The sequence below is a fragment of the Scyliorhinus canicula genome, chromosome 13, assembly GCF_902713615.1.
Source record: "Scyliorhinus canicula chromosome 13, sScyCan1.1, whole genome shotgun sequence".
Taxonomy (NCBI): Eukaryota; Metazoa; Chordata; class Chondrichthyes; order Carcharhiniformes; family Scyliorhinidae; genus Scyliorhinus; species Scyliorhinus canicula.
In genome coordinates, this window is record NC_052158.1 from 82139108 (window position 1) to 82388633 (window position 249526).

The 249526-nt window shown below is 47.8% G+C and overlaps 2 protein-coding genes and 4 non-coding genes across 20 annotated transcripts; all 6 read right to left on the reverse strand.

The window, feature by feature from the left end:
• Positions 1-6067: 6067 nt before the first annotated feature.
• On the reverse strand, positions 6068-128150 carry ngef (neuronal guanine nucleotide exchange factor). 8 transcript variants are annotated; one of them, XM_038816469.1, is made up of 16 exons: positions 128010-128150; positions 115997-116279; positions 79699-79852; positions 73668-74015; positions 71297-71391; positions 62560-62840; positions 38783-38943; positions 37745-37897; positions 33405-33534; positions 32425-32499; positions 27819-27908; positions 27245-27408; positions 25226-25384; positions 21232-21311; positions 12764-12868; positions 6068-8283 (listed from the first exon to the last, which is right to left on the reverse strand). In XM_038816469.1, exons 2-16 carry the CDS (start codon positions 116220-116222, stop codon positions 8084-8086), a joined length of 2421 nt encoding a protein of 806 aa, XP_038672397.1. In that variant the 5' UTR covers positions 116223-116279; positions 128010-128150; the 3' UTR covers positions 6068-8083. The 8 variants fall into 8 exon arrangements, with proteins under 8 accessions (XP_038672397.1, XP_038672398.1, XP_038672396.1 ...); XM_038816470.1 differs by having other exon boundaries at positions 71363-71391; positions 79699-79855; XM_038816468.1 differs by having other exon boundaries at positions 79699-79855.
• A 26997-nt stretch (positions 128151-155147) lies between these two features.
• On the reverse strand, positions 155148-165910 carry LOC119975505. 8 transcript variants are annotated; one of them, XM_038815265.1, is made up of 12 exons: positions 165758-165910; positions 164551-164610; positions 163968-163992; positions 162649-162710; positions 162336-162427; positions 161858-161913; positions 161573-161605; positions 161111-161237; positions 157726-157862; positions 157008-157264; positions 156590-156749; positions 155148-156504 (listed from the first exon to the last, which is right to left on the reverse strand). In XM_038815265.1, exons 10-12 carry the CDS (start codon positions 157254-157256, stop codon positions 155456-155458), a joined length of 1458 nt encoding a protein of 485 aa, XP_038671193.1. In that variant the 5' UTR covers positions 157257-157264; positions 157726-157862; positions 161111-161237; positions 161573-161605; positions 161858-161913; positions 162336-162427; positions 162649-162710; positions 163968-163992; positions 164551-164610; positions 165758-165910; the 3' UTR covers positions 155148-155455. The 8 variants fall into 8 exon arrangements, with proteins under 8 accessions (XP_038671193.1, XP_038671197.1, XP_038671196.1 ...); XM_038815269.1 differs by having other exon boundaries at positions 157008-157862; positions 164555-164610; XM_038815268.1 differs by having other exon boundaries at positions 157008-157862; positions 162336-162430; positions 164555-164610.
• On the reverse strand, positions 161679-161752 carry LOC119976897. The gene has a single exon (XR_005463055.1). It is a non-coding gene; the product is annotated as a small nucleolar RNA SNORD49 (small nucleolar RNA).
• LOC119976904 lies at positions 161992-162064 on the reverse strand. Its single transcript, XR_005463061.1, has one exon. It is a non-coding gene; the product is annotated as a small nucleolar RNA SNORD65 (small nucleolar RNA).
• On the reverse strand, positions 162506-162579 carry LOC119976903. Its single transcript, XR_005463060.1, has one exon. It is a non-coding gene; the product is annotated as a small nucleolar RNA SNORD65 (small nucleolar RNA).
• On the reverse strand, positions 164067-164135 carry LOC119976898. Its single transcript, XR_005463056.1, has one exon. It is a non-coding gene; the product is annotated as a small nucleolar RNA SNORD49 (small nucleolar RNA).
• Positions 165911-249526: the final 83616 nt, after the last annotated feature.

The following is a 249526-nucleotide window of genomic DNA, read 5'->3' on the forward strand; positions in this document are numbered from 1 at the left end:
GTGAATTGAACATTCTGTATTCTCCCTCCGTGTACATGAACAGGCGCCGGAGTGTGGCGATTGGGGATTTTCACAGTAACTTCATTGCAGTGTTAATGTAAGCCTACTTGTGACAATAAGATTATAAAAAGACCAGACTCTGCTGAAATCAGCACAGCTTTTTCAATTGCTAAGCAAGTAATTATTGAACTTCCCAAAATAGACAATGCTCTTAATAGGTTAAAGTGGCATGTTTGTTATGACAAATGGTCAGCAGCATTTGGCTTCCCGTGAGATGCACAGACTGTGTAAATGGTGGGGACGGTATTGTCTTTACCTGATGTCTACATGGGCGGAGAGGATCCAGTTGTCGAGAGAGCGAACTCGCGCTGCGTTTTCTATTCCCTGTCCCAGGGGTCCTGGGACCAACTGTAATTCTTCTTCCACCCAGTTGAACTCGCCCAACCCAGCACAGAATGAGAACTGGGTCAGCAACAACCTGCACTTATATAGCCTCTTTGACCGAGTAAAATGTCCCAAATCCATTCACAAGAGCAAAACCGGACAAAATTTGGGTCACTGTTTAAAAATAAGGGGTAACCCATTTTAAACAGAGATGATGAGAATTTCTTTTTCTCTCTGAGGATTGCAAGTCTTTGGAACTTTTCTTCAAAAGATGGTGGAAGGAAAGTCTTTGAAAATTGTTAAGGCAGAGCTAGTTAGATTCTTGATAAGAAAGGGGTGAAAGGCTATCAGGGGAGTTGGGAATGTGGAGCTGAGGTTACAGTCAGCTCTCAGATCTTATTGAATGGCAGAGGGAGCTCAAAGAGGCAAAGTAGCCTACTCCAGCTCCTAATACATATGTTTGTAAGTTTGCACATATTTGACAGTAAGCCACATAAAGAATATTAGGGCAGGTGACCAAAAGTTTGGACAAGGAGATAGAATTTCAGGAATGTCTCACGGGAGCAGAGGGGGTGGAGAAACAGCGATGCTTTAGGGAGGGAATTCCAGGGGCAGCATATTAAGGTCCCCTGCCAATGGGTTTGCAGGAGGGAGGCCCATAATATTCCCCAGGTGGTGTCAGGAAGGGGTAATGTTCCTCAGTGCTTAAGTTAGAATTGGAGCTTTAATTTTAATCAACCACACTTATTGTTTAATAGACTACACATCTCATCTGTCTGCAATTTTAAGTAGGACCCTAAGTGAGGCCTACAGGTAGCTCCCCTTACCCCAATTGAGGTCCTTAAGCAGCCAATTATTAGCCACTTGTGGGTTACTTCCAACCCAATCTCAATTTTGAGGTTGGCAAGAGGAGTTCAGGATCAGAGGGGGAAACATGGCAGGTTACCCTGCTCGTTCGGTGAGGGCCTCCTCAAGGTCCCTCTTTTGGGTGCAAGGACTTTCCTCATGGGTACTCCCTCCCATCTGGCCTCCCCAGCTAGGACCTCACCCTCTCTCCCAGCCCCCAGGCCTTGCCTTCCCTACCAGCCATGTAACCCGTCACACTTACCTGACTCTGGAAACCAGAAGCTGAAATCTGAGGATTGTTGTCCCAGATCTGGCCACTTCTGGTGCTGATAGGACTACAAAGCTGCTGACCAATCGGATTGTCAGGTTCTTGAGACAGGAGTTCCATCCTACTGAGGGGCCAAAGTATCATTTCTAGCCAATTAATACTCCGAGAATTGTTCAATGACTGCAAGGCTGCTGAATGGCCGGGAGCTAGAGGGGAAGGGAAGAAAACCTACCACCTGAAGAAAAGGGCTTTGGGTCTCGGCACAATCACCAATGATGGAGTGATGGATAATAGGGCTGCACAAGTGGCCAGAATTACAGGAGCATAATGATCCTGGAGGATTGAAAGGCTGCAGGAGGTTACAGAGATTGCAAGGGTGAGACATGAAGCGAATTGAACACAAGACTAAGAAATCTATATTCAAGGCATTAATGAAGTGGGAGCTGATCTAGATCAGTGACCACAGGGCGATGGGTGAATATTGAAGATACAGGGAGTTGAATATTGGATGAGCTGGAATTTATGAAGTGTGGAAGTGGGAGGCCTGTCAGGAGAACATTTGTATAGTCAAATTTGGATGTAACAAAAGTGAGGACGAAGGTTCCAGTATCACATGGGTTGAGGGGGAGATGGGTGATAAGGAGGTGGCCTTTCTCATGGAGAGCATATGTGCTGGAAGCTCAGCTCAGAGTTAAATAGGATAGTACGGCTGTGAACAGTCTGCTTCAGCCTCAGCCTATGGTCAGGAAGGGGATGAAGCCAATGGCTGGGGAGGAAGCAAATGGCTTTGATCTAATATTAATTGGTGGAAATTTATCCTCGTCCACTGGATGTAAGGTTGCCTGCCTTAAAATAAAGGCAATGGAGAGGTCAAGGGTTGTGGTGTTGAGATTGAGCTGGATTTGATTGTGAGAATTTCGGAACTTTGTGTTCTGTATATACCAATTCATTACTAAGGGGGTCTTCAACTCTGCTATCAAGCTGTACAGTTTCTGTAATACATTGCGTTGATTCATTAACATGGCATATCACCACACATCTCATATCTTTGCTTTGTCACATGGCTACACCATAAATCTTAAATCAAAGAGTAAATACATAAAATTTAGGGGGGGGGGGAAAAAAATCACTCCCCTATTATTAAAAGCTCACCTATTCAATTAAACAATGATTCAGATACCTTTCCTCCACACAGCTGTTTGATTTTCTCAGGGCTCTCAGTCTTACTTTACACAACGTTCCAATGCCTTGTATCATTCAGCTGGACCTTGGCTCCCAATACCTGTTAGTCCTTGGTAAATGGTTGACCTCAATGCCCGTAGTCCAAGTACTCCTGCAGAGTTTAGGCTTCTGCAAATACACTCTACTTGCATCTATGTAGGCTTTTCCTCCTCCCGGGATGGTCACAGCCACCGCCTGCTTCCAGCAGTTCAATTCTGTTTTGCTCCTACCCCTAGAGAGCTAGAAATTCCCATTTCTTCCTAAGCGTTTCCAAATCCCATGTTTACCTCAAGCTGAAATACTTAAATCCCTCCTCAGTCCTCTCCAGTATTCTCAGAATTCCTGATTGCTCCCAGAACCCACCTCTCCAAAGGTGACAGATCACAGAGCTTTTGTTAGCCGGATAACTGAGCACTACTGAGAACTCCCAAGTGTCAGCCACCTAAAGGTCTCCCAGATCGTGCAAATGCTCCAAAACCCCAGTTCTATCACTGCCCCAAGCCCTTTAGATTCCTTGAGTGTTTCCCAATGGCAGACTCACTGGAGTACTTCAAGTTCTGGGCTCCCCAAAGCTCTGAGAGCCCAGACCCATAATCACGAATGCATCACAACCTCCAAACAAGTGGTCACAAATCCCAGTGCTGACCCCCTTCCTCAATATTTCCACACCTCACCCCCTGCATATTCACAGATCCTGAAATCCGCCTCACGCCTTCCTGCAGTGTTCCAAAACCCCAGGTCCATTTCAGGTGTTCAGAGTTACCCCTTCCAGTATGTGGCTCCAAGGCCTGTATTTTTCAGAAGGCATGGTCTTGCTACTGACCTTCCAAAAGAATTGGGGAGAACACAACACCGCCGTTTTCAAGTGCCCCATAACCACTTTCTGTTTAAATAAGCTTTAAGCGGCTGTGAGTGGGACTGCCACCCCTCACTCCGGAGGATGTCCTGCCTTAGAGCTGCTGGCCAAACTGATTGGCCGGCAGCTCTTCGGCCCCTGCGCCTACAGCGCTGCAGTGGACTGAATCATAGAATCCCTACAGTGGAGAAGGAGGCCATTCGGCCCATCGAGCCTACATCAACCTCTGAAAGAGCACCCCATCTAGGTTCACTTGCCCACTCTATCCACGCAACCCCACCTAACCTTTGGGCACTAAGGGGCTAATCTACCTAAACTGCACATGTTTGGACTGCGGGAGGAAACCAAAGCACCCAGAGGAAGCCCACACAGACACTGAAAGAATGTGCAGACTCCACACAGTCACCCAAGGTCGAAATTGAACCCGGGTCCTTGGCGTTGTGAGGCAGTTGTGCTAACCACTGAGCCACCATGCTGAACAGGAAGCTCGATGGAGAGGTCGGGGTTTGGAGAGATGTCCAGATGCCACCAGACCTTTGGGAGGTGCCCGGCCCCCTTCTGTTGATTGTCTGGCGTCCGACTTCCCGTACGTAAGGTCGATTTCCCCCCCCCCGCCTGAAAATTGAGGCTGGTGGGAAACGACCCTTCCGTGGTCAATAATTGGCCATTTATGGGCCTCAATTGGACCAAGGACGGGCTTCTCGCCCAAGGCTGTGCCTGTCCCAGTGTAAAATCACCGTGAGGCTGGGAACCCAAAAGGAATCCTCCTGTTCTTCAATTTCACGCTGCTTTCCGCCCTTCCATAAAAAACGCCACCGGTGGGCACAGGTTTCCCAATAATTTTAAGCAATTTATTTAACTTTATATTGGTGGGTTGTGCTTATACTATACGATGAGACTATAATGGCATTGTTCCAGATTCAAAATTAGAAGTGTACATTTTTACATAAAACTAGCACCAATCTGCGACAACCGTCGGTTTGCCCCTGGGAGTATGGATGGGGGGTTTCGAGCATGGCGGGGGTGGGGAGGGTGGGCAATATGTTCCTGGAAGGGATCTTTGAGAGTTTGAGGAGCTTGGAGGAGAAATTTGGTCTGGTGAGGGGAAATGACTTCAGGTACCTACAGTTGCGGGACTTTGTCCGTAGACAGGTCCCATCCTTCCCACGCCTCCCGCCAATGGGGATCCAAGACAGAATAGTCTCTAGGGGGGAAGGAGGGGAGGGTAGAGTCTCTGATATTTATAAGGTGCTCATGAAGGGGGAAGGGTCCCAGACGGAGGAACTGAAACTCAAGTGGGAGGAGGAGCTAGGCGGGGAAATGGAGGACGGGCTGTGGGCAGAGGCCCTGAGTAGGGTAAATTCGACCGCAACATGTGCCAGGCTCAGCCTGATTAAATTTAAGGTCGTTCACCGGGCCCACATGACGGTGGCTCGGATGAGCAAATTCTTTGGGGTAGAGGACAAATGCACTAGGTGCGCAGGAGGACCAGCGAACCACGTACACATGTTTTGAGCATGCCCGAGGCTTAGGGGGTACTGGGAGGGATTCGCGGGGATCTTGTCCAGGGTGCTAAAAACAAGGGTGGCGATGGGTCCAGGGGTAGCAAGTTTTGGGGTTTTGGGAGTCCAGGGTGAGAAAGAGGCCGATGTTTTGGCCTTTGCTTCCCTGATAGCCCGGTGATGAATATTATTGGCATGGAGGGACTCAAAGCCCCCGATGACTGAGTTGTGGCTTTCGGACATGTCGAGCTTTCTGGGTATGGAAAAGATTAAGTTCGTCTTGAGAGGTTCGCCCGAAGGTGGCAACCATTCATTGACTTCTTTGCGGGAGAGTGAGCGTCAGCAGGGAGGGGGGGGGGGGGGGAAGGTTAGAGTAGGAGGGATAAATTGGCGGGTAGTGCCGATGGGAGAGGAGCGGGCTTGTCCAGTATGTTACGATTGAAATATTGAATGTACGTGGATGTTTGCACATTTTTGCCTTTTTTGCTTTCTTTCTGTTGATGTCTGTAACTGTTTACAATGCCGAAAAACTACCTCAATAAAATTGTTCGTTTAAAAAAAAGCTAAATTTGGGAAGCATATTCACTTTAGGCTGATGGAACGTCTCTCAGCCACTGAAGATGCTGAGATCCCGACAGCTTTCCAAATCTGTTTTAATTACCTCAAGCTATGATCGAAACAATACTTCTTAAATGAACCTCTCAGACAGGGGTGGCCTCTCTATAAATATTCACACCCTCAAAATTCTCACACCCCATCCTAGCTTTTGAAAATTAATGAGTTGTAGTAGAATGTGTTCTGGCCCAACTGTACCGTAAAGATCCTGCCGACTGGCGGTGTGACTTCATTCAAATTAAGCTCATGATGCTGCACATCAGCGGCAGGTTACTGGTGAAGCATAATAAGGTCCCGTAGGAACCGTAGATCAAATAAACATCACATAATTGCTTATCTGATAGACATAAAACCACAAAAAAAAACTACGCTGGATTCAATTATAATGTGATTTTAATTGTTCTCTTTATAAGATTACAGAAATTCCCCGTTGTGTAATATGAAGGAACACATGGTGGATGACACTCTTCACAAATTGCTGCAATTGTTTTACAATGCAAAACATTAACTTCTGTTCTTTTATTCAACAGTCTTTGATATGCTACATGAATATTTAATAGCTGCTTGATGACTAACTCATAATCACAATATTTATATATGTAAATGTTTCTTAACTCAGAACCTCCCGGTCAGCTGCACATTTATACTCTCTCAAAGCTCAGCCAGCGATGGCACCACAAATAAAGTCCACATTTGTAAGACATTTGAGCGTTGATGGGTGGATAATCCTGTATGTGCCAGGCCATTATTAAAGCCCAGCGGAAAATCTGCCCTAAATATTTATAACACTACCATGCAGCTGATAACTTTGACACAATTAAGAGCTAAAGTACATCTCCAACCTAAGTTACTGTGAGTAAAATCCAGATGACACAGTTAATGCTGTGAAGATATCAAAACCTGAATAAACCTTCAACTTACTGACACATTTTTTGAACCATTCCATTTCTTGATAGACTGTTCCACACTACCGTAGGTTAAATAAAACCAATGTTTGTCCTGCCAACCAGCTGGCACGAAGAGGAAAAGCAGACCACTGTCACCAAATTTGAGGACCAAATTCAGGAGTTGGAATTTCTCTACATTTGAGGTAATGGGCAAGTGGGATTTGAAATGGGTTAAGAAAAAGCAACAGAATTTGGATGCAGATTGAAATTTCTCAAGATTTTTTGATTGGAATAGTTGTTTGGAGATAAAAGCATGGATGAGGGTTTCAACAACTGAAGGGTTGAGGCTGACTGAAGGCAAGATATGTTTTGGAGATGGAATTAGGCAGTCTTTGTGACAGAGCTTCCGTTTGGAAGGTTGTAAACAATCTGATTTAGGCTGCCACAGTTTTCAGGGAGGGGGAATGGAATCGATGGTAGTCGGTGGGCGAAAGATAATGCTTTTCCTCTTCCTCGAAGTGGAAACTCCATTGTGACCCATATAATAGTTTGATAGAAAAATCCCGAAGCTCATCAACTGAGATAGGTCATTACTTCAAATTACAGGTTAATAAAGTAGATCGTTAATATCAGTTTCCACCTTCGTTCATCTTGAAAAGCCTATTATCAAAAGTTTCTTATTAACTAGATTTATTCTGAATCCAAATGAATAATCTTCATTATCTCCCGCTGACCGTCCTATATTTATTTTAGATATTTTCTCAGATTTCATTCTTTGCAGCAATTGGTGTCTTTTCTGTTTTCTTGCAACCAAGAAATGGTACATTGGGCTCAGCAGAAAGTTTTTAGGAGGTAACATGCCAAATAATAATCCTTGGTTTTAAAAGATTAGGAATTAAACTGCTAGATCTTGATTTTTTTTTCATAAATTCCCTCGGGACCCAGTTACATGAGGCTGGCTTGTACAAGAAACCTGCAACACTGTTGCAGAAGACGCTCTGCATTTTCACGGGTAATCTACATCATTTATACCGAGACTTACAGCATTTAGCTCCAATATAAGAGTGTAATTCTTCAGGGATTCTTCAAGGCAGTGATTCTATTTGTATCTTTTTAAGTTTTACAATTCATCCTCTGAACACTTTCCATTAAACATTAACCATGTGCAGCAGGATTTATACTGAATGAAGTATACCTTTCATGTCCATAGCTGCCAATATATTTCAGCTGGAATTAACTTTTGTTTAGTTAAAAAAAATGTTTGAATAATCTCCCTGCAATGTATTCAGAGACTGCATTCTGTTGATGGAAAACATTCACTTCAATCATGCTGTTACCTTACAGATGAAACAACTTTTTAAAAAACGTAGCGTTCTGTGAATTAAATAAAAACTTGACAATCCCCAGTTTCCTGGTGAAATTTCACTGTTCACAATGCCATGCAGAAAGATGAGAGTTTCGCAATCTATCAAAAGTATAAGCAGGACCAAATAATAAGATTCTATCACCGCTGATGGATCACATTTCTGTTGGTAAATTTTCTTCCTTCCTTGTTCTTACTTCCATGGCACTCCTCTGCCTTATAGATCCGGTAACATTCTCTTCTGTTCTGAGCTCGCGTTTGTGGATTTTTGATTTCTTCAACAATTAGGCAGGAAAACCAACCTTTCTCTCCATCGTGCAAACGGTCTCCCAATATCCAGCCTGAAAGACAAACATCAAGTCACGCTCACTTATTAAACCCTGCTCACCCAACTTATCAACTCCTAATATGTGACACACTTTTCAAAAAACATTTTTGATTATTTTTTTAAAAAAAAGATATTGCTTTAATTTTACAAACATTTTGAAGTAAGCGACAGTATGATCTTTTTCACCTCTGGTATCTGTTGTCACCATCAATAACTTAAGAGTCCATTTAAAACACTAGCAGATTAAAAACTAATCTCTTTATGTTGCACCATATTTGACTAAAATTTAGCCTGCTCTAAATATAAAACAGAAGTTATCTGTTATTAAGATAGTGGAGCAAGGAATCTCAGACAAATGCATTTATATACAGGCATCCAACATCATGTGAATCATTGATGTATTATTCAGTCCCTCTAGTGTCCCGGTTGTTAATGGTTTATTAATTGAGGTTAATTATAATACAGGAAAATATTTCAAATGTGAAAGATTTTGGGCATAACATATTGTGATATAAAAACGATTTCAACTTGGATTAGCACAGGGAAGATTTCCAATCCCCTCCATACTGATTGCACCATATCAACTGATCACCCTCTCCTGGGGAAACGCACTTTTTTCCTAACCCAAATCCCTTGTTCATATAGGCATTCTTCTTCTTCCCCTTCCTCAGTTTCACTTGAAATTTATCTGTCTTTCCAAACAAATTCAACACTACACCCATTGCATCCCACATTTCAAACCAGCACCCTTTCTTCCCTCACTTCAAACAACAACTCCTCTTCCCACACTACCAGTTTTAACTGATATTCATTGCCCCAAATTCATAGTGGTAGCCTTCCCCAACCTTCCCTCCACTGCCACCCCTACCACCCCACCCCAAACCAGTTCACACCAGTCCTTTCCTTTGCGCTGTACCATACTCTCTGTCCTCCATCACAAAATGTCACAGCCGACATTATTGATCTTCTCCCCAAAGCCCTAACTTACCTATAAGGGAATCCTCAGACCCACCCCCGCACTCCTCCTGAACCCATGCAAGGCACCCCTGGCCTGATCCCCATCAAGGGAAAAATGCCAGCGTGGCTGGCATCCAGATGGTACTGCTAGGATGCCATGCTGGCCATGCAAGGGTGCCAGGCTGGCAGTGCCATGGTGACATCCTGCCCAGGGGGCAAGCACATGGGGGCCTCCAATTCCCTTGGAGACCCCAACGAGTCCCATTCCATCTGGTCCCCATTTTTGGAGACCAGCACTGAACACTCGCCTGAGGTCTCCAAGGCGAAGGGTTAGATCCCAATGCCTTGGTTGGATCATGGGAGTGCACATTGGAGTGAGACTCGCTGTCTCGCTCTAATATGCAGATTTGCCAAAAGTGATCTGCCAACAATTGTCGCAAGGTGAGCGAGTAGATCCCGGAAGAGCATCTACTGGCCATGTCGCATTTCCTTAGGGCATAATACGGCTGGTAGATCACACCCATTACTGCTATCCTGCTGATTTATTATAATGGAAAGAGACACATTCATGTGTGAGGATAATGCACATGGAAATGGTGTTTTACCAAGGGGCAGTGACAGTTGTGTTATATGCTGCAAGAGCACCTACGGACAATCCCCAGTGTAAACAGAATATAATAATAATCTTTATTGTCACAAATAGGCTTACATTAACACTGCAATGAAGTTACCGTGAAAAGCCCCTCGTCGCCACATTCCGGCGCCTGTTCGGGTACACAGAAGGAGAATTCTGAATGTCTAAATTACCTAACAGCACATCTTTCGGGATTTGTGGGAGTAAACCGGAGCACCCGGAGGAAACCTACACAGACATGGGGAAAATATGCAGACTCCACACAGAGTACTGTGTGTTAATATGAAAATATGTGTAACCCTACCTGATCTCTTTGCACACCCTTCCCTAAACCACCTGCTTCCAGGTTGCCACAGGTAAGGTCAATAATCTTGCCCAATCTGCAGTACCAGGAACTTAACAAATTGTGAAGCCTTCACAAAGGCTTCCACTTGATTGTGGCTAGTCTGTGACCATTTACACAGGGCTGTGCCAATTTTTCTGGCTGCAATCATAGTGCAATTATTTGAAGATAATCCACGATTTACCTATTGTCTGAGTGGGATCTTGGTTGCTTGACCAGTAAGACTCACTTCAGTCCTCAATTATGACAAGTGGACAGCAGTCTGACAGCAACCAAGCCAGGCAAGGCAGCAGGAGTCGATGGGATTTATCCCAGAATTCCTGAAGAACATCAGATCACAGAGAAGGAAGAGACTAGCTAAGCTAACATTCAAAGCAAGTGCATTATTCCAACCACCTGGTGCTGATCCAAGGTAGTGCCCATTGCCAAAAAGAAAATCCACTCAGCAATCCCTGCAGCTACCATCCGATAATCTTCTCTCATTATCTAAAGTCCTGGAACGCATCTTGCTGAATGGACAGGTCACATATTGAGGCCAGTGTCCAGAAAGCTCTGAAGACAGGAATTCACTCATTCTGCTCTACCCAACAGAAATGTATGATTGCTCCATTTGGCTCAGGAGCTGCTACACAAAATATTGATATCCAGCTCCAGGAAGCCAGAAGAGGTATTTTTGGAATGTTGAGGCCATCACATCTCCAGTAGCATTCTGTGCTAGAACATATTGAATGTCCTGATGTCCACAGGAAAGCCTCAAAGAACACCACCGACTGGCAGTTAATGAAGCACTTCCATTAACACAGAACCTCAAAAGACCCAACAAACTGGTCTGAAGTCATGTAGTCTCTACTGGAACATACTCCACATCCTACAAACTGACAATGGCCCCACCTCTCAAAGACGCACCTCCTGGTTGGCTGCAAACATCGGCAACCATAAATTGACCCGAGTAGTGAAGTCCCAGGGTTCACCCTCCCAAGGAAAATCATGGACAATGATCAATCACTTGAGGATGGCCCAGGGAAGATATGGCCACACATGGAATGTGAGGAACAGCTCAAATTGTGACTGTTATCCTGAAATTCTGCCCTGGTAAATCCATTCCTGGTAGCAACACAACCATTCAGACTGTACTGCATCAGCTGAAGCCGCAAAATGGATTCTTAACCTGAACATCAAACAATAACTGCTTCTGCTGATTAACAAAAAATGACTTCAACATTTGGGATTTCCTACATTAGAGGCCAATGAACATGTTTTACATTGTAGTCTGTACAAAAATGCTGTGCAATATTGAAGGAACATAGATCAACTGTGAAAGTGGGCTCTCCGAGTCCACTGTGGAAGACATATGGAAGATAAATGCTACTGATATAGAATATAGAACAGTACAGCACAGAACAGGCCCTTCGGCCCTCGATGTTGTGCCGAGCAATGATCACCCTACTCAAGTCAACGTATCCACCCTATACCAGTAACCCAACAGCACCCCCCCCCCATTAACCTTATTTTTTAGGACACTAAGGGCAATTTAGCATAGCCAATCCACCTAACCCGCACATCTTTGGACTGTGGGAGGAAACCGGAGCACCCGGAGGAAACCCACGCACACACGGGGAGGACGTGCAGACTCCGCACAGATAGTGACCCAGCCGGGAATCGAACCTGGGACCCTGGAGCTGTGAAGCATTTATGCTAACCACCATGCTACCGCGATGACCCACAATTGCCAGCCCGCACCATTTGACAGGAATTTGTCAAGTAATAACATCTCAGGCCTTCTTTATCTTCACCATTCCCTCAACAAAGTATCCTCATTCACTGATTTACTACTCCCTGACTGTCAAAAAGGAACACTTTTCCTTTGCCACTGTTTCAATGTGCAATACCATTCATTATAAGAATATTCTCTGAGTACAATGCAAATTTTGTGCCACCAAATGTTCTTTCCTGTCATGCAATCTGTGTGTTTTGTTGCTATTTGGCATCATATTTCTCTCAGCATCCAATTAATGTGCGCTACTACCTAATTTAATGCATCTTCATTGTGCTCCCCAGTGACCTGCAGTATTAAAACAAAGAGAACCTTTCACTACAGGAGCTGGAGTAAAACCAGCAATGTTGGTGAGATAGATAGATACATAGAACATAGAACAGTACAGCACAGAACAGCCCCTTCGGCCCTCGATGTTGTGCCGAACAATGATCACCCTACTTAAACCCATGTAACCCGTATACCCATAACCCAACAATCCCCCCATTAACCTTACACTACGGGCAATTTAGCATGGCCAATCCACCTAACCCGCACATCTTTGGACTGTGGGAGGAAACCGGAGCACCCGGAGGAAACCCACGCACACACGGGGAGGACGTGCAGACTCCACACAGACAGTGACCCAGCCAGGAATCGAACCTGGGACCCTGGAGCTGTGAAGCATTGATGCTAACCACCATGCTACCGTGAGGCCCCGATGTTGGTGCAGTACAAATTCAAGATGGTTACTTATTTAAATTATACATTTGCAACTGTACTTTGCAATAGAAAATGACATTTACCATCTATTGTCCATTCCACAACATTGAGGATGTCAGCTGCTTCCAAAGAGAGTTCATCAGGTTCCTGTGCAGTGTACCTCTGGACACACTGTACTTGGGGACAATCTAGTGGAGACCACAGAACATTAGTGAGATTGTAAGAAACAAAATGACAATTTTGCCAAAATGACAAATGACAATACCTTGATTATCTACAACTGGACATATAGGGAGCGATTTTTGAGCTTGTACTTTCCGCCCGCAGGATCGGCAGCACAATTCTCGCTGGAGACATCACAGAGAATCCATAGACCATTACGATAGAATAACCGGCGCTGCACCTGGACCGATTTCTGCTACCGTTGAGGGGCTAGCACCAGTGCCGTGTGGAACTCACTCTAATCCACTGAAAAATGGTGTGGGATTCGCCGGGTCCGTGATCTAAACTCGGGAGGATCACAAGCTGCAGCCACACATCCACATTACAATCCCCACACACACACACACACACATCCCAGCCAAAAAGATGGCACTGGTTGTGCTGGAGCATGCACAACTGGTTGTGCTGGAGCATGGAGACAGCTGATGGGTCATCTGGGATCAGTGGGCTGTTAGTTCAAAGTGGGCTGTTAGCGGGGTGTGCAGCTGCATGGCTGCGTTACCGGCTGCAGTAATGGTGTTCTGTGCCGTCCATCCCAACTTCAAAGCCCACCTCCTGGCCAAGCCCCGCTTCTCCCCACAGCCCTGGCAGAAGCCCCCCGGCCAGCGGCACAACTGTCAGCACACGGTGGCCATGTTGGACACTTTCCGTAGCCCTTCTCTCTCTCAGCAGCCGCCATGCCGGTTTCACGATTTTAAAAAGCACAAGTGAACCATGCCGCCGGCAACTTGCCCCATCGGAGGTGGAGAAACACGGAGGCCCTGGAGAATACTGGGTTGGGCATGCTAATGATAGACAAACGGTGCCTACTGTGCTTGCGGAGTAAAACGCATTCACGCCGTTTTCGAGGTGTTGAAGAATCGTGATTTGATGTCAAATCGGCACCTGCCACGATTTTGTCATCGCAACCGATTCACCGCCAAATTGCCTTCACCGTTTCAGCGTCGGCCAACAGAGAATCCCGCCCCACGTTTCCTGATTTTTCCATGCCACGGCAGCGACATCACGTTGCCAGCGTTACCTCATTTTAATAGATTTAAATTAATTGTAATATTGTTAGCAGGCACCCTGCCACATGATCTTATCTCACTAAATATTCATACCTTGGTGACATGGCATCACATCTGTGAGGTTCACAATAGGTTTAGCCAGACGAGAAGCAGTCCACGGGATCCCTCCGGGGGCGCAGGGGTAAGTATAGCCTCCTGAGAGGGGGTGGGAGGGAGTGGGGAGGGGGAGAGGGAGGGAGAAGGTTATACCCGGATCTGGCAGTGCTGACCTGTGCCAGGGGGCAGTTCCAAGGGCAAACCCGAGTGGGAGCCCTATCGGGGGTACGTTAATCTGTGGTGTGTAAATTGGGGGTGGGGCTGGGGGGAGGGGAGACAGTGCAGACACTGAGGGTGGAGGAGGACCAGCTGTACTTCTGTGGTGTTTGTGGATGGAATGCCGGTAAGGATTGTTGGGATGGGGGTTTGAATGCCGGCGAGGATTGTTGGGGGGGGGGGTGCGGCTCCATGATGAGGTCTGGAGGCTATTAGGCTGCAGTGATTGTCATGATATGAAAACATGCAGCTAATGAACACATAGAATAGGACACGACCAATGAGCAGTCAGGACACTCGGGGGTGGTATCTAACCATAAAAGGGATGAGGCACTCACACCCCGCCTCTTTCCACAGACCAACATCTGCAGAGTGAGACAGGGTGTAACCTCAGCATCACACCCCAGCACGTGGCTTAGAGCACGGCTGGTTCAGTTAGACTGAGTTACTACATTTAGATTAGCAGAGAGTCGAACTCATTGAGAACTGTGCTAATAGTTCAATAAAACACATTGAACTCACTTCAAAGTCTGGAACATCTTTTACTCAAAGCTGCATCAAGTGGCAGCTTCTGTTATTCCAAATGACATAACACAGCAGGGATGATTGGGGCACCTTTAAAAGATGGCGGCCCGATCTCTGTGGAGCCTGTTGCTGGCTCCATGAGTCTCCGCCCTGCCAGAGTGACAACGTAAACCGGACTCATCCATTTTTTTCTCTCTATGAGGCTCAATATTTGGAGATAAAACTGGTCTGTGCAGTCTGTGCCTGGTTTCAGTCTGAGTCTGACATTTTGCCAAATTGTGATAACATTCCATCTATCGCCTTTGAACAATTAAGGTTCCTCAGAAACCTCTCTTTACTCCATTACAATATATTTGGCTGCAAAATCTGACTCCATTGTAACAGATTTTTCATTGCTGTGGGTTTTGCCTCTAAAATGGCACCTGTGGCATTTGCTCATCTTTGATGCTAGTTGCGGCAGATGTTGTTTGGGTGATGGCATTACCCAAGCAGGGTAAGCAGATTGGCAGTCACTGCGTTATGCTGATTTGATGCCAATACTGTCATTTTAGAAATCATTGCTTTAACTAAGGCTGTTTTCTTAAACATGCACAGCTGAATACACACGTACAACAGCATAGAGAAAACCCCAACAGCACAATTTCAAGAGATCATCAATACTTTCGCGTTAGTTGCTGACTGAAATTCCCATGGCTCTTGCTACAATTTTAGAAGTGTTTAATATTTCCAGAGTTGTTTAAAGCTGCTATAAAGTCTGAAGGTGGTGGTGGTGCTGATGCTTTCAGCAGACATTGTCCTGACTGCAAGGAATCTGCACAACACTTACTCCCAACTTTGGGGCCAAGGGCTGCATGGTACATTTGGTCAAACTATTGGAAGAGGGAGAAGGACTCTTAGGAGACTTTCCACCTAGTATGTTATCAAAGCAATGCCCCTAACTGAACCTGACTGAGGAACAGTGGGCTAGATTCTCCGTTTCAGCGGCTAAGTGTCGGAGCATGTGTGGCCTTTTAAGACCAAAAAAATCGGCGTGAAACCCTCATCGATTCTGGGACCAATGAGGGGCTAGCACCAGCGTTGGGTGAAACCACTGCCTCCCGCGCTGAAAACAGCTGGGTCCCGGGCCGTGCATACGGATGGCTGATGACCTGCAGTGGTTGCGGCGTACAACATGGCGGCGGCCATGCGCGGACCCAACCCGCCATTCCCGACCCCACAGCCCACCCACCAGCCACCCCACCAGTTCCCCCAGCCCTCGCAGAAGACCCCCCCGGTCGAGTGCGGCGGTGCTGGACACAGTCTGCAGCTGCCACACCAGCTTCCCGCACGGCTGAGATCACAGTCCTGCGCCGTCGGGAACTGGCCCATCGGAGGTGGAGCATCGCGGATGGGCCAGCCGGTGACGCACCAATGCCGTTGGAACAGCACGTGGTGTGCGGCGCAATGACGCCATTTCCGAGGGGGTGGAGCATGGCTGACAGGCGTCAGACCGGCTCCGATTTCGCCGTCGGGCAATGGCGAATCCCGCCCAGTGTTTCTGATCCTTACGCTTCACTAAAGTTTCTCACTGAAATCTTGCTACAACTGCAGTCTCAGAACAGAGAAAACACAGTATTGCCAGTGACGGTGAAGGTGACTAAGACCTTGAATGTTTACGCATGGGCTCCTTCCAGGCTAGAAAAGGTGATATTTGTGACAGCTCACAATTCACCATCCAATGTTCCACAACCTGGCCATCATCAGGGCACAGCTGTGAGTAGGACAAAGAAGAGGAAGAAGGGGAGGCAACTAGCAAGCCAGTTTTCAGACAGGTTGACCATTATCAACTCATCAGAGTGTTATTTCAGTAACTGCAACCTCAGCCCCCCATTCGCCAGGTCCTCTATCTTAGCTTCCCTCTATCGTGACCACCACAATGTTGTCTTGGCCGCAGCGGCAAGAAAAAAGCTACCATCAAACCACATTCCAAGCCAAATTTATAAATGTCAAGGAATCGCCCTTGCGTATTCCCTCAGGTCCCGTCTTCCTTGTGTCTTTGTCAGTCCTAGTGCTCCAATGTCGTTCTGTCTCACTGACTGCAGCATGCCTGATGGAATGATTTTCAGAGGTTGAGGCTGCAGATGGTCATTCAGGATAATTCCAAGCAGCCCTGGGCCTTGAAGGCCCACTTTCAGGCTGTATGACCTTGGCATGGGCGGCAGCAGTCTGGGCTGGCAGACAGACACAGGAAGGGCACTGCCATAGTGTCAGTGTGAGAAGATGAATGGTGTGATCTTGGAAGAGGGCAGCTAGTTTTGGTCCTCAGCATTACTGTCGCTCTCCTGGGACAGCACCTCAGCAATCCTAAAAGTAAGTGGAGTTTTCTGCTCCCTCCGCGCCGTGTTTTGTCGTGGCCGAGGCGGCCTTCCATTGAACTGTGGTGGGATCACCCAGTCCTGCCATTGTCAACGGAGTTTCCCGTTGTTCACATCCTCCACCGTCGGGAAGTCCGTGACGGGGGTCGCTGTCATTAGGACCAGAAGATCCTGCTGGCAGGAACTCCTGTAAATCCCCACCCAATGTGTTGGAGGGTGAATTGCTGGGCTGCTGCAAAATCCTGGAAGTCCTTTTGAAAACTGACACCTATAGCTATGCTGGCAGCAGTCTGAGCCTGCAAGGCAACAAGCTCATCTGGTATGACTTCTGTTTGAGCTTCCATTACAGAAGCCAAACAATGGTAACATCTACTCATGCTGCAATGGAACTTGCGGCATTAGGCTTACATCCTGAATAGCTTGCAAGTGCTCGCATGTGCCACTTCCATGCTGCGAAGGATGAGCTTCAAACTCTGCAGAAAGCCTATGCCATGTTTGTGTTGGATTTTCCCTTGCTCCTCATTTCCATGTACAAACCCATCAGTCTTCTTCTGTGGGGTTTCCCATTGGAGTCCTTATCTGAAGCCTCTGCAACAGAACTCTTAGTCAACTTCTTCTGATGATGTGCTGTTAACTGCCCTACCATTGCCTCCTACCCTGACTACACTCCGCCTATACCCAGTGTCTCACCATGTGCATGTCCCATTCTAAACTACCCTCGACGATAGGCACAGTGTCAGTATGTGAGATGGTAGTGAATGAGACTGCATCTCTTCTTCAGTGCGTGCATAGGGAGCGTCCACCAGAATAAATGGGAATATATTACGAGGGGTAGATGAAGTGGGCGATCTTGGTGTACAAGTACACAGGTCCCTAAAGGCAGCAGTTGAAGTAAACGAGGTTGGTAAGAAAACATATGGAATGCTCTCCTTCATTGGCAATGGTATAGAATATAAAAGAAAGGATAGGATACAATATTGGAATTGTATAAAACACAAGCATTGTGAGCAATTCTGGTCACCACATTACAGGAAGGATGTAATTGCTCTGGCGAGTGCAGAGGAAGATAACAAGAATGTTGCCAGGGGTAGAAAAGTGCAGCTACGAGGAGATATTGGATAGGTTGGGATTATGTTCCTTGGAACAAAGAAGGCTGAGGGGTAACTTAATTGAGGTGTACAAAATTATGAGGGGAAGTGATAGAGTGGACAGGATAAAATTGTTTCCCTTGGTGGAGAATTCTAGAACCAGGGGACATAGATTCAAGATAAGTGGCAGAAGGTGTAGAGGGGACATGATGAAGAACTTTTTTATGCAGAGGGTAGTGGGAGTCTGGAATTCGCTGCCCGAGTTGGTGATGAAGGCAGAAACCCTAAATTATTTTTTTAAATACCTGGATCTGCACCTTAAGTGCTGTAAACTACAGGGCAATGGAGCGGGTGCAAGAAGGTGGGACTAGAAAGGGCACCTGGGTGTCCTCGGGCTGGCATGGACCAAAAGGGCTGAATGGCATTCTCTGTGCTGTAAACTTTTTATGGTTTCTAATTAAGAGAGTAGGCAGATTGTCAGTCTGTGTGGAGGCAGATTTGCCAGCACTGTCATTACTTTCTTCATGCTCTTACACCTCTTTCTCTCCCACCATTACTTAACCAGACTGCATTTCTGGGTTTCTGAAAGGAGAAAGGCACAAAAGTGGTGAGGGGAGGAGGGGTGTAGGGGAATAAGAGGTGCATGTTTATAACATCTGCAGCTTGTAAATCGGAAGAGATTAATGGATTAGGGGAATGTGGAATGCGAAGAGGAGGATTAGCTATAAGGATATTATCACCTTTAATGGTTTCAGACCCACTGCTGGTCAAAGCCTCAGTAATGCCCATCCCAGCAATGGCTGGCAGCATCTCCTCCACGTGGATAAGGACATGGACATGTGTCACCTTGTCCTGCAGGGAGAGGGAAGTGAGTCAGCGAGTGTTTGAATGATGTGACTGTCATGTATGCAAGCTGTGAGATGCTAAGTGTGATGCTTGCAGCAGTGCTATGTGTGTGAGGGTGAACTGAAGCTCTGAATATAAATTATGAGTCATGATTGATAAAAGATTGTTGATCAGTGAGTGATGGGATACGGTCCAGTATGTGGGGGCAGTGTGTTTGTGGGATACTGCATTTTAAGATGCGTTCACTGACCCTACTCATGTGAGGTAATTTAAATTATTGTGGCACTGAACAATTCATTGGGGCTAGACCTTTGGAACTGATCACCACTGCCTTCGTATAGTTTGTCTGCAGATCTACTGTGGATACATTGCATCTCACCCACTCTCCCTCTCTTGCACGAGGCCTTCATTGCCTTTTAAAAAACCCTGGAACCTGCTTGTTGTTTTCCAGAACAAACACACTTTCACAATGAAACCCAGCACCTGCTCCAGCCAGAATGCACCTTTGTTTTAAGAGGTACGGGCAGAGTTTAAATAATAAGGGCTAAGTTAAATTTTTCTGGCCTCCCATGATTTTGCTCCCCCAATCAGACTTCCAGCCTCTCAAAGCATGCTGAATGCTGGCAGCATGCTACAACAACTTTTTATTTCCAATGAAAGGGGCAATTTAGCATGGCCAAACCACCTACCCTGCACATCTTTGGGTTGTGGGGGTGAGACCCATGCAGACATGGGGAGAATGTGCAAACCTCACACGGACAGCGACCCGGGGGCGGGATTGAACCAGGTGTGATGATATGATCTGCATACTCGTCTGCCATTGGGCCAGAACGTCGGCTTACCATTGGCCCTGGTCGGTCATGTGCCTCTCGACCGATTGGCCGAGAGGCTGAGTTAACCACGCCTCTATCAACGAGGTATAAATGCTCAGAAGCCTGACGATCGTCCCTTTCCACTGTAGACGATCGCCAGGCTGTGTTCTAGTTAATTAAAGCCTGACATTGGTAAATCACTCGCCTCGCGTGCAATCGATGGTGCATCAATTTAATTAACTACAACTTTGAAGATGGAGTTCCGCATCAAGCCCGAATGCCTCCGCATCAGCCCGCAAACTCCGAACTCTACAGAACTTTTCAAACTCTGGCTGACTTGCCTCGAAGGGTTCCTGGCATCTACAACCACCCCCCCCACCGGGGCACAGAAGCTGCACGTCCTCCACTCCAGCGTGGGTATTGCCGCTTACTCAATAATCGAAGACGAAACAGATTATGATGACGCTATACGGAAGCTAAAAGGACAATTCCTCAAACCGATCAACAGGGTATTCGCTCGACATCTGCTGGCCACCAGAAAGCAGGTCCCCGGTGAGTCTCTAGACCAATACGCCCGGGCCCTCTGTGCCCTGGGGAGAGGTTGCGCCTGTGAAGCGGTGTCCTCTACAGAGCACATGGAGCTACTCGTCAGAGACGCTTACGTGGCTGGGGTGCTGTCTCCTGTGATCCGCCAGCGGATGCTGGAAAGAGATGAACTCATTTTAACGGAGACACTGACTCTCTCCGCCTCCCTGGAGGTCGCAGATCTAAGCGCTCGCACCTATGACCCTGGCCAGGCCGCCTCCTGGCACGCTTCCCACCAGCTACCCACCGCTCCCAGCCTCCCTCAGGCTTGTGCCGCGGGGCGCCCCGATAAATCCGCGGGGCCCCGCTGCTACTTTTGCGGGTACGCTAAGCACCCTCGATGCTGTGAGGCAGCAGTGTACCACCATCTGCTACAATAATTTAAATAAATCAACTACACGCAATGGAAGCAATGGGTGTAGCTGAATCATAGCACTGAAATTCCTACATCCATTTTCAGTGGTACCTAATTTCAGGCAAGGGGTGCAGTGGAAAATTAAACATTTACACTGAACAATAGTGATTAATCTAACAGTCACTTCTTTGACTTTTGTGCTTATGCATGAATGGAAATGAGCAGTTTCCATTTTGAGCACCCAGCTCTGTGTCGGATATAGTACAATTCCGGTGCAGGGTAAAGCTCCCTCTAATTTTGGTTGGTCACAGATGGATCTCAGACACAGGCTGTCACTCTTTGCCTGCTCATCGAAGGTTAGCATAAGCAATGAGAGGAAACAAAAACACATCTGATCAAGCACAGTATCTGAGGTTGGTTAAATGACAACATGCAGCCTTACCCCAATGCAGTGAGCTGGGGGAAACATACTTTGTTCTTCGGTTTGGAGCAAGTGCGTGGACCCAGCGTTTCTTATCACTCCTGCAAAGTAGATTTGAGGACTATTAGAATCAGTAAAATAAATCGCAAGGAAAACAGGAAGACTACAGAGGAGATTCCAGAGGGAATATAAGCTGCTGTACTTAACTCTATATCTCAGAACTGCAGGAACACTTTATACTTTTATCCACAAAATCTCTTCAGCAATGGACTGAGAATCATTCTTTGCTTGGTCAATTACATTTCCAAGAGATATTCTGTGTATCAACATCATTTTATTATAAAGTGGCACTTGATAACATTTCAGCCGATAACCAAATTGGCAGATAGAAGGCATAACGACCCTGTGAATTTTATTCTTTGAACCAAATGTCTGCCATTTCATAGAATCCCTAAAGTGCAGAAGGAGGCCATTCAGCCCATTGAGTCTGCAGCGACCCCGTGAAAGAGCACCCTACCTAGGTCCAATCCCACACCCTATCCCCGTAACTAAGGAGCAATTTAGAATGGCCAATCCACCTAACCTCCGCATTGTTGAACTTTGGGAGGGAACTGGAGCACCGGAGGAAACCCATACAGACACAGGGAGATCTGACAAACTCCACATGAGGTTGGATCTGAAGCCGGGTCCCTGGTGCTGTGAGGTAGCAGTGCTAAACACGGTGCCACCGTACCGCCCCTATTTCTAATAAATGTTGGGAAAATGTGAAGAAGAAGTAATACTGTTCCCTCATAGTCATTTTCATTTGTTTCTTGGTAAATTGTAGTCAAGGTAATTTGAGCATTAGGAACAAAGACGTTGGACGCGATCCATTGGCCAAGCTGCACACAAAAAGCAGCACGTCGTGCGCAACGTGGCCGGTAAATGATGGGAGAGCCCGCTCCTGGGATCCATCCGGCTCGCCGTACCTCATGAGATCTTTCGCGATCTCGCGAGACGTTGCGATGTGAGCCCCGCCCATAGTGGCCGGAATCACTTTTTGTCTCACTCTAATACGCAGTTCGCTAAGGTGACCAAGGCATTGGGTCTCCCAGGGGATCGGAGGCCGCTAGGTGCATGCCCTCTGGGCGGGGTGGGACCCTGGCACTGCTGATACCACCTGGAGGCTAACCTGGCACTGCCAAGATGTCCAGGTGGCAGGGGCACTGCCAGGCTGGCAGTGCGAAGCTGACATTCTTTTGTGCGCCAGTGATCGGGCCCGGGGTGCCCTGTGCACGTGAGGTGGGGTGCGGAGAGGGGGGGGGGAGGGGGGGTGGGGGGGGGGGGGGGGGGAACTCCCTTATAGGTGAGTTGGGGCTTTGGGGGGGGGGGGGGGGGATTTGGGGTCGGGAAAAGGCATCCCAAGCCCTTCACTGAGGTGTTTCGGCAAACGGGGCTCCGCAGCACAGGAAATGGGACTAAATGCGGCCTCGGCTCTGCATTCTCCCTGAGGCCCCATATGTAACCGGAGTTGTGTTAAATGTGAGCACCAGGAAACATGCAGCTAAACGCACTTGCTATTGGACATAGTTCCCATTTGGTTCGAACCCACCCGTTAGCTGTGATAGGAGAATCATTATTGATGCAACATAACTAAAATGATGATTATTTTTTTAAGATAATTGGCTGCAATTCCAAATAATATGGTCTTTAACTTAACTACAGACAGCAGGGGCGAAATTCTCCGACCCCCAGCAGGGTCGGAGAATCGCCTGGGGGCGCCTAAAATCCCGTCCCCGCCATGGCAGAGATTCTCCGCCACCCGGGAAGTGGCGGGGGCAGGAATCTCGCCACTCCGATCGGAGAGGCCCCTGCGGCGATTCTCCGGCCCGGATGGGCCGAAGCCCCGCCGCTGGGAGGCCTCTCCTGCCGCCGAGGTTTAAACCACCTCTGGAATGGCGGGCTCAGCGGCGCGAGTAGGCCCCCGGGGTCCTGGGGAGGGCGGGGGGCGATCGAACCCCGGGGGGTGCCCCCACGGTGGCCTGGCCCGCGATCGGGGGGCCCCCCCTCAGACTCCGGGCCAGTGCCCTGGCTGCACTAGTTTCTTCCGCGTCCGCCACGGCCTCCGCCATGGCGGAAGCGGAAGAGAACTCCACATCACGCATGCGCCGGCAGTGACATCAGCGGCCAGCTGCCACTGACATCACTGCCGGCGCATGCGCGGACCGGCGAAAGCCTTTCGGCCAGCCCCGGTGCCGGGGGCGCCGGTTTTTTGCGCCGGTCTCCTGGTGGCAACCGCTCCGGCGCGGGGCTGGCCCCCAAAGGTGGGGAGAATTCCCCACCTTTGGGGAGGCCCGACCCCTGAGTGGTTGGCGCCACTCCCCTACTCCGGGACCCTCCGTCACGCCGGGTAGGTGAGAATGCCGCCCCAGTTCATTTAACTGTTATAGTTACAGGAGACACACTGGGCGCGATTCTCCGCTCCCCACGTGGCGTGGGAGATTCGGGGGAGGCCCCCCCGACAACATCCACGCCCCCCTTGCGCCCCCCGCGATTCTCCACCCCTGCTCGGCAGAATAGGTGCTCGCCGTTTTTCATGGCGACCGGCGATTCTCCTACCCGGATGGGCCGAGCGGCCTGCAGTTCGCGGCTGTTTCACGACGGCGGCAAACACACCTGGTCGCTGCCGTCGTGAAACGGGAGTGAGAAGCCCGTTTGGGGCTTGTAGGTGGCCTAGAAAGAGCACCACGACTGTGCTCGGGAGAGGACAGGCCCGCGATCGGTGCCCACCGATTGTCGGGCCGGCATCCAAATTGGACGCACTATTTCCCCTCCGCCGCCCCGCAAGATCAAGCCGCCACGTCTTGCGGGGTGGCTGAGGGGAAAGACGGCCACCGCGCATACGCGGGTTTGTGCCGTCAGCGTCATGATGTCAGCCGCGCATGCGCGGGTTGGAACAGGCCAACCTGCGCATGCACGGTTGACATTATTAGGCGCGCCGGCCACGTCATTCTCGGCGCGACGCCCCCGTGGCCGAGATTTACGGAGCGCCGCTCCTAGCCCCGCCGGGAGGGGAGAATAGGGAGCGAGGAGCGGCCTCCGAGTCCGTCGTAAAACTCGGCCAAGTTCACGACGGCCCTCCCGATTTTTCCCGGGAGCGGAGAATTCCGCCCATACTTTCTCCATACACATACAGGAGACACATACTTTCTCCATCCACAGTCACTAGTAACACAGACTTAAAAAATATTGGGTGAACTGTGGTACATTCATTATTGCACTGCTCAACATGGTAAGACTTTGATTCTGACAGCAGAATCAGTGTTGGGTCCACTGGGATTTCAAATCAAACAGATTTGAGACGGATTTTAACAGCAAAAGCTTTTAAAGATCTTCCATCTTGTGTATTATTAGAATATCATTTGCATAACCTTCTACTGAATAACTGTCGTCTGATTTATTTTTGCCATGATTCCTTTCCAGATTAAGTGAGATGCAAGCCAGCCCTGCTGTTCTCAAAGATATTTATCACATTCACAAATAAGTAACTCAGGAGGAAAAATTATATGAAGAGATTAATTTTGCCAGATGGATGTCACATCCCACAGGCAGAAGTGCTAAAGAATCACAGCTGCACATTCTGATATGGTGAAGCGATGAGCAACCTTGAGGTAGCATGATCCACAGCCCAGCAACGTTAATACACAGCTTTATAGGCCCAATTAGTTGTTCGATATTTAGAGTACCTCATAGCAGAGATTTAAAAAAAGAAAAATTATATATGCTAGCAACTTGAAATATGATGAAGAATGTTGGAAATACAAAAGGAGATTCTTTGTCAGGACAGCTTTGACTAAAGTCCCTGTCAAAAATATTAGCTTACCTATTCTCTCTGGTTCTCTGGTGGTGGGGTTGGTGTTGGATGGAACTAACTTTCTGCCCATGTTATTCGGGAAGATTGGAAGGATTCCCTGGAAATTTGGCAACCTTGATGTACATTTCCAGCAAATGTAATCTTTTATTTCTTGCTACTTACAATGACTTTGCTTTCAGCATATATTGGACCTCTCGGTCATTGTTGTTCTCCAAGAGTCGCAGCATGAATATATTTGCAAGTGCCTGTCCCTGGTCCTCTAGCTCTTGGACCCGAAGGAGGCCTCGAAGTGCGTAGTCAAACACTTCATATCTGTCACCGCTAGAAGGAAAAAAACATCACACTTAAGATCCAGATTCTATCTTTGAAATTAGCCAACAAAAAAAACCTTGGACGCAATTTAACAGAAAACTTTCTATGTGTCATTTTGGGCATGATTCGCAATGTGTTTCCCAACGGCCACATTAGCGAGCACATGGCCCATAATTAATGGCACTTAGTGCCGAAAATGAGCCCCCACGAGCTTCTCGCCATTATTGGCTGTCTAGCCATCTGATTCGCCAGACCTCTGCCTCAGAGGCTTGCTACTAACAAGGGGGAAGATGCTTTTAAACGCTCCCTCACCACTTACTCCAACCACCATATAAGCATGGCAGCATGCAAACCTGCTCCTTGCTTTGGGGATGTCATCCTGGACAGATTTCTCAATGCTGTGGATGTGAGACGGGACATCAGAGATCTGAATCCTCACCCCTATGAGGAACGGGTCCTGGAGATTGTGGGGTTGACTGAGGAGGGAGCAGTCACTGACAGTGAGGTTGGCCTGCACTGCGGATCCACTGCCCCTTCATCCAGATGACCTGTTCTCAAGTGAATTGTTCATGTCAGACAAAATGATCCTTACCTCTCACTAGTCGCATGTCCATTGTCTCGCAGGAGCTCCATCTGATGGGGCCAGGACATCCAGAGTCATCCCCAATCCTCCCACCTAAGGGACCACCTGGGAGGAGAGCTCTGAGGAGACCACCATCAAGGTGCCACAGCAATACCCCCATCTTCCAACAGTGGTGAGACACACAGATTATTGGTGGACAGGCTTCTGGGGTACAATCTGGTGAGCACTACACTTGCTAATGCACATCAGGTGGAGGCAACAACATCCAAGAGAGTCAGCAGTCAGAGGTCTGCTGGATTCCAGGACTCTGCTGAGTCCCAGTCAGGTGCCGAGCCTTTGAACAATGTTATCTCAGAGCTGATGCATAAGCTTGGTCATGGCCAATAGATTCAGGAGGGATGTCCAAGACATTCCAACGAATGGAAAGCCGATTGGATGAGTCCCAAAGGTTTAGGCCGCAGGAGATGATGCCGACAATGCGTGGCAGGAGATGATGCCAACAACACTGCTAGGGTGGTAACCGCAGTAGAAAGCCTGCAACACAAGGTCAGCGTCGTTAGTGGTGGTGTCCAAGGCATGGCTCAGTCTGTGACACCCATGGCTAAGGGCCTCAACATCATGTCCCAGTTGCAGGTGGGCATTGCCAGAGCACTGCGGAGCATGGCATTATCATTTAGGAGCCTCACTGAGGGTATCAAGGGCAGCGGGCAGAACAGAGTGGCACAGCGATGCCTGTGTCACTAAACAACACCCGTGTGATTTCTCTCTGGGGAGTTGGATAGTTCCCAGGAGGCCGTTTCATTCGACTTCAATCTTGCGAATGAGTTGAAAATTCATGCAAATTGGGGTTAATGATATGCCCGCCATATTTGGATGAGATCCGGAACTCGCCATCGGGAGCGCGCCGGTAAGATGGCAAACTGATTCGCGCCTGGCATGATTCTCAATTTTCACCTTTCCCTCTATTTAACCAACACATGCAGATCCGTGCTGGGCACAAGGCAGTGGTTAAATTACACCCCTTGTAAACAAACCATTGTATACTCACACACATACTTTTGTGGCAATACCTTTCCAATACCCCTTCCATCAGAAACTAGAAATTCTTGATAATGCAGCAGCCAGAAAACCAGATTTCAAAATTGACACAGTTTGGACAAAAGCTTCATTTCTTCAAGAAATAAACCTCATAGAGCAGATATAAGCCACATGACATAAAATCACCCAATATTGAATTTAATTTTCTCCACATTACCAATAGCTTTGATATTTTTGCAATGACTCACTAGGAATGTTTCTTGGTTATTAGGAAAAGATCATTGAACAGAATCAGGTAGACTGGCTTGAACAGTTTCTTCTTCCGAAAGGTTCGTGTTGCTTTCTGTCCTGACATTTGTTCCAGTTCACCTTCTTTCAGCAGCCACCGAGACTGGGAGATAATTGGCACAGCCTGGGAAGAATACAGACATTGGTTAGATGTAATTTAATAATTTAGATGTAGAATAATAAAATAAAGATCGTCTATTCATCCCTCTATGGTTACTGGTCAAAATGCTTAATGATATTGATTAAGTGGAATCTATTGTTCCTCGTGAGCCTACGCTGTTACAATTAAGGAATTCCGTTAAAATTTTGCAGTAACATACATTTTATATTATTTTCTACAGTATAAAGAGCTCTACAGTATAAAGAGCAATTTTATCATCTGTTTTTACATATAATTCTAATTTTTAAATTTTGTTCCTCCAGTCGACACATTGCATTATGTTCTGAATTGTTCTCTCAAGGTTATGTATACTGGATCAAACATACAGAGTTATTTATTCTTATAAAGACAAGAGTCTATTTTTCTATTCATACCTTGATTTTAAACTCCAGTTTCTTCTCAAAGTTGATCAGCTGCTCAGTTCTACCCATTTTTTTCACACGTTCACTACACTCTTTGATAACCTTCAATGAGAAGAAATAAATCGATAGATTTTTGCAGTCAGTACATCTTGGCATGATTATGTTTGGAAAATACCAAGCTACTGATGTCCTGTGTCACTTAATTCTTTGTCTTTTTCTATCTCCTTGAAAGATTGGTTTAATCTGTAACCGTGTGTAAAACAATGTTTCTATAAAGCTGCTTTATAGAAGACCAATTAATATTAAATTGAGAAGTTTGAATTGACAGATACTACAACCAGAACTAGAGGTTGGCATGCTGGTATTTTAGTTTCTGCAGTTGGGATATCCCTGGAATTATGGGCGGCACGATGGTGCAGTAGTTAGCACTGCTGCCTCACAGCTCCAGGGTCCCAGGTTCAATTCCAACCTCGGGTCACTATCTCCGTGGAGTCTGCATGTTCTCCACATGTTTACGTGGGTTTCCTCCGGGTGCTCCGGTTTCTTCCCACAGTCCAAAGATGTGTGGGTTAGGTGGATTGGCCATGATAAATTGCCCTTTAGTGTCCAAAAGGTTAGGTAGGTTTACTGGGTTACGAGGATAGGGTGGAAGCTTGGGCTTAAGTAGAGCATTCTTTCCAAGGGCAGGTGCCGACCTGATGGGCCGAATAGCCTCCAACTGCACTGTAAATTCTATTCTAAGTAATTAAAATGAATCCGTGATTGCATCCTAGACTGTGGGCAAGATCTTTCAACTGTTCATGCCAGTGAGATCTTCTGGACCCGCTGATGACGGGCCCCCGCTGCGGGTTCCCAGCGTGGAGCGACTTTGATGGGAAATCCCGTTGACAGTGGCGGCACCGGAAGATCCAGCTGCCGACCAATGGTGGGCCACCTCCTGCCGCTGAGAAATGTGCCACTGAGAGGCCAGAGAATCTCGGCCTCTATGTAGATTGAAAACACATAGAACGGTTCCCATTTTAAGTGGCTTAAACTCTTGGGCTGGATTCTCCGTTTGCCGACGCCAAAATCGTGAAATGTGATTGCCGGAGAATAGCTTCCGACGCTGAAATCATGGTAGGCACCCGTCTGACCGGCACCCCCAAAATAGACTAAATGCAGCGTTCACCGTGTGGGCTGAAAATATTGTAGGCATATCGTAAGCGGGCCGACACCCGATGCTCCGGGGCCTCCGATGGGCCGATTTCCCAACAGCGTCGTTCACTTGTGGTTATAAAAAGCGTGAACCCTGGCGTCCTGGCTGCTGAGAGAGAGGAGGTAGGAAATGGAGTGGAGTGACTGCGGGCTGCTGGCCCGGACACCGGCCGTGCTGGCTGCGGCGGGGGGGGGGGGGGGGGGGGGGGGGGGGGGGGGGGGGGGACAGGCCAAGCAGCCATTGCAGCGGTCATCTTGCTGACCACCCTCCTTGGCCCATGGTCCTACACAGTGACACCAGTCGTATGGGTGCACCCACTCCCGCACCCCACCCCTTGCTACAATGCGCCCCACTGCCCCCGAACACCCCACCAACCAGCTGCCACCCACCGGGGGAACACCCAGGGCAACACTGGTAGCACGGTAGCATTGTGGATAGCACAATCGCTTCACAGCTCCAGGGTCCCAGGTTCGATTCCAGCTTGGGTCACTGTCTGTGCGGAGTCTGCACATCCTCCCCGTGTCTGCGTGGGTTTCCTCCGGGTGCTCCGGTTTCCTCCCACAGTCCAAAGATGTGCAGGTTAGGTGGATTGGCCATGATAAATTGCCCTTAGTGTCCAAAATTGCCCTTAGTGTTGGGTGGGGTTACTGGGTTATGGGGATAGGGTGGAGGTGTTGACGTTGGGTAGGGTGCTCTTTCCAGGAGCTGGTGCAGACTCGATGGGCTGAATGGCCTCCTTCTGCACTGTAAATTCTATGAAAACACTCACGTCAACACCCAGTGAGGGCCATGCCAGCCAATGGTACCCCTGGCAGCAGGGACAGGTGCCAGGGCCGGGGGCACCGAGGGTGCCGAGGTACCTGGGTTGGGGGGGGGGGGAATGTGTGGGTGGGATCTACAGTGCCAACTGGGGCCACCATGTAGCGCATGGAACCTGGATGGGCACGGAAGTATGCGCCATGCTAACATGTTGGCCTTTCATCCCCTGCAGATAATGGGATTTGGACATCAAACCGGGATACTGGCCGCCATGGTGATGGCCACAGCTCTGCAAGATGCCCTGCGGCAGCGTGAGTGGAGGCCGCTCAGAGAGGAGGCGCAGGCTGCAGCAGAGGAGTGGGCTGCAGAGGGGCAGGTAGGAGCTGCTCAGGCTGGGAGGCCGGCCGCCCAACAGACCGAGGAGGAAGAGGAGGTGCCAAGGGGGCATCGGATGAGGCCCTGCGTGTACTGCAACCGCATGTCGTTCGAGGACCTCCGGGCCAGGCATGCAGATGGAGACTGCAGATGAGCAGAGGGACTGTGAGATACATATGCCAGATGATGGCACACCTGGCACTGCGAGGATATGGCGGAGGACACTCGCTCCCAGTGATTGTCAAGGTGACGGTTGCCCTGAACATTCATACAACGGGGTCGTTCTAGTCGCCAAGTGGGGACCTGGTGCACAGATGCACACCTGCAGATAACAGGCCGCTGTACACCAACAGAAAGGGTTTCCATGCCATGAACATCCAGCAGGTCTGTGACCAACAGATGCGCATCATGCACGTCTGCACCCAATACCGGGGGAGTGTGCACAGCGCATTCATCTTGGCACACTTGGTGATCCCCAACATGTCTGTGGCTTACCACCTGGCGGGAATGGTGCCAGGGGCACCGTGCTGCCTACTCACCCTGGCCTCCCCGAGGAGGTCATGCAGTTTCTTCCTGCACTGGATGTCAGTCCAGACATATAAATTACAGACAGGTGGTAAATGGTAGAACAAAGGAATCAAATGAAAACATCTCTAAATCCTGGTGTCTTCATTTTCTGACCTTCTGCACAAATGGTACAGCTAAACATACCCTCACAGCTCCCTGTTGGAATATCTTATTAGGTGCACTTATCCCACACAATTATGGGGCTGGATTCTCCGTTTCTGAGATTAAGTGGTGATGTTGGCGTGGAAACAGTGATGTTTTACAACAGCAAAAAGGCGTAACAGCTGTACGGATTCAGCAACTCTAAGTAGGCTAGCACCATCGCCACGTGGAACACAACCGTTTCCAAGCGAAACGGCGCCGGACGATGTTGCCCGCTGCGTTGACCGCCTCTGCCACCTGCGCCCAGGCATGGCAAACGGCGGCGCCTGTTGGCCTTCCTCCCGGGCCGGGGTACAGGGTCATCCTTCTCTCCTCCACGCCGTCCAGGAGGGTGTCCAGCTCAGCATCCCTGAACCATGGAGCTGCTCTCCTAGCAGCCATCTTGTTGGCTGCGACGGTGTGTGTGTGGGGGGATGGATCGTTTAAGTGCGGCTGCGGCGTATGAGCCTCATGTGCGCCAAACACGGACCCAACGAATCTGGCGCCGTTTCGCTTGGAAACGGTTGTGTTCCACGTGGCGATGGTGCTAGCCTACTTAGAGTTGCTGAATCCGTACAGCTGTTACGCCTTTTTGCTGTCGTAAAACATCACTGTTTCCACGCCAACATCACCACTTAATCTCAGAAACGGAGAATCCAGCCCCATAATTGTGTGGGATAAGTGCACCTAATAAGATATTCCAACAGGGAGCTGTGAGGGTATGTTTAGCTGTACCATTTGTGCAGAAGGTCAGAAAATGAAGACACCAGGATTTAGAGATGTTTTCATTTGATTCCTTTGTTCTACCATTTACCACCTGTCTGTAATTTATATGTCATCCCATTGTGCACCAACACTTTACTAACCACTAAACAAGAGATTGGTATTCTGTGGTTTAGCACACTTAGTGTAGCAGCCACTAGTTGCCAGGCATTTCTGTCACCTAGACAACCACTGTACATGCTAAAATACAAATTAAAGATATTAGGAGCCTTTTAAAGGATACTAACATTTTTATCTTCCTATGTAGTCATTTCTGTTCAAAGACTGTACCTCTTTAAATTTATTGCCTAGAAAAGGTTATTTGCATGCAAGTTTGAGTGCTCCCTCCTCCTTTCCTCACAACCTTCCCCAAACGTCACCCTCCCAAGAGCTGTCAACGTCAAGTTCAAACATGGGCAGGACGTTGATCTCCTCAACTCAAATGTCATTAAAGCTGACTGTACAAAATCAGTCAGGATCAAAAAAATAATGTTCAGGATTCTAATAATGGACAGGTGGAAGCCTGATTGAAAATCTACCCATGTATATTGTCCCGATACTTTGTGATGTTTTTGTGCTGTGCATCACAATACCATATGTGCATACAGAAATCAAGAATTACAAATACTTGCATGGAAAGCATAACAAAAATGTAAAAAGCAATAACTGAGAAAGTGAAGGGTTGACTTTTTTGGAACTAAAACTCAGGAGCACCATGTACGTAGCCACCATTGGGTGTTGACACTATTCACCAAAGTGAAAGCTACCAATAGGGGGAGGAAAGGCGGCTAAATGAAAACAGGATTATTGCTGTTGTACCTTTTCCAGTTCTCTATGTGCCTTCACAGCTGTGCTTTCCCTCTTTGACTCTTCTTCTGCTGTTTTCAAGATATTCTGTAAAAACAGAATTGAATTCAGAGGCATAAGCTACTTAGCTGTAATTATTTTATGGGCAGAAATAACATCCATTTGCTTGTTTTGCATCTTTCCTGATCCTAAGCTACATCAGATATCAGCTCTCAGTGGGGAAGAAACTAAATAAAAGATCCACATATCTGAGTTTCCTTCCAGTGGAATCCATTGCCCACCCACAGGCTGGTTTAGCACAGTGGGCTAAACAGCTGGCTTATAATGCAGAACAAGGCCAGCAGCGTGGGTTTGATTCCCGTACCGGCCTCCCTGAACAGGCGCCGGAATGTGGCGACTAGGGGCTTTTCACAGTAACTTCATTGAAGCCTACTTGTGAGAATAAGCAATTATTATTATTATTATTCTACCTGCTACGAAAGGATGAGGTGATTCCACCAAGGTTTATAATCGTAAAGTGATCAGCAAGCTTGAGGATTGAATTGGGAATCAAGTTCTTGACTCATTTACGCAACAATAAAAAACACTTTTTTGTATAGTTTTAAAGCTTCCATTTTTTTGTGCACAGTGGATATTCTTTATGGAATGTGGCCTCTTGCGTGTGACCCACTCAAAAAAAAACTCTGAGCTACAAAATGTGCATATACTTGTGTACTTGAGAAAAAAGACCTAGTTAGCCAACTTCAAAATGAACATTCCACTAACTGCAGAGCAATATTTATACTTTTTTTCTTTAAAACAAGGAACTCCCTTTAACTGGCTAGTATGGAAATGTGGAGGGACTTAATCAGCCCAGCAATTTGGTAACATGTACAGTTGATGACCCACAATCGCCTTCATTGTGTAAAATAATGATCCAAATGTTAATTGGTGCTGAAATGTTTGCCTGAAAAATGTAGTCAGTCTGGTATCCATACAGTGATCTCAGGTACCTGTACCAGCAGTTTTAATCGTGTTATCCTTTGAAATGGCAGGATAAGAAATGATGGGAAGGGCAGTCCTCTACATTTGGGATCTTTTTCAAGCTCGGCCATCACATTACGGAACTGGAGGTTATGTTCCCTTTGAAGAAGAAGAAATATAGAATGAAGGCAACAATTCTTCAAAATGTTAATAAAACTCATGTTTGAAATTCTATAACATACTTTCTTATGTTATGCCTTAAAATCTCGGGATTTCAAGCAAAGGCTCTAGACCCACCCAACATCCCTGCTGTAGTGCTGAAGGCTTGTGCTCCAGAACTAACCATTCCTCTAGCCAAGATGTTCCAGTACCGATACAACACTGGTATCTAACAAAGTGAGAAATTACATGGGTATGTCCTGTCTACAAAAACCATGATAAATCCAATCTGGCCAATTATTGATCCATCAATTTATTGCCAATCATCAGCAATACAATGGAAGGTCTTATCAACTGTGCTATTCAATGACACCTAGAACATAGAACAGTACAGCACAGAACAGGCCCTTCAGCCCTCGATGTTGTGCCGAGCAATGATCACCCTACTTAAACCCACGTAACCCGTATACCCGTAACCCAACAATCCCCCCATTAACCTTACACTACGGGCAATTTAGCATGGCCAATCCACCTAACCCGCACATCTTTGGACTGTGGGAGGAAACCGGAGCACCCGGAGGAAACCCACACACACACGGGGAGGACGTGCAGACTCCACACAGACAGTGACCCAGCCAGGAATCGAACCTGGGACCCTGGAGCTGTGAAGCATTGATGCTAACCACCATGCTACCGTGAGGCCCCTGCGTGTAAAATTAAAGCCTACCCAAGACAAAGTTATAAGAATAGACAAAATGCATGCTGTGCAGGGACGACACCAAGGCCAGTACTGGCCGCACCATGCAGATATACCCACTACAGAAACAGGGACAATGCAACTAAACTGAAGCATTCTGACCAATAATGGTGGAACTGCTGGTAAATGGTCATCCATTGAAAATAGAGGTGGACACAAGAGCTGCGGTGTTCATTATCAAGGAGCAGATATATGATCACCTCCAAACTGGTATTCAATTTTTGAGCTTAGAAGGCATGTAACTAACGAGGGTGTAGCTAGTAGAATTGATGAAGCGGAACCAGTGGATGTGGTGTATTTGGACTTTCAGAAGGCTTTTGACAAAGTTCAGCATAAAAGATTAGCGTGTAAAATTAAAGCGCATGGGATTGGGGGCAGTGTATTGAGATGGATAGAAAACTGGTTGGCAGACAGGAAACAAAGAGTAGGAATTAACTGGTCTTTTTCAAATTGGCAGGCAGTGACTAGTGAGGTACCGCAGGATCGGTGCTAGGATCCCAGCTATTCACAATATATATCAATGATTTAGATGAAGGATCAAAATGTCATATCTTCAAATTTGCAGATGACACCAAGTTGGATGGGAGGGTGAACTGTGAGGAGGATGCAGAGATCCTTCAGTGTGATTTGGACAAGTTGGATGAGTGGACAAATGAATAGATGCATTATAATTTGGATAAATGCGAGGTTATCCATTTTGGTAGCAAATGTAAAAAGGCAGAATTTATCTGAATGGCCATAAATTAGGAGAGAGGAACATACAAAGTGACCTGGGTGTCCTCATATACCAGTCACTGAAGGTAAGCATGCATGTGCAGCAGGCAATAAAGGAGGAAAATGGTAAGCTGGCCTTCATCGCGAGAGGATTCGAGTTCAGGAGCAGGGATGGCTTGAGGCAATTATTCAGGTCGTTGGTGAGGCTACACTTGGAATATTGTGCACAGTTTTGGTCTCCTTAGCTGATGAAGGATGTTCTAGCTATAGAGTGCAGAGAAGATTTACCAGACTGATTCCTGTAATGGCAGGACTGACGTACGAGGAGAGATTGAATTAGTTAGGATTGTATTCGCTGGAGTTCAGAAGAATGAGGGGGGAATCACATAGAAACCTATAAAATTCTAACAGGACTGGACAGTGGACAGGGTAAATGCAGGAATGATGTTCCCGATGATGGGTATGTCCCAAACCAGGGGTCACAGTCTGAGGACACTGGGTAGACCATTTAGGACAGAGACGAGGAGAAATTTCTTCAGCCAGAGAGAGGTTGGCCTGTGGAATTCGTTACCACATGAAGTAGTTGAGTCCAAAACATTGTATGGTTCCAAGACACAGTTAGATATAGTATTTAGGGTGCAGGGTATCAAAGGTTATGGGGGAAAGCAGGATTAGGTATTGAGTGGGATGATCAGCCATGATCATAATGAATGGTGGAGCGGACCTGAAGGGCCGAATGGCCTCCTCCTGCTCCTTTTCTATGTTTCTATGAAGGCCAGGCTAGCCACCTACACTGGGGAACCATTACAAATAAAGATCACAATGATCCCAGTGACTTAGACGCAGCAATCAGCCCGACTCCCACTCATCATTGTGCGGGGCAAGGACCAAGAGAGATTGCCTCCAGCGGATCAGGCTGAACTGGTTGGAGATCTTCAGGCTGGGTGTGGGAGGACTGTATGAAATCATCAGCAAATACCCTGAAGTTTTCCAGAAAGGACTTGGGGAAAATAAGAGGGGCTGAAGCCAAGACTTATGTCGACCCTGATGCTACGCCAAAATATTTTAGAGTGAGATCGGTTCAGCCACTTAAATACTATTGTCATAATGTACATCCAGACTCAAAAGCAGATCAGACTTGGGCATTCAGTGGCCTTTCCAAAGCCTTTCCACTATCTACTAGGCACAAGTCAGGAGTTGGTTTACTCCCCAATGCCTGGATAAGTGTAGCGCCAATAACTTTCATAAAGCACAACACCACCCATGACAAAGCTGCCCACTTGATTAACACCACATTCACTACCTCAAACATTCACTCCCTTCACCAGAGGTGTACTGTAGATTCAGTGTGTACAATCTACAGGATGCACTGCAGCAACTTGCCAAGACTTCTTCGACAGCACTTCCCAAACCCAGGGCTTCTAGAAGGACATGGGCAGCTGGCGTATGGGAACACAACAGCCTGCAATTTCCCCTCCAAACCACACACCATCCTGACTTGACAATATATTGCCATTCCATCATCTGCACTGGATCAAGAACCTGACTCACCCCATCCAGAAACCATAAGGGAGTACCTTTGCCACATGGAGTGAAAGAGTTCAAAAAGGCTGCTCACAAACACTTTCTCAAGGGCAATTGAGGTTTGATGATGAATGCTGGGGTTGTCAATGACATTAACATGGGTGAATGAATAAAAAAAGATTTGAAACTTTTGATGGGTAATGTCAAAGTGCAGGTTCCAGGCAACTCTCCACCATCAACAATATTCTAAAAATGTTAAGCATTGTTCCTGACTTGTAAGATGTTCCATCATTTGCAATGGGAATGTGAAATGTCAGTTCAAACAATTCGAGAAAATAGGAAGCAAAGCACCGTGGATGTTTGAAATTTGAAATAAAAACATAAAATGCTATAAATACTCAGCAGGTCAGACTGTAAAAGAACAGAAAGGTTTGTATCCAAATAGCACTTTTCATAATCATCGGCCATCTTGTTGTGCTTCACTGTAAATTAGGTACTTTTGTTGTATAATCACTCTTGTAATGTAGGAAATACAGTTGTCAATTTGCAAATAGCAAGTTCCCACAAACAGCAATGCGACAATGACCTGACCAGCTAATTTTTGTTCTTGTGATTGAGGGATAAATATTGGCCAGGACACCAGGGATAACATCCCTGCTCTTCCTTGAAACAGTGCATTGGGATCTTCTATATCCACTTGAGAGAGCAGGTGGTGCCTCAGTTTAACATCTCATCCATAAGACAGCACCTCCAACAATCTCTCAGTACTACTGTGGAGTGTCAGCCTTGATTTTTACGATCTGGTCCTGGAGTGGGACTTGAACCCAGAACTTTGTTACTTAGAGGCAAGAGTGCTACCATCTGAGCCACAGCTGCCATTTTTATAGAAATGTAGAGTTTATCTTTCAGGTCTTATTCCCTTTCTTCAGATTCAGTTGTGATGAAGAGTCTTAAAACCTGAAATGTTAACCCCATCTTTCTCTCTCCACAGATGCTCCCTGACCTGCTGGGTGTTTAGAGTAAAACAGCTTCCTTTGAAGTCCAAATATGTCTGTTACCACAAAGCAAACACCAGCAATTTTTATGCGTAAGTGAGATACTGCATCTATATTAAGCTCAGTGGCACATTTACTCAAACACGTGCTCAACCGTGCATGCACACACTGTGACAAAGATTATTCTACCCTCCTGCTCAGAAACATCAATGAAGCATACATTGCTCGTCGATAGGCAGCCTCCTGATAGCTCTGGTTTGTAACATATGGAATGTAGACATTGAAGTGGTTGACAGTATGTTCATACACAATATCGCAGACATCTGAGATAACAATGTCTTCTTCTATTCGGTGCTCCAGGTCCCGAAAGAATCTGAAAGTAAAAGGTAATGTACTCAGTAAAGTTTGCTGACTGACAATGAAACAGTCTATCAGTTTACACTGCTAATGGTTATAAAGGGAGTGAGCTGCACCTTTGCAGGTGTGCTCGTGTTTGATATTTTAGAACAGCAGGTTGGGAAGCCTGTGAACAGATTCACATTGAACTCTTCCTAAAGTGACATCTGCTGCAAATTTGCTACTGGAAAAGCACAAATTCAAAAAAAATTGAGACACACCAGGACAATTATGGGTGGGATTTTCCAGTCCATCCCTCTGCCGTGATCTTCCGTCTCGCTTAAGGAGACCCTGCCCCCCCCCCCCCCCCCCCCCCCCCAACAGCGATGGTGTCCCTAGCGGCAGAATGGGTGAGCCACGCAAACGCTGTAGACATCGGCGGGACTTGAAGATTCCACTGGCAGCCAATGGTGAGCCGCCTTCGCTGCTTGAAAACACTCTCTTGGTTGGCCAGAAAATCCCTATCTTTGTAGATTGACACAAAGATTTGCATTGATTTCGTACCTTTCACAATCTCAGAGCATCCCAAAGTGCTCTATGGCAAAATTAAGTGTCTTTGGAGTGCATTCACTGCTGCTAATATATGCACAGCAAGATTCCACAGCAATTTGATCATCTGTTTTAGTGACGGTGGTTGATGAATTAATACTAGCCACAACAGAGAGAGCTTCCTTGATCTTCCTCAAAATAGTGTCAGGGGATAATTCTCAGGATTTCAAATGAAACAGGATCAACTGTTTAAAAAGCCAAACCAAGCACGATGAAAGTTTTCCAGAATGTGAAGTCAGTGGCACTTCCCGAAGACGTCACAATTACCTGTAGCTTGTTGTACATTTAGCAGGTTTGATGTTCTTTGGCTTACCTTTCACTGGCTGCTTTGATGTCAAGGATGTTCGAGAAAATATGATGTTTCTCAGTGGGACTGAGTGCTTCACTAAGCTGCTCAGATTTCATGAAATGGAAAATTAGGATCTCCAGACTTTTGTTGTAAGAAGCTTCAGACGTGACGAGTTCAAACATTGCCTGATGAAAAATTGTTCAGTGATAACATTCACATCTTTATATCCTTATAACATTTGGGATTAATAAATATAAATCAATTTTTAATGTTTCTTGTTCTTTCATTTTGACTCTTAGATCCTGCACACATTAATGTATTTTAAAAATAGAACAATTTTTGTCAATGGGCCGAATGACCTCCTTAGAACATAGAACAGTACAGCACAGAACAGGCCCTTCGGCCCTCGATGTTGTGCCGAGCAATGATCACCCTACTTAAACCCACGTAACCCGTAACCCAACAATCCCCCCATTAACCTTACACTACGGGAAATTTAGCATGGCCAATCCACCTAACCCGCACATCTTTGGACTGTGGGAGGAAACCGGAGCACCCGGAGGAAACCCACGCACACATGGGGAGGACGTGCAGACTCCACACAGACAGTGACCCAGCCGGGAATCGAACCTGGGACCCTGGAGCTGTGAAGCATTGATGCTAACCACCATGCTACCGTGAGGCCCCTTCTGCACTGTAAATTCTATGATACTCTATGAACAAACACTATACATCTCATATTCAATATGTGTCTCGATCCTGTAGAGTCTCAGTAGTGTAATAGATAAGGACATTCATCTTATGGAACAATTTATATAATGGATAAGATTTAGAGTACCCAATTCTTTTTTTCTAATTAATGGGCAATTTAGCATGGCTAATCCACCTAACCTGCACATCTTTTGGGTTGTGGGGGTGAGACCCACGCAGACACGGGCAGAATATGCAAGCTCCACACGGACAATGACCCGGGGCCGGAATCGAACTCGGGTCCTCGGTGGTGTGAGGCAGCAGTGCAAACTACTGCATCACCGTGCTGCCCCAGTGGAACATTATTAACAGTAAGTTTGCACAGCAGTAGTTTTCCTCTGCCTCCAGTTCACAAAGGCACTTTTTCTTCTTCCTTGCTGCTTATAACACAAAAAGAAAACTTACCCCGATCAGTGAGTGAAAGTACTCTCATCTTCTCCTAATTTGTCCGCACTGCAACTTTTAACCCCTCCCCTAATATATAATAAAAACATGGGCAGCACGGTAGCACAGTAGTTACCAATGTTGCTTTAGAGCTCCAGGGTCCCAGGTTCAATCCCCGGCTTGGGTCACTGTCTGTGCGGAGTCTGTACGTTCTCCCCGTGTCTGTGTGAGTTTCCCCCGGGTGCTCCAGTTTCCTCACACAAGTCCTGAAAAACGTGCTGTTAGGTATTTTTTCCATTCTGAATTCTCCCTCTACCCGAACAGGTGCCGGAAAGTGGCGACTCGGGGCTATTTACTGTAACTTCATTGCAGTGTTAATGTAAGCCTGCTTGTGACAGTGAAGATTATTATTATATTGCTGCTTTGTTTGGGGATTCTAATATGCTGCACTTTATGGTTGGGGATTTCCAATCTCACAATATTAACAACAAGAACTCAATCTGCTGAGGAAAAATCTTGGTTGCACTTGGTCGAGACTGGGAAGCGGAATGAGACCATTGCAACCGAGTTTATGTTGGCTTATCTGGTGACTTCCTCACAGGATGGGAATTTTAAATTCCCTCTTGAATTTAACCCATACCAACTGTGAACATTGACGACTTGCATAAAACGTGGACAGTTGACATGCATGTAACACATTTCTTACATTATTTTATGTTTCTTTGTGGTAACCATTTTCAATGATTGCCATATGTTTTCCATGATCATTTCTTTTTAACTGCATCAAAAGTATCAAATCTTCACAAATCCCTGTAAATAGACAGTGTAACAAAATCTCTATAGAACTATGCTTGCTTGGTATCTTCACACAAACCTTCACCCCTTTGGTGAACAGTGGGAAAGTGTTGGAAGGATTAGCAGGTTGATAATCTGAACTATGTCATGCACACTCCTCCCTTGTCTTAGAATGGGACTTAAATCCAGAGCTAGTTGGGAGACAGAGGTGCTACCTACTGAGTCACAAGAGCGCCACAGAATGATATTTTTTTGATTGTTCATATCTGCCAACACTATGAAGGATAATTTCCACTGGTGCCTATTTATATCAAGATTGCAAACTCCTGCATAAATAATGTGTTTGTAATTTCATTACTAACAGAAAACTGCAGAAATTTCACTCCTCTGTTAGCTGACAAACTGAAGTGAGAATGCACTATACTTAAATAAAATTTTAAATTATTTTAATAACAGTAATTATAGTTTACTTACACTTTTAAAGTAAGACCAGTGTTACATGTTAGGTAATTTGGACATTCTGAATTCTCCCTCTGTGTAGCCGAACAGGCGCCGGAGTGTGGCGACTGGGGGCTTTTCACAGTAACGTCATTGCAGTGTTAATTTAAGCCTACTTGTGACAATAAAGATTATTATTATTACAGTGGTGAATGGCTGGTGGGGTTAGGGTTTCAAAATGACTTTAATGAATAAAGACTTAAAATTCCCCACAGAAAATTCCAGGAATATATCAACATGGTACGGAGCTGAAATTGAACCAACCCCAGCCCATTTCCACTGATCCCAGACAAACTCGAAAGGATATGGAATCACATTGGATTAAAATTCACCAACTCAGGTACACCAAAAACCTAACCTTCCAGTTGTCATATTCCAATATAGTCTCTCTGATTTATGTGACTGAGAGGGAGCTTCCTGAAGCTTGGTGCTGTCATTGTCACAAAATTAAATCTTTTAAATGGCTAATTTCATTCGCTGCCGTTTGCAATTTTTTGTGAGTAAAAGTGGTCACAACTAACTGATGGAAACAGTTTGTAGACTGAGTAATGGCCATTTTGAACAATCAAAGGTTTTTGGAATGAATAGACCTTCTTGCCTTTATTCCTGCTGTTGCGTAGTCAAGATATTTCCAGTATTTCCTCACGAGCAGCCTTGCAGTGCAACAGGAGCACTTTAAAACACCAATCACATGATGGGCCATTTGCATGGGCAAATGGGCAGTGTAACATAGCAACCTACAGTGTTAACATCTTCCAATAAAACTGTATGTTATTTTGAGCCTCTGAGGCCTGCAGACTTAATTTTAAAACCACCGCATAAAAACTGGTGATGAGGTCGGCGAACAGCGTTTGTAGGCACTTTAAAAGAAAAATAATTACAATTGAAATCTGGCGACGGGGGAGCCAAACAACAGTAGCAGCCACCGGAGGAACTGAAAAATCATTGAGGAATGATTTGTTCTTTGGGGTTTTGGCCAAGGGTGGTATCATGACCAGTATAGGCTTTGTTCCTGTGCTATATTTTTCTTTGTTCTTTGAATCTGAAGCAAACAACTTTGGAAAGAAGCCCTGCCCGAAACAATCTGTAACAGCACCGGGAGCTCCGCGAGTAGCAAGTAATAATAATCTTAATTAGTGTCACAAGTAGGCTGACATTACACTGCAATGAAGTTACTGTGAAAATCTGTGAAATGAAAGTACCCTGCGACACCAAATTTAGAGCTGGGTGTGAGCTCACCCAAGGAAAGCAGGGTGAGCCCAGGTTTGTCTTTCTTTAGGAAGAAAGGAAATAAGGTGGTGTTAAAATTCATCGCACATCGTGCACACGCAAGTCCTTCCATGGTGAAAAATGGGAGGAGTTTTTGGTGCCATGGGACCATTTGATGAGAAACCAGAGCGATGGAGCTCATTTACACAGACATTTGATTATTCCGTCCAAGTGAGCAAGGTAGCAGCAGGTATAAATGTGATGAAAACCTATGACGAAATAGTAGAAATATTGCAGGGCCACTATTCACCAAAACCTTCAGTCATCGCAGGAAGATTTAGGTTTCCTAAGCACAAGAAGGTGAATCGATTGCACAGTTTTTAGCTATGCTGAAAAGGTGGCTGCGAATTCGGGGATGTGTTAAACGATACCATCAGAGATAGATCAGTCTGTGGTTTTTAAGGAGCGACGCTATTCAAAAGCAGTTGTTAACCAGATGCAACCTGACCACTGGAAGTTGCTGTATCCATGGAATTAGCAGTCAAAGAAGCTCAACAGTTGAGTTGGAGCACCAGAATTCACAAGATGTTGGCCAAAACCTGAACACAGACTCACACTTGCTATTGGTATGCAAAAACAAGGCATTCAGCAGGAGATTGTTGGTGTAAAGACAGCGGAGGCAATTCTCCCAAAGGGAGACAAATTGCCGACGCCAGAGTGAGAACCAGAGTGTTTCACTCCGATGTCAGAGGCCGCTCCTCGCCCCCTATTCTCCCACCCCCAGGAGGCTAGGAGCGGCGGCGCGTCAATTTCATGCACGGGGCCTTGCCGCCCACGTCAAAGCGACGCCGCCTGAATGACGCGGCCGGCTGTGCCTAAATGATGTCACCCGCGCATGCGCGATTGCCGTCCTCCCCGCGGGCGCCCCGCAAGAATAGAGCATTGATCTTGCGGGACGGCGGAGGGAAAAGAGTGCATCTTTTAGAGACACCGGCCCAATGATCGGTGGGCACCAGTCGCGGGCCAGACCCCTCCTGAGCATCCCCCTGGTGCTCGATCCTCCCTCCCCCCACCCCCACAGGCCCCACACGCAGTGGTCGCGAGCTGTTCACGCCGGCAGCGACCAGGTATGGTTGGCGCTGGCGTTAAACAGTCGGATTAGGCAGGCCGCTCGGCCCATTTGGGCCAGAGAATCGCCGCTCGACCGTTAGAAACGGCGAGCGGCGATTCTCCGAGCGGCCTGTCGTAAAACGCGACATGCTATTTTGGGGGGGATGGGAGAATCGCGTGCGGGTGCCAGGGTGGTGTGGCATGAATCGCCCGGCACTCCCGCGATTCTCCCACCCGGATGGGGGTCGGAGAATCGTGCCCAGCATGTGCAGAAAAGGGCCACATTGAATAAGCTTGTTGGAAAAAGAAACAAGCTTCAGGCAAAAGCTGAAAAAAGCAAAAACTGAATAAATCAAATGGCAAAGCGAATAAAGAGAAAAGTGTCCACGTTGTACAAAAAGGACGTGAGAAGAAACTCAATTAACAGTTTAATGATGAACTGTCATTAAAGGTACTGACTATTGCTGGTGAAACAAACTGTTACTGGGTCACTCCATTACTGGGCGGTCAGCCGGTGAAGTTGGAGGTGGACAACAGAGCAGCCATCTTCATTGGTACCAGAAACTGTCTATTAAGAAACGTTTCACATACTGCGCTGAAACCATCGAAGAGAGAGAGGTTTAATAACCTATACTGGAGAGGTACTTCTATTCAGGGAGCATATTGATGTAACAGTGTAATTAGATGGATAGACGGCAGATTTGTCCTTGCTAATAGTCAAAGCAAATTAACCAACATGAATGGGAAGAACATTGGCTGGAAGAGATCAGACTAAATTGGGCAGAGGTAACTCTCCTGACAGAATCCGAATCAGGTCTACCAAAATGTTTTCTTTTAAATATTTTTATTCGAGGCATTTTCAATTATATACAGGAAAGAAAAAAACAATACCAGTAAACATCCTTCACTAACCACACCCCAAACACCCAAACCGTTCTATCCCAGCCCACTCTACCCCATTTTCTAATTATAGTGACAAAAGGTACCCCCAAAATAAACTCCCCTACACCTCTCCCCCCCGCTGACGTTTTACTACTCTTTTTAAAGAAGAGGATAGACAACCTCCACCTCAAGAAAAATCCTCCATCTGCCACCACTGACAACAAACTTTGGGCTGGATTCTCTGTTTTTGGGACTATATCCCCATGCTGTCATAAAAACTGTGGCCTTTCACGAGAGAAAAACTGCCTGCGTGAAAGGGCCACATGGTCATAGCTCTGCAGGGGGCTAGCAGGGACCCGTCAGAAAGTTTGCAGCTTTTGCTGCAGATACGGGCCCCTGCACTTCCGGGTCAGATGTTGCGCATGCGTATTGTGGCGGCCTCCAGCAGCTGTGCCGTGCTCCATGGTGGACTCAGACTGTGGAGCTGGACCTTCCAAATAGTGCGCCCGATCGGCCGCCGGCCCGACCAGGACCGGCCGCCCAAAATTAGCCCGGTGCCGTATAAGGCCTCCCCTGCCCTCCGATCAGCCCGTCCCCGACTATGGCGGCCGAGGTCTGAGTCCACAGCCGCTGCCGGGAATTCGGCCCGTTGGGGGCGGAGAATGGCGGGGCGGGCCTCTAGCAATGGCCGCAGGTAGAGGATATGTGGTGCGGCGTACTTCCCGGGTATGCCACTTTTCGGGGCCAGGAGAATCGGGGGAACGGCGCCGGTCCCGATTCCATGCGCGGAATTAGATGCCCTGCCTTGTCGCTGGCCGCGATTTTGCCGTTGGGGTGCAGAGAATCCAGCCCCTTATCTTTACAGGTGCAGAAAAACTGCCAAGTCATTCACCCACACTGTTGATAAATGGGGCTCCTGTCATGTTCTGTAGACTGGCTGAAGTGATGATAAACTACAAGACATGTAGTTTATAATAATTTATCATCGAACAAACTGCATGGTAAAATAACTAAGATAAATTAACATAAATTAACTAGGATCTAACAACTAACACTAAACAACTCTTGTGGAACTACTATAAATACGTCTATCTACTAGTACGACCAACTCCCAACCCCCAGATCACATGGTGGCGTGATGGGTTTGCAATGGCACCTAGTGGTCGGAGATCGTGCATAACATTATGCACAAATTTACATTATGCACATTATAACATCCCCTTTTCTTCGTAAAAAATAAAATTATTTACAGGCATGAAGTTACTTTTTACATTTCAACATGATATGCATAAATATACATATGTGAGTCTGTACACAGTTCACTACACGTTCAGTCTTTCAGATTAATGCCATCTTCTCGTTGGTCTCCTGAGCATTGACCAGATACGTGTTCTTGTTTCTTTTTCCAAAATAACCGGTTTTCTTGCTGGTCTTTGAGTCACCAACTCCTTCAGCTTTTCGAAATGACGCTTTTTTCTTCTCTTCTTCCTCGCTTTAGTGTCATCATCCGTGAGATTGATGTACAGTCCACACTCACATCTGTCTGTGCATCCAGAGCATCATTCTTGCTACTGGTCACGGCCAAGGGATTAGCTGTTTCTGGATCCTTTGCTGGATTGAGAAGTTTTGGTTGATCCATGGTGCTTACGCTCGAACGCTGTACCGTACACCCATCAACTGGTAATGCATCTAATATTGGCATACCTTTGGACGTGTTCAAAGTTGCAGGCAAGAGTGCAACTTCAGGAATGATCTGTAAACCCTCGCATTCCAGTATCTGAGCTAGATCAATGTCCTCAACATTACGCATTTCTTCGTCACTTTGTGGTTTAGCCTCAATTGATATAACGATACATTTTGCTGGAAAACAGCACGAAGATGTATCCATCTGTTCTTCCTGCAAATGTTTTGATGGACTGGCCTCGAGTGCTTGGGAATCCATTGCAGGAACTATTCCATGGGCATAGGGTAAATCATCATACTTCTCTGGATCCAATTTCTCCAAAATGGGGATTATTTCTTCAGTTTCCAGTTGATGTTCTCTCACTTCGCTGTCTGTCTCCTCCACCAAGTGAACGGGATTCGGTCGCTCCAGCTTCCAACGGGGGGTCACATTCCCAGGCAAAGTGGTTTGATCTGCCACATTTGGAACAGATCAGTTCAAAAGCTGGACACCTTTGTGGCAAATGTTGAATGCCGCATGGCTAGCATATCATGGAGGATTGGGTTGGCCGCTCAAAATGGCCACCTTCACTGGGAGCACATTTCTTATTCAGCTGCGTCACCACACTAATGGCATCTGCCACCTCTTCTGCCTTTGCGCCAAGCTGCTTTGCAGCAAGCTCACTGGAGTGACATATTTGAACCTCAGTTTCAAGTTCCGGGTCTGTTTCCCGTAGTAGCTGCTTGCACACTTAATTATTGGAGATTCCAAAACTTGGTGGAGGAGACAGACAGCGAAGTGAGAGCACATCAACTGGAGACTGAAGAAATAATCCCCATTTTGGAGAAATTGCATCCGGAGAAGTACGATGATTCCAAAACTATCTGGTCTCGTATCATTGACGACTGTGAGTGTGCCGGAATTGCGTGACTGCGCTTTCAATCGCAAGTCAGTGAGGAAGTTATTGAATGCCTCTCCCGTGTTATGGGTGCGCAAACGGAATTGATAGCGCTCAAAGGTTTCATTTTTTTCCCCTCACTGGTAAAAGGGTAGAGGAGAGCATTGCTGATTTAATCATTTAAGTACTTCTTTGAAGCTTTTGCTGTCAGCTCGTCTTCAAATACAAACGTATTGACGATCTCAATTGCTTGGGGACCAGTTACAGTAAGCAGCAACGCAATACACCTTTCATTGGGCTGTGTTCGCAGACCAAGGGCTTCAACATACAGTTTAATCTGCTGCTTAAACATCCGCCAATTTTCGTCTACATTACCGGTAAACCGAAGCTGTTGAGGTGCCTTGATACTTTCCATTCCAGCTTTTGAAGTTTTACCGCACGTTGAGGACAAGATGCCAGTAGCTTGCAAGGTTAGTCGCAAAGATTTGTTTCCTTTCTTATCCTGCAGAGTTATCTTTCATGATTCGAATTTGTTTGTACAGAATCTTCAAGTTCTGGTTAAATCATCAAACCTGGTACCATGTCATGTTCTGTAGGCTGCTCGAAGTGAATGATAAACTACAGAACATGTAGTTTAAAATAATTTATTACAGAACAAACTACATGGTAAGATAACTAGGATGAATTAACAACAAACAACAAACACTAAACAACTTCCGGGAACTACTGCAGATATGTCCATTTCCCAGGATGACCAACTCCAAGATCACATGGTGACGTGATGGTTTTGCAATGACACCTAGTGGTCAGAGATCGTACATAACACTACATACAAACTCATCACAGCTCCGGGTCCCACCACCTTAACAGTATCCGCCTCCGGACTATCAGGGAGGCAAAGGCAACACGTCAGCCTCTCTCCCAACCTGCACTTACGTTTTTTCCAAAACTCCAATTATTGCCACCCATGGGCTCGGAGCCACCTTCTTCTCCAGAACCTTTGACATAGTTCCCACAAAGCCCTCGCAAAACCCTTCCAACTTCAGGCATGCCCAAAACATGTGGACGTGATTCACTGGTCCACTTGCGCAACGCCTGCACCTATCCTCTACTCCTGAAAAGAACCGACTCATCCTTGACACCATCATCTCCATCCTATGCACCACTATGAACTGGATGACACGCAGTGTCACACATGAGGAGGGTAAGTTTATCCTTTGCAGGGCCTCACTTCATAGACTGGCTTCTAAGGGCCCCCCCCCCCCCCCCCACCCCAGCTCCTCTTCCCATTTCTGTTTTATTTCCTCCATCAACTTTCCGTATATGCCCGGGATCCTACCCTGCTCTACCTTGTCCTCAGACAAAATCTTAGCTTGGAGCGCCAGAGATGGCAATTTCAGGAACATAGCCAACTCCTTTCTAACAAAGTGACTGACTTGCAGATACCGAAACCTGTTCCCCCTCACTAGTTGGAACTCTGCCTCTAACTCTCCCGCTCTGTAAGCCCCCCCCCCCCCCCCCCCCCACAAGTAGGTCCCTAAAGCATCCTATCCCCACATGCTCCCACGCCCTAAACATGGAATCCAAGCCTGCCGGAATAAACCTGTGGTTGCCACAAACTGGCGTCCCCAGTGACATATTTTTCACCTTAAAGTGCTGCCGGTATTGATACCATATCCTTAACGGTAATATCACTACCGGACTCGAAGAGTAACTGGCCGGCGAGAATGTAAGAGGTGCCAATAACAGTGCTCTCCACACCAACCTTTCCTCCACTGCCCTCTTCCTGACCTTCTCACTGTTCATGACCCATTAATAATTCAGCAAGCTCGGCAGCGCTAACCGCCCTCTTCCTTCTGACTCTCTCCAAAAACACCCTCCTAATCTGGGGTACCTTAACTGCCCATATAAACTCTTGACCCTACCAAAATACGATTTTGGCACAAATACTGGAAGATTCTGGAAGACAAACAGAAACTTCGGCAGCACCGTCTGGACTAGTCCAGCCAACGACAGTGGCAAAACAGCCCACCTCTTAAAATCCTCTTTCTCCCCCTCCACCAGATCCGCCAAATTTAGCTTGTGCAGCTGGGTCCAATTATGCACCACTCGTATCCTCAAGTATCGAGAACGCACCCTGACCAGCTGAAACAGCTCCAAGCCCTTCCCCTGCACCCATATGTTGACCGTATGTTGACCAGAAATACAATGTTCTTCCCCCTGTTGAGCTTCTACCCCAAAACGAGCCAAACTCCGCCAATATCCCCATGATCCCATCAAAGCTCTCCACCAGGTTTGTAATATACAACAAGAGGTTGTCAGCGTACAGGGAAACCCGATGCACCACCCCCCCCCCTCCTCCCCACCACCCCCCCCCCTCGCAATACCCTTCCAACCCCCGAGGCTCTAAGTGCCATTGCCAGAGGCTTGATCATCAAAGAAAAAAGCAACAGAGGCAGCAGCCACCCCTGCCTCGTTCCTCAGCGCAGACCAAACACCCTGAACTAACATTGTTCGTAAGAACCCTCGCCGTGGGGGCCCTGTTCGGAAACCTAAACCAATCTACGAAGCCCTACCCAAACCCAAACCACCCCAACACCTCAAACAAATACATCCACTCAACCCAGTCAAACGCTTTCACTGCATCCATAGACACTATCACCTCTGTTTCCTGGCTCGCCGGGGGCTTCATGCTCACATGCAGCAGCCTTTTAATATTCGCGACAGCTGCCGCCCTTTCACGAACCTCGATTTTTAAAAATTCATTCATGGGACGCATGTGCCGCAGGCTGTGCCAGCATTTATTGCCCATCCCTAATTGCCCCTTGAAGAGTCAACCACATTGCTCTGGATCTGGAGTCACATGTAGGCCAGACCAGGTCAGGACTACAGACTTCCTTCCTGAAAGGACATTTGTGAACTAGATGGCTTGTTACAACAATCGAAAATGGTTTCATGGCCATCATTAGACTTATAATTCCAGATATTTATTGAATTTAAATTTCACCATCTGCAGTGGTGGGATTTGAACCTGGGTCCCAGAGCATTACTCTGGGTCTCTGGTTTATTAGTCCAGTGACAATACTGCTATGCCACCATCTCCCCACCTATAATCCCCGGCACACAGTCCTCTATATGCGTTGCAGGCACCTTCGCCAATAGCTCCGAATTTAACAGCAATATCGGGTGGTACGATCCACATTCCTCTGGGTCCTTATCCTTTTTTTAAATAAGCGAAATTGAAGCCTGTGATAATGTTGGTGGAAGCTCTCTTTTACTGGCTAATTCTTTGTACATCTCTACTAATAGGGGCCCCAATTCTGTTCCAAACATTTTATAAAACTCTGCCAGGAACCTTTCCGGACCCAGGGACTTCTGAACTGCACCTCATTACTTCCCCCAGCCCGACCGGGGCACCCAACGCCTGTACCTTCCCCTCCTCGACCACCGGGAAATCCAGTCCATCCAAAAACTGTCTCATGCCTTCATCCCTCGCTGGAAGCTCCGAGCTGTACAGCCTACGGTAAAAGGCCTCAAATATCCCATTTACCTCCACGACTCAGTGACCACCCTACCCCCACAAATCTTTCATCCGACCAATCTCCCTCGCCATCACCTGCTGCTTCAACTGATGCGCTGATTCCCTGACCCGATGCAGCTCTTTCCCCGTAGACATAAGCTCAGTCTCCACCTGGGGCTTCTTCTTCTCCTTTAGCAACACCTCCTCATGGCGGCCGAGTATTTCCGATCCACGTCCCAAATGGCCTCATCTAATCTTTGCCTTTCGAGCCACTCCCCCTTCTCCCTATCCGGATCGAGGCAAATTCCCCTCTGATCACTGTCTTTAATGCTTCCAACAATGCGGAGGCAGAAACCTCGAACGTCCTATTAAGCGCCACATAGTTTTGTATAGCCACCACTATCTCTTCACAGATCCCATCAGCCAACAGCCCCATATCGAGCCTCCACTGTGGCCATTGGCAACTCCCTCTTTCCACTCACCAGCTGCGGTGCGTGGCCTAAAACCACGATCGGCGAATATTCTGTCCCAACTACCCCTGCCAGTAATGTCTTGTCCAACACAAAAGAAATCGATCCAGAAATACACCTGGTGAACATGCGAAAGAACGAGGATTCCTTTGTCCTCAGCCTCCCAAACTGCCATAAGTCCACCCCTCCCATCCACTCCATAAACCCCAGCAATTCCCTCGCCATCGCCAACACCTTCAGGGACTTTGGACACGACCGATCTACCTTTGCATCCAGAATTGTTTTGAAATCCCTCCCCCATAATGAACCAATATGTATCCAAGTCCAGGATCTTCGGCAACATCTTCTTTACAAATTCTGCATCATCCCAGTTGGGGGGGAGCATCACTAGTTCCCACTCACCATCACATACCAGCCCCCAGGATCCAGCACAATATTACCAGCCGAGAAAGCCACCCTCTTATTAACCAGCACAGCTAACTCCCCCTCGTCTTCATATCCAACCTGCCTCACCCAACCTTTCCTCAACCTCACCTGATCCACAACCTTAAAATGCATGAACACCAAGACTGCTTTCGAGCTCTTCAAGTATGGAAAGATGCGGGACCTCTTGATCGGCCCATTCGGTCCCCTAACGTTTCAAGTTCAAAGTGATCAGCCTAGTTGGAGAGCTCCAAGCGCACCCCCCCCCCCCCCCCCCCCACCGGATCAGCCGTATCCACTGTTTAATGAGCTCCTCCAGGTCCATGTCCTGCCATCCCCCAGGCCTCCTCAAGATGGCGGCTGCCATCTCCCCCTTAACTAACTACGCCACACCAACAGCTCCCACGTCAGCAGCCCATCTTCCCTCCCCCACCCTTCTCCCAATCCAAACATTCCATCATCCCAAACCCACCATCTTCCCAGCCACAAACAAAGAAAACCATTCCCACCCAAGCACCAACCCCCTCCCCCTCCTTCCAGCACTCTACTCCATCTTCACTTCCGTTAACTAGCCAACATGCTAGCATGGTGACCCCCACCCGATGCAGCAGCTTCTTCCCTCCCAAAACATTCTTCCCACCTCCTCTACCCCAACCAACCTCCATGCCCTCCCAAACGTCTTCACCCCTACCCCCTCCCCTCCACGCTGCCCACCAAAGACCACACATTTTGATATACATCTGTCGCTTTAAGAAATGGTTAGCTGCTCATGTTACTGCAATGATGTGGGTGGAGCTGAGCTCTGGTTCTGCTTTTTAGTTTCACTTTGAGAAAAAGCTTGGGTGTGTCTGGGTTTTCCAGTGAGCTGCAGCTGAGGTTAACCAAAGCGCTGTCCTGTTGATCTCTGCCATCCAAAGACTATCTCTGGATCATTTGGTGAATGCAGAATTATAAATGTTCTCAATAGTAAATGTGAACCTAATGTACTGCTGTTTAAAGGTTTGTTAAGTATTTTGGATGTTAAAAGGACAGCTTAAAGGATTACTTAGTGCTGTAGTCTTTGGGGGTTATCTTTGAATTAATGGTTGCTAAGATATTCACTGTTTGTTTTAAAAAGGTTAACTTGAGTTCATAGAATTAACATTGTTTGTTTTAAAAAATACTTTTCCATTTCTGCTGAACCATACCTGTAGATTGAGCCGTGTGCTCCCCATACCACAATCCATTAAAAGTTGTGGGTCAGGTGAGCTCCATGATACACTTTGGGGTTCTCTAAACCGTGACCCATAACACATCCAACACTGCTCCCAATGCTGGGAGGACAAAGTTACAACAATTCTGCCTTAACGCAGATGACTAACTAACCCAGTAAGTAATATGTAACAAAGCCAAACATAATAATCCAGTACCAATGGAAAAGGTTCCCCTCCCTCCCTGAACACAGCACCTCCAGTTCATTCCACAGGTGAATGTACCCAAGCTCCAATGTTCTCAAGTCCCCCAGTCCATGATGTCTTGGGAACTTACTTGCCTCCTCCGCCGTATCAAAATAGTATTCCTGCTCTTCATACGTGACCCACAAACGAGCAGGATGCAGCATCCCAAACCTCACTTTATTCCCGAATAGGGTCGCCTTGATCCTATTGAACCCGGTCCACTGCTTGGCCTGCTCCGCTCCCAAATCCTTATAGAAGCGAAGTGCATGCCTTTCCAGATACACACTCTTGTCTCCTTTGCCCAGGATAGGATTTTCTCCTTATCCAGGTAGCGATGCAGTCCCGCGGTGATCGCCTTTGGCAGCTTTCCACTTTTGGCTTCTTCCTCGGCAACTTGTAGCCAGATATTTTATGGACAGCATTCCCTCGATTCTTTTCAGGCAGTCCCACGAACCTGAGAATCTGCCTCCTCGAGTGATTCTCCAGGTCTTCCACCTTCTCCTTCATCTTCTTCTGGCCCTCCACGTTTCTGCCTCCCAACGAGGCCAAATGGTCCTCGTGGTCGCCGACCGACTCCTCCGCCTTCTAGAGTGACAATTTGTTTGCCTCCATCCTCTGCTCAACTCGCTGTTGGGCAGCTTGGATCGGCTCTGTCACCTTAGCGAAGTCCTCTGAGGCTACTTTCCTCTACTGCTGGAATTCAGCCGCCAAGAGGTCCACGAGTTGCTCCGTTGACCATTGTGTGGATAACGACATCGCAGGATTCTCCGCCATCTTTTCCTCTGTTGCCCTTTATTTGTTGCACCCCTCATTTAGTAGGGCTTAGATATTCCCTACCGAAGCAGAATCACTAGCTCTCACTGTTCCAATGTTTTCACCTGCATGACACCCCGCAAAATGGGCGTAAAGGACCAAAGAATCCAACCTTGGGCATGTACCGGAAGTCGGTCCACCCAAAATCTTGAAGAAACATGCCATTGTCTTCAACGGTGAGTTGAGAAGCACGAACGATAGCTCAATAAAACTGAAGATCAAGGAAGAAAGTCAGGCAAGATGCTGAAAGGCTAGGTCAGTGCTGTGCACAATTAGACCCAAGGTGGAGTCAGAATTAGAATGGCTGGTCAAAACTTGGTCCTTAAATCCATTAACGTGAGTGATTGGGCCACGCCGATCATACCCATGATGAAAAAAGACGGATCTGCGTGTGATTTAAAGTCGCTATAAATCCTGTACTGTGTGCAGAACATTACCATCTGCCCTTTAATGATGACTTATTTGCTGGGCTGGCTGGAGGCCAACACTTCAGTGAAATTGACCTCAGTTAAGTATATCATCTAATAAACCTGAATCCAGATTCATAACGATTTTTGACGATTGTGACACAGAAAGGGTTATTTCGATATAAAAGACTACCATTTGGCATGACTTCTGCACCAGCGAGTTATTGACCAAATTTCAAGCGGATTACATGGAGTTCAGGGTTCTTTAGATGATATCATGGTTGCTGAAAAGAATGAGGAAGAACATCTCCACAACCTAGATGCCACACTCCAGAGATTAGAAGATTATGAATTAAGGGTATGAAAAGACAAATGTGAATTTTTCCGCTCTTGAATTGAATATCTGAGACATGTCACCGACGCCAAGGGACTGCATAAGTTACCTTCGAACGTCAAAGCCATTACCAAGGCATCCATACCTCAGGATGTGAACCAACTCTGATCTTTCTTAGGTTTACTAAATTATTACAGAATGTTTGACCCTAATCTGGTTACTATTCTAAAACCCTTACTCTTTTTTAAAAAATAATTTTTATTGGAATTTTTTACAGAAAATATAAAAATATAACAACAAGTATAGTAACAAGCAGTAATATGCAACTAACAGCCCCATAACACCCACAATTCCCACCATACCGTAACATCACATGTATCACACTCCCCCACCCCCCCCCAACAAGAGAACTTAACCATAAATTAAAATTAAATAAATCAAATTTAAATAAAATAAGCAAACATAATCAACGTCTCCCCCCCCCCCCCCCCCCCCCACCCCCCCCCCCCCCCCCCACCCCCCCACCCCCCTGGGTTGCTGCTGCTACTGTCCCAGTACCCTATCGTTGAGCCAGAAAGTCGAGGAAAGGTTGCCACCGTTTAAAGAACCCTTGCACCGATCCTCTCAGGGCGAATTTAACCTTCTCAAGCTTAATGAAGCCCGCCATGTCATTGATCCAGGTCTCCACGCTTGGGGGCCTCGCGTCCTTCCACTGTAGCAAAATCCTTCGCCGGGCTACTAGGGACGCAAAGGCCAGCACACCGGCCTCTTTCGCCTCCTGCACTCCCGGCTCTACCCCAACCCCAAAGATCGCGAGTCCCCATCCTGGCTTAACCCTGGATCCCACCACCCTTGACACTGTCCTCGCCACCCCCTTCCAGAACTCCTCCAATGCCGGGCATGCCCAGAACATATGGGCATGGTTCGCTGGACTCCCCGAGCACCTGACACACCTGTCTTCACCCCCAAAGAACCTACTCATCCTCGTCCCAGTCATGTGGGCCCGGTGCAGCACCTTCAATTGGATGAGGCTAAGCCGCGCACACGAGGAGGAAGAATTAACCCTCTCCAGAGCATCAGCCCATGTCCCGTCTTCGATCTGTTCCCCCAGTTCCCCCTCCCACTTCGTTTTCAGCTCCTCTACTGACACCTCTTCCACCTCCTGCATAACCTTGTAGATATCGGATATCTTCCCCTCCCCGACCCAGACCCCTGAAAGCACCCTGTCACTCACCCCCCTCGCGGGGAGCGCAGGGAATCCCTCCACCTGCCGTCTAGCAAATGCCTTTACCTGCAGATATCTAAATATGTTTCCCGGCGGGAGCCCAAATTTCTCCTCCAACTCCCCCAGGCTCGCAAACCTTCCGTCGATAAACAGGTCCCTCAGCTGTCTAATGCCTGCTCTATACCATCCCCGAAATCCCCCATCCATGTTCCCTGGGACGAACCTGTGGTTCCCCCTTAACGGAGCCTCCATCGAGCCCCCCACTTCTCCCCTATGTCGCCTCCACTGCCCCCAAACCTTGAGGGTAGCCGCCACCACCAGACTCGTGGCATACCTCGTGGGAGGGAGCGGCCACGGCGCCGTTACCAGGGCCCCCAGGCTTGTATCCCCACAGGACACTCTCTCCATCCGTTTCCATGCTGCCCCCTCCCCCTCCATCACCCACTTACGCACCATCGACACGTTGGCCGCCCAGTAGTACCCCGAGAGGTTGGGCAACGCCAGCCCCCCCCCATCTCTACTCCGCTCCAAGAAGACCCTCTTCACCCTCGGGGTGCCATGCGCCCAAACAAATCCCATGATGCTGCTGGTCACCCTTTTAATAAAGGCCCTAGGGATAAAGATAGGCAAGCACTGGAAGAGGAACAAGAACCTCGGGAGAACTGTCATTTTGACGGATTGCACTCTGCCCGCCAGCGATAGCGGCACCATGTCCCACCTTTTAAATTCCTCCTCCATCTGTTCCACTAGTCTGGTCAAGTTAAGCTTATGAAGAGCCCCCCAACTCCTGGCCACCTGCACCCCCAAGTACCTGAAACTCTTCACTGCCCTCCTGAAGGGGAGCCTCCCAATTCCCTCCTCCTGATCTCCCGGGTGCACTACAAATACCTCGCTCTTTCCTAAGGTCAGCTTATAGCCCGAGAAGCCCCCAAATTCCGCTAACAGCTCCATCACCCCCGGCATTCCCCCCTCTGGGTCCGCCACATATAACAGCAGGTCGTCTGCATACAGCGATACCCGGTGCTCCTCCCCACCCCGCACCAGACCCCTCCACTTCCCTGACTCCCTCAACGCCATGGCCAGCGGTTCAATCGCCAGTGCAAAGAGCAGGGGGGACAGGGGACACCCCTGTCTGGTCCCACGATAAAGCCTAAAATACTCCGATCTCCTTCCATTTGTGACTACACTCGCCATCGGCGCCGCGTAAAGCAGCCTCACCCATTTGATGAATCCCTCCCCAAATCCAAACCTCTCCAGCACCTCCCACAGGTACCCCCACTCAACTCTATCAAACGCTTTCTCTGCGTCCAGCGCCACCACTATCTCCGCCTCCCCCTCCACTGCCGGCATCATGATAACATTGAGCAGTCTCCGCACATTCGTGTTGAGCTGCCGCCCCTTGACAAATCCTGTCTGATCTTCATGAATTACCTCTGGCACACAATCCTCTATCCTGGTAGCCAGGATCTTCGCCAGCAACTTAGCATCTACGTTAAGGAGCGAGATAGGCCTATATGATCCGCACTGCAAGGGGTCCTTATCCCGTTTTAGGATCAAAGAGATCAGTGCCCGCGACATCGTCGGGGGCAAAGCCCCCCCTCCCACGCCTCATTGAAAGTTCGCACCAGCAGGGGACCCACCAGGTCCGCATATTTTTTGTAACATTCTGCCGGGAACCCGTCCGGCCCCGGGGCCTTACCTGACTGCATTTGCCCGATCCCCCTGACTAGCTCCTCCAACTCTATCGGCGCCCCCAGCCCCTCTACCAGCCTCTCTTGAACCCTTGGGAAACATAGCCTGTTCATGAAGCTCTCCATCCCCTCTCTCCCCCTCGGAGGTTCCGACCGGTACAACCCCTCGTAAAAGTCCCTAAAGACCCCGTTTACTTCTGTCCCCTTCTGCACTACATTTCCACCCCCATCCTTCACTCCCCCAATTTCCCTAGCCGCATCTCGCCTACGGAGCTGATGCGCCAACATCCTGCTCGCCTTCTCTCCATACTCATATACCGCGCCCTGCGCCCTCCTCCACTGTGTCTCCGCCTTTCTGGTGGTCAACAAGTCAAAATTGGCCTGCAACCTGCGCCGTTCTCCCAGCAACCCTTCCTCCGGTGCCTCCGCATATCTCCTGTCCACCTCCAGAAGCTCTCCCACCAGTCTCTCCCTCTCCTTCCTCTCCCTCCTTTCCCTGTGGGCCCGGATGGAGATCAGCTCCCCCCGGATCACTGCTTTCAGAGCCTCCCAGACCATCCCCACCTGGACCTCCCCCGTATCATTGGTATCCAGATACCCCTCAATGCTTCTCCGAACCCTCTTACACATCTCCTCCTCCTCCAGCATCCCCACATCCAGGCGCCAGAGCGGGCGCTGGTCCCGTGCCTCCCCCATCTCCAGATCAACCCAGTGCGGGGCATGGTCCGAAATCGCTATGGCCGAATACTCGGCATCCTGCACCCTCGGGATCAATCCCCTGCTCAGGACAAAAAAGGCTATCCGGGAATAAACCCTATGGACGTGAGAGAAAAAGGAATACTCCCGCGCTCTCGGCCTCCCAAACCTCCAGGGATCCACCCCTCCCATCTGGTCCATGTATCCCCTCAGCACTTTGGCCGCCGCCGGTCTCCTACCCGTCCTTGAACTGGACCGGTCCAGTGTGGGATCCAGCACTGTGTTAAAATCTCCCCCCATGATCAGGCCCCCTGCCTCCAGGTCCGGGATGCGGCCCAACAATCGCCTCATGAAGCCAGCATTATCCCAATTCGGGGCATATACGTTCACCAGCATCACCTTCTCTCCCTGCAGCCTACCCCTCACCATGATATATCTGCCCTCCTTGTCCGACACGACCTCAGCCGCCTCAAACGCCACCCTCTTCCCCACTAGAATCGCCACCCCCCGGTTCTTCGCGTCCAATCCTGAATGATAAACCTGCCCCACCCACCCCTTCCTCAGACGGACCTGGTCCGCCACCTTCAGGTGGGTCTCCTGGAGCATAGCCACGTCCTCCTTCAACCCCCTTAGATGGGAGAACCCCGTTCAGCCCCCTCACGTTCCAGGTAATCAGCCGGATCAGAGGGCAACCCGCCCCCTCCCCCGCCGACTAGCCATAGCTTGGCAGATGTTCGCCCCAGGCCAGCGCACCCCGCTCGACCCGTTCCCCATGGCCCATCCTCTTCCCCCCCCTCCCCCCCCCCAGGCTAGGACCCCTCCTAGCCGCGACGCACCCTCCATGGTACTTCCGTGAGTCAGCTGACTTCTGCTGACCCCGGCAGCTCCCGCCAAAACCTATCCCCTCCCGGCTTGGGGTCATCCCCCTCTTGCCACACCTCCTTGGCATCGCTGCAGCGTGGGAAAAAAGACCCGTAGAGGCCCCACCCCACCGCAAGCTCCACCCCCCCTGCCCCGCAGCGCGGGAAACCAGAGGAAAGCCCACGCTTTCACACTGCCACACCCCACCCTTCTGACGCAGTTCCCCAAAATCCAGTTTCCCCTCAATCCCCAGCCCCGTACAGAAGAGAACATATAGAACACAAACCCCCAACACTCCCCACCTAACCCACAACCATGCCCAACAAACAAACCCACCCGTAACCATAGCAACCAGAAAACCAGCATACATAACACACATGTCGAAATTGAAAAAGTTGAAACAGTTGGAACAAAACAGCCACAGCGGAAACAACGCCGGCCAAAGTATGTCCCCAGGCCCTAGTTCGAGTCCAGCTTCTCCGCCTGTACAAAGGCCCACGCCTCCTCCGGGGACTCGTAGTAATGGTGCCGGTCCTTGTATGTCACCCACAGGCGCGCAGGCTGCAGCATTCCAAACCTGACCTGCTTAGCATGAAGCACTGCCTTCGTCCGGTTGAACCCGGCCCCCCGCTTAGCCACCTCCGCACTCCAGTCCTGGTAGATCCTCACTACCGAATTCTCCCATTTACTGCTCCTCTCTTTCTTGGCCCAGCGCAGCACACATTCCCGGTCACTGAATCGGTGGAACCGCACCAGCACCGCCCACGGGGGCTCACCTGCCTTGGGCCTCCTGGCCATCACTCTGTGCGCTCCCTCGAGCTCCAGGGGCAAATGGAAGGACCCCGCTCCCATCAACGAGCTCAACATCGTGGTCACATACGCCGGGAGATCCGACCCCTCCAGCTCCTCCGCCAGGCCCAGGATCCTCAGATTATTTCGCCTCGTGCGAACGTCCAGCTCCTCCAAGCGGTCCTGCCACTTTTTATGAAGTGCCTCCTTCAACTCCACTTTCCCAATGAGGACCACGGCCTCCTCCTCTCTTTCAACGGCCTGCCACTGCAACTCCCGAATAGACTCCTCCTGTGCAGCCTGGGTCCCAAGCAGCTTGGTCGTAGTTGCATTCATGGAGTCCAGCAGCTCAGCCTTCAGCTCGGCAAAACAACGTAGGAGCGAGGCCTGTTGCTCCTGCGCCCACTTCCACCAGTCCTTGGGTGTTGCGCCGGTCGCCATTTTGTTTTTCTTCCCCTGTTTTTTTTGGGGAGTTACTGCAGCCTTTTTCACCATATAGTGTGGGGCAAGTTCTTCCAGGCACCTTCCCCCACCGGGATACGTAGCAACAGCACCGTTTGGGGCCCTCAAAACGGCCCAAAAGTCCTTAAATAGCGGGAGCGCCGGCTGCCATTTTGTTTTTCTTCTCCCGTTTTTTTGGGGGCGTTACTGCAGCTTTTTTCACCATATAATGTGGGGCAAGTTCTTCCAGGCACCTTCCCCCACCAGGATGCGTAGAAACAGCGCCGTTTGGGGCCCTCAAAACGGCCCAAAAGTCCCTAAATAGCGGGAGCTGCCGAACGTGCAGCTTAGCTCCGCATAGCCGCAACCGGAAGTCCCCCTAAAACCCCTTACTCAATGTGTCAAAATAAAAAGTGCAATATGAGGGAGAATTCATGAAAGCCAAAGCGGTGCTACTCAAGTCAGATGTCCTGACAAATTATGATCCAAATTTATTCCTGCAACTGGCATGTGATGCATCACTTTCTGGGTTTGGGACAGTGGTTTCCCACATAATGCCCATAGGTGAAGAGAAGCCGATTTGAAAAGGTCCTGGATGCAAAGGCTAAGCCGAAAGCTATTCCGCGCAGATAGAGGAAGAAGCCCTGGTAATCATTTTTGGCATATATTTGCAGTAAGGAAGGAAATTCACTTTAATGATGGGCCATTGTCCTCTAACAACCGATTCTTGGACCTAATACCGAAATTCTATCAATGGCAGCGAGCAGGATGCTGAGGTGGGCATTGCTCTTATCAACACATACACGATCATGTATCGGCAGTCAATGCTTCAGAATGCTGACGAACTCCCCTGACCACCCTTACCAAATAGTTCATCTATAGTTCATTGAGCTACTTAAGTAGCTCAAGTCAGAAGTTATTTTTGATGGTCGGGGCAAGATGGCGAAATCGAGGAGAAGGCTGGATTGTGTTCACCTTGCACAAAAGTGTGGGACCTGCCGCCGCTATCTGCATTACCCCGGTGGGAATGGCCAGAAGAGGACTGGAAATTGGTACACGATGATTATGTTGGATAATTTGAAGGGCATATGTTTCTCATTTTAGACAATGCTCACTTGAAATGGCCTGATTGTGCCCTAATGAAGGCAACGTCAGTGGAGAAAACTACTGAGAGATGAAGTGAAATCTTCAGCAGATTCATCTAACCCTGAACTACTCATGTGCGATAATGGGTCACAGTTCATTTTACAAGAGTATGTACACTACTTGAGAGAATGGAATTCAACACTTTCGCTCCTGACCATTTGGCCACAATGGGCTGACAAAACCCGTTGTACAAATGATGAAAAATTTGTTGAAGGTAACTGGAGAACAAGGTTCATTGTCTAAATGCTTTAGCCAATTCCTGCTCACCTACAGGATTACTACACATTCAACAACCCAAGTTCCTTTGGTATTTCTCTACTGTAGACATCAACTATTTACGAGCATTCAATTTGCTAAAACCACCCAAAACAAAAGAAATTGTAGAGGAAATGCAGCAACTTCAGGTCATAAGGCAGGAGAACAAGGCAAAACGTCATGTTTTTTGCCATGGTCAAGAGATTCTGCCAAAGAACTATACCACAAGTGAAAAGTGGATACCTTCCACCATTTTAGTATCGACAGGACCGTATCCTACATTGTATAAACCCGAGGTGATGTAATATGGAGGAGACATGCATGTCAACCTTTGATGACAAGAATCAATCTGCCAGAGGCAGAACTGAGAGAGCCCAAATCAAACTGTGCCAAGAGGCGACTTAGACCTTCCCGAGAACCTGACACTACTCGAACCAATTGGGGAAAGTAGTTGAGAACCAGATACCGAGTCAACCTCAGAACACTATATTGACTCTGGTTAAGACGACCACGGATGACGTCCAAATCAAGCCAAAGACACCAGAGGTTGCAGCAAGCACCAAAAGGAAGATGCTCAAGGTTCACCAGCAGCACATAGAGAATGATGGCCTCCGCAGTAACTGACGTATTGACTGTTTTTAGTGATTGATTGTTAATGTTCTACTGTTAATTATGTCAGGAACCTTTGATTTAGAGGGGGAGGAAAATGTTGTGTATTCATGGTGTTTCTCATGTTCCATCACCAGCAGCTTTGCAGTGGAACAGGGGCATTTTAAGAGACCGATCACATGACATCACCAGCCATTTGCACAGGCAAACAGGCAGTGTTACATGGCTAAGATGAGCGTGAGGTTAGGTGTAATGCCTAGTTCTGGTATGTCTCTCTTGTGGGGACCATGAATTGGATTCAATTTGAATTGGTTTTTGGAGCAGGCAAGGAGCTGGATTAGAGATTTGCCCCTGACCATACTCTGAACTCTGGCTTTGTAACTCTGATAAAGGAATTTGAAAAAAATCTGTAGTATTAACATCTTCTAATAAAGCACTTCATTGGTTTGAACCTCTGAGGCAGACTTAATTTTAAAACCCACCATCTCTGCCTTACCTCCTGGAGTTTAATTTCCTTGCGACTGAGAGTGCTCAATACTGTGCTGTTTCGTACTTTCTCTGAGTTCTGCCATAATTTCATGCCCAGGTTATTTGTCCTCGGACTGAGTTTGACCGGCTGTGATATCACTTGAGCAGAGGTGTTGGAGTCACACTTTACTTCCTGAGACTTGGCTTCATTTGTGAACTCGGCCGTATTCTTTTCAGTGCAATCCTGCATCCGCCTTGTCTCAATTTCTTGAAAAGTACTCTTTTCCCGATATTCCTGGTACAGAAGTTCTGGGATAATACAAGTTAGTAGATTTCAGCTGATGAATCAGATTAGCTAAGCCATGCAAGCACGATATGTGATGTGGCCTGGGGTTCACGGCCATTTATCAGATCAAGAGAAACAGCAGGAGAATTCTGAGACCTACATTATTAGCCTGTGATTCCTTTTGCTTTATCTACTAATGATTATAATGAACATTTCAGGATGAAAAAAATCTAGCTTGCGGTATAATCAGCATCATGATCCATCGTCCATGTAAAACACATAGAAGCATTCATTAGTAGCATTCATTTTTCATACATATCTGATGGTTTTCAAAGATTGTGCATTTTCTTACAGCAAAATAATTCAACAAAGGCACAGTGAAGACTACATTGAAACATAAAAAGCTATTCAGAATGATGTAGCGGACAGAATGTGGTTTCAAGCTTCTGATCTTCATACGTTCGAGCAATTATCCGTTAACCTTTGCCTTCATAAGAATAGAATCAATGGCGAGTCAGATAGTTCCCACAGGGAAGCGAATTAAACAGTCACAGAGGTCACTTACGTGTGATTCCCACCACCCAACTTCATTGACTCATTAGCAAACACTGGGTGGGTCATCCAGTATGATACATATCGACTGGAATATTGAACAAAGGGGAAAAGAGAGGTCTAACAAGTAGCTTCCAAAACAAAAGAGCACCCAAAAATCCTCAGCCCTTCAAACAGCATTTTTCTTGGTAAATGGGATTAGATAGACGGGTTTTTGATTGACTGATTGATTGATTGATTGATTTGTTGTCACATTTACCGAAGTACAGTGAAAATTATTTTTCTGCGGCCAAGGGAATCTACACAGTACATACATAGTAGACAAAAAGAATAATCAACAGAGTACATTGACAAATGGTATATCGACAAATAGTGATTGGTTACAGTGAGGAACAAGGGCCAAACAAAGCAAAACATGAGCAAGAGCAGCATAGGGCATGGTGAATAGTGTTCTTACAGGGAACAGATCAGTCCAAGGGAGAGTCGTTGAGGAGTCCAGTAGCTGTGGGGAAAAGCTGTTCCTATGTCTGGATGTGCGGGTCGTCAGACTTCTGTATCTTCTGCCTGATGGAAGGGTCTGGAAGAGGGCAAAGCCTGGGTGGGTGTGGTCTCTGACAATGCTGTCTGCCTTCAAAGTGCTGAAGGGCCTCTTCTGCACTATTATTCGGTGATTCTGTGATAATTTGCTCTGACTCCAGTGGAAGCAATGCAAACTAGACCGTGACCAAGGTAGGTTTGGTGGTGATATTGCTACAGAGTTACCTTTGCCGTGGGAGTACAGTTAGAGTGGAACCTCTACTTGGAGAAGTGGAGGGGGTGGGGTGGGGTGAAGTGCGAGTGGTGTGGAAGATGAGACGAGGACATGGACCTCCAGGACCAGTGCATGGCTCTAGCTTGGGAAACATTGCCCTGGAGATGGGTGATTAGCTGCAGGAGAGGTAGAGGCCTGGGTCATGGACTGTGAACCCATCTAAAAGATTCAACAACTTTTAAAAACATTTTTCGAGCAGCCCCCTTAGGGACACAGTCAAAAGATTTCTGGGTGAAGGAGGTGCTACCACCCATTTCCTAACAGGGCCACCAACACCACACTGTGTGGTCCGATGGGACAAGAAGGCACCCAAGATCCTCCCCTAGTCGTGTGGGTGTCTGATATGTAAATTGTGCAACGTTTTGCTGACTCCATATATAATGTTCGGGTATGAAATGGAGATCTCCAGCAGTTACAGCACCACTGTTGGGAACAATGATCTATGGGTTTTCAGGCCTCTAGTCTCACTTTTGATCAGGCTGAAGGGGTTTCCAGCATTCTGGATTATCTCAGAGTCCCCAATAATTACATTTTAATATCCTCAACATTGGGGAGAGTTTAAAAAAAAAAAATTAAGACGTGCTCTGAAATTTCCATACATCCTTTAAAACTTTGAAGCCCAAGTGATGGCGAAGTGCAAAGAACACACACCTCATACTGGAGCACTGGCAGTGTGGATAATAACAGCAGCATTAAGTCTCTCACCTTACAAATATATTCAAATTATACTAGCAGCCAAAGTTGGTAGCCCTATAAAGCCTTGCGGTGTCATTCTAGATATGAAAGCACTAAGTTACGGAAATGATGAATAGTTTTGTGGGTGTGATTTTCAATGTCAAAGCAGTGAGATACTGAAACAGACAGAACTCCAAGAATGGAGTTCTTGAACAAACTGTGCAGCATAATAAATAGAAGTTGAAAATGTGTTAATCTGTTGGGTTGTAAAACTACAGAGGAGCATATAAATGTTTATTTCGGATCACAGGCCTGTATTTGTGCAACGATGAAGAGCCTCTCCATTGTGAAATTGGTGGAAGCGGCTAAAATGCAGAAGTCCCACCTCCAAACACAGCACCTACCATTTTGGTGGGGGCAGGAATTGTGCTGAGTAATGATTTGTGTGTGCAGGCATGAAACATTGAGGCAGCAGCCCAAACAAAATAGCAGCTGCTGCCAGGTATGTCTGATTTTTGTTAGCCATGAGTGGGAAATACAATGAGCCCGAATCTCTGGCCTTGTTGTGCTCTCGCTCAAGCATAATGAGGCCGGTGAATAGTGGGAGAGGCCATAAACGAGATCCGAGTCATGCGCCAAACAGTTTGCGATGCAACTGGCCCACTTTCATAGGCAAATCGGGATCTCGCCGTAGCATGGCGAGAAACCAATTATCACCACTTAAGTCCGATTTCTATATAACCAACGAGAGTGCATCCAACGGTCTCCTGTAATTCCCAGCAAGTGTCACATTGGCGCCGATTAGCACTCATTTGGAAAAACGGGAAACTGACGGAAGGGCTTCTGTGGGGAGCCGAAGAGTTGAGTAGCCATTTTTGCTCACTGGCAAAGAGCCCGGGGGGACTGGGCTTGCTGCCACCCCAGGGCTCGGCGGTGGGGCCGGGGGGGGGGGGGGGGGGGTGAAGCTCTGTTGGGAAACCCTCCTCAGTGGTGCGCCGCCATGGGAGCGATAGGGTGGAGGCACTGGGGGAGGCAACAGCTTGTGGCATTGTCCCTGCCTGGCTGCCCTACCCGTACCCCCCACCGACTGCTGAGGTATGTGGCTAAAGGCTATTGGTGATAGGGAATTGGTAATCATGGTTAAGTAAGCACTTCACACATGCCAAATGTATTCCCGAGGGTGGACTGGCCATGTAGCATGTGGGAGTTATTGCCTAGCATCCCAATCACACCTTGATGCCTGGATACTGTACTTGAACATCCGAACACCCAGGGAAAGGGACACAGCTCCGGGACATGTTCATGGCTGGTGGGTGGGTGAATGTCACAGAGAGGGGGGAATGCCTGTAGAGATAAGCAAAGGGTCCGGAGGTCCGTCCACATCCCGGAAGAAAGAGACAGAGGTATCATAATGATTGTGCAAAAAGGAGTTAAATGTGCTGTACAAGATCTCCCGGTGGTGCACCCCCAAACCTCCCCCACCACCAACCCACCCCCCAACCCCCTCCCCCCTCCTCCAGTATCGTCAGTGATCCTCAACGTGCCTGGCCCTCCTAGCTCTACTGCTACGTCTAGGTGTTTCTCCAGGATGCACAGCTGAGGTGGAGGCTGCCAGCTGGCGGGAGTCCTCTGGGGGCTCTGAAGCCGGAGGGCCCCATCTCACTTGTTGGCTGCACAGCCGTGCCACCCTGTCCCTTGTGCTAACCTCAAGACGCGGCCTTATCGGAGGGGTGGATCTTGGGAAGTTGGTGGCCACTATTACCACTCCATGAGATGGGTCCGGGTTGCCACTTGGCACCCTCTCCACTTGGTCAGTGCCCAGGGCACTGGGGTTCACCTTTGGATGGAGGGACAGCTGGTTTGAGCCCCGGCTGCCCCTATAACATCTGCCAGCTTTGGCAGTTCCCCATTGTCTGTACCATTGTGTCGATACTCTCGGCGATGCACCTCAGTGACTGGGACATGCTCTGCAGCATTACGGCAATGTCCACCTGCGACTAGGACAAGCTCCGCAGCACCTCGGCCATTACCATCCGACACCGGGACATAACCCGCAGAACCTCATCAAGGTCGGCCTAGCACTGGGTAACATCCCCCAGCGAGACAGTCATTCTGCCGAGACCCTCAACCTTGGCCGGCATCAACTGCGTGCCACCTTGGCCATCTTCACTCATGGTGCTGCGTTGTGCACGATACTCTCCACTGCAGTCGCCACCCTAGCAGTGTTTGCCTCGCTGCCACTCATTGCCGGTGCCATCTCCTCCGCTCATAGCCTCTGGGACTCCTCCAAGCGACTATGGATCTGCTGGAGCGACGCTGGCATCACCCTCTGAACGTCCTGGCCGTACCCTATCATCTCAATCAGCTCCAGTAACCCACTTCCGGAGGCTCAGCATCAGGCTGGGACCCAGCTGGGTCCTGGGATCCAGCAGACCTCCGACTGCTGTCACGCTTGGAGGGTTCCTGCCTCCACCTGATGTGCATCACCAGCAGTGTGGTGCTCACCATATTGTGCCCCAGAAGCCTGTCCACTAACATTTCCCACTGAGATGTGTGTATCTGTGCTGGTGGGGGATGGGTGTGACAGCTGTGACCCGGTAGCGTCCTCGGAGCTCTCTTCCGAGGTGGTCCCCTCAGAGCCAGAAGAGGGGGCCACCGGGATGGGCCAGTGCCGTCGTCTGGAGGACCTGCAGGAGAATGGACATGTGGTCAGTGGGATGGATGGGTCAGTCAGTCAGTAAGGCAGTAACAACTCATGTTTGACAGGTCTGCCGGGTGGAGCCTCACCTCTGCGGTGTCCGTCAGCCTCCACGTGGGTGATCGATCTATCCTTGGCCACCCCAGTCACCTCTAGGGCCCGCTGCTCGAAGGAGGTGAGGATTCTTATGTTTGGCACCCAACCGCCAATCTGGGCCCCGCCGATTGTGGGCGAGTTTTTCCTGCAGGGATACAGGGCATCATTAGCCACAAGCGTGGTTCACAGTGTTGGAAGGGGGATGTGAAGGTGGAGTTGGGGGAGGGTTGTTGGGGGAGGGAGAGCCGGGGGTTGCATGGTGAGTTGGGGGGAGTCGATGCTCCCTTTGGGGGGGTGGGGAGGGGTCGCGAGCTACTCACTCGTGCTGCCCGGTGTAAGTCGTTGACCTTCTTCCTGCACTGCTGGCCAGTCCTCTACTACTACTCATACTACTCAAGCTTACAGCCACCGCCACCTCATCCCATGCAGCACTGGCTGCCATATGGCTCACCCTTCGGGACCCTCGGGAGAACATTACATCCCTCCTGGCCGCCACTACATCCAGGAGCCTCCCCAGGTCAGCGTCCCGAATCTTGGGGCCAGTCATCTGGGCTCCATTGTTGCGAGCTGGCTGGGGCTGGCTGAGCAAGTGCAGTTTAAGTGCTGCTCAATCTTGTTCGCCAGGGGGCTGACGAGCGCGCTGCCGTCGAATCAACTTAATTTGCGGCGTGAAGCCCGTGAGGCCTCGTTAAGTGGATCAATTAACCATTAAACATCTTTTCGCAAAACCATTATGATGCCTCTGTCACTTCCTTCTGCAATGCAGGCTGACCACCGGACCTTTTGCCCATCTCCCCAGTGCACCCCCCCCCTCATGCTGGCCCACTCCTACGGAGGGTCCCGCACCCCCCACCGAACACTGAGGTGGCAAGCCCAGTGCCCCGGGCTCTTTGTTACTCACCTTCTTGGCTCCCCACAGAAGTCCCTTCCGCCAAGTTCACGTTTTTCAAAAGGAGTACTAATCGGCGCCAGCGTGAGTACTTACTGGGGAGGCGTAAGTACTGAATGATGGGAAGGCGTTGTATATGGGATAGCTCTTGTTAATTGTTTGGAAATTAGGCTTAACTGGTGATTATTGCTTTCCCGTCACGCTACGGCGCAATCCCAATTTCGCCCCGGGGTGCGGGCCAGTTGCATCGCAAACTGTTTGGTGCTTGGCGCGGATCTCATTTTTGGCCTCTCCCGCTATTCACAGGCCTTGTTTCACTGGAGCGAGAGCATAACGAGGCCAGAGTATCGCGCTCTATAACAGCTCGGCAGGTCGTCACTCGGGTTGTGGGGGGCGGGGGAGGGGGGGGCGGGTGCTGAGTCTGTTTTAATTTTGCTTTTCAGCTCTGCCCATGTCTGTTTTTAAGTTTCATTTTTCCAGTTCTGCTCTGGATTCTAGGAAAGGAGGTGTGTTTCTCAGGCTGACTTCTGAAAGCCTCTGTCCCAAGCACTATGTGAATAAATCTGTAAGCCACTGAGTGTTCACTTTATTAATCAGTGGCATTTGACCTATGTGTATTTTGCTTAATTGAATGCTTTGAAGTAGATGGGAAAGCAAGCTCAAAAACTTTTATTTTTTAAGATCTATTTACCTATTAATTGAAAAGCTGTTTTATTTTGAGTTAATGGTGTTAATTCTGTGTTGATAATAAAGTTTGTTTTCATAGAATTTCTACAGTGCAGAAGGCGGCCATTTGGCCCATTGACTCCACACCGACCCTCCGAAAGAGCATCCTACATAGGCCCACAATCCCTCCCTATCTCTGTCACACCGTAATCCCAACTAACCTTTTGGACACTAAGGGGCAATTTAGCATGATCAATCCACCCAACTTGAACATCTGTCTTAGGGGCCTCACGGTAGCATGGTGGTTAGCATCAATGCTTCACAGCTCCAGGGTCCCAGGTTCGATTCCCAGCTGGGTCACTGTCTGTGTGGAGTCTGCACGTCCTCCCCGTGTGTGCGTGGGTTTCCTCCGGTTTGCTCCGGTTTCCTCCCACAGTCCAAAGATGTGCGGGTTAGGTGGATTGGCCATGCTAAATTGCCCGTAGTGTAAGGTTAATGGGGGGATTGTTGGGTTACGGGTATACGGGTTACGTGGGTTTAAGTAGGGTGATCATTGCTCGGCACAACATCGAGGGCCGAAGGGCCTGTTCTGTGCTGTACTGTTCTATGTTCTATGATCTATCTTTGGACTGTGAGGGCAAACTGGAGAACCTCGGAGGTAACCCACGCAGACACGGGGAGAACGTGCAAACTTCAGACAGACAGTCGCCCAAGGTCATAATTGAACCTGGGTCCTGGCACTGTGAGGCAGCACTGTTTTAATCAAAAAGATCTCCATTTGTCAGTGCAATCACTCCAGGAAGTATCCTTTCCTTACTACAAATTGAAAAAGTGTTGGGGACTATTCTGGTTTGCTAATATAAATTGGGGTCTGATCCGGGTACTGTAACATCAGTTTCACTCATTCAAAAATGAATAACATTTTTTATGGCTTTTACAGAATAATAGCGCATAAAAAATTGAAGTTCACGTCAAGTCACTGATTTCTGTGGCGATAGCGCCTGTGAAGACTGACACAGCACAACCTGTGGCGGGGTAGGGTATCGCTGACAATAACATCCAGATTTCAGCATTTAGTTGTGCAGGAGTAGATGAGAGAGGTTGCTGTCAGTTTCACAGAGTAATGCTAGCGAATGCTGACAGTTTCGCCATGGTTACAACTGGAAATTCTGACCCACTATATTTATAAAAAAGTACCACCTCTTTTTCTTATCGAGAGTAGCACCAAACCACATGTAAATCAGATTGTGCATTCTGCACCAAAGCCACAGCGCTTAAACTGCAAGTTTAACATTTGAGATGGAAGATATAGCCTACAAGATTTGGCATTTAGATAGCATCTTCACAATCTCAGGTCATCCCAAAGTACTCAACACCCATTGAAGTATTTTTGCCATGTAGTCCCTGTTGTTGGAGATATAGATAACAATTTGTGTGCAGCAAGACCCCGTAAACAGGTATTAGGTAATGATCAGATTATCTGCTTTCTTGTGACCACATTTGATCTAGATTATAAATCTCTGGAGTAGGACTTGAAACAAATGACCTCCCAACACACAGATGAGAATGTGACCACTGAGACAAGGCTATTAAAACCTTCTCAAAGAGGTTAATGTTCTAAAACTAAAACAGGTTTTTTTTTTAAATTGCCATTGATGTTAGCATTTTTTCTGGCTTTTCATTCTGGGGTGTGTCTGGATGTATTTATGGAAATAACATGTTGTTTATGATGTTGGCCTTGATGCAGCTAGTAAACCAAATACTGTAAAAAAAGGATGAAGTGGCGTGCAAAAACAGAAATTTCTGAAGCACCTTGGATGAATAACTATGTACTAGTGTTAATTCACCTCCCACATGTTGTCAGGCTCAGTAACTCCCCCAAGCCAGCACCCACTGTTTTCGCAAACATGCACATTATAAAATCAACAGCAATGAGACAAAAAAAAAAGACAAATTGAATTTTCAGGTTCATCATAACTTTGAACCTCTTAATTTTAGAGAGGGTACTAATGACAAAATTCTCGCTTTAAATCATAATAGAAGCACAATAGTTTGAAATATTCAAAGACATTGATCATTCACGGTATAGTACCTATATTTTCAATGAAATGCCACACATTCTTAAATCTGGTTATGGAAGCATTTGCTGGAGAATTACCATTTTGCTGTGAGCTTGCGAGAAGAAATCTAAAATGGTACAAAAAGAGATGATCAATGAGTTACATAGGATAGTTTTCATTGGAATAGTAATACATTTATGAAGTCTTTCACTTCCCTACATTGAACAAATATTATTTACCCTCCAACAGCTTGTATGTATAGATTTCTATTGTATAGTTTTCTATTCCCCCCCCCCCCCCCCCCCCCCCCCTCTAGCGCTTGGTGTCCTTCATTCTCTTCCACTTACTTTGTGACCCCAAATACCATCCTCATGCTTTTTATCAAAAGATTCCTTAATTATGCATTTACCTCCCCCAACTGGTTGATGGCCACACAGGCAAGAAGGAAACACCATGCCCAGGGATGAATTTGATCTGTGTGGCATTTCTCATTGGTTTTGAGCATGTACATGAACAAAATGAATTTGGACCTGCATATGTGTGTATAATTTACTCTTATCCACCTGATATTTTCTATATATCTGGAGTTTGCATGTATAGCTTGGATCAATTGTTTCCTGTTAGCAACCTAGTGAGTATTGTAGCATTGGAACAGAAATGAAATGTCCAAGATACAGACTCATGTTAAGAGTGAATTTTACTAATTGACCCAGAATTTGCAGTAGCAGGGCCTCCAGTAGCGTCTGCCATTAGTTAGACAAGCCCCCTGCGGCCTTCAGCTCAAATATGTTTTGCCCACCCCGTTGCTAAAAGTGTGAGCTGATGGCACAACGAGGGACTCCGGGAAGTCATCTAAGACTCGGGTGAGCAGGGTGAGCAACTGCTGAATCTCTCTGTAAGCAATCAGATTGAAGATTATAAAATTAACAGCATATGGAGAGAGAAGGAAGTATAAATTGGAGCAGGTGAATTCAACATCAAACCAGAAAGATAAATCAAGAGGCGGAAATAAAACACCTGAACAAACAAGACTCAATGCCAGATAGGCTGTAATTAACAATTACCATGCTGTTAAAGAGATATTTATCTGTGCAGTGAAAGTACTTATATTTTTGTAGCAAGTTTAGTTTGTATCAGACCACACAGGAAATAGGAGGAGTAGACCATATGCTCCATCAAGCCTTCCCCATGATTCAGTATGATTATGACTGATTTTGGGCTTTAACTCTACTATTTCTTAGATACCGCAATACATGCATGACAGTAGTGAGGTAGAAAAATGCGATTCTTATAAAGCAAATAGCTGAGCCATGCAAAATGTGTGCATTAACATTGGATATTCACAGTTATGCATATCTGCTCCTTGCCTGAATTTGCTGTACCATTTGCTCTGAAATAATGGCCAGGTCATTCACCTCACCATTGTTTAAACAACAGATTCTGGCCCATTAAATTGAGAAATGACAGTTCTGGTAAATTAAACACTTTTTATATAATACAACATGAAGCTTCCTTTAAATCAGATTCTGTCTGGGCAAATCGCAAATGAAACCCCTCCCCTCAATCTTCCTTTCGAAATCCTTTAACCTCGATTGTGTAAGGGAACCTCTAGAGAACCAACGTGCATTTTTCATTTCCTAAATCAACTCATCTTGCATTCTATCTTGGTGAGATTTCCAACTTGATATTATTATTTTATTGAATTTATCCCATGTTATGTTACAACCTCTACTTACATGGGAATTGTATGGGGACCATTTGTACCTGTTTCACTTATGTGTGTCATCAGACAGAAAAGGGTGATCTCTAATTTGGCACTAGCAGCAAAGAGTGGGGTTCTCTGGGTTCTGGCCAGGACATTCCGAGCCTGCCATCCTTGTTTTCTATCCATTACAATTATTGAATTCTTGACCGGCACTTCCTCCCAGTGCCAATGCTCGACAGGTGTGCCCAACCAGGGAATCCACCTGTAGCTTTAAAGTCAACTCTCAGCTCGCAGAGATAAAAGTATAACGTTCCAGCGCATCGTTTCATCTATTTCTATTTAAAACTTCACAAGTTAAATGTGACCAGATGGAAATTTTAATTCTGCATCTCAATGTGGAATTTCTGTTGACCTTACCAGTCACCCTTATAGCTTTTTCCAAGTGAGATTGCTATTTTCAAGTCATAATGGTTGGAATGGGAAAGCTTTCAGGATTATTTACTCTTTTATGCAAGGTTTTCACATTCAATAGAAATTGAGTCGAGCCTGCCTCTATAAATTTCACGGGACTCATAAAGCGCACTGTGTTTAACTGGATTTGAATCCAGCTCCTGACAATATTTTGTTATGCTAGTCTCATTCTGGTGTAAACTTCCAAAACATTGCAATATTTACTTGGTTTCTCAGATATATCTTACCTGTTTGAGCTGTCCTTCTCGGGAGCATTCATTAATGAAATTAGCTTCAATCCTGTGTTTTCAAGGGGCGGAGCTTCTTCTCTGAGAGTACAGGATCCAAAGTCATTGGCTAGAATCTCTGTACCAGTGATGTTACCCTGAGTTGGAATGGAACAGGTCGAATTCTTCAGAAGATTTTCAGATTTTGATGCCGATGGACAACTTGGGTTGTCATAAGGCCTTTGTGTGTGATTTTCCTTTTGCACCTCATGCAGTTCCAAAACGGGCAAAGACCCATGGTAACTGGGCAACATTGTCGCATCAATAGCACTCCAGTGATTAGGTCCAAGGTTCTTTGGTACTGATGACCTGGGTCAAAAAGTGCAGTGTTCTTTACAGCCATCAACATTCAAAACATAATGGCACTTCTTTTTGCAATAATGAAATATCTAAAATACAGAGCTACAAGTATGCCAAAAATAATTGGTCTGTATTCAACTTTAAAACAAAGCCAAGAGGGGATCATTTGACCATCTCTGGAGTGCTTGCCGGTATAACCATCAACAGGCAGCTGAATATGTCTCACCCAATTCAGGTTATTGCCAAAAATAGCATGTCACTAGCCTAAATCGCATGATTTGATAGAGCTTTTATTCTTCCACGATATGAAGATGAGAACATAGCTCATGTATCAGTTGAATGAACAAATTGCAGATTCTGTTCAATACCTGCACAATGCAGTATCATCAGATATAATAGACTGATTTTAATGCCTGTCACCTTAATGCCTGTCACCCAATGAGAATAGTCCATTGAGGAAATAAAATCAGGCTGAGCCACAACCACATAGCCCCCATCCAACAATATCTTCAGCTGCGTTCTCTGCTGCAGGTAGTGGAGTTCCCAATGTGGCGGAGAATCCAGCATTGGCCAAAAGTTCCGATGCTCTGGTTCCCCACTGGTAAAGGCATCAAGGTTTCCACCCTGCACCAGTGGGATGAAGCAAATGGGTCAAATTGACCCATTGGCATCCCATTAATGGGCTGGGCACCGGATTCTCTAAGCCAGGGTGAATCTCCAGTCCTCTAGGCTGGACTCACGTGGGTGAGAATTGGTGCAGGTTTTTCCCAGCGTTGCCCTGGCATGGTGGACCTCGCAATGGACCAAGGGGCTAACTCTTTTAGGGAGATGCCCCAAAGTCGATTGGAGGGCTACCCTCCCCCCACAATACAAATCTTGCCCACCCGTCCCACCAACCACCACACTGGCTCCCCCATTAGAGAGACCCCCATTACAGAACCCCCCACCATTATATAGACCCCCACCAGAAACCCCTATTACAGAAACTGCCACACAAACTCCCCCTTACTGTGACCCCCTCCACGAACTCCCACATTACAGAGACGCCACCACAAATCCTCATTACAGAAACCACCACTAGAATCCCCCCATTACATAGACCCCTGCCTGGAAGCCCACCATTACAGAAACCTCTACCTGGAAGCTCCCCCATTACAGGAACCCCAGCCTGGAAGCCCTCCATTACAGGGACATTGTCTGGAAGTTAGAGAAAAGTCCAGACTGAGACAGTGAAAAATATCACTGCTTTTAATACTCACCTGTGAAATACACATCTCGCTCAGGCAGAGAATGCAGAACCTATAAATTCCTAGAAAGGGAAAACCATATCAGCTGGCTTTAAACCTCTTCAGATCTTTGATCTGAGGGTAGCACGGTGGCACAGTGGGTTAGCCCTGCTGCCTCACGGCGCCGAGATCCCAGGTTCGATCCCGGCTCTGGGTCACTGTCCGTGTGGAGTTTGCACATTCTCCCGTGTGGGTTTCGGCCCCACAACCCAAAAGATGTGCAGGTTAGGTGGAATGGCCACGCTAAATTGCCCCTTAATTGGAAAAAATAAATTGGATACTCTAAATTTATGTAAAAAGAAAGATCTTTGATCTGCAAAGCTTTTATTCACATTAATGTGAAATTGATTTTACTAGGCTGTGATTGACAACTTACAAACACCCAACTATCGGGATTGTTTAATCGAATTTCCCTTCACGCTTGAGTAGATTTCAAGTAGCCTGCTGTGAAACTTTCCACATTGTTTATAAACATCGAGCGCGTGATTCAACTAATTGGGAACAATGTCTCACAGCACTGAGAAACACATGTCTATATAACGTGACTCTTGTTGTAAAAGGAATCTCAAAGGGGAATGCGTGGCTAAAGCCGCACAGAGCCCAGTTTTGAACACTGAGAATGGGACAGCATAGTGGTGCAATGGTTAGCACTGCTGTCTCACAGCGCCGAGGACCCAGGTTTGATCCCGGCCCCGGTCACTGTCCGTGTGGCGTTTGCACATTCTCCCCATGTCTCCCTGGGTCTCAACTCCACAACCCAAGATGTGCAGGGCAGATGGATTGTCCACACTAAATTGCCCCTTAATCACCCATGTAGGGCACCCCCGGCTCCATCGCGCAGGCACAAAAACTGCCATCCTTGCATCTTGGCAGGGCCCACCTGTCACCCTGGCAGTGCCCATGCCACCTGGCAGTGCCAAGTTAGCACCTTGGCAGTGCCAAGCTAGCACCCAGGTGGCACTGTGAGGGTGCCAGGCTGGCATGCCTAGGTGCCAGGCTGGAACTGACAGGGTGCCCAAGTGACACCAACAGCACCAGGGCACCACTCTGCCTAAAGGGAATGCAGCTGGGGGCCTCAGATACCCTGGGAGACCCCCACTAGTGCCGTTCCATCTGGCCATTCCCAGACAATCAGGGACCCCTGAGTGCATGGGATCTGAGCAAGGTGGTACGCTGGCACCACCGATACCACCTGGGCATCCTAGCACTACCAGCCTGACAGTGCCACATGCCACTGTTAGGGTGCCCGGATGACACTACCAGGCTGGCGGGGCACTACCATGGTGCCAGGCTGGCGATGCCCAGTGGTATTTTGCCCATGTCAGGGATCAGGTCCAGGGGTGCCCTGCCCTTATGAGGTTGGGCGCAGGGGCCTCCATGACTCCCATATAGACAAGTTGGGGCATTGACAGATCCAGAACCTTCAATTCCAACCTTGGATGACTGTGTCACGTTTACACTTTCTCCCAGTGTCTGCGTGGGATTCCTCTGGTGTTCGGGTTTCCTCCCGCAGTCCAAAGATGTGCAGGTTAGATGGATTAGCCATGCAAAATAGTCTCTCAGTGTCTAATGGTTATGGAGTTACAGGGATGAGGAGGCGGGGGAGTGGCCTGGCTAGGGTTGTTTTTCAGAGGGTCAATATAGCCTCAATGGGCTGAATGGCCTCCTTCTGCACTGTAGGGATTCTGTAATAGTCATTATGGATGTCAAAAGGGCAAGCCTTGCTTGAAGAAACTTATCAGAGGTAAAAGAGACAGTGGCTAAAATGTAATGGAGTAGATGTGATTTATCAGGATTTCCAAAAGGCATTTGATAAAGTGTTATTTAATAGACCAACAAATAAGGTCAGAGCATTTGGAGTTGGGTACAAGCAGTACAGTGGACAGATAGCTGGGCTGCAAGACAGAAAGCAGAGTGTAGGAGGCTACAACTCAGTGTGGCAAAAGATGGGAAGTGTACCCAAAGATGATTGGTACCAGGACCACTGTTGTTCCTGATATACATTAATGATGCAGACTTTGGGATAAAAAAACACAATATCTAAATTTACAGATAGCACCAAATAGGGTGACAGTCAATATTGAGGACCATAAGACCATAAGACCATAAAGGATTACAAGAAGAGATTAATAAACTTGCAGAATGGATATATAATTGACAAATGAATTTCAACAGAGCCAAGTGTGAAATTATACATTTTAGCAAGAAAAATAAAGCGGTCACTCTATAATTGGAATGATCTAAATAGAGTAGAGGAGGAAAGGGATATATAAAAGTATAAACACACAAATCCCTAAAAGTAGTAACAAAGTTTAAGAACTCATTAAATAAAGCAAACCGATAACGGTGGTTCATTTCACCATGGGGTAGGATTGATGAGTATAGAGGTTATACTAAACTTGAATTGAACTTTGGTTAGGCTACACTTGGGAGTACTGTGTTAAATTCTGGGGACCACATTATAAAAAGAATATCGAGGCACTACAGAGGACGCAAGTAAAGTTTAATGCAGCAATGCCAAAACTGTGAGCCTATCGCTATCAGAATAGGAAGAACAGGCTGGATCTCTTTTCTTGAAAAGAGAAGGCTGAGGGGTGATATGACAGAGGTCTTTAAATTTGTGGAAAGATTTTATAAAGTAGACAGAGAGAATGTTTCGACTTCTGTGGAAGAGTAAAATTAAAGGGCGTCAAGAAAGATCACCAAGAAATCAAATAATTAATTCAGAAGTAACTTTTTTACCAAGAGAGTGGTCAAATATGAAACTCATCACCACAGAGAGTAGTTAAGACTTGTACTGATGCACTTAAGAGGAATATAGACAAGCATGAAGAAGATAAGAACATAAGAACTGGGAGCAGGAGTAGGCCATCTGGCCCTTAGAACCGGCTTCACCATTCAATGAGATCATGGCTGATCTTTTGTGGACTCAGCTCCACTTTTCCATCCGCAAACCATAACCTTTTATTCCTTTATTCTTCAAAAAAAATTCTTTGTCTTGAAAACATTTAATGAAGGAACCTCAGCCGCTTCACTGGCAGGGAATTCCATAGATTCACAACCCTTTGGGTGAAGAAGTTCCTCCTAAACTTAGTCCTAAATCTACTTCCCCTTATTTTGCGGCTATGCCCCCTAGTTCTGCTTTCACCCTCCAGTGGAAACAACCTGCCCACATCTATCCTATCTATTCCCTTCATAAGTTTATATGTTTCTATAAGATCCCCCCCGCATTCTTCTAAATTCCAACAAGTACAGTCCCAACTCCAAATCATCTATGTAAATTGTAAACAATTGTGGGCCCAACATTGATCCCTGAGGGACACCATTAGCTACTGATTGCAAATCAGAGAAACACCCATTAATCCCTACTTTTTGCTTTCTATTAATTAACCAATCCTCTATCCATGCCACTACTTTATCCTTAATGCCATGCATCTTTAACTTATGCAGCAACCTTTTGTGTGGCACCTTGTCAAAAGATGCCACACAAAGAGAGGAAATAGCAGGCTGATACCATTGGGTGGGAAGACTGAGTGAGGAATAAACATCAACAAGGACCATTTGCAAGGAATGGCCTATTTCTGAGCTGTGTGTTCTATGCAATTCCACGTAAAATTAATTTGGGCAGTGCAAGTCCAAATTCTAATGGATGTGGGCCTGTGGTATTAAATCTGGCCCAAATTTGTTGCTAACTGTCAGTCTTACGCAAAGAGTCACAGAATATTAGAAATGGAAAATTAATACTGTCCCACTAGTCCATTAGAGTGTGTTCCACTTGAACTGCACCTAACCTGGCATTGCTTAATGCTTTCGCTGGCACCCAAACCAGGCCAAGTAGCATTCAGCTTAGTGAACACAAAACTTGTTATTATTCCTCAATTCTACTAGTTAGACTCATCTGTGCTTCTTGCATCCATCCACCCCTCACAGGCAATACCCATCTCATGATTATGTGACCAGATCTCACAATAATTGGCCCAATATAATGTCAGCATGCACATTGATTCAGACACTGGTGATGTTATCACATGTTTCCTGAAGTTCCTGCAATTTCTCCTGTAAAACCTTTGAGATCAGTTTAACACCACCTTCGGTTCCCTGCCAATGGTCTTCATATATTTCACACTTGCCAACTAGCCAAATGCTGCTTCTGGCCAGATTTGGTGGGAAGCTGACCAGAGGGGTGTGAATGAGGTCCTTATTTTATACTGCCACGGTGAGGTCAGTTTGCTGCTGCCTGCCTGAAACCCAACTTGTGTTAAAAACAAGACCCTTATGTTGTAGAGGCTTTTGGAAAAGCAGAATCGTTTGCAACATTTTGATGAACCAAGTCAAAAGTACAGCACAAATTGCCTGCACTTACACCAAGCACAATTCTAACGAAGGCGGTTTATTCATGTTCTTACCTCAGGTTGTTGCTGAATAGTGGAGATCTCTGCATGTACTGTGGGTTGATAGTGGGAATTCTCCAGCTAGGTAACGAATTGGAAGCACGAGGAGCGCGTCCTAGATCATTTGTTCGTCCCTGGAGGCCATCACTTTTCATACTCTTGTTGCCAACTTCTCAAAATAAACATTTAAAAAGTTCAATATAGATAATTTTGTGCTCACCTCTAACATTACAGATATTAAATGTATAACTAATTTTCTATAATGTTATTAATACAGTTTAAATCAGGACTCCCACATGAGGGGCTTATATACTTCCTTATGTGACAAAACAAACTTTGAGTGAAAAGTTTTTTTAAAAAAATGGGTTCAAAGAACAAAGAACAATACAGCACCGGAACAAGCCCTTCGGCCCTCCAAGGGTCATTTGGACAATTTAAAAAACTTGGTAATGCATTTACATTTGAGATCCACCAAAACATGGATATTTAAAAAAAATTAAGATTTTGATAAATTATGTGGCAATTTATCGCCATACTTGGTGTCGGGACAAGGCCATTGAATCTTGCGAGAGGCAACTCATGAGATTTGTGACGCTCAATCTCCCCCATACTCCCCAAACCCCCCATTTGCCACCCCATCGTACTCCCCATTGCCCCCCCATACGCCCCATACGGTCCATCACTGCCCCCCCCCCCACAACTGATGAATGATGCGTGTGGCTCTGTGCCCCCGCAGGAGACATTGGTCCATAACAGATGGGAGAGGGCCCAGCCGGGTGGTGGGGTGCAGGACATCAGAGCCCTCACCCACTACGAGGAATGGGCCCTGGAGGTGGTGGGGGGTATTTGAGGACAGATCGGCCACCGATGTAGAGGTTGTCATATGGTACAGAGGTGAGATTCCACCGGCCCCTCCCAGATGACCTATCATATGTGAGTAATTAATGCCATACAGAATGATGCATCCCTCCCACTGACCACATTCCATTATTCCAAAGGATCTCCATCAACAGTGCTGGCCCACCTGAGGTGCCCCTCCCCCGGCCTCATGTGAGAACACCTCAGAGGGGAACTCCAAGAAGACCACCGTATTCGAGGCACAGCTGTCATCCACCTGCACAGTGACACACACCTCGGTGGGCAACGGTAGTGGACAAGCCTCTGGGGCACAGTTGCCGATGTATATCAGGTGGAGGCAGGAACACCCAGTCGAGACAGCAGTTTGAGGTCCCAGGATCCAGCTGGGTCCCAGTCAGATGCTGAGCCTCTGGGCCAGGTTTACCTGGAGCTGATACAGATGCTGGGGTGAGGCCGTGATATTCAGAGGGGGATGTCAGCAACACTCCAGCAGGTCCATAGTCGATTGGAGGAGTCCCAGAGGCTATGGGCACAGGATATAGTGCCGACACTACGTGGCACCGAAGTCAACACTGCAAGAGTGGTGACCACAGTGGAGAGTCTGGTGCACAACATTAGCAGCATTAGTGGAGATGTCCAAGTCATGGCTCAGTCAGTGACGACCATGACTGAGTGTCTTGACAGCTAGTTGGCTCGCTGTCTCAGTCCCAGCTGGACCTTGATGAGGTGCTGTGGAGCATGTCTCACATAGCACGGTAGCACAATGGTTAGCACAGTTGCTTCACAGCTCCAGGGTCCCAAGTTCGATTCCCGGATTGGGTCACTGTCTGTGTGGAGTCTGCACGTTCTTCCCGTATGTGCGTGGGTTTCCTCCCATAGTCCAAAGATGTGCAGGTTAGGTGGATTGGCCATGATAAATTGCCCTTAGTTTCCAAAAAGGTTAGGTGGGGTTACGGGGATAGGGTGGAGGCTTGGCTTATGTAGGGTGCTCTTTTCAAGGGCTGGTACAGACTCGAAAGACCAAATGGCCTCCTTCTGCAGTGTAAATTCTATTCTATTCTATGTCCCAGTCTCAGATGGGCATTGCCAAGGCCCTCCAGTGCATACCCCGGTCGCTGGGGAGCTATCCCAGTCAGAGGTGGGCATTGCCGGGGTGCTCTAACAGCATGTCCCAGTCACTGAGGAGCATCGCGATGGTATCAACACCATGGTGCAGACATTGGGGAGCGCCAGGTCTGACAAAGCCACATGACGGAGGGCCAACCGGGTCTCGGTCCAGCTGTCGCTCTGGCCGAGGTGACCCCCAGGGGCCTAAGGGCACTGACCAGAAGGAAGGGACACTGGATGACAACTCTATGGTGTGGCATCGGCGGCCAGCAGCACACCCCAGACCCACATCCCTGGGTCTTGGATTCAACACCCAGAACATGGTGGCATGGGGGGCATGTGTGGCTGGCAAGTGGGCCGGAGCCCTCCAGCCCTAGGGTCTCCAGAGGACACCCGCCAAGGGGATGCACTAGGCAGCAGGCTGCGTCCGCCTCTGATGTGCATCCTGGAACACACCTAGCCGCAGCAATAGAGCACGGAAGGGTAACCAGGTAGAGGGAAGGAGGGTGTGGGGTGGGTGTGGGTAGGGGGTAAGGGTGGGAGGGTACGATGGGGGAGATGGTGTGAAGGGAGGTGGTTGGGAGGGATGGGGAAATGGAGAGGCACCATCAGGGGCTAGGAGCAGTTGGGGATAATATGTGCAGCATTAGAAAATGTTGCACTTGAGAAATATGACGCCTCTGGCACTTTCCTTCGCAATGTGGGCTAAGCACCAATCTCCAGAAGGCTGTGGAGGCCAAATCACTGAATGTCTTTAAGACAGAGATAGATAGGTTCTTGATTAATAAGGGGATAGGGGTTATGGGGAGAAGGCAGGAGAATGGGGATGAGAATATATCAGCCTTGATTGAATGGCGGAGCAGACTCAATGGGCCGTGTGGCCTAATTCTGCTCCTATGTCTTATGGTTTCATGGATCTCACCCAAAAAGCTGTCAGGAAACACTCCAACAACCGCACCCAAAATGACATTTAGAAACGGTTTGTTTGAATCGCACCTATTGAGGTAGTTTAAAATGTAGCATTTTTTTAAAAACATTTTTACAATAGTTTTAAACAATTTTTAAATACATACAATAATACAGAAAAACAACTGAACAGTAAGAACCCCCCCACCCCCCACTTCCCTTTACAACAATATAACCGCACCACAAAACCCTCCCCCACCCCCCTATTCACCCTCCCCCCAACAATAGCTAACAACGACCAACTCTTTAAAGGACATTATAAACTGCTGTCATCTACAGTAAAACCTTCCACCAACTCTCTCACGGTGAACTTGATCTTCACAAAGTCAAAAACCCCAAGTCACCCTGACAAGCCAAGGCGCTTGATGGTGCAGTCGACCTCCAGCCCAAGAGGATCTGCCTCCTTGCCACAAGCGATGTAAAGACCATGACCTCTGCCATCACTCCCGTCTGGAACTCTGGCACATCCGATACCCCAAAAATCGCCACCAGGGGGCATGGCTCCAACGCAATGCTCAAGATTGCTCTAGTATCAAAAAAGGACCTGCAGAAGCCCACCAGCTTTGAACACGACTAGAACATGTGTACGTGGTACGCCAGCCCCCTTGAACACATATCATGTCTATCATCTACCCCATCGAAAACCGACTCATTCTAGACTTCATGAGGTGTGCTCGAAACACTACTTTCAGCTGAATAAAACTCAGCCTCGTTTGTACATTCTCCCCATGTCTGCTTGGGTTTCACCCCCACAACCCAAAGATGTTCAAGCTAGGTGGATTGGTCACACAAAATTGTCCCTTAATTGGAAAAAAGAGAATTGAGTGCTCTCAATTTATATTAAAGAAATGAAACTGAGCCTCGCAAAGGATGTGGTCGTATTCAGCCTCCTCAGTGCCTCACTCCAAATCTCCTCCTCAAGATGTGTCCTAGCTCCTCTGTCCAATTTGCCTTCACACCCTCAACCGAGCACATCTGCTCCCCCACTATGTGCTGGTATATGCCCGATGCACTGGCCTCCTCAACCCTGAATAGGATACATTTCGCTCGGTAGAAGGATGTTTCACCAGGAATGCTGCAAATTACCTTTTGACCCATCCAAGCACCTGGAGGTACCTGAACCCATCAACATCTATAAGCCCATATTTCTCCTTCAGTTCCCCCAGGCTAGCGAACCAACCCTCTCAAAATAAATCTCCCACCCTCTTCAATCCCATTTCCTTCTACTCCCTAAATTTCACATCTGACCTAGCAGGCTCGAATAACTGGTTTGCACAGACGGAAGCTAGCCTGGAGACAACCTTCAAATTGAAATGTTAACGTAGCTACTGCCACCGGATTAGACAAATGTTTATTCAACACCACTGGCAGCGGAGCTGTTACCAACCTCCCCAGGCTTGCCCCCTTCACAGACTCTGCTTCCACCCTGACCCACTGATCCTCACCACTCTAGCTTGATGCGGAGAGGGCATTTGACCGGGAAGAGTGGGGCTGTCTGTTCGCGAGGCTAGAGATATTTGGGTTTGGACCGTAGCGTGGTTGCGGGTTGTGGCCCCATTTGCCAGTGTTTGCACTAACAAAGTTACCTCAGCATCGGCTGCCCAACAGTAATATTGAACATTTGGCAAGGCCAAGCCCCTTGATTGTCTCTCCCTTTGGAACACCATCCTCCTGATCCTCGGCTCTTTCCTGCTCAAATAAACCCAGTCACAAACCGGCCAATCGCCCTGAAAAATGCCATGGACAGGATCACAGGGGGGGGGCACTGAAATAAAAATAAAAAGCTTGGCAAGACATTCATCTTAACCAATTGCACTCAGCCATCCAGGGATAGTGGGAGACTATCCCATCTTTGCAGGTCGGTCTTAACCTTCCCAACCAGATTTGTGCAGTTCAACCTCTGGAGTTCCCCCCAGTACCTTGATATCTGGACCCCCAAATACCGAAAATGGATTCCTGCTAGCCGGAACGGCACCCCACCAAGGTGGCAACCCCGGTGCCCCAACCATTAGTATTTACCTTATAGCAGAAAAGGCCCCAAAACACTGCAAGATCCCCATAATGTTTCCCATTTATGCCTCCATATCTCTAACGTATAATAGCAAATCATCGGCATTCAGCGAGACCCTCCTCTAACTATTCCTTCCCAAGTTTTCAAAGTCCTCACCACCATGACAAGTTGCACTATTGCTAATGTAAACAACAAAGGGGACATTGGGCATCACTGCCTAGTACCTCTGGATACATGAAAGGACTCAGAGGTCACTTTGTTAGTGCAAACACTGGCAAATGGGGCCACAACCTGCAACCACGCTACAAAGCCGGTCGGTGCAACATCGAGGGCCGAAGGGCCTGTACTGCGCTGTATCGTTCTATGTTCTAAAGCCCAGTCCAAACCCAAATATCTCTAGTCTCGTGAACAGATAGCCCCACTCGACCCGGTTAAATGCCTTCTCCACATCAAGCAAAGTTATGATCTCTGGAACCCAACCCTCTCACGAGGTGAGCACCACGTTCACCAGCCGCCTTACGTTTGCCATCAACCAATCCCGTTTTGTCTTTCCTCATCGCCTCCGGGAGACAAGGCTCCAGTCTTAATGCCAACACCTTAGCTAGAATCTTCGCAGTCACATTTAACAGGATTGGACAATCTGCGAGGTCTTTGTCCTTCGCACCTCTCTCCAAGGAGTCCCTGAACATTCCCAATAATAAAGGGGTCAACTGGTTTACAAATTTTTTATAAATTTAAATCATGAACCCATCGGGCCCCATGCCTTCACTAGCGCTTCCTTGGTCTCTTCCAGCTCCAACAGAGCTTCTAGTTCCTCCCGTAACTCCTCCCCACCTTGGGAAACTCCAATTCCCCAGGAACTCCACCATATCCCTCTCATCCCGAGGCAGTTTGGACCTGTATAGCATTTTGTAGAAGGCCCAAGAGAGCTCATTTACCTTCTCCTGAGCCAAGATCTGCCCCCCCCCCCCCCCCCGTCACATGCCCTAATCTGGACAAACTCCCATTATATCTTGAAATATATAATTTCCCCCCAAATTCCTACCTTCAGCACCTCCCATAGTATCAAGGATGAGACCCCACTATCATTTTTCATAATATAATCCTGAGATCCTTGTACAGAACTCCAGGTCTGCCAACAGACCTACATCTAACCACCACCCCTTCTGATGCCCCCATCCTGTCTCCAGCTCCAGGTACAACCAATGTGGGACACGGTCAGACGTGACCGCCGCTGAGTACTCTGACTTCTTCACATCTGCCAACTGCGCCTGGCTCATGACAAACTAATCAACCCTGGAAAACACATTATGTCCTGAGGAAAAGAACAAAAACTCTAGTGGGATTCTCCGTTCCGGAGATTAAGGGCGCGATTCTCCGCAAATGCAGCGAGTCGTAAAGGCTGCCGTGAAACTGGGCGTGTTTCACGGCAGCCTCCGCTCCCCCTCCCGGGACCCGATTCTCCCCCCCGGGCAAGGCTAGCAGCGGGGCCCCGTGAAGCACGGCATCACGGCCTTAGTGACCGTCGCTAAATCTGCACGCCAAGCGTCACGACGGCTGACGCGCACAATGACGTCAGCCGCGCATGCACGGGTTGGACGGCTCCAACCCGGGCATGCGCGGATGACGTCATCATGCAGACGCATCAAACCCACGCATGCGCGGGCCGTCATGCCCCTCAGCCGCCCCGCGGACCGACCCGTCATGGGCAGCAGAGAATCGCGCCATAAGTGTTGACGCCGGGGCAGGATTTGTGGAGTTCCACGACAGCAAAGCTGGCACCACACCTGGACCGTTTCAGTGACTGTTGAGGGGCTAGCACAGACGCCATGTGGAACACAATCGATTCCAATGAGAAAAGGTCCCGGATTCACCGGATCCGCGATTGACACTCAGGAAGCTGACAAGCTACAGTCACATACACACATACTGCACTCCCCACACATACCATCCCAGCCAACAAGATAGAAGCGAGAACCGCGGCACCCTGTTTCACAAACGCCGAGCTGGAGACCCTCCTGGATGTGGTGGAGGAGAGGCCGGCCACCCTGTTCCCATTTGAACCAGCCTGCAGTGCCATAAAAAACCTGCACAACCTCCTCAGGGCGGCCAGAGTGAGTAGGCAACACTGAGCTCCGAGCATTAACCACGTCCCACACATCCGTAACCCTCTCCCCCCCCCCCCCCCCCTCCCCTGGAGGGCATTCGATCCCCAACCTGCACCACATGCCGGCACCCATACCAGCCGCCATGGCTGGGTGTCCTGGCCATTGAGGCCACCAGCTACCTACCCCCTGGGCTGCATGCATCAGACTGTCTAACACTGTCCCCTCAGGGGAAGGCTGTTCATAACCGCCAGGAACAGGAGAAAACTGGAGTGGGACCGCCGGATGTTGCCTCACACCATGGCAGAGCAGCGGACTCTGGATGTGGTCGGCGGCCCTAAAGAAAGAGAGGTCACTGGGTGGAGATCGGCCGTGGGCGAGGAAGTGAGATCCCGCTGAGTTGCAGTTCCCCATGCCATGTGTGTCAACCCCTCCCCAACCAACACCACCTCCCCACACCACCCTCATCCTCACCCCCACCTCACCCCCTCACCACGCTCACTCCCAGCCTCACCCTCATCCTCACCCCCACCCTCACCTCCACTACCCCACTCCCCCCGGCCCGCGGTCTAATCATGCGTCTTGTCTTGTGTCTTGCATGACCTGCTGGTGATGGGGCGAGCCCATCTGGTATCCCCTGGCACCAGCCAGTGCCTCATCCATAGCCCCCCGTATGCCAAGCAGCGATGAGGAGAGCAGCACGGAAGGCAGTCCTGGACAAGAGGCCCAAGACACACCGGAGCTTGAGTCCAGAGATGACACTGATTTCCTCTCACAGCTATTTCCAACATCCTCCACCATCCCAGAGACACTCAGCTTAGTTCGGCACTTTAGTGAAGAGGCTCCTGAAACGCTCCTGCACACCACACAGCTGATCCGGTACATCAGGTTGAGGTACAAAAAACAAAGAACACAGAACAATACAGCACAGGAACAGGCCCTTCGGCCCTCCAAGCCTCTTCCAACCATGGTACCTGCCTAAACTAAAACCGTCTGCACTTATGGAGTCCGTATCCTTCCATTCCCACCTTATTCAGATATTTGTCGAGATGTCTCTTAAATGTCGCTATCGTACCTGCTCCCACCACCCCCCCAGGCAGGGCGTTCCATATATTTACCACCCTCTGTGTAAAATATTTGCCTGGCACATCTGTTCTAAACTTTTCCCCATGATCTTTAAACCTATGTCCCCGCGTACTTGACTCGCCTACCCTAGGAAAGAGCATCAGTCCATGCCATTCCTAATGTTGTAGACAGGGTAGGAACACCCGAGGGGGGGACGGTCGGAGGACGGGCCGACCCCTGGAACTAGCTGCTGTCCAGACGGATTTCGGGCTTCTGGAATGGACAGTCCCATTGATTGTGGAGATGCAGTCACAGAGCCAGGGACTATATGAGGGGTTGTCGGCGAGCATCCAGTACCTGCCGGTGCAGTTAGAGGAGTACAACTGCCTGCAGGAGCAGGAGATGGTGCCGACCATGCGTGCCACCCAGGCCAAAATCACATAGATGGCATCTGCAGTGGAGGCATTGGCGGCGAGCTTTGCGGCTAGGATCAGCATGTCTAAGGCCTGGGGCATTCTGTGCAGGTGCTGGCTGAGGCCCAGGACAGGGTTACTGCCTCTCAGGCAGTCATGTGTCAGAGCCACCTAGAAATTGCAGCGGTGCATCTGTGCATGGCCCAGTCACAGCAGGCCATGGCTGAGAGCATCGGTGGCATTGCCCCTGCTCTGGCTGGCGTGGTGCAGCCACAGTGTGAGGTGGCACGGTCCCTGAGGAAGATGGCTCAGTCATTGGCTGATGTGACACAGACCCAGAAGGTGTTGGCACAGTTAATGGGTGATGTGGCGCAGTTCGAGGCGGAGATGTCCACTCCCTGTGCTCCATGGCTGTGGGCATGCAGAGCTTAGTTGAGACCAGAGCGGGCCTCCAGGACTGGCAGCGCCAGGTGGCGGAGGAGTCTCAGGGGTAGCTCCGCTTGCACCCACGTCCCACGTAGTATCCCGGGAGCCATCGGGCACTGTGAGGCAGGAGAAGGAGGTGATGGGGCCTGTGCCGGTGACTCCTACAGGGGAGGTGCCAAAACACAGCAGCACCTTGGACTCCTCCCTCATGTTCCTGGCGCACTTTGTGGGTTGCGGGGAACATTGTGGATGGGCATCAGAGCACATCGCAGAGCAGTTGTTATCATCCTCCATCCCATGGACCAGACCCGGTGCTACTGCCAACCCAGCACCCTGTAATGTGGCAGGTACATTGGGGGTCGATGAGTTGTCCGTGCCCCTAGCCAGTTTTCACCCCCCCCCCCCCCCCCCCCCCCCCCCCCCCCCACCCCTTCCCCCTCCCAGTCAATGAACCTGGAGGCGATCAGAGTACCCCGTGCACGTTGGCCCTGGCACACATGTCATGCGGCCTCCCATGCTTGCCCATCCTCCCCGACCCCCACATCCTCCTCGTTGGACGAGGACTGGTGTTTATCCTCCCCCTCCAGTACTTCGCCCCTCTGCTGCGCGATGTTGTGGAGGATGCAGGAGGCCTCCACGATGCTTGTGACTCTCTCAGTGTCATATTGGAGCCCCTCCCCCCAGAGCAGTCCAGGTCCCTGAACCATATCTTCAGGAGGCCGAAGCAACGCTCAATCACACTCCTGGTCGCTGTATGGGCACCAGTCTGTGGCCTGCAAATAGGCATCACCAGTCACGACTGCAGTGGATAACCCCTGTCGCCCGGGAGCCAATCCCCCAGCTGAGGGGGTGGTGTCTCAAACATGTCAGGAATCGTCGAGTGTGCCAGGATGAAGGCTTCGTGCACACTGTCCGGGGATCGGGCGCGGACTTGCATGATGCGCATCTGATGGTCACATATCTGCTGTATGTTCATCGAGTGGTTTCTGTAGAGCGACCTGTCATCTGCAGGTGCTCGTAGGGGGATATGCAACTCATCAATCAGCCCTAGACCAGGGGCATCCCGTCGATGGTGGCGAACACCGCTGCCCGGGCTTCCTGGTGGGCTCAGTCCACATTGAAATGAATATATTGTGGCAACTGGGCATATAAGGCTTCTGTGACGGCCTTGTGCACTGAGCTCTGTGAGACACTGCATCGTATAGTGACATGAACCAGTACTAACTTCAGACACTATCCACTTTATATAAAGATCTGTACCAGTTATAACCTTAGACATTGTACGTTATATAAAGACTTTTTTTTACCAGTGCTAACATCAGGCACTGTACACAATATAAATACATGTACCAGTACTGACATCAGACACTGCACATAATAGAAAGATATTTATCAGTGCTAACCTCAGACATTGTATACTTTATAAATACCTGCACCAGTGCTAATGTCAGACATTGTACACTATACAAAGACATGCTAACGTCAGATTCTATACACTATATAAATACATGTGCCAGTGCTAACCTCAGACACTGTACTCTATATAAATACAATTTCCAGTGCTAATGTCAGGCTCTGTACACTATATAAATACATGTACCAGTGCTGACGCAGACACTGAACATTATATAAAGACAATTACCAGTGCTAACCTCATAGTACATTACATAAAAACATGCATGCATCAGTGCTAACTTCAAACACTGCATTATATAAATAATCCTGTAATATATTATCAAGCGCATTCATCTGATAATAATGCAGGAATTCTTAAATTATTTATGAAGGTCACCTTAAAGGTAGATTGCACTGTAAATATATCCAAAATCCTCATAAACATGATAAAACTCTAATTTGGTAAACAAGGAATGAAACCTTCATTGGTATCACCTAGCATTCTGTAGCATTTACATTCCAACATTAGTGTCCCTCAGGTTTCTTAGCGTCACAGTATAATCCCATTTCAGAAGCTCAGCAAATTCTGCTGCAGCTTTCTACTTAGCTACATCCAAACAGTTCTGTTCTGATACCATTTCGTCATTTCCTCAGGCTGGATTCTACTTCATATTCTGGCCCTCTTTACTTCATGCTGCTGTTCAATATCGTGTGCACATCTCCATTCTACTGAAGCTTTTAAATTTGCCTCCATACTCACAATTCTGTAGTAGTGCGGCCTCATGATTTCAATGATTTCAACTTCCTAGTGTGGCTTCTAGTGACCTTCCTTTCGTATTCCTTCCTGTTTAGTTTCTATGCACTTCCAAAGCTCTTCTCTCAGGTCTGTGTCAAATAAGGAAAACGCTGGAAGTCCTTGACAGGTTGATCTTGCTTTTTGTTCTCCATGAGCTAGGTCAGTGTCGGTACAAAACATGCTTCTTTTTTCCGTTTCTGACCTTTTACAGTGGACTTTCCCAGACTTTTTGTCTCTTGTCCACCTTTTTAGAAAATTGCTCATGTTCTTCAAGGCACTCGAATAGATTAGATTTCCCAATTTTTCCATGTTTTGGAGACAGCTCTGAGTCTTTCAATTTGAATACATTTATTAAGTCTTTTGTTTAATTAACAAAAATTGATCTTAATTAGATTGAAGATAATATTGATTTTTGCGTTTGCAATTGGCAGACTGCTAACCTCTGTCTTCCCAGACATAACTTTTGCATTTGAATTTTCTGTCTCAATCTAATTTATATCTAGAATATAGGATTTAGGAGCTTTCAGCCCTTCAAATCATTCAATGAGATCATGGCTGATCTGGTTGTGTCATGTCTGCTTTCCTGACAGCTGCAGTAAAACATCCCAACTTTTATATTCCATTCCCCTTACAATAAATGCCATCATTCCATTTGCCTTCCTCGGTAAGGTAAAGTCGCCATAGTCCCAGATTATCATAGGCTGCTTTCTCCTTTGAGGGGGAAAGCTTATTGGTGGTTTAACCTGGGGATCATCACAAGTCTCCCTAATATTTGAGAAGGCGCCCCGCCTTATTCATGAATAACCTTGGCCTGTATGAGAATTGAAGCCGTACTGTTGGCCTCGCTCTGCATCACGAACCAGCTGTCCAGCCAACTGAGCTAAACCGGCCCTGGTGTGCTGGCCCTACTGTTGCCAGGTCTAGGTCGGCATGTAGCCATCTAAGATGGCCACCTGCAAACGACCATGCGAATTATGGCCAACCCAGGTCTCAGACAGATACACAGCCTATGTGTATCGAAAACACAGGTACCAGACCTGATCGAAACCCCCGCTCATTTGCATTTTAATGGCCCATTTTCCCAGGACAATAGAACTCCAATCAAGCAACCGGTACAGCCACACATTGATCGGCGCCACTCCCCTTACTCAGAAAGCACAACTGCCAAGGTCAATGACCGCTAAGGACCCGCCCAGTTACCAAGGCATCTGCCCCTTTATTGGCCAAAATCGAAGACAGTGATCAGAACCCTGTCAAACTATTGGGTCCAAGGTTAAGGAACGCCCCAAAGAGCACGAAATCCCAGAGGGATAAAAGAGAGCACAGCCATGTGTTCTGTCTCTTTTAGATCTGGCCTGTGCCAACCCAATTGCAGCAGGAACAGCCAGCTAAGTTCAAGACCAATGATCGCAACCTGACGGATGAGCCAAGCAGAGATAGAGCCACTTTCTTTGAACCAGCTAAGTGAAATCCAGATAAAAGCCTTTATCCATTTGCACAGTGCCGGTCGCCCTGAAGTTAAGTATAGGTTATTGTATCTTAAAGGTGTAGTTTAACTCGTAGTAGATATTGTGTTTGCATGTTGAGATAACTCTTGTGTATGTAAATTAACCACCTTTTGAACTAACTAACTGGTTGTGTGGTCATTTGATCGATATAAGGGAAAGGCTTGTGGTCCACTCAGATAACTAGAAATACCCACACTATTGGCGACGCTGTTGGGACCAAAACAGAGCAACAGGCATCCACATGTAGCACATGGGCCGGAACCACCTTCAGCCAAATCCGGGGATGATGCACGTCTCGGCATCTGGCTTTTCGCCCAGAAGCTGGAGTCGCAGCTGTGTTCGGTCCAGCCGTGGGAATACCACGTGAGGGGTGACACGCCAACACGTTCACCTCCATCCCTTGTAACTCCTGGACGCCACGTTCTGTGCTTTCTTGTGATAGGGAGATCTGCAGCACCTGCTGACATATTAGGGAGACTTCGCCCAAAAGCTTTTTCTAAGTTTCCATATTATTGATACTGCAGACAAATCGATCACGGAGCATATCGGGCAGAACAGGCCAAAACACTCACAAAACTGACAAAGCTATCTTCCATAGCCAAGACACAAACTCGGTGATGGAGTCACCGGTGAACCTCTCTGCCGTATTAAACCAATAACTATGGAACGATTATCCATTATGGGGTTGAGTTAAAGCGTTGTGCCATAAGGGTCATGAGCTGGTCAATTGTTTGCGTGTCGGGCATTGCCGGGTACATGAGACTCCGGATCACCCCAAGCATATGTCGTTCACAGACTGTCAACAATATGACGATCTGGTGCCTGTTCTCCCTGATATTGTTCGTCCGGAAGAAATAACGCATTCGTTCAGTGTATTGGTTCCCGTCTTCAACTGCATCAAATGCATCTAACCGCCCAAACAGAGGCATGGCGAATCAAATAAATCGAAACCTGGGTCAGAAAATTGGGGAGGTGGCTCAGCTGAGTAGGTGTCGATAAAAAGCCAGTTTACTCCTCGTCATCAGTTTAAGGACACGGGGAGTCCACACTGAGTAAAAATAAAAATGAAATTTTTATTACAAATGATATATATACACTTCCCGGTAGACCCCTACCAGGTTCCTTCTGGTCAGCCTTATTGGCCGAGCTTACATACACTGGGTAATTGAGATACCCTGTCCCTAATTGGTGAGCTCGTACTCTGCAAGGGGCACAGGGAAAACAAGCATTGCCACCCCATAGGTCCCGTGTGGGGTATTACATGACTAATATTTGAAAAATACTGTAAAGCTACTCAGATTCAATCACACGCTGATCCTTTCTGTATTTGCTCACTCGTGAGCCAATCAGCAACAAATCAGAGAAACCAGTCTGTGACTGGACAAGCAGCAAAGAGTAATGGGTGAAAGTAACTTTCAGGCCCTCAGGGGTGACATGGTGGTGCAGTGGTTAGCACTGCTGCCTCACAATGTCGAGGAACTGGTTTGATCTCGGCACCGGGTCACTTTCCGTGTGGAGTTTGCACATTCTCCCTGTGTCTGCGTGGGTCTCACCCCCCAACAAAGATGTGCAGGGTAGGTGGATTGGCCATGCTAAATTGTCCCTTAATTGGAAACAAAAAATTCAAAAACTGCCAGGCTCGGAGTGTGAGGTAGTTGGAATAGCAGCGTGAGGCCCATGTCAGGTAGCCGGAGTGGCAGAGACCTGGCAAGATCGTCAGAGCACCGGGGCCCAGGCAAGGCAGCCAGAATGGTGGGGTTTTGGTGATGCAGCCGGAATGATGGGGCCCAGATGAGGCAACCATCATGGTGGGGCCCAGGCGAAGCAGCCGAAATGTTGGGGTCCAGGTTATGATGATAGGTAGATTATCATCTGTATATAATGTGAGAAGTCTATCATCCCTGTAAATTCTATGATCTGCATGTGTATTATAAGTTATATGTTTTATTGTTGTAGTTCCACCATCCGACCAGCAGGTGGGGAGAGTACGGAGTCCCAGGACCCTGGATGCGCCATTGGCTTCATCAGAAGGTGTTTGTCAGGAGTCAATGGCAGTCACAGATTAGGGTAGCTCTGTGGTATCTTAATGTAAGCTAGTGATAGATGTTTATTTCCAACTGTATTCATTTTAGACATTTGTTAATGTAGTGTTAGTAATGAATAGCTTTGTTTATAAAACAAAGTCTAATGTTCTTTGTTCACGTAAGCCAAATCAAAGAACATTACACAGGTGAGACAGCCAGCATGGTGGGGCCCAGACGAGACAGCCAGAACGGTGGGGCTCAGACAATGCAGCCGGCATGGTGGAACCCAGGTGAGGCAGCCGGCATGGTGGAACCCAGGTGAGGCAGCCGGCATGGTGGAACCCAGGTGAGGCAGCCGGCATGGTGGAACCCAGGTGAGGCAGCCGGCATGGTGGAACCCAGGTGAGGCAGCCGGCATGGTGGAATCTAGGCGAGGCAGTCAGCATGGTGGGGCACAGATGAGGGAGCAAGAATAGTGGGGCCCAGATGAAGCAGCCAGAAAGGTGAAGCCCAAGCGAGGCAGCCAGGATGGTGGAGACCATGCACGGCAGTTGGTAAGGTGGAACCTAGACGAGGCAACTGGAAAGGCCTAAAGGGTTTTTCCTCGTATCGTCTCAGGTTCTTTTGTTAATCACCTTAGAGATTTTGCCCTTCTGCCGATGGGGACAGTTTCTGCATATTTACTCTAACCAAAGCCCTCATGATCTTATACACTCATAACAAATCTCCTCTCAACTTTCTCCAAGTAGAACAGCTCCGGCTTCACCAGTCTTTCCACATAACTGAAGTCCCTCAGCCTCGGGACCAATCCTTTCTGCACCCTTTCTAAAACCTTCACATCCTTCCCATTGAGGCTGAACCATTGTTTTATGAAGGTTCATAACTTATTTGCTTTTGTACTTTGTACCCCTGCATATAAAACGTAGGATTCAATATAATTTATTAACTACTTTCTCAATCTTTCCCGCCACCTTCAATTATTTATGCGCATATACACCCAGATACATCTGTTCCTGCATTTTCTTTTGAATTCTACCCTTTATTTTATGTCGCCTCATCTCGCTTTTCTGACCAAAATGTATAATGTCCAATTTCTCTATGTTAAAACTTGTTCTGCAATAATGGAGGGTGACTCACCAGTGGCAAGGGTTGGTACAGTGATTAGCCAGGGACCCAGGTTCATTCTGGTCTTGGGTGGAGTTTGCACTCTGTGTGGAGTTTGCACTTTCTCCCTGTGTCTGCGTGGGTTTCCTCCGGGTGCTCGATTTTCCTTCCCACTCCAGGATGGTGGATTGGCCACTTAGCCTCCAGGGATGTGGGTCACAGTGTTACAGAGATACGGCGAGGAGTGGGGTAGGGTGCTCTTTCAGATGGCCAGTGCGGGCTCAAAGGGCTGAATGGCCTCCTCCTGCACTGTAGGGATTCTATGTTCTTCGCACAGTGGTGCAGCAGTTATCACTGCTGCCTAGGTCCCAGGTTCAATCCCGGCCCTGGGTCACTGTCCGTGTGGAGTTTGCACATTCTCCCTGTGTTTGCGTGGGTTTCACCCTCACAACCCAAAGATGTGCAGGTTAGGTGGATTGGCCCCTGAATTGGAAAAATGAATTGGGTACTCTAATTTTAACAAACTCTAGGGATTCTATGTTCTAAGTTCTACATTAAATGTCATCTACCCTGTACATCCAGGTCTAGGTTAAACATATAAATCAAGAAAAGCATTGTTCCCGCTAGTCAGAAGTAAGTAAAGATTTCTATAATTCATGTTTTTAATAAGATTGAATTAAATAATTAGCTTTTGTATCACAAAATTCTAGCTATGCTAAAGACTAATGTTTCAAATTATCACAAGCTACGAAATAAAATGCCTACTGGCACTACTACTTTTCACTTTAAAAGGTAGTTTTACTGATGTTTGGAGACTAAAACGTTGGACGGGATTTTCCTCGTCCTCTGCAGCTTGTTCTTCAGTGGTGGAGGGTGGCTCGCCAGTGGCCGGCAGCGGAACCTTCTGGTCCCGCCGTTGCCAATGGTGTTTCCTGTAGAACATATACCTCGCTGTTGCAAAGGACCCTACAGGCGTCTAATGGTGTGCCACCTCCACAGGGAGAAAACCTGCCACAGAGGGGGCTGGAAAAAAACTGGCCTCATTCTCTTTTCCTATTTACTACTTGTAGAAACTCTTACTCTCTGTTTTTATATTAGTAGCTAACTTTCTCTCAACCTTATCCTTCTTCCTTTTATCTTTAGTGATTCAGATTGCTGGTTCTTAAAATCTGACCCACCTTCTGATCTATCACAGCTATGTGCACCTATATAGGTGTCTGATAAAGACTGCCTTTTGTAGGAATAATATAGTAATATAGAGTCCCTATAGTTTATAGAAAGTTACAAACATCCCAATGCTCAGTGCTTTTGCCATGTCTGGACGTCAGGTAATGCAATAGATTGCATCTCCTTCTGAAACTCACTGTTAAGGTTTATATGTTAATAGTGGGCACTTAAGCAAAATAGGAATTGTGTCTGTGTGGAACTGCATCTCAGCAAGGAACAAATGTATTAAATTGAGGCGCAAATTAGTGGTGAGAGAAGATGAAGGAAGGAGGGAAAATAATCTGCAGATTTAATCCCACCAAACATTCCTTTTATTTGTGGAGACAATGTCTACTTTTGAAACATTGTCAAATGTTTGCTGTAGAAACACATTTCCTATTTGCATATTTCTATATTAATGATCTAAAGATTATTCATTTGCAGGCATTCAGACTGCATTCCTATTATTAGCGCATTCCACGCAACTTAAGTCCACCTCCAGCTTTCTGCAATAATAACCAATCAACCTTAAAGTTAATTTTATTTCTGGTGAGTCATGAAACTATGCAATTTATTTGCTTCCAGTACAAATACAAAAAACTGAAACATCTCTTTCAATTTATCAGCACTCAAAGAACACAATTAAGACTAAAATTTATTGCTCTGAGGTTCAGTGCTGCACTATGATGGAGAGTATATTCTGTATCAATCCTTTCATCCAAATTGATGTGATATGAAAAATAAGTGGATAAAAGTCTCTGGCACAGCAGGAGTTAACGTGGGACTGAGATACAGGGTGGGATTCTCCGATTGCCGACGGCAAAATCGCGTTCGTCCAAAGGCCGGAGAATCCGCTTTTGCGCCGAAATCGGGGCGGCGCCGTTTTCCGGATGCTCTGCTCCCTCAGAAACAGCGTACTCAAGGTGTACGCCGCACGCCATTAGGACGGCCTCAGGACGTCACTCCAGACCCTCCCCTGGTGCTCTGTCCCCAATGGGCTGACTTCCTGACGGTGTAGGTTGCGTCTTCTCACAGTTTTCGTGGACATCGCGTGGCGGCTGTAGACTCACCACCCCAAAGGCGGCCAATGATTTAATCAGAGACCATAAATTTGGGGGAGAACTGAATGTTGATGGGAGATGGAAGAGCTGGAACAACAGAGATTGGAAAATCGAGGTATTGTGGAAGCTTGAGGGTTGGGGGATTTTTTCGGGTGGGGTGACATTGTCATTATGATTGTGTGTTAAGGGGCAATAAGGTTGTAAGGGGGAAATTGCATTCCCCCCCCCCCCCCCCCCCCACCACACCGTTTGTGGTGTTTTTTTCTTTTGGAGTGGGTGACCTGCAGAACTGTCTTTGTTTGTGTGGGTGAGGATGGGGTCCACGGTGAACCGTTTGCACAGACCAGGGAGGATAGGGCGGAGTAAGGGATGGAGGGGTAGGTTGGAGGTCTTTCGATAGGTGCTGCCTGGTGGTAGGTAATGCTGGAGAACGGAAGTGAGGTGGGGGAGATGGCCGTGAGGGTTGAACAAGTGGGGGCCGGAGAGAGGAAAGGGGGAGCAATTGAGGGGAGGGGTGGGAGGGGTGGAGGGAGGGGGAATGCGACGTGGCAGTACTGGAGAATGAGCATGGTCTTGGGCAGAGAATAGGGCCATCTTGGATTAGCCCGGTTCAGGGAGAATTGAGAGGGAATGATGACGGTTGGTAGAGGGGAGTGGAAGCACAAGCCTCTGGTAAGGTTTGTAACATGGAATGTACGGGGACTGAATGGGTCGGTGAAGCAATCTTGGGTCTTCATGCACTTGAGGAGCTTGAAGGCGGGGGTAGCCTTTCTGCAGGAGACGCATCTCCGGACGAAGGATCAGGTTAGGTTGAGAAAGGGATGCGTGGGTCAGGTATTTCACTCAGAGTTTGATTCAAAGTCGTGGGTGTGGCCATCTTGCTGAGCAAGAGGACGGGGTTTGTGCAGGCCAAGGAAGCGTGGGACCTGGAGGGGGGAGGTATGTGATAGTGAGCGGAGTGTTGGAGGGGACGCCGGTGGTGCTAGTGAACGTCTACACGCCGAATTGGGACGACGTGGGGTTTGTGAAGGGATTGCTGGGAACGATTCCGGACCGAGACACACATCTGTGCGGTCGGTAATTAGAGGTTATGTGGAGTTGAATCAAAATGGGGGCGGCCACATCTTGGGAGGTTTTGAAGGCCGTGTTTCGGGTGAGGTTATTTCGTTCAAGGCCCACAGAGCTAGGAGGAGGAGGGAGGAGTATGGACGGTTGTTGGACGAGATAGTCGAGGTGGACAGAAGATATTTGAGTACCCCCACCAAGGAGGTGTTGGCGAAGAGAAGGCTACAGGGGCAGTTTGATAGGTTGACGATGGAGAAGGTGATGGAGCAGCTATGGAGGGCGGGGGGGGGGGGGGGGGGGGGGGGGGGGGGGGGTGTGGTGTGCAGAATGAATATGGCGAGAGGCGAGCCATATGCTGGCCCATCAGCTACGGAGGTACGCCGCATCCAGGGGAATTCAGGGGGTGCGGACAGGGAAGGGGGAGTAGTGTCGGAGCCGGGGAAGATTAACGAGGCGTTCAGGGAGTACTATGAGAAATTATATAGGGACGAGCTGGGTGCTTAGGAAGGGCATATTGCGCGGTTTTTGGATGGGCTGGAATTCCCAAGGCTGGATGAGGAGAGGAGGCAGGTGCTGGAGAAATCGCTAAGGCTGAGGGAGGTGACGGATAGTATAAAATGGATGAAGCTGGGGAAGGACCAGGGGCCAGATGGCAACCCAATGGAGTTCTCTAAAGAGTTTGCAACAGAGTTGGCATCCCACTTGCTGGAGATGTTTAGTGAGGCGCTACAGAAGGGAGAGCTACCGGAGACACTAACCCAGGCTTCGATCATGCTAATCCTGAAGAAGGGGAAGAACCTGTTGGTGTGTGGGTCATATAGGCCCATTTCACTGCTAAACGCGGATGTGAAAGTGTTGGCCGAGTTAGTGGTAGAGAGGATGGAAGGATGCGTTCCAGGGGTGGTTGCAGAGGACCACACTGGTTTCGTAAAAGGCAGGCAGCTTTCCAGTAACATCAGGAAGCTATTAAACATGATTATGACCCCGTCAAAGGGGCGGCTGCCAGTGGTGGTCGTCTCTATGGAGGAGAAGAAGGCTTTTGACTGGGTGGAGTGACGGTTCCTGTTTAAGATTCTGGAAAGGTTTGAGTTTGGCCCGACTTTTGTGGTGTGGGTGCACCTATTGTAAGTGGCCCCGGTAGCAAGTGTACAGACAAACGAGGTGAGTTCACAGAGTTTTAGGCTGCACAGGGCAACGGGGCAGGGATGGCCACTTCCGCCACTGCTGTTCATGCTGGCGATAGAGCCCTTTGCATGGCCCTTAGGGGGTCAGTAGAGTGGCAGGGGATTGTGATGGGGAGTAGGAGCCCCGGGTGTCACTGTACACAGACGACCTGCTGCTGTTCGTGTTAGGGGCTGGTTTAGCACAGGGCTAAATCGCTGGCTTTTAAAGCAGACGAAGGCAGGCCAGCCGCACGGTTCAATTCCCGTAACAGCCTCCCTGAACAGGTGCCAGAATGTGGCGACTATGGGCTTTTCACAGTAACTTCATTTGAAGCCTACTCGTGACAATAAGCGGTTTTCATTTCATTTCAAATTTTTCATTTTCATTTTGGGTGTATGGGGAGAATTATGGACATATTAGAGAGGTTATAAGTTGAATGTCGGAAAGAGTGAGGTGTTTCTGATGAATGCAACAGGTCGGGAACCCAATCTGGGGGCTTTGCCATTTAGCGTAGCCAGGGACAGGTTCAGGTATTTGGGCGTTCAGGTGACAAGGGAGTGGTCATTGATGCACAAATGGAACATGAAAGTGTTGGTGGAGGAGGTTAGTAGGCACTTTAGGAGATGGGCTACACCTGACACTGGCAGGGAGGGTCCAGGTGGTTAAAATGAATGTCCTGCCAAAGTTCCTGTCTGCATTCCAAACCCTTCTGATCTTCATCGGAAGACCTTTTTCTGGAAACTGGATGCAGCAATTTTGGAGTTTATATGGGCGGGAAAGTACCTAGGGTGAAGAGAGCCCTGCTACAGAGGTAGAGGGCAGAAGTTGGCTCTACCAAACCTGCTGCATTACAATTGGGTTGCAAATGCAGAAACGGTGAGGTGGTGGTGGTGGGAAGGAGAGGGGTTAGAGTGCGTTAGGATGGAGGAGGAGTCCTGTCGAGGGTCCAGCCTGAGCGCCATGATGACGGCGTCACTTCCGCTGGCACCGAGCAGGTATACGGTGAGCCCAGTGGTGCAGTCCACGATTAGGGTTTGGAACCAGTTGAGGAGACGCTTTAGGATGGAGGGGATGTTGGTGCTGACACTGGTGTGTGGGAACCATGGGTTTACCGGGGGAGACGGATGGCATGTATATGAAGTGGAGAGAGGTGGGGCTGGTGAGGGCAAGGGATCTATATCTGATGGGGAAGTTTGCAGGTCTGGAAGAACTGCAGGAGAGGATGGAGCTGTCGAAGCGAAGCGAGTTCAGGTAAATGCAAGTGAGGGACTTTGCGTGGAAGGAATAGAGAGGGTTTCCCAAGCTGCCTGAGTATACCATGCTGGAACAGTTGCTGATCCCGGATGTGGAAGGGGTAGGATTGGGAATATATACGGGTGGCTGGGGGAGCAGGGAGAGCGCAGGTGGTGAGGATTAAGGAGAAATAGGAGGAGGAGCTCCGGGTGGGGGGTGGGGGGGCGGGAAGGTTGGGGAATATGTGAAGTGAGGCGATGCGGAGGGGAAATTCAACCTCCTCGTGTGCGATTCAATTTAAGATTCTGTTGGAACGGTGGTCGATAACGCCACTGAGGGTGGTGGCCTGGCTGGGGGACCTGTACAATTTTCTCCGGCTGGAAAAGAATCAAGTTCGAATTGAGGGGATCAGTGGCATGCTTTGGGACACGGTGGGGACTGTTCATGACAATGTTTGAGGAATTGTCAATGTGGAATCCAAGCAAAGGTCCTGGCGATTAGAATTGAGGACTGCGTACCGGAGGTGATTGGGGATGATCAGACAGGGTTTGTGAAAGGCAGGCAGCTGACAGCTAACTTGAGAAGATTGCTTAATGTGATCATGATGCCCCCGATGGGCAAGGAGGTGGAGGTAGTGGTGGCAATGGACGCTGAGAAGGCCTTCGATCGGGTGGAGTGGGGCTATTTGTGGGAGGTGCTCGGACAGTTTGGGTTCGGGGAGGGACTGGTTAATTGGGTCAGACTATTGTACCAGGCCCCAAAAGCTAACATTAGGACGAACAGGGTAATGTCAGATTATTTCAGACTACATCGTGGGACCAGACAGGGATGCCCACTCTCCCCGTTGCTGTTCGCGCTGGCCATAGAGCTGTTGGCGATTGCGTTGAGAGCTGCGAAGGGGTGGAAGGGAATAACTGGGGGGGTGGAACATAGGGTCTCTCTCTATGCGGACGACCTGCTTCTGTACGTGTCGGACCCACTGGCCTGGATGGAAAATATACTGGAAACATTGAGGAAGTTCGGCCGGTTTTCAGGGTACAAATTAAATATGGCCAAGAGTGAGATGTTTGTGGTGCAGGCAAGGGGCCAGGAGAATAGACTGAAGGAGCTGCCATTTAGGCTGGTTGAGGAAAGTTTCCGGTACTTGGGGATACAGGTGGCACGAGACTGGGGCAGGTTGCACAAGTTAAATTTGACTAGAGTGGTGGAACAAATGAAGAGGGAGTTTCGGAGATGGGATGCACTCCCGCTGTCACTGGCGGGGAGGGTGCAGACTGTAAAGATGACAATCCTTCCTAGATTCCTGTTCATCTTCCAGTGCCTCCCAATCTTTATCCCACGGTCCTTCTTCAAAAGGACTGGCAAAATCATCATGAGCTTTGTTTGGGTGGGAAAATTCCCGCGGGTGAAGAACGCGATGCTTGAAAGGAGCTGCAGCGAGGGAGGGGTGGTATTGCCGAGTCTGATCAACTATTACTGGGCGGCTAACATTGCCATGATAAGGAATTGGATGGTGGGTACGGGGTCTATCTGGGAGCGGGTGGAGGCGGCTTCGTGCAGTGGCACCAGTTTGGCAGCCCTGGTTATGGCTCCCCTACCGCTGTCGCCGGCCAGGTACTCCACCAGCCCGGTAGTGGGGGCAGCCCTGCAGATATGGGGCCAGTGGAGGAGGCATGTAGGGGAGGTGGGTGCATCTGTCTGGGCTCCAATATATGATAACCATCGATTCGCCCCCGGGAACATGGATGGTGGGTTTCGAACATGGCGGCGGGCGGGGGTGAGGAGGGTGGGCGATATGTTCCTGGAGGGGAGCTTTGCGAGTTTGAGGGGCTTGGAGGAGAAATTTGGGCTGGTAAGGGGAAATAACTTTAGGTACTTACAGATGCGGGACTTTGTCCGCAGATAGGTCCCATCCTTCCCTTGCCTCCCGCCAATAGGGATCCAGGACAGAATAGTCTCCAGAGGAGAAGGAAGAGAGGGTTGAGTCTTGGATATTTACAAGGTGCTCATGAAGGGGGGAAGAGTCCCAGACGGAGGAGCTGAAACTCAAATGGGAGGAGGAGCTTGGCGGGGCGATAGAGGACGGGCTGTGGGCAGAAGCCCTGAGTAGGGTAAACTCAACCGCAACATGTGCCAGGCTCAGCCTGATTCAGTTTAAGGTCGTTCACCGGGCCCACATGACGGTGGCTCAGATGAGCAAATTCTTTGGGGTAGAGGACAAGCGTGCTAGATGCGCGGGAGGACCAGCAAACCACGTTCACATGTTTTGGGCATGTCCTAAGCTTAGGGGGTACTGGGAGGGATTTGCAGGGATCATGTCCCGGGTGCTAAAAACAAGGGTGGTGATGAGTCCAGTGGTGGCAATTTTCAGGGTTTCGGAAGACCCGGGAGTCCAGGGGGAGAAAGAGGCCGATGTTTTGGCCTTTGCTTCCTAATAGCCCGGCGGCGAATACTGCTGGCATGGAGGGACTCAAAACCCCCGAAGACCGAACTATGGCTTTCGGCCATGTCAAGTTTCCTGGGTATGGAAAAAAATTAAGTTCACCTTGAGGGGATCTGTACTAGGCAACCATTCATCGACTTCTTCGCGGGAGAGTGAACGTCAGCGGGGGGGGGGGGGGGGGGGGGGGGGGGGGGAGATTCGAGTAGAGTAGGAGAGATAAATAGGCGGGTAGTGTCTATGGGAGAGAAGCGGGCATGTGCAGTGTGGTTTGATTGAAGTATTGGTTTTATGTTGATGTTTGCACATTTTTGTTATCTGTAACTGTTTACAATGCCGAAAAATACCTCAATAAAATTGTTTTTTTTAAATGTTTGAGGAATTGTCGAGGGGGTGGGGAGGAGGAAGGGGAGGGGGTGGGGGGGGGGGGGTGAAAGGGGGAAAGAAATTGCACAAACTGTGAACTGTGGGGTATTGATAATGTTTTTTGATTCATGTCTTTGCACTTTTGAAAATGTTTTTTAAAAGTGAATGACCACAAAGTGCAGAGTCAAAGGACCTAGCAGGGTGAACAAAAATCATTCTGTTCCAAGTCAGGACTACGTTAAGAAGCTTCAGTGCTGTTAAAGGATCAGACCAGCTTATTCCCAAAAGCACCACAACTAGCCCAGGTTCAGAATCAACGCAATACTGTGTGGCGACCCAGAGTGCTGTTAGAGAAAGTGGAAGCTTTAAAAAGTTCAGCCAAAGCCAGGGATCCATTGTAAAACACCTGAAAATGCACCGATATTGCAGGTAAGCGATTGCTCATCATTGTAAAAAGCTAAACTCCAAGGAGGCCAGGACCACCATTGCCGTGGGAACGCATCAAAATGTGACAACACTGATAAACACAGATAAAACGGTTACTGTGATGCCAGCTTTAAAACCTGCGCAGCATTTAAAGGTGTACTCACCTGAATTTTAAAGTAACCAACAAATCAACATTACCAGACTAATTTAACTGATCCAAGTGTTATGGGAGAGGCGTTTTCAGAACCCCAAAATGTATCATGGAGTTCAACCAACCTCCCCCTTTAATGTATTGTTGCTTTTGAAGCATACGGCTTGGTCTCCAGGTGTGGTATTACAATTATGGACACGTAGGTTTTTAAACACAAAACAATGTTTATTCCATGAATTCAACTTAACCTTTTAAATAAACATTGGATCACTTAACACCCCTTACTTCAAAGATAACCCCGAAAATAATACAACACTAAATAATCCCTCAAAATGTTCCTTCAAACCTCCAAAAGACTTAACAGCTTTAAACAGAAACACATCAGGTTAAAGACATTACTATTATGAGTTTAAATCACCCAAATGATTCAGAGATAGTCTTTCATGGCAGAGATCACAGCAGTTCCAGCTCATTGCCAACACAGACACACCCAAGCTCTTTTCCTCAAAACCCGGCTTTCTCCTTTCAAACAGCTCACAGCAAACCAGCCAGGCACTTTTCAGCTGCTCTCTCTCAAACTGAAACTAAAAGCAGAAGTGAGCTCAGCTCCCCCCACCCTCTGACATCACTTCAGTAATATTAGCTGCTTCACTTCTTAAAGGTACATTGCTTAAACATCCATTTCTTAAAGGTACTCTCACATGACACAAGGGCCAGTCGAAACATAAAATTGAGAACTTTGGTTATGACACATGATAGCTTCAAGAGAAGATAAAAAGACAGAAGCCGAACAAGTGAATGCACTACTTTATTCGATAGATCCATTGGCTGATGATATTATTGCGAGGCGGGAAGTAAACAAACCCTCAGATAAAGTTCTAAAATAATTTGATACATTCTTTCATCTAAGAAGCAACAAAACTTTAGAGATAACAAAATTCAACAAACATGTCCAGCACGGTGGCACAGTGGTTAGCACTGCTGCCTCACAGCACCAGGGCCACGGGTTATATTTCAACATCAGGTAACTGTCTGTGTGGAGTTTGCACGTTCTCCCCTTGTCTGCATGGGTTTCCTCCAGGTGCTCCGATTTCCTCCCACAGTTCAAAGATGGGCAGGTTAGGTGAATTGATCATGCTTATATAGCCCAAAGGTTAGGTGGGGTTACGAGGAGAGTGGTAGGGGATTTGGCCTAGAAGAGGAGTTCTATCGGAACAAGGGCTTGAAGGGCTGAATGGCCTCCTCTGCACTGTAGGGTGTATATGATTCTGTGATAACAGCCTGTAGAACAGTTAACTCTTGACTGAGGGCTGTGACTATGGCGCTCTCAATTCAGAACTCATAAGAGTAAAAATTGTTGTTGGAGTAGCTGACAATGCCCTTTCAGACATACTACAGGGCATGGAAGATCTGACTCGAGAATAGGTCACCCAGAAAGTCAGGTAGTCTGAAATCCACTACAGCACTGAGTTATTTATGTGGGGAAAGCCAGCCCTGGTACAAAACAACCCCAACTGTCCAGCTAGTAAGCAACGAAGGGGCAGAGAGACTCCAGGCTAAGGATGGCAATATCCAAACTGATCACAAGAGATTGCATGACCACACCAGCAGTGGGGAACCAAACAACTTCACAGGCAACAGCAATATCCAGAAATTTCAGTGCAATGTTCCAACTGGAATTACCTGGGGCACTTCAGAAAGTTATGTAAAGTTAAGACACCCAAATGGGTGGAGGATCCCAAGGCAATCCATAAGACAGAGGTACCACATCAGGAAGAGACCCGGCTATGCTTCTTGGGTGAGTTCGAAGAACCTGGATTCTTTTTTTCGAATGCTGCCATCTCAGTAAATGGTCACCTCGCCAACTTCAAATTCGACACGGAGCCAGTGTTACATTCCTCTCAGATGAGAAACTGAGACTGAGGGACCTCTGGCTACAAACAATAGACACACAACTCCACAGGCTCTACAGGAAGACTTGGCTTTTGTTCATAAGCATGACCCTAGAACCACTAAGGTATGGCAACAAGCAGATATTCCGAGTCATTTGAAACCAACTTGCTTCTCGCTTGAGCAAAGATGCTTATGTTGCCCTTAACCTTCTTAAACTGGCAGAAGACATCAAGACAGCCTCTGTTAACTACTTGGAACGGCAAGTTCCCAAGAGGCTCAACAGCAAAGAGACTCTCAACTTGGACTTCAACTCTGAATTGTCTTCACTCCTTCACAGAGCCAGTTTGTCCAATTTATTTGCAGGCGGCAGAAGCTCCCCTTGGTCAGCTGAAACATTCAGATAATTACCACTGTACCTTGAGTAGAAGACACACAGGAAAATTACAGGAATGAACCCCAACCCCAAGCTACTGCGGTTGCTGTCACGCTGCTTGTAAACAGCACAACACAGCATAAACACTGCAATCTTCAGTCAATGCATAAAGCTGCAAGACGATGCTGGAATAAGAAACTCACGACCATCAACTTGTCAGAGCAAATGTCAATGGGGCACAGAGAAAGCCAGGAGAACATAGTGTCATGATAATGCCAAACTGCAATGTGAGCCCACTGATGAGGAATATATAAATGACCGGGGGGGGGGGGGGGGCACCTTCAACACACACAAAAATTATGGAGTTATGGCAGACTGTACGGAAAAAGAAAAACTGTTTTTTACCACAAACAAATGGAATGAATATTCTCTCTGGAAATAATGGGACAAGTCAGTGGTCCCCGGGCAGAGCAGATTGTCAAAGAGAACGTCAATTCCAAATAGCGGAAAAGAGTGAATCAGAAGAAGACAACTAAGTGCCAGGCTACAACGAAAACATCGAATCAACAAAGGTCACCCAAATTTTTTTTTTTTTTTTTTTTTTTTTTTTTTTCCTGTTATACCTGGAATTTTAATCACATTATAATAGAGAGAAATCCTAAAGTTTTGTTACACTGTATCAGCAAGCATAATTGTATTCGAGCATTCCAATTTCATCCATCATGAAACAAGTCTATTATTTTAAATAGCAGCACTAAAACACATTTAAAGGATATTTATAAATGCACACAAATATGGTTAAAATTTTGAATTTAATAAAAATAGGAGTGCCTATCATGCCAGAAAGGAATAATATAAAATGGAATGAATTAGTGCCAGTTTAATTCACATATTCTGATGTCTAAATATATGCACAAAAGAAGCAATTTAATACAAATTACTGAGAATTCTTTCTCGTGAGTTGAGAATAATGGATAAAGTGCATTAAGTAACTTGAAAAGTTTGAGTCATTTTTCAATCAGTTTCCCAATAATTGAAAGAGTTATTTTATGAATTGCTTGAATTTTATGTATATTTCAGAATTAATTTTGAACTTTAATCTCCAGTTGACAGACAAAGCCTTGGAACCAGCGCTGTGTTTCAAAAATGATAGTGTAATGTTTATCAGCCCAAAGATAAGACATGGCGATCATGTGGGAAATTATTTTTTTTTTTATAAATGTTTTTATTCAGTTTTCGTATTTTATATTGAACAAATTACAAATTGTTAGGAGAGAGAAAAAAAAAACAAACAAAAACAAACACGCAAAAATTAACATACATATTTACAGGTAAGCATCTTCGTAGTAGTAACTGCGCCCCCCCCCCCCCCCCTCAACATGTTTATTTAGCTTGGTTTTGGGCCTTAGCTAGCCATCGAACCCCCGTAACGAACCTGTAGCCCCCCCCCCCCCCCTCCCGCTACCTTCCCCCGACTATTCTTCCTCTTGTACATTGGCCACAAATAGGTCCCGGAACAGTTGCATGAATGGCTCCCACGTTCTGTGGAAGCCGTCGTCCGACCCTCGGATGGCAAATTTGATTTTCTCCATTTGGAGAGATTCCGAGAGGTCGGACAGCCAGTCCGCAGCTCTGGGCGGTGCTGCTGACCGCCAGCCAAACAGGATTCTACGGCGGGCGATCAGGGAGGCAAAGGCAAGGGCATCCGCCCTCCTCCCCAGGAATAGATCTGGCTGTTCTGAAACCCCGAAGACCGCCACTATCGGGCATGGCTCCACCCTCACTCCCACCACTTTGGACATTACCTCGAAGAAGGCTGTCCAGTACTCCACGAGTCTGGGGCAGGACCAGAACATGTGGGCGTGGTTGGCCGGGCCTCTTTGGCACCGTTCACATCTGTCTTCCACCTCCGGGAAGAACCTACTCATACGGGTTCTTGTTAAGTGGGCTCTATGTACCACTTTTAGTTGCGTCAGGCTGAGCCTTGCGCACGTGGAGGTGGAGTTGACCCTATGCAGTGCTTCGCTCCAGAGTCCCCACCCGATCTCCATCCCCAGGTCGTCCTCCCATTTCCTCCTTGTTGCGTCCAGTACGGTGTCGTCCCTATCTACCAGTCGGTCATACATGTCACTACAGTTCCCTTTCTCTAGGATACTTGCGTCCAGTAGGTCTTCCAGTAGTGTCTGTCGTGGCGGTTGTGGGTACGTCCTTGTCTCCTTTCGTAGGAAGTTTTTGAGCTGCAGGTACCGTAGCTCGTTCCCCCCAGCTAGCTGAAATTTCTCTGTCAGTTCGTCCAGTGTTGCGATCCTGTCGTCCGTGTATAGGTCCCTGACTGTCAGTGTCCCCCCGTCCTGCCTCCACCTTTTGAAGGTGGCGTCGGTCAGTGCTGGTTTGAACCTATGGTTGTTGCAGATGGGAGCCCTGTTCGACATTTTGGTCAGGCCAAGTTGCTGCCGCAGTTGGTTCCAGGATTGGAGGGTGGCTGTCACCACTGGGCTGCTGGAGTGTTTGTTGGGTGGGGATGGGAGTGCTGCCGTGGCGAGGGCCCGGAGGGAGGTTCCCATGCAGGAGGCCTCCTCCGCACGCACCCACTCAGCTTCTGGCTCCTGGATCCATCCCCTTACTCGCTCGGCTGTTGCTGCCCAGTGGTAGAATTGTAGATTCGGGAGGGCTAACCCTCCCCTGGTTTTTGTTTTTTGTAAGACCTTCTTTGGGATCCTAGCATTTTTACCCCCCCATACGAACGCCATGATGAGTTTGTCCAGCGCTTTGAAAAAGGCCTTGGGGATGTAGATCGGAATGGATCTAAACAGGAAGAGGAACCTGGGCAGTACGTTCATTTTGATCGTCTGAACTCTCCCCGCGAGGGAGAGCGGGAGTGTGTTCCATCTTTGCAGGTCCTTTTTAACTTCCTCCGTCAGGCTGGTGAGGTTCCATTTGTGGATCCCTTTCCAGTCATGGGCTATTTGGATCCCCAGGTAGCGGAATTTATGTCGGGCTTGTTTGAACGGCAGCCCCTTTTGTGCTGCCCCCCCCCCCCCCCCCCCCCTTGCGGGTGTAATGGGAAGATCTCACTTTTGCTCATGTTGAGTTTGTAGCCCGAGAAGGCTCCAAACTCTTTCAGGAGCGCGATGATTCCGTCCATGCTGCTTTGTGGGTCCGAGATATAGAGGAGCAGATCATCCGCATAGAGTGAGACTCTGTGCTCTCTACCTCCCCTTCGGATCCCCCTCCAATTTTTTGCTGCCCTGAGCGCGATTGCTAGCGGTTCGATTGCTAGTGCGAACAGCAGCGGGGACAGTGGGCATCCTTGTCTGGTGCCCCTGTGCAGCTGGAAGTATTGGGAGTTGGTATTGTTGGTCTGTACACTCGCCATGGGAGCGTTGTACAGGAGCTTTACCCAAGCTGTGAACCCTGTTCCAAGCCCGAACCGCTCCAGTACCTCTATGAGGTATATCCATTCGACTCTGTCGAAGGCCTTTTCTGCGTCCAGGGAGACGATCACCTCTTGTGTTCTCTCCCCGGAGGGGGTCATTATCACATTCAACAGGCGCCTGATGTTCGCGGTCAGCTGTCTACCTTTGACAAAGCCCGTCTGGTCCTCTGTGACCACCTCAGGTACACAGTCTTCTAGCCTTTTGGCTAGGATTTTGGCCAGTATTTTGGCGTCTGCATTCAGCAGAGATATGGGTCTGTATGACCCACATTCCGTTGGGTCTTTGTCTTTCTTAGGTATCAGCGAGATTGAGGCCTGTGCTAACGTGGGTGGCAACGTGCCCCTAGCTAGCGAGTCTGTGAACATCTCCCGCATGTGCGGGGCCAGCGCTGTCGCAAATTTTTTGTAGAAGTCCGCCGGGAATCCGTCCGGTCCCGGCGCCTTCCCCGCCTGCATGGAGCTAATGCTCTCCATGATCTCTCCCAGTGCTAGTGGTGCTTCCAGATCCCGTTTTCTGCCCTCTCCCACAACTGGTATGTTCAGTCCGTCAAGAAACCGGTTCATCCCAGCCTTCCCCGTTGGGGGCTCTGAGGTGTACAGCTCTTGGTAGAAGGCCTTGAAGGTTTTGTTAATCTTGGGTCACCCAAATTAACAGAGCCGACCACTCCACTAGAGTGAGATCTGGAATTGTTAAGCCCCCAATCCATCTGAATTTATAAAGTCTGAAACTTGAGGTGAAGGAGCTGATGCAGAGAAGGGGTAGCATGACCGTAATGTAAATATGTTGGGTAAAGACTTTGGGAAAGCTATGATGTAAGGGTACCTGGCATAGCATGAGTTAATGAGGGAGTGGGAAACAGTATCGCTCACAATGCGATGTAAAGAAACCCATGACCCCAACCTAGAGCCTGTATGGACTGGACAGAGACCTGTGAAGTAACAAGCATGGAGTTAGCTCATAGTGTATGCTATACCTTGTAATAAATGTACATATATATCTTTTATCAACAAATAGTTAATTTTCAACCAACTGGGCAGGCAGTGGTCTAGTGGTATTGTCAGTAGGCTGGTAAACCAGATACCCAGGGTGATGCTCTGGGGACGGGGGTTCGAATCCTAGCCGTTGGTGAAATTTGAATTCATTAAAGATCTGGAATTAAAATGTCTAATGATGGCCATGAAGCCATTGCTGATTGGTGTAAAACCCCAACTGGTTTACTAATGTCCTTTAGGGAAGGAAATCTGTCATCCTTACCCAGTTTGACCTACGTGTGACTCCAGACACACAGTAATGTGGTTGACTCTTAAATGCCTCTGAAATAGTCGTGCAAGCCATTCAGTTCAAGTGTAATTAGGAATGGGCATGAATGCGGGCACGGCCAGCGATGCCCACATCCAATAAAAGAATTTTTAAAAACAAGACACTTTGTGAGACTGGCTGAACATACAACGATGAGATTACAAGATGTTGATAACGGCTTTGATAAAGTTCTTTCTTGAATTTTTGCGGCGAAACCTTCAAAATAAATTATTAAGTGTATTGAGATGCAGTAACCTAATAAAGGTGTTTCAGTCCGCCAATAGTGTGTGTGGGAGTGAGGTTGGGAGTTCAAACTGAAACTTTTATGATTTTCTTTTTATAAGGCCACTCCTTTTTTCAAAGCAGCATGCTTATCAGTGATAGAATACAGACATAATGAGAGCTCCTCTTGAGCTTGTTATGCAATTCACCCAGTGAAAACTAATTAATTGGGTTTGTGCTATTGAATGTGTACCAGGATATTGCAAAGAATATTAGAGGAGTTATTGGTAGATGAGTAACACATCACCAGTACCTGAATTTCATACTTTCAAACTGTTGTCTGTCAAAGGTCTTTGGGCGGGATTCTCTGTTGGCTGACACCGAAACACGTTTGGGCGAAGAATAAATTCCGATGCTAAATTCGCGGTGGGCGCCGATTTGGCGCCAAATCGCTATTCTCCCTCACCTCGACAGCGCCGTCAAGGCGGTCCGGAACACATGTACAGTAAACTCTGTTTGCATGTCATTAGCGGGTCCAACATGGTATTCTCTGGGGCCTTTGTGATGGTCCACCTCTGATGGGCCAAGTTCCCGATGCCGCAGTTCACTTGTGCTTTTAAAAATCGTGAAACCAGTATCATGGCTGCTGAGGGAGAGAGAGGGGGTACGGAAAGTGTCCAATATTGCCATAGTTTGATGACAGTTGTGCCACTGGACGGCGGATTTCTGCCAGGGCCAGGAGGAGTAGCGGGGAGAGGGGGGAAGGGGGGGGGGGTGGCCAGGAGGTGGGCTAATGGGTTGGGGTGGACGGGCACAGAAAACCATTGCTGCAGCCGACAAGGCAGCCATTGTGCTCAAAGAACACAAGATGCAACCTGTCATAGACTAATAGACTGGGGCCGTTCCATTTCATGACAATAAGGGGAACGTGGAGCAACCAACGCTCGTAGGTCACAGAGGTGGGATTGAGCCCACTGTTAGTAGGCATTCTTCAGTATACGTTGCAAGGTGAGCCGCCGAATCAGTTAAGGTCAATTCACTCACCCGAGGCAGCTGCGGTCAAACGCGCTGTGTAGGACCACAGAGACAGCCGCACCAGTATCCAACTCCATGCGGAGAAGGTGTCCATTGACATGAGGGATCCGAATGGGAGCGACATGGGGCTCAGCCAGGCAGTTGAGCTGCATTTCCAACATCAGCAGCCTCCTCACGGTCATCGATATGGTGGGCCCAGGCACATGGCCGATGAGCAGCAAGGCCCGAGCGGACAGGATGTTGACTATTGGATGACTACAGGATGCGGATGACATGGCCAGTGACCTCTGTGGCCACATCTCTCACATGGTGCACCATCAGCCTCGACTGAATCCGATGAGGGCATCCGCTGAGGTTTGGGGCCGAGTGCCTGCCCGCGACTTGTCCTCGGCAGTGTAAGCTGTGGAGGGGGGGCATTAACTTTCATCCCCTGTAGTTCTTGTACACCCCAGGCTGCACTTTCCTGGGACAGAGACATTTGCAATGCTTGTTGGAAAGTTAGTGACCCTGCACCCAAAAGCTGCTTCTGGATTTCATGATTGTTGATCCAATAAACTAAATGGTCCTGAAGCATATCTGCAAGAACAGGCCTATAATCACAATATTTGGCGATAGTCCTCAACGGGGATACATACTCAGCGACTAACTCCACCCCAGACCGTTCCACAGTATTAAACCGATACCTTTGCACAATGGCTGTAGGCATACGGGTAAAATGGTCTCCCACAAGTGTGACTAGCTGGTTGAACGCTACCGTATCCAGTGCTGCTGAAAATGGGAGACACCGAATGACACCGAATGTGTGAGCGCTGCAGGCTGTCAACAAGATTACGGTTTGGCCGTCATTTTTGATTATGTTGTTGGCCGTGAAGAAATATCAGAGTCATTCCGTATATTGCTTCCATGACTCAATAACGGGGTCAAACGCATCTAATCGACCAAACAGAGATATAGTGTAGACAAGTATACCTTAGGTCGAGGCAAATAAAGTTTTCAGAAACGGCGTACGTGGCAGATTAGCACGTCAATGGCTCCTGGTTTTTCTCTCATCCTTGTCGCCAGTTTAGTAACAGCAAAAGGAGTCAGTCAAGTAACCAACAGAAAATTAATTATTAACACAATAGTATGAACACAAGGAACCCAGTTAAAAGTCACCGGTCCTTTCTCTCCGTCAGCAGTTACATTCTGGCCGACCTTATATACAATGTAACTCCGCCCTGCTGTTCGTGGGGGCGTTCATACTCCTCGAGCCACGCGGGGAATATTAGCAACCTTGTCCCATGTGGGTTTATACAATTACAACACTAAAACAAATCTATGTATGATGTACATCTTTTCATCAATCACTTTTAGCGCCAACATTAACCCTATTGATCCCTTGGTTAACCATGTACTATGCCACAGGAGATATGTTAGCTAAAAAGGAGAACCTTCATAGATTTAAAAGCTATAACCCAACCTTGTGTTCTAATTATTTTATGGATGTTTAAATTTTCAAATAAAATAGATTAAATTGTTTCTCGAGTGATCTCCATTACATAAGCCTTGTGGAAAACGTCAATCCAATTCTATATAGCACACTGGGTGACACATTTACAAATATTATCTAAATGGGACAAATCATATTTTCTAATTGCTGAATTATTGAGTTACTCCCCTCATTTTTCACTTAGTAATTGGGCCACACGTTGCTCTTGATGTCCCAGAGTTGAGCTTGGTCTCTGTTGAGTTAGCTGATCTCTGCTGTGTGACCTGTAGTTAGCCCAAACTAGAGAAGGAACAAAACCAGCTTTGATTCACACTTATGATGCTATCCAGTCTCCATTTTTGAAAATGCTTGTTTGTCGATTGGGGTTACATGACTGTGATGCATCATGTAGATAAACTGCCTTTCAGTAAGGGAGCGTTAGACAGTGCCAGTGAAATTTGATTGCCAATCCCGGGGCCACATTTGTATAAATGCCTCCTGTCTGTTACTATTCTGTATATTACAACAGAAATAAGCCATTTACTCAACCAGGCCAACCTTTATCAACGAGTGTTCATCCGCACCTTAAGATTTTTTTACTGTATTGGAACAAATTTTCATATCAGAGATCAGACTCTTAATATGAGAATGATTTTGAACAAAAAAAATCCGAATACCTGAGTTGTTTTTTCAAACAGAAACATTTTTTATATGTAATGCAAACAGAAACCATCCTCATACCTGAGTAGCAGAGTGGGTCTGAACTGTGTATTCTGAGTGAAAAGCTTTGGAGATGTTGCCTGGACAAGCTGACTGCGAGCTCTATGCGCTTACAGTATTTCACCGTGAGCAAGAGCACTTTAGATCATTAATTATTCTTAAGGGGGCACAGTGATTATGAAAAAAACGTTTGTCAAACGTTTATCTGCTGCAATGCAAAGGCGCAAATCTTTTCACAATGCACCCTTCGGTCATGTCACTTGCATAGGACTTTTTCACAATAAAAATAATGGTGGTTGTTCTATTATTATGCCTCGCTAATCGCCAAGAGACTGCCCCTTTAACAATATAAACAGCAAGACCACTGACTGATGGATAAAAGTGCAGTACAATTTATTTCATATAACGTGGCCTGATTGCATAATGTTCATTGATGTCTCAAGTATTTTTGACTCCACCAATTGTTCCACTGGCAAGGGTACAATTCTGTGTAGCATAAACCTGGAAGATCCCAGATTTGATCCTTGGTCAGTGTTGGGTTGGATAATCTCAGCTGGGGCAATAGTGGATTGGTCATACCTTCCTTAAGCTTCCCAAGATTTCCACTCTCCATTGCCATTCAAAGAAATCTGTATGCATGGGGGTGCCCAGTGAGAACAGGTTCAAATGCCACATGGCTTGGTGGTGTCCTCCATAATTGAGTAACCTGCTGACACTCACTGGCACACTCACGTCTGACTAATGAGCAATTGAGCAAGGTCGCAGAAGGCAATTTGGTCCCCACAAATTTTCATCTCAACATAAGTCAGGAGAGAAGGGGAGAAAACCGAGGGGAGTTTTTAAAAACAAATCAGTTTAGTTATCAGCTGTAAAAACATGGAAATCATTAAATATTGCTATTCTACAGTGAGGTGACGTGACCATTCTGTGACCCACCACATTCTATTGATTTTAATTGTAGATCTCAGTAACTTACCATCTGTTAGTTTTGGTGCTGGTTCAGCCGGACTCTTGGTATGTCGCTTCCTCCTCATGGATCGGTAAAATAAAGAATTCCTGCGAATGGGTACGTGCTTCTTTCCTTCTCGCTCGGAGTCATCAGCATCATGTTGAGTGAGATCAAGATCCCTATTATCACCGGGAGCATCATCCATTTTCACTGCACCAATCTGCTTCACACTGCTTTTACTGCGTGTTATCATCCCTTCAAGCTGATCCCCCTTTGCTCTGTTGTTCCTGTTGAATCCATACTGGGTAGCCTTGGTAAATGGAAAGAAATGTAAGATTACGTTTGTAATCCAGTGAATATTTTACTTCAAGCTGTACCATAGTTAGTTCACCTCAGATAAATGGAGAGATTTCAGAAAGAGCTATCGAAATATTGTCAGTAACCAGCATGAATTCATCTTCGTTACCATGACAACTAATAGCACTGTTACTAAAGGAGGGTACAGTAGGTGGGAATGTGTTCCAAACCAAATAAGAAATCTGGTTCTATCTGTTGTGGTCCAATTCAGTTAAAATTCTGAAATAACAGAACTTTGGCACAGGTGATTTGTATCAGTTAGCCTGCACCTTTAAGAAAACTTCCCTTTCTGCATGCCATTTTTACTTGCCAATCTGTATATATGCAATGCCAGCGTCTCTATTTATTACAATACAGTGTTTAACCGACATACCACAAATTAATATACCTTCACCATACTTCATTATGGATCTTCTGATAAATGACCAGAAAGATGATACTGCTAAGGGAATTAAACATACATATTTTTACAATCTGATCATCTTTTAATTCAGTATTTCCATGGAGATCTGTATGATGGGATGGAGAGAAGCTGTACAACAGATTTATCCAATTACAGCATTATGGGGTATCCATTTCCTTACAGGCTATGAAGCTTTATTACTGCTTTTTACACACCAACACTTTCCTTCGACCTTACTGCTCCATCATTTTCAATGCTTTCTTTTCATTCTGAGAACTCAAAGCTGCAAGAAGGAAGCAATATAAAACATTGAAAGCCCGCTCAAACTCTACAATCTGGATAGGTGCAACATCAGGGTTTGCATTTAAGAATTGGATAATCACCCAAGATAAAATGGAGGGCCGGATTTTCCCATTTCCCAAAGGGTAGACAGAAATCACAGCAAACACGTGCATTGGCACGGGCTTAGGTGGGTGAAAGAAGAGGGATCTGCGCGGTCAGATTCAAAGAAATGGGAAATTAAGGACACAAAGGCTGATTTTCGGGCTTGAGGAAGTTACAAAGCTGGGATGAGGCCTTTTATGTTTAAGGAACAAACTGTGGGTCAGTGAGACTGGGAATAATGGTAATATGGGCCTTGATGGTGGACAGAATAAAGGCAGCGGGTTTTGGATCAGCGGTAATTTGCGGAATATGTGAAGGATGGTCAGGGTAACATTGAAGTAATTGACCTTGGTTTTAATGGGGAGTGGCATCCAGTGTCCACTTGGTTTTAATGGTGGTACTCTGACCACAAATGCGGTGGGCAGTTGTGGCCCAGTAAAGAGAGAGGCTCAAGGTTTCCTTATGATAATTTCCTTAAAATTACACTTGCCAAAAATTACCTGTGGGGCCTCTTCTGGCCTGATCCCTGCCTGTCGTGGAAGCCATCATTGATCCCTCAATTAGGCTTCCAACTATAGTTGTAAATCAGGAGAGACCCTGCTTTCTTTTTTTAAATTTTAATTCTTTTTTGTTCCAATTACGGTGAAATTTAGCATGACTAATCCACCTACCCTGCGTGGGGGGGGGGGGGGGGGGGGGGGGAGGAGAGACCCACACAGATACGGGGAGAAGGTGCCTACTCCACACGGACAGTGACCCGTGGCTGGGATCAAACCCAGGTCCTCGGCGCCATGAGGCAGCACTGCTAACCACTGCGCCACGGTGCTGCTCTGGGACCCTGCTTCCTGCCTGGAGATGTCCTGCTCACCTTCTCAATACAACAGGTTAACATCTGGAGGCAATGAGAAGAAAACAGGTATGGAGGGAATAAATTACAGGTTTCATTTTAGCAGCCTGGTTTTCATTGAGCAGGGGGAGGTAAAATGGGGGCAATTGAGTCTGGAGTTGAGAAGGAGATTGATGAGGGTTTCAGTGACTGAAGTAGTGGTTGTTACAGAGGTGGAAGCAAAATGATTTTGGGATGAAGAGGATATCCTCGGTATCCTACAAGGTAAAATAAGCAAAGTACTGAGGAGGCTGAAAACTGAAACAAGAACAGAGGATGCTGCAAAACAATTAGCAGGTCTGGCAGCATCTGTAAGGAAAGAAAGCAGAGTTAACGTTTCGAGTCCTTTGACTGTCAGAACTGAAGGGAGGGAGAATGTGTTAGATGCTGTGAAAGATTGCAACAAAAAATAGCAACTTTAAAAACAAAAGAGTTGGGGCGTTGGTGGGGGGAGGGGGTTGTGATTGCATTGAGGGAATACATGCATGTGATTTTTTTTTTAAAGGGGTTTCACATGGAGGAGAGAGGCCACAGTCTGAAGCTGCGTCCCAGGGGCTGCAACATGTCCGACCGGAAGATGAGATGCTGCTCCTCTGGTTTGCATGAACCGGGCTTCACTGGAGCATTGCAGAAGGCCAAGGGTTGGCATGAGGACGAGATGCTGAATTAAAATGGCAAGCAACAGGAAGGTTGCGATCATGCTTGCAGACTGAGCGAATGTGTTCCGGAAAGCGGTCACCCAGCCTGTTTTTAGTCTCCCCAGTGTAGAGGAGACCACATTGGGAGCAGCAAATACAACAGACCAAATTGGTGGAAATGCAAGTGAAATGTTGCTTAACCTGAAATGAGTGTTTGAAGTCTTGAATGGTGGGAAGGGAGAAGGGAAAGGGGCAGGTGTTGCACGTTCTGTGATTGCAAGGGAAGATCCTGTGGGAAGGGGATAGTAAGTTGGATGCGATGGAGGAGTGGACCAGGGTGTCATAGGGGGTAGCGGTCCCTGCGGAATTCTGACATGTTACTATGATACCAAGGTTGAAAAACAATCTGGTTCATTAGATGGTGGATCGGTGAAGGGGAATAAAATCATTGATCGGATGTGAACGTTAAGATAGTTGTGAAACTTGACGGGTTTTCCTAATGTTTAGCTGCAGGAAACTACACTCACCCAGAACTAAATGCAGAACAAGCAGTCTGGATAGCACAGAGATTGTATTGTGAGGGATAGTTGGGTGGGCATCACTGAAGCAGTCCTAATGTGAGTGAATGGTGCCACCAAGAGGCAACATCTAGGTAAGGAAGAGGAGTGGGACCAAGGATCGATCACTGGGGTACTCAAGAGCTAATGGTGCAGGAGTGTAAAGAGGAAAGTTATTCTGAGTGTAATTAATAAGAAAATAATTGGTTCCCGCCGACTGTTAAGGGGGAGGGGGGGCAGAGGGGGAGGGAGGGGGGTTCCTATTGGGTGGGGGGCTTTATATGTTGGCTGTGTTATTTCTTTGTAAAATGTAAAATGTTGACAATTGGAATAAAAATACTTTTCAGGGGAAAAAAATGAAAATCAGGTGGGTTCTACAATGGATGGACAATCATTCTATTTATTTTTCAACCAAATAGTGAAGAGCCTGCAACTAGACCTTCCACCCACCTGTGCCTAATCCCAAACCACTGTTCATTTTCTCAGCCTTTTAGCATCTCTTTTTCAAGCAAATTGACATGTTATTTTATTTAACCAACATGTTATACTTATATAGAACCATTAATGTAATAAAGCATCTTGATGTGCTTCACAGGAGCATTATAAAATAAAATATCACACCGAGCCAAATAAGGAGAGTTTAGGTCAGATGTCCAAAAGCTCGGTCAAAGTATTTTAAGAATTGTTTAAAGGGTGAATTAGAGAGGCAGAGAGATGTAGTCAGGGTATCTAGAGTGACATAAATCCTTTAGCTGCATGGCAGTGCAGATTATTGGCCATATTCTAGGTTCATTGGTGTCTGAAAGTGAATTTAGTCAATAAAAATCTATTTTTCTGAATGGACTCTTTGGATGGCGCCTCAGCCTAGTTGCTAGTACAGTTACAGCACCTGTGTTGTGGCAGACAACTCTTGAAACTAAGAATAGAACTGACAAGTTAAGAGAGATGCAGTCTTTCAGACAAGATGTCAAACTGAGGTGCCATCTGCCCTGTCAAATGGACTCAAAAGACCCATTTGAGAACACGGTGGGGGGGGGGGGGGGGGTTATCATCTGTGTCTTGGCCAATATTTATCCCTCAATCGACATTGTTATCACATCACTTTATGTGGGCTGCAGTGTTTCTTACATTACAACAATGAGTGTACGTCAAAGGTGTAAAACACATTTGGACATCCTGTAGTTATGAAAGGTGCGTATTAGCTTAACCTGAGTAAGAGGGAAATCTTCCATGTGAATCCGCAGTGAGGAGGAGTAGATGGCAGTTCAAACTGGCCCAGACCAAATTCCGCTACCTGGGGATCCAAATAGCCCATGACTGGACACGGATCCGCAAGTGGAACCTGACGAGTCTGGTGGTGGAAGCTAAAAAGGACCTGCAGAGGTGGGGCTCACTCCCACTCTCCCTTTCAGGTAGAGTGCAAACGGTGAAGATGAATGTGCTGCCCAGGTTCTTCTTTCTGCTCAGATGCCTCCCAATCCACACCCCCAAAGCCTTTATCAAGTTGATAAGTTAATAATGGCATTTGTGTGAGGGTGGGGGAAGAGCCAAAGAATTAGGAAGAAGGTCCGGCAAAAGAGGAGGAATGTGGGAGGCCTGGCCCTCTCAAACCTCCAGTTCTACCACTGGGCGGCCACCACAGAAAGTGTACGGGATGGGTCAAGGAACCAGGAGCTGAGTGGGTGAGGATGGAGGAAAGTTCCTGCGCAAGGACATCCCTCCGAGTGCTAGCCACAACTGCACTCCCATCCCCCTACGACCAGATACTCTAAACGCCCAGTGGTAGTAGCCATGTTCCAAATGTGGAATCAAATGAGGCAGCACATCGGACTAACCGAAATGTCCACCATGGTCCTCATCTGCAATAATCACAGGTTCACTCCCGCAATAATGGACGCCTCCTTCAGGAGTTGGGGTCAGTTCGAGAGGGCATTGACTGTAAGGGACATTACACGGACAGTAAAGTAGCTACCCTGGGGGAATTCACAGAGAGGTTTCCGCTCCCAAGAGGGAATGACCTGAGGTACATACGGTCAAAATATCCTCCGCAAGGAATCAACAACGTACCTTAGATACCAGGACACTCACTATCAGAAAGGCTACTGAACCTGGGCGACCTAGGGAAGAGGAACTGTGCAGACATATATGGACAACTGTTAGAAGTACACTTAGCCCTGGACCTCTGGAGGAACAACTAGGCAGTGAGATAGGGGGAGGACTCTGGAGCAAAGCACTGTACAGGGCAAGCTTCACCTCCTCATGTGCATGGCTGAGCCTAACGCAATTAAAGGTGGTGCTTAGGACATAACTAACGAGAACACAAATGAGTGGATTCTCTCCGGAGATGGAGGACAAATGCGAACGGTGCCAGGGAGGTCTGGACAACCACATCCACAAGTTCTAGGTGTGCTCCAGACTTGTCGTGTACTGGACCTCCTTCTTTGAGGCCCTGTCCAGAGTTGTGGGAGTGAGGGTGGAGCTGTGTCCACTAGTGGTGGTCTTTGGGGTATCAGAGCAGCCAGAGCTCTTCATGGGAGTGGTGGGTGGGTGGGAGGAGGGGGGGGGGGGGGACTGACGCCCTAGCTTTTGTCTCCTTGATCTCCCGCTGGAGACACCTGCTACCCTCTCAATCGTCGGCGCCCTCCAAGGCTGCAGACTGGCTGTCCGACCTGATGGAATTTCTCAGGCTGAAGAAGATAAAGTTCGTCACCTGTGGGTTAGAAGAAGGCTTTCACGTGATGTGGAAGCCGTTCACCAACTTGTTTCAAGACCTGTTCGTGGTCAGCAACTGGTAAAGTAGAGAGGAGAATGGGGGATGGTAGGGGGAACACGGAGCAAGTCATGGGACAAAGAAGAGAAAGAAAGTGGGGGGAGGGAGAGCACGGCGGGGGTGGTTACGAATGTATCCAAGAGAAATACGGGAGACAGGAAGAAGGGAGGGAAACTATAAGAAACCGGTTTGCTGGCAAATTAATGATTGAACCACATTGTCCATAAACCACTGTAAGTACGTGTTTTGCACAAGTCTGGCAATGTAAAGTCTGCAAGAGAAATATTTTTGTTCGGGGGGGCTATTGTTACAGTTGTTGGTTGGAACTTCTTTTGCTGATATATGTGTTGGGTTTGTTTATTCCTTTGAATTTGTGATATAACATGTTAAGAACTCAATAAACATATTATTTTAAAAATGGAAGATGTTATATAAATGCAAGCCTTTCTTTCCTTCAATGAGCTGGGCCACTAGATAATGCAAAAGCATTTTTCTTACACTGTACTAACTCTCTACCCATTCTGTATTAGATTTACCTTTCTGCTCTCCTCCCAGTTTCCTGCTCTCTGGCTGCCACCCCAGACTTGACTCTCTGTTAAGACTAGCCTTTAGCTTCCCTTTTGTATCCTCCAATAGCCTCACTGAGTCATTGTGGTGATATGATTTGCATAGCTGTCTGCCATTGGTGCAGAACACCGGCTTACCATTGGCCCTGGTCGGCCATGTGCCTCCCGACCGATTGGTTGAGACCAGTCATGTGACTGCTCTCCGATTGGTTGCGAGGCTGAGTTAACCACGCCTCCTTACCGAAGTATAAATAGTCGAAGCGCCCGGCGGTCGTCCATTTTATTGTAGACAACTGCAGGGCTAAGTTCTAGCTTATTAAAGCCTAACTTTTGTAAAGCAACTCGTCTCTCGTGCAATTGATGGCTCATCAGTCATTTAGTGCTGACTCATTATAAGCAGCAAACACATTTGTCCAATCCTATTCTCCCATCAGCCTTTCCTTCCAACACACCTGGGACTAACCTTATCAGTCTTCTTCTTGTCTTCACCGTTCTCACTGCTAACCCTGTGGATCCATGTCAGAAGATCACCACCCCTCATACCATCTCCCCGCAGAATGTCCATTCACTTGTAAACAAGGCTCTTGCCATCCAAGAACTTAATGTGGAAGATTGCATCAACATCATGGCCTTAACTGAAAAGTTGGCTGATGGGGTGATGACATCTTGTCACTTAAGGAAGCCTCCACTCCTGTTATATTACACCAATATTCACTGCATCATACCTACTCTTCTGGTACTTTCTCCTCCTTTGACCTTCTAACCTTGTTCCATTCATCTCACCTCCTTTATCAAAATCATTGTTCTCTACAGCCCACTAGTACAATAACAATGTTTGGACTACTTTCCTCCCTCAGCCTCTCATTCTTGGTGATTCCATCCTCCATCTCAATTCATCATGGTCGCTCTCCGAAGTAAATTCCCCAGCCCATATTCATGGCCACCCTTTTGACATTACCCTCTCATGTGGCCTTGCTGGTCCCATCATGTCAAATGAGGTCATCTCTAATCACTTCCTTGTATCATTCACTATCCACATCTCCTTTTACAACCTAACCCTGCCTCATTTTCTACCAGTTTCTGAAAGCAACTAGCCACCAGTTCACTTACAACCGCACTTTCAATTTTCTAGTCTCTGGCCCTCGGTGGGGCTTATGGGTGGCAAGGGCAGATGGGCTTGGGGGCTAGGGCTGCTCCTGGAATGAGTTCACACGATCCAGGGGTTGGCATGGTGGTGCCGCGCACAGTTGCCCCCATCGCCTCCACCCCTTCCCTCCCCCCTCCACCCCTTTCCCATGGCAGCCCACCCTTGCGCAGGGTGCCTCCCCCCCTCTATGTTAGATCTACCAAAATGCATTACCTCACTTTTGTCCGGATGAAGCTCCATTTGCCAATTCTCTGCCCAAGTCTTCGACCTATCTATGTCCTGCTGTATCCTCTGACAATCCTCAACACTATCTGCCATTTCAGCAACCTTGATGTCATCCGCAAACTTACGAATCAGACCAGTTACATTTTCTTCCAAATTGTTTATGTATACTATAAACAACAGAGGCCCCAATACCGATCCGTGTGGAACACCAAGTCACAACTTTCCATTCAGATAAACAGCCTTCTACTGCTACCCTCTGTGACCAAGCCAGTTCTGTATCCATCTTGCCACCTCACCTCTGATTCTGTGCGACTTCACCTTTTGTACCAGTCTGCCATGAGGCATCTTGTCAAAGGTTTTACTGAAGTCCATGTAAACAACATCCACCGCCCTCCTCTCATCAATCATCTTTGTCACCTCCTCAAAAAACTCGATCAAGTTAGTGAGAGGGCAGCATGGTGGCGCAGTGGGTTAACACTGCAGCCTCATGGCGCTGAAGTCCGGGCTCTGGGTCACTGTCCATGTGGAGTTTGCACATTCTTCCCGTGTTCGCGTGAGTTTTGCCGCAACAACTCAAAAATGTGCAAGCTAGGTGGATTGGCCACGCTAAATTGCCCCATAATTGGAAAAAATGAATTGCGTACTCTAAATTTTAAAAAAAAGTTAGTGAGGCAGACCTCCCCTTCACAAACCATGCTGTTTATCGCTAATGAGTCCATTTGTTTCCAAATGAGTATAAATCCTGTCCCTGAGAATTCTCTTCAATAATTTACCTACTACCGATGTGAGACTAACTGGCCTACAGTTTCCTAGATTATCCCTGCTACCTTTCTTAAACAGCGGTACCACAGTAGCTATTCTCTGGGCTCTCACCTGTAGCCAATGAGGATACAAAGATGTCAGTCAAGTCCCCAGCAATTTCCTCCCTTGCTTCACTCAGTATTCTGGGGTAAATCCCATCAGGCCCAAGAGACTTATTTACCTTAATGTCTTTTAAAACACCCAATACCTGTTCCTTTTTGATGTCAACATGACCCAGACAATCCATATACCCTACCCAAGAATCATCTTCCACAAAGTCCTTTACTTTGGTGAACATTAATGCAAAGTATTCATTTAGTACCTTGCCCATTTCCTTTGGCTCAATATATAGATTCCCCCCATTGTCCTTAAGTGGTCCAATCCTTTCTCTGAACACCCTCTTCCTTTTACATATGAATAAAAAGCTTTGAGATTTACCTTAATCCTACTTGCCAAGGACTTTTCATGACCCCTCCGCGTCCTCCTAATTTCCCGCTTAAGTACTTTCCTACTTTCTTTATACCTCCCAAGGGTTTTGACTGTCCCCACCCTTCTTGACCGTACAAAATCCTCCTTTTTCATTTTGACAAAGTTCACAATGTCCCTCATTTTCCAAAGCTCCCTAAACTTTCCATACTTATCCTTCGTTCTCTCAGAAACGTGACTTTCCTGAATCCTAATCAACTGTCGCTTGAAAGACTTCCACATGACCGAGGTTGATTTACCCTCCAACAGCCGCAGCCAATCCAAACTCTTCAATTCCTGTCTAATGATATCATAATTTGCCTTTCCAGTTTAGCAACTTAACACGAGGGTTACCTTTATCCCAATCCAAAAATACCCTAAAACTTCTGGTATTGTGATCACTATTCCCAAAATGTTCCCCTACTGAAACCTCAACCACCTGCCCAGGATCATTCCCCAATACCAGGTCCAGTACTGCCCCTTCCCTTGTTGGACTATCTGCATATTGCATCAAGAAGCCTTTCTGGATACGCCTTACAAACTCTGCCCCATCCAAGCCCCTAGCACTAAGTGTGTCCCAGTCAATATAGGGAAAATTTAAATTCCCTACCACAACAACCTTGTTACTTTTGCATCTATCCAAAATCTCTCTACCTATCTGTTCCTCTATCTCTCACTGGCAGTTGGGGGCCTGTAATAAACCCCCAACATTGTGATTGCCTCTTTCCTATTCCTAGGCTCTACCCAGATTGCCTCATTGTATGAGCCCTCCAAGGTGTCCTCCTGCAGTACAGCTATAATATTTTCCTTTACCAGTAATGTTACTCCTCCACCTTTTACATCTCCCATTATCTATCCTGAAGCATCTATATCCTCCAATGTTCAGCTGCCAATCCTGTCCTTCCTTTAACCACATTCCCGTGGTTCACTGTATTTCCATTTTGGCACTGTATTTTCTTTGCCCCCTCCTCGACCCATCTTCTATTGTCATGCCACCTTCGCTTCATCACTTTCAAGCACTTTGCCCTCAATTCCCTATCCCAACTCTTCAGTACGCCTTGCCCTTCCTGCTCTCTTGCCCGGGTCGTTTGCACTCCCTCTTAATTATGGCTGCAGCTTCCCCCTCTGCCTCACTTGGATCCGCCAATGGGCTCAGAGGCTTAAGCCACTTATGAGCAGCAACCCTGTTTTGTTGACCCCCAAGATGAACTTCCGATCTCATGTTTGTGCCATCACTAAGGTTGCATTGCGGGTCTCAGCTCATTTGCTGCTGAAAGCGTCATCCATGCTTTTTTACTTCTAAACTTTTTTTTTTAAGGGGCAATTTAGCAAGTTCAATCCACCTACCTTGCACATCTTTGGGTTGTGGGGGTGAAACCCACGCAAACATGGGGAGAATGTGCAAACTCCACACGGACAGTGACCCAGAGCGGGGATCAAACCTGGGACCTTGGTGCCGTGAAGCAACAGGGCTAACCTTTTACCCCTAAACTTGATGAATTTGGGGCGACACACGGCACAGTGGTTAGCACTGGGACTACGGCGCTGAGGACCCGGGTTCGAATCCCGGCATTGGATCACTGTCCATGTGGAGTTTGCACATTCTCCCCATGTCTGCGTGGGTTTCACCCCCACAACCCAAAGATATGCAGAGTAGGTGGATTGGCCACGCTAAATTGCCCCTTAATTGGAAAACAAAAATAATTGGGGACTCTAAATGTATTTAAAAATAAAACTTGACTAATTCATTGCTGGCTGGCCTCACACATTCTACCATCTATCAGCTAGAGTTTGTCCAAACTCTGCTACCCATGCCTTAACTTGCACCACTTCTAGTTCAGCTCCCACCGCTGTGCTGACTGACCTACACCAGCACTCAGTCAAGCATCATCTTAATTTTAAAATTGTCATCCGTGTTTTGTTCATCACCGCGCCTTCAGTTGCCAAGACCCTAAGCTCTGGAATACTCTCCCAAACCTATCTTGCTTTCCTCCTTTAGACATATCTTAAAAACATACTTCTTTGACCAAGCCTTTGGGACCTAATTCCTCCCACTGTGACTTTTGATTTAAAATGCTCATGTTGAAGCACTTTGGGATGTTTAATTACATTAAAATTGTATATACATAATTTGCTACAGGAAATTCTTCCTCCATCAACACTGAGGAGCAGACATGTTCCACCACATTGGAAGTGAAAAAGATTGCACCCTGAATGTGTGACACAATTAAGACAACACAGGAAAGAATTCCTCGCACAAAATGCAATTGAAAACAGAATGAGGAATATTTTAACTGAAGCAAAAAAAAACTCTCATGAAAGGAGAGTGGAAATCTGAAACTTTCTCCCCAAAAAGCTCTATCAATTAAAAGTGAGTCTGATAGGCGTGGATATTAAGAGTTGCCAAAACAAGATGTGGTTAAAATACAGATCAACCATGATCAAACTGAATGATTTAAGAAGTTCAAGGCTTTGAATGGTTTACATCCATTCATATGTTTCTCTGCAGTAAATAAGAGTGAGCAACAGTAATATATTCTCTACCTATCATGCATTCAAGTGCTGCTTATTCGCCATTTCACTGACATGCTTTTAGTTTTGAGCTCTACTAAAGCAAATAGAATATTTGAAATGTGGTTATAGTCCCATCCCTAAGTCAGTTGCCATGCAGACCCTGTTTCATGACAGGTCAAATTTAAATTCAGAACAAAAGTTTTTTAAAATACTTCATCAGTCTTAACATTGTGTAAAGCAGATTATCCTTCAAAATTGATTCCAAACAACATTTTGAGTATGCACTTTGACCTTTTAAAATATTAAATCATTGAGAAAGTTACTTACATTTCTTTAAATGTTGGTTGCTCTCAACAAGTCACTCTTTCCACTCGGAAGATATTCACACAAACAGCCATTTTAGTTCAGCTTGAGTAGTGACTGTAATGGAGGTATTTCCAGGTAAACTTTTGCTGTTTTGGCATTTCCGGGGTTCAGCAATTGCTCTGCACACTTATGTCACTCCTCTGAATACTAAAGTCCAGAATGCTTTGTTTGCTTTGTACTGTTACCGCATTAACCGGTTGATTACTTAAATTCAATAACAACTCAAAGGCAACAATGATCTAACTTACACACTATGCAGCAGGTGGAAGAAAAGAATTACGCAAAGCACAAAGCAGCATAAATCTGAGCATTACAGGAATAATTTGTTAGTTTTCAAGAATTTAAATCTGTGGCATCTTCCTATGTAATCTGCATGTTGAGCCCTGTTCCATTTTAGGTGGTGGTACTGCCAATATCTACAAAAATAGCTGTCTCCATGACTACAGAGTGTGTACATGCCAGCTGGGATGTTCGACCTTTAAAGGAATTTAGATACCCACAATGCAGCATGCTATTGTTCTATTTGCTGGTCCACATGTCAACATTGTGATATGAAAATAACCAGTTTCATTATTCACTCTTTCTTATCAAAAACTGTTATGGAGGGCTTAATGCCAAAAGTTGCATACTAGTAACTACACCAGTTTTCTGTAAGTCTACGTCCAGAGTTTTAAGCACTATTTCAATCATGGAAAGGTGGGTCACCTGCTTAACTCAATCTTCCACACTTATACATGCTTCAAAATAGCCCTGAACAAACCATTGGCAAACATGAACGTTTGATTTCAGGGGCTTTTTTTTAGACAAAAACCCCTACTTTCAGTTTTATTTTTTCCTGCCTTTCATGTTTTCCCGCCTTGTTAACAGATAGCTGAGATGTCATAATATCCCAAGACTTTGCACCGATTGTAAAGTTCTTGTTCTGCTATTAGTTATATGGCTTGTGTGATTATGTTTGACTTCAGATCACACTAACAAATACAACACTTCCATTTTGTCACTGATCAATATACCAAGGTCCATGCTTGCAATTATCTGTAAAATCACATTAAAGATTTATTGTGAAAATATTTTAATGGGCCACAACCAAAATGGCTGCTAAAGTGTGACCTCACACAACATTTGGCTGCTTTCCTCATAGAATTTACTAAAACTCATGTGGTGAAGTGCAACTGCACTTGAATTTATGCGTACACGAGGAATATCTTCAGGTTTGGGGGCTGGAGGACCACAACCCTCCTCCTCCAAACTAAGAGCAATAAACACCAGCGTTCTCACCTAAGTAGTCTAGCTATGTCTCCTGATGGAAAGTCACTGACAGGTAAGTTAGTGGTAATGGCAGAGTTAAAAAATAAAATCACCTTCAAGCTTCATAAATTCAAAGCTATGCATAACAGCACCACAGACTTGTAAACTGTGAAGAAAAAGATATTTTAAAAACACATAAATCTGAGGAACAAAAACATGGAAAACATTCAGTCTGCTTTCAATATTAAGGATAGAAAATGTAAAAGATTATTCTAATGGACTATTTTTGAACAAAGCAATGATGAGTTGGAGAAATGGAAATACAAAATGAAGCTCGAAACAGAAGGGAACAATGCGGCAGGTGCAACCACATTCATCTGAACATGTCGATCTATTGCTATAAATCTAGAACAGCTGGCACCACGAATAATGGAAGCAACATAGATTAAACTGAGAGTGGTAAGCTCAAGTCATTTTAATAAGATTCCAAGCATATCAAATCAAAGAGAAAATACTGTATGAGATCAAAATGGCAAATGGAAGAAATAATAAAAATATAATTTGGTCAGGAAATGCCTCGCAATTCCATTATCACTCCCCCACCATTTTCGTTTTCCTTCAGATACAAGTGCTTAGGTTTTGCTTTTTTCAATTCAAAAGGCATTCCATGAGGCAGTAGAAACTGAAAGGTAGGAAATATCTACCTTTTGTTAGGTGTAAATGATGCATACCCTCCATTGAGAATGTCATAGACAGTGAAGTGGGTGGATTTGTGAAAATTTTGCTTCTCTTCCTATTCTTGTATCCATTGTCAGTGAACAATATCATGAAACCTCTGCATATCTCCCGAGGATAACATTTATGTTCAATGAGTGTGACTTTAATCTAATTTCCTCCTCTAAATGTGCACAGGCTCCTCAGCATCCATTAATACCAGCATTCTTCAAAGCACATCCTCACTATTCCTCCGACACACTTGACTCAATTGGTAACTCGTACATTTGAAGCAAAATGTGGTGGATACAAGCTGAAATACAGACTTGAACACATAATCCACTCTTGACATGAGCACAGGGAGCACTGTGTTCCTGAAGTGGTCAAGACACCTACTATTTGGGCAACTAGAAGTTGTGGGCCTTGATATGTGTGCAATTTGGTAGTTATGATTGCCTACAAAATAATGACAACACTTGAAAATATATTGGAGCACAAGCTTTCTGCAGCAGTACCTATTGTTAGTTAGAAATGTTCTTTTGCACGTTTAGTAGTCGAGGGGTCGGGAAAGGAGTCACAAATGTTTTTATTCCCAAAAAGAATGTATTCACTCGTAACAGTCCCAGTTCCAGTTGGGCCTTGTGGTGAATGTAATATATGTGATATGATAATTCACACTGTCTTTGTAAGCGCAGTAGCATAATCCAACCACTAGGGGGAGTAGCTCTGGGAGTACTCAGGAACTTGTACTGGGCTCCACCCTTGGCTCTGCCCATGACTCCTCCCCCTAATGCTGCTGTATAAATACCCTTGTCCAGAGTCAGCCTGAGTTCACTAAGAGTTCATCAACGGGTAACAGGCTGACTCTGAAGTAAGTCGATTAAAGCCTAGATTCATTTCGGAAACACGTGTCTGGTGAATTGATGGTTCCATCAGGCCTACTCTGCATCTCAGCTCATACCTGGGCCGGCTTTTAAGATACTGAGTAACTAGCCCATTGATGGGGGTAGTTCGTACTCCACGAGGCTCATGGAAAGATTAATCACATCATCTCCATGGGTCTCATGGGGCTATAACATCGCTCCTCTTAGAAATCGGTGAGTCCTTCCGAAGAATGTAAAGCAGGAGGACGTCTGCTCCTCTTCACCCGCAGTTGCACTTCCAGTGATTGTGGGGTTGGGTCGGGGGGCCAATATCATGTTGGGGACCATCTAGGGGGTACCACTGCTGACTGCTCCCTGGCCCAGGTATGAGCTGAGATGCAGAGTAGTGTCAACAGGAACTGGGACTGTTGCAAGCAAATATTTTCCTTTTGGAAATAACATTTTTGACTCCTTTCCCGACTCCTCGACCACTAAACGTGCAAAGAAACGTTTCTAACTAACAATAGGTACTGCTGCAGAAAGCTTGTGGTCCGATAGTCCTGGGTCTCCATCTCAGAGTCGGAATTTACCATCTCTTGCATATCGGTATTGGGACCACCAGGGAGCAAACCCCTCAGGCCCCCATGTGGTCGGGACGACATGGTTGGAAGAGGGTTCCTCTGGTGGGACGTAGCCCAACATTGACCCCCTGCTCCGAAGGTAGTCAAGGTGCTTCGCACCATCCATTCGCGTGTCTTCAACTGGTATTGAAACTGGTCTGGTCTACCTTACCACTGTCCCCGGAGATTCAGATGTATACAGCGACCTCTGGTTTGAAACTCTTGGTCCGCGCTCGCCTGCCTTGGCTTCGCCTCAGCCGGTCCTGACCATGTTGTACTTTCCTGCCAACAGGTAATGCGAGGTTGAGGCAGGTCCTGCCCCTCCAGCCCATCAACAGTTCTAACGGTGCTACTCCGGACGTGGCATGTGACGTAGTCCGATAGCTAAACAAAAGTCTTGCTAGTCATGTCTCCATGGACCCTGTGGTCTGCTTCCTTATCCCTCATTTGAAGGTCTGCACCACTCGCTCGGCCAACCCATTTGAGGAAGAGTGGTACGGAGCTGTGGGGATGTGACGCACCCTGTTTGACTTCACAAAGTTTTCGAACACATTGCTGGTGAAGGCAATGCCACTGTCTGTCACCAGCACCTCCGGGATGCCGTGGATGTTGAGGGGAGAACCGTAGCCTTCGACGTGGCGAACAAAATCCGATGGACTTCCAGCCAATTGGAATAGCTGACTACCACTAGTAAAAACATTGACTCTTGGTAAGGTCCAGCGAAATCGGCTTTTAGGCGCACCCAGGATTAGCCTGGCGATTCCCATGGATGCAGCGGGGTGGCTGGCGGGAGCTTCTGCTGTTCCTGGCATGTGGTGCACTGTTGGGCCAGCCGTTTGATCGCACCATGCAGGCCTGGCCCACCACACATTGCTGCAGGCCAGCATCTCCATTTTTGACCGTTGTGCAAATCCTGAAGGATGGTGTGTCTGCGCTGGTTCAGGGCCATGGCACGAGCTCGCCATTGTTGTACACCGTCGTCCATGCTGAGCTTCTGCATTTTGGCTTCAAAGGCCCATAGTTCCTCTAACAGCTTCCATAGGTGGCCCCGTGTAAAACAATCTGGCGTACCTTCACCAATACACAGTCCTTTTGCGCCCAGTCACATATCTAGACAGCGGTAGCTAGCAAGGTGTCCATAAAGTTAAGTGTTGGCTCCCGGTGGGGACGGGGGTAGGGGCTGGGGGGGGGGGGGGGGGGGGGGGGGGGTGTCGGCATCAAGAATCTGCTCAACGTGTCCACGTTCGCACTTTGTGTGCTTGGGCGATGCTCAAAGGTGTACTCATATGCTGCTAACAACAGGGCCCTCCGCTGTGTACGGGCAGACGCTATTGGTGAGATTGCCTTATCCTCTTTAAAAAGTCCTAGCAATTTCTTGTGGTCTGTCACAATGGTGAATCGACACCCATACATGTACTGATTAAATTTCTTCCTTGCGAATCTGATGGCCAGCCCTTCTTTTATTATCGCCATAATTGTGCTTCCAGCGGCTAAAGTCCTTGACACGAATGCTATCGCCCTTTCCCTTCCATCAGCCAGGTGGTGGGATAATACAGCTCCGGTTCCATAAGGCAAGGCATTGCATCACCAAAAGAGGCTTGGAGGGGCCATAATGTGTCAATAATCTGGACAGCGTTAGCTGCTGCTTTACCCTGGAAAACGTTTCCTCCTGAGACACTCTACACGCCCAGTGCTTCAGCAGCAGTGGGGTGAGTATGGCCGTTAGGCCAGGAATAAATTTCCCCTAATAGTTTGCAAGACCTAAGAACTACCATAAGTCTGTCGCATTTTCCGGAGACTTGTTTAATTGCCCGCTCCTTCTCCGTCCCGGTCCACATGATACCCCAAGTATGTAACTCCCTCGGCATGGAAAACGCACTTTCCCCACCTGAGGCGGACACCTGTCTCAGAAAATCGGTGTAGGTCTTCCTCTAGGTTGCTGAGGTGCTCCCTTTCCATGGCTCTGGCGACCTGGACTTTATCCAAGTAGACCGCCAAACATGGTCGCCCTCTCAGGATATTCTCCATAACGCCCTGAAAAATTACTCCAAACGCTTCCTTGTGCATTCGTAGAAGCCCCTGTGGGTATTAATGGTTAAATAATGTCTGGAATCAACATCCAGCTCCAGCTGGGGATGGGCGTGGCTCATGTAAAGCATGGAAAGGGAATGACCGTCAGTCAACTTCGCTTATAGATAATCTGGGTACCTGTCCAGATGGGAGACCTTGTTGACGGTCAACTTATAACTCCTGCACAGGTGTACGGTTTTGTCAGGTTGTAGTACTGGGACTATCGTCACTGCCAATCAGCAATCCATGCCGGCAAGATGGTACTGAGGCCATCCAGACAGCTGAGTTCATCTTTTACCTTCGCCAGCAGTGCATAAGGGACTTGGGGGGGGGGGAGGGGGGTGGGTGCCCAGAAGCCCTTAGGCTTGGCCTCAGGTTCACATATATCTTCGTAAGAAGTCTTACAACACCCGGTTAAAGTCCAACAGGTTTGATTCAAACACGAGCTTTCGGAGCGCAGCTCAGTGGAATGGCGAGGTATGTTCCAGAAACATTTATATAGACAAAGTCAGAGATGCTGGACAATGTTTGGAATGCAGGCATTTGCAGGTAATCAAATCATTACAGATCCAGGGAGAGGGATAATCACAGGTTAAAGAGGTGTAAATTGTCTCAAGCCCGAACAGTTGGTAGGATTTTGTAAGTCCAGGCCTGATGGTGGGGGGTGGATGTAATGCGACATGAATCCAAGATCCCTGTTGAGGCCGCACTCATGCGTGCGGAACTTAGCTATAAGTTTTTGCTCGGCAATTCTGCGTTGTCGCGTGTCCTGAAGACCGCCTTGGAGAAGGCTTACCCGGAGATCAGAGGCTGAATGCCCTTGACTGCTGAAGTGTTCCCCGACTGGGAAGGAACATTCCTGCCTGGTGATTGTCGCACGATGCCCGTTCATTCGTTGTTGCACTGTCTGCATGGTCTTGCCAATGTACCACACTTCGGGACATCCTTTCCTGCAGCGTAAGAGGTAGACTACATTGGTTGAGTCGCACGAGTATGTGCCGCGTACCTGGTGGGTGGTGTTACCACGTGTAATGGTGGTATCCGAGTCGATGATCTGGCATGTCTTGCAGAGATTGCCCTGTCAGGGTTGTGTGGTGTCGTGGTCGCTGTTCTGAAGGCTGGGTAATTTGCTGCAAACAATGGTTTGTTTGAGGTTGCGCGGTTGTTTGAAGGCCAGTAGTGGGGGTGTGGGGATGACTTTGGCAAGATGTTCATCTTCATTGATGATGTGTTGAAGGCTGCGAAGAAGATGTCGTAGTTTCTCCGCCCCAGGAAAGTACTGGACGACGAAGGGTACTCTGTCAGTGGTGTCCCGTGTTTGTCTTCTGAGGAGGTCGGTGTGGTTTTTTGCTGTGGCGCGTTGGAACTGTCGATCGATGAGTCGAGCACCATATCCCGTTCGTACGAGAGCATCTTTCAGCACCTGTAGGTGTCTGTTACGCTCCTCCTTGTCTGAGCAGATCCTGTGTATACGGAGGGCTTGTCCGTAGGGGATGGCTTCTTTCATGTGTTTCGGGTGAAAGCTGGAGAAGTGGAGCATCGTGAGGTTGTCTGTGGGCTTGCGGTAAAGCGAAGTGCTAAGGTGACCGTCCTTGATGGAGATGAGTGTGTCCAAGAATGAAACTGAATTTGGCGAATATTCCATGGTGAGTCTGATGGTGGGATGGAATTTATTGATCTCATCGTGTAGTCGTTTCAGTGATTCATCGCTGTGGGTCCAAAGGAAAAAATTGTCATCGATGTATCTGGTGTATAACATCGGTTGCAGGTCCTGTGTGGTGAGGAAGTCTTGTTCAAACTTGTGCATGAAGATGTTGGCATATTGAGGTGCAAATTTGGTCCCCATGGCTGTTCCATGCATCTGGGTGAAGAATTTGTTGTCAAAGGTGAAGACGTTGTGATCTAGAATGAAGCGGATGAGTTGCAGAATTGCGTCTGGAGATTGGCAGTTGTCCGTGTTGAGGACTGAGGCTGTTGCAGCAATGCCGTCGTCATGGGGGATGCTGGTGTAGAGTGCCGAGACATCCATTGTGACGAGGAATGTTCCTGATTCAACTGGTCCATGGGTGCTGAGTTTCTGTAGGAAGTCTGTCGTGGCGCGACAGAAGCTGGTCAGAAGATCGATGTCAATCTCATCGATCGACAGTTCCAACGCGCCACAGCAAAAAAACGCACCGACCTTCTCAGAAGACAAACACGGGACACCACTGACAGAGTACCCTTCGTCGTCCAGTACTTTCCTAGGGCGGAGAAACTACGACATCTTCTTCACAGCCTTCAACACATCATCAATGAAGATGAACATCTTGCCAAAGTCATCCCCACACCCCCACTACTGGCCTTCAAACAACCGCGCAACCTCAAACAAACCATTGTTTGCAGCAAATTACCCAGCCTTCAGAACAGCGACCACGACACCACACAACCCTGACAGGGCAATCTCTGCAAGACATGCCAGATCATCGACTTGGATACCACCATTACACGTGGTAACACCACCCACCAGGTACGCGGCACATACTCGTGCGACTCAACCAATGTAGTCTACCTCTTACGCTGCAGGAAAGGATGTCCCGAAGCGTGGTACATTGGCGAGACCATGCAGACACTGCGACAACGAATGAATGGGCACGGTGCGACAATCACCAGGCAGGAATGTTCCCTTCCAGTCGGGGAACACTTCAGCAGTCAAGGGCATTCAGCCTCTGATCTCCGGGTAAGCCTTCTCCAAGGCGGTCTTCAGGACACGCGACAACGCAGAATTGCCGAGCAAAAACTTATAGCTAAGTTCCGCACGCATGAGTGCGGCCTCAACAGGGATCTTGGATTCATGTCGCATTACATCCATCCCCACCATCAGGCCTGGACTTGCAAAATCCTACCAACTGTTCGGGCTTGAGACAATTTACACCTCTTTAACCTGTGATTATCCCTCTCCCTGGATCTGTAATGATTTGATTACCTGCAAATGCCTGCATTCCAAGCATTGTCCGGCATCGCTGACTTTGTCTATATAAATGTTTCTGGAACATACCTCGCCATTCACCTGAGGAAGGAGCTGCGCTCCGAAAGCTCGTGTTTGAATCAAACCTGTTGGACTTTAACCTGGTGTTGTAAGACTTCTTACTGTGCTCACCCCAGTCCAACGCCAGCATCTCCACATCACATATATCTTGGTCGCGACATCCTTAATTTTGCCCAGACCTGCCTGGAGGACTTCTGGGTACTTCCTCAAGACTTTGTAATGTCCTCCTGTGCCCTTCAGCCGGACGCATTGTAACCATTCATAGCCCAGCAGACTTGGTCTGGGACCTCTCATTATTATTAAAGGCAGCCTGACGGATTGTTGCCCAGAAGTAACTAGGGTCATCGTCATGTCCTCTCTGGCTAGGGGTTCCTCCATATAGGTCGCTAGCCTTGACTTGGTGTCCTGCAAACCCAACTGTTGAACTCCAGACCTGATTTTCTCGAAGATCACCTCACCTGAGGCATTCAGCACTTTTGTCCGTGTTTGAACCAAAGTTGTACTGAGCCAGGAACTGAGTTACCACTGGCAGAACCCAAACTGAGCATTCAGGAGCATGTTATTGCTGAAGAAGCGCTGCTTGATAGTGCTGTTGATAACCACTTCCATCACTTAACTGATAATCGAGAGTAGATTGATGGAGTGGTAATTGGCGGATTGGATTTGTCCTGTTTCTTCTGTATCGGACATACCTGGGCAATTTTCCACAGTGCTGGGTAGAAGTCAGTGTTGTAGCTGTACTAGAACAGCTTGGTTAGGATGGCAGCCAGTTCTGGAGCACAAGCCTTAAGTACTATTGTTGGAATATTGCTAGGGGCCATTGCCTTTGCAGTATTCAGTGCCTTCAGCCGTGGAGTGAATCGTATTGGCTGAAGACTGATATCTGAGGTGCTGGGGACCTCGAGAGGAGACCAAGATGGATCATGCACTTGGCACTTCTGGCTGAAGATTGTTGTGAATGCTTCAGTCTTATCTTTTGCACTTATCTACTGGGCTCCCCCATCATCAAGCTCGAGTGAGTTGCTTAATTGTCCATCATTCACAGCTGGTTGAGGCAGGACTGCAGAGCTTAGATCTGATCTGTTGGTTGTGGCATTGCTTAGCTCTATTAGCAGCAAATACTGTTTGGCACGCAAGTAGTCATGTTTTGTAGCTTTACCAGGTTGACCTCATTTTTAGATATACACGGTGTTGCTCCTGGCATGCCCTCCTGCACTCTTCATTGAACCGGATTGATCCCCTAGCTTGGTGATAATAGTAGAGCTGGGGGGGGGGGGGGGGGGGGGGGGGAATGCCAGGCCACGAGGTTGCAGACTGTGATTCAGCACAATGCTGCTGCTGATGGCCCGCATTACCTCATGGATGAACTGCTGGATCTGTTCAAAGTCTACTCCATTTAGCACAGTGGTAGTGCCACACAACACGATAGAGGGTATCCTCAATGTGAAGACAGGACTTTTGTATACAAGAATTGGGTAATGTTGACTCCTATTGTCATTGTCATGAACAAATGCATCTGTGGTAGGCGGATGAGGATGAGATCGACTAGGGATGGGGTCAACTCTGTTTTTCCCTCTTGTTGGTTCCCTCACCACCTGCCACAGTCTCAGTCTAGCAGCTATGTCCTTCGGCCCAGCCAGCTTGGTCTGTAGTGATACAACCTAGTGATGCACCTTTGCCATTCTCAGTACTTCATCCAAGTGGTGTTCAACATGGAGGAGTAGTGAGGGGGATGGTGCATGGTAATCGATAGGTGGTTTCCATGTCCATGTTTGAGGACACCCAGGGCAACTCCCTCTGTATACCCATGTACTGCCACCTCTGCTGGGTCTGTCTGATGGTGTCTGGGTCGTTATCTGTAAGGTATGATTCTGAGAGTATGATTACATCAGGCGATTGCTGGACTAGACTGTGAGATGGCTCTCCTGATTTTGGCACAAGCTCCCAGATGGTAGTGAGGAGGACTATGCCCTTGTTGTTTCCAGTGTCTAGGGTGATGCCAGGTGGTCCATCCAGTTTCATTCATTTTTGTTGCACTTGTCGTGGTTGAATACAACTGAGTGGCTTGTTAGGCCATTCTAGAAGGCATTTAAGAGCATGACCAACAGGTTATCTAAATGACATTGGTGAACCAGATGGGTTTTTACAGCAATCTTTAATGATCATCATTAAGACTTTTATTTCCAGGTATTTTATCAAGCTTTTACTTCCACCATCTGCAGTGGTGGTATTTGAACCAGGGGTCCCCAGAGCATTAGACTGGTCTCCGGACTACCAGTCAAGCGGCAATTTGACTGTGCCACCACCTCCCTGCCACGCCTAATGCATTATGAGCCTTTGTAATTAACTTCAGCAGAAATGGCAATGGTTATCATGCTATTTAATGACTCCGATTCCACCGCATTATGGGGCAACGGTTTTCACAAGTTCCCCACCCTCTGCGAGTAGTTCCTCCTCATCTCATTTCTAAATCTACTGCCTCCCAACCTATATCCGTGACCTCTCGTTCTAGATTGCCCCAGAAAGGGGAACATTTGATCTTTCTTTACTTTATCAATCCCTTTTAACCTTCCATTGGTCTTTTTAATTACATGCTGTAACTGCAGACCGATGTTCGGCACTTCATGAACAAAGTCTCGCCGATCCCTCTGCCCAGACGCATTTTGAATCTGCCTTCCATTTAGATAATAATTTGCCTTTCCATTTTTTCAGTCAAATTGGATAACCTCACACTTATCTACATTAAACTCCATCTGCCAAATTTTGGCCCAGTCTCCCAGTCTATCTATATCAGTCCATAAAAACTTTATCCCCTCTTCACTGCTTGCTTTCCCACCCATTTTAGTATCATCCCCAAATGTCGCTATTTTACATTCTGTACCTGCTTGCAGATCATTTATATGGATTGTAAACAGTTGAGGTCCGAGGACTGACCCCTGTGGCACCCCGCTAGTTACAGTTCGTCAGCCAGAGAAGGACCCATTTATCCCGAACCTTTGCTTTCTTCAGTCAGCCAATCCTCAATCCAGTCTAGTACTCTACCCCTAATCCCCTGCGATCTCACCTTCTGGATCAGTCTTTTATGCGGTAACTTGTAACTTTCCTCAGGCCTGTATCATTACGTCTACTCAACACTAAAACTCTAGTCTTCTCTTGCTCAATCTGACTTTGAAATTCTAACACGGTGTGATCACTCCTTCCAAGAGGATCTTTAACGACAAGATTATTTATCAACCCTCTTCGCTACATAATACTAAATCTAACATCGCCTGCTCCCTTGTTGAATCCATAACATATTGCTCTAAGAGCAATCCCTCATATACTCTATAAAATCTCCCTCAAGGCTACCCTTGCCAATTTGTTTAATCCAGTCAATTTGCATATTAAAATCTCCCATGATTACCATTGTGCTCTTCTCACAAGCCCACATTATTTCTAGGTTTCTACTATGCCCCACTTTGGAAATATTGCTCGGGGGCCTGTAAATTATTCCTCCCAAGAGGTTTTTTTTTCCCTTTGTGTTTTATTTCCACCCAGATCGATTCAACATTTTGACAAATTGCCAATTCAATTTCTTAGTACAGCCTTGATGTCATCTTTAACCAATAAAGCAACTCCATCTCCTGTTCCATCCTGTCTATCCTTTCGGAATACTGAGTACTCTTGGACATTCAACTTCTAGTCCCGGTCCTCCCGCAACCATGATTAAGTAATCCCCACCAAATCATACCCATTTGTCTCTATTTGTGCTTTCAGCTCATTAACCTTATTCCTGACATTTAGGTACAGGGTTTTTGAATGTGTTCAACTGATTTGTCTTTCCCTTGCAGGATTTTCTTGTGCACTACGCTTTTCACATATCCCTTTTTTTCATAAATTTAGAATATCCAATTCATTTTTTCCAATTAAGGGGCAATTTAGCGTGACCAATCCACCTATCCTGCACATCTTTTGGGTTGTGGGGGTGAAACCCATGCAAACACGGGAGAATGTGCAAACTCCACACAGACAGTGACCCAGAGCTGAGATCGAACCTGGGACCTTGCCGCCGTGAGGCAACCATGCTAACCACTTGCGCCACCATGCTGCCCCGCTTTTCACATATTCTGAATGGTGGAAGGAGCGGAATTCTTAAAATACATCCAGGAGAACTTTTTAAACCATTACGTAGAAGGACCTACAAGAGAGAGGGTGGGCCTGATCTTAATTTTCAGTAACAAAGCTGGGCAAGTGGTTGGAGTATCAGTCGGGGAGCATTTTACAGACTGTACTCATAACTCCATTAGATTCAAGATTGCTGTTTGCGTGGGTTTCGCCCCCACAACCCAAAGATGTGCAAGTTAGGTGGATTGAACACGCTAAATTGCCCCTTAATTGGAAAAAATGAATTGGGTACTCTAAATTTATTTTTAAAAAAGATTCAAGATTGTTATGGAAAAGGTCAAAGATTCCCTGGGCTCAAAGCTCTAAACTGGGAGGCAGGCCAATTTTAATAAAATCAGATATGATTTGGCCAGAGTAGACTGGGAGCGGACACTTTTAGGTAAATCTGTGACAGAACAGTGAGACGTATTAAAGAAAGAAACGGAGAGCACAGGACCATATTCAAATCAAGAAAAACCATGGGACCAACAAATCCAGTGAACCCTGGATATCGTGGGACACACAGCACTTGATCAGGAAAAAAGGGAGGTTTATGGCAGATATTGAGGACTCAAAATAGCAGAAGCCCTAGAGGCGTATAGAATGTGTAAGAGGGAACTTAAAAAGTAAATTAGGTGAGCAAAAAGGAGACATGAAAGGATACTGGCAGGTAAAATAAAGGACAATCCCAAGTTATTTTACAAGTACATTAAGTGTAAAGGGATAACTAGGGAAAGAGTATGGCCCATTAAGGAACACAGTGGTAGTTTATGTGTGGAGCCGGAGGATGTTGGTAGGTTCTAAGTGAATACTTTGTGCCAGTGTTCACTCAGAGGGATAGTGTCGGTATAGAAATCAGGGAGGACTAATACAATTAAAGAGATTGACATAGAGTGGAGGTTCTGCGTGGTCTGGCAGGCTTAAAAGTAGACAAACCTCCAGGTGCCAGATGAAATGCTGGTGAGTGAGGCAAGGGAGGAAATAGCAAAGGCACTAGCAATAATTTTCAATTCCTCTCTGGCCAAGTGGGAGGGGCCAGAGGACTGGAGGATAGCGAATGTGGTACCATTATTCAAGGAGGGATAAACCAGGAAACATCCAAGTCAATCAGTCCAACCTCAGATGTGGAAGCAATTCTGAGGGACAGAATTAATCTGCATTTGGAGAGGCAGGGATGAATCAGGAACAGTCATGCATGGTTTTGTTAAGAGGTCATTTGGGCAGCATGGTAGCACAATAGTTAGCACGGTTGCGCCAGGGTCCCAGGGTCAATTCCCGGCTTGGGTCATTGTCTGTGCGGAGTGTATTTAGATTTAGAACAGTACAGCACAGAACAGGCCCTTCGGCCCTCGATGTTGTGCCGAGCAATGATCACCCCACTCAAACTCACATATCCACCCCACACCCGCAACCCAACAACTCCCCCTTAACCTTACTCTTTAGGACACTACGGGCAATCTAGCATGGCCAACCCACCCAACCCGCACATCTTTGGACTGTGGGAGGAAACCGGAGCACCCGGAGGAAACCCACGCACACACGGGGAGGACGTGCAGACTCCGCACAGACAGTGACCCAGCCGGGAACCGAACCTGGGACCCTGGAGCTGTGAAGCATTGATGCTAACCACTATGCTACCGTGCTGCCCGAAGTGTAGCCACCGAAGTTGGCCATTCCCTCAATACAAAATGGAGGAACGCAAAGCTTGCAGGGTAAAATGGACAAAGTTTGCAGCACAAGCAGGCTGCAACAAGCCACTGTGTATTCTGTCTGCTAAGAGAGCAGACAGCACCGAAACGAACATTCCGCATACTAATGAAGCAATCTCCGGGACAGTTAGCATAGTAATGGAACGATCCCAGGGACAAAGGACACAAATAGGGAAGTGATTGCAGCATTGTATGGGAAGCCAGACACCCCGGCACCAGCAGGGTTCGAAGGCAAAGCACCTGAAGGCCCGCCCAGTAGTCGAGGGACAGCCTCAGTATTAGGGGGATTCAAACAAATTGATTGGGAAGAGACCCAATCGATCCCCAGCAGATAGAGGGTCCGGCCAAAAGGGCACGAAGCCCTAGGACCTATAAAAGACAGGTCCCAAACTTAGTTCGTTCTTCTTGACCAGCACTCCTCTCTTGACCAGCCCTCTCAACCAGCTTTTTACCGAAGAAGACCTTGACCGAGAGAGAGGAGAGGTTCACACAGCAGCCACCAGCAAGTAAGTGTTGCTACCGGAGATAGACACTCCTGACCCCTTTTAACCCATACCAACCTGAAGTCTGTGGACGCAGTGCAGAGCAAGAGGCCATTGTCCCCCTGATCCGGCAGTTCCTTATTCAGATAGGTATTGGTCTATTTAGTGGTAGGAATAGTTTATTCATCTTAGCGTGTGCATGAGTAGTTTATAATTGTATTATAATAAACTCATTTGTTTGAACTTACTAATTGGTGTATGGTTTTATTGCTTTGAACTTGACCTTGAAATTTGTGGTGGTACCTTAATGGTACCTGACTCCAAAGCTAAGTAACGAAACAGAGCCAAATCGAGTGTTAAGCACACTCACCCAGAACGAGCAACATTTAGTGGCGACATCCGCCGGGACTCAATTAGAAGTGCCCCCCCCCCCACTCCGAGAGAACCCAGAAATTTGAATTTGAAATCCAATTGGGAAAAGGAAAAACCACAAGTGTTCAAGTAGTTCAAACCAATAATCATAATTCGGAAGTGTTGTAAGGTAAAACCGAGACATTTTTGTTGCGACAAACTGTCGGGAGTTTTATAAGTCGGAACATAGTGAAAGCCGTACCCGTATTTTATAAGCATTGCCTTATTATCCCTCGTTCAAAATTAAAAGAGAGCACAGGAGAAAAAGAAATGGCCATGCCGACAATGGAACGCCTCATGAACCCAGAGCAGTTCATGGTCGCAGCGACCAACAGTAGCAGAGGAGGTCAGTGTCCCGTGTGGGAGCTGGAACTCAGGAAGTACCTCAAAGGGAAAGGATGGCCCCTTTGAAGTGAGTTTTGTGTGAATGAGGAGACAGGTCCCGGGAGTATAGGACATACCTGGTGGGAGAACCTATCTCAAATTCATAAAAAGAGTTTAGGTAAAGCCCGTAAGCCGATGGTAATTGTGTCCTGCTTGGCACAATTGCGAGGCACAGAGGAGGTCGTCAGGACGCTCCGAGCAGAGTTAGAGGAGAAGAACCGAATGAGCAAAGTGGATGTCAGGGACATCGAAAAGGAGAATCTAGGTTTAAGGCAACAACTGGTAGATAAGGATAGAGAGGTGGATGATGCCAAGAGGGCACATCAGTCTTGTCTAGCCCATCTGAGCAGTTCCCAAGTTCAATATGAAAAGGCCTATCAAGATGTGCAGTGGGAAGTCTTGGTAAGAGAAGAAGCAGAAAAGCAGGTAGAAACACTAAAGAAGCAGTGTAGCGAACTAAAGGCAGCTTTAAGGGCACTCCATGCTGCCACCACTGAGCAAAGGCAAAGCACAGTGGACCACACAAAATGTAGGAAGCAGATTGCGCAGCTGCAATCTCTGCTTTCTGTGCAGAATGGGTTCCAAGAGATATTTGGGACACAGTTAGATGAAGAAAATGCCCCAGATTGGCAGGAGTTGAGTGAAACCGCGCAGCGCTATGTTCAGGGAACATGTGCGCCAGCAGCGCAACAGAAAAAGAAAGCGTCCCAACCCCCCACAGATCAGATAGCACCCGCACCAATGAACCCAGTCACCACCCAAAGAAAAGCAACCGCAGAAGGTGCACCCGAGGTCACGTACACCACCCCCTTGACCGTAACACAACTTAGGGACGCGTGTGAGAAAATCACCCCGTTCCTCCCCACTGCAGACCTCCACCAATTTTTTGCACGACTGAAACAGCAGGCGACCATGTATGGCCTGGATGAGCGAGAGCAGGTTAAGCTCACAGTTTTGAGTTTAGACTCATCGGTAGTAGCAGCCCTCCCCGACCCACAGAACGTTGGAGGAGGCACCCTCGAAGAGATGCCATCAGCTATTTTAGATGCGATAGGGTACAACAGAGGAGACCCAGTCGAAGGCCTAAATAAGTGTAGGCAGAAAAGGACCGAGCACCCCACAGCATTCGCAGGAAGGCTGTGGATTCACTTCACTGCCGTTTTTGGTGATCTAGACCACGCACATTTAACCCGAGATAATATGGTTAAATGGACCCGCACCATCATCTCCCACGCCACAGATGCAGGACAGAATGTCTGCAGCAATTATGACCCCTCAGAAGAGGCCCATAATGAAAAATGGGTATTGAAAAGATTGTCCCGCGCTTGGGAGCAATCTGTCCAAGGCAAGATAAAAGTAAAGAACCCTGAAGAAGCTCAGGCCGCAGCAGATATTCAGGCAGTGAGAGCGCACCAAAATCCCGCATGGGTAAGTGAGGGAAAGGACAGCCTCCCACAGAAATGACAAGAATGTTATAACTGCGGACAGTTTGGGCATTTTGCTAGGGAATGCAACGCCCTGCAGAAATCTGGGAGAGGCCAGCAGACAGGCACTCTGACCAGGAACAAAGCTAAGCCTATCCACAGTATAGGGACGCAGTTGGACAGACCAATGTGGACGGAACGGACTGACGGTGTTCGGGCTCCCCCACTTGGGTCTGTGACACCCTCTGGGACCAATCCGGAAGACCGGTGGTCACGGCGAAATTTCGGGGAAAGCCCATAGAATTACTTTGGGACAAAGGAGGGTCCCGCACCACCATTAATTCCTCCAGTACACCACAGGCAGACACGTGGCCCACTACAGCTTCAATAACACTCAGCGGCTTTACAGGCCACTCGCAGCAGGGACACATTACAGCCCCTGTATCAATTCAGCTAGGGAATATCTCCACCAGACACCCCGTTGTTTTAGTTAATCTGCCCCGCACAGCAGAACACATACTGGGCATTGACTTTATGAATGCCCACAGCCTGTCGTTCGATCCAGTAAATCAGTGTGTCTGGCGAATGGCGAAATCAGACAGAGCACCCGCAATGCTCACAGTAGGAGAGTACGCTAATAGGATTAGCGCAGTAGGCGACTATTGTTTCGACCTGACCATGCTTACCACGGACAAACAGGTTAGGGCAGTTTTGAACCGACACAGGACAGCATTTGCCAGTCACCGGCACGACTGCGGCAGAATGACTGGACAAGTTCAAATTACAGGACCTGACCCAAGACCCCAGAGACAGTACAGATTTCCCCTAGAAGCAGAGGGAGAAATTGGAAAAGTTATAGAGAGCTTATTAGAGAAGGGTGTACTTAGGACAGTAGCCTCGACTAATAATGCCCCTATTTGGCCAGTGAGGAAGCCCGACGGATCATGGCGTCTGACCATAGATTATCGGGAACTCAACAAAGTTACCCCAGCAGTAGCCCCCACGGTAGCAACAAGTGCCGAGACCATGCTCAGGCAGGGACTTAACTCCAAATATTTCACGGTATTGGACATTAGCAACGGCTTTTGGTCAATCCCATTGGCAAAGGCGTGCCAGTACAAATTTGCCTTCACATTCAAAGGACAGCAGTACACGTGGACATGCCTCCCACAAGGATTCCACAATTCCCCCTGCATTTTCCACCGACAGCTGGCAAATGGACTAGCCAAATTTTCCCAACCCGAATGTCTGGTACAGTATGTGGACGACCTATTACTGCAGACAGACACCAAGGCAGAGCACATCACGCTTCTGTCTGAACTCCTGAAACTTCTGAGCTCAATCGGATGTAAGGTTAACCCCAGAAAGACCTAAATATTGGAGAATAAAGTGATGTATTTGGGTACAGTCATCACGCACGGCAAACGCGAGATCGAGTTCAAAAGAATTGACTCGATCGTCAAATTGCCCCTTCCCCAAAATGTTTCAGCCCTCCGGTCAGTTTTAGGACTGGTTGGGTATTGTCGGAACCATATCGATAGTTTTGCAACCAAGGCAGCCCCACTATCAGACCTCCTTAAGAAAGGAGCCCCTTGGAAATGGCTTCCGCAGCATACAGAGGCTGTGGAAGGATTAAAGAAAACCCTTAGCGCAGCACCCGCGCTACAAGTCCCAGACCCACTCTCCCCCTATGCAATAGAGGTAGCGAGCACAGATCTGACCCTCTCGGCCGTGTTACTACAGGAACGGCATGAGCAGCTACGACCAGTGGCTTATGCCTCACGACTGTTAGACCCCGTGGATCAAGGTTTCTCAGCCTGCGAAAGGCACCTGCTCGCGGTATTCTGGGCTGTACAATACTTCTCTTACATTACCGGACTCAACCCCATCACCATTTTGACCGAACACACCGCCACACAGTTACTTTTAGACGGATGACTGAAGGACGGTTCAGTAAGCCAGATAAGAGCAGTTAGATGGACACTTCTGTTACAGGGACGGGACATAAGAGTTAAACGGACCAAGACACACACATTTTTAGCGGACTACCTACAGTATCCAGGACAACCCCATGAATGCAAAATAGTAGCCCCCCTACACAGCACAGGACCCTTCATTGCTAAGACGCCCCCCCAGGAAGATAGGGAATTCAAGCCAGAGCCCCCAGCACACAGAGACGTGTGCCCCCTTGAAAATCTATGTGGACGGTTCATCCACAGTTTTAGATGGCGAACGCATTACAGGATGTGGTATTTATGTGGAAGATGCGCTGGGACGTGCACTAGAGGTGATAGCACTAAAGTTACTTAGGCACGCAGGCAGCAGAGCTCGCGGCCATTGCATACATAGTGGACCACCCAGATTCGTTCCCCAGCCCAGCAGACATTTATTCGGAGAGTTTATATGTCTGTAACAGCCTAACAGATTTTCTACCCCTGTGGAGGACAAGAGGTTTTGTCTCCGCGGACGGGAAGCCCCTTCCATCAGCCCCTTCCATCAGCCCCATTACTCCGCCATATCCTAGAAAAGGCAAAGGATAGGACGTTTGGCATTATTAAGGTTAGAAGCCACCATCGATCATTCCCCCCGGTAATGTGAAAGCCGACGCACTGGTTAAAGCAGGTTCCAGGCGAGGTCGTTTTTGGACACCCCCAGCTAGCACACCAGGTAGCGCCCCTGTGAGTGCAGTTCAGGTCTCACAGACAGAGATAGAAGATTTAGTACAGGCACAGAAGCAGGACGCAAATCTCCGGGAGATTTTAAAAGGAAACTTTGTGGCCCAGTACGACAAATTCTAACACGCTTTGGCCACACATGAGGGTGTGATTATCAAAGACAAATTGTATGTGGTTCCTGAGAAGGACAGGAATCAAATGATTGCCTTATTCCATGATGGTCATGGACACCAAGGGATCGACCCTACCACAGCCCACCTTAGACAACTCTGTTGGTGGCCCAATTTAAGAGAAGATGTAACTCACTACATAGAGAACTGTTTAATTTGTGCACAGAATAACCCAGAAAGGTATTCAAAGAAGGCACAACTCAGCCACACTCGCCCCGTTAATGGCCCCTGGACAAACCTCCAGATCAATTTTATAGGTCCATCGCCCCCTTGCAGGAATGGCTATAAATATGTTCTGGTGGTCATAGACACGTTTACGAAATGGGTAGAGGCAGTCCCATCTCGTACGAACACAGCAAAGACAGCCGCAATGATCCTGACCCACCACATTTGTACTAGATGGGGACTTCCCAGAAGTATTGAATCAGATCAGGGATCTCATTTCACAGGACGGATCATGAAGAACGTCCTCACCATATTCGGCATTAAACAAAATTTTCACATTGCGTATCACCCCCAGTCAAGCGGGATAGTGGAACGCATGAATCGGACTCTAAAATCGACCCTTAGAAAGATGGTATAGGAGAACAATTCAACTTGGGATTCAGTGCTCCCATTCGCACTTATGTTTATACGAAATACAGTTTCATCAACAGGTTTCACCCCACACACACTCATGACCGGACGCCCTATTAAAGGTTCAGAATTCCTTTTAGGACTCGACATGACCAGCCCAGAAGTGACGGCCCTCACACACGAGAAAGCAGTAAAACAATTAGTTGAGACTGTAAGGTCTGCTCAGCTAGCAGCCGCAGTAAAATTGGGTAAAAGGCGGAAACAGAGCAAGGCCTGTTTCAACAAAAATATCCATACCACAGAATTTCAGGTTGGTCAACAAGTAATGTTATCTGTGTATAACCCCAGCACTTTTTTGGCCCCAAAATTTTCCGGCCCGTACTCAATTTCGGACAAAATCAGCCCATCAGTATATCGGATAAAGTACCCCATCGGTAAGACTGTTCCATATTAACCAATTAAAGACTTATGGAACACAGTCAAACCACACGCACCATGTCCTGCTAGACTCAGCAGAACACCTCGCCCCGCCCACAAGAGACACATTTCCACCCACCCCCTCACAGACCAGTTCATCATCGGACTCTACCTCGACTCCGCCCACCGACTTTAGGACACGCCCCGGAATGCCCACAAACTGCCACAGCAGAGACAGTGACAGTGACTGTGAGACTGAGGACAGCCACAGCACTCCACCCTACAGCCCCCACTTCAACGACTTCGACCCCACTGACCCCATGGAGATCACTTACCTAAAAACTCCAGACCCACACCCAAACCCACCACCCAACACTGACGACCCCGACAACGTCCACACAAATTTAGACACCAGTATTTGGCACAGGGACAATTCATACAGACTCGTCCGGAACGACGAGAGGGACCCAAGCTCACCGAATGCGATCATAGCATGCCTGATCCATACAAGGGTATGGGATCCGGGAGAAGAGGATGACTTGATATCTGACTCCCGACACGGCAACCCCTTTGCGAACCTGTTCGCAGAGGATAATGAATGAGGTGTCCAGATGATGAAGTAAGAGGAACCGCTTGAGAGATAAACGGTGTCCTTTCTGATGGAACCTGCAGTATGTTTAATGTTTGTTTGTTCTATGTTTGTCTTTCATTCAGCTCAGAACGCCTAGGAGAATCGGCCCCAAGACTTTTCAGCTGAAAAGTTTGTGACCATCTCACATCTCACAGTTTCACTGTAACCAAGATGTTTGTTTCCCCAACCCACCTCATATTGGCCCCCCGCCATGTCAGTTGAAATGTCTTCTGATGAATCGATCAATGTTCACGACTTGTCTTCTGTTTACAGATGTTTGTTTTCACATGCCCGCTCATAACTGCTCTTCTGTTTGGAGGACAGAAGATGCAACCCCACGATGAATACATTCTTGCCCGTTTGAATCTGGTCGCTCAGGCAGTGGAAAAACAGCACTGTCTGAGGACCACCCCTTTGGTCAGCTAAGCTCTTGTAGAGCACAGAACGCCCTACCCGGGGATTCCACCCAAATCTTACCCATCGCGGCCCATTCACAACCCATTTCGACTGTCTTATTTCTAAAAGTTTGTTTTCCTCTGGTTTCGTTTAACGCAGCACTTTGGTTGCAACCCTCATGCTATTTACATCCAGGAACATTTTGGGATGGTAAATTGCAACACTCTGCGAGACGGCTCGCACTGGTTTAGTAGTTAAGTATATGTCTGGTCCTAAATTCGCTTTTGAAAAAAAAAATGAGGGAGTCACATGGAGGTGACCATCATAAAAGGAAATTTGGAACAAGAGGACAAATATACTTAAAGTCAAGATATTAAGCTGAACACTGACAGATAATATGCTTTATCCCATAGCTTTCGGACGTTCGAGAGAGGAACCGAAGCAACAGCACAGCAAGATCCCAGTAAGGAAAGAGAAGAGAAGAGAGAGAAGATGAAGAGTACACCAATTGCTATGTTTTTAGCTTTTGTGGCATCTGCGTGGTTGCGCGTGGACGCGAACCTCCTTTCCCACAGTACAAAGTTTGATAACTTCTCCCAAACCCAGACCACCCCCAGCCCAGTCAATGGTAACAGTACCCCAACCTGGTGTACCAGATTTCTGACATGGTACTCCTTGTCGCACGTTATAGAATCACTTTTAGCAATAGCGATCATCTGTATTATAGTCCAAACCCTCAGGATGAGGAAATGGAGAAGGAGAGCCTATAGCTCTCGTGCCTCAACAATGTACAGAGTGAGATCCCCTATTTTTGGATTCCACCCGTCCGCCGAACCCCTGGAAATGTAATCAAGTATTTATTTTTACACTCGATGCCTTTGTAAAATAAAGAGATTCATTCTATTAATGATGTACCTCTGCGCTCGACTGCCGAGTCAGAGAGAATGAAATGTAATGATGCTGCTGTGTGAATGATTAAGGATTTAGAATGTTGTAGAATGTTTAAATATGAGATGAGAGTAGTTTATTGAGGATAGTTAGAGGTTCCCGATTTCAATTGATAATGCATGTCCCCTTTGACATAGCGGCAATCAGAAATTGTTAGATAAAGTTTTTTGGCATAATTGAGGAAAGTGCAGAGGCCATGGAACTCGCTGAGGTCAGGGAACAGAGACACCGTACTTGGGTGATCCTTCACGCTTTCGCGTTAGGCCGAAGTTGGCCATTCCCTCAATACAAAATGGAGGAACGCAAAGCTTGCAGGGTAAAATGGACAAAGTTTGCAGCACAAGCAGGCTGCAATAAGCCACTGTGTATTCTGTCTGCTAAGAGAGCAGACAGCACCGAAACGAACATTCCGCATACTAATGAAGCAATCTCCGGGACAGTTAGCATAGTAATGGAATGATCCCAGGGACAAAGGACACAAATAGGGAAGTGATTGCAACATTATATGTGAAGCCAGACACCCCGGCACCAGCAGGGTTCGAAGACAAAGCATCTGAAGGTCCACCCAGTAGTCGAGGGACAGCCTCAGTATTGGGGGGATTCAAACAAATCGATTGGGAAGAGACCCAATCGATCCCCAGCAGATAAGAGGGTCCGGCCAAAAGGACGCAAAGCCCTGGGACCTATAAAACACAGGTCCCAAACTCAGTTCGTTCTTCTTGACCAGCCCTCTCGACCAGCTTTTTACCGAAGACCTTGACCGAGAGAGGTTCGGACAGCAGCCGCCAGCAAGTAAGTGTCTCACAACAATCGCTACCAGAGATAGACACTCCTGACCCCTTTTAACCCGTACCAACCTGAAGTCTGTGGACCCAGTGCAGAGCAAGAGGCCATTGTCCCCCTAATCCGGCAGTTCCTTATTCAGATAAGTATTGGTCTATTTAGTGGTAGGAATAGTTTAGTCATCTTAGCGTGTGCATGAGTAGTTTATAATTGTATTATAATAAACTCATTTGTTTGAACTTACTAATTGGTGTATGGTTTTATTGCTGTGAACTTGACCTTGAAACTTGTGGCGGTATCTTAACGATACCTGGCGACTCCAAAGCTAAGTAACGAAACAGAGCCAAATCGAATGTTAAGCACACTCACCCAGAACGAGCAACAGGAGTCTGTACGTTCTCCCCATGTCTGCGTGTGCTTCCTCCGGGTGCTCGTTTCCTCCCACAAAAGATGTACCATTAGGTAACTTGGACATTCTGAATTCTCCCCGTGTACCAGAACAGGCATCCGAATATGGCGAATAGGGGGTTTTCACAGTAACTTCATTGCAATGTAAGCCTACGTGTGACAATAAATATTATGATGTCTGGCCAACTTGATTCAATTCTTCAAAGATTACCAGGTGCATAGACGAGGGAAATGCATTTGACATAGTCTACTTGGACTTCAGCAATGCTATTGATAAGGTCCCACATGGGAGGCGGATGGCGAAGGCAAGAGCCCATAAGATCCAAGGAAATGTGGCAAATTTGATCCAAAATTGGCTGATGGCAGGAATCCGAGGGTGATGGTTGTGTTGCTTTTCTGACTGGAAACCTGTGTCCAGTGGGGTCCGCAGGATCACTGTTGGGGCCGTTGCTGTTTGTGGTCTATATAAATGATTTAGATATGTAAGTTTGCGGATGATACAATAATTGGTGGGGTGGTAGTGAGGATAGTCTTTGATTACAAGAGGATATAGATCAGGGGTGGGCAAACTACGGCCCGCGGGCCTCATGCGGCCTGCCAAAGGTCTTTATGCGGCCCACCAAGTCATTAAAAAAACAAACATTTTTAAAAACTTTTTTTTTAAGGTTAATGGGGGGGGGGGGGGGGGCTGTTGGGTTACTTACTGGTATATGGTGGATACGTTGACTTGAGTAGGGTGATCATTGCTCGGCACAACATCGAGGGCCAAAGGGCCTGTTCTGTGCTGTACTGTTCTATGTTCTGTATGAGGCGCCCAGAATCATAACCGGGTGAAGTAATTATTTAACTTAATATACTATGCGGCCCTTTAAAATTGCGAATTTCTGAATGTGGCCCTTGCACGGAAAAGTTTGCCCACCCCTGATATAGATGGACTGGTCAGTGGCAAATGGAACTCAATCCAGATAAGTGAGGTGATGCACTTGGGCAGGATAAACAAGGCAAGGAAATACATGATAAACGGATAGATGGTTCGCAGTTTCAAATTCCTCGGGGTGCACATCACCAAAAATCTGTCCTGGTCCACTCACGTCGACGCTATCACCAAGAAAGCACAACAGCGCCTATATTTCCTCAGGAAACTAAGGAAATTCGGCATGTCCACATTAACCCTTACCAACTTTTACAGAGGCACTATAGAAAGCATCCTATTGGGCTGCATCACAGCCTGGTATGGCAACTGCTCGGCCCAGGACCGCAAGGAACTTCAGAGTCGTGAATACCGCCCAGTCCATCACACGAACCTGCCTCCCATCCATGGACTCCATCAAAACCTCCCGCTGCCGGGATCCCTCCCACCCGGCTTACTCACTTTTCCAACTTCTTCCATCGGGCAGGAGATTCAGAAGTCTGAGAACACGCACAAACTCAAAAACAGCTTCTTCCCCACTGTCACCAGACTCCTAAATGACCCTCTTATTGACTGACCTCATTAACACTACACCCTGTATGCTTGTACCGATGCCAATGCTTATGTAGTTACATTGTATATCTTGTGTTGCCCTATTATGTATTCTCATGTATTTTCTTGAATTTTGTTTAATTCCCTTTTCTTCCATGTACTGAATGATCTGTTGAGCTGCTTGCAGAAAAGTACTTTTCACTGTACCTCGGTACACGTGACAATAAACAAATCTAATCCAATATCATGGGAAGCACCGAGGGATCTTGGTATGTGTAAAATCACCATAGTCCCAGATACCAAAGGCTACTCTCATATTGAACCCACGCTACCGAGTTCGCTCTGCATCACGAACCAGCTGTCTAGCCAACTGAACTAAACCAGCCCGCAGTGTACATGTACATCGGTCCCTTAAGGTTGCAGAGCCAGTGAATACAATGGCTCACTTGCCTTTATTAGTTTAAGAGCAGGGGAGGTTATTCTGGAACTGTGTAAAACGTTGGTGAGGACACAGCTATTGTGTGCAGTACTGGAACATTATTTAATTTTTTAAAAAATCCACATTATAGGAGGGATGTGATAGCACTGGAATGGGTGGAGATTTACCAGGATATTGCCTGGGCTGGAGTGTTTTATTTATGAAGAGGGATTGGATAGACTTGGATTGTTTTCCTTGAAGCAGGAGGGGGAGATATGATTTGAGATGTATAAAATTGAGGGGCATAGATAATAGGAGACAGGAATAAACCTTTCCCCTTGGTGGAGGGATCATTGACCAGGGGACATAGGGGCAAGAGGTTTAGAGGGGTTGTGAAGGAAATCTTTTTTACCCAGAGGGTGGAAGTTTGGAACTCACTGGCTGAAAGGGTGGTGGAAACATTTATGAAATATTTACTTGCAATCCAGGGCTTTGGGTCAAGTGCTGGGAAATAGGATTAGAATAGTTAGGTTGTTGTTTTTGACCAACTGGAGCACAGGCTTGATGGGCCAAAGGACCTTTTCTGTGCTGTGTGACTTTGATCTTTCCCTTGGAGGAAGAACCTACACCCAGCAGACGAGATTGTGCAGAAATTGATGACAGCATCGGAACTGAGATGTTGAAGCTATCTATGCCTTGTGGTTTATCCACTCACCTGATGAAGGAGCTGCGCTCCAAAAGCCAGTGATTCAAAGCAAACCTGTTGGTCTTTAACCTGGTTTTGTAAGACTTCTTACTAAGCTACCCCAGTCCAACGCCATCCTCTCCACATCATAGTCACCATTGACATTGCAAACTGCCAGATCAAAGTATTGCGCATACAGACACCACACACCTGATGAACGAGCTGCATTCCGAAAGCTAGTGATTTGAAACAAGCCTGTTGGGACTTTAACCCGGTGTTGTTAGACTTCTTGTGATTTATCAGAGGAAGCCCTGCACTCCCCCGCCCCCTCCCACGGACAGCTTGAAAGCCACTGGTGGCAGCTGGGCACCAGCATGCAATGCATCTGGGTAGCAAGTGGTAACATTTCCACACGGAAATCAGGTAAAAGGACTGTGTAGATGTAAAACAAGTGATACTTTATTTTAGCAGCAAAGATTCATTGCTGGACATTTGAGGTAGTGATGGCTGAACAATGTCAACTTCAACTGCTTAGTGCAAGACTTGTGTTGATAATTATTAAAATTCTTCATTAAAAGTTCAGACCTAGATTAATGCATAAAAATAGACTCAAATAGAACATACAGTAAATTATAAATACAATTAAATAAATAAGAAACACTTTAAGACCAAATTTGCACTGTCATCTGTGGCTGATGATCACTATTGCAAAGCAGGGATTAGAAAAAGTCCAAGAACTTCAACCCTAATGCCTCCTGCGTCTACCCCGTGCCCGGACCCCTCTTGTTTCAATATGTCCAGCAACAGGTAACTCATTGTTGGGATGCTGCTGCCCAGCCGTTGCATCCATTAGAGGTGTAGCTGCTAGCTCATGCGTCGTCTCAGTTTCTGTACTTGGACCCATCAGGAATGGTTCTACTGGAGCCACTTGTGTTACTGCCATACCGGCAGCTGTTACTGCCATACCAGCAGCATGCATCTCAGGTATTTGTATTGGCATCTGATTAAGGTCGCTTACAGCACCCTGATAATGCTGGATTTGCTTTGGAGCAGTCAATGCATCAGTAAGTTTTTGAATAGAAAGGGCCAGCTGCTGACAAAGACTTGTCTTCAACTCCCTCACCTCTTGACAAAGACTTGTCTTCAAATCTCTCACCTCCTGACAAAGACCCGTCTTCAACTCCCTTACCTCCTGACAAAGACCGGTCATTTCCTGTCTGATCAAATCCAGAGAGTCTAGCTGTCTGTCATGTTGTGCCACCAATACATCCCTGAGCCCTGCATCAAACACCTCTTCCACTGAAGTCTCAACATTGGGATGTGGTCCACACGTCACTGAAGACGATGGATCAAGTGCTTGAACTGTTGGGGGTCCCTCACCACTCGACATTTCGGATCGGTCTATCACACATCCTCCCACTAACCCTGCAGCATCAGTTTCATGGATGCCTGAATGAGATCCATCTGTACCTCGCTCATAGCAAGAGGGGCCAGGGGATGGAGAGGCTGTGATCTGAATATTGTCCCAGGATTGCATCCCTCCAACATCAGCATCCTGTAGGTTCAATGTGGAGTCAGGAGTAACAGTACCACTTCGTTTGCCCTCCCAGCCAGGATGCATGGCTCCCTGCTCATCTGGATGCCACTCCACTTCCTCCTTCAGCTCAATTACAGTCACACTTTCCTCCTCTTTGACCCGTGGCTCAGCATCATCCACAGATCTTTCAACAATATTGGCTGCTGCTACCAACTTGCCGCCATCTACAGATGGTGCATCCAAAGGTGGCCGTGATCCTGTCAGAAGAAAACATTCACGCAGGTTCATATAAGATCAGAAGCCCAAATGCTCGTACACGACTTAAACTCTGGCAACACTCACCTCGCCCCATTCCAATGTCTGCTTGACTACCAGACACTGAACTATTACTGACTCCCACCAGCTGCCTGGCCCTCTCTTCGTATTCATTAAGAGCCTTCAGAAACGGCACACGACCAACCCTGGTCAATAAACACTTGCGGGCATTATGAGCCATCTTAACCTGTTTAAACAGACATGCAAAATAAATATTACTTTGTGCTATTTTGTTGGCTTGGATTTGACTGTTGCACTGGCGGCAGTTAATATTCAGAGTAATATCACCTCACCACTCTGCAGTTGCAGATAAGGGATCTTTTACAAGCCCTGTCCTATAAGCAACTATTTTACAATCACGTGACTTTCTATCACCCACAAAATCTTCATTTCAGAACTTTTAAAATCCTAAATGAAAGAAAAAAAATCCATTCCCTTTACAAACCCTGGCAGATCGTGTTAAATCATTAAATTTCTTGCGACATTGCTCTCCAGTCCGTGGAGTGATGCTGTTAGCAGTCACAGTCTCTGCAACCTCCTTCCATGCCAAGATGCTAACTTTTCCAGGCACCCTGCGCTTATCATAACCAAGAAGCCTGTAACGCTTTGCCTCCACCTCATTGAGAAGGGTGCCAAGATCTTCATCACTAAAGTTATGACATTTCTTCCGTTCATCTGCTTTTTGAACTGCCATCTTCTTTTCTGTAAGCAAGTAAATTATTTTTTCAGACTACTTATTTGTTTTGAGCTGGTGTTTTAAAATGTCCATGCACTTATGCATTGATGGGAGCCAAGAGTAAATGATGCAGTATAGGGAATGGCAATAACTGACAGCATTTAACTGGATAGCCATGTTGAGATGGAAAGCATGGAGGATGGAGTTTTTAAAGAACACGTGCAATAAAGATGCTAATTTCATTTGCAGCTCAGGTCTGCGTATCAAAATAATTCACAAAATACTTGTCTATTGGTTTGGTCACAAGTCTTCAGTAAACTGTTACTCCAGGATACAGAATTACAATGCAAAAATATTACAACAGTTAACAGCATAAAACATTAATACATGGTAAATAGGCACCAAAATTTCAATTCTAGCAAACTGCTAGCTAACAACAATGGTGCAAATGAACAAGGCAGACAAATAGTCAACACTATAGTAGAACCTCATTGGATGAGAACAGTGGAGTAGATTGAGGTATTCGTCAGAAAACTCCACAAAAATGCCTGTAGTTGTTTCAGTCAGCAAAAAGGCCTGTAGTTGTTTCAGTCAGCAATTATTTTCATCAGCTTTTCGTGTGCACTGTAAGAGATGGAAATAAATGTTAACAGCTGAGAAAACCACACTACCAAATGCATTCTAGTCATAGCACTTTTTTTTAGCCTCCAAGGAAACCAGACTACACTTTTAAACCATATCGCAATGAAAGCCCATTTGGACAGGTTACCCATCTCATTTTAAAATGAGTCATTGGCATGGCCACCTCAAACTTCTGCAGCCTAGAAAACCCCATAGTTGACCCAGCGACAGCAATATAGTTCTAACTCAGGATGGTGTTGGCTTGAAGGAAAAGTTGCATGCACTAGTGTCCCCTTCAACTGCTGCCCAAGGTGGTATAGGTAACAGGTTTGGAAGGTGTTGTGGCAAGTTGGTGCATCTTGCAGACAGTACACTGCTGGCTGCCCCTGTGCATTGGTAGTGAAAAGTGACTGTTTAAGGTGACTGATGTGTTGCAAATCAAGCAGGCTGTTTTGGCCTGAATGCTATTAAACTTCCTTGTTGTTGAAGCATTAGAATAAAACCCTTTCATTTCCCTCTCCTCCCAGAGGGGTGGAGGATTAAATTTAGCACGGCACCTACCCTGCTTGGGTGTGGGGAGACCCAGGGAGAATGTGCAAACTCCAGACAGTGACGTGGGCCAGGATAAAACCCAGATCCTTGGCAAGTGCTAGCCACTGCTCCACCTTACCACCCCCTTTACAAGATTACTGACCACTTACCTGAATACCATTTTCTCCACACATATCTTGAACAACTAAGCTTGCAGACCACTGGTGGAGAGAATTCCAAGATTCACTATCTATCTCAGTTCCAAATGGCTTGCCCTGGCAGATTGGCTTGGGCTTAAAATTGCAGCCCCTAAGGAAAGATTGGGCAGGCTCAGGTTCATTTCCTTTGAAGAGAGGTCAGGAACAACTGGCATCCCTTGATTACCAGAGGGCACAAGTTAAGCAGACATGGGGAAATCATCTTCACCCAGAAAGTGGTGGGTGCCTGGAATTCACTGCCTGGTTTGGTGGTGTAGGCAGAAATAACTGCAGCTGAAGGCAGTGCAACTCGCATGGTGACAGACCAGGTGCTGAAGGGTAGTTTAGATGGTAGGTTAGGTTAGGTTCTCTCCACCCCCCATTCAATCAGTGCAGGCAATGGGCTGAATGGAAAATATCCCTGTATTTTCCAGAGTTCAGGTGATAGAACCAGAGGGACGTTGAGGCAGTCACATGCAATTCCACCAGTCGGGAATTGGTCTCAGCCTTTGCACCCCCCTCCCCCTTTACCCCACCACTCATAAGTACATAATTCCTTAGGTAAGGAGACCAAAACGACACAAAATACCCATATACTTTAATGCTGTTTACTAACCTGTTGCATGAGACTTTAAAGCCTTTTGAAAACCAAAGTACATCACAACCACTAGCTCTGCCTCATCTATTCTACCAACATCCACAAACAGGCTTGTCAGACATGATTTGACCCATAAATCCATGTTGACGTGGTCCAATCCTACATTATTTTTGTGCCCAGTTATCACAAGCTAGATTCTAGCGATATGTACCATTAATGTCATTAAATGCATTTTCCCAATGCACAACAGCCAGCTTGCCCCATATGATTAGGATATAGTTTAGACAGAACTAAGTTTCAGAACTATTAATTGTTACTCTTCCCTAAAGGGTCTTCTAAAACATTACTAATTAGTATTTTCTCCATGCATAAAACTAGATCCAATAGCCTGCTCCCCAATTGGGTTATCATTCTTGCTCTCTGGAACCTCAAACACATACCAAGAAATTGTCCACAGCATTGCATTTAGTCTGTACACACTGGAAGCCCCCCCATGATTGTATCATTTGTCACATGTATATACCCTGCCATACATCACTCTGGTGGCCTAAACAAGTCTTACTTGTCTATTTTTTTTTTTTAAGCACCCAGATTCTACATATTGCAATCCAATCTTAATGTAAATTCATCCCCCATCAGCACTACTCCAACTACTCCTTTCCTGAATAGATATTTCCAATCTTAGTCACCCTGAATTATATCATATCCAGGTACCTTTACATGCTGCCAATCTACCTTGTTGCGAATGGTGTGTACAATCATATATAGTACAACATTTTCCATATTCCAACTCCAAATTGTTGAATATCATGCAGTGTTAGGTCTAGGACACTACCCAGAGGAACTCACGTAGCAATGTTGCTGACCAGAGATGATTTTGCCACTAACCAGCAAAAGTGCTAGATTAGTACAGTTTTCCTTCAGATTCTTATCAACCAGTTTTGCAAGGGCTCCCCTGATCCCACACTTGGCTCAATTTCTGGCTTGGTGTCAAAGACAGCCACTCGCCTCAAGAATTCAGCCCTTTTGTTCATGCTTGGATCAAAGCTGTTGGTCAGGAGTTGAGTTGCTCTGGAAGCACCTACACTGAGCAAACACCAGAGTTAGTGCCAATGACACCTTCCATCACTTTGCTGATTTATGGGGGTTAATTGGTCAAGTTGCATAGGTCATGTTTTTGGTAAACATAATATACCTAGGCAATTTTCCACATTTCCTGATAGCACATGGAGAATTGAATTGGCTGAAGACTGGCATCTGATTCTGAGGTTTCATCAGGTTGAGGGGGATGATCCACCCAGTATTTCAGGGAAGCCTCATTTCTTCACTTATGTGTTAGGCTTCCCCCATCATAGAGGATGCAGATATTTGTGGTGCCTCCTCCAGTTTGTTCTAATTGTCCACCACCATAACTGGATGCAGTTGGGCAGCAGAGATTGCATCTGATCTGCTAGTTTGTGGGATTACTTAGCCTGGTTTATCTCTTACTGTTTTCACTTTTTGGAATGTAGGTAGTTGTGTGTTTAGGCTTTGACACCTCAGGTATACCTGGTGATGCCAATGAAATACTCTCCTACACTCACAATCCAGGTTGACCCCATAGCATGATAACTGTAAAGTGGGGGCAATACCAGACCAAGTTACAGATTGGTGCCACACTATGATGGGGCATCCTCAATTTAAAGCAAGAGTGTCTCCACAAACTTCACATGCCCATTTTTGAAATTATGCTATCTTACCAGTGATAAAAGGCATATCTGGGGATGGCGGTGTCAGAGACACTATCTGTAAAGTAGGATTCTGAGTGTATGTCAGGCTGTTGTGTGACTAGTCAGTGATATAGTTTGTGCAGATGTTACAATCAACAGGGCTGGCATTGCTCCTTTCATCTCTGGTGCTGATTGATGCCAGGTGGTATGCATTACCTGTATCCATGACGACTGGTGAAGACACAGCAACTTTCTTTGAAATTTTATTGACTTCGTTCAAATTCAACACCACTCCCATCCAGTGTCCTGGCTATCTTCATTTACAGTGTACAACCAGTGTCACCTATTTTAACAATGTGAATAAACCTTTAATGTGATTATCAAAGTCTGCTAGTCACATTCCTTTTAAGATTTTGTAACAGCTACTAAGCTATTTCAGACACTGAGCAGTCAACCACACTGCTGCATCTGGAGTCACATGCAAGTCAGACCAGGCATGGACAGATCTTCCCTTAAGGACATTTTTCTAGAGAATCCTGAAACAGGTCTGAACCAAGTGTATGCATTTGCACATCATAATCTGAAGATGCTTGAAGAATATAGGGGAACAGTTTACTATTCAGCCCATCATTAACACAGATAGTTGTCACGCCCACCCAATATAGTCACTATACTCACCCTTTATATTCCAAGATTTCATCAATGCAATTGCTGAAAGAGAGTAAAGTAGCATTCAGAAGGCATAATAACCATTTTGAAAAAAAGCAGCATTAATTTCCATCCGAGTCAGAATTAAAATACAACATCATCAGTTCTCGCATCTGACGGCACTTCCTATTTGTATTTATCATCATTCAGAAATGGATCCAGTGAAACTGAGCAATGGGACTAAGAAAAATTGCAAAGAGCGTAGACAATTTTCAGAGCAGGTTAGTTTCTTCTGGAATTTGACTTAAAGCTCACCTGTCAATGACCCATCAAGGGGACAGCCAAGCACCCAGTGCAGCAAACATCTCCATCTAAAGACAGAGAAATTGTTTTTTTTTAAAAATCATACATCGAATATTTGATTATTTTTTTTTAAATTCTAACACTGTGATCAGAAAACCATCACTCAACACTGTTCAATCTGACGGTAATTCCAGCTATTTGAGTAAAGTTTCATCATCCACAGGTGAAAATCCTAAAATTGCTATAAGTAACAGATTTACTTGAGCTTGAAATTATATAGCACACCTAACATAGTACAATGCTCCAAGCTGCTGGCAGGAGCGATCAAACAATGTGGCACCAAACCTCAAGCAGCTATGAAGGCAGGTAACCAAACAAGAAAAATGCTTAGTGGTGCCATTCCTGGATGGCCAAAGCCAGTTACCAACCGACTCAAATACCGACTGCAATTAATTATGTAGAATAAGTAATTTGGTACAAAAAGGCTCACCTTCAGCAGTGACACCATTTTTGAAAGTTTGATGCTAGAACTTCTTAGCCATCTTCAATTACAATGGGTGCATGCTTCCGAAGGATTAAGCTCTGCTGATTTCAAAGAGAAAGCAAAAGTTAGTATAAAGACACCAGAGCATTATACATTTACAAAAAAAACAATGACATGATCAGAAAACCATTGCTCAACACTTTCCAATCTGACGGTAATTCCAGCTATTTTAAGTTTGGTTTCATCATGTATGTCATTCAAATAAGTCAAATGAAAGCTCATGGACCCTATCCTCTATTTTATGAGGGCTCAAACTGACCTGTTAGAGCAACACTGCACAGAATCTATCCAGTTTCCATTCCTCAATTTGAAAATGGACACCTACATAGAAAGAAAACAATTAGAACACACCATTTTGTTGCATTTACACAGCAAAACTATTCCAATTGGTACATGCCATACGATTCACAATACTATAGTGCAGAAGAGGCCCTTCAGCCCATCGAGTCTACACCGACACATGAAAGGCCCTGGCCTGTTCACTTAATCCCACTTGCCAGCACTTGGCCAATAGCCTTGAATGTTATGGTGTGCCAAAGTAATCATCCAGGTACTTTTTGTTTTTAAATTTTAGTGAGGCATCCCACCTACACCACTCTCCCAGGCAGTGCATTGTAGACCGTCACTACCCTTTCTGGGTAGTTTTCCCCCAAATCCCCTTCTAAACCTCCCACCCCTCACTTTGAACTTGTGTCCCCTCGGAACTGACTCTTGAACTAAGGGAAACAATTGTTCCCTATCCATGACCCTCAATCAGGTCACCCCCCAGTCCCCTTATAACTGAAATGTTCCATCCCACACCACATTCTGGCGAATCTTCTCCACATCCCCTCCAGTGCAATTACATCCCTCCTATAATGTGATGACCAGAATGGGACACTTCTCCAGCTGTGGCTGCCCCTCACCAGTTTTATACAGCGCCATCATGACCTACGTTTTTGTAATCTATGCCCTGATTGATAAAAAGTGTTCCATATGTATTTTTTAACCACCCTATTAACCTGCCCTTCTGCCTTCAGAGATCAGTGGACAAACACACCATGGTCCCTTTGTTCTTCGGAACTTCCTAGGGTCAGATCTTTTAGTATACTTCCTTGTAGAATTACTCCTTCCAAAGTGTATCACTTCATTTTTCAGGGTTAAATTCCATCTGCCATTTATCCACCCATTTGACCATCCTGTCTATCTCTTCCTGCAACCCAAGACACTCAACCTCATTGTTAACCACCCAGCCAATCGTTATCTGAATCATCAGAGTGGTGCACGAAAAATGAGCGAACTGACTAGCAATTTACCAGGTGAACAGAAAAAGAACCCAAATGTGGTTGTAACACAGAAGTGATACGTACAATTTCAATTCGATGTTTATTTTTGTACTGAAATAGGTAAACCGCTCCTCACAAGGTGAAGACCACTGACAATATGCTCATCCATGTTGACTGAAATTATATTATAGAGTGCAGCTTAAACCACAACACCCATGCTGTGTTGCAAATTGAGTGGAAAAGATAAGTGAATTTGCTATTAGATACTTAATCTTGATGCTAGAAGAGGTTGGTAGTATTTAAATAAACTCACCAATTAATACATTCCATATCAATTGCTGAAAAAGAACAAAATATTCAATAAGTTCCCAACCCAACTCATACATTTAAAAAAAAGATTCAGTTTCATTTAAATCAGAATTTGAACAGGATCGTCAGTTCTCGAATCAGACGGCACTTCCTATTCAGTTTCATCATTAGAGTAAATTCAATTCAAAGCGGTGACAAGGAACAAATCTGTATTTATCAACAAAGGGCCATAAATAAATTATTAGATTATGATTTGGTACATAATACTAGATACAGTGGTTGAATGTCCCGTTTGCCACCAGATAAGGGAGACTTCATTGCAAAAATTAACATCCTGAAATAACCATCTAGATCTTATGCCAAACAATCCGTGCAAGGCTTGATGTGTATTTTAAAAGGTAGAAGGGAAATATTTATTCTCACTGCAAGCAGCAAATGCCCATTACCCTACTTTTGAAAACAAGCTTGTTAGGAAGGATCACACCCGCCCTAATTAGGACCAGCCACCCTAATTCAACCTACATGATTAATTTCATTCAACAGTAAACACCACATGTTGTACTTCAGTAAAAAGGTTTTAAACTGACCTACTAAAGCAAGTAGCGCAGAAGCAATCGCAATCCCACTTCAGATGTGAAAATCCATACCTGTATCAGAAAAGGTGTTGTGACAAACGTTAGTTTTTAAACAAAGGCAACCAAAATCAGAGGATTATTACTGCCAACATTTACCAAGCTTAGTTCAGTTTCGCTATTCACATCAATCTCTGTATCACTAAACAAAGAAATTACCATTTATAATTTTAAAAATTGAGCAAGTGCCTCAGGAGTTACATACAAATTCAGACACCAATCGTCTGTGCCAAAAATAATTGCAGGATGAAGCACATTATCGATACCGCTTCTGGGCCGCTGACTTTGAATATACTGAACGAGCATATTTAAGAACTGCAGATACATCATCCTATTCCGTACTTCGCCCAGACGGACACGCGACGGGCCGAACGGCCACGTGCTGCACTGCAGGGATTCGATGGGCATCCTGCAGCTCGCCCAGAGTGAGCGGTGGTTGTGTGAGGCCGCAAAGCAGGGCCTCATTCAGATACTGACCGCCATTCCCTGCCCCCACCACAACTACCAGCCGCCATTTTATCCGTGTTAACACGTGCAGCCCAAGCGCAGCCGCAGGATTGTGCATGATAAGGAATTCGACGTGAAGCCCAGCCGGAGCAAGGCGCCAATGTGCTGCTCAGGAACCAACGGCCACCGCGGGCAGGACAAAAACGGCAGTCACAGGAACCACAGGACTGAGGCGCGGGTACAAGCACGCTCTGGGCTGACCGGGCACGCAGGCGCGGGTAGCGGCACACTCTGGGGGGACACGCAGGCGCGGGTAGTGGCACACTCTGGGGGGACACGCAGGCGCGGGTAGTGGCACACTCTGGGGGGATACGCAGGCGCGGGTGGCGGCACACTCTGGGGGGACCGGAGACGCAGGCGCGGGTGGTGGCACACTCTGGGGGGACACGCAGGCGCGGGTAGCGGCACACTCTGGGGGGGACCGGAGACGCAGGCGCGGGTGGTGGCACACTCTGGGGGGACACGCAGGCGCGAGTAGTGGCACACTCTGGGGGGGACACGCAGGCGCGGGTAGCGGTACCGACCGGGATACGCAGGCGCTACACACCGGGGGGGGGGGGGGGGGAGGAAAGGAACGGCCACCCCCTCCCATAGCACGCGCCTGTTCTACACGTTCAAAAGTATTCCTAAAACCGGCCAACTGATGGCGAATTACCATGATGCAGACGGGAGGGGAGGAGGAGTGTTGCAATCGATAAGAGCGGCGAACACCTTACGCCCGCTCACAGCCAACGCCGCCGTCAAAGAGAGCGCAAGTTCCGCCCGCGCCCCCTTTTATAGCTTGGGCCAGGCCGGCTCCCTGACGTCACCAAAAACTCTTAAATGAACAGCGATAATCAGCAACTATCAACAGCCCGGCAACGTCCATCTAATTTAAAATACAGTAAAAGTTAAGAGGACTGCCGAACGCTTAATTTTGAGTGTGGATTTATGATTCGGACTGTCAAGACGCGTCACTTCCGTCTTGTTTAAATCGGGATTGTTGCGGCGGAAACAAAAAATCGGAATGGCCTGATTCTGGGCGGCGCAGAGGGAGGCTGGTTGGCCCACTGGGTCTGCGCTGGCTCCAAACGAGCATCATGGTTCAGTGCCATACCACTGCATTGTTGTTTCTATTCAAATAATCATTGAATGCTTCAACTAAACGTGCCTGCACTATAGGTACAGGCAAAACATTCCAGACCCAAACCACTATGCACCCTGTTAAAACATCCCCTCCCCCCTCATATTGCATTTGCTTCTTTTGCAAATCACTTTAAATTTATGCCCTCTCCTTGGTTCTTTTACGAGCAGGAACAGTTTCTCCCTATCCTGTCCAGCTCCCTCGTGATTTTTATCTTCCGAGCTGCTGAGTGGTCAGCATTTTCTGTATTTTGTAGAGAAAATATATTCTTATTTATGCCAAAGAGGAGGGGAGGGGGGTCTAAAAACGCACATCAGTTTTGTTGTATCCTTTGTCTATGGTGCTTGGCTAATCTCCAAGAACATATACTTGAGTGTGCCGAATTGTTTTTCTGCAGTTCCTGCAATTTGATAATGCCAAGTGACATATTGCTGCAGCCAAAAAATTAAGTACAGATTTGCTGTTTTGAGAAATTAATTTTTATACTTGCAAGCTTTTCAAAACCATTGGCAATCTTAAAATGCTTTACAGTCAATGATGTACTTTGAAATGGTGTTGCTGTTTTGTTTTGGGAATTTGGGAAATTTGACAGCCAGTATGCACACAGCAAACTCAAAAAGCAATGTGATAATGACCAGATAATTCATTTTTTGTGATGTTAGAACATAGAACATACAGTGATGAAGGAGGCCATTCGGCGCATCGAGTCTGCATCGACCCACTTAAGCCCTCACTTCCACCCTATCCCTGTAACCCAATAACCCTTCCTAATTCATTTTGGTCACTAAGGGCAATTTATAATGGCCAATCCACCTAACCTGCACGTCTTTGGACTGTGGGAGGAAACCGAAGGAAACACACGCAGACACGTGGAAAATGTGCAGACTCTGCACAGACAGTGACCCAGCAGGGAATAGAGCCTGGGACCCTGGCGCTGTGAAGCCACAGTGCTATCCACTTGTGCTACTGTGCTGCCCACTTGTTGATTGAGAGATTTCCCGTGCAACACTCCCCCTGGGTCCTCCCCCTGGAATGTGAGCACCTTGGCACTGCCCCCGGCACTGCCTTGGTCCTGGTGGCCCGATCTCTTTCAAAAATGGCGGCCCAATCTCTTGAGTTCATCTCCCCTGTGCTAAAAAAAAGTTCTTGTGAGCTGAACCGGTGAGAAACTCCCCAGGGCCCAAAAAAGTGACTTGAGTGCCATTGAATAGCAGTTGGGAACTCGCCAGCGGGAAACTCCCTGAAAAATCCACCACAAATTAACTTAGAATTTTTTTGGGAGAATGGCACCCGTGAACCTGTGACTCAAGAAGGGATGGAAGTGCTACCAATTGAGCCCGAGGTCACACTAATGTCAAAACAATCTATTGTCGTTGACAGCTTTTACAATTATCTTAAATTGTTATCCTTTCTCTTATGACCACTCATGCCCCCACCCCCTCCGCCATTGAATTACATTATGCCAGGCACCATTTCACATCAATGACTGCAGCAAGCGGTATGTGGTACTGGAATTTAAATCGGAATGTGGAATAGTAAATTAATGGCTGGAATTTTGCAATTTTAATGGCAGTGAAACTGTCGCTGTTCACCATCATTGCTCTGGCACTGACAGTACGTTTGGTGTCATCATGCACGGTTGGAAATCCAGAAGTTGCTGTCAGTGATTCCCTGCTCCTCCATGGGATGTGCTGTTGAAGTCCTTACAAACGGAATTAGAGATTACTGAATTGACACAAACTTCAATTTTTGTCTTGTAAAAATCTTGAAAAAGTTTTGCCCTGTTGAATAAAGTCGTAATGATTTCTGACCTACCTCTGGCCTGAAAAGCTAATTTGGTTCAGCGGGGGCCTGACAGGGTAGGTGTAAAATGGCTGATCCCCTCGCTGGAGAGTCTAGGAATTGAGGACATAATCTAGAAATAAAGGGTCGGCCATTTCAGATAACGGTGAGGAGAAATTACTTCCATCAAACAATTGTGAAATTTTGGATTTCTCTACGCAGAAAGCTGTGCGTGCTCAGACACTTAGTATCTTTGAGATCCAAATACTTTTTAGGAAGAAAGTACAGATCCAAATACAAGAGAAGAAAGGGGCATGGGGAGAAACAGAAAAGTGAGTTGAGTTTAGGATCTTCCATGGTCCATTAAATGGTGGAACAGGCTCGAAGTCTACTCTTGCTGCGATATCTTGTTTTAATTATGGAGTGCCAAATTTATTCATTCCATATTAAAATGTCCCATTGATTTAGATTTTACATTAGTCTCTTGCATATGTTCTAATCTTTATTTTGCTTTCTGTAACACATTTAAAATAAATGAGTGATAAAATCTGCTTGTTACTTCCTGGTTTGCTATGTGAGAATTCTGCAATGTGGTTGATTGCTTAGCCAGCTCACTGACATCATTGATACTGGATTACAGAAATCTCCTAATAGCTGCCACAGAATTAATGTTGGAAAGGTGAAATCCATATCGCAGAGATCACTCTTTCAGGAAAGCTTTCTTTGAACAGAGCAATGTGCGCTATCATTCACAAATATACTTACAAACACACATACAAATTAGGAACAGGAGTAGGCCACTCAGCCCCTTGAGCCTGCTCCGCTATTCAATAAGAACATGGCTGAACTGATAGTAACTTCAACCCCACATTCCTGCCTACCCATGATAACCTACCATCCCCTTGTTAATCAAGAATCTGTCTAGCTCTGCAGACTTCAAAAAGCAGGTCATTGTACATCTTTCAAATAATGCACACCAGCACAATATAACATATGCCTGGGAGGGGGATATACTTGCTTGAAAAAATCTGTACAGTACTTTTATTTAATTGAGATTTTAAAACCTATTTGAAGCTGGTCATTTTCTTGAATTAGCTATTTACGGTTCTGAGGGCAGAGGCATTTTTGGTAAATGGCTGAAAATGGACTGGGAAATAAGTGTTTGTACTGAATATTTTGAGGTGGGTTTGCAAAGTTGCTGGTTGCATAATAAATTAATGTTTGGTACTTTGGCTTAGTTTCAATATCACATGTTCTGCTCATTTTGCTTCTTTCATTCATTGGTATAATCAATAAACCAATAGACTAAAGTTTAACTATTTGAATTAGATCTTTGCTTTAGTGGTGATTTTGATGCAATTCTGTTGTTTTGCGAGGACAAATCAAAAAAGTACAATGCATTCCAACTGTATCAATGGCATCACTTGACTTTTCCCGTAAACTTCTGAGTTGGGGGGAAGGGAAAGTGAAAGCGACAGGGAGCAGGGAGTTAAATGGCAAGATACGCAGGAGGATAACATGTAGGCAGGTGGATTTAAGCTTGAGGCAGACTAGGAATGCAACAAAAAGGAAGGATAACTTTGGACATCTTAGGACTTCCAATATCTGTACTGATAAGAAAGTTAACATTAAGGCACTTTACCTGAATGCTCGTAGCATTTGTAACAAAGTAGATGAACTAATGGCACAGATCATCGTGAATGATTATGATGTGGTAGGCATCACAGAGACATGGCTGCAGGGGGTTCAGGACTGGCAGTTAAACATCCAAGGATATACAACCTATCGAAAAGACAGGGAGGTGGGCCGAGGGGGTGGGGTTGCCTTGTTAGTTAAGAACAAAATTAAATCTATGGCACTAAACGACATAGGGTCGGATGATGTGGAGTCTGTGTGGGTAGAATTGAGGAACCACAAAGGCAAAAAAACCATAATGGGAGTTATGTACAGACCGCCTAACAGTGGTCAGGACCAGGGGCGCAACATGTACCGGGAAATAGAAAAGGCATGTCAGAAAGGCAAGGTCACAGTGATCATGGGGGACTTCAATATGCAGGTGGATTGGGTAAATAATGTAGCCAGTGGATCCAAAGAAAAGGAATTCATGGAATGCTTACAAGATGGCTTTTTGGAACAGCTTGTCATGGAGCCCACAAGGGAGCAGGCTATTCTGGACCTAGTGCTATGTAATGAACCAGACTTTATTAAAGATCTTAAAGTAAGGGAACACTTAGGAAGCAGCGATCATAATATGGTTGAGTTCAGTCTGCAGTTTGAAAGAGAGAAGGCAAAATCGGATGTAATGGTGTTACAGTTAAATAAAGGTAATTACGAGGGCATGAGAGAGGAACTGGTGAAAATCAACTGGAAGCAGACCCTAGCAGGGAAGACAGTAGAGCAAAAATGGCAGGAGTTTGTATGCATAATTGAGGACACTGTACAGAGGTTCATCCCCAAGAAAAGAAAGATTATCCAGGGAGGGATTAGACAGCCATGGCTGACAAAGGAGGTCAGGAAATGTATCAAAGAAAAAGAGAGATCCTATAAAGTGGCCAAAAGCACCGGGAAATCAGAAGATTGGGAAGGCTATAAAAACAAACAGAGGTTAACAAAGAGACAAATAAGGAAGGAGAGGATCAAATATGAAGGCAGGCTAGCCAGTAATATAAGAAATGATAGTAAAAGTTTCTTTCAATACATAAGAAACAAACGTCAGGCCAAAGTAGACATTGGGCCAATTCAAACTGATTCTGGAAGGCTAGTGATGGGAGATGAGGAAATGGCTGGAGAACTTAATAAGTACTTTGCGTCTGTCTTCACAGTGGAAGACGTTAGTAATATCCCAAAAATTATAAAGGGTCAGGGGGCTGAGTTGAGTATGGTTGCCATTACAAAAGAGATGGTGCTAAAAAAGCTAAAAGGTCTTAAAATTGACAAATCTCCTGGCCCCGATGGGCTACATCCTAGAGTTCTGAGGGAGGTGGCTGAAGAAATAGCGGAAGCGTTGGTTGAGATCTTTCAAAAATCACTGGAGTCAGGGAAAGTCCCGGACGATTGGAAGATCGCTGTTGTAACCCCCTTGTTCAAGAAAGGATCAAGACAAAAGATGGAAAATTATAGGCCAATTAGCCTAACCTCGGTTGTTGGTAAAATTCTAGAATCGATCGTTAAGGATGAGATTTCTAATTTCTTGGAAGAGCAGGGTCGGATTAGAACAAGTCAACATGGATTTAGTAAGGGGAGGTCGTGCCTGACGAACCTGTTAGAATTCTTTGAGGAGGTGACAAGTAGGTTAGACCAGGGAAATCCAGTGGATGTGGTCTATCTGGATTTCCAAAAGGCCTTTGATAAGGTGCCACACAGGAGGCTGCTGAGTAAGGTGAGGGCCCATGGTGTTCGAGGTGAGCTACTGGCATGGGTTGAGGATTGGCTGTCTGACAGAAGGCAGAGAGTTGGGATAAAAGGTTCTTTTTCGGAATGGCAGCCGGTGACCAGCGGTGTCCCACAGGGTTCAGTGTTGGGGCCGCAGCTGTTCACCATATATATTAATGATCTGGATGAAGGGACTGGGGGCATTCTAGCGAAGTTTGCTGATGATACGAAGTTAGGTGGTCAGGCAGGTAGTGCTGAGGAAGTGGGGAGGCTGCAGAAGGATCTAGACAGTTTGGGAGAGTGGTGCAGGAAATGGCTGATGCATTTCAACGTGAGAAAATGTGAGGTCTTGCACTTTGGAAAAAAGAATCCAAGCATAGACTACTTTCTAAACGGTGAGAAAATTCATAATGCCAAAGTACAAAGGGATCTGGGAGTGCTAGTCGAGGATTCCCTAAAGGTAAACATGCAGGTTGAATCCGTGATTAAGAAAGCGAATGCTATGTTGTCATTTATCTCAAGAGGGTTGGAATATAAAAGCAGCGATGTGCTACTGAGCCTTTATAAGGCTCTGGTTAGGCCCCATTTGGAGTACTGTGTCCAGTTTTGGGCCCCACATCTCAGGAAGGACATACTGGCACTGGAGCGTGTCCAGCGGAGATTCACACGGATGATCCCTGGAATGGCGGGTCTAGCATATGAGGAACGGCTGGCGTTCCTGGGATTGTATTCATTGGAGTTCAGAAGGTTAAGGGGAGATCTAATAGAAACTTACAAGATAATACATGGCTTAGAAAGGATGGACGCAAAGAAACTGTTTCCGTTAGGCGAGGAGTCGAGGACCCGTGGGCACAGCCTTAGAATTAGAGGGGGTAAATTCAAAACAGAAATGCGGAGACATTTCTTCAGCCAGAGAGTGGTGGGCCTGTGGAATTCATTGCCGCAGAGTGTAGTGGAGGCCGGGACGCTAAATGGCTTCAAGGCAGAGATAGATAAATTCTTGATGTCGCGAGGAATTAAGGGCTACGGGGAGAATGCTGGGAGGTGGAGTTGAAATGCCCATCAGCCATGATTGAATGGCGGAGTGGACTCGATGGGCCGAATGGCCTTACTTCCACTCCTATGTCTTATGGTCTTATGGTCTTATGGTAAGGATGGCAACAAATACTGGCCATGCCAGTGTAATGTTCTTGTTCGATGGCCTGATTTATTACAAGGACACTTGTACAAAAGGTATAAACGATTTATTAGCTTTAACTGTGGTTAAACTATATACAAGACAACAGATGAAAAACAGTAATATCATGCCAAGCAACCTCTTTCTTCAACTTCCGCCAGCCAGTCTGAGGTCAGCTGACTTTAACATTCACTTAGATACTAGTGCAAGAAATGTTCAAATCTTCTCAAAAAAAGTCCAGAAAATTTCATAAACATCTGACAGCTTGCACAAGGACAAAGGAGAGAAATTATGTATTGAATCAGAGGAAGTAGGTGTAGCCATGCTGGCCACGCAAAATGGACACTGAGCCAAACTAAAATGGGAGACAGCAGGGAAAGCCTGTTTAATGAGAACAGACAGCCTGCTCTCAACTAATTAGCATTTTGCAAGCAGCAAACCAGTTTTCTGGCCAGGTGCAGATCTCCAAGCCAAAGGTGTTAATGGCAAAGCGCTTAACATCCTGATGAGGCGGCCCAGATCCAGGCACACACACAATGGCAACATTTCCATCTCAATGTAGCACTTAATTGGTGGAGCAGACAGGATGGCACCAGAGTAACAAATATCGAAACCACCCCCCAACATCGAGGAAAGCCCCGCATTGGAGGATTTCGAAGGTAGCCGTTTGGAAACGTTCCAATCGGTACCGAAAGGTAGAGCCCGCCTAGAAGGGGGCAAGGACATGAGAGAGGGGTATAAAAGCAAATCCCCCACAGAGCCCCGGTCTGTTAAACCCGTGCTCCGGCTCTGACTGACATCTTGCATCCTGACTCCAGCCGTTGAGCACCAGCCGCCGAAACCGTAAGTTCAACGCTCGCTACGCGATCCAAGCCCACTAGACTCCCAAGTACCAGAACGCTTGCTGAAGGCTGCAGTGCCAGACCAGGACGAAGGCCTCGTTCTCTGACCTTGCCTGTTCCTGTTAGATAAGTATTCTGTTTGCTTAAGTTTAGTTATAGCTTAGTCTCTTAGTGTGTGCATGAGTATTTATTATAACTGTATAATAAATATTGATCGTTTGAACTTTACTAATCGGTGTATCGTCTTTATTACTTTGAACTTGACCTTGGAATACTTGTGACGTTGCCTATACGGCAACTGGCGACTCCAGAGCTAAATAATTACATAGAACAGAGCCTAGTAGTGTTAAGCACACGTCGAACTCGGAGGCGTGTTAATACACTCCAATAAACGCGTTTTACGCCCATAGTAAAACGTGCAACATTTAGTGGCGACTCCGCCGGGACCCTGTTGTAAGTGGAAACACCACAGTGTCCAGGACCCTGAAATTTGAATTAGAACTCCAAATTGCAGAGAAAGAAAGAGATCACAAGTATTCAAGGTGTTCAAAATAATAAGCGAAATTCGGAAGTGTGTTTAGTGCATGCGTACTAACAGGGCTGTAAGGTAAAACTGAAAGCTTTTTGTTGCGACAAACTTTCGGTAGTTTTGTGATCGGAAAATAGCGTAAGCCGTACCCTTTTCTCGAAACACCACCCCAGCAACCCCCTGTTCCAAATTATACAAAGAGAGTCAGAGGAAATGGCCATGCAGGCAATGGAACGTCTGATGGATCCAGCAAAGTTTGTGGTCGCAGCGACCAGCAGCAGTAGCAGAGTAGGCCAGTGTCCCACGTGGGAGCTGGAACTCCGCAAATATTTACAAGGAAAGGGATGGCCCCTTTGGAAAGAGTTTTGTGCAAATGAGGAGACAGGTCCCGGGAGTATAGGTCATACTTGGTGGGAGAACCTCTCTCAAATACACAAAAAGAGTTTAGGTAAAGCACGCAAGCCGATGGCGATTGTGTCCTGCTTGGCACAGTTGCGAGGCGCAGAGGAGGTCATCAGGACGCTCCGGACAGATTTAGAAGAGAGGAATAGGATGAGTAAGGTCGATGTCAGGGACGTCGAGAAAGAAAACCTGGAATTAAAAGGGAAGTTGGCAGAGAAGGATAGAGAGGTGGATGATGCCAAAAGGGCTCACCAGTCTTGTCTAGCTCATCTGAACAGTTCCCAGACCCAGTATGAGAAAGCCTATCAGGACGTGCAACGTGCCGTTCTGATAAGACAGGAATCGGAAAAGCAGGTGGAGGCATTGCAGAGGCAATGTTCTGATCTCAAAGCAGCTTTGAGAGCACTCCATGCTGCAACGACCGAACAAAGACAAAGCACAGTTGACCACGCGAAATGCAGGAAACAGATTGCGGAATTGCAATCTCTGCTTTCGGTGCAGAATGGCTTCCAAAGCACCTTTGGAGCTCAGTTAGATGGGGAAAATGCCCCAGATTGGCAGGAATTAAGTGAGACAGCGCAGCGTTATGTTCAGGGAACATGTGCGCCCGCAGCTCAGCAGAAACGACAGGCACCCCAACCCCCCACAGCTCAGATCATAACCGCACCCATGAATCCCGTAACCACACAGAGGAAAGCCGAATCAGAAGGCGCCCCAGACATAACTTACACCACCCCTTTAACAGTAACCCAGCTAAGGGACGCTTGTGAAAAGATCACTCCGTTCCTCCCCACCGCAGACCCCCACCAGTTTTTCGCTAAAGTAAAACAGCAGGCTACCATGTACGGCCTGGATGAGAGAGAGCAGGTTAAGCTCACCGTGCTGAGCTTAGACCAGAGCGTAGTAGCAGCCCTCCCCGACCCACAGAACGTGGCAGGAGGCAGCCTAGAGGAGATGCACACTGCCATTTTAGATGCCATCGGGTACAATAGAGGTGACCCCGTAGAAGGATTGAATAAGTGCAGGCAGAAGAGATCCGAACACCCCACAGCATTCGCAGGAAGGCTGTGGATTCATTTCAGCGCAGTTTTCGGACAGCTAGATAGAGCGCATTTAACCCGCGAAAACATGGTTAAGTGGACGCGCACAATTATCTCACACGCAACAGAAGCAGGACAGAGCGCTTGCAATAGTTACGACCCCTCAGAAGAGGCCCATAACGAAAAATGGGTCCTGAAAAGATTGTCCCGCGCTTGGGAGCAATCGCTTCAGGCAAAAGGAAAAGTTAGATCCCCAGAAGAGGCTCAGGCTGCTGCAGATATCCAAGCAGTCAGAGAGCACCAGAAGCCCGCATGGGTAAATGAAGGCAAGAGCAGCCCTCAACAGAAAGGACAGGAATGCTATAACTGTGGACAGTTAGGGCATTGGGCAAAAGAGTGTAATGCACCCCAGCGATCTCAGAGAGGCCAGCAGACAGGCACTCTGAACCGCAGTAAGGCAAAACCCATCCACAATGTAGCAGTACAGTCAGGACCCACCAATGTGGACGAGACGAACTGACGGTGTTCGGGCTCCCCCACTTGGGTCTGTGACACACTATGGGACTCATCAGGGAGGCCCGTAGTCACAGCGAAAGTCAAAGGGAAGCCCATAGAGTTACTGTGGGACACAGGAGGATCCCGCACCACCATTAACTCCACAACCACGGCACACTCAGACACGTGGCCGACCACCTCCACCATCACACTTAGCGGGTTCACCGGACACTCGCAGCAGGGACATATCACAGCACCCGTAGCGATCCAGCTAGGGAACATTAGCACAAGGCACCCCGTAGTTCTAGTAAATCTTCCCCGGACAGCAGAACACATCCTGGGGATAGATTTTATGAACGCTCATAGCTTGTTGTTCGACCCAGTGAACCAGTGTGTCTGGCGAATGGCGAGATCAGACAGAGCCCCAGCCACCCTCACAGTAGGAGACTACGCTAATCGGATTAGCGCAGTGGGAGAGTACTCATTCGACCTGACTACGCTCCACACCGACAGACAAATTAAGGCCCTACTAAACAAACACAGGACAGCATTTGCAAGTCACCGTCATGACTGCGGCAGAATGACTGGACAAGTTCATGTTACCGGACAGGACCCCCGACCGCAAAAGCAATATAGATTTCCCCTCGAGGCAGAGGTGGAAATAGAAAAGGTTATAGGTAGCTTGTTGGACCAAGGTGTACTGAGAACGGTAGCCTCCACCAACAATGCCCCTATTTGGCCAGTGAGGAAGCCCGATGGATCATGGCGTCTGACCATCGATTATCGGGAACTCAACAAAGTAACCCCCGCAGTAGCCCCAACGGTAGCTACTAGTCCCGAGACCATGCTCAAGCAGGGTCTCAACGCCAAGTACTTCACGGTATTGGACATCAGTAATGGATTCTGGTCAATACCATTGGCAAAAGCGTGCCAATACAAATTCGCATTCACTTTTAAAACTCAGCAGTACACGTGGACATGCCTCCCACAAGGATTCCACAATTCAGCCTCCATTTTCCACCGACAGCTGGCAAGTGGATTAGAAAAATTTTCCCGACCCGAATGTCTGGTACAGTATGTAGACGACCTACTACTGCAGACAGACACAAAGGCAGAGCACATTTCGCTTCTGGCCGAACTCCTGGAACTCTTAACTGAAATTGGCTGTAAAGTTAACCCGAAAAAGGCCCAAATATTGGAAAGTAAAGTGATGTATTTGGGATCAGTCATCACGCACGGCAAACGCGAGATCGAATTCAAAAGAATTGATTCGATTGTCAAATTGCCCCTTCCCCAGAATGTTTCAGCCCTCCGGTCGTTTTTAGGACTGGTTGGCTATTGTCGGAACCACATAGACGGATTCGCGACAAAAGCCGCCCCACTTTCAGACCTCCTTAAGAAAGGAGCCCCCTGGGAATGGCTTCCGCAGCATACAGGCGCTGTGGAAGAGTTGAAACGAGCCCTTAGTGCAGCACCCGCGCTGCTAGTCCCCGACCAACTTTCCCCGTACGCAATCGAGGTAGCTAGCACAGATCTGACCCTCTCGGCCGTGTTGCTTCAGGAACGGCACGAGCAGCTAAGACCAGTGGCTTATGCCTCCCGACTGTTAGACCCGGTAGAACAAGGATTTTCAGCCTGTGAGAGGCACCTCCTTGCTGTCTTCTGGGCAGTACAGTATTTTTCATTCATAACCGGACTAAACCCCATCACCATTCTAACCGAACACACACCCACACAGCTACTACTAGACGGTCGACTGAAGGACGGTTCAGTTAGCCAGATTAGGGCAGCTAGATGGACCCTACTTTTACAAGGACGGGACATTACAGTAAAACGGACACGCACACACACATACTTAGCAGACAACCTCCAATACCCCGGACAGCCCCATGACTGTGAAATCGTAGCTCCCCTGCATAACACAGGACCCTTTTTAGCAAAAACACCCCCCAGGAAGATAGGGAACCCGAAACAAAGCCCCCAGCCCACAGACACGTGTGGACCCTTGAGGATTTATGTAGACGGTTCCTCCACAGTTTTAAATGGTGAGCGTATCACAGGATGCGGCATCTATGTAGAGGACGCGCAGGGGCGCGCTCTCGAAGAGATAGCTCTTAAGTTACCAGGTCACTTAGGCGCGCAGGCAGCAGAGCTAGCAGCCATAGCGTACATAGTGGACCACCCCGATTCTTTCCCCAGCCCAGCAGACATATATTCAGACAGCTTATATGTATGCAATAGCCTAACAGATTTTCTGCCCCTGTGGAGGACACGAGGTTTTGTCTCCGCAGACGGAAAACCCCTTCCATCAGCCCCCTTACTCCAGCATATCCTAGAGAAAGCGAAGGACAGGACCTTCGGCATTATAAAAGTTCGCAGCCACCATAGGTCATCACCCCCTGGGAATGTAAAAGCCGACGCATTGGCTAAGGCAGGTTCCAGGAGAGGACACTTATGGACCCCCCCAGCTAGCGCACCAGCTAGCGCCCCTGTGAGTGCAGTCCAAGTCTCACAGACTGATATTAAAGATCTCGTGGCAGCACAGAAACAGGACGGAGACCTCAGGGAGGTTTTCAAGGGAAACTTTGTGCCTGCGTACGAGCACTTTAAACACGCACTGACCACACATGAGGGTGTGATCATTAAGGACCAACTTTATGTGGTCCCGAAGCAGGACAGGAATCAGATGATTGCCTTGTTCCATGACGGACACGGGCATCAGGGAATTGATGCAACAACGAGGCACCTCAGGCAACTCTGTTGGTGGCCTAATCTCAGGACTGATGTCACACACTACATTGAGAATTGCCTGATTTGTGCTCAGAATAACCTGGAGCGGTATTCTAAGAAGGCACAACTTCGGCATACTCGCCCAGTTAACGGCCCTTGGACAAACCTCCAGATCGATTTTATAGGTCCATTGCCCCCTTGTAGGAATGGCTATAAATACGTTCTGGTGGTGATAGATACCTTTACCAAATGGGTAGAGGCATTTCCCTCACGAACAAACACAGCAAAGACAGCTGCAAAGATCCTGACCCACCACATCTTCACGAGATGGGGTTTACCCCGAAGTATCGATTCGGACCAGGGATCTCACTTTACAGGACGGGTCATGAGGAACGTCCTGACAATATTCGGAATCAAACAGAACTTCCATATTGCGTATCATCCACAGTCCAGCGGGATTGTGGAGCGCATGAATCGGACCCTAAAAACTACCCTCAGGAAAATGGTTCAACAGAACAATTCCACATGGGATTCAGTGCTCCCATTTGCACTTATGTTCATAAGGAACACTGTCTCCACATCTACAGGATACACCCCACATACACTCATGACCGGACGCCCTATGAAAGGTACAGAATTCCTTTTAGGACTGGACATGACAAGCCCCGAAGTGACGGCCCTCACACATGAAAAGGCAGTTAAAGATCTAGTTGAGACTGTGAGGTCTGCACAGCTCGCAGCCGCAGTCCAGCTAGGGAAACGCCGACAGCAACGTACTGCCTGTTTCAATAAGACCGTACACACCACAGAATTCCAGGTTGGGCAACAGGTAATGTTATCTGTTTATAACCCCAGCAGTTTTTTGGCTCCAAAATATTCCGGTCCCTACTCAATTTCGGACAAAATTAGCCCCTCCGTTTACAGGATAAAGTATCCTAATGGGAAGACCGCGTGGTTCCATATAAACCAGTTAAAGGCATATGGAACACAGGCCAACCATGCTCACCATGTCCTGCTGGATGCAGCAGAACACTTCACCCCGCCCACCAGAGACACTTTTCCACCATCCCCCTCACAGACCAGTTCATCCACGGACTCGCCCACGACTCCGCCCACAGACCACTACAGACCACGCCCCGACACGCCCACAAGCTGCCACAGCAGAGACAGCAGGACTGACACTGACTCTGAAGACAGCGACAGCACACAGCCATACAGCCCACACTGCACCAACTACGACCCCGACTCCAGTGACCCCATGGAAGTCACCTACCTTAAAAACCCAGAACCACCACCCGACCCCGACTACCCCGACAACACACTCGACACTACACAATGGCACAGGGACAACTCATACAGACTTGTCCGCAATGACGAGAGTGACCCCCGGTCACACAATTCCAAAATAGCATGCCTGATCCACACAAGGGTGTGGGATCCGGGAGAGCGGGACGACACAATGTCTGAATCCCGACACGGCAACCCCTTTGTGACCCTGTTCACAGAGGCAGAATCAAAGTGAGGTGTCCAGATGATGTAAGATAGGAATCGTTTGAGGGAAACGATGTCCTTTCTGATGGAACCTGCACGTATGTTTGTCTTCGTTTTATGTTTGTTTGTCTCAGGATTGTACATTGTTCAGCTGGAGGATGGACATCTTCTTTTCAGCTGAAAAGATTGTGACCACCTCACATACACGTTAGCTTGTCTGCCGAAACTTTTGAGAACTTCGGTTTGATTGGAGATCTTTTCCAAAGTTGTAAGGCCACACGCCAAATAGCTTGTCCGCAGATATCTCTGAGAACTTCAGTGATGTCCTCAGTTGGAGCATCTTGGCTCCCTTGGTTTTTAGGTGCCCCTCTATTCGGCGAAATAGAGGCTGCAAGTCATGGTCAACACATTCGTACCCGTTTCTTTCCAGGTTACTCAGGCAGTGGACAAACGGCACTGAGGACCCGCCCTGTCTGAGAACCAACCCTTGGTCAGCCAAGCTCGGGTATGGCACAGCACGCCCTACCCGGGGATCCCATCCAACTCGTACCCGTCGCGGCCCATACGCAACTCATTCGGATGTTTATTTCAAAGTTTGTTTTCATTTTACGTTAGGTAGCCCTTCGGCCACCATCCCACATGCTATTTACATCCGGGAACATTCGGATGGTAAATCAGCAAAGCCTGCGAGACGGCTCGCAGAAGGAAGGATTGTTAGGTGTATGCTGGTCTTTAAATTCGCTTTTTGAAAAAAAAAATGAGGGGAGTCACAGGGTGTGACTTAGCCAGTCATTTTAAAGGGTCAATTGGGTTTTGAAAGACAGATGCACTAACAAGTAAAGGTCTTAAACTGTGTATTGACAGATACTGTGCTTGATCCCAAAGGTTTCAAAGGACGAGACAGAGGTCGAAGCCAGGATTGTCAATACCGGAGGAAGAAGGAAGAGAAAGAAGAAGAACAACAAAAGATGATGGAAGCCCACTTATTACTGTTTAATGTCATATGTATATGTGTGGAAACAAGACACGTTTCCCCCACAACCCCCACCGTAAATGCTTCAATTACAGCAAACCCCCAGTGCTCAGCTCTGATCAGCGAGGTTCAGACCTGGTGTACTAAATTCATGACGTGGTACTCCATGTCCTACATAATCGAATCACTGTTGGTGATCGCGATCCTCATCATCCTAGTGCAGACCCTCAGGTTGAGGAAATGGAAGAGGAGAGCCTCTCGTTCCAGCACCTCACCCATCTATAGAGTTCAATCCCCCATCTTCGGATTCCACCAAACCCCTCAACCCCTCACTGATTACAACACTCTGTAAATAAAAATTCAGCCATGTATTATATTGTTCCATACTCGACTGCCGAGTTTGGAAGTGTGATGTTGTGGTGTGAATGGTTAAGATTTTAGAGTGATTAAAGGGTTAAGTTAAGGTTAAGGTTAATAGTGATAGGTAGAGGTTCCCAGTTGTAGTAATGCATGTCCCTTTGACATAGGGCCAAGTAGAAATGTTAGTTAAAAATTTTTTTCTCTTCTTCCCATAGTTTAGAACAGAGTAGAACAGGAACTGGCAAGAGGTCAGAACACAAGGAAGGCAAAGTACATAGGTGATCCTTCACAATAGTATGATTGTGAGGATCACAAGGAGGGAATGTAGCCATGCTGGCCACGCAAAATGGACACTGAGCCAAGCTAAAATGGGAGGACAGCAGGGAAAGCCTGTTTAATGAGAACAGACAGCCTGCTCTCAACTAATTAGCATTTTGCAAGCAGCAAACCAGTTTTCTGGCCAGGTGCAGATCTCCAAGCAAAGGTGTTAATGGCAAAGCGCTTAACATCCTGATGAGGCGGCCCAGATCCAGGCACAAACAATGGCAACATTTCCATCTCAATGTAGCACTTAATTGGTGGAGTAGACAGGATGGCACCAGAGTAACAAATATCGAAACCACCCCCCAACATCGAGGAAAGCCCCGCATTGGAGGATTTCGAAGGTAGCCGTTTGGAAACGTTCCAATCGGTACCGAAAGGTAGAGCCCGCCTAGAAGGGGGCAAGGACATGAGAGAGGGGTATAAAAGCAAATCCCCCACAGAGCCCCGGTCTGTTAAACCCGTGCTCCGGCTCTGACTGACATCTTGCATCCTGACTCCAGCCGTTGAGCACCAGCCGCCGAAACCGTAAGTTCAACGCTCGCTACGCGATCCAAGCCCACTAGACTCCCAAGTACCAGAACGCTTGCTGAAGGCTGCAGTGCCAGACCAGGACGAAGGCCTCGTTCTCTGACCTTGCCTGTTCCTGTTAGATAAGTATTCTGTTTGCTTAAGTTTAGTTATAGCTTAGTCTCTTAGTGTGTGCATGAGTATTTATTATAACTGTATAATAAATATTGATCGTTTGAACTTTACTAATCGGTGTATCGTCTTTATTACTTTGAACTTGACCTTGGAATACTTGTGACGTTGCCTATACGGCAACTGGCGACTCCAGAGCTAAATAATTACATAGAACAGAGCCTAGTAGTGTTAAGCACACGTCGAACTCGGAGGCGTGTTAATACACTCCAATAAACGCGTTTTACGCCCATAGTAAAACGTGCAACATTTAGTGGCGACTCCGCCGGGACCCTGTTGTAAGTGGAAACACCACAGTGTCCAGGACCCTGAAATTTGAATTAGAACTCCAAATTGCAGAGAAAGAAAGAGATCACAAGTATTCAAGGTGTTCAAAATAATAAGCGAAATTCGGAAGTGTGTTTAGTGCATGCGTACTAACAGGGCTGTAAGGTAAAACTGAAAGCTTTTTGTTGCGACAAACTTTCGGTAGTTTTGTGATCGGAAAATAGCGTAAGCCGTACCCTTTTCTCGAAACACCACCCCAGCAACCCCCTGTTCCAAATTATACAAAGAGAGTCAGAGGAAATGGCCATGCAGGCAATGGAACGTCTGATGGATCCAGCAAAGTTTGTGGTCGCAGCGACCAGCAGCAGTAGCAGAGTAGGCCAGTGTCCCACGTGGGAGCTGGAACTCCGCAAATATTTACAAGGAAAGGGATGGCCCCTTTGGAAAGAGTTTTGTGCAAATGAGGAGACAGGTCCCGGGAGTATAGGTCATACTTGGTGGGAGAACCTCTCTCAAATACACAAAAAGAGTTTAGGTAAAGCACGCAAGCCGATGGCGATTGTGTCCTGCTTGGCACAGTTGCGAGGCGCAGAGGAGGTCATCAGGACGCTCCGGACAGATTTAGAAGAGAGGAATAGGATGAGTAAGGTCGATGTCAGGGACGTCGAGAAAGAAAACCTGGAATTAAAAGGGAAGTTGGCAGAGAAGGATAGAGAGGTGGATGATGCCAAGAGGGCTCACCAGTCTTGTCTAGCTCATCTGAACAGTTCCCAGACCCAGTATGAGAAAGCCTATCAGGACGTGCAACGTGCCGTTCTGATAAGACAGGAATCGGAAAAGCAGGTGGAGGCATTGCAGAGGCAATGTTCTGATCTCAAAGCAGCTTTGAGAGCACTCCATGCTGCAACGACCGAACAAAGACAAAGCACAGTTGACCACGCGAAATGCAGGAAACAGATTGCGGAATTGCAATCTCTGCTTTCGGTGCAGAATGGCTTCCAAAGCACCTTTGGAGCTCAGTTAGATGGGGAAAATGCCCCAGATTGGCAGGAATTAAGTGAGACAGCGCAGCGTTATGTTCAGGGAACATGTGCGCCCGCAGCTCAGCAGAAACGACAGGCACCCCAACCCCCCACAGCTCAGATCATAACCGCACCCATGAATCCCGTAACCACACAGAGGAAAGCCGAATCAGAAGGCGCCCCAGACATAACTTACACCACCCCTTTAACAGTAACCCAGCTAAGGGACGCTTGTGAAAAGATCACTCCGTTCCTCCCCACCGCAGACCCCCACCAGTTTTTCGCTAAAGTAAAACAGCAGGCTACCATGTACGGCCTGGATGAGAGAGAGCAGGTTAAGCTCACCGTGCTGAGCTTAGACCAGAGCGTAGTAGCAGCCCTCCCCGACCCACAGAACGTGGCAGGAGGCAGCCTAGAGGAGATGCACACTGCCATTTTAGATGCCATCGGGTACAATAGAGGTGACCCCGTAGAAGGATTGAATAAGTGCAGGCAGAAGAGATCCGAACACCCCACAGCATTCGCAGGAAGGCTGTGGATTCATTTCAGCGCAGTTTTCGGACAGCTAGATAGAGCGCATTTAACCCGCGAAAACATGGTTAAGTGGACGCGCACAATTATCTCACACGCAACAGAAGCAGGACAGAGCGCTTGCAATAGCTATGACCCCTCAGAAGAGGCCCATAACGAAAAATGGGTCCTGAAAAGATTGTCCCGCGCTTGGGAGCAATCGCTTCAGGCAAAAGGAAAAGTTAGATCCCCAGAAGAGGCTCAGGCTGCTGCAGATATCCAAGCAGTCAGAGAGCACCAGAAGCCCGCATGGGTAAATGAAGGCAAGAGCAGCCCTCAACAGAAAGGACAGGAATGCTATAACTGTGGACAGTTAGGGCATTGGGCAAAAGAGTGTAATGCACCCCAGCGATCTCAGAGAGGCCAGCAGACAGGCACTCTGAACCGCAGTAAGGCAAAACCCATCCACAATGTAGCAGTACAGTCAGGACCCACCAATGTGGACGAGACGAACTGACGGTGTTCGGGCTCCCCCACTTGGGTCTGTGACACACTATGGGACTCATCAGGGAGGCCCGTAGTCACAGCGAAAGTCAAAGGGAAGCCCATAGAGTTACTGTGGGACACAGGAGGATCCCGCACCACCATTAACTCCACAACCACGGCACACTCAGACACGTGGCCGACCACCTCCACCATCACACTTGGCGGGTTCACCGGACACTCGCAGCAGGGACATATCACAGCACCCGTAGCGATCCAGCTAGGGAACATTAGCACAAGGCACCCCGTAGTTCTAGTAAATCTTCCCCGGACAGCAGAACACATCCTGGGGATAGATTTTATGAACGCTCATAGCTTGTCGTTCGACCCAGTGAACCAGTGTGTCTGGCGAATGGCTAGATCAGACAGAGCCCCAGCCACCCTCACAGTAGGAGACTACGCTAATCGGATTAGCGCAGTGGGAGAGTACTCATTCGACCTGACTACGCTCCACACCGACAGACAAATTAAGGCCCTACTAAACAAACACAGGACAGCATTTGCAAGTCACCGTCATGACTGTGGCAGAATGACTGGACAAGTTCATGTTACCGGACAGGACCCCCGACCGCAAAAGCAATATAGATTTCCCCTCGAGGCAGAGGTGGAAATAGAAAAGGTTATAGGTAGCTTGTTGGACCAAGGTGTACTGAGAACGGTAGCCTCCACCAACAATGCCCCTATTTGGCCAGTGAGGAAGCCCGATGGATCATGGCGTCTGACCATCGATTATCGGGAACTCAACAAAGTAACCCCCGCAGTAGCCCCAACGGTAGCTACTAGTCCCGAGACCATGCTCAAGCAGGGTCTCAACGCCAAGTACTTCACGGTATTGGACATCAGTAATGGATTCTGGTCAATACCATTGGCAAAAGCGTGCCAATACAAATTCGCATTCACTTTTAAAACTCAGCAGTACACGTGGACATGCCTCCCACAAGGATTCCACAATTCAGCCCTCCATTTTCCACCGACAGCTGGCAAGTGGATTAGAAAAATTTTCCCGACCCGAATGTCTGGTACAGTATGTAGACGACCTACTACTGCAGACAGACACAAAGGCAGAGCACATTTCGCTTCTGGCCGAACTCCTGGAACTCTTAACTGAAATTGGCTGTAAAGTTAACCCGAAAAAGGCCCAAATATTGGAAAGTAAAGTGATGTATTTGGGATCAGTCATCACGCACGGCAAACGCGAGATCGAATTCAAAAGAATTGATTCGATTGTCAAATTGCCCCTTCCCCAGAATGTTTCAGCCCTCCGGTCGTTTTTAGGACTGGTTGGCTATTGTCGGAACCACATAGACGGATTCGCGACAAAAGCCGCCCCACTTTCAGACCTCCTTAAGAAAGGAGCCCCCTGGGAATGGCTTCCGCAGCATACAGGCGCTGTGGAAGAGTTGAAACGAGCCCTTAGTGCAGCACCCGCGCTGCTAGTCCCCGACCAACTTTCCCCGTACGCAATCGAGGTAGCTAGCACCGATCTGACCCTCTCGGCCGTGTTGCTTCAGGAACGGCACGAGCAGCTAAGACCAGTGGCTTATGCCTCCCGACTGTTAGACCCGGTAGAACAAGGATTTTCAGCCTGTGAGAGGCACCTCCTTGCTGTCTTCTGGGCAGTACAGTATTTTTCATTCATAACCGGACTAAACCCCATCACCATTCTAACCGAACACACACCCACACAGCTACTACTAGACGGTCGACTGAAGGACGGTTCAGTTAGCCAGATTAGGGCAGCTAGATGGACCCTACTTTTACAAGGACGGGACATTACAGTAAAACGGACACGCACACACACATACTTAGCAGACAACCTCCAATACCCCGGACAGCCCCATGACTGTGAAATCGTAGCTCCCCTGCATAACACAGGACCCTTTTTAGCAAAAACACCCCCCAGGAAGATAGGGAACCCGAAACAAAGCCCCCAGCCCACAGACACGTGTGGACCCTTGAGGATTTATGTAGACGGTTCCTCCACAGTTTTAAATGGTGAGCGTATCACAGGATGCGGCATCTATGTAGAGGACGCGCAGGGGCGCGCTCTCGAAGAGATAGCTCTTAAGTTACCAGGTCACTTAGGCGCGCAGGCAGCAGAGCTAGCAGCCATAGCGTATATAGTGGACCACCCCGATTCTTTCCCCAGCCCAGCAGACATATATTCAGACAGCTTATATGTATGCAATAGCCTAACAGATTTTCTGCCCCTGTGGAGGACACGAGGTTTTGTCTCCGCAGACGGAAAACCCCTTCCATCAGCCCCCTTACTCCAGCATATCCTAGAGAAAGCGAAGGACAGGACCTTCGGCATTATAAAAGTTCGCAGCCACCATAGGTCATCACCCCCTGGGAATGTAAAGCCGACGCATTGGCTAAGGCAGGTTCCAGGAGAGGACACTTATGGACCCCCCCAGCTAGCGCACCAGCTAGCGCCCCTGTGAGTGCAGTCCAAGTCTCACAGACTGATATTAAAGATCTCGTGGCAGCACAGAAACAGGACGGAGACCTCAGGGAGGTTTTCAAGGGAAACTTTGTGCCTGCGTACGAGCACTTTAAACACGCACTGACCACACATGAGGGTGTGATCATTAAGGACCAACTTTATGTGGTCCCGAAGCAGGACAGGAATCAGATGATTGCCTTGTTCCATGACGGACACGGGCATCAGGGAATTGATGCAACAACGAGGCACCTCAGGCAACTCTGTTGGTGGCCTAATCTCAGGACTGATGTCACACACTACATTAGAGAATTGCCTGATTTGTGCTCAGAATAACCTGGAGCGGTATTCTAAGAAGGCACAACTTCGGCATACTCGCCCAGTTAACGGCCCTTGGACAAACCTCCAGATCGATTTTATAGGTCCATTGCCCCCTTGTAGGAATGGCTATAAATACGTTCTGGTGGTGATAGATACCTTTACCAAATGGGTAGAGGCATTTCCCTCACGAACAAACACAGCAAAGACAGCTGCAAAGATCCTGACCCACCACATCTTCACGAGATGGGGTTTACCCCGAAGTATCGATTCGGACCAGGGATCTCACTTTACAGGACGGGTCATGAGGAACGTCCTGACAATATTCGGAATCAAACAGAACTTCCATATTGCGTATCATCCACAGTCCAGCGGGATTGTGGAGCGCATGAATCGGACCCTAAAAACTACCCTCAGGAAAATGGTTCAACAGAACAATTCCACATGGGATTCAGTGCTCCCATTTGCACTTATGTTCATAAGGAACACTGTCTCCACATCTACAGGATACACCCCACATACACTCATGACCGGACGCCCTATGAAAGGTACAGAATTCCTTTTAGGACTGGACATGACAAGCCCCGAAGTGACGGCCCTCACACATGAAAAGGCAGTTAAAGATCTAGTTGAGACTGTGAGGTCTGCACAGCTCGCAGCCGCAGTCCAGCTAGGGAAACGCCGACAGCAACGTACTGCCTGTTTCAATAAGACCGTACACACCACAGAATTCCAGGTTGGGCAACAGGTAATGTTATCTGTTTATAACCCCAGCAGTTTTTTGGCTCCAAAATATTCCGGTCCCTACTCAATTTCGGACAAAATTAGCCCCTCCGTTTACAGGATAAAGTATCCTAATGGGAAGACCGCGTGGTTCCATATAAACCAGTTAAAGGCATATGGAACACAGGCCAACCATGCTCACCATGTCCTGCTGGATGCAGCAGAACACTTCACCCCGCCCACCAGAAACACTTTTCCACCATCCCCCTCACAGACCAGTTCATCCACGGACTCGCCCACGACTCCGCCCACAGACCACTACAGACCACGCCCCGACACGCCCACAAGCTGCCACAGCAGAGACAGCAGGACTGACACTGACTCTGAAGACAGCGACAGCACACAGCCATACAGCCCACACTGCACCAACTACGACCCCGACTCCAGTGACCCCATGGAAGTCACCTACCTTAAAAACCCAGAACCACCACCCGACCCCGACTACCCCGACAACACACTCGACACTACACAATGGCACAGGGACAACTCATACAGACTTGTCCGCAATGACGAGAGTGACCCCCGGTCACACAATTCCAAAATAGCATGCCTGATCCACACAAGGGTGTGGGATCCGGGAGAGCGGGACGACACAATGTCTGAATCCCGACACGGCAACCCCTTTGTGACCCTGTTCACAGAGGCAGAATCAAAGTGAGGTGTCCAGATGATGTAAGATAGGAATCGTTTGAGGGAAACGATGTCCTTTCTGATGGAACCTGCACGTATGTTTGTCTTCGTTTTATGTTTGTTTGTCTCAGGATTGTACATTGTTCAGCTGGAGGATGGACATCTTCTTTTCAGCTGAAAAGATTGTGACCACCTCACATACACGTTAGCTTGTCTGCCGAAACTTTTGAGAACTTCGGTTTGATTGGAGATCTTTTCCAAAGTTGTAAGGCCACACGCCAAATAGCTTGTCCGCAGATATCTCTGAGAACTTCAGTGATGTCCTCAGTTGGAGCATCTTGGCTCCCTTGGTTTTTAGGTGCCCCTCTATTCGGCGAAATAGAGGCTGCAAGTCATGGTCAACACATTCGTACCCGTTTCTTTCCAGGTTACTCAGGCAGTGGACAAACGGCACTGAGGACCCGCCCTGTCTGAGAACCAACCCTTGGTCAGCCAAGCTCGGGTATGGCACAGCACGCCCTACCCGGGGATCCCATCCAACTCGTACCCGTCGCGGCCCATACGCAACTCATTCGGATGTTTATTTCAAAGTTTGTTTTCATTTTACGTTAGGTAGCCCTTCGGCCACCATCCCACATGCTATTTACATCCGGGAACATTCGGATGGTAAATCAGCAAAGCCTGCGAGACGGCTCGCAGAAGGAAGGATTGTTAGGTGTATGCTGGTCTTTAAATTCGCTTTTTGAAAAAAAATGAGGGGAGTCACAGGGTGTGACTTAGCCAGTCATTTTAAAGGGTCAATTGGGTTTTGAAAGACAGATGCACTAACAAGTAAAGTTCTTAAACTGTGTATTGACAGATACTGTGCTTGATCCCAAAGGTTTCAAAGGACGAGACAGAGGTCGAAGCCAGGATTGTCAATACCGGAGGAAGAAGGAAGAGAAAGAAGAAGAACAACAAAAGATGATGGAAGCCCACTTATTACTGTTTAATGTCATATGTATATGTGTGGAAACAAGACACGTTTCCCCCACAACCCCCACCGTAAATGTTTCAATTACAGCAAACCCCCAGTGCTCAGCTCTGATCAGCGAGGTTCAGACCTGGTGTACTAAATTCATGACGTGGTACTCCATGTCCTACATAATCGAATCACTGTTGGTGATCGCGATCCTCATCATCCTAGTGCAGACCCTCAGGTTGAGGAAATGGAAGAGGAGAGCCTCTCGTTCCAGCACCTCACCCATCTATAGAGTTCAATCCCCCATCTTCGGATTCCACCAAACCCCTCAACCCCTCACTGATTACAACACTCTGTAAATAAAAATTCAGCCATGTATTATATTGTTCCATACTCGACTGCCGAGTTTGGAAGTGTGATGTTGTGGTGTGAATGGTTAAGGTTTTAGAGTGATTAAATGTTTAAGTTAAGGTTAAGGTTAATAGTGATAGGTAGAGGTTCCCAGTTGTAGTAATGCATGTCCCTTTGACATAGGGCCAAGTAGAAATGTTAGTTAAAATTTTTTTTCTCTTCTTCCCATAGTTTAGAACAGAGTAGAACAGGAACTGGCAAGAGGTCAGAACACAAGGAAGGCAAAGTACATAGGTGATCCTTCACAATAGTATGATTGTGAGGATCACAAGGAGGGAATGTAGCCATGCTGGCCACGCAAAATGGACACTGAGCCAAACTAAAATGGGAGACAGCAGGGAAAGCCTGTTTAATGAGAACAGACAGCCTGCTCTCAACTAATTAGCATTTTGCAAGCAGCAAACCAGTTTTCTGGCCAGGTGCAGATCTCCAAGCCAAAGGTGTTAATGGCAAAGCGCTTAACATCCTGATGAGGCGGCCCAGATCCAGGCACACACAATGGCAACATTTCCATCTCAATGTAGCACTTAATTGGTGGAGCAGACAGGATGGCACCAGAGTAACAAATATCGAAACCACCCCCCAACATCGAGGAAAGCCCCGCATTGGAGGATTTCGAAGGTAGCCGTTTGGAAACGTTCCAATCGGTACCGAAAGGTAGAGCCCGCCTAGAAGGGGGCAAGGACATGAGAGAGGGGTATAAAAGCAAATCCCCCACAGAGCCCCGGTCTGTTAAACCCGTGCTCCGGCTCTGACTGACATCTTGCATCCTGACTCCAGCCGTTGAGCACCAGCCGCCGAAACCGTAAGTTCAACGCTCGCTACGCGATCCAAGCCCACTAGACTCCCAAGTACCAGAACGCTTGCTGAAGGCTGCAGTGCCAGACCAGGACGAAGGCCTCGTTCTCTGACCTTGCCTGTTCCTGTTAGATAAGTATTCTGTTTGCTTAAGTTTAGTTATAGCTTAGTCTCTTAGTGTGTGCATGAGTATTTATTATAACTGTATAATAAATATTGATCGTTTGAACTTTACTAATCGGTGTATCGTCTTTATTACTTTGAACTTGACCTTGGAATACTTGTGACGTTGCCTATACGGCAACTGGCGACTCCAGAGCTAAATAATTACATAGAACAGAGCCTAGTAGTGTTAAGCACACGTCGAACTCGGAGGCGTGTTAATACACTCCAATAAACGTGTTTTACGCCCATAGTAAAACGTGCAACATAGGTGAGGTCCTGAATGAGTATTTTGCATTGGTATTCACAAAGGAGAGGGACATGTAGATTGGTGGTGTCTCAGATGGATGTGTAAACACTTTAGATCAGGTCGTTATTACGAGGGAGGAAGTGTTAGGTGTGTTAAAAAGCATTAAGGTAAACATCCCCAGGGCCAGGTGGCATCTATCCCAGATTTCTGAGGGAGGCAAGAGATGAAATCGCTGGGCCACTGACAGAAATCTTTGTGTCCTCGTTGGCCACAGGTGAGATCCCAGAGGATTGGAGGATAGCCAATGTTGTGCCGTTATTTAAGAAGGGTAGCAAGGATAATCCGGATAATTATAGGCCAGTGAGCTTGACGTCAGTGATAGTGAAATTGTTGGAAAAGATTCTCACAAGATAGGATCTCTGCACATTTGGAAGTGAATGGTCTTATTAACGCCAGACAGCATGGTTTTGTACGAGGGAGGTCATGTCTCACTAATTTAATTGATTTTTTTGAGGAGGTGACAAAAATGATTGACGAGGGAAGGGCTGTGGCTGTTTTACATAGAACATAGAACATAGAACAGTACAGCACAGAACAGGCCCTTCGGCCCTCAATGTTGTGCCGAGCCATGATCACCCCACTTAAACCCACGTAACCCGCATACCCGTAACCCATCAATCCCCCCATTAACCTTACACTACGGGCAATTTAGCATGGCCAATCCACCTAACCCGCACATCTTTGGACTGTGGGAGGAAACCGGAGCACCCGGAGGAAACCCACGCACACACGGGGAGGACGTGCAGACTCCGCACAGACAGGGACCCAGCCGGGAACCGAACCTGGGACCCTGGAGCTGTGAAGCATTGATGCTAACCACCATTAGTAAAGCATTTGATAAGGTCTCTCATGGCAGGCTGGTGCAAACGATTAAATCACATGAGGTCGGGGTGAACTAGCTGGATGGATTCAGAACTGGCTTGGCCATAGAAGACAGAGGGTAGCAGTGGAAGGCTGTTTTTCCGAATGGAGATCTGTAACTAGTGGTGTTCCACAGGGATCCGTACTGGGACCTCTACTTTTTGTAATATAGATAAATGACTTGGAAGAAAATGTAGCGGGTCTGATTAGCAAGTTTGCGGAATATACTAATATTGCAGGAGTTACGGATAGTGACCAAGATTGTCAGAGAATACAACAGGGTATAGATAGGCTGCAAAATTGGGCAGAGAAATGGCAGATGGAATTTAACCCAGACAAATGCGAGATGATGCATTTTGGTAGATCTAATTCAGGTGGGAGCTATAAAATAAATGGCAAAACCATCAGGAGCATTGAGACACAGAGAGATCTGGGTGTGCCGGTCCACAGATCCTTAAAATAGGCAGCACAGGTGGAAATATTGGTAAAGAAAGCATATGGCATGCTTGCCTTCATAGGAGGGGGTATCGAGTATAAAAGCTTGAAAATTATGTTACGGTTATATAGAACATTGGTTAGGTCACATTTGGAATACTGTGTCTGAATACTGCACTACCAGAAGGACGTGGAAGCTTTGGAGAGAGTACAGAAAAGGTCTACCAGAATGTTGCCTGGTATGGAGTGTATTAGCTATGAGGAGAGATTGAATAAACTGGGATTATTCTCCCTAGAGAGATGGAGGCTGAGGGGCGACCTGATAGAAGTTTATAAAATTATTAGGGGTATACATAGGGTGAACAGTTGAAGGCTTTTTCTCAAGGCGGAAATGACAATTACAAGGGGGCACAGATCAAGGTGAGGGGGGTGCGGGGGGAAGGTTCAGCGGAGATTTGTGGGAGAAGTTTTTTACACAGAGGGTGGTGGTGGCCTGGAATGCACTGCCAAGTGAGGTGCTTGAGGCAGACCCGTTAGCGACCTTTAAGACTTGTTTGGATAGGCACCTGAACAGACGGGGTATAGAGGGATACAGGCGGTTGGTCTAGATAGGAAACATGATCAGTGCAGGCTTGGAGGGCCGAAGGGCCTGTTCCTGTTCTTTGTTCTTGTTCTATAACTAAACAGCAATATTTTGTAGTGTTGAAGACCATGATCAAACCCTTATTAAATAACAGTTATCACCCTAAAGGCCATTTTCAAGTATTAAACTAAACAGTGGTTATTTACTGGTGAGGTGGGGCATGTGAATCAAGTTCCACATCACTACCTACACAAGCACTTCCTTCCAAAAAGGCTTACTGTAGAGCAGGTCAGCAATTTGGAATCTCCGCTCCCACTCCTCCCTTACTTTGAGAAGACTGACGCCAAAAGACATTTCCGGTTGCAGAGCAGAGCCATCAGCAGATTCTCTACTAAAGACATCTTGCTACAACCCAGTTGTAGCACGGTACAGGGCTGCACAGTGGTTAGCACAGTTGCTTCACAGCTCCTGGTTCGATTCCCATTCGGGTCACTGTCGGTGTGGAGGCTGCACGTTCTCCCTGTGTCTGCGTGGGTTTCCTCCGGGTGCTCCGGTTTCCTCCCACAAGTCCTGAAAGACGTGCTTGATAGGTGAATTGGGCATTCTGAATTCTCCCTCAGGGTACCGAACAGGCGCCGGAGGGTGGCGACTAGGGGATTTTCACAGTAACTTCATTGCAGTGTTAAAGTAAGCATTCTTGTGATACTAATAAAGATTATTATTATTACTAAGAATTGGAACACTTCATTCAGATATTAAAAGATTAGGGGAGGAAGGAACTAACAAGGCATGGACATCTGGGGTGGTAAAAATAGATATTTGGTGGGAATCAGGTTTCCTTAAACTGCATCCTATCCCATCTTTAATCAATTCAGAATGTTTTTCATTATAAAAGACAAGTCAAAGTCTTGGTGAATTTTGCTTTTACATTTTTCACAGTATATTGAAGTCATAATTTATATTTGGAAAAGGATTTGTGAATCAGTTGAATTGTTTCACTGGCATTTTCCCATATTTTTACAGTAAGTAAAACATTTTATTGAGAATGAAGAATGAAAATCTATTGTAAAACTAATAAGCCATGACTCAAAAGAAGGAGAAAGGTATTGAGCCCCAGACGGATGGAGCCAAGGTCTGCATTCCAGAAGTGAAGGGAATAAGAATCAATAACCCTACTATTTTTAAAAAGTAAATTTCGAGTACCCAATTCATTTTTTCCAATTAAGCCGCAATTTAGTGTGACCAATCCATTTACCCTGCACATCTTTGGGTTGCGGGGGCGAAACCCACGCAAAAAGGGGAGAATGTGCAAACTCCACACGGACAGTGACCCAGAGCCGGGGTCGAACCTGGGACCTGGGCGCCGTGAGGCAGCAGTGAATAACCCCAATATGACAATATGTGCAAACTATAATGGATATCAAGGATGCAGAAGTAAAAATAATTCCACATGCTATCTATGAGTGAATCTAATTTGTTTGCAGCAATGGTTAGTCCCCAAACCATCCGTCCCTCCCCCCATGGCAGATTCTCCATGACGCCAATGGAAAAAGATGCTGGCCTGAAACACAATTGTACAACGTGGCATGCAGATGTCAGGACTCATCTGAGCAATGCCTGGACCCTGGAATACCACAGCACTAGGTTGGGGGAGCACCTGCAGGTGGACTTTCCCGAGGTGTCCTGGCGAGGGTTCACCTTCCAGCCTCAGAATGTTCTTGGAGAGCCATTTTCTTTCTCAGGTGGCCCATCCTCCGGTTCAGAGTGCTCCCGGAGATCTGTCTTCATTTGCAGATGGTCCACCTCATTTCTTTGCCACTGAATACGCTGTAAAACACCTGTGAAACACTCCACACTCCCGCCTTGCCACAGCACTTGGTCTCAAAATGGGAGAATTCCACCCAATGATCTACAGTACACTTTCAAAGGTATTTCACAATAATGGGTCAAATTTTGCCCTATTGATGGAATGAACAGGTTTGTGTCAGATGCCATTTTACACCTTGCTTGGTTTTTTGCTCCAGATTAGTTAGGTTAAAAAAAAGGCCAAAACATTATGTTCCATCTTCCTAAGGTTTTGTCAATGAGAACTAATTCTGCACACCATAGTCCTGATGACCATTGGGCTTTCACACTGTGAGAAAAGCTATTACATTATACCAGACCTACATCCAAAGGTGAAAATAGAGGTAAAGAGGACTCCAAGAATCAGTGAAAATCTTTTAAAAGTGGTTTTGAGACCACTTTCAATAAAAAATGAATTACTAACTTGAAATTATCAATCCATCCTCTTGTAAAAAAGGTAAGCTGTTCCCTTCCTAAATAGAATGAAAACTGTTAAACGTAGATAACACATAGCAAGCCATACATAGTTACATGCTGTCATAACCAGTACAGGAGTATTACAAAGCTTCATCCAGATGTGGAGACAGGTCATCTCCAAAAAGAAAGAATCTAACCGTTGTCTCTTGACATCCAATGGCATTAGAATCATAGAATTTACAGTGCAGAAGGAGGCCATTCGGACCATTGAGTCTGCACCGGCCCTTGGAAACAGCACCCTACTTAAGCCCACATTTCCACCCTATCCCCATAACCCAGTAACCCCATCTAACGTTTTTGGACACTAAGGGCAATTTAGCATGGCCAGTCCACCTAATGTGCACATCTTTGTACTGGGGGAGGAAACCGGAGCACCCAGAGGAAACCCACGCAGAGACGGGGAGAACGTGCAGACTCCGCACAGACAGTAACCCAAGCCAGGAATCGAACTTGGCACCTTGGAGCTGTGAAGTGACAGTACTAATCACTGTGCTACCGTGCTGCCCATCGGTCAACCCCCAATATCAACATCATTGGGAGATATCATTTATAGAAATTTAACTGGTCGAGCCATATAAATGCTGTGGGTACAAGGGCAGGTCAGGGATTAAGAATCCTGTGGCGAGTAACTCACCTGACTCCCCAAAGCCTGTCCACAAGGCACAATGAGGAATGTGATGGAATACTAACCACTTGCCTGGATAAGCATAACTCCAACAAGATTTAAGAAGCTTGACACCATCTAGGACAAAGCAATCTGCTTGATTGACACCCCATCTACAAACATTCACTCCCTCCACCAATGCACTGCAGGAACTCACCAGTGTCCTTAGACAGCGCCTCTCAAAGCCACAATTGCTACCATCTAGAAGGACAAAAGTAGCAGATACCTGGGAACACCAGGAGATGTTCCCCTCCCAAGACACTCACCAGCTTAATTTGGAAATATATCACCGTTCCTTCATTGTCGCTGGGTCAAAATCTTTGAACTCCCCTCCTAACTGCAGCAATTCAAGAAGCCAACTTAATACCACCCTCTCAAGGGCAATTAGGATGGGCAATAAATACTGGCCTAGCCAGTGACACCCACATCACATGAATGAATAATAAAAGTTACTATTACATAAGTGTATAAAACTGATAAATCTGTGAGTCTCTAAAATATAGAGATAATCTCCTGGTATGCCCAGATCTTGTAATGATAACCTTGTCTGAAGTTTTCTTTAATTGTTCGCAGTGATCTTTGAGGTTGTCATTTTGGGATGTTGTTCCTAGTTGCCTGGCCTCTGCCAGTCTGGGCCCTCGGCTGCTCCGAGCTCCACCTGCTGTATCTGCTCAGCTGTGATGTGTGACCCAGACTGTGACCCAGGAGCCTCATCACTAAATAGGCCAACCGGGGTGAGTGTCTCTGGGATGGTGGATGGTGTGGGAGATAGCTGTGTCGCAAGCTCAAGGTCGTCTTGGGTTGACGCCTCCTCTATGTCATCGGCCCGCTGAGAGGCCGCAGGGCGTTCGCGGGCCATTTCTCTCTCTTGCTCTGTCGCCGCCCTCTGGGCGTCCTGCTCCACAGATTCGGTTGGGGAGGATGGGACTCCCCACTGATCGGGCACCCTCTCTTGTGTGGCCCTGGGCGAGGTGGGGGCAGATGCCTATGTCCGCCTGGAGGCAGACGGCCCTGGTCGTTCGGCATCACGTCCTAGGGAAGAGAATGAAACGGGTTATTTAGATTCACTCGGCCGGGCGCTGGATGGTCCCAGTGGGTAGGGTGTGAAGGGACAGAGGATGGGGAGGTGTTCCAGTGGGCAGAGTGTGAAGGGACAGAGGATGGGGGAGGTGTCCAAGTGGGCAGGGTGTGAAGGGACAGAGGATGGGGGAGGTGTCCCAGTGGGCAGGGTGTGAAGGGACAGAGGATGGGGGAGGGGGGGGTGTTTGTCATGCAGGGTTGTCTCACTTGTTGCAGCTCCGCCAACCTCGCATTCCGCGATCTCCCGGGTGGCAGATCCCCCAACAAGGTCCAGTGCCCTCTGCTCAAACGTGGTGAGGGGCCGCAGGATGGGCGAACCCCCTCCAGTCTTGTTCCGCTCACGGGTGTTGTGAGCGGTCTTGTCCTGTTGGGGGAGGGGGCATAGGTAGATCATTACAATACGGCAGGTATCAGCAGTCCGTTCAGATACTGGCACAGTTTGGGGGTCAAGTTGTAATAAGACCATTGCATCTCTCCACGGGGGCCAGAGCGCTGGGTCTGTGACTACTTTGTGAACCACCCTCAACTCACTCTGCCCCAATCCCTCTCCACCCCCCGGGGGGGAGGGGGGGGGTGGGGTGAGGTGGGTGATTAAGTAAAGGGGGGAGGGATGGTTGTGACCCGGGGGCACCCTCTTGGCACTTACCCTGGCCGCCCTGGTGAGGTTGTGCATCTTCTTCCAACATTGGTCTGCAGAGCGAGGGGTCTGCCCCACAGCACTGACGGCAGCAGCCACGTCACGCCAGGCCTGGCGCACCGCGCTGGCAGGGTGGCGATACCCTCTACGCGGGCAGATGATGCCCCTCCTCTGCTCGATTGATTCGAGCAGCGTCTCCACGTCAGCCTCCACGAATCGCGGGGCTGCTCTCCTGAGCTCCGACATCCTGGCTTAGTTTCTGTGCTCGCCCGTGCCTTTTTACGGCGTCGGCCGGCGTCACGTGGGCGTGTTCGTAGCGTCGCCGCATTCCGGCGTCATCACGCACGTGATTGACGCGGCCCCGTTCCTAGCCCATTTCCCGGACGTGAATACCTCGGGAAATGGGCCGTGTCGGGCCGTCGCAAAAGTCGGCCGTTTTCATGGCCGACTTCGCAATTTTCCGCGGGTGCAGAGAATCGCGCCCGTTATTCTTCAGTTCTACAGGGCATTGGTGAGATCACATCTGGAATATTGGTCTGTTTATTTGAGGAAAGATGCAAATGCATTAGAAGCAGTTCAGAGAAGGTTTACTAGGCTAATACCATGAATGGACAGGTTGTCTTTTAAGAAAAATAATAATTTAGAGTACCCAATTCATTTTTTCCAATTAGGGGGCAATTTAACGTGGCCAATCCACCTACCCTGTCATTGGCACTACCTGGGTGCCTCATTGGCACTGCCAAGATGACATCTTTGGTGCCCAAGTGGCACCAGTAGTGCCAGGGTGCCACCTTGCCCAAAGGGCATGCACCTGAGGGCCTCCGATCCCCTGGGGAATCCCCACAAGTGGCATTCTGTGAAGTAAAATATATCTGGGCCCGGGGATATTTCATACCGCAGACCAAACAATTTGCTCAAAACCCCTTCCCCGATGATTGTAATTTCCCTGAGTTCCACCCTCCCTTCGATTTCCTGATTTACAGGTATTTCTGGGGTGTTACTTTAATCTTCTAGAGTGAAGACCAGCAAAATAACTTTAATTAATCCCCCATAGCCCTACTTTCCATTATCAATGCCCCAGGAGCATTTTCTACAGCCAAAGAAACTTTTACTATCCATCTTTATATTCCTAGCTAGCTTTCTCTCGTACTCCAGTTCTTCCCCACCTTTATCAATCATTTTCCAAAGCACATGGTGATGATTCCACAAAATCCAGATTCTGTATTTCTGCCCAGTCTCTTTCACGGGTCCAAGAAACCGTGTACGGGGAAAGTGAAATTGAAAAAATGCCTCCACTTTGGACTCTCACCAAAAGAATACAGATTTTTGCTGTAACTTAGCCCAAAACATAAAAGGTTACTGAAATTCATGGACGAGCATGCTTTGCAAGGCCAAACATTTTTTCAAAATAACACGAAACTCCTGCCGACTGCTTTTTCACAGACAAAGAAGACCTTGAACAGAAAGAACCATTGGACCATTGTGAAAACACTCTCCAGACACTGGTATGTCTGGCCTCTAAACCTGCAGCCCAACAGAAGATTAAGAAGAAGTAAAAAAAACAATTTACCTGTGCTAATTTTAAGATGATTGTTAGAACGCACAAGTAATTTAGTGTGTAGAGTAAGCTTGTCGGCTGGATTATAGCCCTTGACGATTCTGGACTTGGCCTACTAAATTTGTTCAACATACAACTGACTTACATTCAACAAATACTGTAAAGCTGCTTGAGAAGCCAGCTTGCAATTGCTCGAGCAGCAAACTGTGGGAAGGTAAGTTTTTAAGGTAAGTTTCAGGGCCTGGAGTATGAGCGAGAGCCGTGGTGAGCAATGCCAGGGCATAGAACAAGAGCGGGCTCAAGGCTTGGAATAAGAGTGGGGTTAGTGCCTTGAATAGGTTCTTGATTAATAAGGGGATCAGGGATTATGCGGAGAAGGCTGGAGAATGGGGATGAGAAAAATATCAGCCATGATTGAATGGCGGAGCACTTGATAGGCCGAGTGGCCTAATTCTGCATCTATGTCTTATGGAACGAGGTATTCCAGGGAGTACATCTGGTGAGCAGATTACGGCAGAGGAGTTCAGGTGAGTGTGCTGTTCAAGGGGAAGAGGTCATGGCCAGACACTGCCCAACAGTGCCAGGGGCAGTGTTGGGGGCTGTTACTTGGTTGGTTGGGGGGGGGGGGGGGGGGGGGGGGATAGGTTCAACTTTTAATTTCTTTTACCAGGATGTCCTTTTTAATCTGGTATGGCTGGCTTAATACCCACCAGTGTGATGTCATGGAACGCGCCTCTTCATTTCTTTCTACCTATAAGCCAAACAATATGGCGGAGAAAGCCGTCCTTGGGGCTGCCTGTTTCCTTGCTGCTTTTCCTGTCCACTGTGCCACTCTGCCTTTGGTTTTATCTAACACCCAGGGCCCCCCCATGAAAAAATGTATAAGGGATATTTTAAAAAAGGCTGCTTGCAGTTGTCAGGTATGAGATAATGTGAATTTACTGCTGAATTACCGATTGGTGCTGTTTGTTCATGTGAGATTTTGCTACTGGTCACCTTTGGTAGGGGATAGATCTATGGATCCTTATGCAGGCTGTCTTACTGATCTTTCAGTAAAATTGGATTCATTCCAGAAATCTTTGTTTCGCATTATATGTTTCGTGGATCTGTAAACTGTTTGAGAAGGGAAAGTGTTCCACATATCCATTCCAGTGACTGATGAGACCATCAATTCACTAGACACGTGCTTTGAGATATGAACAGTGGTTTTAATCTACTTACTACAGAGCCAGCCTGTTACACGTTTAACTGTCGATGAACTGGTCGGCTGGCTCTGGGCATCGATATTTATACAGCAGTTCAGGGGAGGAGCCGTGGGCGGAGCCAAGGGTGCAGCCCTGTACAAACTCCTAAGCATTCCCAGAGCTACTCCCCCTAGTGGTCGGGCAACACAACTGTGCTTACAATCGTATGGTCTCATATATATATCACAGTGTGAATTACAGAGTTGCATTCACCACAGTGACGCAGTCTCCATTTTACAAACTTCCCAATTTCAGAGACCCTCACTTCATTTAAAAGGCTCCCTGAATGCCAACACCCAACACCCTGGCTGCGGAGATGTTTCAGCCCCATCCATCAATGAGTGCCAACCTTGATGGGATCTGATTGTGGTTATCAATGATCTGTTTATCTTCATGCATTTTGTATTTTCTGGGGTACTGTAGATTCACTTGTCTGGCAACAAAAGCTGGAAAGGAGTGGTCTGACCAACAAGTCCTTAGAATGGCTTTGCTGATTGATAAATAATTTAAGAGTTCAAAATCTCTCCTGATCTTTAGTGCTGAATATTCCTGTGATCTAGAACATAGAACAGTACAGCACAGAACAGGCCCTTCGGCCCTCGATGTTGTGCCGAGCCATGATCACCCTACTCAAACCCACGTATCCACCCTATACCCGTAACCCAACAACCTTACATTTTTTAGGACACTACGGGCAATTTAGCATGGCCAATCCACCTAACCCGCACATCTTTGGACTGTGGGAGGAAACCGGAGCACCCGGAGGAAACCCACGCACACACGGGGAGGACGTGCAGACTCCACACAGACAGTGACCCAGCCGGGAATCGAACCTGGGACCCTGGAGCTGTGAAGCATTTATGCTAACCACCATGCTACCGTGCTAAATATATCAAAGGTGTCCCATTATTTTAGTAAAAGCTACAACTTTTGGTGCTACAACAATTGATTCTGCTGAGGCAATGAGATTGTTTCACATTTTCACAAACAAATACATCAGACTCTCTTGTAGCATCATATATATGCTCAGTTTGTGAAGTGATTTTTTTGTTATATCCATCATAGAATGATACAGCACAGCAATCAGCCATAGGTAGATCTATGCAAATAGTCCCATTTTCCTGCTCTTTTAGGTTGCCCAGTAATTCAGCCTGCAAGTAATGATCAAATTCCCTTTGAAAGTTACGATTCCACCGCTCTTTCAGACAGTACCTCCATGCCAATCATGACACTTGCATGCTCATTCACTCAATACATGATCTTTATTATTGTCACAAGTAGATTTACATTAACACTGCAATGAAGTTACTGTGAAAAGCACCTAGTCGCCACACTTTGGCGCCTGTTCGGGTATACTGAGAGAGAATTCAGAATGCCCAACTCACCTAACAAGCACGTCTTTTCGGACTTGTGGGAGGAAACCGGAGCACCCGGAGGAAACCCAAGCAGACACAGTGAGAACGTGCAGAATCTGCACAGACAGTGACCCAAGCATGAATCGAACCTGGGACCCTGGTGCTGTGAAGCAACAGTGCTAACCACTGTGCTACCATGATGTATACGTACTGCATACAGAATCACTGATCATTATAGTAACAATAACATGTCTGAAAGATTTTAAAAAGTTATTCATGGGGGTCGGGTGGGGGGGGGGGGGGGGGGGGGGGGAATTGGGCACAACACTCTAGCTGGGCCCTAACCATTGATTTTTAAAAATTTGGCTTAACTTCCTTGCTTGTGTATTCCGTGTGCTGGATTTTTGTGGAGTCCGGGAGGCACTGCGGATCTTTAAAAATGGCTTGGATGGGACATGGAGAGAGTGAGGAGCGAGTGTTAGATGGCTGTTTTTTGTTTCATAGATTTGATTGTAACTGGGATTAAGTCCAGAGGACTAAAGCATGTCTTTTAACCAGTCCGCCTTGGCAGTTGGCTGCTAAAACATTTTATGATGGCGGCAGGCCCGACTGACTGAAAATCCCACGTTTGCCGGCACTTTCGCTCAAGGCAGGCAAGTGAGCCAGGAAAATTCCCAACTCCCACCTTACATAGAACATAGAACAGTACAGCACAGAACAGGCCCTTCATGTTGTGCCGAGCCATGATCACCCTACTCAAACCCACGTATCCACCCTATACCCGTAACCCAACAACCCCCCCTTAACCTTACTTTTATTAGGACACTACAGGCAATTTAGCATGGCCAATCCACCTAACCCACACATCTTTGGACTGTGGGAGGAAACCGGAGCACCCGGAGGAAACCCACGCACATAGGGGGAGGACGTGCAGACTCCACACAGACAGTGACCCAGCCGGGAATCGAACCTGGGACCCTGGGACCCTGGAGCTGTGAAGCATTTATGCTAACCACCATGCTACCCTGCTGCCCTTCTGCCTCTAGAATGAAAATCCAGTCCCAAATCTCTACTTATCTCGCCAATGCTCCTTCTCAAACTTTCATATCTATACGGCCAAGTTTGCTTTCTCAGCATGTTCTTGCTAGTTCAAACACTTGTACATTCTTCCTTCGCTCTCACTCTTCCTGCAGCACCTTTAAAATTGTACCAGTTAGTTTCTAATTCCTCCCCACATTCTCCCCACTGATTTAGGAAATGGAAAATTAATATGAAGTTACACTTATGAAGCAATTTCTATTTTTCCATAAGCCTTAGCACATACATCTGGTCTGATTTTCTGATGTATTTTATGAGAGATGAAGTCACTGTAGCCGTTAAGCTCGATTTATTTTCTGATTTTGCATTTTGTACTTTCCCACTAGCCGATTTGTCTTGTGAGAATATGATTATGTGTTTACCAGGGTCACATGAGAGCCTTGAGCAGACAAAACACACCTGGGTATTTGGGCAACTGAAGCTGTGCTGTGTATAAATGTATGTTGTTGTAACTGCTCCAGGCGAGATTCTGCAGCTTGAATATTTCCCCTGCATGGTCTTAATAAACTTCTAACTTTAAACCAGCTCTGGACTCCAATTGACATTTGTTCCACAATGCTACCAAAATGAGTTACTTCACACTTCTCTGCATTAAATTTCATCTCCCATGTTTCTGCTCCCGTCTATCTGTGTCCCCCTGAAGTTTGTTTGCCACTGTCTAAAGTATGTCTGAGGTATTGTCACCTGCAAACTTTGAAATTATGCCCAGGTCCAAGAATTTGATATATATATATATATATATGTTGATATACAAAAGATAAAAATTGTTTGAACTCTGACCCATGGGGTACACCACTGTGAACATCCATCCAGTCTGAAAATCAACCATTAACCGCTACTCTCTGCTCCTTTCCTTACGACAATTTGTACTCTTGTTGCCATTGCATCTTTAGCCTTATGGGCTTTAATTTTGTTTGTGCATTTAATGATGTGATACTTCCTCATCCAGCTTTCCAAAGTCGTCTTTCACAACAGCATGCACTGTCCTCACCAATCATCAAATAATTCAATCAAAGTAGCCAAACAATTTTCCTTTTACAAATCCAAGCTAACTTTCATTTATACCTCTTGTTTGCTGAAGTCCCAATTAATCTTATGCGGATTTATTGTTTGCAAAAGGTTCCTCATAGTAGTTAAGTTCCCGAGTCAGTAATTGCTGAATTTATTCCGCTCCCCTTTGCTGAGCAAGGCTATCTGCTGTGGTGCAGTTGGTAACAGGGCTGCCTCTGAGTCCGAAGGTTATAGGCTCAAAGCCCCATCCAAGAAATTGAGTACAATAGGCTGACACTTGAATGCAGTACAGAGGGAAAAGTGTCTATTGATGAGATGTTAGCCAAAGCCCTGTCTGCTCTCTGGAGAAGGCATAAAATATCCCATGATGCTATTGTGAAGAAGAGCAGGGGCGCTATCCCTTGTGTCCTGCTCGATATTTATTCATCAAATGTCTTGGACAAGAACAGAGCTTGCTATGTCCAAATTAGTTGCCACATTTCCTACATTTCCAATGGTGACTGTAGTTCAAAACAATCCCATTAGTTGTAAAGACTTTTGAATTTCTAATCGCTTTGAAAGGCGCGACAGAAATGACAGAAATTCCTCCTTTTCTCTGGAACTACTCCTGGGCCTGAGGAAAATTGGAAGAATTTGACCAGAACCTCTGTAGTTTCTAATCAAATGTCCCTCAGCAATTGAAAATGCAACCCAATCAGCTTGCATGAACATTTATATTTGAACACTGACAAACATTTAAATGTGTCCACTTTATCTATTTTTATCCTGACCAATTTTTCTACTCCCTTTCCTGTAACATTGGCAGCACCAGCACCAGTGGTAAAGACATATAAGGGGGGATTTACTGAGTAACCGGCCACATGTTGTTTGGAGGCTGAGGCAATTGGCAGCGGAATTTTCTGGTTCCGCGGTTGTCAACGGGATTTCCAGTTGAATGCACCCCTCGTCACTGGGAAACCCGGGGTGGGGGTGCGTCCTCAGGGGGACCGGATTATCCCGCCGGCGTGAACAGCCGGTAAATTCCACCCATTAAATACTGACTGAGGACCTCGGTTCTCTGTGTCAATTGTATCAATGAGGTTAAGTGCATACAGGTGGAGGACATTGGTTAGATAGTTACTTCAGCACATATAAAGAGATACTTACTGACACAGGAGTAGAGGGAAGTCAGGAGCTTTTTTTTTTACCTGCAATGTTTCACTCTGAATAGATCTATTCCAAGTATAGTCTGGCCTGGTTTCTCCTTTCGACAGTGGAAAGCATAAGAAGGATGAAATCGGGGAAGGCCCCGGGGCTGGATGGTTATCCAGCAGAATTTTATGGAGCATTTGTGGAGGACCTGGCACCACACCTAAAGGGGGCATTTAGCGAGGCGTTGGAGAAGAGGGAACTGCTGAATACAATGTCACAAGCAACGTTACGCTAATTCCAAAGACAGGGAAGAACCCGTTAGAATATAGGCCCATATCGCTGTTAAATACGGACATGAAAGTGCTGGCTATGTTAGTGGTGGGGAGAATTGAAGGATGCGTCTTTGTGGTGGTTGCAGAGGATCAAACAGACTTCGTGAAGGGCAGGCAACTCTCAGGTAATATAAGGCGACTATTGAAGGGACGGGTATCGGAGGTAGTGTCTATGGATGCAGAGAAGGCATTTGATTGGGTGGAGTGGCAGCCGTACCTGATCGAGGTCCTGGGAAGGTTTGGGTTTAGGCCAAAGTTTGTGGCATGGGTGAGTCTGCTGCACGTGGTCCCGGTGGCGAGTGTACGGACCAATGAGCTGAGCTCGGCGTTTCAGGTTGCTTATGGGAACGAGGCAGGGTGTCCACTGTCGCCGCTGTTATTTGCACTGGCGATTCAGCCCTTAGCGATGGCCCTTAGGGGGTCAGCAGAGTGGCAGCGGATTAGGAGGTGGAGTAGGGAGAACTGGGTGCTGCTGGATGCGGACGACCTTCTATTATATGTGTCGGACCCGCTGGAGTATGGGGAGGAATATCAGCCTATTAGAGAGGTTTGGGGCCTCTTCGGGTTATAAATTGAACGTGGGGGAAAAATGGTGTTCCCGGTGAATGAGTTGGGTCAGAGAGCTAATTTAGGGTAGCCAGGGATAGGTTTAGATATCTCGGGATCCAGGTGACGGGGGAGTGGGCGACATTGCATAAGTGGAACTTAACAAAGTTGGTGGAGGAGATTAGGAAGGACCGGGGTTGGCGTTACTGAACTTGCTGCACTATTATTGGGCAGCGAATGTGGAGAAAGTGAGACTTTGGTGGGAAGGCGATAGGGTAGAATGGGTTAGGATGGAAGGGGAGTCCTTTAAGAGGTCCAGCCTGAGGGCCATGGTGACGGCGGTGCTGCCGCTGGCACTGAGCAGATATATGAGGAGCTCAATTGTACAGTCCGCAATAAAGGTGTGGAACCAGCTGAGGAGACATTCTAGGATGATGGAGATGTCGGTGTTAACACTGTTGTGTGGGAACCATGGGTTTATGCATGGGGAGATGGATGGTACGTACAGGAGGTGGAGCTGGTGAGGACAAGGGATTTGTATCTGGAAGAGAGATTCGCAAGTCTAGAGGAGCTGCGGAAGAGGTAGCGCTCCCGAAGGGAAGTGAATTTATGTATTTACAAGTAAGGGACTTTGCACGGAAGGTGTGGAAAGGGTTTCCCGGGCTGCTGAAATGTGCCCTTTTGGAACAGTTGCTGCTTCCAGATGTGGAAGGGGAGGGTAGGATTGGGGTCATATATGGGTGGCTGGGAGAGCAGGGAGGTAAGCAAGTGGTGAGGATTAAGGAGAAATGGGAGGAGGAGTTGGGGCGGGAGATAGGTTGGGGAGTGTGGAGTAAGGCACTGCGAAAGGTGAATTTGACCTCCTCGTGTGCGAGGTTGAGCTTGATACAGTTTAAGGTGGTACACAGGGTACACATGACTCGGGTGAGGATTAGTGGGTTCTTCCTGGGAGTGGCAGACGAGAGTGGGAAGTGTGGGCGAGCGCCAACAAATCATGTACATATGTTCTGGGGGTATGAGAAGTTAGAGAGATACTGGGCGGGAGTGTTCTGGATGCCAGCAAAGGGTTGCACGGTAACATAATGGTTAGCACAGTTGCTTCAAAGCGGCATGGTCCCAGATTCAATTCACGCTTGGGTCACTGTCTGTGCGGAGTATGCATGTTCTCCCCGTGTCTGCGGGGGTTTCCTCCGGGTGCCCCGGTTTCCTCCCACAAGTCCCGAAAGACGTGGTTGTGAGGTGAATTGGACATTTTGAATTCTCCCTCCGTGTATCCGAACATGCGCCGGAATATGGCGATTAGGGGCCTTTCACAGTAACTTCATTGCAATGTTAATGTAAGCCTGCTTCTAACAATAAAGATTATTATTAAATTAAAAGATTGCGGGGGTTGAGGTCAGGCCAGACCCTTGTGGCGATTTTTGGGATATCGGAAAAGCCTGAGCTGATAGAGGGGAGGAAGGATGACACGTGGTTTTCGCCTCTCTGGTTGTATCTTCCGTGCATCAGACGCACCATTGAGGTCTGATGCTTCGAAGTAAAGCTGACATTTGTGCTTGCATGTCCGCCAGTTGGCACTGAGATTGTCGGTGGTCCTGAGCTGATGAGGAGCCTGAATCTTTTCCATTGCGCCGGTATGCAGTCGCTGGTCGTCACGGATCATGCTGAGTTGAACTAACTAGATTGAACAGACTCCTGGTATCATGTTGTTTGGAATAACACAGACTACCACTTGGTGCAGTTTTAAGTAAAAGATGCTTCAGACTTTGAAAAGAGTTCAATATGTTTTATTGAACTATTAGCACAGTTCTCTGTGAGTTCGACTCTCTGCTAATCTAAATGTAGTAACTCAGTCTAACTGAACCAGCCTTGCTCTAAGCCACGTGCTGAGTGTGATGCTGAGGATACACCCTGTCTCACTCTGTAGATGTTGGTCTGTGGAAAGAGGCGGGGTGTGAGTGCCTCATCCCTTTTATAGTGAGATACCACCCCTGAGTGTTCTGACTGCTCATTGGTCGTGTCCTATTCTAAGTGTTCATTAGCTGCATGTTTACATATCATGACAGCCCGGTGAAGGGTTTTGTCGGAATGGCAGTTGACTACGCTGCGGGGGGTGGCAGCCTGGCTACAGGATCTGGACAACTTCCTCCGGCTGGAGAAAATTAAGTTTGAATTGAAGAGTTCGGCGGAGGCCATTGTGGCACGGTGGGGATTGTTTGTAGCAATGTTGGAGGAGTTGTTCATCGCTTGGGGGAGGGGGAGAAAAAACTTGTACAGACTATAAAACTGTGAGATGGGGAGTATGTTCCCCGGATTATTTATGATTTTGTATTTTTTGAATAAGTTTGGAATAAAATACATTTTAAAAAGAGGATGGAGGCAGGCTCTTGGAAGAGGTCTGTGTTGCAGGCGCTGGCAACACACTCCAGTTTTCCCCAGGAAAGTAGTCATGGAGTTTGGTGGTGGTAGCCACGCTGAAAATATGGAGACAATTTCGGCAGCATTTTAGGTTGGGGATGGGGCCGAAGTTGATGCCGATCCAAGGGAACCATGAGCCAGCGAGGATGGGTGCTAGATTTCAGAGTTGGGAGGAGCGAGGGGTGATGGAAATTAAGGACTTGTGTTTAGAAGAGCGGTTTGTGAGTTTGGAGGAGCTCGGGGAGAAGTTTGGGAGTTTTTCAGGTACATGCAGGTGCGGGATTTCGCAAAAAAGGTTTTCTGACTTTTCCGTGGCACCGCCCTCCACGTTGTTGGAAGGGGTGCTGTCGTTGATGAGGCTGGATGCGGGGGGGGGGGGGGGGGGGGGGGGGGAAATCTCGGCGATCTATGGGAGGATTTTGGGGGAGGATATGGCGTATCTGGAGGGCGTTAAGGCCAGGTGGGAGGAGGAGTTGGGAATGATGCTGGAGGTGGGGCTGTGGTGTGAGGTATTGCGGAGGGTGAATGCCTCAACCATGCGAGGTTGGGGTTGACACAACTAAAGGTAGTGCATCGGATGCATCTGTTCAACAATTGCTGCTTCAAATAAATAGCAATACAATTTGAGCATAAAATTAAACATTTGGTTCATTTCTACTATGTTCCTTAATTAATGGAATACTGCACACTGACTTTCAACTTAATCTACAAGTAGAAATCTCTGACTCCTGAAGTGAAACTCCAGCATAGATTTCAATGCATAGACTGCCAGTAGGTGGCACTGTTCCTCCAGCAACATGGAGCATATAGTCTAAATTGACAGACAAGTTTTTCATTATGCCTGTCGGCTGGATTTAATGGAGGCGATGGCCATCTTGCTCATCAGCTGGAGAGGCAGAAAGAATCCTGTGCCATCTCTTTGAGGGAATGTCCACTGAATTAAGTGCCTGTAATGAACTCCAATTGGCTTTATTGGTTGGCCAATTGGAGTATGAACTCCCTCAATGATAGCTTATTGAAGGGGCCCATATAATCACCTGTGTAGGCTTTGTGAGCCAGTCTTTAGTTGACTGGACTGCTAGCAGCACTGTTTGTAGCTGTTCCTGTAATATCGTTATTGTAAATAAATATTGGTGTGGTGACGGAACTCCTGCCTCCCGTGGATTACTACAGTGGCGACGAGGTAAACTACAAATTTTGCGGAGACCAGCTGCCGCACTCGGAGGGTAAGCCTTGCCATTTTAAAAATACCGTTTTTTGGGAGGTTAGAGGCATTCGACCTGCTATTGAGGACTGGTCCCAGAATGTGGAGAGAATGTGTTACTTCTTCCGGGCAAATTAAATACTGACGGACGAAAGGAGACGGCTTATCCTGCTGTCGGCGTGCGGACCCTCCGCTTTCGCCATTATACATAGTCTGATTTATCCCAATGCGCCGGACACGAAAACTTTCCAAGAAGTAACGGAATTGGTGAAAGAGCACTGCGACCCAAAACCACCCCTCATTTTGCGTAGGTACAGATTCTGCACAGTGAAGCGGGAAGACTGGGCATCAGTCACGAATTTCTTGACCCGCCTGAGAAGGCTGGCGGAAAAATGTGAGTTCGGTCCGACGCTAAATGAAATGCTTCGGGACCAGTTAGTGTGTGGTATAAACAACCTCACAATACAGAAACGCCTGTTGGCGGAAACGGAGCTAGACTGCAGGCAGGCGTTACAGCTCGCACTGTCCCTAGAAAAGGCAGCAAGTAGGGTGCAGGAACTACAGGGCACGCCAATGGAGGTAGATACCTGTGAGAGGGACTACCACAATGGGTCCTGCTACCAGATAGCCACTCTCAGGAAAAACCTGAGGAATAGAGGGAAAAAGGAAAACCCCAGAACTGCCCCCAAATCTGCCAGGACTAACTGGAGACAGAGGGAAGTACCGGCTAAGGCTCCCCCAACAGAGAAGGACCGTTTCTGGCACCAGACAGAGTGGGGTAACAGCGACAGAAACCCTAGAAGGAGGTGGCAAAAGAGGAATAGCAGGTGGGGACGCAGGGAAGTACACAACCTAGACGCCCCATCCTCCTCCGAAGGAGAACAATTATATAATATTACAACGAAGAAAGCAGAACCCATTAGGATTACCCCACGGGTGAACGGGCGGCCGACAATAATGGAAATAGACACGGGTGCGGCCGTATCAGTAATGGGAGTGGCAGCATTTAGAAAAATCAAAGATGGACTCCAGCCACTAACCCTAACAAAAACATTGACGAAACTTAAAACCTACACGGGGGAACCACTGGAAGTTCTAGGCATGACTCATGTACCTGTGGAATATGAGAATTGCTCAGATTACCGTTGACGATAGTAGAGGGCTTAATTGGACGGAACTGGCTGAAAGACCTAAAATTAGATTGGATGAAAATTTTCCGGAGTGGAAGCGGGCAGTTGAGTGGAGTACTCCAAAAATACCTGGAGGGCTTCCAGGAAGGTTTGGGGGAAATCATAGGCGCCAAAGCAACTTTGCACGTGGACCCAGAAGCCCTTCCGAAATTTTGTAAGGCCAGGCCTTTTGTATTAAGGAAGAAAGTAGATGACGAAATAGAAAGGTTACGGCGCGACGGCATTATCAGACCAGTACAGTTCTCAGAATGGGCAGCGCCGGTGGTAGCAATTTTGAAGCCAGATGGCTCGAGACGTCTCTGTGGAGATTTCAAACAGACAGTAAACAAATACGCACTGCTGGACAAATACCCAATCCCGAAAATAGACGACCCATATGCCAAACTGGCAGGTGGGCTTTTGTTCACGAAACTAGACATGAGCCACGCCTACCTGCAGTTAAAACTGGACAAGGGCTCCCAGAAGTATGAGAGGAAGTATGCCCAAATCAAGAAGGAAGGACTGGCGGTGATATTCGCAGTAAACAAATTTCACCAGTATCTGTACGGGCGGAAATTCACCATAGTGACGGACCATAAGCCGTTATTAGGGTTATTAAAAGAAGACACGTCAATACCCCCGATTGCATCAGCTAGAATCCAACGCTGGGCGTTGCTACTGGCGGCGTATAGATACGTTCTGGAGCACAGACCGGGATCGCGAGTAGCACATGCAGATGCTTTGCGCAGACTTCCCCTCCCGGACACTCCGCTGCAAATGCCAAAAGTAGAGGAGACAGTAATGACTCTAAATTTTTTGGACACCCTACCAGTAGACGCACAACATATTCGGTTGTGGACGCAGAAAGACCCAGTTTTAGCCAAGATGAAGCATTTACTGCTAACAGGGGAACTGGAAAGACCAGTGGAGCCCCAGATGCACCCATACTGGAGCAGAAGGGACCAAATGACCGTAGAAGACGGTATCCTATTATGGGGAGCCCGGGTAATCGTCCCAGCTCGGGGCCGTCAGGCAATCTTAACTGAGTTACATCACGGACACCCAGGGGTGTCTAAAATGAAGATGCTAGCTCGAAGCTACGTTTGGTGGCCAGGTTTGGACACAGACATAGCAGTCTTAGTACGTCAGTGCCAGGAGTGCCAACAGGGGCAAAGAGTGCCACCAGCGGCACCATTGCATCCGTGGGAATGGCCAGGCAGACCGTGGACCCGCCTGCATATTGACCATGCCGGCCCTTTCATGGGCTCAATGTTTTTGGTGATAGTGGACGCCCACTCCAAGTGGTTGGACGTCCACCGGGTAAACACGGCAAGCACAGCATCGACAATTGAAAAGCTCAGGGCCTCGTTTGCAACACATGGACTTCCGGAGGTATTGGTGTCGGACAACGGAACGGCATTCACAAGTGGGGAATTTGGAAAATTCCTGAAGGAAAACGGAGTCCGTCACATCAAAACGGCCCCTTACCACCCAGCAACCAACGGCCTGGCAGAGAGAGCGGTCCAGACACTTAAAGCGGGACTCAAGAAGCAGCCGGCAGCGTCAATGGACACAAAGCTCTCCCGCTGGCTGTTTGATTACAGGACCACACCGCATTCCACAACGGGCATACCGCCAGCTGAACTCTTAATGGGAAGGCGAACGAGGCTGAGTCTCCTTTTCTCAAATTTAACGGGGAAAGTGGAGAAACAACAGGAGGCCCAACGCAGGGGGCATGATAATAGTCGGCAGCAGAGACATTTCCAGGTGGGGGCACCGGTTTGGGTCAAGAATTATGGGAATGGACCAACGTGGGTCAAAGGCACGGTAGAGTCCCAAACAGGGCCCATATCCTATGAGGTTTCAATAGGAGGTAAGATGCTGAAGAAACACCTAGACCAAATAAGGGCAGCAGAACCACACCTGGAGGCAGGCGAAGCAGGACCGCTTCAAGCATGGGATAGCCCAGACGGAAAGGATACCTAGCCCCGAGCAATTTCTCCACACCCCGTCATCAGAGTCGGAGATGGACACACTCGACGAGGCCGCCACGACACCTCTCCCCGAGGAGCAGGAAGAACAACTTCCAAGGAGGTCGTCAAGGAAAAGACGGGCACCTATAAGGTACCCACTTCGGAGAACGACCCGGCGGACGACACAGAGGTGACAGACCCAGACATGAGAAGTAGGAAGAAGCTCAGAGGAATGCCAGCTGGCAGGAATTCCTCGGACCTTGAGGGGGGGAGGGGTGTAATGAACTCCAATTGGCTTTATTGGTTGGCCAATTGGAGTATGAACTCCCTCAATGATAGCTCATTGAGGGGGCCCATATAAGCACCTGTGTAGGCTTTGTGAGACAGTCTTTAGTTGACTGGACTGCTAGCAGCACTGTTTGTAGCTGCTCCTGTAATATCGTTATTGTAAATAAATATTGGTGTGGTGACGGAACTCCTGCCTCCTGTGGATTACTACAGTGCCACTCAGGCTAATTCCTCTTTAGCCTTGTCTCACCTTATAGGAATGATTCGTCGGAAAAATTTCTAAGTGTGGTAACAAGGGAATTTGCCGCCAGCTCACCGGCCATCGGCCCTTGGCCCAGTGAGGCCAGCAAGGCAATTCAATGTTAATTGGTCCACTTAACAAGGCCTCAAGGGCTTCTCACTGCAAATGAAGGCTTGCCAGTTGATTCGCTGGGACCGTGCTCGCCAGCCCCCCGCTAACAAGATCGATCAGCACTTAAGCAGCACTTGCTCAGCCAACCCCAGCCACCTCGCAATAATGGCACCGAGGAGACCAGCCCCAGGATTTGGGGATGCAGATCTGGGGAAGCTACTAGATGCAGTGGAGGCCAGGATGGATGTCCTGTTCCCCTGAGGGGTCCAGGAGAGTCAGCGATAGGGCAACCAGTGCTGCCTGAGATGAGATAGTGGCAGCTGTGTGCTCGGGGAGTGTGACTGATGTGTTGGGTATGCTGGGTCTGCGTTTACCATAGCAGTGAGAGAGACAGGCTTCCAACACTTGTGGAAATGCAACTCTATTTTATTGAACTATGAACTGTTAAACATACTTGAACTGTGGGTTGACACTATGCTGAGTTGACTGGAGACCTGAGGCTAACCTGACCAGACTATCTTACTACCACATGATTGATGTTCGTGTTGCTGCTCACGAGCTCTGACTGTCTCAGGGGCTGGATCCCGAGAGAGCGGGAAAACTAGTGCCCTCTGGCTTTATAGTGGCCGTGTCCTGTCTGGTGATTGGCTGCTGTGGTCTGTGTGTTCATTGGTCATTCTGTGTATCAATCAGTGTCTGTCTGTGCACCATCATATACTTGTGTGTATATTATAACCGTGACCAGGAGGACTGGCCTTCAGTGCCAAAAAAGGTTAACGACTTGCACCAGGCAGCACAAAGCATACCCCCCCCCGCCCCCAAAGGAGCATCCATCCCTAACTTCCCATGCGACCCCCAACATTCCCTCCACCCCCCCCTCCCCCTTCAAACCCCCCACCCCAACCGTCCCGTCACAACTGTGAACCACGCGTGTGGGTAACGATGCCCCCTCTGTGTCTCCTCCGGAAAAGCTCTCCCATAATCATTGGGCGAGGGCCCAGACTGGTGGAGCTGTGCCGGAGTCCTCACCTCCTTCGAGGAGTGTACCCTGGAGGTGGCAGGGGACAGGGCAGCCACCCACGCGGAGGCTGGTGGATGCCTCAGAGGTGAGGAACCACCAGGCTCCGCCCAGGGGACCTGTCAAACTTGAGTTGTTATTGCCTTATTGACTGACCCATCCCTCCCACTGATCACATGCCGATTCTCCCACAGTTCCTCCAGCCAGCGGCGCTGGGCCATCCCAGGCAGCCCCGTCTCCAAACTCCCACGAGACCACCTCAGAGGAGAGCTCTGAGGATGAAACCATTATAGTCACGGCACAACTGTTATGTCCACCCTCCACCAGCACAGATGCCCACACCTCGGAGGGAAATGTTAATGGACAGGCTTCTGGGGCACAATCTGGTGAGCACCACACAGTTGCTAATGATGCACATTATGTGGAGGCAACAACCCCCAGGTGAGACAGCAACGGAGGTCTACTGGATCCCAGGACCCAGCTGTGTCCCAGCCTGATGCTGAGCCTGTGGTACAGAGGTACCCGGAGCTGATTGACATGATATGGTGCAGCCAAGACATTCAGAGGGAGATGCCAGAGACACTCTCCAGCAGATCCATAGCCGCCTGGTGGAGTGCCGAGTCTACGGGCGCAGGAGATGTCACCGGCAATGCATGGTACCGAGGCCAACACCGTGGCGACCGCAGTGGAGAGCCTGATGCACGACGTTGTGCAGTCAGTAACAGCCATGGCTGAGGGTCTCGGCAGAATGATTGCCTCACGAGGGGATGTCACCCAGTACTAGGCTGACCTTGATGAGGTCCTGCGGGACATGTCCTGCTCTCAGATGGGCATGGCCGAGGCGCTGCGGAGCTTGTCCCAGTCACTGAGGAGAATCACCGTGGGCATCGACACGATGATGCAGGGACAGCCGGGGTTCAGACCAGCATCCCCTCCATCCTAAGGTGAACCCAAGGACCCTATGGGCTGCGACCTGGAGGAGGGGGCATTGGGTGCCAATCTGGACCCGTCCCATGGAGTGGCGATGGTGGCCACCAGCTCCCCCGAATTTCACCCCTCTGATGATGCCACCTCTCGAAGTCAGCACAAGGGACAGGGTGGCACGGCTGTGCGTGTGCCGTTGATAAGTGAGCTGGGGCCCTGGAGCCCCCAGACGACACCTGCCAGGGACATCAAAGGCCACGGGGTGAGGTAGGCAACTGGTTGCCTTCACCTCTGATGTGCATCCTGGGGAAATACCTAGACGAAGTGGTAGAGCTAGGAGGGCCAAGCACATTGAGGATCACTGAGGGCACCGGGGAAGGGGGTGGGGGGTACGTTGGGTGTTGGGAGGGCGGCATCATTGGTAGAGTGGGGAATTGTAAAACACATTAAACACCCTTGTGCACAATCATGATGATACCTCTGTCACTTTATGCCGCAATGCGGGCTAACGTCTGATCACTTGGTCCATCTCTCCAGGCAACCCCCCTCTCTATAGCACCCACTCATCCTTCGAGCGTGGAAATGTCCCTGGAGCTGTGTCCCATCCCCGGGTGTTTGGATGTTGGCTGCTGTGTGTGTGGTGTTGCCTCCTGCAGTGTTCAAGTACAGTGTCCAGGCATCAAGGTGTGATTGTGATGCTGGGCAATGACTCCCAAATGCTCCATGGCCCGCCTACCCACGGGAATCCACTTGGGATGTGTGAAGTGCTCATTTAACCATGATTGCCAATTCCCCATTAACAATAGCCTTCAACTGCACGGCCAGAGGCTCGGCAGTCCGAAGGATTTATTGGTGGTCGTTGGGGCAGATGGGCAGGGACAAGGGTTGCCCCAGGAATGGGCAAACGATCTGGGGGTTGGTATGGTGGTGCCACGAAAGGTTGCCCCCCCCCAAGCGCCTCCCCCCCCCCCCCCCCCCCCCCCCCACCTCCTATGGCGGACCACCCCTGCGGAGGGTCCCCCACCCCAGCCGAGGATCCTTCATCCCTGCCGAGCACTGAGGTGGCAAGCTCAGCGCCCCCCGAATTCTTTGCCTGTGAGCAAAGATGGCTACTCACCTCCTCGGCTCCCGCAGAAGCCCTTCCGCCAGGTTCACGTTGTTGAGAAGGAGTACTAATCGGCGCCAATGTGAATTGGGAATTCTGAATTCTCCCTCTGTATACCTGAACAGGCGCCAGAGTGTGGCGACTAGAGGATTTTCACAGTAACTTCATTGCAATGTTGATGTAACCCTACTTGTGACATTAATAAAGATTATTAAATATTGTTATCAATGCAAAATACAGATTATCTATATGAAATGTTGAGCATTTAACTGCATTTCAAAATAATTAACTGTGCGCAAAGTACTTTGAAACACATCTGAAAGCATGAGGTGAACCTCTTGCAGAACTACTACTCCAATTGAGCCACTTGGGAATGTTATAAACTTTGTAGGGCATCCTTTCAATGTTATCAGACAAGTGACAGACTTTCTGTCTCTCTCAACATGAACAATCAGCTGCTTGGGGAATCAAAATCTTGCAGATGTTTCCTCGTACACACACGCGCACATCCTTTTGATGTTGAGTTCAGTGTGATTGCAATGAGATACAGAGGTGTTGGTCACCATGCAGACAGTGATCGATGGACTGGGGAAGAAGGTGGAGGTGCTGGGGAAGATGATCCTCAAGCTGGAGAAGGTGTTGATGGACCAGAATAACAGGATTGTCGCCCTGGAGGCCGAGATCAAATGTTTGGTAGCAACCCAGGGCATCTTGAAGGCGAAAATGGACTAGGAGAATAGGTCCCAACGCCAGAATATCCAGTTCATGGGTCTGCCAGAGGTGATTGAAGGCAGGGACCCGACGGGCTATGTGGCGCAAATGCTGGGCAGCCTAGTCGGGAGGGACAGCTTCCTAACCTGCCGGACATCGACAGAGTGCACAGATCGCTCCGGCTGAATCCAAGAATCCCCAAGACAGCATTGCAGAGACAAAGAAACATGGGGGGGCCTGGCCCCCTCGAACTTACAATACTATCCTGGACAGCCACAGCCGAGAGAGTGAGGGGATGGGTAAGGGAACCGAATATGGAATGGGTGAGGCTGGAGGAGTCCTCCTGTAAGGGAACAATCCTCCGAGTCCTCGCCATGGCAGTGCTCCCATCCCCCCGGCAAAATACACGTCCAGCCCATTGGTGGCAGCCACATTGAAAACATGGAACAAGATGAGACAACATTTTGGCTGAACCGAGATGTCCGCCATGGCCCCCATCTGCGGTGCCACAAATTCCCACCAGCTACGCTAGACGCCACTTTTAACAAGTGAAAACAGGACGGGGGGGATGCTAGAATCAGGGGGCGGGATTCTCCAATAATGGGGCTATGGTTTAGCACAGGGCTAAAGAGCTGGCTTTTAAAGCAGACCAAGGCAGGTCAGCAACACACACGATTCCCGTACCAGCCTCCCAGAACATGCGCCGAAATGTGGAGACTAGGGGCTTGTCACAGTAACTTAATTTGAAGCTTATTTGTGACAATAAGCGATTTTCATTTCATTTCATTTCATGTCCCCACCCCAGTGTCAAAGCCCAGGCGTTTCACTCTGGACTTTCCTGGCGAAAGTCCAGAGCGATTCTCCTACTTGAAAGGGGCTGGCAGGGCCCCGGAGTGCTCCTCGTAGTTCCGGCTGCTGATACAGGGTCCTGCACTTCCGGTTGGGAGTCCATGCATGCGTACGGTGGCGGCCTTTGGCGGCCGACCCGCGCGACATGGCGGACCCAAATCGTGGACCGGCACCGAAAAGATAGGCCCCTCCGAGATCGCGTGCACCCGTTGATCAGTGGCTCCCGATCAACAGCCTGGCCTTCCGTAAGGCCCCCTCTCCCCCGGTGATGGATCCCCCCTGCCCCCCACCAGGGCGGCCGCGCACTGACCCCGCAGTCGCCACTGGCTGTTCCCAACAGGCAGAACGTGGTTAGAACCATGGCGTGGGGAACTCGGGCCAGATTACGTTGCAGAATCTCTCAAAGGCCCCCGGCCCGCGCCACAGAGACGGTACGTGCGTGATCAGCGGCGATTCTCCGTGGACCGGAGAATCGCGGAAGCGGCGTCGGAGCAGATCTCTGGTTCGACGCCCATTCTCCGCCCCACCCACGCCAATCGCGATTTCGCCGCGGAGGCTCGGAGAATCCCGCCCAGGGACATTTACATGGGGGACAGACTCACAACTCTAGACGAGCTAACGTAGAAACTGGAACTACTGACAGGACAGGAACTCCGGCACCTAAAAATCAAAAATGTTCTCCCCAAGAAGACAATGAGGTACCCTAGGTCCCCGAGAGACACATTGCTGGAGGAACTACTGGACGCGGACAGTATGGGGAAGGGAAACTGTGGGTACATTTACAGATGACTTTTCGAAACACCATTAGACGAAGCAAGACAGAAATGGGAGGAAGAACTTGGGACGGAAATAGGGTGGGGACTCTGAAGGAAAGCACTAAGTAGGGCCAACTCCACCCCCACCTGCTCAAGGCTAAGCCTCATGCAGTTTAAAGTGGTGTACAGAGCTCACTTAACCAGAACCTGAATGAACAGGTTCTTCCCGGAGGTGGGGGATAAATGTGAACAGTGCCAGGGAGGCCCGGTTAACCACGCCCACATGTTCCGGCCAGCCCCAGACTTGTCGGGTTTTGGACAGCTTCTTCTAGGCGATGTCGGGGGTTGTGGGGGGTAAGGGTAGAGCCGTGCCCGAGGGTGGCTGTCTTCGGGGTGTCGAACCACCCAGAGCTCATATGGAGAAGAGGGCTGACGCCCTTGCCTTTGCTTCTTTAATCACACACCGGAGAATCCTGCTTGGCTGCCGATCAGCAGCACCACCCACAGCTGCAGACTGGCTGGCAGGCCTGTCAGAATTTCTCCACCTGGAGAAGATCAAGCACACCATCTGAGGCGCTGATGAGAGTTTCCACAAAGCATGGGGGCTATTCATCAGCCTGTTTCAAGATCTGTTCGAAGCCAATAGCGAATAGGAAGGTAGGGGGGAGGGGGGGGGGAACCAATGAGGGCAAACAGGATCACACAGTGACGTGTTGGCTAGTGTAGACTTGAGAGATGAACAGACACTTCCAACACTGATGAAGGTTCAACTCAATTTTATTAACTACTTCTAACTAACTAACACACGATGACTGTGGGTCTAAATGAATGAAATGAAATGAAAATCACTTATTGTCACGAGTAGGCTTCAATGAAGTTACTGTGAAAAGCCCCTAGTCGCCACATTCCGGCGCCTGTCCGGGGAGGCTGGTTCGGGAGCCTATAAATAATGCTAACTTAAACTAGAGACCTAAGCCTTGTCCGAACCAGTTGATTCTCTCAGCACGTGTTGTAAGTCTGTGCTGGGCTGGATGAGTTCTTGTTACACTGAGAGGCAGCACCCAGAATGAGCGGGAACCATGGTGCCCTCTGCCTTTATAGTGTGTGTATTCTAACAGGTGATTGGCTGTGGTGTTTGTGCATGTTGATTGGTCCCTGTGTGTGTCCATCAGTGTGTGTCTGCACAAATGTTGATATAGGCATGTGATAATAAATAGTGTGGGTGTGTGGAGAATGTACCTAGCTACGTGTGAGGTGCGAAGACATATGTACAAAGCTATATACAGGGAACAAGACTATTTACAGAGGAAGGTGCCTGGTGCACCTGGACTACCATGAACTGGAACAACCAACGAATCTATTTACAAATCACTGGAGAACGAATGCAACAATGAAGGATATAGAAAAAAAAACATTTCAGAAAGTCCACATGTGTACAGAGTTCATACGTTCAGTCTCTGAGGCGGGTGACGAACTCTGGTTGACAGCCTCGAGGGTGGGGCAATGGCTGGCGCATCAGGAGCCGGGAGGGCTGCGGCACCGTCAGGGGCAGGCAGAGCGACCGGAAGCGCCACACAGTCCATGGCGGGATCAGTAGAAGAGCTGGTCGGAGGATCCCGTGACGACCCTGGAACCAGGCGAAGAACACGCCTGTTGCGGCGCCGAATGGATCCATTCAGTAATCGGAGCAGGAAGGAGCAGGGGGCCACCTGCCTTAGAACGACAGCAGGCGCAGACCAGCCACCATCCGGGAGGTGGATGCGAACCTTGTCGCGTGGATGGATGTCAGGAAGGTCAGCAGCCCGTGAGTCGTAGGAATTTTCTGCTGATTTGAGACATGTGCATGCGGTGGAGCACGGGGACATAATCGAGGTTGGGAGTGAGAATCGATGGCACCGTCGTCCTGAGGGTACGGTTCATTAGTAGCTGAGCAGGTGACAGGCCGGTGGAGAGCGGGGCGGAGCAATAGGCCAGCAGAGCAAGATGGAAATCTGAGCCGGCATCGGCGGCCTTGCTGAGGAGCCGCTTAACGATGTGGACCCCCTTTTCCGCCTTCCCATTGAATTGGGGGTATAGGGGACTGGACGTAACGTGCTTGAAGTTGTAGTGTCGGGCGAAGCCGGCCCATTCCTGGCTCGCGAAACAGGGGCCATTGTCTGACATGACTGTCAGCGGAATGACATGTCGGGCAAATGTCTCCTTACAAGCCCTGATCACAGCCAAGGATGTGAGATCGTGCAGCCTGATGACCTCTGGGTAACTGGAGAAGTAGTCGATGATGCTGATGTAGTCCCTGCCCAATGCATGGAACAAGTCGATGCCCACTTTGATCCAAGGCGATGTGACGAGCTCATGGGGCATCAGGGTCTCCCATTGTTGGGCGGGCTGAAAACACTGGCAGGTAGAGCAGTTGAGCACCACATTGGCGATGTCATCATTGATGCCCGGCCAGTAGACGGCTTCTTTGGCCCTGCGGCGGCATTTCCCGATTCCTAAATGGCCTTCATGGAGTTGCTCCAACACTAGCTGGCGCATGCTTTGTGGGACGACGATGCAATCCAATTTCAGGAGCACCCTGTTGACAACCGGCAGGTCATCGCGGATGTTGTAAAATTGTGGGCATTGGCCCTTGAGCCACCCGTCTGACATTAGGCGCATCACCCGCTGCAGAAGTGGATCAGCCGCTGTCTCGCGAAGAATTTGCATCAGTCGTGCATCCGTAGCTGGCAAATGGGAGGCTGCAAGCTGAACTTGAGCATCTATTTGGTAAATGAAGCCGTCGTGATCACACGGAGTTGTGATCGAGCTTGAGAGGGCATCGGCAACGGCAAGGTCCTTGCCAGAGGTATAGATCAGTTGAAAGTCGTACCTGCGCAGCTTGAGAAGGATACGCTGGAGGCGAGGCGTCATGTCATTCAAGTTCTTTTTGATAATATTTACAAGTGGGCGGTGGTTGATTTCCACCGTGAACTGCGGAAGTCCATAGACGTAGTCGTGGAACTTCACGACTCCAGTGAGAAGGCCGAGACACTCTTTCTCAATTTGCGCATAGCGCTGCTCTGTGGGAGTCATCGCCCGCGACGCATTCTCAACGGGGGCCAATGACGAGGCCTCGTCTCATTGCAGGAGCACGGCACCAATCCCCGACTGACTGGCATCAGTAGAGATTTTGGTCTCTTTGGTGGGGTCGAAAAAGGCCAACAATGGGGCCGTGGAAAGCTTGGCCTTCAGCTCCTGCCATTCACGCTCGTGAGCAGGGAGCCATCGGAAATCTGTGGTTTTGTGAATCAGGTCTCTGAGGGCCGTGGTGTGTGAGTCGAGATTCGGGATGAACTTCCCGAGGAAATTCACCATACCCAGGAACCGGAGGATCGCTTTCTTGTCCTCGGGCGTCTTCATGGATGTGATTGCTGCAATCTTGTCCTCGTCCGGACGCACCCCCTGGTGGGAGATGTGATCCCCCAGAAACTTGATACTCGACTGGCCGAAGGAGCATTTGACCCTATTGAGGCGGAGGCCGTGTTCGTGGATGCGCCTGAAAACATGCTTAAGGCGGGCAATGTGTTCCTGCGGGGTGGTTGACCAGATAATAATGTCGTCGACATATACCTGACGATCATCTGCTCCATGATCCGATGGAAAACTTCGGACGCAGAGATGATGCCGAATGGCATCCGGTTGTAGCAGAACCTGCCAAAGGGTGTGTTGAACGTACACAGCTTCCTGCTTGACTCATCTAGTTGGATCTGACAGAAACCCTTCGAGGCATCCAGTTTTGAGAATAGTTTGGCGAGGGCCATCTCGGACGTTAGCTCCTCACGTTTCGGAATCGGGTAGTGCTCCCGCATGATATTCTGATTCAGATCTTTTGGATCAATACAGATCCGCAGCTCGCCGGACAGCTTCTTGACGCAGACCATGGAGCTTACCCAGTCTGTGGGTTCCATGACCCTAGAGATGACTCCTTGGTCCTGGAGGTCCTGGAGCTGCCGCTTGAAGCGGTCCTTAAGGGGCGCTGGGACTCTGCGAGGTGCGTGAACGACAGGCGTGGCGTCGGGCTTGAGTAAGATTTTGTACGTGTACGGGAGCGTGCTTATGCCTTCGAAGACATCATGTTTTTGCTGGATGATGGAGTCGAGTTGCTCCCTGAGGATGCAGACACATCGCTTGAAGAGAGAGAGTGTACTCTCTGCACTAAGTGGAGCAGCTTGCATGCCTGCGCACCAAGCAAGGAGGCTTTTGAGGCAGCAACAATCTCAAATGGGAGAATGGCTGTGTGAGCACGATGTGTCACCTCAAGGTGGCAGGAGCCGCTGGCGGCAATGGCATTGCCATTGTAGTACAGCAATTTACATGCAGATGGCAGGACAGCAGACTGTACGCAGAGCTTGCGAAAATCAGACGACGCGATGAGATTGGCAGAAGCGCCCGTGTCCAGGCGGAACCTGACAGGGGACCGGTTAACCGTAAGGGTGGCACACCACTCATCATCCTGGCTGACGCTGTGGACGTGGACAGGTTCAGTGCCACGCTTGGGGGACATCCTGTTCGTGGAACGACGCCGATTTGGAACGGGACCGGTGGGTCATCACAGGCACAGTCGGAAGCAAGGTCTGGAGTAGGTTCATTGATGGCAGGCTGGATAGCCCTGACGTCTCTGTGGGGCTGGGTGGACCTCCTAAAAACAGCAGGCAGGGAAGATCTGCACATTGTAGCATAGTGGCCTCGTTTGCCACACTGCAGGCAGCGTCGGGACTTCGTGGGACATTGCCGCTTTAAGTGGGCGGAGCCGCAGTTGCCGCATGCCGGAGAGTCGGGACGTTCAGATCCAGAGCCTGAAAAGATTTAATTATTTGGACCCGTTCTGCCTCATAGGGGGCTTGCCGCGCCGTTTCAGCGGCCTGGATGTAGGAGTAGCGCATGTAGGCATGTTCATGAAGTACACAGGTCTCAATGGCCGTAGAGAGAGTGAGCTGCTTTACTTTTAGTAGCTGCTGGCACAGGGGCTCAGTTTGAACACCAAAAACAATCTGGTCACGGAGCATGGAGTCAGAGGTGGACCCGTAGTTGCAGGACTGCGCAAGGACGTGGAGGTGGGTGATAAAGGACTGGAAAGGCTCGTCCTTACCCTGAATTCGCTGTTTGAAAAGTTTCCAGTTCGAGCCCAGATTCCCGGCAATGCGGAGAGGCAGCGGTGGGCGAACGGAGTCCATTTTGTAGGATGGCACGAGACTGGTGGAAGGCAGATCACTGAAAGGTAGGTCTCAGAAGTGCTAGCATCCCTCAACTTCTGGTACCATTAAGTGTTGGCTAGTGTAGACTTGAGAGATGAACAGACACTTCCAACACTGATGACGGTTCAACTCAATTTTATTAACTACTTCTAAGACCATGGCGAAGGCAGAAGGAAAAGAGTGCCTCCACAGCACAGGCCCGCCCACCGATCGGTGGGCCCCGATCGCGGGCCAGGCCACCGTGGGGGCACGCCCCGGGGCCAGATCACCCTGCGCCCTCCCCCAGGACCCCGGCGCCCGCCCGCGCCGCCTGCTCCCGCCGGTAAGGTAGGTGGTTTGATCCACGCCGGCGGGAGAGGGTTGACAGCGGCGGGACTTCAGCCCATCGTGGGCCGGAGAATCGGCAGGGGGGGTCCCGCCAATCAGCGTGGCGCGATTCCTGCCCCCGCCGAACCTCTGGTGGCGGAGAATTCAGGACACGGCGGGGGCGGGATTGACGCCGGCCACTGGCGATTCTCTGATGCGGCGGGGGGGGGGGGGTCAGAGAATCACACCCCTGATACTCTCAACTCGAACTTAATCAGCTGGAGAAAGTCATACAAGTCCCCCAACCAGGCCGCCACCCCCAGCGGCGTATCGAGAGGCCTTAGGGAGAAAAATCAGGAGGGCCTGAAAGACAAACAGGAATTGTTTATAGACTTATGGCAGTCATCATCAAACTGTATCTGGACTTCTATCATTTGTGGTCAGTATCCACGAGGGGGTCCTTAACCACAAAATCCCTTATTAACCCTTCTTCAATACTGATGTGACCATCAATTCACAAAAATGGCACATTGGGGTTGCGTAGTGGGTGGGTGGCCGCACGGCGCAGGCCTGGGGCAGTCGCTGGTCGGGGGCCCAGGATGGGGTTGCTTGGTCCGCGGGGAACGAGGTGAGGCTGCGGAACGAGACCTCCATAGTTGTAGCTAACTCTACAGTGTCCTCCAGGTTCTGGGCCCCTTTTTCAAGCAACCGCTGGCGCACATAGTTTGACCTGAGCCCTGCCGCGTACACGTCTCGGACAGCGAGCTCCATATGCTGGGCGGCTGATACAGTTTGTTAATTACAGTCCCAAGCTAAGGCTTTTAAATCGCGCGGGAATTCTTCCAGCGACTCCGCGGGGCGCTGGCAGCGGGTCATAAAAATGTGGCGCGCATAGACCTCGTTGATGGGCCTCACGTACATTCGATCAAGCATGGCCAGGGCCTCCGTATACGAGGAAGTACTGTTAAGTTGAGTAGAGATACGGTGGCTCACCCTTGCGTGCAGTAGGCTGAGTTTCTGCTCCTCCGTAGTTTCTGGAGTGCTTGATTCAGCCAGGTAGGCCTTGAAACATCTGAACCAGTGCAGAAAGATTTCTTTCGCCTCTGCACCCTGCGGGTCGATTTCTAGTCGATCAGGTTTGAGGGCTGATTCCATAGTAGTTTTCTTCAAGTTTCCTAAGGTTATTAAATTAATGTGACCATCAACTCGCAAGACACGTGATTGGATGTGAACAGTAGTTTTAATAATCTTACAATAGAGCCTGCCTGCAACGAGATGAACTGGCAGCAGGCTCACGACTGCAGAGCTTTATACTTCCGGTTAGTGGGAGGAGCCATGGGCGGAGCCATGGGCGGAGCCAAGGGTGGAGCCCAGTACAATCTCCTCATCTCCCCCTATGGGCAGAGCCGCGCAACGGCTCGTATACAGAGCCCACAAGGACACAATACAGTGTGAATTAGTAGGTTTATAATTCACCACAAATACACAAAACAAAATCTAAAATAGCCTGTTCCTGGGTACATTTCCCAACGTACTGTTCTAAAAAGCAATCGCTAGCACAGTGGTGCATTGGTTAGCACTTCTATCGCATGGCGCTGAGGACCCGGGTTCGATCCTGGCCCCGGGTCACTGTCCATGTGGAGTTTGCACATTCTTCCCGTGTCTGCGTGGGTCTCATCCTCACAACCCATAAAAAATGTGCAGGGTAGGTGAACTGGCCACGCTAAATTTCCCCTTAATTGGAAAAGAAGAATTGGGTAAAACAAAAGCAATCCCTGATGCACTCCATAAATTCTCCTTCTACGTTACCCATGCCGGTTTGGTTTGTCCAATCAATATGCAGATTCAAATCCCCCATGATAATTGGAGTACCCTTCAAACACGCCCTTGATATTTCCCCATATTTGCTTTGACCTCTTTTAAAAAAATGTTTTTGTATTGATTTTTAATTTTCATACATAACAAGGTTGTACAGTAACACATATATTACATAGAGATAAATCAACCCTAGTCTGCTGCACGTATTTATAAATTTTCTATCTGGGGGTTGGGGGGGTGGTCCCCCCACAGTGGCTGTGGTCAGAGGATGTGCCTCCTTATTTTCTCACCCCCTCCTCCCTCCTTTTTTTTCTATTGTTGGTGCTTGTGGTCTCTCTGTACGCCCCCCCCCCCCCCCCCCCCCCCCCCCACCCTTCCCCTTTCTCCATTTGCTGTTGGCTACAAAACAGGTCCTGGAACAGGTTGGTGAATGGCCTCCACGTCTTGTGGAAGCCCTCTTCCGCCCCTGGACGGTGAATTTGATTTTCTCCAGTTGGAGAAATTTGGACAGGTCGGCAGTCTGCAGCTTCAGGTGGCACTGCTGATCGCCTGCTGAGCAGGATTTATCAATGGTCTATTAGGGAGGCAAAGGCTTGGGCGTCAGCCCCTACCCCATAAAGAGTTCTGGGCTGGTCTGATACCCTGAAGACTGCCACTTTTGGGCACGGCTCCAAGCTCACCCATACAACCTGGGACATCGCCTCACGACAAGTCTGGGGCATGCCCAGAACATGTGGGTGTGGTTGGCCAGGCCTCCCTGGCACATTTCACATTTGTCTTCCACTTTCGAGAAGAACCTGCTGCATTAGGCCTATCCTTGCACATGTGGAGGTGGAGTTGACCCTGTTCAGTGCTTCGCTCTAGAGTCCCCATCCTATTTCAATATCTAGCTCTTCCTGCCATTTTTCTCTTGTCTCGTCCGGTGGGGAGCGAGGCTTTCCCAACAGTCGCCCGTACAGGTCCTCACAGTTTCCCCCAACTTAAGTCGCCCGCAATGAATGTCCAGCGTCAGTGGGTAAGTCATCGTTTCCCTATGGAGGAGGTTTTTGACTTGCATGTTTCATAGCTCATTCCTCCTGGTTAGTTGGAGCCACTCTGTCAGTTCTTCTAGTGTTGTCAGTCTACTGCCCTTATAGGAGTCACTAACTGTCAGTGTCCCCCTGGTCTGTCTCCACCTTTTATAGGTGGCGTGCCTATTGGCTGGTGCGAACCTGTGATTGATGCAGATGGGGGCCATAGTGGACATTTCGGTCAGATCGAAGTGTTGTCTTAGTTGGTTCCAAGCCTGGGCTTGTTGAGTGCTCAGTTGGTGGGGATGGGAGCGCTGCTGTGTCCAGGGCCCGGAGGGACATCCCTGTGCAGGAGTTCTCCTCCATACTCACCCATTCTGCTTCTGGTTTACACATCCCCTCACTCTACTTGCCGTGGCTTTCCCACACAATCCCACCATCACAAACTGCATGATCATTTTGTCGACTGTGTTTTAAAAATTTTTTAGAGTACCCAATTATTTTTTTCCAATTAATGGGCAATTTAGTGTGGCCAATCCACCTATCCTGGACATCTTTGGGTCTGTGGGGGTTGATGCGTGATCAATAACTACTGAAACGAAGTAGTCCGAATTAAAGGCTTTAATCTACAAGATGTTTCCCCAGCAGCTCGAGTACAGAAAGAAGGATGGCTGCTGGGAAACTCGGGTTCTTATACCCCGCCTCATTGGGCGTAGCTACCTTGCGTCTCGACCAATGAAAAGGCAAACACTTGGGCCAATGAGCAGCGAGCCTTCTCCACCAATGGTAGCTCACATTCCCAGGTACCGTAGTACCTCTAGTCATACTACCGCATTCACCCCTTGTTGAGAAAGGAACAGGGGGGGGTTTGCTTGTTGAGAAAGGGGGGGATGCTTGGACGCCCAGCCATGACTGGTAGTCCGGTGCGGGTGGGACAATTTACTAGTAGTATGACTAGTGATATGGGACTATACCTCTCCAATGGTGGCTGCCCACTGGCCCATAACTATGTACAGAGTTGTGTTATCAACATGGCAACTTATTTACAGAGTCAGAAAAAGAAAAGGTCCATTAAGAGTTCATATCGACTCGATCAGACGATCCGGGGCCTTGGACATCCTCTGCGACCGACGGAGCTTTGTCGGAGATGTTGGAGATGTGGGCGTCCATGACTCCGGGAGCGATGATCCGGTCCTCGTGGAGGTTTCAACACCCCTGGACGGAGCCGTTGAGGGCTGGGCCATGGGGGGGGGGGGGGGGGGGGGGGGGGGGCGGCGGGCCAGGGAGGGGAGCACCTGCAGGGAGCAGTTGCGGTTGGAGGGGTGGGTCGGGCTGGTGACGAGGGCGATGGTGGGATCCGGCGGGCGGCAGGTCCCGTAGAGAGACCGTGTCTTGTCGGCCGTTGGGGTACTCCACATACACATATTGTGGGTTAGGGTGGAGCAGCTGGACCCTCTCGACCAACGGGTCCGATTTGTGCGCACGCACGTGTTTCCGGAGCAGGATGGGCTCGGGGGCAGCCAGCCAGGTCGGGAGCGAGGTCCCTGAGGAAGACTTCCTGGGGAAGACAAGAAGGCACTCGTGAGGAGTTTGATTTGTAGACGTGCAAAGTAGCGACCGGATGGAGTGGAGGGTGTCTGGGAGGACCTCCTGCCAGCGGGAAACTGGGAGATTTCTGGACCGTAGGGCCAGGAGGACGGTTTTCCAGACCGTACCATTCTCCCTCTCGACCTGTCCGTTACCCCGGGGGTTATAACTGGTCGTCCTGCCTGAGGCAATGCCCTTGCTGAGCAGAAATTGAAGCAGCTCGTCACTCATAAAGGAGGACCCCCTATCACTGTGTATGTAGGCGGGGAATCCGAACAGGGAGGAAATGCTTTGGAGGGCTTTAATGATGGTGGGTGTGGTCATGTCGGGGCACGGGATGGCGAACAGGAAGCGGGAGTACTTGTCAATCACGTTGAGGAAGTACGTGTTGCGGTTAGTAGAGGGGAGGGGACCTTTGAAGTCCATGCTGAGGCGTTCAAAGGGACGGGAAGCCTTTATCAGATACGCTTTTTCGGGGCGGTAGAAGTGCAGCTTACACTCCGCGCAGATGTGGCAGTTTCTGGTGACTGTCCTGACCTCCTCGACGGAGTAGGGCAGGTTGCGGGTCTTTACAAAATGAAAGAAGCGGGTGACCTCTGGGTGGCAGAGGTCCATGTGGAGGGCTCGGAGGCGGTCCACTTGTGCATTGGCACAGGTGCCTCGGTGCAGGGCATCGGGAGGCTTGTTTAGCTTCCCAGGACGATACAAGATGTCGTAGTTGTAGGTGGATAACTCGATCCTCCACCGCAAGATCTTGTCATTTTTAATCTTGCCCCGCTGTGCTTTGTCAAACATGAAGGCCACCGACCGTTGGTCTGTGAGGAGGGTGAACCTCCTTCCGGCCAGGTAATGCCTCCAATGTCGCACAGCTTCTACTATGGCCTGTGCTTCCTTCTCGACCGAGGAGTGGTGGATTTCGGAAGCATGGAGGGTGCGGGAGAAGAAGGCCACGGGTCTGCCCGCTTGGTTGAGGGTGGCTGCCAGAGATACGTCACTCTCGACTTGGAAGGGGAGGGACTCGTCGATAGCACGCATCGTGGCCCTTGCGATATCCGCTTTGATGCGGCTGAAGGCCTGGCGGGCCTCCGTCGACAGGGGGAAAGTGGCTGTTTGGATGAGAGGACGGGGTTTGACGGCGTAGTTGGGGACCTACTGAGCGTAATAGGAGAAGAAACCGAGGCAGCGCTTCAGGGCCTTGGAACAGTGGGGGAGGGGGAGCTCCATCAGGGGGCGCATGCGTTCCGGGTCGGGGCCTATCACTCCATTTCACACTACGTAGCCGAGGATGGCTAGGCGGTCGGTGCTGACACGCATTTTTCTTTCTTATAGGTCAGATTCAGGAGTTTTGAGGTTTGGAGGAATTTGCGGAGGTTGGTGTCATGGTCCAGCTGATCGTGGCCGCAGATGGTGAGATTATTGAGATACGGGAAGGTTGCCCGGAAACCGCATCGGTCGACCATTCGGTCCGTCTCTCATTTGTGAACCCTTAAAAAGTGGTAGAGCCGCCTGTCCGCTTCGAACGCAGTGTACTGGCGATCGCTCGTGCGGATGGGGAGCTGGGGGTAGGCCGACTTCAGGTCTACCGTGGAGAAGTGGAGAAGACCTTGTACTGTGCGATCCTGTTGACCAGGTCGGATATACGGGGGAGAGGGTACGCGTCCAGCTGCGTAAACCTGTTGATGGTCTGACTGTAGTCTACGACCATCCTATTCTTCTCCTCGGTCTTTACCATCAGAACTTGTGTTCGCCAGGGGCTGTTACTAGCCTCGACGGCCCCTTCCTTCAGAAGCCGTTGGACCTCGGACCTGATGAAGGCCCGGTCCTCGGCACTGTATCGTCTGCTCCTGGTGGCGACAGGTTTGCAGTCCGGGGTGAGGTTTGCAAACAAGGACGGGTGATCGACTTTGATGGTCGCGAGGCTGCAGACACTGAGGGGAGGTATAGGGCTGCCGAATTTAAATGTTAGGCTCTGGAGGTTACCCTGGAAGTCTAACCCCAGGAGTGTGGCCGCGCAGAGGTGGGGGAGGACATAGAGCCTGTAGTGAGGTCGGCTATACAATACCCCGTGATTCCAACCGAATGGGAGCCAGGGGCCAGGGAGACTTTTTGCTTTACGGGGTAGACAGGGAGAGCACAGCGTCTTACAGTGGCAGGATGTACGAAACTCTCCGTGCTCCCGGAGTCCAGCAGGCAGGTCGTTTCGTGCCCGTTGAGCCGGACCTTCGTCGTCGCCGTAGAGAGGGTGCGGGGTCGAGACTGGTCCAAGGTAACTGAAGCAAGTCATGGCAGAAGATTGGAGTCGTCATCGGGCGGTGCGTAGTCACCCGCGTCGGGGTCCTCGGAGCCGATCCAAGATGGCAGTGCCCACTAGTCACACATGGCGGGGATGGACAAAATGGCGGCGCCCGTCCCCCGCATGTGGCGTCGGAAACACAAGATGGTGGTGTCCAGAGGCCGCACGTGGCATTGGGGGATGGTGACAGAGAAGTTTGCGGGCCGCACGGGGCCCTTGGAGAGAGATGGGGTGGTGTCCCGCAGTCGCTGCCCGGGACCGCAGCGTCTGCCTTGGCCTGGCAAACGGACACAAAGTGGCCTTTCTTACTGCAGCCCTTGCCCGTTGCCGATCGGACTGGGCAACGCTGTCGGGGGTGTTTTGCCTGGCCGCAAAAATAACAATGGGGCCCAGCGGGCTTTCCAGGGCGTCTTGCAGCGCAGGCCTTGGGTGATTCCGGGTCCGTAGGGGAGAGGGAGGCTGAATTCCACGCTGCCCAGGGGGCCGCCGCGCGGTCGGGGGCGTATGAACGGGCGTTTCTGTTCGCAACATCTAGAGAGTTAGCGAGGGCCCGTGCCTCCGTGAGGCTCAAAGTTTCCCTTTCTAACAGTCTCTGGCGGATTTGTGGGGACTGCATTCCCGCAACAAAGGTGACTCGGATGACGAGTTCAGTGTGCTCATTAGCAGACACTTGTGGGCAGCCACAGTTCCTCCCAAGTACAAGAAGCGCACGGTAAAAATCGTCAAACGACTCATCAGGGATCTGCTGCCTCGTAGCCAGCAAGTGCCGAGCGTAAACTTGATTTACCAGCTGAATGAAGTGTCCTTTGAGCAGTTCCATGGCTGCGTCATAGTCGGTCGTGTCCTCGATGAGCGTGTAGATGGCGGTGCCGACGCATGAGTGGAGGATGTGTAGCTTCTGCTTCCTCGTCGGTACGTTTTCCACCGTACTGAGGTAGCTATTAAAACAAGCCAGCCAATGCTTGAACGTGGCTGCTGCGTTAGCTGCGTGGGGGCTGAGTCGTAGACACTCAGGCTCGATGCGGAGCTCCATCCGTTAAAAACTTATAGATTACATTGATGCACGATCAATAACTACTGAAACGAAGGAGTAGTCCGAATTGAAGGCTTTAATGTACAAGATGTTTCCCCAGCAGCTCGAGTACAGAAAGAAGGTTGACTGCTGGGTACCACGGGTTCTTATACCCCGCCTCATTAGGCGGAGCTACCTTACGTCTTGACCAATGAAAAGGCAAACACTTGGGCCAATGAGCAGCGAGCCTTCTTCACCAATGGTAGCTCACATTCCCAGGTATTGTAGTACCTCTAGTCATACTACCACAGGGGTGAAACCCACGCAGACACGGGGGAATGTGCAAGCTCCCCATAGACAGTGACCCGGGGCCGGCATCGAACCCAGACCCTCAGCGCTGTGATTCAGCAGTGCTAACCACCGCGCCGTTCCTTCTCAACTGTGTTAAAGAATGCCTTAGGGACGTCGATCGATGTGGATCTGAACAAGAAGAGGAACCTGGGCTGTACGTTCATCTTGATTGTCTGCACCCTCCTCGGCAGGGTGAGTGGCAGTGTGTCCCACCTTTGCAGGCCCTTTTTTACTTCCTCCACCAGACTTGCCAGATTCCATTTGTGGATCCATGTCCAGTTGTGGGTGATTTGGATCCCCAGGTAACAGAATTTGTTTTGGGCTTGTTGAAATGGCAGTCACTCTAGCTCTGCCCCTCTCCCTTGTGGGTTCACTGGGAAGATCGAACTTCTGCTCAGGTTGAGTTTGTAGCCCGAGAAGGCTCTGAACTCTTTCAGGAATGCCATGATCCCTTCAGTGCTGCTTTGGGGGTCTGCAACATAGAGGAGCAGGTCATCTGCATAGAGTGATATTCTGTTCTCTGTCTCCTCTCCCCTTCCAGTTTTTGCCACTCTGAGTGTGATCGCTAATGGTTCGATTGCCAGGGCGAATAGAAGCGGCATCCTTGTCTAGTGCTTCTGTGCAGTTGGACGTACTTTGAGCTGGTGGTGCTGATCTGCATGCTTGCCATGGGAGCACTGTACAGTAGTTTCATACATGCTGTGGCCCCTGCTCCAATCCCAAACGGCTGCAATACCTCTGTGAGGTATTTCCATTCGACTCTGTCAAAGGCCTTTTCTGCATCCAGTGAGATGATCACTCAGGTGGTCCTTCCCCGGATGGGGTCATTAACACGTTTTGCAGGTATCTGATGTTCGACGTTAGCTGCCTACCCTTAACAAAGCCTGTCTGGTCCTCTGTGCCCACCTCTGGTACGCAGTTCTCCAGTTGCCTGGCTAGGAATTTGGCCAGTATTTTCGCATCTACATTGAGCAGCGAGATGGGTCTGTAGGAGTGGGCAGCAAGGTAGCACAGTGGTTAGTGCAGTTGCTTCATAACTCCAGGGTCCCAGGTTTGATTCCCGGCTTGCGTCACTGTCTGTGCGGAGTCTGCATGTTCTCCCCGTGTCTGCGTGGGTTTCCTCCGGGTGCTCTGGTTTCCTCCCACAGTCCAAAGATGTGCACGTTAGGTGGATTGGCCATGATAAATTGCCCTTAGTGTCCCAAAAAAAAAGGTTAGGTGAGGTTGGGTTACGAGGATAGGGTGGAGGCGTGGGCTTAAGTGTGGCGCTCTTTCCAGGAGCCGTTGCAGACTCGATGGGCCGAATGACCTCCTTCTGCACTGTAAATTCTATAATTCTATGAACTGTATTCTGTCGGTCTTTGTCTTTCTTTGGTAACAGCGAGATTGAAGCTTGTGCTAGCGTAGGTGGCAGTATGCCCCTCACCAGCGAGTCTGTGAATGTCTCCTGCAGGTGCGGGAGCTGTGCCATCGCAAATATTGTTGACCTTTTCCGGCTCTGCTACCAGTCTGTCATTGTTGTCCCTAATCTGTTATTTTCCACATAACTGCCTGCTTCCTCAGCTGGTGAGCCAGCAGGCAGCTGGCTTTGTCTCCATGTTTGTAGAAGGTCAGTTGGTGCACTGCTTTCCTCGTGGAGAGCAGGTTAAAGTCCATTTGTAGTTTTTTCTTCTCCGTCAGAAGCTCTGTGTTTGGGACTGTGGAGTATCATCGGTCTATCTCCAGTATGGAATCAACTAGCTGTTGCCTAGCTGTCCTTTCTTAATCTCACCCATGGTCATAGCCTTCAGCACCTCCCAGAATGGGGAGACCTCCCCATTCTGGTTATTGGTAATATACCCATCTATGGCTTGTGATATTTTCTCACAAAACATTTGTCGGCAAGGAGGGCCGTGTCCAAACTCCATGGAGGGCACTGGGCATGGCCTGTCTCCAACCTCACATCCACGCAGTGTGGTGCGTGGTCAGAGATCACGATCGCAGAGTATTCCACTCTTACTATCCCTGGAAGCACCTTTTTCCTCACCTCAAAGAAGTCTATACTTATGCTCTTGGGTGAAGAAGGAGAACTTCTTCTCCCCTGGGTGTGTGAACCTCCATGTGTCCACTGCCCCCATCTGCTCCATACATGTGCTGAGTTCTTTCGCCATGTTGATGTCCTGCCTGTTTTGGGGTTCGACCTGTCTGTCCGGGAGTCCTGTATGTCGGGGATTTCCACCATGGTCTGCTTTATAAACTCCATGTCGTCCCAGTTGCAGACACGTTAACCAGAATGTGGTTTAGCACAGGGCTAAATCGCTGGCTTTTAAAGCAGACTAAGGCAGGCCAGCAGCATGGTTCAATTCCCGTATCAGCCTCCCCGAACAGATGCCGGAATGTGGTGTAATGGACAATTTTAATACTTAATATTGAATAACTGCTTAATAGTGTGATTAACTAAAGCTCCAGGCATTTGTGTGTGTGTGTGTGCAAGGTTAGAGAGAGAGAGAGAAAAACTGATATCCCAGCCATCTGAAGGGCGAGATAGTAAAGCTAGGAGAAAAACAACTCCTTATATGGAATGGAGATTGACTGGTATCTTTTGAATGTATAAAGACTGAAGCTTGCTGCGCTCGGCGCGCTTTCCTCTCTCTCCTGTAGAAAGTGGAAGGTGTCCTCTGCAGAGTTAAGAAATAAACTAACTTGCTCTTATTCATGACTGATTGTTTCTGAGTTTTCCTTTTTCCCACCACAGTGGCGACCAGGGCTTTTCACAGTAACTTCATTTGAAACCTACTTGTGACAATAAGCGATTTTCATTTTCATTTCATTGTGCGCCCCTTCCAGCACCCCGCTGACCATGATGCCCCCCTGGATAACCATCCTCGTTGCCTCGTGGAGATGCTCTTATTGAGCAGTATGGTTAATCCCCTAGCTCTCATCCCATAGCAAGAATGGTACATTTGTCCGACCCAGCCCTTCCTAACCTGCAGTCAGTCCTTCTCACTCAGGTGTCTTTTGGGGGAAGACTGTGTCAGCATTCATACTTTTCAGCTGGGTGAAGACTCTGGATCTTTTCACTGGGCTGTTAAGTACCCTAGGTGTGTATTCTTATGGGGGATTTCTGTTCCCCCTGCAGGATCAACCATACTTACCTTGTGGATGCACCTTTGTTAGGGCCCATATAAAATGGGCATGGTCTGCGCTCCAGAGTTTCACTTTGTCCAGGGACCACCCAACATGACCTCCAACTGTGTGTATGCACTCCCGGGTTTTACTTTGTTTGGTGACCCTCCAAAATGGCTGCTTGTGGTGCCATCTTGTTCTGGGTTGCCATGTGTGGTCTGTTGTAGCCAGACCGTGCCTTTGTTCCCCCTATGGTTTTTCATCTTCCTCCCCATCCCCCGATCACTGTCCCCCACTATTCCCCCCTCCCTTCTCTACCCCTCTGCCTATCCCCTCTCTTGTGATGTTTACCCACCCCGGCACAGGTGCTCTCACCCTGCAGGAGATGCACCGCGACTCCCCCCTCCTCACTTGTACCTCCTGGTGCTAGCTTTCCTGCTAGTGTGGTGGCCCCCCTTCTGGGGTTGGTATGAGCATCTCCGTCACCCCCTGTTATTGTTTCCTTTCCCCTCTTCCTGTTTCTCCCTTTTTCCTGCACCCTGCTGCCCTCCTCCCTCCTTTCTCTGCCTTAGTTTCCGCTTCAGAGGTGGTTGAATCCCGTGCAAATTGTCCTTTAGGCTCTCAGCCTCTCAGGGCGATGGCTCAACCTCTGTTTCTACAGCTTATTTCCCAGCCCATTTTTGGACGAAATCGTCCGCGTCAGCCGGGGCCCTAAAATAGTGCTCCTTGCCCTGGAAAGTTACCCATAGCTTGGCTGGGCAGAGCATCCCAAACTTCACCCCACTTTTGAACAGGGCCTCCTTTGCTCTGTTGAATTTGGCCTGGTGCTTGGACAGGTCTGCCCCAATGTCCTGATAGATTTGTATCTGGTGTCCCTCCCAGTTGCAGGTTCTCGTCAGCCTGGCCTATCGCAGGATTCTTTCCCGGTCTTGGTAACGGTGCACCTTCGCAATTTTTGTCCTCTGCTGTTCCCCGTCCCTGGGTTACGGCAGAGCAACACCTGAGTCTTGTCTATCTCTGGCGGGCTGGGGAAGCTGTCCCTTCCCACCAGGTTCCCCAGCATCTAGACCACATAGTCCGTGGGGTTCCCGCCCTCGGTTCCCTCCGGCAGTCCCACTATTCTGAGGTTCTGGTGCCTCGACCGATTCCAATGGTCTTCCACCTTCCCCCGGTGGGCCGCCACCAGCCTTGCTATCGCTGTCTCTGGGGTGACGATTCGGTTGCTCGAGTCCTTGGAAATCTTTTCCAGCTCCTTAATTGTGTTCCCCGGGCCTCTAGTCACCTCTCTACTTTGTCGATGGTCACCTGCATGGTGGCCAGCGCTTCTGTGACCGGCACCTTGACCACTGCCTGGATTCCGAGTTTGTTGTGCTCTGTGAGCTTCTTTAGCTTTCTAGTGGGGAACTTCTCCGGCGAGGGGGAGTTCTATGCGCAGCTTGTTGGCCCCTCTCCATCAGGTGCAGTCGGGGCTTTTTAACCTCGTGGGCCCGCCGTCTCACTCGCCCCTTTCTCCAGGCTCCTGTTGCCCCTCATTTTGTCGCAGCCTCTGGTGCAGCTGTTGCTCGGTATTTCAGTTTATATTTTGTTTGTAGGTCGAAGAGAGTGCTGAGGGGCTGCTTTTCTTCTCAGTTCTGGCGGGCTATTTTCGGTTAAAAGTGCCTCAGCTTGATTTCCTAGGAGGAGAGCCACCTTCCGTGCATCCGCTGAGCAGAAGTTACCAGAAGTCGCTCTGACCTCTTGAGATGGTAAGAGATGAGGAATTATGTAGTTTGGGAAGAATGTTGCCAGAAAAGGTGATGATATGTGGAATTCGGGGTGAGAGGAGTAGTGTTCCATTATATAAGGTAAGGTTGGAAAGTCCAGTGAAGAGTGGTGAAGTGGTAGTAGGAGTAATAGATAAACTATCTTGTCCAGGAATACAGTTTATCTTGGGTAATGATATCGCTGGATCGCAGATGGGAGTGATGCCTACTGTGATTGATGAGCCAGTGGAAAATCAGACAACTGAAGGTTTGAAGGACAAATATCCTGGGATTTTTCCGGATTGTGTAGTAACAAGGTTGCAAAGTCACAGGTCAAGACAAGAGGAGAAATCAAAGAGTGAAGATGAAGTTGAAGTGCAATTATCAGAAACGATTTTTGATCAGATGGTTGAAAAAGAACAAGAACAGGTAGAGGATGAGACAGATATTTTTAGTTCAGGAAAATTGGTGGAGTTACAACAGAAAGATGTAGAAATAAAATGGATATATCAGAAAGCATATACAGAAGAGGAATCTGAGAGTATACCAGAGTATTATTACCGTAAAAGTGATGTCTTGATGAGAAAATGGAGACCTGTACATATGCAGGCGGATGAAAAGTGGGCAGAAGTTCATCAAGTAGTATTGCCGGTAGGGTATAGAAAGGAGGTGTTGCGAGTTGCACATGAGGTACCAGTGGAAGGTCATTTGGGAATAAGGAAAACTCAAGCTAAAATCCAGAAACATTTTTATTGGCCTGGACTACATAAAGATGTAGTTAAATTTTGTCAATCATGTCACACATGTCAAGTGATAGGGAAACCTCAAGCAGTGATAAAACCAGCGCCCTTAATACCCATTCCAGGATTTGAGGAACCTTTTACAAGGGTCCTAATCGATTGTGTAGGACCGTTTCCTAAAACAAAAAGTGGGAATCAATATCTTTTGACTATAATGGATGTGTCTACTAGGTTTCCAGAGGCCATTCCAGTACATAATATTACAGCTAAACGGATTGTGGAGGAGTTACTTAAATTCTTTACTAGATATGGACTACCCACAGAAATTCAATCGGATCAAGGATCGAATTTTACTTCAAAGTTATTCAAAGAAGTTATGGATAGCTTAGGAATAAAACAATTTAAATCAACTGCGTACCATCCAGAATCGCAGGGAGCGTTAGAAAGATGGCATCAGACATTAAAGACAATTTTGAGGGCGTATTGTCAAGATTATCCAGAGGATTGGGATAAAGGAATTCCATTCGTATTGTTTGCAATTAGGGATGCACATAATGAGACTACCAAATTTAGTCCTTTTGAACTAATTTTTGGTCATGAGGTAAGAGGACCACTTAAATTGATTAAGGAAAAAATGGTGGGTGAGAAATCGGAAATTACATTATTGGATTACATGTCAAATTTTAGGGAACGATTCAATAGAGCAGGTGAATTGGCTGGACAACATTTTGAAAGTTGCACAAAATGTGATGAAACAGGTAGCGGACAAGACATCCAAAGTTCGTAGTTTTGTCAGTGGGGATAAAGTTTTAGTGTTGTCACCAGTGGTAGGTGAGCCTTTAAAAGTTAGGCTTTGTGGACCGTATCAGATTGAAAGGAAATTAAGTGAGGTGAATTATGTGGTAAAAACACCAGATAGAAGGAAGACTCACTGAGTGTGCCATGTGAATATGCTTAAAAGGTACTTTGAAAGGGAAGGAGAGAAAAAGGAAGTTTTAATGATTCTAACTCAAAGTGACAAACCAAATCCAGATAACTGTGAATTTGACATACCTCAAATTAAATTGGAAAATTAGGATGTTCTTAAAAATTGGGATGGATTGTTAAGTTATCTTCCAGAGGAAAAACAAACTGACCTGAAAGAGTTATTGATATCACATGGGCAATTTTGTAGAGATAAATTGGGAAGTACTAAAATGGCTATACATGATGTAATGGGGGAAATGCTGTTCCTATCAAACAACATCCATAGAGACTTAATCCTTTAAAATTGGCGTAGGTTAACAGAGAGATTGAGAGAATGCTGAAAAATGGCATAATTGAAGTGGGCTGCAGCCAATGGAGCTCACCCATAGTGATGGTACCTAAACCAGACGGCACACAACGGTTGTGTGTGGACTATCGAAAGGTGGATGCACTTACAAGAATGGACTCTTACCCTATCCCATGTTTGAAGGATTGTATTGAGAGAGTGGGACAATCTGCTTTTATTTCTAACTTCCAGACGTGGAAAGAACATTTAAAACAGCATATGGAGTTATTCGATCGACTTCAGGAGGCGGGTTTGGTGATGAACCTAGCCGAAAGTGAATTTGGAGAAGCCCAAATCACTTTCCTTGAGGAGTTTCTGATACCCTCAAGACGAAGGGAAATAATGCGATTTCTTAGCATGAGTGGATTTGATCGAACCTTTGTGGAAACGTATTGTGGCGTGATTACTCCACTGATGGACTTGCTAAAGAAATGTCAAAAATTTCAATGGCAGCGGACTTTCAACAGGCATGTGACTGCCTGAATGCTGTGATCACCAATGCTCCTGTATTGGAGATTGCAAGGGTCTCTGTGGTCAGATTGAACTAAAGTATCTGATTCTAAAGAGAAATGCCGAGGAGTAGAGGAATGGATGGATCGTGCAGAGACTTACTTGTTGAAAGAGACTGTCAATCGAGAAGGTTTTCGGTTGGAGGAAGAACAAAGAAAAATGGACTATATTATTATACCTGTTTGCGTGTGTTTTTTTTAAAATGAGAAGGTATATTTACTGTGTACATTTCTTAGTGGATGGTGCAAAAGTGAAAAATGAAACCATCTTGAAGTTGATGTTTATTTTTTTTTCTTGGGGGGGGGGAGTGTCATGTGAGAGTACCTTTAAGAAATGCATGTTTAAGCAATGTACCTTTAAGAAATGGAGCAGCTCATATTACTGAAGTGATGTCAGAGGGGGGAGCTGATTTGAGATCACTTCTGCTTTTTCTGCTTTTAGTTTCAGTTTGAGAAAGCAGCTGAAAAGTGCCTGGCTGGTTTGCTGTGAGCTATTTTGAAAGTAGAAAGCCAGTTTGGAGGAAAGGAGCTTGGGTGTGTCTGTGTTTTGCAGGGAGCTGGATCTGCTGTGATCTCTGCCATGAAAGATTATCTCTGAATCATTTGGGTGATTTAAACTCATAATAGTAATGTCTTTATCCTGATGTGTTTCTGTTTAAAGGTGTTAAGTCTTTTGGAGGTTTGAAGGAACATTTTGAGGAATTATTTAGTGTTGTATTATTTTAAGTAAGGGGTGTTAAGGGATCCAATGTTTATTTAAGAAGGTTAAGTTGAGTTCATGGAATAAACATTGTTTTGTGTTTAAAAACCCACGTGTCCATAATTGTAGGACCACAGCTGGAGAACAAGCCGTGTGCTTCAAAAGCAACAATACATTAAAGTGGGGGTTGGTTGAACTCCATGATACATTTTGGGGTTCTGAAAATGCCGCTCCCATAACAATATACAAAGGAAGGTGTCGCTAGTGCAGATATAGGGCAGATGAAATGGTAAAATGATATTTACAGAGGTCAAAACGATGAGGTAACAAGATGTACAAAATTTCAGTCTATAAATGTTTGTCTTTGTGGTGGGTGACGAATTCTTGTTGATCGCCGCAAGGGTGGATCAGGAGCCGCCTGCACTTGGATAGGCAGGACCGCCGCCAATGCGGTGGTCGCAGGGGCCGGCAGGATTGCTGGTAGATCGATGGCCTCGTGGTAGGGCATGTCCGGATGAAGCATTGTGGGTGGCGGGGCATTTTGGTCAGGTGGCGGGCGTGGAACTCTACGCAGTGCCCATCTGTTGCGCCGTAGCAAGGAGCCATCAGCCATGCGGACGAGGAATGATCTTGGGGCCACTTGCTTGACCACCACAGCTGTGGCTGACCAGCCGCTGTCAGGCAACCGAACACGATCAGTTGGGACCAGCTCGGGTAGATCCGTAGCATGAGCGTTGTATGCTGATTTCTGTTGGGCCCGAGACTGCTGCATTTTTTGTATGACCGTGAGGTGGTCAATGTCTGGAACATGGATGGCTGGAACCGTGATCCTCAGAGTGCGATTCATGAGCATCTGCACTGGAGACAACCTAGTGGACAGCGGGGTTGCCCTGTATGCCAGCAATGCCAGGTTGAAGTCGGAGCCGGAGTCTGCAGCCTTGCATAGAAACCTCTTAACAATATGGACCCCTTTTTCGGCCTTCCCGTTTGACTGCGGGTAGTGGGGGCTGGAGGTTACGTGACGGAAGTTGTATGACCATTCCTGGCTGTAAAACCAGGGACCGTTGTCACTCATCAGCGTGAGCGGTATCCCATGCCTGGCGAACGTTTCTTTGCAGGCTTTGATCACTGCCTTCGACGTGAGGTCGGACAGTTTCACCACTTCTGGGTAACTGGAGAAGTAGTCGACCAGGAAGACATAGTGGACCATGGGGAGGTCACTATCTCATGTTGCTGCAAAGTTTCTTTGGGTTGGGCTGCCTGAAATTTCTGACATGTAGGGCAGTTGAGGACCGTGTTGGCAACATCCTGGCTGATGCCCGGCCAGTACACTGCCTCCCGGGCTCTGCATCGGCATTTCTCGACCCCCAGGTGACCCTCATGGAGTTGGCCGAGCTCCATAGCTCGCATGCTCTGAGGAATCACGATCCTATCGAGCTTCATGAGGATGCCGTCCACCGCCGTCAGGTCGCCTTGACGTTGTAGAATTGGGGACATTGTCCTTTCTGCCAGCCATTTGTAAGGTGCTGCATCACGCGCTGTAGCAGAGGATCCTTGGCTGTTCCCTCACAAATTTGGATGACCCTCTCATCAGAGGCCGGAAGGTTGGTGGCACACAATTGCACCTGCGCGTCGATTTGGCAGGTGAAGTCAGTTTGTTCACACGGTGTGGTGATGGACCTGGAAAGGGCATCTCCAACAATGAGTTCTTTGCCTGGCGTGTAGACAAGTTCAAAGTCATAGCGGCGTAGCTTGAGAAGGATTCGCTGTAACCGAGGCGTCATGTCATTTAAATCCTTCTGGATTGTGTGAACTAGTGGCATGTGGTCCGTCTCTACCGTGAATTTTGGCAGGCCATAAACATAGTCGTGAAACTTGTTGATTCCCGTTAGGAGGCCCAGGCATTCCTTCTCAATCTGAGCATACCTTTGCTCAGTGGGCGTCATGGCTCTGGAGGCATACGTAACTGGAGCCCAGGACGAGGAGTCATCCTGTTGGAGGAGCACCGCTCCAATGCCGTCCTGGCTTGCGTCAGTGGATATCTCCTTGGTTAAGTCGAAGAACGCCATAACCGGGGCTGTGGTGAGCTTCGCCCTCAGCTCACGCCATTCCTTTTCATGCGCGGGCAGCCACTGGAATTCCGTCGACTTTTTGACGAGATGGCGGAGGGCTGTGGTGTGGGACGCCATATTGGGAATGAATTTCCCGAGGAAGTTGACCATCCCAAGAAAGCAGAGGGCCGCCTTCTTGTCCTCCGGGGCCTTCATGGCGTTGATCGCCGAAACCTTGTCAGCATCTGGCCGCACGCCTTGCTGCGAAATGTGGTCACCAAGGAATTTGATGTCTGATTGACCGAACGAGCACTTGGCCCTGTTGAGCTGGAGACCATGCTCATGGATTCTCTGGAATACCTGCTTGAGGCGAGCGATGTATTCTTGGGGAACATAGAACATAGAACAGTACAGCACAGAACAGGCCCTTCGGCCCTCGATGTTGTGCCGAGCAATGATCACCCTACTCAAACCCACGTATCCACCCTATACCCGTAACCCAACAACCCCACCCCCCCCCTAACCTTACTTTTTAGGACACTACGGGCAATTTAGCATGGCCAATCCACCTAACCCGCACATCTTTGGACTGTGGGAGTAAACCGGAGCACCCGGAGGAAACCCACGCACACACGGGGAGGACGTGCAGACTCCACACCGACAGTGACCCAGCCGGGAACCGAACCTGGGACCCTGGAGCTGTGAAGCATTTATGCTAACCACCATGCTACCGTGCTGCCCTTGTTGTGGACCAGATGATGACATCGTCAATATAAACTCGTACCCCCTCGATACCCTCCATCATCTGTTCCATGATGCGGTGAAATACCCCTGAGGCAGAGATGGTGCCAAAAGGCATCCGGCTGTAGCAGTAGCGACCGAACGGGGTATTGAATGTGCACAGCTTGCAACTGGATACGTCCAGCTGTATCTGCCAGAACCCCATGGAGGCGTACAGCTTCATAAAGAATTTGGCATGAGCCATCTCGCTGGTCAACTCTTCTCGTTTTGGTATCAGGTAATGCTCTCGCATGATGTTGCGGTTTAGATCCTTGGGGTCGATGCAGATCAGAAGCTCCCCCGACGGCTTCTTGACGCAGACCATGGAGCTGACCCAGTCCGTGGGTTCTGTGACCTTTGATATGATGCCCTGGTTTTGGGGGTCCCGTAATTGCTGCTTGAGGCGATCCTTGAGGGGTGCCGGCACCCGATGTGGTGCATGAATTACAGGGGCGGCGTTCGGTTTGAGCAGGATTTTGTATCGGTATGGGAGCGTGCCCATTCCGTTGAACACGCTGTGGTATTGCGTGATGATGTTATCAATAGCAGCCTGGAAGTTTTCATCAGGTGAGGCCGTCGCCTGTGACGATGACATGGTGTGGACTCTCTGAATCAGGTTCAGGAGCTTGCAGGCCCGAGCACCGAGCAGGGATGCTCTGTCAGGTCCTACGTTCTCAAATCGCAGCATCGCTTTAATTGACTTATTGGACATTCTGGGTTGGTACGAGCCACTGGCAGCTATGGTATTGCCATTGTAGTCAAGGAGCTGGCAGGCCGGTGGAAGAATACTTGGTCTGACACGGATGGTGTCGAGATCGGATTTCGAGATGAGGTTCGCCGATGCGCTGGTGTCCAGTTTGAACCAGACGCATGCATTGTTAACTGTGAGGACAGCACACCACTCGTCGTCGGGATCCACGCTGAGGATCGGGAGGTGCTTCACTATCTTGGAGAAAGGCAGTGCATGCTTCGCAATGATGCCCACGCAGTATGGGGATTTGAGGTACTCAGCATCAGGGTCCGTTGGGCTGTTGGGATCGGAATCTGGCATGCTTTGCTGTATTGAACGGACATTCTGCGCCATGGCTGGGATCGCTGGCTGCTGGACAGTGGAGCAGATCTGCAAAGGGCTGCGTAGTGGCCAAGCTTGCCACACAGTAGACACCGTCATGATTTTGCCGGACATTACCGCTTTAAATGGACGTAGCCACAATTCGGACACACATGGCGCCAACATCAGCACGTTCCTTGCGCGATCGCGTATGCGCAGTGCGGTCGAACGACCTACGCACCTGCACAGTCTGCTCGTCTGTCTCGCCGTCCCCTCGGTCGTGGCACACATGCGCCGGGGCCCGGGAAAAGCGTGCAAAATGGATACTCTCGTCGATACTTAGGCCCTGCATTTGTGTGATAGCCTGCACCTGTTCCGCCTCGTGGGAGGCTAGCTTTGTATTCTCTGCCAGGATCGATTATTAGCATGTTCATGGGCAATGCATGTTTCGATGGCGATGGTGAGGGTGAGCTACTTGACTTTCAGGAGCTGCTGGCGAAGGGAATCGGAGTGGACCCCGAAAACGATCTGATCCCGGATCATGGAATCAGCTGTCGAATCATAGTTACATGACTGCGCGAGGATGCGGAGATGGGTTAAAAAGGATTGAAAAGGTTCATCCTTACCCTGAAGCCTCTGCTGGAAAACGTACCTCTCTCATTCACCTCAATGTCGCAGTGGCTGTCGAACTTCAGCAGGACTGTTTCAAATTTCGTCTTGTCTTCGCCCTCAGCGAATGTAAGGGTGTTGTAGATGTGGATGGCGTGGTCCCCGGCTGTGGAGAGGAATAGTGCGATCTTCCTGGCGTCCGATGTGGCCTCGAGGTCGGTCGCTTCGATATATAGTAGGAACTTTTGTTTGAAGATCTTCCAATTTGCACCGAGGTTGCCGGCGATGCGGAGCTGCAAAGGAGGGCGGACGTTTTCCATGTCACCGGATGGCTGTTTGCTGGTCAACACTGATTCACTCAAGGTAGGTCCGTCAAATTGCAGTATCCAAACCTGGTACCATGATGTGTTGGGCAGGCTGGGTCGACGTGGACTGCACTTGATGCAGTGTAGCGAGAGACAGACTTCCAACACTTGATGAGATGCAACACGATTTTATTTAACGTCTTAACTACTATACATGTTCAACTGTGGGTTGACACTATGCTGACTTGACTGGAGACCTATTACTAGCCTGACCAGACTTACGAGCGACCGCATGGTGTTTGCACTGACTAGCTCACGAACTCTGACTGTCTCAGAGGCTGGGTCCAGAGAGCGGGAAACCTGGTGCCCTCTGGCTTTAGAGTGGTAGTGCCCTGTCTGGTGATTGGCTGCTTTGTTCTGGGTGCTCACCAGTGGCGTGCAGAGGTCTGGTGATGCCCGGGGCAAATCTTGATTGTATGCCCCAAAGACTCAAGTATAAGGCCTAATATACTGAGAAATATTATGAGAAAGGAAAACATTTTGAATATATAAACACAGATGAAACATGAAATAAACGCTTTATTCGATTTTAATATAAATCAATCAAATTTATTAAGTTCTTTTCCCCAAATGATACCTCCTGTCACAAAACACCTGAACTACTTCACTTTTTACATCAGCTGTGAGAAATTCTTTTTCAATGCTTATTAAAGCCAGGTTGGTCAGTCGCTCCTGTGACATAAAAGACCTCAGATATGTTTTTATTAATTTCAGTTTTGAAAATGACCTTTCACAGCTTGCGACTGAAAATGCGATTGTAAGCAGTAATCTGTATGAAACACACAGCGTCGGAAAGACATCCCTCCCATACTGCAGTAAAGACTCCAGAGCATCTTTAGGATCGGGGGAACTCTATTCCCTCCAGCTCGAAGGAGCATCACAAAATCAATAATTTTGTCATATAACTGAATTGCAACCACATCATTGTCATAATAATTTGCAAAGTCTGAACATTCCTTTTTTAATTTCTCTCTTTCTTGTTCATCTTCAATCACTCCTGAATTCAAGTTCAGAAGAAAAGAAAATCGGTCACTGAGTCTTTGAAGACGGACACTGCGGTCTTCAATTTCAGTTTTTAATCTGTTCACAATCTCTACCATTACTCTATTCATTTCTTCTTGTGCCGTCAGTCCACTATCTCTTGCTGACTCTCCAGGCATTATTCTTCTTCTCCTTGTTCGTGCAATTGGTATTCCCCAATTTTGACAATATTCATTGGCTATATCTATTGCATTGTGGATAATTTCGTCATTCTTCATATTCAAGATATGAATAAGTCCTCTCAGATCACAAGAAGCTTCATGGAACCCCATTTTCGGATCCTGCAAATGTTTTGAGACTTTATCCACTGATGATAAAACTGAGTACCAAAAATTTAATAAAGCTATAAACGGGAACTGTTGAATAGAGTTCAGTAGCGATCCTGCATCAGATTTAGTTTCCCTTGAAAATTCTCCTTCCAGCAGGTGTTGAAGGCTTGCAATAACGTTGTCACACTCTTCGTGGATTACTTGCACAGCATCATGGCTGGAACTCCATCTTGTGTCACACTGTCTTTTCACAGTCCGAGTGACAAATGATTTTAACACTTCCCAACGAGAAGTAGATGAAGAAAAAAAGTAGAGTTTTTCTAGAATGCCAAAAAATGTAACAACAGGTTGCACCTCACTTGCATGGACACAGGACAAATTGAGGCTGTGGTTCTCGCAGTTCACAAACACAGCTTTTGGGTTAACTTCAAGAATTTTTTGTTGAACACCTCCTCTCACTCCAGCCATAACTGCTGCGTTATCATATGCTTGACCACAACAGTCATTCATGGAAATTTTGTCTTCTTCCAATTTTTCCTGAATTTTATTTACCAGGCTGACTGCATCTTTCTTGTTGACTTGAAAAAATCCCAGAAATGTCTCCTTTATTTCTACTTTTCTGTTTTCATCAATATGAACGTAACGCAGAATTTCAGAAACCTGATCTTCATGGGCAATATCTGGAGTTGAATCCAGCATTATGCTAAAATATTTTGCGTCCTTAATTTTGGAAATTATATTTTTCTTGACAGTTTCACCAAGAAGATTGATTATTTCGTTTTGAATTCTGTTGGACAAGTAGGTGACACTTTTTGGTTTCTCTTTCCCTCTCTGCAAGTGTTTTGCTAAGATGTCATCATATTTGGCCAAAAGTCTGATTGTTGCTAGAAAGTTTCCTGTATTTTCACTGACTGTCTCCCCTGGCTCTGATAACCCAGATATTCCTTCTCCTCGATGTCCACGATAGGCCACATTCTGTTTTGCCAGAAAGGATATAACCTCGACAATCCGTTCAGTTATAGCTTTCCATCTTTTCTTTTCAGCAGACATTTGCTGTTGAAGTTCAGCATCTATCGTAGTTGAATGATGGAGTCGAACTACAAGGTTCAGGTATTCCCTCATGTGAGCTCTATGAGAAGGGCTTTTCTCATGGTCAGGTATTATTGGATTTAATTTTCTCCAAGTGGAGAAACCGTCTTCCTTTCCAAAGTTTGACACAGACAACAAATGCTCCTTTGAAAACAAAAAGCAAACAAAACAGTAGCATGCTTTCCGATATGGAGAGTATAACAACCATTTTCTCTCCACAATTTCTCCGTTTGTGGAAACTTTATCAAACCACTGTTTGGAAAATGATCTCCCATCCTTCTCAGCAAATGGACCACTTTTATTCTGATATCTTTCAGGGCCATGTTGTAATATTGTCATCTTCAAATGATCTGGAATCGGTTTCTTCAAACAGCCAAAATTGCTTCTTTGCAAAAATATGCAAATATCTTCTTTATTTTCTTCACATGGATCATCATCCTGACAACGAGACTGAGGAGAGAGTATTATGTTCTGACCGAGCTGAATCCGTATCAGAAAAATCCTTCTCTGTACCCACATCATCTTTTACTTCTCCAGGTTCTCCTACTTCTTCTTTACTTCTTTTTATCCATGCATCTAATGCCCCTCTTTGATGGGACTCTTCTTCGACTCTGGCCCTCTTTTTTTTCCTGTTCTGTGCTCCACTCGGTTGTACACGAAATACTCGTAACACTTCATTTTCTATCTCAAAAACCGTAAGACGCATGAGAAAATGGGAAGAAAATGGTAAACAATCGGTCAGTTGTAGACAGATAAATCATATTTCATTTCTTTGTTCCTTCGTATCAAATTATTTCACACTGATTCTCCACTGATAATTTTGTGCAATTTATATCATAGACTTGCAAATTAGTGGTATCTGTATTCGAATATTAGCATGTTAAGGAATAAATGTCTCCTATTCCGAGATTAAATGCCATAGCAGTCCTCTGATCATCCAGGCTTCACTCTTACTACATCCCACGTAAATATTTCATTAAATATCGCCAAAAAACCTATAAAAACTGTAGTTGCACCTGTTCTAGAGCTATTCACTGACCTGAGTAGGTAAAAGAACTAATCTAGATGCACAAAAAGCTGAAGAAAAGACGAGTTATGACTCGACGAAACGCAGGAACGAACAGCCACGTCTGCTTGTTGCTTTTGATGGTTGCACCACGTACATCATGCGCATGCGTGTGGGGGGGATGGGGAGAAGGACCATTTTCTCTAGACAGAAAGGGTACACCATGTTAAAGGAATAAAGGGCTAACAACTGCCTCTGCAGTGTGGTGAGCCTCCAAAAATTGATTTATCACCGCTGAAATTTTAAAATTACTATCTTATTTCC

Excerpts from the sequence above, each read along its gene's own strand:
- ngef (XM_038816468.1), bottom strand. The coding sequence starts at position 116,222 with ATGATAACACGCAGTAAAAGCAGTGTGAAGCAGATTGGTGCAGTGAAA. Across the intron at positions 62,841-71,296 it reads GCATTTCATTGAAAATATAG|AACTTCTGTACCAGGAATAT; the intron begins GTACTATACCGT and ends GTATTATCCCAG. Across the intron at positions 27,409-27,818 it reads AACTGGAGTTTAAAATCAAG|GCTGTGCCAATTATCTCCCA; the intron begins GTATGAATAGAA and ends TATTCTTCCCAG.
- LOC119975505 (XM_038815269.1), bottom strand. The coding sequence starts at position 157,256 with ATGGCAGTTCAAAAAGCAGATGAACGGAAGAAATGTCATAACTTTAGT. Across the intron at positions 156,750-157,007 it reads ATTTAACACGATCTGCCAGG|GTTAAGATGGCTCATAATGC; the intron begins GTTTGTAAAGGG and ends CTGTTTAAACAG. Across the intron at positions 156,505-156,589 it reads AGACATTGGAATGGGGCGAG|GATCACGGCCACCTTTGGAT; the intron begins GTGAGTGTTGCC and ends TTCTTCTGACAG.